The sequence below is a fragment of the Pan paniscus genome, chromosome 11, assembly GCF_029289425.2.
Source record: "Pan paniscus chromosome 11, NHGRI_mPanPan1-v2.0_pri, whole genome shotgun sequence".
NCBI lineage: Eukaryota > Metazoa > Chordata > Mammalia > Primates > Hominidae > Pan > Pan paniscus.
Genome location: NC_073260.2, coordinates 84,678,276 through 84,948,720, shown reverse-complemented (window position 1 = coordinate 84,948,720; position 270,445 = coordinate 84,678,276). Strand labels below are relative to the sequence as shown.

The 270,445-nt window shown below is 37.5% G+C and overlaps 1 protein-coding gene, 1 long non-coding RNA gene and 1 pseudogene across 13 annotated transcripts; 2 read left to right on the top strand and 1 right to left on the bottom strand.

Annotated features, from left to right (window-relative positions):
* The first annotated feature begins 8,347 nt into the window (after window positions 1-8,347).
* LOC117981691 (uncharacterized) lies at window positions 8,348-25,353 on the top strand. 4 transcript variants are annotated; one of them, XR_010109062.1, is made up of 4 exons: window positions 8,348-9,149; window positions 9,231-9,386; window positions 11,128-11,256; window positions 18,732-21,679. It is a non-coding gene; the product is annotated as an uncharacterized LOC117981691 (long non-coding RNA). The 4 variants fall into 4 exon arrangements; XR_008619719.3 differs by lacking the exon at window positions 18,732-21,679 and adding an exon at window positions 22,411-25,353 and having other exon boundaries at window positions 8,348-9,386; XR_004673306.4 differs by lacking the exon at window positions 18,732-21,679 and adding an exon at window positions 21,713-22,396 and having other exon boundaries at window positions 8,348-9,386.
* Window positions 25,354-25,913: 560 nt separating this feature from the next.
* On the bottom strand, window positions 25,914-63,231 carry LOC117974424 (kinesin-like protein KIF27; annotated as a pseudogene).
* Window positions 63,232-71,808: 8,577 nt separating this feature from the next.
* AGTPBP1 (ATP/GTP binding carboxypeptidase 1) lies at window positions 71,809-267,690 on the top strand. 9 transcript variants are annotated; one of them, XM_055091986.2, is made up of 27 exons: window positions 87,434-90,142; window positions 101,310-101,374; window positions 120,723-120,847; window positions 132,221-132,288; window positions 135,152-135,215; window positions 135,972-136,118; window positions 140,875-141,006; window positions 143,979-144,072; window positions 152,613-152,650; window positions 155,947-156,155; window positions 158,264-158,441; window positions 167,753-167,850; window positions 171,231-171,347; window positions 180,805-181,042; window positions 181,142-181,517; window positions 192,933-193,016; window positions 194,912-194,998; window positions 195,082-195,230; window positions 217,749-217,836; window positions 221,498-221,642; window positions 224,517-224,670; window positions 225,722-225,902; window positions 227,240-227,369; window positions 228,606-228,737; window positions 235,137-235,313; window positions 238,762-238,922; window positions 266,944-267,690. In XM_055091986.2, the coding sequence occupies exons 2-27, from the start codon at window positions 101,343-101,345 to the stop codon at window positions 267,119-267,121; spliced, it is 3,582 nt and encodes a 1,193-aa protein (XP_054947961.1). In that variant the 5' UTR covers window positions 87,434-90,142; window positions 101,310-101,342; the 3' UTR covers window positions 267,122-267,690. The 9 variants fall into 9 exon arrangements, with proteins under 9 accessions (XP_034823371.2, XP_034823369.2, XP_034823370.2 ...); XM_034967479.2 differs by lacking the exons at window positions 87,434-90,142; window positions 101,310-101,374 and adding an exon at window positions 71,862-72,082; XM_055091988.2 differs by lacking the exon at window positions 266,944-267,690 and adding an exon at window positions 259,947-262,535 and having other exon boundaries at window positions 87,421-90,142; window positions 180,805-181,517.
* The last annotated feature ends 2,755 nt before the right edge of the window (window positions 267,691-270,445 follow it).

Genomic DNA, 270,445 nt, shown 5'->3' with positions numbered 1-270,445 from the left:
TAGGACTGATATGAAAACTGTGAATTTCATATATGGATTATTTGCATGCGTTATTCATAAATGTCTATTCTGAAACATCTCTCCAAGGCTCATAGAAATTTTCTTTCTGTAGCATAAGGCAGAGCTATCCTACCAGGGTATCCTTAGATAAAGTTTCCCTTAGGCCTTGGGGCAGCCAGGAAACCCCTGAAAAAGTAAAAGCCTCTGTTCCAGTCACTTCCAGATACAAGAAACCTCATCCGGTGCTCCTCAGTGGGTAGCTCCTGCACAAGCTGCTCTGGAGTTATGTCAACTATGAAAAGGGAAGTGCTCCAAGTCCTAGTAATCTACCTCATCAGACAACTGCAGAATGCACTGCTACCCATTATCAAAGACAGGCTTGTGAAACTGTTGGAAGATTATGTTCAAGGTGCCTAAACAGCAAGGCACACAGTAGAATAAGCAGCAAGTCAAGAATGGGGGAGCCCAAAATCTAGTGAGCAAGGTTTCCTTAAAGCAACAGCCTTAAATTTCTATAATGATTATATTTTTACCCATTTGCCAGTGACATGCATTTTCAGCATCAAATCTAGCTGCAAGGTGACTGCTCAAACAATGCATATGCTTTCTGTCACCTAGAGCTTTGTCATTAAACACTTGAAATTAGAAAGGTCAATTGAATTTGAAATCCTGTCATTCACTTATTTATTCATTTGTTTATTTTTGAGACAGGGTCTCGCTCTGTCGCCCAGGCTGGATTGCAGTAACATGATTATGGCTCACTGCAGCCTCAACTTCCTGGGCTAAAATGATTCTCCCAGATCAGCCTCCTGAGTAGCTGGGACTAAAGGTGTGTGCCACCATGCCTGGCTAATTTTTTCTATTTTTTTATAGAGATGGGGGTCTCCCTATGTTGCCTAAGCTGGTCGCCAACTCCTGGGCTCAAGTGATCCTACCGCCTTAGCCTCCCAAAATGCTGGGATTACAGGCATGAGCCTCCTCAACTGCCCCAAATCCTTTCATTTTTATCACAAGAAATTTTCTATTACATTTTTGATGAAAAGAGCTGTTAGATTATTTAAAAATAATTCCAACTGTTGTAAATTACTGAATGCTTAGATAAAAATTATTTTTATTACCTACTCATACAAATGAAATTGTAATGGGCACTCAATTCTAAGAAATCATTATTTAAAAGTTTAGATCAGGAACTGAATATTCTTATTTCATGGATAAACTGATTTTAAAATGAAAAGTTAATGTTTACAGAAGCAAGTACAATTCTCTCATTAGAAACCCTGAAAAGAGTCTGAAGTTTTATAGAAATTCAACATTTAGTAACTTTCATATAAATTTATATTATGTTTTACTTATCCTATACTATAACAAAAACGTTTTTCACATTTTTTTCCATCTAGTTCAATACAGACACCTTTAAATCTCTTTCCAGTTTTGGGAGAATGAGATGCCTCTGGTTCTTTATGCCAGTAATGCAAAAGGCAAATGGCAGGGAGCACCAGCACAAGACCACTGACCTGGAGCCAGAATGCCCATCACACCCAACTTGCTACTTACTGTAAGTACTTGAGCAACCTACTTGATCTCTCTTGAGTTGCTGTAAAGACTGAATAAGTTAATATATAAAGCACTTAGAACAGTAGCCAGAAGCATTCAATATACTCAAGCATCACTTAATGATGGGGATACGTTGTGAGAAATGCATCATTAGGTGATTTCATCATTGTATGAGTATCACACAGTGTACTTACACAAGCCTAACTGGTACAGCCTACTATCCACCTAGGCTACATGGTATGGCCTATTGCTTCTAGGCTACAAATCTGTACAGCCTGTGACTGTATTGGAGGCAACTGTTAACACAATGGTAAGTATTTGTATATCTAAAGAAAAGGTACAATAAAAATACCGCTTTATATACGTCCATCATTGACCAAAACAAAACATAGTTAATGCAGCACATGACTACATAAGCATTTATGGGTGTTCTTACTATTATTATTAGACTGAAATGTGCCATGAGGTGCTATGAGGCATAGGAGAATTGGTACAAACTATTTAAAAATTTGACTAAGCATGCCTGACTCCATTGCAAAGTGTTTTGAAACTTTATCAACATCTGGCCCCTATATAAGCTAAGGCTTTAATCTTTGAAATAAAAAAGTTTTTAGGCATTGAGTAGTAGGTGAGTGGTCAGCCACTGAAAAGAGTCAAAGACCTAAAGATTACACATAACATACTACAGAAGGAAAATACCTATCTACCAGAAACCCAAGAGTCACAGTTGAGACTATATCTTAAATAGTGGGCATCCAATAGATAATAAATGTTTCTTGAATGAATGAAAAAAAGTAACAAAAGAAACACAAAGCAAACAGAAAGTATTATGACAAATACTGTTAATCAAGAAAAGAACCAATGACAAACACTCAAAAGACAAAATTATTTTTCTGGTAAAGCAGCTACTTATGCTATGTCACATCAGCAACCTATGTGTTAACATGTCCTAACCAGCTACTTATGCTATGTCACATCAGCAACCTATGTGTTAACATGTCCTAACTTCTAAAAGGGTAAAATGGAAAGGGGGAAAAGCTCCTTTAATGACCCCTTGTTTGATCAGGGTAAAGTGCAAAAAAAGAGTAAGATAGTGCAGCCACTTCCCATTATATTATACTTTACATAACAGTAAATATTAAAGACAAAAAATAGCACTACTTAATCTGCAGCTAAGGGGATAGGAGATGAAACAACTGGAAGGGTTCAATCATCTGTGCTATGCTATACTTAAAAAAAAATAGCCAACATATCAACACATCATCTACTGCAACAGCCTTGACAGAAATCTACATACTATGTCAAAAGGTACAATGACCAGTACTTCAGAAGTAGAAGAGAAGGAAATGTAATTTTAAATGAAAGAAGGGAATAAAACTTAATATGAAAATAATCCCCAATTTGTAAATATGTCTATTATTCATACACATACCAAAATGAAGAAAGAAATGCATGGGATTACTCACTATGCTTATTTTCCTTTCTATAGTTTTTACTATTTCCCCAAATATTCTACAATGACTATATACATATATATATACACACATACATATATATATACACACACACACACACACACACACACATATATATATATATTTTTTGAGACAGGGTCTTACTCCCACACCAAGGCTGGAGCAGTGGTGTGATCACGGCTCACTGCAGCCTCAACTTCCTGGTCTCAGGTGATTCTCCCACCTCGGCCTCCGGAGTAGCTGGGACTACAGGCACGTGACACCATGCCTGGCTAATGTTTTGCAGAGACAGGGTTTTGCCATGTTGCCCAGGCTGGTCTTGAACCCCTAGGCTCAAGCAATCCTCCTACCTCAGCCTCCCAAAGTGCTGGGATTACAGGAATGAGCCACCATGCCCGGCTCTACAATGATATTAGTTCTCAAAAAAAAAAAAAAAAAAAATCTCAAAAAGAAAAAATGGTTATCTATACTCAAGTTGAAAAAGTTAAGCATAATGTAATCAATACAATATTGATTTTTTTGCCCTGTGTCAAAATTTAGAAAGGGCAACTACAGGTCAGAATTGACAATGAGACGCCTTTGGCCATTCACATCAGTGACAGACAAGTCAAATGACAGAGAGCAACTATCGAAGACTAATATGTTGCATACTTTTAAGAGAACATTATCCTCGTTAACTAATTTTTCAGAATTTTCAAAAAGATAGTCATGTTTTGCAATCCGGGAATTCCTCCGTAACTTTTTTTTTTAATCTTGATAAGAAGAAATAAATAGGAAGACTACGAAAACATTAGGCTTTTAAAAGATACTATATTTCAGGTCATGGCTAGGGTTAGTATTCCTTCAGTCTTGTGTCCTAAACTTCTGCATCTCCACATACAGTCACATCTAAGAGATGTTAGGATAAATAGATTCAAACACAGCTCTTCTCCCTCCCTCTCTATACTTTTTCTCTTTCAAATACACTTGGTCTTTAAAATTTAGATGCTTCTATGCTCAGACATTTATATACACATAATATAATTAAGGCATACAATGCAAATGAAAATACAATGGACTGCCAATTAAGTTACATACATTAGTCTATGAATATGGTGGCTAATACTGTATATTAAACATTTACATATTATTAAAATACTACACAAATCAGGTTTTTGGTGCAGAAATCTAATGATTATTTTATTTACATTTTTCCCCTCTTCCCTTTGAGTTCCTTTTAAAAATAATTTCAAGGATATCTTGGCTCAGTGGTGCACACCTGTAATTTCAGCAACTTGGGAGACTGAAGCATGAGATCACTTAAGTCCAGGAGTTTGGGACCAGCCCAGGCAACATAGCAAAACCCTATCTCATAAAATAAATGATAAAACTAATTTCAAGGATAATGCATAGTTGAAGGAAGACAAAATAAATTCACAAGATAATTTTAAAAACAGAAATGTTTCAGGGCAAAATGTGAAATAAACACACATTCTCAATATGCAGGCAGTTCACCATAAATAAATATATCTTCTACTCTCTTCCATAATGTAATGACTACCACTAGTAAAAACTATTAATTTATACTTAAGATGGCAGCAGGCCAGACATGGTGGTTCATGCCTGTAATCCTGGTACTTTGGAAGGGCTGAGGTGGGCAGATTGCTTGAGCCCAGGAATTCAAGATCAGCCAGGGAAACATGGCAAAACCCCTTCTCTACAAAATGTACAAGTTAGCAGGCATAGCGGTGCACGACTGTGGTCCCAGCTACTTGAGAGGCTAAGGTGGGAGGATCACCTGAGCCTGGGGGTCGAGGCTGTAGTGAGCAGTGATTGTGCCACTGCACTACACCTTGGGTGACAGCCTGAGACTCTTTGTCAAAAAAGAAAAAGAAAAAAAAAAGATGGCAGCAGTGTCAAAAATATAACAGTCTCTATTTTACATATACTTCATACCCAAAAAGCCAACTATTTGACTTATTAAATGTAATAGTATACATTAGGGCTTTCTCTAGCAACCCTCTTTCTTCAGATTTTGCATGTACTCCAAGAAAAAAACAACTTGAAATTTCTTGAACACACAGTTTACTTGTTCATATCTTTAACTATGCTGTTCTCTTTGGTCTACAAAGCCATCTATCTCTTCCACTGAAAACTTCCATTTATTCCTCAAAATCCTGCTCAGGTGCTAGCATATCTATGAAGCGTTCTCTGACCTGTTCCTGAAGTCAAACATTCCCTCCTCTGTAATATTTCCATACTTTAAACTTACTATTATTGAATGGACTCCAAAAAAATTCTCTTTATTGTTGTGCCTAGCCCCTATGATCCTGATTTCAAGATCCTGAAAGACAAGAGTTTCTATCCCTTACAAATACCACAGGACCTGGCACATAGAAGACACATTTATTGAACTCAGTGTTTTCTTCATGTTTACATTCAAGTACACAGCTGTCTATGCAGTGAAAAATGTGCTCTACAAGTAGAAAAAGAAATATGTGAAGTGCACAATAGACAATCCTCAATTCCCATAATGCAGATGTGCATGAGCAATTATTAGCAGTTCGAAGTTGTTTCATTACGGTAAGTACTATTCTAACAAACTAACTGCCACAACCAATTTTGTCTAGGAAGCATATATGGTTTTAAAGTGTTGATTTACACCAGCCGGGCATGGTGGCTTACGCCTGTAATCCCAGCACTTTGGGAGGCCAAGGCGGGCGGATCACAAGGTCAAGAGATCCAGACCATCCTGGCCAACGTAGTGAAACCCCATCTCTACTAAAAATACAAAAACTAGCTGTGCGTGGTGGCGCACGCCTGTAGTCCCAGCTACTCGGGAGGCTGAGGCAGGAGAATCGCTTGAACCAGGGAGGTAGAAGTTGTAGTGAGCCAAGATTGCGCCACCACATTCACATTCCAGCCTGGCAACAGAGCGAGAGACTGTCTCAAAAAAACAAAAAACAAAAGTGTTAATTTAAGAGAATTAGGATGCATTGGTTGCTTATGTAAACTCTTCTAAAAATGAATAGCCTAAGCTACAAGCAGGAGAACTTCTTTTTTTTTCTCTTTGTGTATACATGGGGTCTCACTACGTTGCCCAGGCTGATCTCAAACTCCTAAGCTCAAGCAATCCTCCAGCCTCGGCCTCCCAAAGTGCTGGGATTACAGGCATGCACCACCATGCCTGACCCAAGCAGAAGAATTCCTAAGTGGCTGGTAGTCTTGGCCTCTATCAAGGTTTGGAGGCACATTGCCATTATGACCTTACTCTCTACACTATGACCTCACTAGAATCAACACAGACAGCAGCAGCCATATCTCAGTCCAGAAGACCACAATTAGGGAACTTCAAAACACACACACACACACACACACACACACACACACACACACACACACGATTACATATATAAAATCCTTAAATCAAGAACAACCAAATATATCACTTTTTATGAGATGAATGATAGCCATCTTCTATTAACACTACCAATTAGCCTGACCAAAAAAAGGTATTAATGTAGATGCCAATTAGTGTGGCCTCACTGAAATATAACTTAGATTGAAATTAACTGAGCGTAATATGAAATGGCACCAAGTATCACTGATTTAACACCTGGTGAAATAAAAAATTGTGTTATTTCATGTTCTGTTCTTCAAATAACCAAACAGTATCTTTCACTTTGGCTTCTTAAAAATTAGGGTTCACAGGCCAGGTGTGGTGGCTCACACTTTGGGAGGCAGAGGCGGGCGGATCACAAGGTCAGGAGTTCCAGACCAGGCTGGCCAACAAGGCGAAACACCATCTGTACTAAAAATACAAAAAAAAAAAAAAAAAAAAAAAAAAAAATTAGCCAGGCGCCTGTAATCCCAGCTACTCAGGAGGCTGAGGCAGGAGAGTTGCTTGAACCTGGAAGGCAGAAGGTGCTGTGAGCCGAGATCGCGCCATTACACTCCAGCCTGGGCAACAAAAGCAAAACTCCGCCTCAGGGAAAAAAAAAAAAATAGGGTTCACAATCAGCAAGTGTGAAGTGCATACTAAAACTCTGCTCCAAACACACTTACTGTAAGTGATGTAAACCCAATGGGTATGCCCCAAACTCCATTTTTTCCTCACAGTTAAGTACTGAGACCCCTCTCCAATCTGCAGCTCCCACTTTCTGTAGGCCAAGAAAGTTAAACAAAAAAATACAAGCAGGTACTCAGTGAGGACCTGAGGGATTCTCCCACGAGTAAAATACATGTATTTTCATTTGCCCACAATGTTCTTTTGGTCAACTTCTGGGTTTTGCTCTTACTCCAGAATTGAAGCTACTATAGTGTTATAAATCTGTTGAGAAAAGAAATCTAGATTTGTATGAAGATCTTTAATATTTTAATTTGCCAAAAAGCTTCTCAAATATTTTTATAGCTACAAGTCACATTTATTAAGTGATTCCAGTTACAATCCCAAGCACATTTACTACACAACAGGCAATGCTAAATGTTGAAGAAAAGTGTCTCCAGCTTTTTAGTGTAAGACACGATCTTTCATTAGTCCTTCTAATGAAAGCATTAGCATCTACTCTGAAAAATCTGGCGAAGGTAAAGAGTGAAAAAGAGAAGGAAGAGAAAAGGCAATCAGCCAATTTGATAAACTATTTTTGTCGTTACTGTTCAATATTTATGAAGCACCTTAATGCTCGAAATCTGACAAAAATTCGGTAAGGCTGTTCCAAACAATACAGAAAAAAAAAATCACTTTTCAATAGCTGGCGGGGGAGGAGGAGGAGCACTATATTCAAAAAGTAATTCACTATACCTCATTCATGAATGAAAGCCAAATTTCACCCATAGGCTGTTAACCGATGCTCCGAAACTTATTCGCAAAGTACATAGAGAAAGAAATTGCGCTGGGCGAAACCTAACTCGGGCAGAGAAGCGGCTTCAAAACCTGAAAGGGAGAAAACAACGAGTCAGGTCGTTGCTCCAGAAATTTCCGAGCGCCTGGCTCCCCGGGAGGGAGTGCGGGCGCCAGCGGCGGTGAGGGGACGGTGGCACCTGTCACTCGAGCGGCCCCCACGGGGTCTCGGGAGGCTCAGCGGTCGCCGGCCTGGGAGTCGGGTGCGAGTCCCTCCCCGCCGCCCCCAGCCTTGCGCCGAGCGTCGGGCCGCGGCCCCTTCCGCGGAGCGGCCCTCCCGTGCCCTCTGCCCAGCGGCTCCGGCCAGTGGGGCCCGTCGCCTCAGGCCGAGTCCCCGCCACCCGAGGCGCCGAGGGGAGCGCTGTCGAGCCGCTGCCTACGCCTCCGGGGTTCCGGAGCGGACACCCGCGAGGCGGGCCCGCCTCCGCGTACTCACCGGGCCTCCCGGGCCGCCGGCTCGGCCCTCCTCTCCCTCCTCCCCCCGCCGCCGCCTCTCCCGCGGCTCCCCGGGCGGCCGCACTGGGCGTTGGGACTGGTCTGGGTCAAGTGTCGGCAGAGCTGGGGGCAGGCTCGCGCCGGGCGGGGGTCGCGGTCGGCCCGCAGGCTGGGCACTAACGGGTCCCGGGGCGCCGGGGCGGACTGCGGCGGTGAGCGCGGCTGCAGGCCGCGGTGAGGGGCGGGAAGAGCGCAGCTGCGAGCAGGCGGGCGGAGGGTAGCGGGAAGCCGGGGCGGAGGGGGCGGCGTGAGAGCCTCGGGGCGGGGGCGGGGGCGGGGGCGGGGGCGGGGCCTGGCGCGTCCGCCGAGCGCGGGGGTTTGTTTATTTTCGCGGTTGGTAGCGGCGCTGGCGCTGGTTAGAGGTTCGCCGGTGACGTGAGCGCCCGAGTTGGGGGAGAGGACCAGAACCACCTGCTGGAGAAAGGGAGCTACGGGGACCGGGCAGGGTCCAAACGCCTCACGTAGGCGGCGGCGCCACGGTCTTCGGGGTCACAGGGAAGAGAAGGGCTCTTCTCAAGCGGGTGGAAGGAGGGAGGCCTCCCGAGGGAATGAGACTCCAGGCCACTCCCCCGCAGCAAGGCAGGATCACCTGCGTCGCGGAGAGCGGTTAGAGGGCCCTGGAGTGGAAAAGGGCAGTGGGACCTGGTAGCTTGGGTTCCCTGCAACTTGGGGTTCGACCTCCAGGCAATGAAGTAGGGATGGTCCTGCAAGCCAAGATTCCAGTAGCAAGACTTCATCACATCTCTGTAAGGAAAATAACTAACATTGCTCAGTTCCCTGTAGAGTTGCAGGCCGCTTTGACGTTATCTCCCTTGGTTCTCCATCAGGTCGTAGTGGACTAATTTTACAGGCGAAGTTAAGTGACTTACCCAAAACCTCACAGCTAATAAACGGCAGAGCCGGCACCCAGCTGTACTGGCTTCCAGCGCATCCCATTATCTCCATAAATCCTCCTGATTCAACTAATATTAGACGCCCCACAGGTAAGATGCTTCAGAGTTAGAGGGGAGTTGAAGATACCTTTGCCTTCAAAGAAGTAAGGAATGAAACAAAGATAAAACAGACAATAAAAGACAAACCATGATAGGTGCCACGTGAAAAGTGGCAGAGTACTGCCGGGAATCAAAGAACCGTGTATATCTGTCTTGGGGATAAGGAAAGAAAGGCAGCATGAAGGAGTAGGCATTTGGGATTGACCTTGAAGGAGACAGAGTTTTACAGCAAGAAGGGATAGCATGAGAATATATATGAAGGCGAATCAGTGAAAGTTGTGTTGGGGAAAGAGCAAAGACTCCAGGTATGTTGAAAGGTAGAAAAGACAAAGGAGTATGGGGCCTAAGATACCAAATGGATGAATTTATATTTAATTCAGTATTTTGAGTTTTTATGGTTCAGAAGTTTGGGGGAAGAAAAGGAAGGTTTTTTTTTCTTTATGCTAGTGATTTATCTGTGAAGGGAAGCAGAAATCAGAGGTGGAAAAACTGACAGATCTACTGTAGGCCAGGTAAAAGGTAATGATGAGTCTGACCTAAAGGGACAGCCAGGGGAATTTAAAGAGCATAGTTGAGAGATGATGTGCATGCAGAATCTATAGAATTTGCTAACTGATTGATTACTTGTGGGTAGGAAGAGAGAAATCAAAGAAAGTGGAGGTTTTGAGTTTCTAGATAATTGCAAGAGAGAAAAGAGACAATTACAAAGGAAAGGAGAAGGAGCTACTTCTTGAGAGAAGATCAGTTTAGATTTAGACATTTTAAGAATTCAAAGGGTTGTCAAGACAGCCGGACGGACATGGACACTAATAAGTTAGAAATAAAGGTTTTGTAATATGGGAAAGAGGACTGAGCTAGAAAATAGACTCAAAAAATAATCAGCCTAGGAGTGATATTGCTGTGAGATAAAAGAAGAAAACAAAGTCAGAATCTTGGAAAACACCCTCTTCAGAGTCTCGCTGCTCAAAACGTGGTCAGTGGCCCAGCAGCACTGACATGAGGACCTTAGTTGGAAACTCAGAATCTCAGGCTCCACCCCAGACCTGCTGAACCAGCATCTTCAACTTAACAAGAACCCAAAGAGATTTGTGCCACATCAAAAAGTTTGAGAAGCTCTGATCTAGGTGAGCCAAGCCAGCGAAGAAAGGGGGTGGAGCAGAAAATGGGAGGAGAATAGGGTAATGCAGAATCATCAAGACAAGGTAAATTGGAGTTTCACAAAAACAGGGCTGGAAGGAGTGTTGCTCAACAATATCCAAAACCACAGAGGTTGAAAAGCACAAGGAAAGAAGGTATGTTTGCACTTTGTGATTAGGTAGTAGGGTCTTTAAGACCACATTGTTCTCATTGAAAGCCTGGGAAGAAGGATCCCCTTTCTGGTCAAGGTTAGTCTAGGGATCCATCCCATCTTCCCCAGTTCCCACGTATATGGGACATGTCGAGATAAGTAGATAGATTGGACAGTGGGAGAAAGTAGTTCTCTTCCAGTTGCTTCTATTTTCTCAGCAAAGTGAGGAGCAAGATCATTTTGGCAGACTGCTAATTGTCCATCATAATTTAGTCTCCCCTTCTCCCTGAAAACACAGACTGCTTTTCTCAGCCTCTCTTTCAGTTGCATATGGTCAAGTATTAAGTTATAGAACATGAGCAGATGTTGTGTCTGCCACTGTCAGGCCAAGGCGTTTACTTTGAGAGTACTTGTGCCTCTTTCATACATTTTCCTTTCTGCCAGCTGGACCCTGGACACGGTGACTCTGATTCAATTATGCAGATGACCACAAGCCTCTGGGGTTGGCAGAGCCACAAGAAAGAAGGTGCCTGGATGAAGGAGAGCTACCCACTGACCTGGACACCCAATTATGTGAGCAAGATATATTTCTATTGAGTTGGAGCCATAACATTTTGCAGTCTATTTGTTATAGCAGTTTAGCCTACTCTAGGTAATGTAGTCCTTAACGGAAAGTATTGAGAAAAAAAGAGAGAAGGGAGGTGAAATCAGAGTTTATGAGTGAGGGAGAGTGAACTGACTAAAGAACATGGTAAAGTTTCCAGGCATTACTAAGAGCCCCATTGAGTAAGTGGTCATGAATTTATAGTGAGGCTAGCCACTTCGTTATGCAATTTTCTCTAGCCATATTCAGTTGCTCATGTGCAGGCACTGAGTAGGCAGTTTTGGCAGTAACCAGGACTGAGATTTGACCAGGCAAGTATAAGGGGAAGATAAGGGCAGAGTTGGTGGTGGTAGAGGCAAAGGAGGCCTTATAATTTCAGAAGTGGTAAGAAGTAAAGCTATGAGAGGAGTGAAGAATGGTGGAAAGATGGTAGAGTGACTGAATTGGTGTTTTTGATGAGGTTGAAGAATTGTTGAAGTTTAGTTACTATATGCAATGACCTTGGAACAATAAGAGATGGTTGGAGAGTGGAGGCTTGAATTAAATTAGAGGAGGAGCTGTAGTTACCAGTAATATTACAGTGTAAGGAATGCATATGAGAATGGATAATTGAGGTACCAGAGGGTACAAGATCCTTTGAAAGGAGGTAAAGGAATTGAGACACAGTAAGGATTTTGAAGTGAACATCCACATAGTTATAGATATCTATTATACATACGTACATACATATATACACATACCCCTCACAAAGAATTACCGCAAGAGTGATTCCACAGTAGTGTTGTAGTAGTGAGTAGTTTTGGAGAGAGTGATAGCAGCCCTAGTACTAAAATCTTTAATCTATGAGTGAGGGGTTGAATTCTTCAAATTAGGCTGCACAGGGACATCAGTGGTTTAATATGTTAAACTCTTGCAAATATCACATTTCATTAAACAGATGCTTTTACGTTTTATGTTGTTAAAGTGAGATTTCTAATTGCTTCTCTCTGACCTCTCAAATTACGATGGTAACTGCCTTCTTTTACAGGAAATGCCCATCTGTCTGTATTATAAACCAGACACATGCCAGGTTTTCCAATTTAAATGACAGTGCTTTAAAACTTGTCATAGACTACTCTGTCCTACCTCCAATGTGTATTTCAAGTAGATACATCTACAGATGCTAGCTCTGCCACATCAAACAATGCACAGTGAATGTTCAAAATCTACATTAAAAACCTTGGTTATAAAGAGCTAGATACCCTGTTTTACATGATGTGATTATTACACGTTGCATGCCTGTGTCAGAACATCTCATATACCCCATAAATATATACATCTACTGTGTACACACAAAAATTAACATTATTATTATTTTTGAGATGGAGTCTTACTCTGTCAACCAGGCCAGAGTGCAGTGGTGCAGTCTCGGCTCACTGCAACTTCCGCCTCCCTGATTCAAGCGATTCTCCTGCCTCAGCCTCCCGAGTAGCTGGGACTACAGGTGCATGCCACCACACCTGACTATTTTTTGTATTTTTAGTAGAGACAGGATTTCACCATGATGGCCAGGCTGGTTACGAACTCCTGACCTCAAGTCATCCACCCACCTCAGCCTCCCAAAGTGCTGGGATTATAGGCATGAGCCACAGTACCCGGCCCAAAAATTAAAATTAAAAATTAAAAAATTAAAACTTCAGTTATAGCTTAAGTTAACAGTAAGTAGGGATTGGCTAAAGACCTGATAAATTGAAGATAAGATTACCTGTAGCTTGGGAAATGATGTACCATGTTATATAAGACTGCTAGGGGTAGAATTATGAGGTTATTGTGAGGATAAGACACATTACACACACACACACACACACACACACACACCCATTCTAAAGACTGCAAGTACATATAAGCATTAAGTTAGGTATGGTTATTCTATTATCATACTTATTTCTAATTATTATGGAATTGCTTTAACTATACATGGACTTTTCCTACTTAGAAAATGTTCATTGCATATGTACATGTTAAGACCCAGTGGCAAGGGGACTTCTGGTTAAGCATAGTGCATTGAACGCACGTTTGTCTCCACTTATTCCAGAGACCTCATTAAAATGACAGTAAAGGAATAAAAAAGATATAAATCTATAAAGAAAAAGCAAACAGGGAAAGAGATCCCCGCTGAATAAAATGCCAACAAAACTTAGAAACGTGGAAAGCAGATGGATGAGTGATCACTGACTTACCAAAGCTGCCAAAGTGACTACTTCAGCTTTTGGGAGAAGGCAGAACCAGCCAGAAGTGAGCCTATCCATGTCACAGCACCCTGGAAAGGCTCTAAAACTACAGCTGCTTTCTCTCCGAAAGCAGAAGGAGAGCAAGGCTAAAAAGGAGAATTCACTGTGAATGTTTTCTAAAGAGAATGAGATCCTGCCTCCCCTATATTCCCTACTCCATTCCATGCTGCCCCAATTCACCGGAAGATAGATGGTTTACTTTCTGGAGAGGTTCACTCAGAGCTCTCTTAGGCACCAGGCAGAGCTGAAGACAGGGATGACTCACTACACAGAAAAGCAGAATTAAGTGAAGTTGTGCATATTAAATTATAAGGCAGACCCCTTTCCCCCAGCTTCATTCACAAATTCAGATCCTGGAATGCTGGGATCCTTTCAAGAGACTGGAAGCTTCTTAGGGGAAAACCAGCTGCTCCAAGAGAAGAGGTCTCCAAATATTGAGGTTTGGGGATCCCATGGTGAAGAGTGTGGCTTGTTGACTGTCTTTTACAGTCAGCCCAGTAGTCAGCAATCCCTGATTGTACCTACAGAGGCTCTCATCAACATTTTATTGCCTCATTCTTTTATTTGAAAAATTTTGGCTGGGCGCACTGGCTAACACCTGTAATCCCAACACGTTAGGAGGCTGAGGTGAGAGGATCACTTGAGCCCAGGAGTTCAAGACCAGCCTGGGCAACATAGTGAGATCCCACCTCTACGAAAAATAATAAAAAATTGGCTGGGCCTGGTGGTACACACCTGTAGTCCTAGCTACTTGGGAGGCTGAGGCTGGAGGATAATTTGAGCCAGGAGTTTGAGGCTGCAGTGAACTGTGATTGCACCACTGTACTCCAGTCTGGTTAACAGAGTGAGACCCTCTCTAAAAATAATACAAATTTAACAAGTTTTTTATAGATGGGGTATCTCTGTGTTGCACAGGCTGACCTCAAACTCCTGGCCTCAAATGATCCTCCTGCCTGCGTAAATTAGTTCAACCATTGTGGAGGACAATGTGGCAATTCCTCAAGGATCTAGAACTAGATATACTATTTGACCCAGCAATCCCATTATTGGGTATATACCCAAAGAATTATAAATCATGCTACTATAAAGACACACACACACGTATGTTTATTGCGGCACTATTCACAATAGCAAAGACTTGGAACCAACTGAAGTGTCTATCAGTGATAGACTGGATTAAGAAAATGTGGCACATATACACCATGGAATACTATGCAGCCATAAAAAGGATGAGTTCATGTCCTTTGCAGGGACATGAATGAAGCTGGAAACCATCATTCTCAGCAAACTATCACAAGGACAGAAAACCAAACACCACACGTTCTCACTCATAGATGGGAATTGAACAATGAGAACATTTGGACACAGGGCGGGGAACATCACACACCGGCGCCTGTCGGGAGGGATAACATTAGGAGGTATACCTAATGTAAATGATGAGTTGATGGGTGCAGCAAACCAACATGGCACATGTATACCTATGTATCAAACCTGCACATTGTACACATGTACCCTAGAACTTAAAGTATAACGATAACAATAATAATAATAAAGATCCTCCTGCCTCAGCCTCCCAAGTAGCTGGGACTACAGGCATGAGCCACGATGCCCAGATATCACCTCATTCTTAAATGTGGTGAACAGTTGATGATCTCCATTTATTTGAAGAAACCTCCTTACATGAAAGACAGAACCTACAATGAACAAACAAGAAAAGGAAAAAAAGAGCTTTAGAGGCCAGGTGTGGTGTAATCCCTGCACTTTGGGAGGCCAAGGTGGGTGGGTCACCAGAGGTCAGGAGTTCGAGACCAGCCTGGCCAACATAGTGAAACCCCATCTCTACTAAAAATACAAAAAAGTAGCTGCGCGTGGTGGCACACACCTGTAATCCCAGCTACTTGGGAGGCTGAAGCCAGAGAATTGCTTGAACCCAGGAGGCGGAGGTTGCAGTGAGCTGAGGTCACGCCACTACACTCCAGCCTAGGAAACAAGAGCGAAACTCCGTCTCAAAAAAGAAAAAAAAAGAAAAAAAAAAGAACTTGGAGGAAATAAAAGCAGTACAGAAAGCCAGAAAACATGTCAAAATCAAGAAATTCACAAAAATTTTAACTTCCATATACTCTTCTCACTCAGGAAACTGCTGGAAGGAGAACTCCATCCAAGTAAAGGTGTATATCAAGAAACAGAAAAACATGTGGCTGGGCACAGTGGCTCACACCTGTAATCTCAGAACTTTGGGAGGCTGAGGCAGGTGGATCACTTTAGGCCAGAAGTTTGAGACCAGCCTGGCCAATATGGTGAAACCCCGTCTCCACCAAAAATACAAAAAAAAAAAAAAAAATAGCCGATGTGGTGGCACATGCCTGTATTCCCAACTACTTGAGAGGCGGAGGCAGGAGAATCACTTGAACCTGAGAGGCGGAGGCTGCAGTGAGCGGAGATTATGCCTCTGTACTCCAGCCTGGGTGACAGAGTGAGAGTCCGTCTCAAAAAAGAGAAAAAGAGAAACAGAAAAACATGGGATCTGGTAAACCAGAACTCCGACAAAGCAGAAAACAAAGATAATTCTCTAGATCAAGCTTTTCCAACCCGTGGTGTGTGGCCCAGGATGACTTTGAATGTGGCCCATCACAAATTTGTAAACTTTCTTAAAACATACTTTTTTGTGATTTTTTTTTTTTAGCTCATCAGCTATTGTTAGTGTATTTTATGTGTGGCCCAAGACAATTCTTCTTCCAGTGTGGCCCAGGAAAGCCAAAAGATTGGACACCCCTGCCCTAGGTGAAGGTGAAGGGAGGTTCCAGGAAGTCAGCTGTGTAGCAGGCCTGGAGAGCACACTAGAGGATGGAAGGCTCTAGAAGGGATGTCTCCAAGAAAAGAAAATGGAAATGATGGATTACCTAATATGTCTGAACCTTTTGAACAAAATTTCACAACTCTGGTGGAAAATACGGAGATGTAATGGTGATAGATTTAGAGAAAACTAAGCAACCACCAGGTGTGGTGGCTCACATCTGTAATCCCAGCATTTTGGGAACTGAGGCAGGAGGATGGCTTGAGCTCAGGAGTTTTGAGACCAGGCCAGGCAACATTGTGAGACTTTGTCTCTACCTTAAGTAAAAAAAATTAGCCAGGAGTACTGGTGCACATCTGTAGTCCCAGCTACTCAGGAGGCTGAGGTGGGAGCCTGGGAGATTGAGGCTGCAGTGGGCTATCATCGCGTCGCTGCACTCCAGCCTTAGTGAAAGAATGAGATCCAGTCTCAGAAAAAAGAGAGAGAGAGAGATAAAACTAAGCAACTTAAGAAAGAAGGAAGAGCCTGGCGCAGTGGCTCATGCCTGTAATCCCAGCACTTTGGGAGGCCGAGGCGGGCAGATCACGAGGTCGGGAGATCGAGACCATCCTGGCTAACACGGTGAAACCCTGTCTCTACTAAAAATAAAAAAATTAGGCGGGTGTGGTGGTGGGCACCTGTAGTCCCAGCTACTCGGGAGGCTGAGGCAGGAGAATTGCTTGAACCAGGGAGGCAGAAGTTGCAGTGAGCCAAAATTGTGCCACTGTACTCCGGCCTGGTTGACCGAGCAAGACTCCATCTCAAAAATAATAATAATTTTAATTTTTGTGTGTACACAGTAGATGTATATATTTATGGGGTATATGAGATGTTCTGATACAGGCATGCAACGTGTAATAATCACATCATGTAAAACAGGGTATCTAGCTCTTTATAACCAAGGTTTTTAATGTAGATTTTGAACATTCACTGTGCATTGTTTGATGTGGCAGAGCTAGCATCTGTAGATGTATCTACTTGAAATACACATTGGAGGTAGGACAGAGTAGTCTATGACAAGTTTTAAAGCACTGTCATTTAAATTGGAAAACCTGGCATGTGTCTGGTTTATAATACAGACAGATGGGCATTTCCTGTAAAAGAAGGCAGTTACCATCGTAATTTGAGAGGTCAGAGAGAAGCAATTAGAAATCTCACTTTAACAACATAAAACGTAAAAGCATCTGTTTAATGAAATGTGATATTTGCAAGAGTTTAACATATTAAACCACTGATGTCCCTGTGCAGCCTAATTTGAAGAATTCAACCCCTCACTCATAGATTAAAGATTTTAGTACTAGGGCTGCTATCACTCTCTCCAAAACTACTCACTACTACAACACTACTGTGGAATCACTCTTGCGGTAATTCTTTGTGAGGGGTATGTGTATATATGTATGTACGTATGTATAATAGATATCTATAACTATGTGGATGTTCACTTCAAAATCCTTACTGTGTCTCAATTCCTTTACCTCCTTTCAAAGGATCTTGTACCCTCTGGTACCTCAATTATCCATTCTCATATGCATTCCTTACACTGTAATATTACTGGTAACTACAGCTCCTCCTCTAATTTAATTCAAGCCTCCACTCTCCAACCATCTCTTATCGTTCCAAGGTCATTGCATATAGTAACTAAACTTCAACAATTAATTCTTCAACCTGTTCAAAAACACCAGCCTCCGTCTCAAAAAAAAAAAAAAAAAAAAAAAACTAAGAAGAAGAAGGGATAAAAACCTCCAGGAGAAATAGTCACAGCCATAAAAAACAACGAAACCATGTCCTTTGCAGCAACATGGATGCAGCTGGAGGCCAATTATCCTAAACGAATTAGTGCAGGAACCAGAATACCAAATACCATGTGTTCTCACTTACCTTACCCCTAAAAGTTAGGTGCCCTTCCTCCATACTCCCACAGTACCCTCTATATTTTTACCAGAGTCATTATATTCCTCTTTACTTTGTGAGCCCCTTAAAAGCAGAGACCGGGTCTGTTTTACTCATTGGTATGTCACTACAGTGCCAGGCTCATTGTTCGCATTCAAATGGTTGTTGAATAAACAAACTCAAATGTAACTGCCTGTTTATTTGTCTGTCTTTCCTCAACAGGCTGTATGTTCTTTGGTGGATGGATCTGTGGTTTATTAAGCTTTGTTTCTTTTAGCATTTAGCACTCAGCATGAAGACCTAGCCCACAGAAGTTTATTGAATAAATTAGTCAGCATTATAATTAATCTTTAAAATACAGTATATAGCATTGAAGAATATATAGAAAGTATTCTCAAGATACAGAGAGACATGGGTTGCTCAGGATTATTCCTTTGTGTTTCACTTACAGGAAAGATCTCATACTATAGACTACAAATGCCAAATGACCTACTGTGCTCATACCACCCTTAACCTGGAAATAAAATAGAAACAATTCCTAAAGAAACAGTCTTAAAAATAACCAGCTAAAATTTTATCAACAACAACAAAAAAGTAGTTGGGGTTTTTGCTCATTAAATTAGTTTGTATGGGTAAGCACCACCTAAGTTTCTTGATTCATGGCATGTGTTCTTAAACCAATTTACTATCCACTAAAAATAAATAGTGATCAATATATAAAAAGCAGTTGTATTTCGTGACACTAGCAATGAACCATCTGAAAATGAAATTAAGAACACAATTCCACTTACAGTAGCATCAAAAAGAATAAAATATTTAGAAATAAATTTAACCAAAGAAGTGTAAGACATGTACACTGAAAACTAAAAAACATGGTTAAAAGAATGGAAAGACAGCCCATGTTCATGGATTGGAAGACTGAATATTGCTAAGATGGCAGTACTCCCCAAATTGATCTACAGATTCAATGCAATTCCTATCAAAATTCCATCTCCCTCTTTGTAGAAATGGACAACTGGTTCTAAAATTCATATGGAAACTTAAGGGACCCCAAATAACGAACAAATGTTGGAAAAGAAGAACAAAGTTCATGGATTCACACTTTGACTTCAAGATTTACTACATAATCAAGACAGTGTGGTACAGTCTGTCATAGGACAGACATATAGACCAGTGGAATAAAATTGAGTCCAGAAATAAACCTGTGTGGTCAATTGGTTTTCAACAAATGTATGAAGACAATTTAATGAGGAAAGAATAGTTTTTTTCAACAAATTGTATTGACACAACTGGATATCTGCATGCAAAATAATGAAGTTGGACCCTTAACTCATACCATGTACAAAAACTAATTCAAAATTGATCAAAGACCCAAATGTAAGACTTAAAACTGTAAAGTGCTCTTCTCCTTCCATCAAAGCTGGTTGGATGTGATTTCCATGTTCAGATACAATTTATGATACTTGCTTCTTTTGGGCATGCATACATTAGAAGAGCATTTTTTGATCAGTATGTTTACATGTAGTTCTTAACAGCTTTATATATATGTGAGCTCAGAAACTTATTTCCATCTGAAAAAGCACCCCTAATTTTCTGTTTCCTTACCCTGCTTTACTCTCTCCATAAGTAATATCACTGGACTATAAGTTCCTTGAGGGATAGGGCTTTTAGTCTTCAACTCTATCAGCAAAAATATAAAGGTTGATAGAAAATATAAAGCAGGAAAATGCCTATAAATTAAAAGCCTGTAGAAATTTCCATCTTTACATTTTAGCATTTACATATAGATGCCATTTTTTTATATTTTCAGGAAATAAATAACTTTAGCTACCAGCCCACCCTTTGGAAGAGGTACAGATTATTTCCCATATAAGAACTAAACCCCACAGTACTTACTGGCCCATGTCTTGAAGGGTGAAGGGCCAACTAAACTCACATAATCAAATGCTTAAACCTAGCTTCCTTTCTTATGGGAGATACTGAATTTTGTAATAAACCTTACTAAGAATACCTCATACCACTTAAGGTAACTCAGGAAAACTGTATGTTAGTATTCTTCTTTTCTGATTTATTTGTTCACAATCCACTAGAATACTTATGATTGTAGGTTCCATTACCCTTAAAGTCTTGACCTTCTCTTTCCTTGGCTGCTCAGGTCATAGGTGCTGCAATCTAGAGACAAAATATTCCTTACACTGGCAGATACTTGCAAACTAAGGGGAACGAGCTTCCTTCTGAATGTTTATGAAGGAGAGACCACTGTGGTAATGTTAAATTTAATACACTTGTTGTATTTAGGAGCTAAAAGTCTCAGATGCTAAATGAGGACTGATTTCTTTTTATTTGATCATATACCTATACATGTGCAAAAAAATTAACTTCTTGTTTTATAGTGTCTTTGGGGAAAAATAGTTTAAAATTCTTATCAGTTTTAAGAAAAGTTATTTTCCAGCCATAGTTCAATAGCTCACAAACGTAACTGTTACTAAAAAAATAAGTAATAAATAGCCAAAAACTGGTGGCCAAAGATCCAGTAAAAAACATCCTCTTTCACTCATAAATCAAAGAAATAGTCATGAAGCACTTCTATGCCTATAAAAATAGATTCAGCAAGTCTTTAAAATATTTTTGCTAGAATTCACATTAATCTTCCCAGAGAATACTCTTATTTATACTGTTGAAACATACATAACTAAAATTGGGAATTTGTTTAGAAGATATATATAACTAAAACTGAGAATTTGTTTAGAAGATGACTTATGATTTGTTTATATAAAATAAACAACCATGTGTGCCAAACAGTTATCCCATTTTGACATCCAACTGTATGGAAAACCTACTTATAATTTAATCTTAAACATATATGATGCTTCAATTTTCAAAGTGCTTTCATTTGATAAAGCATTTATTTGATAAAGCATTTATTTGATAAAGTAAGACTATGTAACAAAAATATTTGCTATGTAACAAAAATAGTAATTTCCCTCCTAATTACTTTGTGTTTCATTTGAAAAATATGATTTTGATATTAAATGCAGGGTAGTGATTCATAAATAGTTTTTTAAAGGCTATTTGGTTTAGAAAATATCATTTAATGTACTCTATTAATAAAATTACAGCCTGTGTCATTCTAGTCATGTCTAACAGCTGGTGACACCTGGAGCTAGCCAGGAAAATGTCTAGTGAAACGGATGGGCTTAGCCCCAGGCCTTGAATGGAACAATTCAGATGCTGTCCAACCCTCCCAGGTGATGGGAATTTCAAAAGGAGATTAACTCCTCAGTATTAAAATACCTTGCCCTGTTCCCATTATTCCCATCTAGAAAAAGCATGCTAGAAAGTAACAACAAAACTTTGACTTTAATAGTTATAAATTATGAAATTTATCAGTTAGTTGAACTCAGATAACTCCTCACTCCTTTTCATTCCTAGAGGATAGACAGTGAAGTGCAACTACAGCCCGCAAATGAAAATGAATAAAATTAATCCAGCCCCTCAAGGCAGGCAAGTAGCTGCTGGTTTGTAATCTTGAATTAAGGTTTTTTTATACACAGGTTTTTCGGTAGACAAAATCAGGGACATTTTAGCACAGGGAAAAAAATAAGCAAAATAGTTAAGATACCATTGTTTTACAAAAATAAATCCCATTTTGCCTACAGCAATTTTTTTGTTTGTTTTGGCATATCATTCATGGTTCTTCAAAGGTAAAATCACTTAAGTCCTAACTGCTTTCCTTCAGTGTATGTTGTTAGGCCATTGGAATTTACCACAAACTGCTATTTCTTGTAATTCTCTATTGAATGGCTCCACAATTTCTATTCAAATTCGATCTAGGATGGCTTCTTTTCATAATATCCTGAGTGAATAGTAAACATAGGAAAGGAACCAGTATAAAAATATACCAGTATAAAAAATAAAAACCAGTATAAAAAATAGTTATTTTTTAATGGCAAAGTCGGTACTAACCAAGAGTATTCTTTAGTGTTTAGAGATAGCCAAAGGTTGAATTTAAGTTTCAGTCCTTATGCCAGAGAAATATATTCTCTCAAAATATTTTTTGAAAATCCTTTGCTTGTCTATGGAATGCTTTCAAATAAACCTCTTTCCCCCCTGTCTCCCTCCCACTCCAGTCATCTGTCTTAGAGCTATTGGAATCCTGGATCACTGTGGGAAATGAAAGGTAAGTAAGTACATGCCTATGATTTGTTGTTGGTAAGTGTGGTGTGGGGTCCAAGGAATGGTTCGTTTAAAAATAAGACACTTCAGACCACATAACTTTTTTTTTTTTTTTGAGACGGAGTCTCCCTCTGTCGCCCAGGCTGGAGTGCAATGGCGCGATCTCGGCTCACTGCAACCTCTGCCTCATGAGTACAAGCAGTTCTCCTGCCTCAGCCTCCCGAGTAGCTGGGACTATAGGTGTGTGCCACCACACTCGGTTAATTTTGTATTTTTAGTAGAGATGGGGTTTCATCATGGCCAGGCTGGTCTTGAACTCCTGACCTCGTGATCCACCTGCCTCAGCCTCCCAAAGTGCTGGGATTACAGGCATGAGCCACCGTGCCTGGCTGATCACATAACTTCTAACAATATTTACCACACTGGACTTGAAAAATTATACCTTGCTTTATATATGTACTTAATAAGCTTGAAAACACAATAATACAGTATACAAATAAGGTTTTAAAATAATTCCTTTTCTACTTTAGTTATATAATTATTAATAGATAGTTTTAAATTTCCAAGAATCATTAAGTATACATTTAAAAAAATATTTAATTTTCTATTCTTTTCTGTTGTGAATGGTTTTGTACCTTGGGCATATAGGGATCTTGCTCATTATAACAGACTATGAGATTGTTGTTTTTTTCTCTTAAAGTACTGTAGATAACTCAATAGAGCTGTGTGTTACAATTAACCAGTAGAACATAATATCTAAGTCTAATTCAATATATTTGGGTTCAAATTACACTGTTAGCATTTCAAATAGTGCCAATTCTGTTGACTCATTGCAGAAATTCCTAGAAGGAAATATAAAAACAGACAAATGAGAACTATGCAAAATATCAAAAGCCATCATTATAACATCAACTTTTTCTGGGATTTCTTTTCATAATTTCCTTTGTTCTAATTACCTCCATGTTGGAGTCATGTTGGGGTCAACATGAAAGCCATTATAAAAATCAAACACTATTCCAGTGTTTGATGCTTTCTCTTTGTATGCAGTACATTCCAGGGAATGGAAGGAATCGCAGCAGTCAACCTTGGTGTAGGCAATAAGGGGTGCATTGTTTACAGATAATTTAAAAACAACAAAACCTATGAAAAGTCAGCCTGCTTTTATCAGCAGCAATGACAATGATAAAATACTTCTCCTTATTGGGCAGAGGCTCCCCAGTACCCTACCCTTGGTGTACTTCTGCCAACATAAGCTCAAAAGTACTACATGCCCAATGCTTTTGAGATGCTTATTGCAAATGGATCTCACTCTCGCCTTTATTTTCAATTTTTGAAAATATAAATGTAGAAGAATATATTATCAGTGTTAATCAAGGCAGCCTACAATCTGTTACAACTTTAAATGTTTAAAATATACATAATGAATTTTTTAAAAAAGTCCAATGAAGTTGAGAGAGGAATTGTGGACATAAGTAACTTTCTACCTGAACTTTCAAATACTGATACCCCACTGTTTTAAAGTCACGAGTAGGTGCCTAAGGAAATAAGTGAAAGATCAAAATATGTCATACTTGCATTTAATGTGTAAGAATTTGTTTTGACCACAGAACCGAACTCCCACTAAGGATTTCACTCCCTGATAGTCATTCCAAAACTTAGTATAAGACTTTCATTTTTTTCTATATAAGGAATTTAGTCTCAAATAAGCATTCCTCACTTTACTGGCCTAGACTGAACAAGGCAATGGCTAGTGGCAATCTAGTCCACAATTAATGAAGATCATATTTTTGCTGACTTCTTGGACCCTGGGTTCATGAAGATATGAAGAATTGAGGCAACAACAAAAAAATACATTAACAAAAAGAAAGCAAACATTAAAGCACAAAAGCACCTTCATCAATGTTCTCACCACCTGTGGTTCCCAACGTAAAGAATTTTCCATCTCTGTTAGCTATAACACTCTAGAGTTAGGAAAGTAACTAGTACTTTACAAATATTTTTCCTTTCAAATGCTTTATTACAGTTAAGAGGAAAAAAGAACGTAATGAACAAAAAAAAGAAAACCACAAACATTTTATATACATGCAAAAGGGCAATAAAGTGACAAAATGTTTAGAAAAAGCATGTGAAAAAGTAAAATCATTTAGTATATGTAAAAAAATAATTTTACTTGCCTTGGGTAGGTGTCTAATTTTTTTCTTTCCTTTGTGAGAACACCGACTAAACTAGAATGACCAGAGGTTCATTTCCAGAATATATTATTCACGACGTTATTTATATGTGTGTTTGCATATGTGGCATGAAATCTGTCATATATATAAAGGATATATGTTTAACCAAAAGGAAGAAAAACACCATACCTTTGTTATTTAGAAAGCAACTCACAATTGCATAATCAAACCTAATCGTTGTTTTGATATAAATTTTCTTGCTTTATTAGTGAGTTGGCTTTGAGGAAACGTGTATTTCCACAGGTAAAACAAGTATGTGTTAATTTCTTGAGCAAGTAGGATTCCAGTATCAGAATACATTCTTAAATGAATTATTCCTAAATAACGCATAGCACATTACTTAATCTTATAAGGAACTTATTATTAGGATCTTCATTAATAAATATTTATTTATAAATATTGCTGTGCTTGTTAAGGGCACTGACCTTTGGCCATTATATATATCTATATCTATGTATATATACAAGTGTATCTATATATACATTATAGCTATATAATGATATATCATGATATAAAATCATATTAAATAATATATTATAAAGTGAAATAATGTATAATGTATACCCTATATCTATATCTATATACAAGTATATATATAATACTATATATATACAAGTGTTTATATACAAGTGTATATATTATAATGGTAAAAGGTCAGTGCCTTCAACAAAGCACAGCAATAATATATTTAAATAAATATGTATTTATTAACAAAGGTCCTCATTATAAGTTCCTTGTAAGATTATGTGCTATGCCTTAATTAGAAATAATTAATTTACACATACTTGTTTTACCTATGGATATACAAACACATTTCCTTATATACTTGTATAGGTACAAGTGTATATATATATGAAATATATATAATAATGGCAAAAGGTCAGTGCATTTATACATATTTATAATGTGTATGTTTTACCTTTGGTTTCTATGATTTATATTTATATATAAATATACATAAATTTATAAAAGTGGAAGACTAGCTGGAAACCAGAATCTGACTTCAAACAGTCTCTGGTAAAAATAAAATTTCCCAGTTAGTTTGTAAATTCATTTTTTGAAATTTAGAAAATAGTATCTCATTGGACCAATATTTATAAATTATTTCATTCCCAGGTAAGTCCACAGAAATCTATTTAATTTAAATAAATTTTAGTACCATGCTTAAGAGATAAACTATTTTCCTTTTTATAAGTTTGTTTTGTTTTGGTTTGTTTCTTAAAGGAACTGGTTTTTAGCAAGGAGACCAAGAAACTCTACTCCCTAGGGGCTAGCAATGAGAGAAAGGAAGCCTTGAGTCTTTGAGCACAGGGTGACAGTTTGGGTCCTATGTGAGATGATCAAATCCACAGCAACAGAGGAAAGGACAAAAGGAAAAGGTCTGTAGCAGCACTACATCAGAAAAAATGGATTCAGCAAGGAAGTGGGTGACTCTGAGTAAGCATGCATGTCAGGATGGTTTTGCTACAGCCCCCAACCAAACATTAATTAGTTTAAGAAACTCAACTTTGGTTTACAAGTGTTTTGGAAAAGTAACAAAGAACAACCTAAGTAACAAAATAATTCCTCAGGTCATTACAATGGATGTTTCCTATAACTGAAAAATATGGTTAAAAAGTACAAACTACATTTGGTGTGCAAACTGTTTAGTTCTTAATTCCAAACTAAATTGTACATTATATAGTAAAATTTTGACCAGAAAAACTTGGAGATTTTAGTAAAAATTTCATTGACATATTTACAGCCCCAGTGTAGTTTGGCCGGTGTGCAAAGCCTGACTAAGGAGGTTATAGAAAAAAATATCAGACTTAAAGCCTATCAAATCATTAAAGATGCTTTAGCAAGACTTCAAGCTTTACAGACATACTCCATGTGACCAGAGATGTCATAACCAGTGTTCTTTCTCTTGAAATGTTAGAATGCTTTAGTTTTATTCTATAATTTCCGTGTTCCATGGAACAGCATTCATTTCTCCCAATTTTAGTAACATAATGAGAGATATATTGAGTGTATAGAGCAGGAAAGACATGAAAACTTATATTGCATAATATTAGCAAACAAAAAAGATAGCATTATAAATTTTTAAAAATCCAAAAAAATTCCAGAAACAGAACAGTGAGCATGTTTAAAAAGTCAAGACTGACCATTTCTGTGAGCTCGGAGGACTGTAAATGAGCCTCAATCCATAAAGCTGAGAGGTTGTCTTAGCCCACATATGCAGCAGGTGACTCCCTCTGACAAAAGCAAGATTTAGCTGGATCTTTTAAAAAATAACAATATACTTGTATTTGAGAATAACAATAATATAGTTATATTGTAACATACTTTTATAATGTACATTTATATTATATAGTAATACATACTTGATAGATATTTTAGTCTATTACTAGTTTTATTCTTCAAATATGCCTGGAAAAACATTTAAGCGTATTTATAAATGTAAATATTTAAATGTTATCAAGTATTGGAAAACATGTTTGATTACTATGGGAATATAAACTAAAACTCCCCGAATATATATAGAAGATGTACACATCTATAGCATATAAAAGAATTAGGGATTCCTTCCTCCCCTTCTTCCTTTATTCTGAGGAAAGAGGTAGTGAACTTGAGCTTTAGTTTTTAACAGGTTAGAAAAAGGAATCTTTTTACATATCTACTAAAAGTTCTATTATTCAATGTCTAAGTTTTTAAGTCCCTTGGTTTCCTAGATACTTCGATGGAATCAGCAGCCATTGATCCAATGCCAACTCCAAGACTGGAACGTCGCAATGATAGTTCCAAGGCGGAAATTTGACGTAATTCTTTTCGACACAGTTTTACAGGTGTGACACCATGAAGTCGTCCCACATTTCCCACAACCTGAATTTGGGATGACAGTCGACTGAGATTTTGTAAACTGATTATCATCTGTTTCTGTTTTATTCTCATTACCTAACATATGCCCACTGGGGGGTGCTAAAGAACTATGAATTGGAGGTAATTCTGGGATATCTTCCCAGAGCTTTTGAGGATTTGGCTGTGTTCTTAAGCTGCTTGCTGAACTGTCCATTTCTCTTTCTCTTCCACTTAATTTCATACTTTCAGGTCTGGATGCCCATTTTAATTCTTCTGAAAGCATGCCTCCTTCTGGCTTCAGGACTCCATCTCCAGCCTTATGATCTAAAAATAATCCCCAAACCAAAAAATTAGATATTATTTCCTCAAAATTAGGTGTTTTAATCAAAACATCTTAACATAAATACATTATTATCACCCAATATGCATAATGTTTTTCAACTTTTTTGTTAAATGACTTATTTTAGATGAACAGATGTGTGAATATGAATATTTTTATTTCACTTACAGGCATCTTGCATGTGAATAACTCACAACTTTAATTCATGGAACAGATTGAGAAATAGTCTTTTGGGGGTTTGGTACTCCCTGGAAACATAAGAGTGCTTTGGGCACCTCTGGTGCCTTTCCATGCCTGCCTTCTCTGCTGTTCTTGCTACTAGTTAATTCTAAATCATGGCCAAGTGATGCCAGCACTGGATAATATTGGCTCTGCCCCATATCTCGAGGGAAAACTCTGGGACTTGGCATTATATGTGTGGAAATCTGGCCTTGGTTGGCACTCCCAGCATGATAGCGGGGTTCTGCTGTCTGAATGTACTCTGGGGTGTGCGCCACAATTTCTGTCATCGAAATGGAGATGAGAGAATATGCCCTCGGTGGGGACACCCCACTGGAATTAAAGTGGAGATCAAAGCTAGAGGTTCTTAAATCAAAGAATATCTAATAGCAAAGACAAAAACTTGCTTAAGAGAAATGCATACAGGTACTAGACCTAATATGATGAAAAATGCCAACTTCAACATATTGATGCATGCTTAGTATACTTTTAGTCCTGCAAAGACAAAGTTTTTTGTTTTTTTTTTTTGAGACAGAGTCTCGCTCTGTCGCCCAGGTTGGAGTGCAGTGGCGTGATCTCGGCTCACTGCAAGCTCCGCCTCCTGGGTTCACGCCATTCTCCTGCCTCAGCCTCCGGAGTAGCTGGAACTACAGGCGCCCGCCACCACGCCCGGCGAATTTTTTGTATTTTTAGTAGAGATGGGGTTTCACCGTGTTAGCCAGGATGGTCTCGATCTCCTGACCTCAGGTGATCCGCCTGCCTTGGCCTCCCAAAGTGCTGGGATTACAGACATGAGCCACCGCACCTGGCCCAGCCCTGCAAAGACAAAGTTTTAAAACACAGGTTGCACATTGGCAGCTCTCAAGCCAAATCTGGCCCATAGACATGTTTTGCTTGGCCTATAATGTTAGTAATACTTGACCCAAGATTTAAAATTTGAAAAGTTTCATATAAAAATATAGATTTACAGCTTTTCTAGAAAAACTATAAGAGTTAACAGTTTCTGAATTGCAACAGCAGCTGGAACACCGTTGCCACTGACCATTTAGATGACTGCTGCAGTCCCCACTGCTCACTCTGGTTCAGGTAGGCGTTCTAGTTTGTAACCCCTGGTTTAAAACATAACTGACTCTCTAGTTTTTAAAATTCTCTCAAAATCAAATAACCGGAACTAGCAAATGATCTAGATCCTTGTACATGGAACTCATACTAAGTTGACCACAGACAGTGGCTCCCAAACTCTGCAGTACATCAGAGTCACTGGGAAGCTTTAAAAAATCCTGCTCCCTAGCTGGGTGGAGTGGTTTATGCCTGTAGCCCCAGCTACTTGAGAGGCTGAGGTGGGAGGATTGCTCAAGCCCAGGAGTTTGAGGCTGCAGTGAGCCATGAATGTACCACTACACTCCAGCCTGGGCAACAGAGCAAGACCCCAACTCTAAAAAAAAATCCTGCTCCCCAGGTGACAGTATCTGGGGGAAGGAGTAAGGCATCTTATTTTCAAAAGATCATAAGAAAAGAGGCTCATTGCTGAGGCTCACTCCAGAGCCCACTTGGATTCTTCACAAGAAAGTTTCCCTCTTCCAGAATTTTATAATTGAGGGAACCGACTAGGGAAAGATTAATTTGCCCAAGGTCAAACAACTAGTAAAAGAAGTAAGGATTCCGACCCAGATCTTTTGACTCTATTATCCTTACATATAGTTTTATAGTGATTTAAATTGATACAAGGATAGGTTTAAATACAAGTAGAGAGAATGCAGGTTCATATAAAACTGATTTTATCCTCATGTTAGAAAACATATACACTGTAACAGAGGGATGACCATCAAGTGACCAAGATATTTTAGTCAAAAGATGAATTTTTCTGCAACTGGAAAATGCCAAAAATATTCAAAGAAAATATAAGTCTTGTAGGCAGTCTTCTATCAAAACCCACTGAACTGCTGGGCACGGTGGCTCATGCCTGTAATTCCAGCACTTTGGGAGGCCAAGGCTGGTGGATCACCTGAGGTCAGGAGTTTGAGACCAGCCTGGCCGACATGGTCTCTACTAAAAATACAAAAAATTAGCTGGGCCTGGTGGCGGCACCTGTAATCCCAGCTACTGAGGAGGCTGAGGCAGGAGAATTGTTTGAACCTGGGAGGTGGAGGCTGCAGTGAGCTGAGATAGCACCACTGCACTCCAGCCTGGGTAACAAGAGTGAAACTCCATTCAAAAACAAAAAACAAACAAAAAAAAACACTGCACCAAATACTAAGTTATTAACTAGGATACTGATTATTAAGCATGTAAAACATTTTATGGAACTCAGAGTTTGATATAAATTGCTATATTTTATAATTCAAACAAACCTTGTTTCATGTCATTATATTAGAGTAGCATTATGAGACAGGATATAGTGTAAACTATATCCCCAATATAATTGCAACTGTATATTTTAAAGCATGGGGAAAATATGAAAAGAATTATGCTCAAATGTGGGTAGGATTATAACTGATTTGTTTTCTTCATTTTCAGATTTTTCTATAATGACTATACATTATTTTTATAGTCAAAAATAGAAGTATTTTAAATGTTTCTAGGTAGAATAGCAAATTAGCTGAAATAATATCTCCAACGTTATTATCAAGACTAGACTCCTTGGGTAAATTGGTCAGAACAGTGTTGTTCTCATTTTACACCTCTCCAAGATTAACTATGTTTTAGATTTGTGTGTGTGTTTGGTTAAAGAGCAGGATGAAGATCCAGATTTCTTAAACCTGTATACCACCATACTACATTGTCATTTTAAAGAAATGTCTAGTAGACTCGGTGGCATAAACATGGGCCATTTACAAACTAGATGTCTAATATCAGATACCTCAAATTTGACAGTAGACTTTTTTTCAAAGCTAAAGTGGTCTTATGTTGATTATTTTGTTTCTTACTTGATACTTGTTTACTTTTTAATTTTTGGCAAGTAATGTTTCAAGTTAAAGTTTTAGCTATATATAGCAGGCAGTATTTCAAGTAAATGAGTTACATCAGTAAACACCTCTGTATTACTATACTGAGAATCAGAAAGTGTAATCTCTTTGGCAGGATTTGTATGTTTGTATCACATCTTTATCCTCAGACAACTTTCATCTTGGAATACTGAACCAGCAGTCAGAAGATGAGGGACATTAGACTATGTTATAGTTACTGTTCTGTCCATAAGTCACTTGCCTTCTCTAAGCGTCAATTGCCTCATCTGAAAATGGAGTTAGCAGACCCCAGCCTATCCTGAGTTTGAGGGCTAAAGGGAATTATTCTTGAAAATGTCTATACATGATAAATGTCACAAATATAAGTTAGCATTTTTTTTTGAGACAGAGTTTCGCTCTTGTTGCCCAGGTTGGTGTGCAATGTCGTGATCTCAGCTCACTGCAACCTCCGCCTCCTGGGTTCAAGCGATTCTCCTGCCTCAGCCTCCTGAGTAGCTGGGATTACAGGCATGAACCACCACACCTGGCTAATTATGTATTTTTTAATAGAGACGGGGTTTCACCATGTTGGTCAGGTTGGTCTCGAACTCCTAACCTCCGGTGATCCACCTGCCTTGGCCTCCCAAAGTGCTGGGATTACAGGCCTGAGCCACCGCACCTAGCCAATTCTACTTCTATTACATATTCAGCATATATCACTTCATTGCTCCTCCATATTATTTTTCACTGGTCTTCTTACATCTTGTGTGCCCATATTTAAGTAGTTTTCTTTCAAGGTAAAAAATACATGTGTGCCTAAAAGATTTTAAAGTCAACTTTTCATAAACCATACCTAAATTATCGAAGTTATTAGAATTAACTTATTAGAATTATTAGAAAGTATTAGCTAATTCTTTTATAAAATGTAGACTTTATTATTTTAGAAATATTGATTCCTCTCTATTCAGCTATCTTAAAGAGGGTATATTTTAATCATCGCAATATATTACCTTCATAGTATTTTTTACTTTTGCAAAGTATATTTTGTCATGTTATTTCATTTAGGAATGCACTAAATCTACATATCTACATATGATTATACAAGGAAACATCTTTGTCTCAAAAATGGGTTCTATTACATTTTTTAATTTCCAGGGGCCATGATATATAAAAAGACCTGATTTATCTTAAAAATACATACTTTTACTCTTACCTACCATACATCTTTTTTTGTGATAATCAGAAGGCTTAATTTACTATAAAATAGGAAAACAACAGCTATGTTAGATTATATAGTTAATTTAGGGATTAAATGAGTTAAGGTCTACAAGCCCCTGGCACATGGCAGACAATCAATAATTGATCATTTCCTTTGCATCTATAAATTTGTTCATTCACTTCTCATGTGGTTCTACCTTAGACAACGATTTTTGTTTACAGAGACAAATAGAAGTATCTAATCCTAAATAACCCAGTCAATTGGTAAAGGCTACACTACAAAGCTGGCATGACTTCACCAAATGCTAGAGAAACAGTGTTAAGAGTGACAACGCTAAAAGTCTTACACTCTGATGGTGCTAGTTGCCGCCGAATTGCTTCCCCTACCAGTTCCTTAAGTTTCTTCTTATGATCCCGGCTGGTTTTCTTATAGAAATAAAGCTCTTTTTCCAACTGCTGGATTTTATCTTCATATGTTTTGAAAGTTTCCATAATGCCTTCTCCATCTTGTTCTATACAACAAAAATTTGCATTTAAAATCAGTTTTAAATAAATGATGCAAAATTATGTTTTTGTTTGTTTCTTTGTTTTTTTGAAATGGAGTCTCGGACTGTCGCCCAGGCTAGAGTGCAGTGGCGTGATATGCTCGGCTCACTGTAAGCTCCGCCTCCCAGGTTCACACCATTCTCCTGCCTCCGCCTCCCAAGTAGCTGGGACTACAGGTGCCCAGCACCACGCCCGGCTAATTTTTTTGTATTTTTAGTAGAGACGGGGTTTCATCATGTTAGCCAGGATGGTCTCGATCTCCTGACCTCGTGAACTGCCCGCCTTGGCTTCCCAAAGTGCTGGGATTACAGACATGAGCCACCGTGCCCGGCTGCAAAATTATGTTTTAACATAGGCCCTGGACTATATATTTAAAGGATAAGAAGCATGTTACACATATCTGTTACCTGAATGGGTTTGTTTTCAGCTACAATTTGGATTTTTCTGCCTGTAAAATTTCCCAAAGTAGGATTGAGCCCTTAGTCACCTCCATCCTACCCCCTACCAACCCTCACACTTTCATAAGATTTTTTTTGCAGTAGCTACCAACTAGACCTATCCTTAGAACACCAGAAGTAAGGTGTTTTCTATAAAAAGTTCAAGTTTGGAACTCTGTTCATTGGCTGCTTTAGTATCTTCTGTAAAGTTTATATCAGGAACTGTGGTTATATAAAAAGTCACATGACTAGGATTTATAGGCCCAAGAAATATACAGCCAAAACCCCCACAAAAACCAAAACCTGTTAAAAGAGGCCATAAAGACTAAATCACAAAGGAAAACACCACAGAAAAAGAAGAGGGAATATAATCCAGCATAAAGTTCTAGTTTATGCCACAATATAACTTAAAGTTTCTAAACTTTAAGTTTACAGGTAATAAAGTTTAGAAACTTTATTAATACTTTCATTAATATTTATGAATGTCTAACATTGTCTCCATTGGGTTATGCTCTTGAACCAGTGAAATCCAGTTTACTAACCTTCAGAAAAAACATAATTTCAGACCTACTCTCCCCTACTGGCATATTTATAAAATGATCCTACTGGTTTGTGATTTTCTTTGGTTACAATTGGCTGTTTTGTAGAATTTTGTTTAAGTATATTTGTATATTTTAAATTAGTCCATCATCTTGTTTTTAAAAATACTTAAAATTAATGAGATCATAAATCAGAATCCCCATAAAGTATGTCATATAAATCAACTTAATTTTATGTCTGATATTCAGTTGAAATTAGAAAATTCATGAATTGTTAACATTGTCAGTTATAACTTTGTTTTTATTTTATTTTCTATTACTATTATTTTCGAGACAGCGTCTCACCCTGTTGCCCAGGGTAGAGTGTGTAGTGGTGCAATCATGGCTCATTACAGCTTCAACCTCCTGGGTTCAAATAATCTTCCCACCTCAGCCTCCAGGGTAGCTGGGACCACAGGCACATGCCACCATGCCCGGCTTAATTTTTTAAATTTTTGGTAGAGATGGTGTGATGGTTACTATTGAGTGTCAAGTTGATTGGACTGAAAGATGCCAAGTATTGATGCCAAGTATTGAGTGTGTCTGTGAGAGTGTTGCCAAAGGAGGTTAACATTTGAGTCAGTGGGCTGGGGAAGGCACACCCACCCTTAATCTGGTGGGAACCATCTCATCAGCTGCCAGTGAATATGAAGCAGGCAGAAAAAGGCGAGACTGACCTAGCCTCCCAGCCTACATCTTTCTCCCATGCTGGATGCTTCCTGTCCTCAAACATCAGACTCCAAGCTCTTCAGTTTCGAGACTCAGACTGGCTCTCCTTGCTCCTCAAGCTTGCAGACAGCCTACTGTGGGAACTTGTGATTGTGTAAGTTAATAATAAACTCCCCTTTATATATATAGATAGAGATATAGATATTTATATAGATAGCTATATATATTTATATAGATATCTATATCTATATCTATATATCTCCTATTAGTTCTATCCCTCTAGAGAACCCTAATACAGGTTTTGGTACCAGGAGTGGCTCTAAAGGAACAGAATATTAAGGATGGAGTTCTTTTGTTGGTTTTGGGGTTTCTGGAGTTGGCTGCTTAATCTGATTAGACCCAAGAATGCTAAGGACTCTACTCCTAATAGTATGGAGAACACTGATAGTCCTTGACATGAACTGTTTACAGAATTATGCAAAATAAATGCATTTGACACTCCTGATTCACTGCTTGTGAGAGGCAAGGAGTTTAGTGACTCTATGTAATAAATTTGACCATACATGGAGAACCAAGGAACATAATGAAGCTGGTTGGTTGCTGCTCAGTTCAGTGGACAAACTGATCAAAGAAAATGATGAACTCTTCTACCTCAATAAAATTTCTAGGGGTCCAGTGGTGTGGGGCCTGTCGAGATATTCCTTCTAAGGTGAAGGATAAGTTGCTGCATTCGGCCCTTCCTACAACCAAGAAAGAGGCACAATGCCTAGTGGGCCTATTTGGATTTTGAAGGCAGCACATTCCTCATTTGGGTGTGTTACTCTGGCCCATTTATTGAGTGACCTGAAAGGCTGCCAGTTTTGAATGGGGTCCACAACAGGAGAAGGCTCTGCAATAGGTCCAGGCTGCTGTGCAAGCTGCTGTGCAAGCTGCTCTGCCACTTGGGCCACATGACCCAGCAGATCCAATGGTGCTTGAGGTGTCAGTGGCAGATAGGGATGCTGTTTGGAGCCTCTCGCAGACCCCCATAGGTGAATCACAGTGGAGGCCTCTAGGATTTTGGAGCAAGGCCCCGCCATCTTCTGCAGATAACTACTCTCCTTTTGAGAGACAGCTCTTGGCCTGTTACTGGGCTTTGGTGGAAACTGAATGTTTGACTATGGGTCATCAAGTCACCATGCGACCTGAACTGCCTATCATGAACTGGGTGCTTTCTGACCTATCTAGCTATAAAGTGGGTCGTGCACAGCAGCATTCCATCATCAAATGGAAATGCTATATATGTGATCAGGCTCAAGCAGGTCCTGAAGGCATAAGTTACATGAGGAAGTGGCACAAATGCCCATGGTCTCCACTCGCCACCCTGCCTTCTCTCCTCCAGCCTGCACCGATGGCCTCATGGGGAGTTCCCTATGATCAGTTGACAGGGGAAGAGAAGACTAGGGCCTGGTTCACAGATGGTTCTGCACGATATGCAGGCACCACCTGAAAGTGGACAGCTGCGGCACTACAGCCCCTTTCTAGGACATCCCTGAAGGATACCAGTGAAGGGAAATCTTCCCAGTGGGCAGAACTTCGAACAGTGCACCTGGTTGTGCACTTTGCATGGAAGGAGAAATGGCCAGATATGCGGTTATATACCAATTCATGGGCTGTAGCCAGTGGTTTGGCTGGATGGTCAGGGACTTGGAAGAAGCATGATTGGAAAACTGGTGACAAAGAATTTTGGGGAAGAGGTATGTGGATGGACCTCTCTGAGTAGTCAAAAACTGTGAAGATATTTGTATCCCAAGTGAGTGCTCACCAACGGATGACCTCAGCAGAGGAGGATTTTAATAATCAAGTGGAAACGATAACCCAGTCTGTGGATACCACTCAGCCTCTTTCCCCAGCCACCCCTGTCATTGCCCAATGGGCCCATGAACAAAGTGGCCATGGTGGCAGGGATGTGGGCTCAGCAACATGGACTTCCACTCACCAAGGCTGACCTGGCTACGGCCACTGCTGAGTGCCCAATTTGCCAGCAGCAGAGACCAACACTGAGCCCTCAATATGGCACCATTCCTCAGGGTGATTGGCGAGCTACCTGGTGGCAGGTTGATTATATTGGACCTCTTCCATCACAGAAAGGGCAGAGGTTTGTCCTCACTGGAACAGACACTTACTCCGGATGTGGGTTTGCCTATCCTGCACGCAATGCTTCTGCCAAGATTACCATCCATGGACTCACAGAATGCCTTATTCACTGTCATGGTATTCCACACAGCATTGCCTCTGACCAAGTTACTCACTTTATGGCTAAAGAAGTGTGGCAGTGGGCTCATGCTCATGGGATTCACTGGTCATTTGCAGGATGAAGGTCCCCATCATCCTGAAGCAGCTAGACTGATAGAACGGTGGAATGGCCTTTTGAAGTCACAATTACAACACCAATTACATGACAATACTTTGCAGGACTGGGACAAAGTTCTCCAGAAGGCCATGTATGCTCTGCATCAGCATCCAGTATATGGTACTGTTTCTTCCATAGTCAGGATTCACGAGTCCAGGGACCAAGGGGTGGAAGTGGAAGTGGCACCACCCACTATCACCCCTAGTGATCCATTAGCAACATTTTTGCTTCCTGTTCCCACAACATTACGTTCTGCTGGCCTAGAGGTCTTTGTTTCAGAGGAAGGAACACTGCCAACAGGAGACACAACAATGATTCCATTAAACTGAAAGTTAAGATTGCCACCTGGACACTTTGGGCTCTACCTACCGTTAAGTCAGCAGGCTAAGAAGGGAGTTACAGTATTGGCTGGGGTGACTGACCTGGACTATCAAGATGAAATCAGTCTACTACTCCATAACAGAGGTAAGAAAGAGTATGCAAGAAATACAGGAGATCCATTAGGGTGTCGCTTAGTATTACCATGCTCTGTGATTAAGGTCAATTGGAAACTACAACAGCCCATTCCAGTCAGGACTACAAATGGTCCAGACCCTTCAGGAATGAAGGGTTGGGTCACTCCACTAGGAGAAAAACCCACAACATGCTGAGGTGCTTGCTAAAGGCAAAGGGAATAAAGAATGGGTAGCAGAAGAAGGTGGTCGTCAATACCAGCTATGACCATGTGACCAGCCACAGAAACGAGGACGGTAACTGTCATATTTCCTCCTTATTTTGTTAAAAACATGTTTGTGCATGTATACACTTGTACTGAGAAAATATCTTCATTTTATTTCCTTTTTCCTTTATCATGTGACATAAGATTTATTGACTTCACATCAGCATTTAAGTACTGTTAACTTTATGTAATAGCATTTGGGTTGGGGATTGGTGCATTTCCGGTTGTACGAAGGATAGTTGTATTATGTGAGGTGTAATTATAACCTTATTATTGTCTTTATTTGAAGATTATGTATGATCTCAGGAGATGTGTATGAGTTCAAGTTGACAAGGGATGGACTTGTGACGGTAAATACCGAGTGTTAACTTGACTGGATTGAAGGATGCAAAGTATTGATCCTGGGTGTGTCTGTGAGGGTGTTGCCAAAGGAGGTTAACATTTGAGTCAGTGGGCTGGGGAAGGCAGATCCAACCTCAATCTCGTGCGCCATCTAATAAGCTGCCAATGAATATAAAGCAGGCAGAAAAACATAAGGTGAGACTGGCCTAGCCTCCCAGCCTACATCTTTCTCCCATGCTGAATGCTTCCTGTCCTCGAACATCAGACTCCAAGTTCTTTAGTTTTGAGACTCGGACTGGCTTCCTTGCTCCTCAAGCTTGCAGACAGCCTATTGTGGGACCTTGTGATCATGTAAGTCAATACTTAATAAACTCCCCTTTATGTTTATATATATATTTATATAATATAAATCCTATATATTTTATATATCTATATATATCATATATATGATATATATATGCTATTCTGTCCCTTTAGAGATCCTTGATTAATACAGATGGGGTCCCACTATGCTGCCCAGGCTGCTTTCAAGTAAGCCTCCCACCACAACCTTCCAAAATGCTGGGATTACAGGCATGAGCCGCTGCACCCAGCCACAACTTTATTATGAACAATTTGTACAGCTATAGAAATGAATGACTTTTTTACTTTTTTTTTTTTTGAGACAGGGTCTTAACTCTGTCACCCAGGCTGGAGTGCAGTGGTGTGACCACAGCCACTGCAGGCTCAACCTCTGGGACTCAGGTGATCCTCCCATCTCAGCCTCCTAAGTAGCTGGGACTACAGGTGCGTGCCACCACGCTTGGCTAGTTTTTTGTATCTTTTGTAGAGATGGGGTTTCGCCATGTTGTCCAGGCTGGTCTCGAACTTCTGGGCTCAAGCAATCCTCTTGACTCAGCCTCCCAAAGTGCTGGGATTACAGGGATGAGCCACCATGTTTGGCCAAGTTTTTATATATTCTTATTTGGCTATAGCATGAACTTTTGTGGTATAATCCCAGTCACTTAAAAAAATATTAAAATATCAGTTTCGGAACTAAACTAAGGTAAGGAGAGCATGTTTGAATGTAATGATGTGTGAGATCTTGCCAGGAAATTGTCATTAGGCAACTGGTTGCTAATTAACCAGTGACAGAATTAACTTAGAAGCAAATTGCCTCAACAATCAAATTCACAGATTTTTCCAATTTTCTGCTTACTCAGGTTGCTTCTTCTAGATCCCTTTTGATCTATTTTCAGCTATGGATTCATGAGAATCAAGACTAAGCAGCCTGAATTGAAGGAGTAACAGTATCACCTAACAATGATTTTGCTGCCATAGTAGCTGTTTGTATACTGGCCATATGCCTAGGTAAAATGAGGCCAGATCACTCTCAGAGTTTTCTATCAGAGTTGGTGGTGAACTACTGCTCACTGATAATGGTATGTGCCCATCAATGGCAGTATAATTTTGACCCAAGATATTACTTTAATGCATAAAATTTTATAATCAACTGACAATTATAACCAGAAATATAACTAGGAATATGACAGAACCTATCACTTTAATTTTGTGAGTGGAAAATAACTTAAATATGATAGTATTATATCCCTGGGAAATAAAAAAAAATTCAACTGTATACCAAAAAGCCTGAATCAATCCCACATTTCTACATAAAAACTAGACGAACAACAAGCTGACAGGATTGTAGCAGTTCTTATGTGCATACTGGAGGCAGGCAGAAGGGATGGCATTCCAAGCACGAATAGCCCTACAACAAAGTCAACTGTCCCAAAATGCGGCAACCAAAACATGTAAAGCCCAAAAACTTGTCTAAGTAGCAACTATTTAAACATGTTGAGCTTTTAAGTGATCAAATTCTGTCCTATCTTCCTTCAGTACCCACACCTACACATCAACTTTACATAACTGTCAAAAGGGGAAGTTACCTTTGAAATGATGTAACAGCAACTGCATCTTTTGTTCGTGTTCCTTTTGCTGGAGGGTCAGTCTCCGGTCACACTGCAATTTTAGATGGTCCAGTGCAGATTCTAATTCACGAACCATATTATCCCGTTCCAGAACTTTCATTTTCATTTCTTCATTATATAATTGTTGTTTCCGTTCAGCTTCTCGCAAATTCACCACCTAACAAATACATATTTTGACCTGTTAAGTGTGTCTTAGATAAGCTAATATAATAATCTACTTTTCTTAGGCTACTTCAAGATGAACTTCCTTAATCTCCATAGTGTAAATGATTCCTGCCAGGTATTGGGTCCTTAGGCAAATGCTTTGTAACATATTCACAAAACAACCTAACAGCCTTTTGAATTTGTTAGAATTCAGGCCAGGCACGGTGGCTCACGTCTGTAGTCCTAGCAGTTTGGGAGGCTGAGGTGGGGGGATCACTTGAGGTGAGGAGTTCGAGACCAACCTGACCAACATAGTAAAACCCCGTCTCTACTAAAAAATATATATAAAATTAGCTGGGTGTGGTGGTGCACACCTGTAATCCCAGCTACTTGGGAGGCTGAAGCAGGCGAATGGCTTGAACCTGGGAGGCGGAGGCTGCAGTGGAGCCAAGATAGCCCCATTGCACTCCAGCCTGGGTGCAAGAGCAAAACTCCGTCTCAAAAAAAAAAAAAAAAAAAAAAGAATTTGTTGGAATTCTGAATTGATGACACTTTCTTTTTTTTTTCTTTTGAGAAGGAGTCTTGCTCTGTCACCCAAGCTGGAGTGCAGTGGCGCAATCTCGGCTCACTGCAAGCTCCGCCTCCCAGGTTCATGCCATTCTCTTGCCTCAGCCTCCCGAGTAGCTGGGACTACAGGCGCCCGCCACCAAGTCCAGCTAATTTTTTGTATTTTTAGTAGAGACGGGGTTTCACCGTGTTAGCTAGGATGGTCTCGATCTCCTGACCTCGTGATCTGCCCACCTCAGCCTCCCAAAGTGCTGGGATTACAGGCGTGAGCCACCGCGCCCAGCCGACACTTTCATTTTTAATATATTGTTGCTCTAATAATCACCCTTCCATAATTTCTTAAATGTAATCTATGCAGTTTACATTTAATAATTCTGTAACTTTATTTCTCTAGTCTAAGTGGATAGTGAGAGGGCAAAGATTCTTGAAACATCTAGACAATTCCAAGTTTTAACTCCAGAATGGATGTTATAAATAAGTGACAGTTTGGGTGTTTTGTTGTTGTTGTTGTTATTGTTAAGATGGAGTCTCACTCTGTCACCTCAGGTTGGAGTGCAGTGGTGCAATCATAGTTCACTGCAGCTTCCAACTCCTGAGATCAAGTGATCCTCCCACCTCAGCCTCCCACATAGCTGGGACCACAGGTACATGCCATCATGCCTGGCTAAGTTTTTTAAAAATTTTTTTCGTAGAGACAGGGTCTCACTATGTTGCCCAAGCTGGTCTTGAATTCCTGGACTCAAGTGATCCTCCTGCCTTGGGTCCCAAAGCACTGGGATTATAGGCATGAGCCACCACACCCAGCCATGTTATGCATTTTGTCTACTGGATTCTTCCCTGCTGATGTGAAGTAAAAATACTTCAGACAATGTCTATATCACAGAACTTGTTAATAATCTAATGACCTCTCCAGAAAAATAATCATTAATACAAGGGTTCCCAGGATCAGAAAATCCACTGACCTTAGCCAGGTTGCCTTGCTTTAAGAGTAGCACAAGGGCCAGGCACCGTGGCTCACACCTGTAATCCCAGCACTTTGGGAGGCCGAGGCGGGAGGACCACGAGGTCAGGAGTTTGAGACCAGCCTGGCCAACATGGTGAAACCCCATCTCTACTAAAAATACAAAAATGAGCTGGGCATGGCAGCACACACCTGTAATCCTAGCTACTCAGGAGGCTGAGGCAGGAGAATTGCTTGAACCCAGGGGGCGGAGGTTGCAGTGAGCCGAGATCACACCAGTCTGGACAACAGAGTGAGACTCCATCTCAGGAAAAAAAAAAAAAAAAAGAACAGCATAAAGAGTTATCTATATCAGGCTGGGCGCGGTGGCTCACGCCTGTAATCCCAGCACTTTGGGAGGCCGAGGCGGGCGGATCATGAGGTGAGGAGATCGAGACCATCTCTGTCTAACACGGTGAAACCCCGTCTCTACTAAAAAAAAAGTACAAAAAAAATTAGCCAGGCGTGGTGGTGGGCACTTGTCGTCCCAGCTACTCGGGAGGCTGAGGCAGGAGAATGGCGTGAACCTTGGGGCAGAGCTTGCACTGAGCCGAGATCACGCCACTGCACTCCAGCCTGGGCCACAGAGCGAGACTCTGTCTCAAAAAAAAAAAAAAAGTTATCTATGTCAAAGCACTCCACCATCTTTCTACCCTCCAAACATGCAGCAATAGGATGCACTCTCATCAATAACAATAACAGTAGCTTACTACTGATGATGATTATCCAAGAGGAGGCTGTGCATAACATTTTCATTTATCTTATTTCACAGAATTATAATTTTATTTAATTTTTTGAGACAGGCTGTTGCTCTGTTGCCCCAGACTGAAGTGCAGTAGTGATCATAGCTCACTACAAACTCAAATTGCTGGGCTCATGTGATCCTCCTGCCTCAGCCTCCCAAGTATCTGGGACTACAGGTGTATGCTACCACACCCGGCTAATTCTGGTATTTTTTGTAGAGACAGGATCTCAAATTCTGGGCTCAAGTGATTCTCTTGACTCAGCCTCCCAAAGTGCTGGGATTACAGGCATGAGCCACTGCACCTGGCCTTAGGACTTTATTTTAAAATATCAGTGTTTTATTTTTCATTAATTGTCTGATATTCCCATAAATTGAATGTACTTTTCAGAGAAGAGTTATCTCATTGTTTAACACTTCATAATATATAACTTAAGTGGAAAAGACATTAGAGAAAAGACGGATATAGTTCTCAATGCTATGAAACATCTCTGGATCAGTAAATTGACTAATCTGTAAAAAATACAACATTTTAATTGATTTAAGCACATTCAGGTTAATAAAATCTATTATCTTTGCCACTGATACACCACTTCATCTTCATTTCAACTCATACATGATGAGAAAGTACAGATTCCCCTACCCTGCAGCAATGAAGGAAAGGGAATCAAAACTTGGAGGGCCCTTGATTTTTCATGAGTGCCAGGTAGAACATCCAAATCTAGAAAACATCCAAGAAATAATGAGCAAGGAATATAACTTAAATTCTTTGGTTTTAAAAACTTTCGAAAAGGACTTCTTTTGAAAGGCCCTCCAACTTTAAGAACCTCACAAAGTTAGGCCTACATATTTGGATAATCACAAAGCTTTTAGATAACAACATTTAGTTCTATAAAGAGAAATCATGCTCAAATTTGTAGTTACACCATCAAATCTTTAAGCCTCTCAATTTCTTTAAAAATTCAAAATAAATATAGGATGTAAGCATCTTGACCCATCTTTATAAGAAAAATATTCTGACCCTCAAAAACAAACCTTATTGAAATATCTGAAAAGAATAGCTCTAATCTCAACAGGACTCAGGCAAGCTAGTTTTTCCAAGACATTTGCTTCACCACGAGAGAGGTTTTGGAATGATGCTCTAAGTGACTTCTGGCGATTCTGGATACTTTCATTCTTGTATTCAATTGCAGCTTCCAAAGCTTCAATCCCTTCTTCAAGTTAGAAAAGAACATGTTCTTCCTAGATATAACAGAAATCACTCATTTTAAATGAAATAGTATAACTTTGACTTTGTCATATACTCAGATACTACTAAACTATTTGAGTCTAATGGATATTACCACTCTTGTACTAGATTTTAAGAAAATGTTTTTTGAGCGCTTGCTATGCCACATAATGCAGTGTGTGTATACATGTGTGTATACACACACATACACACACACACACACACACACACAACATATTAACATAATCATTAAGCCGTCACAATAAACCTGATGGAGTAAAATGGAAAAGACAGAAGTTTAGGGGAGTTCTGAAATGTTCCAAGGTTATACAACAAATGCTGATCATCTAATCCAAGGAATATACTTGAACAAAGCCTAAGCCCACAGGATTAGCAGTATTGTCATATATCTCCTCCATAACCCCTAAAGTGCATATTGTGTGTCAATATTTCCACTAGTGAGATCTAGAGACTCACTGTTGTCCCTTCAGTGATCTATCAAAACAATATACTGCCTAGAGGGAATAACTTATTCTAAATGTTAGAATAAGTTATTAAGAACTAGTAATAAAAAAGCACAATATGGCATAAAAAAGTAGTGAGGATTTAAGTATCTGAAATATTTCATAAGATTCCTATGAAATGTTATTAGAAGGAAAATGTAGGTGTTAAAAATAGGGCAACGTAGTATTTTTTCACATACTAGAGAAGATCGATGAATCCCTGTAGGAAAACCTACAAGTTCTTTTTTTCTTTTTCTTTTTTTTTTTTTGGACACAGGGTCTCGCTATGTTGCCCAGGCTGAACTCAAACTCTTGGGCCCAAGCGAACCTCCTACCTTGCCCTCCTGAGTAGCTGGGACTACAGGCACATGCCACCATGCCCAGCTCTTCCAGTTCTTTGAACTATCCAAATACATGTTATGTTGGTGATACAAATCTATGGTAAGGAATTACTTCAGATTGGTGAGATTTGGATATATGTTTCCATATACCCATACCTATTGTGGAGGCCACCTCGATAAGTTCCTGTGGCAGACTATCTTGTCCATCTGCACACCCTTATTGCCTAGCACAGTACCTATCACATAGTTTGAACTCAATATCTGTTGACTTAATGAAGAGAGAAGAGAAAAAAGTTTCATGTGTCCTTGGTTACAGGACCCATGTTATTTCTCTCCACTCCTCTCCCTAACATCCCAAAGGAAAATAATGTGAATATTTCTTTTTTTTTTTTTTTTGACAGGGCCTCACTCACTTTGTCATCCAGGCTGGAGTGCAGTGGTGGGATCTCAGCTCACTGCAACTTCCACCTCTTGGGTTTAAGCAATTCTCCTGCCTCAGCCTCCCAAGTAACTGGGATTACAGGTGCATGCCACCACGCCTAGCTAATTTTTGTATTTTTAGTTGAGAAGGGGTTTTGCCACATTGGCCAGGCTGGTCTTGGAACTCCTGACTTCAGGTGATCTGCCTGCCTCAGCCTCCCAAAGTGATGGGATTACAGGTGTGAGCCACCATGCCTGGCCAATAATGTGAATATTTCTGATCTACCTAAAGAAAAATGTTCACCAGCCATTCTATTTCTCTGTGCAATCACTAACCATATGGAATTTGATGGTTTGATAATTGCTCCATAAGGAATAAAATAATATTCACCTTTACAAGAAAAAACCCCTTAAATACTAAAATGTACTTAGGTGAACGAATAAGAGGAGCCACAAATAGAAGTGAATTATCCAATATAGAGTAAGTCCTTATCATCAATAGGTTCTTGGAAACTGTGACTTTAAGAGAAACAATACATAACGAAACAAATTTTTTTCTTATTAACTTTGTAACAAAAGCAACTATGTTGAAGGAAAACAATGTAATCTGAGGACCTGATGTACATGGTGTCTCTTAAAGTCACAATTTCCAAGAACCTATCCACAATGTTCAGTGAGGACTTTACTGTACTTGACTTTTGAATTTATACTGTGACTATATTTTATCAAAAACAAATGTGAAGAGTTTGCCTTTATATGTGGCTGAGGACAATTTCGTATAAATTCAGTTTCTATGGTTTTGGATCTAAGTTAAGGAAATACTGAGATAATATAAGGTAGTGTGAATATAGAAACCCAAGGACAGCCCGCTCCAGTGAGGCTGCAGCATATCAGTGTTTGCAGTTCCCTCCAACTCAGCAATAGGTGTAGGTTGACAAGATACGTGGCAATGGGTAACTATCCTGGGATGAAAAATTTGCCACAATACAAACCACAGGTTATCAAGAGTTGACTCTGCTTTATGATAGAGCACTGCTTTTCAACTTTAATGTGTACCCAGGAGCTCACTAGAATTCAGATTCTGATCCAGCAGGTCCACTTGGGGCCTGAGGATCTGCATTTCTAACAAGCCTCCAAGTGATGCTGTTGCTGCTGGTCCAGAGACCAAGTAAAATGAAACAAAAAACTAACGACAACTTTTGAGCAAGCACTGCAGAGATTTCCCTATAAATTATATGTTCTCAGCAGGGTGCGGTGGCTCAAGGCCTGTAAACCCAGCACTTTGGGAGGCTGAGGCGGGTGGATCACTTGAGGTCAGGAGTTCGAGACCAGCCTGACCAACGTGGCGAGACCTCGTCTCTACTAAAAATACAAAAATTAGGCCGGGCGCGGTGGCTTACGCCTGTAATCCCAGCACTTTGGGAGGCCGAGGTGGGTGGATCACGAGGTCAGGAGATCGAGACCATCTTGGCCAACATGTGAAACCCCATCTCTACTAAAATACAAAAAACTAGCCAAGCATGATGGCGTGTGCCTGCAGTGCCAGCTACTCGAGTGGCTGAGGCAGGGAAATCGCTTGAAACAGGCAGGCGGAGGTCGTACTGAGCTGAGATCGCACCACTGCACTCCAGCCTGGTGACAGAGCAAGACTCAGTCTCAAAAAAAAAAAAAAAAAAAAATTAGCTGGGCATGGTAGTGCACATCTGTAATCCCAGCTACTCAGGAGGCTGAGGCAGGAGAATTGTTTGAACCCAGGAGACGGAGGCAGTGAGCTGAGATCGCACCACTGCACTCCAGCCTGAGTGACAGAGTGAGACTCCATTTCAAAAAAAAAAAAAAAAAAAGTATGTTCTCATCATAAAATGAGAAATTAAAAGTTTAAAAGATTAGATAAACATAATAGTTCTTATATTTTCCTCCCTACTTATTAAGCAACTACTCTGTATTATTAGAAATCTAAAGTTCAGGTATTCTTTAATTTTAGTTTCTGGATTTTACCAAAAAAAAAAAAAAAAAAAAAGCGGTGTGACTTGTCTGTAGTAAATTGTTAGGTAATCTTCTATTAGTGTAATGATCTAAAATCTTTCTATCCATTTCCTTAAAGTAATAAAATTAGGAAAAATATTTTAATTTACTGTGGAAAGAGAAAATTATCCTAAACAAGTTTAAAGACATTAAGATAGCAAACCATTCCAACTAGATTTTATTGATACCTTGTGTCACATCAGAATTTCATGTTCTCGATCATCTGCTAGTGACAGATCTATTTGGAATACTAACCTTGGCTTTAAAATCGTGATAAGAGCAGAGCCTCACTTGAGAGCTACACTAAGAAGAACCAACCATGTGGAAGAAAGGTGCATAGAAGCTCATGTGAGTAAGTAGAACTCTACCAGTTGTAGGAGGCTCATCATTCCCTCAAACCCCAGTCCAGAATAGCCGCAAAATAGGTATCATGCACCGTACTATATTTTCACCACAAATCTGTAAATAACGTTTTTTGTTACGGGATCCCACATGAAATAGAAACCTAAATGTTTCTTGATATTAATGGAACTCTACCCTACTGCAAACATAATTTGTTAATTCTCATCTCTGTGCCTTCTTCAAAGATGTTCTGTCTAAAACGGACTTCTTTCTTGTATCTGCCAGTGCATATCATGTTTTTCATAATCTAGCTCAAGATTCTGATCTACTGAGGCTGCCTTGATGAATCTTCCCCCAAATGATCACTTCATTGCTTTGAATAAATAATGTAAGAGGTATAGCTGTAATACGTTATCCACAACTTGATTTTCAGTGTCCTTCAGAGTTTACAGTTTTCTTATATTTCTATCTGTTTTCCTAAATAGAGTATTAATTTCTCAAGGGAAACATAATACTTTGGGTTTTTTTTTTTTTTTGGCTTCTTCTATCTTCTATAGAGCTTAGTAATAGTCTCAGGCAGGCAGAATTCCTTAAATATTTGAATTCTGCTGTATCTTAGGCTCTCATGTCTTCAAATCTATAACCCTTGGGCTCCAATTTAATACCTTGGGAGGACAGCCTGGCTCTCTGTTCCTCTGCACAGCTACCCAGCTTAAGTTATAAAACAGGGCAACAGAGGGCTATAATGTTCCTTTCAACTGCCACTTAGCCCCCAATCAAGGATTGATTTGTAAGTCAATCCTTTCATCAATTCTCAGTGAGCAACAATCTAATGTTATCCTTGCTCCTATTTCTTAACTAGCCCCTATAACTTCCTGTCACTTGCTCCAAACTAAAACACTACAAGATTCACCACTGTGTATGATTCTCAGCTATTCACCTTCTCTTAGCAATTTTCCCTTGGTTTGGTAATGATGAGACACCAACAATAAATATTTGCAGAGGAAGTTCAGATTCAAAAATTCATCTTTCTCTGATGAAGTAAGGTAAAGGTACCACTGCCAACTGACTGAAAATTTTGAAAAAAGACAAAGTCTGGGGCAATTTGACAGCCCATAAATGAATCATCTTCTACATAGTTTTAAAAAACTATAACTAAAACTATAGTTTAAAAAAAACTGTAACTAAAAGGTCTTTTACTGGGATTGGAATTTTGTGCATCTATTTGGCTGGACATAGTATGGACATTGGGCCTTTTAAACCAAGGTTTCATGGAAAGAATTAACCCCTAATTCCTTAGGCATCTCTTGTATGTAATAAATTACCTAGTATCCTTCAAGAAATATGTATAGAGAAAAGTCAGGTGCCCTCCAGTAGAGTCCCTCAAATCATTTTGTATGTTCTGTGATTTCAGACGAGAAACCCCAGCTGAGAAGGCAAATATACTCAAGGAAATTAATAGTTTCCAAATGCCTGGCAGTGCCAGGAAGGGGCCATGTCCATGGACCACTATGTAAGGATATCTCAGTCTCTGGTCAAGCGTGGTTTATGGTGCCAAATAAGTGCCAGGTGAACTCACTACATCTGACAAAATCTCAAGGAACCAAGTTTACCAGATAATATTTATGATTATGTGAAAAAGACTGAGGAAATCACTCAAGTGATCCATCATACAGCACCTCCAGTTCCAAAGAATACTGACTTACTTCAGGTGATAACACTCTACCATTTTTAAGTTTTTCATCCACACTGTGTCTTCGTTTCTGGAGCTGATCCTTTTCTTTCTGGAGGACTTCAACTTGTTCTGAAATCTTTGTTTTCTCCTCAGCTGTACTGGTCTGGAGCTGCACATTCTTTTCAGACAACTCTTGTTCCAGTAAGTTCAGGCGAGTTGATATTTTCAAACTATCTGTGTTTAAGGCCTAAAAGATACAACCCACCAGCCACCCCAAAAACAGTTACTAGAAATCCAGACTGCATAAAAATTAGGAAAAACATAGAGAAAATTTCTAAATGAATATATTTTTAGTTTTTACATTATTGCTTTCTCCCATGGATTTTTTTGAGGGAGGGGGTATTCATTTTCTTTTTTTGTTTTTGACATGGAGTTTTGCTCTTGTTCCCCAGGCTAGAGTGCAATGGTGCAACCTCAGCTCACTGCAACCTTCGCTTCCCAGGTTCAAGCGATTCTCCTGCTTCAGCCTCCCTGGTTGCTGGGATTACAGGCGCTCGTCACCACGCGCAGCTAATTTTTTGTATTTTTACTAGAGATGGGGTTTTACCATGTTGGCCAGGCTGGTCTCGAACTCCTGACCTCAGGTGATCCACCCGCCTCAGCCCCCCAAAGTTCTGAGATTACAGACGTGAGACACCGCACCCGACTGGGGTGTTCATTTTCTAAAATCTTAAGTTGAATGCCTTTTTTTAAAAAAAAAGTCTATTTAAACTCTGAGTTTACTGCCAAGAATTGCCTTGACTAGGTTTTCAGAGGCAGTATTTTTCTTTTTTCTTATTTTCTAAATTGAACTTTTCTTTCTTGGCTTACATTCTACATTGTAGAATTATGTTACAATTTACTAGGGGTTGAGATGTGGTGTGTTTAAACATATGATTGGTTGGCTTAAACATATAATTTGTTTTTACTCGTATTTCATTCTGATCAGAAAATATGGCCAGATTTATGGAGATGTTCACTATGGTCAAATTTCAGGTAATTTGTAAAATACTTTTCACAGTAATTATTTGTATATACTACCATGAGGTTTATTATAGAGACACATACTATCATAAGGTTTATAATTTTAAAAAAGCATTCCCCTCCCCCAAGCTTTTAATTGAATCCTACTCCCAGACGGCCACCTTCAACCTTTTCAGTTGGTTCTTCTGGTGTTTATGTCCATGTTTCTAAATGGCATTATCAATTTTAGACATTGTCTACTGACTGTGTATTATGGGAGATAAGGATTTAGCACTCTTGTACCTACTCTACTTCCCATCCTCCTCCATTCTCCCAATATAAGTTACATTATAGTTTTTAGTTAAATCAATATTCATTTTCATTATTATAACTTTGTTATTCATAGGTGAACTATCTAGTATGAAATGATCATGCTTCTGTTTTGATACAACTTTTTTTTGCACCTTATACTAATTCTTCTCCAACAGAACTATAAAATTCCTCAACACTTTTTCATTTGATCAAACTTATCAGGAAATCTTTTCAATCTATTCTTTTCTGGAAACATTTTGCCTGGAGCATCCATCCTCCTGCTCCACACTGGACCAGTTGTCCTGGGTCTTCCCTTTGGTATTTCCTGAGAATTTCCATGTTGGAGCACATTTTCAGAATCCTGAGTCTTCCTTTTTCATAGTTGGTGCCCTTATTTTTGTGGGGCACATTCTCTAGTAGTTTCCCTGGACAGGCTTGATGTGAGGGTTTTTGTTTTGTTTTGTTTTTGTTTTTTTTGCCTGAAAATGCTTATTCTAGCTTCACATTTGATTGAGAGTTTGGCTAAGAAGAAAATTATTTATTAGACTTAATTTTCCTCATGAGTTTAAAGATTGCTTCAGATCTTAAACTTCTAATGAGGAAAGCTGAGAAGTCCAATGCCATTCTGATTCTTGCAACTTACAAGTAGTCTTTTTTGTCTAGATGCTTTCAGGACCTTCTTTTTTCCTCAGTCAGTGTATCCAAACCTTCACAGTGATATGTTTTGGGTACTCATTTTGCTGGGCCCTTGATGGGCTATTTCTTTCTATATATATATATAAATTTTATATATATATACAGTTTATATATATAAAGATATATATATATAAAGTTTATATATATATAGTTTTACATATATAAAGTTGTATGTATATATATATAACTTGAAGTTCTAGGGTACATGTGCACAATGTGCAGGTTTGTTACATATGTATACATGTGCCATGTTGGTGTGCTGCACCCATTAACTCGTCATTTACATTAGGTATATCTCCTAATGCTATCGCTGCCCCCTCCCCTCACCCCACAACAGGCACCAGTGTGTGATGTTCCCCTTCCTGTGTCCAAGTGTTCGCATTGTTCAATTCGCACCTATGAGTGAGAACATGCGGTGTTTGGATTTTTGTCCTTGCAATACTTTGCTGAGAATGATGGTTTCCAGCTTCATCCATGTCCCTACAGAGGACATGAACTCATCATTTTTTATGCCTGCATAGTATTCCATGGTGTATATGTACCACATTTTCTTAATCCAGTCTATCATTGTTGGACATTTGGGTTGGTTCCAAGTCTTTGCTATTGTGAATAGTGCCGCAATAAACATATGTGTGCATGTGTCTTTATAGCAGCATGATTTATAATCCTTTGGGTATATACCCAGTAATGGGATGGCTGGGTCAAATGGTGTTTCTAGTTCTAGATCCTTGAGGAATCGCCACACTGTCTTCCACAATGGTTGAACTAGTTTACAGTCCCACCAACAGTGTACAAGTGTTCCTATTTCTCCACATCCTCTCCAGCACCTGTTGTTTCCTGACTTTTTAATGATCGCCATTCTAACTGGTGTGAGATGGTATCTCATTGTGGTTTTGATTTGCATTTCTCTGACCACCAGTGATGATGAGCGTTTTTTCATGTGTCTGTTGGCTGCATAAATGTCTTCTTTTGAGAAGCTTCTGTTCATATCCTTTGCCCACTTGTTGATGGGGTTGTTTTTTTCTTGTAAATTTGTTTGAGTTCATTGTAGATTCTGGATATTAGCCCTTTGTCAGATGAGTAGATTGCAAAAATTTTCTCCCATTTTGTAGGTTGCCTGTTCACTCTGACGGTAGTTTCTTTTGCTGTGCAGAAGCTCTTTAGTTTAATTAGATCCCATTTGTCAATTTTGGCTTTTGTTGCCATTGCTTTTGGTGTTTTAGACATGAAGTCCTTGCCCATGCCTATGTTCTGAATGGTATTGCCTAGGTTTTCTTCTAGGGTTTTTATGGTTTTAGGTCTAACATTTAAGTCTTTAATCCATCTTGAATTAATTTTTGTATAAGATGTAAGGAAGGGATCCAGTTTCAGCTTTCTACATATGGCTAGCCAGTTTTCCCAGCACCATTTGTTAAATAGAGAATCCTTTCCCCATTTCTCGTTTTTGTCAGGTTTGTCAAAGATCAGAGAGTTGTAGATGTGTGGTATTATTTCTGAGGGCTCTGCTCTGTTCCATTGGTCTATATCTCTGTTTTGGTACCAGTACCATGCTGTTTTGGTTACTGTAGCCTTGTAGTATAGTTTGAAGTCAGGTAGCGTGATGCCTCCAGCTTTGTTCTTTTGGCTTAGGATTGTCTTGGCAATGTGGGCTCTTTTTTGGTTCCACATGAACTTTAAAGTAGTTTTTTCCAATTCTGTGAAGAAAGTCATTGGTAGCTTGATGGGGATGGCATTGAATCTATAAATTACCTTGGGCAGTATGGCCATTTTCACAATATTGATTCTTCCTACCCATGAGTATGGAATGTTCTTCCATTTGTTTTTGTCCTCTTTTATGTTGCTGAGCAGTGGTCTGTAGTTCTCCTTGAAGAGGTCCTTCACATCCCTTCTAAGCTGGATTCCTAGGTATTTTATTCTCTTTGAAGCAATTGTGAATGGGAGTTCACTCATGATTTGGCTCTCTGTTTGTCTGTTATTGGTGTATAAGAATGCTTGTGATTTTTGCACACTGATTTTGTATCCTGAGACTTTGCTGAAGTTGCTTATCAGCTTAAGGAGATTTTGGGCTGAGACGATGGGGTTTTCTAGATGTACAATCATGTCATCTGCAAACAGAGACAATTTGACTTCCTCTTTTCCTAACTGAATACCCTTTATTTCTTTCTCCTGCCTGATTGCCCTGGCCAGAACTTTCAACACTATGTTGAATAGGAGTGGTGAGAGAGGGCATCCCTGTCTTGTGCCAGTTTTCAAAGGGAATGCTTCCAGTTTTTGCCCATTCAGTACGATATTGGCTGTGGGTTTGTCATAAATAGCTCTTATTATTTTGAGATATGTCCCCTCAATACCTAATTTATTGAGAGTTTTTAGCATGAAGGGCTGTTGAATTTTGTCAAAGGCCTTTTCTGCATCTATTGAGACAATCATGTGGTTTTTGTCTTTGGTTCTGTTTATATGCTGGATTACATTTATTGATTTGCGTATGTTGAACCAGCCTTGCATCCCAGGGATGAAGCCCACATGATCATGGTGGATAAGCTTTTTGATGTGCTGCTGGATTTGGTTTGCCAATATTTTATTGAGGATTTTTGCATCGATGTTCATCAGGGATATTGGTCTAAAATTCTCTTTTTTTGTTGTGTCTCTGCCAGCCTTTGGTATCAGGATGATGCTGGCCTCATAAAATGAGTTAGGGAGGATTCCCTCTTTTTCTATTGATTGGAATAGTTTCAGAAGGAATGGTACCAGCTCCTCCTTGTATCTCTGGTAGAATTCGGCTGTGAATCCATCTGATCCTGGACTTTTTTCGGTTGGTAAGCTATTAATTATTGCCTCAATTTCAGAGCCTGTCATTGGTCTATTCAGAGATTCAACTTCCTCCTGGTTTAGTCTTGGGAGGGTGTATGTGTCCAGGAATTTATCCATTTCTTCTAGATTTTCTAGTTTATTTGCGTAGAGGTGTTTATAGTATTCTCTGATGGTAGTTTGTATTTCTGTGGGATCGGTGGTGATTTCCCCTTTATCATTTTTTATTGCATCTATTTGATTCTTCTCTCTTTTCTTCTTTATTAGTCTTGCTAGCGGTCTATCAGTTTTGTTGATCTCAAAAAACCAGCTCCTTGATTCACTGATTTTTTGAAGGGTTTTCTGTGTCTCTATCTCCTTCAGTTCTGCTCTGATCTTAGTTATTTCTTGCCTTCTGCTAGCTTTTGAGTGTGTTTGCTCTTGCTTCTCTAGTTCTTTTAATTGTGATGTTAGGCTGTTAATTTTAGATCTTTCCTGCTTTCTCTTGTGGGCATTTAGTGCTGTAAATTTCCCTCTACACACTGCTTTAAATGTGTCCCAGAGATTCTGGTATGTTGTGTCTTTGTTCTCGTTGGTTTCAAAGAACATCTTTATTTCTGCCTTCATTTCGTTATGTACCCAGTAGTCATTCAGGAGCAGGTTGTTCAGTTTCCATGTAGTTGAGCGGTTTTGAGTGAGTTTCTTAATCCTGAGTTCTAGTTTGATTGCACTGTGGTCTGAGAGACAGTTTGTTATAATTTCTGTTCTTTTACATTTGCTGAGGAGTGCTTTACTTCCAACTATGTGGTCAATTTTGGAATAAGTGTGATGTGGTGCTGAGAAGAATGTATATTGTGTTGATTTGGGGTGGAAAGTTCTGTAGATGTCTATTAGGTCTGCTTGGTGCAGAGCTGAGTTCAATTTCTGGATATCCTTGTTAACTTTCTGTCTCATGGATCTGTCTAATGTTGACAGTGAGGTGTTAAAAGTCTCCCATTATTATTGTGTGGGAGTCTAAGTCTCTTTGTAGGTCTCTAAGGACTTGCTTTATGAATCTGGGTGCCCCTGTATTGGGTGCATATACATTTAGGATAGTTAGCTCTTCTTGTTGAATTGATCCCTTTACCATTATGTAATGGCCTTCTTTATCTCTTTTGATCTTTGTTAGTTTAAAGTCTGTTTTATCAGAGACTAGGATTGCAACCCCTGCCTTTTTTTGTTTTCCATTTGCTTGGTATATCTTCCTCCATCCCTTTATTTTGAGCCTATGCGTGTCTCTGCACGTGAGAGGCCTAGAGTCTCACATTACTGGTGTTGAGAAAATTGTTTATATGATGTCTTTGATAATCTCCTCTTTTCTGTTTTCTCTGTTGTATCTTTCTGGAATTCCCATTACTTGGATCTTGGGCTTTCTGAATTTATCTGCCAATTAAAAATGTTTCGCTCCTACTTTCTATTAACTTGTATTTTTACTTACTTTTCAGAATATTTCCTCAACTTTATCCTCTGACCCTTTTTGTTGAGATGGAGTTTTGCTCTTGTCACCCAGACTGGAGTGCAATGGCATGGTCTCGGCTCACTGCAACGTCTGCCTCTCGGGTTCAAGTGATTCTCCTGCCTCAGCTCCCAAGTACCTGGGATTACAGGTGCCCACAACCACGCCTGGCTAATTTTTGTATTTTTAGAAGAGACAGGGTTTCACCATGTTGGTCAGGCTGGTTTCGAACGCCTGACCTCCCGTGATCTGCCCGCCTTGGCCTCCCAAAGTGCTGGGATTACAGGTGTGAGCCACCGCGCTCTGCCTATCCCTCCAACCCTTTTAATTTCCAAGAGTTCTTTCATGTTTTTAATAACTTGTAGTTATTTATAGATAGTCATCTTTTACCACATTTAGGATATTAAGATTTCTGTGAAGTTTTTTTCAGCTTCTTGCTCTATCTCTAATGTCTCTGAGTTTATTTTTTCCTTTTGTTTTGTTTTCTGTCTTTAATAGTGGCATTCCTGAAATGTCCATCATATCTCAGAGTCAGGTATCGAAAAGCAGATAAGATTTGTGGTAACAGCATATATGTGGGCCACTTATTTAAGTGGGGGCTTCCAAATTTAAGAGTTTTCATATCTTTTTAGATGTTTCAGAAAATATGCCAATCTCCGGCTAGGAAGTATAAATCTGGCTGCCAGCATTCTTAGATCCAAGTAGAGATTAGGAAATAGATGTTTCACAATTCATATGCAGACTTGCATTCATTCCCTATTTGGAGTTTTTTTGACTTATCACAACCTTTGCTGTGCCTGGTTCAGTCTTCAGAAAATAAATCGGTCCCAGAGTGAGAAAAAATAGTTTCATGACTATGCCCTGTTTTCATCTTTATGCTACTCCTGCCTTCTGAAAATCTTGGTCCCTTCATTTCTGAGTCTTTTTGATGTTCTATGTGAATTTTATCTCTCTAAAACTGTTATTTTTAAAAAAGGAAAACATCTAAAGCATTCCTAAAATGCCCATCACATTTCAGAGTCAGGTATTAAAAAGCTGGTAAGATGTGTGGTGATAGCATATATGTAGGATCTTGGCCTGGCTCTCATTTGTGTCTCTCTAGGTACTTGGAATGCAGCATCTTCTGTTCTGCTAAGTTAATAAGCTCTCATCTATTTGCTTTCCATCTTTTCTTTTTTTGTAATCTTTTGTCCTCTGTTATCTCCTCTACTGTCTTTTCCCTTTTATGGCTTTTCAAAAAACATAATAGCTTTAATGAGATATAATCTACATACCATGCAGTTCACCAATTTAAAGTATATAACTCAAGGCCGGGCATGGTGGCTCATGCCTGTAATTCCAACACTTTGGGAGGCCAAGACAGGCGGATCACAAGGTCAGAAGTTCGAGACCAGTCTGACCAATATGTTGAAACCCCGTCTCTACTAAAAATACAAAAATTAGCTGGGCATGGTGGTGTGCGCCTGTAATCCGAGCTACTCAGGAGGCTGAGACGGGAGAATCACTTGAACCCAGGAGGCAGAGGTTGCAGTGAGCACAGATCGCGCCACTGCACTCCAGTCTCAAAAAATAAAAAAAAATAATAAAGTATATAATTCAATGGTTTTTCATATATTCACACTTATGTAACCATCACCACAATCAATTTTACATTTTCTTCACCCCCCAAAAAAAAGAAACCCCACACCTATTAGTAGGCATTCTATTTCCCCCCCAATCCCCCACCAACCCTAGGTAACCACTATTTTAGTTTTTGTCTCTGGACAGAAATGGAATTGCCCATTCTGGAGACTTGATACAAATGGTATTATACAAAGGTGGTCTTTTGTGACTGGTTTCTTTCACTTAACATAGGTTTTCAACGTTCATCCATGTTGTAGCATGTATCACTACTTCATTCCCTTCTGTTGTCAAATAATATGCTATTGTATGGATAATCACAGTTTATCCATTCATCACTTGATGATCATTTGTGTTGTTTTGTTTCTAGCTATTATGAATACTGTTACTATGAATGTTCATGTTCAAGTTTTTGTGTGGATACATGCTTTCATTTCTCATGGAGAAATGCATACAGAGATAGATCTATCTATCTGTCTATCTCTCTGTCTATCTATCTATCTATCCATCTATCCATCCATCCATCCATCCATCAATCCACCCACCCACCCTCCCACCCATCCCTAGGAGTGAGATTACTGGGTCACATAGTATCTCTAAATTTAGCCTTTTGAGGAACTACAAGATGGTTATCCAAAGCGATTGCACCATTTTCCAATTTCACCAGCAGTGTATGAAGGTCCCAATTTCTCCACCTCCTCCCACACATTTCTTATTATGTTTTTCTGATTATAGCCATCCTAGTGGGGAGTGGGGAGTGGTTTACAACCAGAATCAAGTAGTGTATTAAACAGAATACCTGACTAGATCTCAATTTCTTATTTTCCAGGTGACTCTTCTCCTGTAACAGAGCCTCCTTCTTAGAAACTATGGCCTCCCGTTTCTTTAAGTCTGCTTCCAGCTCCTCTAATTCTTGGCATTGGTTCAGAACTTTCTCTACTTCTTCATCTAACTATTTCTTTTGCTCATCCAATTTCTACATTAAAATTAAAAAAAGTTACTTGTTTTTCCTTCTACCATAAAAATTATATGGTAATAATAGAATTTCAGATTGGCTGAAATCTCTTAAATGAACATTTAAAAACTATCACTTAGAGTAACTCAGGTAGCCGTCTGAGATCCTAAAGACATCAGTGGTTCTAGTCAAGATGTAGCTATGTTGTTTTATAAAGAATTAAAATTTACCCCCCAGATATGTTAAACAGTCTAGGATTTTTTAGCCTGACAAAGAAAGGGCTGATAATTTTCTATGCCTATATTAAGAACATGCTGGAGTCTTTTACTCTGTTGTAGTGCTGCACAGTTCCATCACAGCACTTACACTGGTGGCTGCCCTACGTATCTATCTCCCCAACTTGAGCTCCTTGATTGGTTGCAGGGGCTGTAGTTTTTACCCATCTATCCACATGGCTGGTATATTGCCTGGGCCACAGTGGGCATTCAATAAAATGTTAAATGAATGAGTGAATGAATGCCTGATTCAGTCAGTCAATGAAGTGAATAAATGAATACACACAGTGGAAGACACAGATGATGGAGGATGGAAGGAAAGCCAATTTGCATTGTAGCTTGTCAACCTCAAATAATTATTTTAAAAAAAGAAAAAACAAAAATAAAAAATTGCTGAAAAGATCTCCAAAACAAACATCTGAGTACTCTCTTGAATTAAGGATATGCGGAAACAAATACAAACATAAATATAGATGGAATATGACTGTTTAAAAGGAACTCTACCAAGTGGACACGGTAATGAAGCACTGCCACCAAAACAACAAATAAATAGGAAAAGAAATCCATATAGTATTATTTCCTAGTCCTTCATGAACCTTATAGAAAGGGTTTCTGGAAATCTATCATACAATGAGACAGTGAATATATATGAGAAAAAGAGAGCAAAATGGCCAAGACAAAGAAGATGCATAGCTATTCGGTCTTCCAATAATACCAAGATATTAATAGTATAATTTTATAAGCACTATCATGTCCAGATAACACTGGAGCCTAAAATATTATAGTAGCTCTACAATTATTAGGAAGAGAAAGAGCAACTATAAAAATGTTAATTTTGTCATATCCTTAAATACTCCAGTAGGAGATCCTAGGAAGTCTAGCAAGTAACTTAAATATATTCTACAAACATTCTTAAACTGTGAGTGGGGTTTGAAAGATGAATAAGAGATTCTTTTTAAGCTCCACTTAAAAGGAAAAAACCTAAAAAATTACAACTGGTGATGACATTTCTGGGTGGAATGGGTGTGTATGGGAATGTACCCATGTCACTATTAAATGTCACTAAGAAAATGTAATGTAAAATTTATGAAGAGAGAATAAATCTTTCTAAAGTAAGGTAGAGATAATTGCATTCTAGGTATTTTAAATACAGTATTTTTTGCTTACATAAAATTTAAAATTTCAATTTCTTTGAACTTCAAAATTAGTTTGTGGATTATTACTTTCTTTTTAAAAGGTGGCACTAAAATAATGGCTTTTTAATATATAAAGTACATATACAATTTGGTTTTCTTTGAATGTAGAGTTCTGATTTTTAGAAATATACTTGTCTTTGGCTGGGCGCGGTGGCTCACACCTGTAATCCCAGCACTTTGGGAAGCCAAGGCAGGCAGATCACGAAATCGAAACCATCCTGGCTAACATGGTGAAACCCCGTCTCTACTAAAAATACAAAAAATTAGTCGGGCATGGTGGTGGGCACCTGTAGTCCCAGCTACTTGGGAGGCTGAGGCAAGAGAATGGTGTGAACCCGGGAGGCGGAGCTTGCAGTGAGCTGAGATCGTGCCACAGCACTCCAGCCTGGGCGACAGAGCGATACTCCATCTCAAAAAAAATAAAATATACTCGTCTTCATGAGATGGGAATAAATACAGTCCAGTGAACACGGATTTCATGTTTATATTCTACAACATTCAAATCAACTCCTTTCTACTGAAATAAGAATATATTGATTCTGCTGAGAGCAAGGAAAAACAAAAAATACAGCACATTTCTGGATGAGAAAATAATTTTGTAATAATAAAGTTTCACCACTTGGGCAACAGGATTATTAGAAGCCCAAATCTTAGCATCACACAATATACCCATGTAACAAACCTGCATGTGTATCCCTGAGTCTAAAATTTAAGAAAAGAAAAATAATAAAGTTTCAAAACAAATACTAGAAATTTTGCATTTGGGCGGCATCTAGTGTTTGAAGGTTTTATTCAGAGTCCACCAGTTTTTACATCTATCTATCTATCTATCTATCTATCTATCTATCTATCTATCTATTTATTGAGAGGGAGTTTTGCTCTTGTTGCCCAGGCTGGAGTGCAGTGGCATGGTCTCGGCTCACTGCAGCCTCCACCTCCAGGGTTCAAGCGATTCTCCTGCCTCAGCCTCCCAAGTAGCTGGGATTACAAGCACCCGCCACCAAGCCTGGCTAATTTTTATATTTTTAGTAGAGACGGGGTTTTACCATGTTGACCAGGCTGGTCGAACTCCTGACCGCAGGTGATCCACCCACCTCAGCGTCCCAAAGTGCTAGGATTACAGGTGTGAGTTTACCTCTATTTAGACAACCATCAGATTGAAGAGAAACCAAGAAACGCTAAATAGAATTGACAAACCTGGAGATGGTCTATACTTCCAAACGAACCTTTTCTCCTTTTCAAGTTACATGCATCAAGGTCCTCAGCTTTCGGTTTTAGATCTTCTTCCTGTCCTGTTTTTAATTGTAGTTCCTATAGAAAAAGAAATTGAAAACACCTTATTGCTTTTACACCTGACCATTAAGTATACTGATGACAATTTTTTTTTCTTTCTTTTTTTGGAGACAAGATCTCGCTGTGTCACCCAGGCTGGAGTGCAGTGGCACAATCACAGCCTCAAACTCCTGGGCTCAAGCCATCCAGCCACATTTTCTTAACATTTACTTCCTTAGTCACAGAAAGAGAAAATGAGTAGATGACAGTTGGGGCTCTATTTGAGAAGAAAATAATCTGGGGATTTTTTTGTTTAAAAAAATTTTTTAGAGATAGGGTCTCATTCTGTAACCTAGACTAGAGTGCAATGGCATGATCATAGCTCACTGTAAGCTCAAGCTCCTGGGCTCAAGTAATCCTCTCACCTCAGCCTCCCAAGTAGCTAGGACTACAGGTGTGTACCACCACATCCAGCTAATTTTTAAAAAATTTTTTGTAGAGATGGGGTCTTGCTATGTTGCCCAGGCCAGTCTCCAGTGATCTTCCTGGCCTCCGGTGATGCTCCAGCCTCAACTTCCTAAAGTTCTGGCATTACAGGCATAAGTCACCATGCTCAGCCTTAATTTTTAATTGACAAATAATAATTGTACATATTCGTGAGGTACACAGTGATTATTTCAATACATATAATGTATAGTGATCAGACCAGGGTAATTAGCATATCTAAGAAGAAAGGAATGTTAGCTCTTACTGAGGCAATACAATACAACTGCAAAAATTAGGATTTACTAACAAAACTGAGCGTTTTTTTTCATTCTTCGTGAGTGTTACACATTAGCGTAACAAGGATAAGAGTCTGAAATTTATAAGTGGGTTATTCTCTTCTGCCTTTCTGAGCTTATTACTTTCATAGTTACTCCACCCAAGACATCCATCTGCTGTGAGTATATTAAAATTTATTATAGTAGAAATGCAAAATGTAATGTTCAATTTCTTGTGTTCAAAAATGGGAGTTTGCAATATGAGAATAGACTTGGAAGACAGATCATGGTCTTATGAAGTGCACTTTCCAGATTTCTTTAGTTTCCATCCACATCTTTTTTTTTCTAGACAAAGTCTCACTCTGTCACCCAGGCTGGATGCAATAGCATAATCTCAGCTCACTGCAACCTCCGCTTCCCGGGATTCAAGCAATTCTCATGCTTCAGCCTCCTGAGTAGCTGGTATTATAGGCGTGTGCCACCACACCTGGCTAATTTTTGTATTTTTTATTTTTTAGGAGAGATAGGGTTTTACCATGTTGGCCAGGCTGGTCTCGAACACCTGAACTCAGGTGATCCACCTGCCTCAGCCTCCCAAGGTGCTGGAATCACAAGCATGAGCCACCATGCCCAGCCTCCATCCACATCTTAAGGGTCAAGTCAAGAGGTGCGATGTTGGCCAGGAGTGGTGGCTCATGCCTGTAATCCAGCACTTTGGGAGGCCGAGGTAGGCTGATCACCTGAGGTCAGGAGTTCAAGACCAGCCTGGCCAACATGGGGAAACCCCATCTCTACTAAAAATACAAAAATTAGCCAGGCGTGTGCCTGTATTCCCAGCTACTCAGGAGGCTGAGGCACGAGAATCGCTTGAACTTGAGAGGCAGAGATTACGGTGAGCTGAGATCGCGCCACTGCACTCCAGCCTAGGTGACAGAGTGAGACTCTGTCTCAAAACAAAACAAAACAAAACAAAAGGTGCAATGTTCATGGTGCCTTCTAGGGTTTTAGAAATGATGTTGTCCATCACTAAAGCTTAGCAGGACAGGAAGGAGGCCATGAGTCAGAGCTGGCCAGTTCACATACTCTCTGTTACTGGTCCATGATGGATAAGTATGCAATTGAAAGTGCTGAGATACTTTTATAGCAATTTGACAGAATAATTTTATGTCTGATGACTCTAACAATTTTTAAAATGGACTTTTATTTGTATATTTTAAATTTCACTTTTCTACTAATTCATGTTTTATAAAAGTGTTAGGCTGTGACAAATTTATAACAAAATAAAAACTATACCTTCTCCACAAGTAATTTCAGAAGCACTGATAGAAAGGAAGTAAAAGAAAAGCCTAGTGCTCTCCAGCCCTGGGAATGGCAGAAAGGAGAAAAGAGACAGTAAGAAAGACTTGTTTCCCAATTGTCCTCTGTCTGAGTTTTGGTCCAGAAAGGGGGATGATAAGTAAAGGTATCAATGGGGAGAGACGGGCTCCTAAACTATTCAGGAGAGAAAATGCAGACTGCAGCGCAGAAGCCCCACACCGATATACAATTGCCCAGCCTTGCTGAAAGAGCAGAGATGTGCGATTAGGAAAGAGACCCCAGCTGGACTCCTTGGTCTCAAGTGGCATGGATCCTGAATTGAGAGCTAATGTAGGTAGTCATTGTGGGGAACTGGCTCCCAAAGTAGGTATAAGGACAGGCCACTGGGCTAGCAAGCTAGACGGAATGCCTAGTAGCCTCAGTAGGGGCTTATAATGCTAGTGGGAGATGAGATGAAGGGAAAGCACCCCCATGCTCCAAACCAGAAGCAAGATCAAACTGCGAGTTATACCAGCCAGGGGTTTCATCATCAGGGGCCAGCAGATTAGGCAGGGTAAGGTGGACAAGGGAGAACAATTTCCAGCTGGTCACAATCCTCAACTCCAAGGCATAGGATAAAAGAAGGCTATACACCCAACTACAACATACACTGGCTGTCATCTTAGGGAGAGAAGCATAGGGAAGAGGAGGCTAAGAGACTGAGCATTCTTATTCAAAAGACCTGAGAAGTATTTAAAGGAAGTGTTTAGATTTTTAGAACAAGGTTTGAACAGAGAGAAAATTTGATTAGTTTCCACCATATTTCCAGCAATAATCATGACATGGATATAAGAGAAGTGCACTCACAAAGAAGACAGGTGCTATAGACTAAATAAAGAAAAATGTTACACCCATCTGAGTTATAAGTGAATTTGGACTCTATTATGTTTACCATCCATAGTTCTTGATGCTTCCCTAGTTCTAGTTCATAGCTATAATTTAGCCCCTGTGATAGTCCTAGACATTTCAGGATGATGAAATAAAGCTACCTTAAATAAAGAGACCTTATACTTGGAGTTGACTCTCTACTATTTCTGTTTGTCCACATACACTTTAAAAGTATACTGCACTTGTAATCCCAGCACTTTGGGAGGCCAAGGCGGGTAGATCACAAGGTCAGGAGATCAAGACCATCCTAGCTAACACCATGAAACCCTGTCTCTATTAAAAAGACAAAAAAATTAGCCAGGCATGGTGGCAAGTGCCTGTAGTCCCAGCTACTTGGGAGGCTGAGGCAGGAGAATGGCATGAACCCGGGAGGCAGAGCTTGCAGTGAGATGAGATCACGCCACTGCACTCCAGCCTGGGCAACAAAGAGAGACTCCGTCTCAAAAAAAAAAAAAAAAGGATACAGGAGTACTTCTAATTCCCTCTTCCACATGTTGCTCCAGACAGTGCCTTTTTTCTTACATTGTAATTTTTGTTATACATATTAAAATAACTGTGTACCAGGCACTGTGCTAGGCTTTTTATATCTATTTAATTATCCCATTTAGCCCTCACAACAATCCTATGATTTAGGGACTATTATAAAATCCATTTTATAGTGAGGAAATGGGTGGTTAAAAAGCTTAAGATCACACCACCACCTACAATTTCAGGAGTTCCCATATCTTTTCTTCAAAGCCTATCCATGGACCTCAGTTAAGAACTGCTGCTCTGAAGAGAACCTATGCAGAAGTTGTACTATTCTTTGGAAATGGTTTAGTCAAGTAGAAAAGAGACAGACAGGAGTCTCAGAGAGTTAGCTCCAAGCAGAGAGCAAATATCCTTTAGGACTGTAAGCAGGTTTTCTGTTTTTGCATTAAGTAGAGGATACATCAATATATCTTTGGGAAAGTCTGTTCCTTTTTCTGGAATACCTGATATCCCCCATAAGTGGGTCATTTCACTAGAATTAGAGATGTGGCAAGATGGAATAAAAGTGCCCTAGGTGGCAAGGTGTGGTGGCTTATGCCTGTAATCCCAGCATTTTGGGAGGCTGAGGCAGGAGGATCACTTAAGCCCAGGAGTTTGAGATCAGCCTGGGCAACATAGTAAGACCCTATCTCTACAAAAAATTAAAAAATGTGTGAGGTACGCTGGCATGTGCCTGCAGTCCTAGCTACTTGGGAGGCTAAGGTGGGAGGATTGCTTGAGCCCAAGGCTGCAGTGAGCCACGATCACACCACTGCACTCAAGCCTGGATGACAGAGCAAGACCTTGTCTCAAAAAAAAAAAAAAAAAAAAAAAAAAAAAAGTGCACTAGATAAGAAGGTAAAAGTTTGAGTTACAAGCAGAGTTGCATTTCAGCAGACTTCTACTCTTTGAAGAAGACAGTGTCTTCTTTTCCCTAAGCATGGATTTAAAGAGTGCTATGTCTTGCTGGTTTAAGCCATGGCCTATAAGAGATGAGGAGTTAAAACCCAAAGACCACAACAATGAACAGGCTGGCCTGATCTTCACATTGGAAGAAGAGCTAAAACAAAACAGACTAAGTTGTTGGCAGAAGAAATGAAAATTGGACAGATTCATGGTGTTTTAAAGATAAACTCTGAAGGCTTTAGTGGTTCATTGGATATGCATAAGAAAGACGCAAGAGCCAATGATGATGCCTAAACTTCTAGCACACCCAACTGATATATCATGTAAGGCACATTGGAGAACTACATTTTTCCCCCATGAAGGGAGCAGGGAGTGGGGAATCATGGAAAGGTAAGTAAGGAAGATCATTAATTCACCTATAAGACAACCTAGGGGAGAGGTTGGAGCTCAAAGAACAGACTTGGGATTAAGCATTAAATTTGGAAATTTTCAGTTTAATTGCAGCCATGGAAAAGTATCCTATACTTACCTAGGATAGAGTATAGAAGAGGGCAGAGACCAGAGCCATGAGGAACTCCCACATTGATAAAGGACTGGTGGAGTAGGATGAGCTAGCCAAGACAGAGAACAAGCAATCAGGAAAAGAAGAAAAAACAAGGAAAGTATAATGTCACAAAGGCAAGGGGAAAATACTTCAAGACGGAGGGAGTGCTGAACTGTGCTGGATGCACAGTATTAAGATAAGGACTTTAGTGACAGAGAGAGCACTAGTGAACTTCTCAAGAGCTGTGAAGTGGGTGATAGAGCCAGAAGCCAGGTGGAGAGGATAAGAGAATGAATGAAAGTAGAAGTAACAGAAACAAATGCAGTCAACTTTTCCAAGAAGTTTGGTTACAAAGGGGAGGTAAGAAAGGGAGGGGAAAAAGGTTGAAGGAGGATAATTTTAGGATGAAAAAAACTAAGATATTTAAAGACAAATCCAGAAGAAAAAAAAAGTTGAAAATAAGAAAAAAGGATAAAAGATGACACATACATGCTTAGCAAAGTATTGCTTGAATATAAATCTCAATAAATGTTAACGATTGCTATAATTATTATTACCATTATTATGAATATCATTATTATTATTACCAGTTCTTTTAAATATGGGAGTTCCTCATGGCTCTGATTTTTGCCCTCTTAACTTCTATACTCCATCCTAGGTGAGTATAGAATACTTTTCCATAGCTGCAATTAAACTCATACTCTTCACTGGGTTGTCTTATAGTGTCAAGGAAATTTAAAAAGCAATTCCATTTATAATAGCATCTAAAAGAATATCTAGGAACAAGTTTAAGTAAAGAGGTAAAATACTACTGGTACACTAAAAATTATGACATTGCTGAAAGAAATTAATGAAGACCTAAACAAATGGAAAGACTTCCCATGCTCGTGGATAAGAAAATTTAATATTGTCAAGATGTCAATACTACTCAGAGCAATCTAGAGATTCAACAATCCTTATCAAAATTCCAAAGGCCTTTTTTGCAGAAATGGAAAAGCCCATCCTCAAATTCACATGGAAAATTATAGGGGCCCTGAATAGCCAAAATCATCTTGAAAAAGAAGAGCAAGGTGGGAGGACTTACTTCCTGATTTCAAGACTTAATATAAACCTACAATAATCAAAATAGTGTGATACCAGCATGAGGATAGACATATAGACCTATGGAATAGAACTGAGAGTTTAGTAACCATATATCTGTGGCCAGTTGATTTTTTAAAAATAAAAATTGGGGCCAAGCATGGTGGCTCAGGCCTGTAATCCCAATACTTTGGGAGGCCAAGACCAGAGGATCACTTGAAGCCAGGAGTTCAAGATCAGCCTGGGAAATATAGCAAGACACTGTCTATAAAAAGTAGAAAAAAAAAATTAGCCAGGTGTGGTGGTGTGCGTCTGTAGTTCCAGCTTCTTAGGAGGCTAAGGCAGGGGGATCACTTGAGCCCAGGAATTGGAGGCTGCAGTGGGCTATGATCATGCCACCACACTTCCAGAGTGAGACCCTGTCTCAAAAAAAAACAAAATTGTACATATGTAAGGTATACAACATGATGTTTTGATATACATAGTGAAATGATTACTATAGTCAAGCTAACATATTTATCTCTTCACATAGTTAGCATTTTGGTTTTTTTCTTGTGGTAAGAGTACCTGAAATCCACTCTCTTAGCAAATTTCCAGTATACAAAAGTCATCATGCTGTACACTAAGTCTCTACTCAATTTTGCTTCTCTCTCTCTCTCCCCCCACTCTTTCTTTTTGTTAGAGGCAGAATCTTGCTCTGTTGCCCAGTCTGGTGTGCAGTGGTGTGATTACGGTTTACTGTAGCCTTGAACTCCTGGGCTCAAGCTATCCTCCTGCCTCAGCCTCCCAAGTATCTAGGACTACAGGCATGCACCACCACGCTCAGCTAATTTTAATTTTAATTTTTGTAGAGATGTGGGGGGTCTCACTACGTTGTCCAGGCTGGTCTTGAGCTCCTGGCTCCAATGATATGCCTATGCTGTCTGGGGTATATACCTTGTGGTTTGTTTTGTGTGCCAAGAAAGAATTTAGGACACAGACACATGTGGGTGGGTTAAGTAGTGGAAAGTTGATAGTTAGAAGAAAGGAGAGAGGAGAGCAGCTTTTTGGGAAAGAGAGATGTCCAAAGAGGGGGTGAGGCAGTGGATCGCAGCAGATTTTATAGGCAGCAGGTTGGAGAAGGCGGTGTCTGATTTATATGGGGCTCACAGATTGGTTCCATCAGGTATGACGTCTATATACTGTGTGGGGGCAGGGGGAAAAGGAAGGCTGGTCGCCCCACCCTAATCTTATTCTGCAAATGGGCTTTCCTGTTGATCTGCACCATGTTGTCTGCTTCTTACTGTAAACGTGGCTGACAGAGAGAAGGGAAAGTGGAGCTGCCATCTTGAACATGTCTAGCCCCGAGTTTCTGCTGGCATTCACCAGTGCAAGCTCCCAGATTGCTTGTCTATGTCTGGAGCTCGAGCTTACAGGCTGCTCTTTGTTAGAAAATGATTTGGGGCTGCTTTTCATTAAAGAGAAAAGCCTTACCAAAGGCTGCCATACTCTTACTATCTGCCTAAGTGATTTCTTCTTAACTCCTATATCACCAATTGATCCTCCTGCTTTGGCCTCCCAAAATGCTGGGATTATAGGCATGAGCCACCACACCTGGCCTTTAAGTTCAATTTTTCTGACCCCGAATTATATATCATTCACAGTTTACCTTGGAAACCGTTTGCCACTGTAAAAGATTTTTCATCAGAACCATTCAATGTGTGAAATCCCAGATTGCTTCCCTCCATTTCCCAGTTTTGCCGCATTCATTTAGATTCAGCTCTGGTCGTTCGTACTACATTCTGTTCTGTGGTCTATTTGTGGTAAACCTTTTAGTTTGACACAAGGCAGTGGTTAGGTATTTTGTTGAGCATTATCATTTGCTTAATTCCTCAGAAGATCTCAAGAGGACTGTCTGGTACATAAGAGGTGCTCAATAAATGGTTGATTGTTGAATAGTTATAACAATCAATCCTCTAACTCCAGAGGACCAGCTATGTTTCAGAAACCTCATGATCAATCATGCTCTCCTAACATTTATGTTCTAGATGGAAATTGCTGTAGACTTTTTGAGAGGTCCATGGCTGTTCTAAGCCTTATGACTATAGAGTTTTGTAATACAGTGTGTTGCATTTTGTACGTTACCTTATTAAAAGCATGGAGATAAGGTGATCCGCAGAAGAGGAGAAAGAGATAGCTGGGCTCCAATGTTCACCTCTCTCTCCCCATGACTAGTCCAAAAATGAAACAGGAAAACATTTACTGAGTACCTACAAGGCTAGACTGAATAGAGGAATCCAAGTTAAATGAATTCCATTATATAGTCCAACTCTGATCTATATCAGCCATTCGCATTTAGTTTTATATATCATAATAAGGTTTATTGAAGAAGCTGTGGAAAGAGTGACCAATAGAAATTAGCTCTGTGTTTTGTATGGTTCAAAGTAGAGAGATAAAAGTATGATTTCATGAATCACATTGAAAGGCGTCAGCCAGCTTGCTTTAGGCAGATAGTAAGCAAAGGGTCCCCAGAGAAGCTCCCACCCATGTTTTGTACAGATAAGGGAACTTACACAGGAGTCTTGCCTAAACATGCCTACAGTGGACTAAGGGCCCGCGTGCACACTGGGGGAATGGGGTGGAGCCACCAGGAATTTGCGCCTTACACAAATAGGGAACCTGGCCCCATCAGCTTGCATGTAAAAGCCCCTGCATTCAACTGTGAAGCGGGCAACTGGGAACCTGCTTTCAGGATCCTTCTCTTTGCTGAGAGCTTTCCTTTTGCTTAACAAATTCTACTCCACTCATTCTTCAAGTGTCCGTGTACCTGATTTTTCCTGGTCTTGAGACAAGAACCTGGATCTAGCTGAGCTAAGGAGAAAACAATCCTTGATCAACATGGTTTATTGCCATGTGAAGATAATTTATTTTCTTAGGTTCACAATGTATAGAGGCAGAGAATTAAGAGAATAATTTCACAGGGAATACACTCCATAGATGATGTTTATTAACTACATAGTGAGTGAGTTCCAAAACTATTAAAACTTAGTTGTTCAATTAAGATTGAAGCAGACCTCTGTGGAAAGTAAAGTCTGATTAAAGATTGAGGTGGGTGTGATATTAATGCCTGTAATCTCAGCATTTTGGGAGGCTAAGGCAGGAGGACTGCTGAGCCCAGGAGTTTGAGACCAGCCTGGGTGACTTAGGGAGACCCCGACTCTACAAAAACAATTAAAAAAATTAGCCAGGTGTGGTGACATGTGCCTGTAGTCCCAGATACTCAGTGGGAGGCTGAGGTAGTAGGATTCATTAAGCCTGGGAGGTCAAGGCTGCAGTGAGCCATGATTGCACTACTGTATTACAGCCTTGGCAACAGAGTGAGAGTCTTGTCTCAAAAAAAAAAAAAAAAAGAAAAAGAAAAACAACTGAGGTGTACCTTTACCTTTTGGAGGCTGAGGTTCTCGGGAGAGATGGTGTCCAACATACAGGAGATCGGTGAGGATATGCAAGGTCCCACGATGCTAGAGGGCTGTGCCAGTGTTGGTGGACAGGCTTCAAAGCTTAAAGGCTAACAGGGTGTGGCCCTGTTGCAGCCTGAGCTGGTAGCGTTCAGGGAAGTGGCTGACAGAGCACGCGATCTGCCACCTGCTGAGCTCTCAAAGTATCTTGCAAATTCTTGAGTTTATATGTATTTTGAAATCCTGTAGTTGAGGTCAGTAACATATATATGGTGTTTGATAAGGTGTAACGTCACATTAGCTAGGAGAGGTGAAGTTTATTTCAACTTCATACACGTGGGATCTGATGAAGAGTGATGTCACATTCCCAGGGGGTGGGGGAGTAGCTCTAAGTTCTTAATTACCGCAAAACATAAATCACTCACTCTTGTGGCAAACTATGTGATTGGAATCATTTCAAAGCTATGTAATGCTGCTATTTATCTTGTGTGGGTTAATCTCCTGGGTCTGTGTTGTGGTCATCAAACTATGCTAACAGTGCTTGTGAAAGTGGGATTCAAATTCCACAAACACACACATCCACATAATATCTTCCTATATTGCAGGTTGACTCATTTAGAAACATGTTCTTTAAGAAAAGTTTCAGGTATATTACATACATATTTAGCATTATTGTAAAATTATTACATTATTATTGGGTATTTTCAGATAATACGTTTCTGATTGGGTGGTTTGGCGTGGTGGTTGTTTCAAAATTATTTTAAATGCCGTAACCTATCTTTTAGTGCTCACGATGAGGGAAACTACGATGTTTATAAAATGGCAGTTTCTTGTTCATCTGAATAAAGACATCTACCAAGGGCAAACTGTAAGAAGCACTGTGGTGTACCTTGGGTTACTTTTTGAATTGCTTTCACACCTGCTTAATTTTATTTGAACAAGATCATAAAACAAAACAAAAATCTCACAGTTCTCAATGCATTCCCTTATCTAGTTGTGATATTACATTCCTTACCATAAACAGTAGCAAACATGATCTTGTGCAACGTGAAAAAGTAAATGATGTCAGTATTTATTTGCAATACACTACAGTACACTGAAGTACAGTCAAAACAGAAGGGGGTGTATTAGTAATTTCTCTGACACATTACTTTGGCTCAGATAAAACATTCCGCCTTTGCCTTCAGTAGCCAACTTAGCATTACCGTTTTGATTATATGCAGGCACTTTTTCAAAAAACAGTAAATCAGCATGCTATTTTATTCGCTGCAGCACTAGGCATCTAATTTACTGAGATTTGGCCACAAGGTGCAATCCTGTTGTTTTCTGGGAGCCCGATTGTAGTAACAGCATGTCCCTTCCAGCCTCTTATTATGGACCCTCCTTGAGGTCAGGAAAGGTCTAAGCTTTACCGCAGTCCCCAGCGTTTGATACGACCCCGGGATCACGTGGGGAGCTTTAAGAACCCTTCCTAAGAAAGTGACTGATTGATGGCGGGGGAGGGGGTGGGCGCGGGCTTAGTTCCGGGAAAAGGCTGGGGCCCTCGTTGGGAGTGTACAGAAAGATGACTTGAAGAACGTGGGGAGTCGCTCGCAGTTCGGTACGGTGGGGCGGTGGCCGGGGCTGCTGGGTACAAGGGACCGGCAGCGCGCGGAACACCCGCCCCTAATTCCCGCTCCCGTGCGCGCTCCGCCCCCACGCGCGCGCTCCCTCCCGTCAGGCGCGCAGAGAGGCGGGGCGCAGCGCGCCCGGAGATAACAAGGGACGCGGCGGGAAGGGGGCGTGCGCTCCGCCCCGCCCCTTTCGCGGCCTCGCACGCCCCGCCCCCACTCCTTGCGCGTGCTGGGAGCCGACTGGCAAAGGCGTGCGGTGGGCGGGGCGCCGCGCTGACGTTGCCCGGGATGCGGACAGGTTCCGCCGCCTCCAGCGCCGCCGCCGCAGCTGCCGCCGCCGCCGCCGCCGCCGCCGCCGCCGCCTCCGCCTCGCCTGCCACCGGGGTTTGTATGAAAACACCGGGCGGCGGGCGGCGAGGGATCCGCCGTGATCCAGGTGCCGAGCCGGGTGCTGCGGCTTTGCGCCGTCCCCGCCAGCGCCCCATCCTGAGCCGGTGAGCGCCCTGCTGCAGTCCGCATGTCCCGGCCGGCCGTCCCTCTGCTCTCCCCGGGCCGCGGGAGATGCGGGCGACGGCGCCCGGGGGTAGGAGGGGCGACCCCGGATCCCTGCGCCCCTTACCTGACGGGTTGTGTAACGCATGTTACACATGTAACGCGTGAGGGGAACGCACTCGGTCTTGAGGGAAAGCCCTGACGGGGTGGGGCTTTGGCTGGGTCTGGAAAACGCCTTCCCCAGTCCCCGGACCCTCGGTGGATCCCCGTCCCAGACCTTGCGGAGGGTATCGGGCGCGGTCTCTAGGCGGAGGCCGCCCTTTCTGCTCTGCCCTTTCTCTCGGGCCCGAGCTCGCGGCGTCGCGGGGAGTCCAGCCGAGGGGCTGCAGGGCCGGGGGCGGGCGCGCCCAGCCCCGCTCTCCCCCGCCCCAGTGGTAGCGGGCCGCTGAATCGCGGGCCCCTGTGCTTCGAGAATTCTAGCGTTCCCGACTGAGCGCCAGCAAGGTGGGATTTGCTGTGACATCGGCGATGGGCAGGTTTGCTTCCTCTCGCTGGGTGGTTTGAGCTGAAGTGTGTCTTCTGTTTACAACTTGTCGCCTTGAGCGTTTGATTTGAACCTGAATCAGATCACCCTGGATGACAGTGCAGAGTTTCCTTAGTGTCTTCCTTCCTGAATTGCAGGTTCTCAATTGCAAGTGTTCAAGGACTGTTGTAACCCAAAGGCTTGCTCGACTCTACCGTTGTTTTACCCCTTGTGCCGTATAAATCTCTTAGGAGCACCAGGGCAATTGGAGTTGGTTGGGTTCCTTTCTTGGGCGTTTACTCATTGTAGAATGGAGTTTTCATGCATCATAGTGTAATCGATGTGAATGTTGATAATTTAAAGCCCATTTCCCGTTTTAACATAGCTTACTCAAGTGCCTGAAGATAGCGGAAATTTTCTTTGGCAGTATTAATTCTATGTGGGTTTTTTCCTTCAGGTGTTTAAAATTGTAGTTGTGTTTAATTACAATGCATGACAATTTGTAGTTAGAAAGGACCTTAACAGTCTTCTTAATCGGTCATTTTCACTTACCTTTTATGTCCGTTTTTTAAGCTTTATGTAAATCAAATTATCCTTTGTGAACTTCTGAATTATTCTTATAAACTGGTTGTCTGAGAAAACCGGAAAGTTATTTTTGTAATTGTATTGTGGAATGTTTTTAGTTCAGTAGGCCAAAAAAGAAATGATTTATTTAAGGAACTTTAAATGGTGCTTATTTTAAAACATGTGCCAAATGTCAAAACCAAACAAAACTCTGAAAGATCTGTATTTCCTATGTAGAATTACTGCGAAATAATAAGTCGTGCCTTACCCACTGTTTCTCATCCTGCAGGCAGAGTTCTAATATGACTTGCTCTTTTTCCCATTCCACTTCTCTTAAGTTAAATTCTATGGTGAAGTTATAGGTTCATTTTTAATGATCACAAAACTCTGCCTTGAATTGATTAATCACATAATTACAACTGCAGACTCACTCTGAACTCGGAAATGAAGTGGATAGGCTTAAAACTACCCTCGTATTTGGCCAACATTGCAAAGCATTTAAATCTATTAATTAAACTTTTGTAGAAGCAATTTTTATAAAGCTTTTCCGAATTGAGGCATTCTTCTCTTTAGAAGAGTCTGGCTAGGCTGCTATATAATAATGGTTTTACTTCCATTAGCAGAAGGAAAAGAGGTCCAACAGTTATGAAATTTTGTAATTTGTATTTTACTTTTTTTTTTTTTTTTTGAGACGGAGTCTCACTCTGTTGCCCAGGCTAGAGTGCCAGTGGTGCGATCTCGGCTCACTGCAACCTGGCCCTACCGGGTTCAAGCGATACTCCCGCCTCAGCTTCTTGATTATAGGCGCGCGTCACCACGCCTAGCTAATTTTTGTGTTTTTAGTAGAGACGGGTTTCACCATGTTGGCCAGGCTGGTCTCGAACTCCCAACCTCAGGTGATCCACTAGCCTCAGCTTCTTAAGGTGCAGGGATTACAGGCGTGAGCCACCAAGCCTGGCCTGAATTTTTTTTTTTTTTTTTTTTGAGACGGAGTTTCGCTCTTGTCGCCCAGGCTGGAGTGCAGTGGCACGATCTTGGCTCACTACAGCCTCTGCCTCCCGGGTTCAAGCGATTCTCCTGCCTCAGCCTCCCGAGTAGCTGGGATTACAGGAGCACACCACCACGCCCGGCTAAGTTTTTGTTTTTAGTAGAGACAGGGTTTCACCATGTTACCCAAGTTCGTCTTGAACTCCTGACCTCAGGTGATCCGCCCACCTCGGCCTCCCAAAGTCCTGGGATTACAGGCGTCCGCCACCACGCCCGGCCTGGCCTGAATTTTTTTAAACCTCATCCAAAGTATTCATCTTCCCAAATCTGCTTTTCTTGCTTGAAGTGCCCCACTATCTGAAAGTTGAACAGTGCGTGAATAGCAATGGATGCACCTGTCAGAGGGCCATCTGCAAGATGGGAGCTTTCCTTAGGCAATGGGTTTCAGTATAAACAACATAAATTTTGTTGGGTGGGCACTGAATTTTAAACTTCAGATGTTATTGTTGATTACTGTGCCTGTGTACTATGGTGTAGTGGCTAAGGAGTTGGGCCTCAGAGCCAGATGGCTCGGTTTGGGTCCTGGCTTTGCTTTAGGCAAGTTATTTTTATTTTTATTTTTTTAAGACAAGTTATTTGTCCTTTTTGTACTTTAATTTTCTCAGCTCCAAAAATGACATAATACTAGTGTATACTCTTAAGATATTCTCAAATATTAAGTGATTAATACAAGTAAAGTGCTTAGCCCACAGTGCCTGGCATGTAGTAAGTGCCCAGTAAATATTGCTATTATTACCGTTGCTCTTCCTCAGTCTTCAAAGGGATCTAGTAAGCAGAAAAAGGACTTTTGGTGGATGGAGCAGCATTAGTGCAGATTAATTCCACTATGACCCATTTGCTCCTTTGGGGTTAAATGAGAGCTTAGTCTCACTGTCCTGCCTCCTGCCTTGGAAACATGTAAGTCAGTTTTAAATAGAACAGCTAGACCCTGAGCTGGGTGCCCTGGGATGCTACTGGAGAGCTGTTGATAAATCCCTGTTTGTCCCTTCTGACAGAACCTTGGATTGTCTCCCTCCTGTTGGTGATGGCTGCTATTTTAATCTTTTAATCATCTGTTTTTGAGTTTGTGATTGGGTGTTTCTTTGACTATAATGTGCCGCTATCAAAAATGTGATCTGTCAAAATATTGGTAGATATGTACTTGTTTATTTGATCAGAATATTGTATGTTGTTTCCAGGGCACACAAAATCAGTTTTTCTAAGCATTCTTTTTTATCTAAGCATTTTCTTTTTTATTGATATTATATAGAGTGAAATCAGTTTTGATTTGACATTGTGTTCATTTTCAGCTTTCATATAATTTTCCTAGGAACTTTTTTTTTCCCTCCAGTATGATTTTACATACTTGTTCTTGGTTTGCAGGGATCTAATATTAAAACTCTAAATGCTTTCAAACTTTTGGTTAGGACCCTTTTATATTGTTAAAAGTTGTTGAGGATCCCCAAAAAGCTTTTGTGAATTTATCTATGTTTACTGTATTGTAAATGAAAAGGGAAATATAAATTGTCAGTTCACTTAAAATGACAATTATAAACTCTTTACATGTTAATATAAACACCATATTTTTAATGAAAACAACTTTTTTTTTAAAACAAAAAATAAGGTAGTGAGAAAAGTGGCATTGTTTTACTTTTTTTGTAAATCTGTCTGGTTTAATGGAAACAGCTGGATTATCATATCTGCTCCTGCATCCAGTCTATTGCAATATGTTGTTTGGGTTGAAATACATATGGAGAAAATCCAGTCTCACACAGTTAATGGCTAAACAGGGTGGGGAGGCCGGGGAGGGAGCATTTTAATAGTCTTTTCAGATAATTGTGGACATTCTTGTTTGGTATTATATTAAAACTCAGTAAGTGGCAATTTCTTAAAGGTTAGATGCCGTGAGAAATCCAGTAAGTGGATTTTTGCATGCTCTAGTAAAACCCATTGGTTTGAACTTTGAATGGGTCTTATACTCATTCCTGAGATTGTAACATCATTCCTTGGTCATTTGTAAATATTGGTTCAGTGTTATGCAGATCTTCCAAATGTTGACATCTTTCATCATGCAATATTAAAGAAAGTTATGGTTGTTAATATCACCACCCATTTTGTTAGAGACAAATTATTGGGAAGCTGTTTAGGTCTTGACATGACAATGGTGGATATGAGTTTTCCAGAATTCGGATTTTTGCTTGAAAGCTCAAATTTTATCATTGGCAACAAATGTGACTTGTTTACTTAAAGTGACAAGCTCAGTTTATTCATTTCTGAGAAAATCTCTGCCAAAATATTCCAATTTGAATAACCATAGTCTGTCAATCATTCTTTCAGTCACTTTCATTAAAAAAGAGGCTAGTTCAAGCTGTCAATTCAGTTACAGAAGCACTTTACTTTGAGACAGCCATCAACTATTGTAATTCAGTATGTAGCAGAAATGGTTCATGGAAAGTTCCCATTTTGTCACATAAAAAGGTGCATAAAAATTAATTTTTACTGTTTCAAGGACATTCTTAAGTGTCATTGGCTTTTTCTTGTCTTTTTATTTTTTATTTTTTGAGATGGAGTCTTGCTCTGTCGCCCAGGCTGGAGTGCAGTGGTGCAATCTCTGCTCACTGCAAGCTCCGCTTCCTGGCTTAATGCCATTCTCCTGCCTCAGCCTCCCGAGTAGCTGGGACTACAGGCGCCTACCACCACGCCTGGCTAATTTTTTGTAGTTTTAGTAGAAATGGGGTTTCACCGCGTTAGCCAGGATGGTCTCGATTTCCTGACCTTGTGATCCGCCCGTGTCCGCCTCCCAAAGTACTGGGATTAGAGGCGTGAGCCACGGCTAGCTTTTTCTTGTTTTATAATTGTTGGTGGTTGATGGTGACTTTAATTCAGTCCAAGATGCCAGTAATTTTAAGATTTTAAATTTTAGTATTATACAAATAGTTTTGAACTTGTGGGTCCCCTAAAAGAGTGTCAGGACCACAGGGGCCCATGCACCGTGCTTTTAGAACTTCTGGATTTAAATCTTAAAGAGGCTTTCTCACAAACGTTTGATTAAGAAGTGAAGTGGTAGTGACAGTCTCTTGTTTGCTTTTGTTTTACGCTTTGGGTAAAGGTAAAGGTCTTATTAAAAAAAAGTATTATAGCTAGATAGTAGGAATAAGCTCTACAGTGTTCTCTAGCACTATAGGATGACTGTAATTGATAATATATACTTTCGAATAGCCAGGAGGATATCAAATGCACAGAAAGAAATGATAAATGTTTGAGATGATAGATTTGCTAATTACCCTGATCTGATTGCTATACATTACATGTATCAAAAGATCACTGTGCCTCATAAATACATATGATTATTATGTGCCAGTTAAAAAATTTAAAGAAAAATATTTTAACATACAAAATTAAGTACAGTAAAGGTTATTCACAGAAAGTTTCTTAATGGTTTTAGTCAGGTGCTGATACAATGGGATTATAGTATTAGTAATCTGAATACCATCTAAAAACAAAAATCAGACCTGGTAGTACATTTCTATATAAATGTTCAAATTTAACATTTTGGGAATGTAAATATTAAACAGTGAAGGCACAACGTGAAAAGCTCCACTAATATCTAACTCATAAGTTTAAAAAAAAGCGACCTGGTTTCCCTTCTTAATCTCTGCTCATTTCTCACTTAATTCATGCTGAGAATGAACTGCCCTATGGAGAAATGCCAGGCACTTGCTGTCTTTGCCTCACATTTTTCCTTAAGGGGAAAATGATTTAAAATTATGAAGATTATAAGGATATTGGTTATATAGGGATTAAAAACAATAATAAAGTCAGCCAGAGGGATTTATGGTCGCATAATGTTAATAAAAATCTGAACACTGCCTACATGTAATAGAGTTTAATGAATTAAAAAATATTATTTTAACAAGAACTCTTTAGGTTTATTAATTTATGGTCAACACACTTTCTAGACTCCTTTTTGGTGCATGGTGAAAACTAATCTCTCACCTTTTAATTTAATCTTATTGATTTTAACTTTTATTTATATTTGAAACAACTTTTTTCCCAATTTTTAACACAAGGTTCATATTTTGATCTTTAAAAAAATATTTATTTTAAAAATTGGTGGTAAAACATATATAACATAAAATTTACCATTTAAATCACTTTTAAGTGTGTAGTTTAGTGGCATCAAGTATATTCACATTGTTGTGCGGCAGTCACCACCATACATCTATGGAACTTCTTTTATCTTCTCAAATTGAAACTCTGTATATATTAAACAATTACTCTCCCCCTCCCCCATAATCCATTCCCTGGCAGGCACTGTTCTATTTTCTGTTGCTATGAATTTGACAACTCTGAGTAGGTCACATGAGTGGAATCAATCATACAGCGTTTATCTTTTTGTGACTGGCTTATTTCATTTAGCACAATGTCTTCAAGGTTCGTTCATGTTGTACCGTGTGTCAGGACTTTCTTTTTAAGGCTGGATAATCTGTTGTATGTATATACCAGATTTTGTTTATGCGTTCATCCATTGATGAATGGACACTTGGGTTGCCTGTGAATAATGCTGCTTTGAATCTAGGTATGTAAACATCTCTTCAAGACCTTGCTTTTTATTTATTTATTTTAAAAATTTTTTTAGATGGAGTCTCGCTGTGTTGCCCAGGCTGGAGGGCAGTGGCGCGATCTCAGCTCACTGCAACCTTCGCCTCTGGGTTCAAGTGATTCTCCTGCCTCAGCCTCCTAAGTAGCTGGGACTACAAGTGTGTGTCACCATGCCTGGCTAATTTTTTTTTGTATTTTTAGTAGAGACGGGGTTCTACCGTATTAACCAGGATGGTCCCTGTCTCCTGACTTCATGATCCACTTGCCTCGGCCTCCCATGGAAGACCTTGCTTTCAATTCTTTTGAGTATATACCCGGAAGTGGAATTGCCAGATTGTATGGTAATTCTATTTTTAATTTTTCAAGGAACCTTCATACTGTTTTTCATAGTAGCTGCACCATTTTATATTCCTATCAATAGTGCACAAAGATTCTAATCTATGCACATCAACACTTACTATTTTGTGTTTTTGTTTTGTTTTTGGTAGCAGCCATCCTAATAGCTACGAAGTGATATCTTGTAGTTTTGATTTGCCTTCATGTTGCTGTATTTGGTTTCCTAGTATTTTGTTGAAGAGTTTTGCATTAATGGTCATAAAGAATACTGGTCTGTCATTTTCTTGTAACATCTGTCTGACTTTGGTATCAGGGCTGTACTGGCCTTATAGAGTGAGGTAGGAAGCGTTCCTTCTTCACTTTTCTGGAAGAGTTGAAAAGAGCTGGACTTTTTTTTTTTTAAGTATTTTGTAGAATTTACCAGTGAAGCCATCAGATTCAGGGCTTTGCTTTGTAAGGAGGTTTTTTGTTTGTTTGTTTCAGACGGAGTCTCTCTTTGTCGCCAGGCTGGAGTGCAGTGGTGCCATCTTGGCTCACTGCAACCTCTGCCTCCTGGGTTCAAGCGATCCTTCTGCCTCAGCGTCCTGAGTAGCTGGGACTACAGACACGCGCCACCACGCCCAGCTAATTTTTTGTATTTTTAGTAGAGACAGGGTTTCACCATGTTGGCCAGGCTGGTCTTGATCTCTTGACCTTGTGATCCACCCACCTTGGCCTCCCAAAGTGCTGGGATTACAGGCGTGAGCCACCGTGCCCAGCCTGTAAGGAGGTTTTTAATTACTGATTACATCTCCTCAATAGTTATGGGTCTATTTAGATTTTCTATTCCTTTGTGGTTCAGGCTTGGTAGGTTTTGTGTTTCTAGGAATTTATCTAATCTAGGTTATCCAATTTGTTGGTGTACTGTTGTTCACAGTACTCTGTTATAATCCTTTTTGGTTTTGTGGAATTGGTCATGAATGTCTCCCCTTTCATTTCTGATTTTAGTAATTTGAGTCCTCTCTCTTTTAAATCTTGCTAAAGGTTTGTCAGTTTTGTTAATCTTTTCAAAGCACCAACTTTTGGTTTTGTTGATTTCTTTATTGTTTTTCTAGTCTCTATTTTAATTATTTCTCCTCTGGTCTTTTTTATTTTCTTCCTTCTGCTCACTTTGGGTTTAGTTCTTCTTTTTGTAGTTCCTTAGTTGTAAAGATAGGTTGTTTTGAGAGCTGTCTTCCTTTTTAATGTGTTTATGTCTATAGATTTTCTCCTCAGCACTGCTTTTGCTATATCCTGTAAGTTTTGGTATGTCGTGTCTTTGCTTTCATTTGTGTCTATTTTCTGGTTAACCCAGTGATTTCTTCTTTGATTCATTGGTTAAGAGTACATTGTTTAATTTCCATAAATTTGTGTATTTTCCAGTTTTCTTTCTCAGATTGATTTCTAACTTAATCCTGTTGTGAGGTTGGAGAGCACACTTTGTATGATAAATATCTTTTAAAATCAATTGAGACTTAATTTGTATCCTAATATGTGGCCTGTTTTGGAGAATGTTCTATGTGCACTTGAGAGGAATTTATATTCTGTTGTTGAGTACCTTGTTCTAAATATATGTTAGATCTAGTTGATTCATTGTGTTGTTCAAATCATCTCTCTCTTCACTTCTTTCTGGTTGTTCTTTTCCTCATTGAGAATGGTGTATTAAGTCTCCACCTTTTATTATAGAAGTATTTCTCCCCATAATTATGTTAATTTTTGCCTCGTGTTTTGATGATCTGTAACTACTTCATATATTTTGTTGGTGTGTAAATGTTTATAATTGTTTTATCTTCTTGCTCTATTGAACTTTTTATTAATATATAATATACTTTTTCTCTTGTAAACTTATTTGATTCAGAGTCTGTTTTGTCTGATACTAGTATAGCCCTTCCTGCTCTCTTTTGGTTACTATTTGCATGGAATATCTTCTTCCATTCTTTCACGTTCCATGTATTTGTGCAATGGGATCTAAAGTAAGTCTCCTGCAGACAACATACAGTTGGATCATTTAAAAAAATCTATTCTGCCAGTCTTTGTGTTTTGATTGGCAAATTTAATCCCTTTACATTTAAAGTAATTGCTTCCTAAAGTAAATTACTTATTTCTGTTCTTTGTTTTTTATATGCCATATTAGCTGTTTTTATTCCTCATATTTTATATATTTTGATTTATATTGGGATATTAGCTGGAGCTGACTTTGGGTTATAGTGGTTTTCTTCATAAAGTGGTTTCTTCAAAAAAACCCAAACCACTATTTGAGTTATAGTGGTTTCGTCATAGTCCCGTCCTGGCTAACATGGTAAAACCCCGTCTCTACTGAAAATACAAAAAATTAGCCGAGCGTGGTGGTGGGCGCCTGTAGTCCCAGCTACTTGGGAAACTGAGGCAGGAGAATGGCCGGAACCCAGGAGGTGGAGCTAGCAGTGAGCTGAAATCACACCGCTGCACTCCAGCCTGGGCGACAGAGCAAGACTCTGTCTCAAAAAAAAAAAAAAAAAAAAAGGGTCATAGTCATAGGTTAGAGGCAGAGAAAAATGTGTGTTTCAAGGTAAGATTTTAAATCTCATTTATCATCTGTATAGACTTAGAAATTTTGGCTTTGTTTAAGTCTGAAAATAGTTGAAATCTGAGTTGGAGGAAGAGTTATTTTAAACAAATCATTTAATAGTTGAAGGGTAATGAGATTCTGCTCTTCAAACCTACCTCATTTATTGATAGCAAAATGGAAATGTCACAAAGCAAAACTAATTAGACTTTTTATAAGTATCTGAACATTTTTTGTGGAGTAGTATGTGAACCTTACAGATTTGTTTGGTTTTGATAAGAATGCATGATCAGGAAAGATACATAAGCTTTTTGTAGATTTACTCTTACCCATACTTTTTGATAAAATTAATGACAATAAAATAGGTGAAATCAATTTTCCTGTTTGAAGATTGGACTAAAATATAACATAATCATTGGGCTGGGCTTGGTGGCTCATGCCTGTAATCTCGGTACTTTGGGAGGCCAAGGTGGAAGAATTGCTTGAGCCCATGAATTTGAGACCAGCCTGGGCAATATGACAAGACCCGGTCTCTACAAAGAATGAAAAAAACAATTAGGTGGCTGGTGGTGTGTACCTGTGGTCCCAGCTGAGGCAGAAGGATTACTTGAGCCCAGGAGGTTGAGGCTGCCGTGAGCCTTGTTTGTGCCACTGTACTGTAGCCTGGGTGACAGAGCAAGACCGTGTCTCAAAAACAAACAAACAAACACACACAAAAAAACCAAAACACTTCCCTCCCCGAAAAAAAAAACCCTGCCAAACTACTTCCAAAGTAATTGCACCATTGTACATTCCTGTCAGCAATGTGTGAGGGTTCCAGTTTCCCACATCCTTGCTAACACTTGTTGTTATCTGTCTTTTTAAAGTTTAGCCATTCTATTGGTTGTGAAGTGGTATCTCATAGTAGGCTAAGTTTCAAAATAGCAGTTAGGCATAACAGGAGTGATAGTACTTTAAGATGAAGTTAATGTTCCAATTAAAATATTGAATAGGCTGACCTAGGAATGGTTCTTGACCCTGGCTATGCATGATTAGTATCACTTCCTAATTTAAAAAAGTTGATGTCACAACTTCATTTCATTTCTGAGGATATTGTACGATTCCTCTCCTACTCCATGGCCCAAATCCTTCATTTAAAAATAAAACAGTAAAGACACACTTGTAGAGAAAGAACTACTCTCCCTTAAGCAAAGAGAGGGTTTACCATAGGCTGCTAAATAGTTTAAAGAATTGTTGGCATGTATCAGTATGGGTTCAATCAGGAGATAGAAACCAGATAGTAATTTAACAGGGGAAGAATAATACAAGGAATTATTGACTGTAACAGGGGATTGGAGTAATAAGAGATTTACCAGTGAGAAGTAAAGATAATGCTAAAGAATATAGGAATAGCAGATATAAGGAGCAGTGACTATCCCAGGACTAAGATAGAGTGCGTTTCCATCTTCCAAATGAACTTAGATCTTATTGGAAAGGGCACGTTCAAGGCTATGTCAAAGGGCAAGTTCAAGCTATGGTACAGCACTAGTGGCATTTGCTGGAAATTTACCCCTTAGGGTACCAGGGAATGCTGTTTATGAAGAGGTATCTCATCAGAGACCTCTACTACAAAACTACCTAGGCTCTTGTTGGAAAAGCAGCACACACTGAGGAGCCTGGTGGTAGAAGAACCATCCTTGTTGAAGGAGTGGGTCCCTGGAAAAGCCTTGCCTACTGGAGCCAAGTGAATGCCCTGGAACTAGGAAGCCCAATTCTTTTCCCTTGCAATGCTTTTCCAGCGCTGTCTACTGACACAGCTTAATGTCATGTCAGCTGGCAGATAAAAAAGATATTTAAAGGACACAAATTCATTTTCACAAAGCAGACAAAAAGGGCGAATTGGGAGATGAGGGGCAATAAATCAATATCTGGCACAGGCATTAAGTGGCTTACTTAGGAGGAATTAAGTTGGGAGATCTGAAGAAAGAGACATAGGTTGAGCTTTAAGGAACAACTCTCACATCTTACCACAGAACTGGGAAACCAAGAGAGTTACCTCTTTTATGATTAGGAAACCTCCGGTCTAATTGTGAAATTGCTTCTAGAGCTTCATTTCTGGAACCACACTGCTGTTTCAGAATCTGGAAACAGTTGAGGTCAGGAGGCTCTGGTGATCAGGAACCTCAGACTATCCTTACTAGCTGTAGAACCATGTTGGGCCTGTTCTGGTGTGCACCAGCTGCCTGCTAGTGACTGCCCCAACTTTTCTAAATCTTTATACCCTGGAGGAGCTGTGAAATAACTTTTAGGTCTCTTGTCTTTTTGACAATAGCCATCCTAACAGGTGTGAGGTGATGATATTTCACTGTGGTCTTGAATTCCATTTCTCTGATAAGCGATGTGGAGCAACTTTTTATATACCTGTTGGCTATTTTAATATATTCTTTGGAAGAGTATTCAGGTCTTTTGCTGATTTTTTAATTGGGTCATTCTTTTTTTTTTGCTATTGAGTTGTGTTTCTTATGTATTTAAGATATTAACCCCTTGTATCTTGAGATAAGCTATATATCTAGATGTATGGCTGGCACATACTTTCTCCGAACCTATAGGCTGTCTTTCATTTGTTATTTCCTTTGGTGTGCAGAACTTTTTAGTTTGACGTAGTAGTCCCATTTGTTTTTGTTTTTGTTGCCCATACTTTAGATCCTATGCAAAAAATTGCCAAGACCAGTGCTGAGCAACTTGTTCACTGTGTTTTCTTCTAAGAGTTTTATGGTTTAGGTCTTACATTTAGGTCTTTAATTCAGTTAGTGTAATGTTTTCAAGGTTCATTTATGTTGTAGCGTGTATTGAACTTCATTGCTTTTTATGGCTGAATAGTATTCCGTTGTATGTTTCTACCATGTATTGTTCATTCATCTATTGGTGGGCACTTGGGTGGTTTTCATCTTCTGACTGTTGTGAGTAATGCTGCTTCATTCTTTGGCATGTGGATATCAAGTTGTTCCAGCACCATTTGTTGAAGAGACTATTTTTTCCAACTGAATGGACTTGACACGCATGTCAAAAATCGATTGGCCATAGATATATGAGTTTATTTCTGGACTTTCATTCCATTGGTCTGTATGTCTGTCTTTATGCTACTACTAGCTGATTTTAATTAATGTTATTTATTTAGGTTGGTGTGAAAGTAATCACAGTTTTTGCCATTACTTTTAATTAAAAGTACAATTAACATTAAAAGTGATGGCAATAACTGTGATTACTTTTGCACCTAATATACCATGAAAATTATTGACAATATCAAATAGCAAAGCTATTAAAAACCATAAGCCAAAGTAATACTAATAAAAATATAGTCCAAGTCATAATTTATGTAAGATTTTGAAATAAGCCAACTTTTTTTTTTTTCCTGATTGGCAAGGTGAGGCTGAAATATAGGTCCACAAGTTAACAAAATATTTGTATGTGTTTTGATTTTTTTCATCTTTTCTAGGCTTTAACATATATAATAAAATTGCCTTTTAAAACTAAAAGAATGAAGTTCATCTTGTTCACATGAAACCTATTTTTGTTTTGTTTAATTTGAAATAAGCATTCACAGTTTTCATTTTTATCTGACATGAGACAGTTCCTCCTTGCTGTAGGTGCTTGTTAAGTAAGAAAAAACTTAAGAAGTTGAAAACTTGCAGCTAAATGTTCATTACTTTCCTATGATTGGCAGGACATTACTGGTTCAGGGAAATCCATAACTTTTTTAGGGGTAGATCAGTAAATCTCATCTCGAGTGTATAATCAAGAGCATAAATCTCATCTTAAGTGTATAATCAGTGAGGAGGAAGAGCAAAATTCCTCCTCCTCAAAGTTAAGTTCTCAGCCTGAGCACAAGATTCAGAGAAAGGGTTCCTTCCTCAGTCTTACGTTTATTTGAAAAGAAAAGGGAAATACTATTTACTTTTCCTTTTCAATATTTTTCTCCTATATCAGCAAGACTTGAGATTTGCAGATAAACATTCTTACTCACAAGCCCAAGAAACAATGGAAACATTTTAAGATTGCCTTTTTTTAATCACAGGATTTTTTTTCCCAAGAATCTTGTCACTTGAAGTAAATATATGTGTGTGTCTGTGTGTGTGTGTGTGTGTGTATGTGTGTGTGTATATATGTATATATATAAATATATATTTTGAGACACGCTCTTGCTTGAGTATAGTGATGCAGTCATAGCTCACTGCAACCTTGAACTCCTGGACTCAGGGATTCCTCTTGCTTCAGCCTCCCAAGCAGCTGGGATTACAGCCATATGCCACCATACCCAGCTAATTTTTTTAATTTTTTAATTTTTTTGTAGAGATGGAGGTATCACTATGTTACCCAGGCTGGTCCAGAACTCCCGGCCTCAAGTGATCCTCTTGCCTTGGTCTCCCCAAAGCACTTGGGATTACAAGTGTGAACCCACACAACTGGCCTTAAAAATATTTTCTCTAAGGCCTGGCAGAGAGTTGTTCAGTTACTTCATGTGATAACAAATGTTTGTAGATTGGGCCATTCTTCATTCTCAAAATACTTGGCAAAATCTGGTCTGCTGTGTTTGTGAAAGTACTCCTGGAATTCATCTTTCAGCTTAGATACCTGTTGAGAATTCTTCTGCTAAGCCACTGTATTTCTGTATGTAGTAGATTTATGTCCTCTTTATCCACGTTTTTACACAGTTCTTTAAACATTTTTGAATGAACAGGTTTTTATATAACAGTTAATACTTTTTTGGAGCTTCAATTGGAACTTTAAAAATTTCCTTTCCTAGGGCTTTTGACACCAGCATCTCTCTGTGAAGAAAACACTGTGTTGTGAAGTGGGGTTTGCTTTTATTTTTTTGAGACGATGTCCCCCTCTGTTGCCCAGGCTGGAGTGCAGTGGTGCAGTCTCGGCTCACTTCAGCCTCCATCTCCTGGGTTCAAGTGATTCTTCTGCCTCAGCCTCCCGAGTAGCTGGGATTACAGGTGCGTGCCACCATGCCCGGCTGATTTTTGTATTTTTGGTAGAGACGGGGTTTCACCATATTGGCCAGGCTGGTTTCGAACTCCTGACCTCAGGTGACCTGACCACCTCATCCTGGAGTGCTAGGATTACAGGCGTGAGCCACCACACCCGGCCGAATTTTGGAGCACTTTGGATTTCAGATTTTCAGATTTGGGGTGCTCAACATGTACTGTAGAACTTTTTTCAGTTTCTCTTTCTGTATCTCATATAAACATTTTACTGATCTTTTACTCAGTGTAATTTTATACTTTTTTATTATAATTATAGTAGATTCTCACCACCAATTGTGTGACTTTCCCTTTTCTGGGCAATAAATTCTACTACTATGTAACTTGCTGCCTCAGTCTTTTCACTGATTTTTTTTAAAACAAAATCTTTATTCTGTTTGTTTTGAGATTCCAGTATATTTGACACTTAACTTGTCAAATGAATGTAATTTGTATTTAAGTGTCTTTTGAATTTTGCTGGAACCATTGCTGTATTTGTAAAGTTGTTTTCCACAGACAACACAAAATGGTATAGGAAAACTTAGTACAGCCCATGTATACATCCATTGATACTTATTTGCATTGTAAAGAGGGACTTGTTTTATGTCTCTTGATGCACTAGTGCGATGAAATGACTCACTAGATACAGTTCTTTACCAACCTTACTGGAATTTTCCTTTGGCCCTATTCTCACACTTCATCCTCAGAAATTACCACATCGGATTATCGGGCATTTGTAAAACACAGATGTTAATGTATAAGACTTAAGACCATAGCAAAAAACCAATTGAGAAAAATCACAAAACTAAATTTTCATGATATAACTCCATTGTAATTTTGTCCATGTTTTGCAAAGCTTGCGCCAAATAGCAAAACATTGGGGGTAACTGAGTTGCAACATGTAAACATTTTTCTTTTTTTTTTTTTTTTGTTTTTTGTTTTTTTTTTTGAGACAGAGTCTTGTTCTGTTACTCAGGCTGGAGTGCAGTGGCGTGAACATGACTCACTGTAGCCTCAATCTTCCAGGCTCAAGCGATCCTTCTACCTCAGCCTCCCATGTAGCTGGGACCATAGGTGCATGCCACCACACTGGCTATTTTTTTTTTTTTTTTTTTTGAGATGGAGTCTTGCTGTGTCTCTCAGGCTGGAGTGCAAGTAGCATGATCTTGGCTCACTGCAAACTGCAACCTCTGCCTCCTGGGTTCAGGCAATTCTCCTGCCTCAGCCTCCCGAGTAGCTGGGATTACAGGCATGTGCCACCACGCCTGGCTAATTTTTTTTGTATTTTTAGTAGAGACGGGATTTCGCCATGTTGGCCAGGCTGGTCTCGAACTCCTGACTTCAGGTGATTCGCCCGCCTTGGCCTCCCAAAGTGCCAGGAATACAAGTGTGAGCCACTGCGCCTGACCTAATTTTTAAATTTTTTGCAGAAATGGCGTCTCCCTATATTGCGCAGGCTAGTCTCGAACTCTTGGGCTCAAGCAGTTCTCCCACCTTGGCCTCCCAAAGTGCTGGAATTACAGGTGTAAGCCACTGTGGCTGGCCTTTTCATCAGAATTAAAATTTCTCTCCAATTTTCCATTACACTTGTAGAGCTTTTTCGCTTATATCAGGTAGTTGGCGGTGCCTATGGGGAGGTTTGTGGAGGTAATTTGAGGGAGAGGCTGATGTTCATTAGCCACCTACCATCCTCCCCCTATGCGTAGCAACCACCAGTTATCAAGGACAACTGTATCTCAATAAACATGGTTTTACTGTGCACTACCACATGGCTAATTTCTAACACAATTGTTAATGAGGTTGTTCATTTACTGTCAATACTGCCATTGCTTGATGCACAAAAGTTAAAAAAAATTTTTTTTTAATTTTTTGGTTAAATTTCTGATCTCTCAAAGAACTCAAGCAGTATCTTCAATATCTTGTGGACTCCAGGTTGAGAATCCCTGCCTTACACTCTGGGACCTCTTCATACATTGTTGTAGAAAAACTGAACATGTCTGTGTCTATGCTTTCCTCTATAATCAGGCAGCTTTTGCTCATCTTCGAAATCTCTCACAAGTGACGAATTTGGTAGACTTAAGTTACATCTGGAAGTGTAGCTGCAGGGTGCAGGGGAGTCTGGGAAATGCTTTTTGGTTTTTAAACTTCCAAGTTCCTGTGGTATAGGAAGGCACGGTAGAGGGAAATTGGGATAGATACTGTGTGCCATTATACCGTATCTGCCATATTACTGGATTTTTAAAAATGAAGACTTTCTTGCTTGTTTGTGTAGTAAAATTTTTTTTCAAAAGAAAACTTAAGAGCATTCATTAATTAAAAAATTTATTTAGCACCTGCAATGTGCTGGCATTCTTCTAGATACTTGGGAGGCATTTAGTAAGCAAAACAAAGATCCATGGCCTCATGCAGCTTTAATTCCAGTGGAAAGAGATAGATAATAGGCATAATACATTGTTAAATTAGTTGTCTGTGTTATTGTGTGAATAAAAAGAATCAAGTAGTGGCCAGTGAAGTCTTAGATATTATACCATGTGAGTATTTATGCGGATATGGTTTTCCCCACAACCTTGAGGAAATAATCTATTTTGGTTGCTTTTGTAGTAAACAGTGGTGATAAATGGCTAAGGGTCTAGGATAAAGTAGATTGTGGCATTAATGTATGTGTTATGATGTGGCATATATTGAGCATTTGTAAGTTTATAGAAATAAACTGATTGTTCTCTCAAAAACTGGTTTTGACACAGGTTTGTATATAACTGGTTATTCAGTAATGATAATTTTCAAAGTTGTCTTAGTCTATTTGCACTACTACAACAAAATACCATAGAGTAGGTAGCTTATAAAGAACAGATGTTTATTTCTTTCTTTCTTTTTTTTTTTTTTTGAGACAAAGTCTCACTCTGTTGCACAGGCTGGAGTGCAATGGTGTGATCTTGGCTCACTGTAACCCCTGCCTCCCAGGTTCAAGTGATTCTTCTGCCTCAGCCTCCTGAGTAGCTCGGATTACAAGTACTCACCACCACACCCGGCTAATTTTTGTATTTATAGTAGAGTTTGGGTTTCTCCATCTTGGCCAGGCTGGTTTTGAACTCCTGACCTCAAGTGATCCACCTTCCTCAGCCTCCCAAAGTGCTAGGATTATAGGCATGAGCCACCGTACCCGGCCAGATGTTTATTTCTAACAGTTCTGGTGGCTGGAAAGTTTAAGATCAAGATGCTGGCAGATTCATATCTGGTGAGGATCTGTTTCATGGTTCATAGATGGTGCCTTTTCATTGTGTGCTCACATGGTGGGAGGGAAGAGCTTTTTCTCTAGGGTTTCTTTTAGAAGGACACTCAACCCAGAGGAGGCTTCCAAGATGACCAAATAGGAACAGCTCCGGTCTGCAGCTCCCAGCGAGATTGATGGAGAAGACGGGTGATTTCTGCATTTCCAACTAAGGTACCTGGTTCATCTCAATGGGACTGGTTGGACGGTGGGTGCAGCCCACAGAGGGCAAGCTGAAGCAGCGCCTCACCTGGGAAGCGCAAGGGGTCAGGGGATTTCCCTTTCTTAGCCAAGGGAATCCATGACAGTCTGTACTTGGTGGAACGGTATACTCCTGCCCAAATACTGCGCTTTTCCCATAGTCTTCGCAACCCACAGACCAGGAAATTCCCTCCTGTGCCTGGCTCAGCAGGTCCCACGCCCATGGAGGCTTGCTCACAGCTAGTGCAGCAGTCTGAGATCAATGCTGCAGCTTGCTGGGGGAGGGGCGTCCGCCATTGCTGAGGCTTGAATGGGTGGTTTTGTGCTCACAATGTAAACAAAGAGGCCAGGAAGCTCGAACTGGGTGGAGCCCACCGTAGCTCAGCAAGGCCTACTGCCTTTCTAGATTCCACCTCTGGGCAGTGCCTACCAGAAGAAAAGGCAGCAGACAGCTTCAGCAGACCTAATTTTCCCTGTCTGACAGCTCTGAAGAGAGCAGTGGCTCTCCCAGCATGGCGTTCGAGCTCTGAGAACGGACAGACTGCCTCCTCAAGTGGGTCCCTGACCCCCATGTAGCCTGACTGGGAGACACCTCCTTGTAGGGGCTGACAGACACCTCCTACAGGTGAGTGCCCCTCTGGGATGAAGCTTCCAGAGGAAGGATCAAGCAGCAGCATTTGCTGTTCTGCAGCCTCTGCTGGTGATACCTAGGCAAACAGGGTCTGGAGTGGACCTCCAGCAAACTCCAACAGACCTGCAGCTGAGGGGCCCGACTGTTAGAAGGAAAACTAACAGAAAGGAATAGCATCAACATCAAAAAAAAGCACATCCACCTCAAAACCCCACCTGTAGGTCACCAACATCAAAGGCCAAAGGTGGATAAAACCACAAAGATGGGGAGAAACCAGAGCAGAAAAGCTGAAAAGTTCAAAAAACCAGAGCACCTCTTCTCCTCCAAAGGATTGCAGTTCCTCACTGCAAAGGAACAAAACTGGATGGAGAATGAGTTTGATGAGTTGACAGAAGTAGGCTTCAGAAAGGTTGGTAATAACAAACTTCTCTGAGCTAAAGGAGCATGTTCTAACCCATCGCAAGGTAGCTAAAAACCTTGAAAAAGGGTTAGATGAATGGCTAACTATAATAAACAGTATAAAGAAGACCTTAAATTACCTCATGGAGCTGAAAACCACAGCACGAGAACCTCGTGACGCATGCACAAGCTTCAATAGCTGATTCGATCAAGTCGAAGAAAGGATATTAGTGATTGAAGATCAAATTAATGAAATAAAGCAAGAAGACAAGATTAGAGAAAAAAGAGTGAAAAGAAACGAAGAAAGCCTCCAAGAAATATGTGACTATGTGAAAAGACCAAATCTACGTTTGATTGGTGTTCCTGAAAGTGGTGGGGAGAATGGATGCAAGTTAGAAAACAATCTTCAGGATATTATCCAGGAGAACTTCCCCTACCTAGCAAGGCAGACCAACATTCAAATTCAGGAAATACAGAGAACAACACATACATACTCCTTGAGAAGAGCAACCCCAAGACACATAATTGTCAGATTCACCAAGGTTGAAATGAAGGAAAAAATATTAAGGGCAGCCAGAGAGAAAGGTCGGGTTACCCTCAAAGGGAAGCCCATCAGACTAACAGTAGATCTCTCAGCAGAAACCCTACAAGCCAGAAGAGAGTGGGGGCTAATATTCAACATTCTTAAAGAAAAGAGTTTTCAACCCAGAATTTCATATCTAGCCAACTAAGCTTTATAAGTGAAGGAGAAATAAAATCCTTTGCAGACAAGCAAATGCTGAGAGATTTTGTCACCACCAGGCCTGCCTTACAAGAGCTCCTGAAGGAAGCACTAAACATGGAAAGGAACAACTGGTACCAGCCACTGCAAAAACATGCCAAATTGTAAAGACCATCAATGCTATGAAGAAACTGCATCAATTAACAGGCAAAATAACCAGCTAACATCATAATGACAGGATCAAATTCACACATAACAATATTAACCTTAAATGTAAATGGGCTAAATGCCCCAATTAAAAGACATAGACTGGCAAATTGGATAAAGAGTCAAGACCCATTTGTGTACTGTATTCAGGAGACCCATCTCACATGCAAAGACACAAATAGACTAAAAATAAAGGGATGGAGGAAGATCTACCAAGCAAATGGAAAGCAAAAAAAAAAAAAAAAAAAAAAAAAAAAATAGCAGGGGTTGCAATCCTAGTCTCTGATAAAACAGACTTTAAACCAACAAAGATCAAAAGAGACCAAGAAGGCCATTACATGATGGCAAAGGGATCAATTCAACAAGAAGAGCTAACTATCCTAAATATATATGCACCCAATACAGGAGTACCCAGATTCATAAAGCAAGTCCTTAGAGACCAACAAAGGGACTTAGACTCCCACACAATAATAATGGGAGACTTTAACACCCCACTGTAAATATTAGATCAATGAGACAGAAGGTTAACAAGGATATCCAGGACTTGAACTCAGCTCTGGACCAAGTGGACCTAATAGACATCTACAGAACTCTCTATCCCAAATCAACAGAATATACATTCTTTTCAGCACCTCATTGCACTTATTTTAAAATTGACCACATAATTGGAAGTAAAACACTCCTCAGCAAATGCAAAAGAGCAGAAATCACAACAAACTATCTCTCAGACCACAATGCAATCAAACTAGAACTCAGGATTAAGAAACTCACTCAAAACTGCACAACTACATGGAAACTGAACAACCTGCTTCTGAATGACTACTGGGTACATAACGGAATGAAGGCAGAGAGATAAAGACGTTCTTTGAAACCAATGAGAACAAAGACACAACGTACCAGAATCTCTGGGACACATTTAAAGCAGTGTGTAGAGGGAAATTTATAACACTAAATGCCCACAAGAGAAAGCAGGAAAGATCTAAAATCGACGCCCTAACATCACAATTAAAAGGACTAGAGAAGCAACAGCAAACAAATTGAAAAGCTAGCAGAAGGCAAGAAATAACTAAGATTAGAGCAGAACTGAAGGAGAGAGAGAGACACACAAAAAATCCCTTAAAAAAATCAATGAATCCAGGAGCTGGTTTTTTGAAAAAAATCAACAAAATAGACCACTAGCAAGACTAATAAGGAAGACATGAGAGAAGAATCAAATAGATGCAATAAAAAATGATAAAGGGGATATCACCACTGATACCACAGAAATACAAACTACCATCAGAGAATACTATAAATAGTTCTATGCAAATAAACTAGAAAATCTAGAAGAAATGGATAAATTCCTGGACACATACACCCTCCCAAGACTAAAACAGGAAGAAGTTGAATCTCTGAATAGACCAATAACAGGTTCTGAAATTGAGGCAACAATTAATGGCCTACCAACTAAAAAAAATCCAGGACCAGACGGATTCACAGCCAAATTCTACCAGAGGTACAAAGAGGAGCTGGTACCATTCCTTCTGAAACTATTCCAATCAATAGAAAAAGAGGGAATCCTCCCTAACTCATTTTATGAGGCCAGCGTCATCCTGATACTAAAGGCTGGCAGAGACACAACAATAAAAGAGAATTTTAGACCAATATCCCTGATGAACATCGATGCAATAATCCTCAATAAAATACTGGCAAACTGAATCCAGCAGCACAAGAAAAAGCTTATCCACCACAATCAAGTTGGCGTCATCCCTGGGATGCAAGGCTGGTTCAACATACGCAAATCAATAAACATAATCCATCACATAAACAGAACCAATGACAAAAACCACATGATTATCTCAATAGATGTAGAAAAGGCCTTTGACAAAATTCAACAGCCTTTCATGTTACAAACTGTCAATAAACTAGGTATTGATGGAATGTATCTCAAAATAATAAGAGCTATTTATGACACACCCACAGCCAATATCATACTGGATGGGCAAAACCTGGAAGCATTCCCTTTGAAAACTGGCACAAGACAAGGATGCCCTCTCTCACCACTCCTATTCAACAGTGTTGAAAGTTCTGGCCAGGGCAATCAGGCAAGAGAAAGAAATAGTGGGTATTCAGTTAGGAAAAGAGGAAGTCAAATTGCCCCTGTTTGCAGATGACATGATTGTATATTTAGAAAACCCCATTGTCTGAGCCCCTAATCTCTTTAAGCTGATAAGCAACTTCAGCAAAGTCTCAGGATACAAAATCAGTGTGCAAAAATCACAAGCATTCCTATACACAATTACAGACAGAGAGCCAAATCATGAGTGACCTCCCATTCACAATTGCTTCAAAGAGAATAAAATACCTAGGAATCCTACATACAAGGGTTGTGAAGGACCTCTTCAAGGAGAACTACAAACCACTGCTCAACAACATAAAAGAGGACAAAAACAAATGGAAGAACATTCCATGCTTATGGATAGGAAGAATCAATATTGTGAAAATGGCCATACTGCCCAAGGTAATTTATAGATTCAGTGCCATCCCCATCAAGCTACCGATGACTTTCTTCACAGAATTGGAAAAAACTACTCTAAAGTTCATATGGAACCAAAAAGCCCGCATAGCCAAGACAATCCTAAGCCAAAAGAACAAAGCTGGAGGCATCACGCTACCTGACTTCAAACTATACTGCAAGGCTACAGTAACTAAAACAGCATGGTAGTGGTACCAAAACAGGGATATAGACCAATGGAACAGAACAGAGGCCTCAGATATAACACCATACATCTGCAACCATCTGATCTTTGACAAACCTGACAAAAACAAGCAATGGGGAAAGGATTCCCTATTTAATAAATGGTGTTGGGAAAACTGGCTAGCCATATGTAGAAAGCTGAAACTGGATCCCTTCCTTACCCCTTATACAAAAATTAACTCACGATGGTTTAAAGACTTAAATGTAAGACCTAAAACCATAAAAACCTAGAAGAAAACCTAGTCAATACCATTGAGGACATAGGCATGGGCAAACATTTCATGACTAAAACACCAAAAGCAATGGCAACAAAAGCCAAAATTGACAAATGGGATCTAATTAAACTAAAGAGCATCTGCACAGCAAGAGAAACTGTAATCAGAATGAACAGGCAACCTACAGAATGGGAGAAAATTTTTGCAATCTACCTATCTGACAAAGGGCTAATATTCAGAATCTACAAAGAACTTAAACATATTTACAAGAAAAAACCAAACAACCCCATCAAAAAGTGGGCAAAGGATATGAACAGATACTTCTCAAAAGAAGACATTTATCCAGTCAACAGACACATGAAAAAATGCTCGTTATCACTGGTCATCAGAGAAATGCAAATCAAAACCACAATGAGATACCATCTCATACCAGTTAGAATAGCGATCATTAAAAAGTCAGGAAACAACAGATACTGGAGAGGATGTGGAGAAATAGGAACACTTACACTGTTGGTGGGAGTGTAAATTAGTTCAACCATTGTGGAAGACAGTGTGGCAATTCCTCAAGGATCTAGAACTAGAACTAGAACCCAGTGATCCCATTACTGGGTATATACTCAAAGAGTATAAATTATGCTGCTATAAAGACACATGCATACATATGTTTACTATGGCACCATTCACAATAGCAAAGACTTGGAACCAACCCATATGTCTATCAGTGATAGACTGGATTAAGAAAATGTGGCACAGGTACACCATGGAATACTATGCAGCCATAAAAAAGGATGAGTTCATGTCCTTTTCAGGGACGTGGATGAAGCTGGAAACCATCATTCTCAGCAAACTATCACAAGGACAGAAAACCAAACACTGCATGTTCTCATTCATAAGTGGGAGTTGAACAATGAGAACACATGGACACAGGGCGGGGAACATCACACTCCACGGCCTGTTGGGGGGTGGGGGGCTGTGGGAGGGATAGCATTAGGAGAAATACCTAATGTAAATGACGAGTTGATGGGTGTGGCAAACCAACATGGCAATGTATACCTATGGAACAAACCTGCACGTTGTGCACATGTAGCCTAGAACTTAAAGTATATTAAAAAAAAAAAAAAAGGATACTCATCCCATTCATGAAGCCTCCACCCTTATGACCTAATTATCTCCAAAAGGCCCTAACTTCTCATATTGTCACTTGGGGGTTAGCTTTTCAACATAAGGATTTTGGGAGGCACACGAACATTCAGACCATAGCAAAAATGTTCAGTTATTTTTATTTTATTTATTTTTTGAGACAGCGTCTTGCTCCGTCACCCAGGCTGAAGCGCAGTGGTGTGAACACAGCTCACTGCAGCATTAACCTCCCGTGCTCAAGTGGTTGTCACACCTCAATTTCCTGAGTAGCTGGGACTACGGGTGTATGCCACCATACCTAGTTAATTTTTTTATTTTTTAGAGGAGGGCTCTTGCTGTATTGCCCAGGCTGGTCTTGAACTCCTGGGCTCAAGCAGTCCTCCCACCTGGGCCTCCCAAAGTGTTGGGATTGCAGGCGTGAGTCACTGCACCCAGCCTGTTCAGTTATTTTTGAATCATCATGTTTTAGAAGGCAGTAAGTGCTTTGGAAGAAGACAAAGTAGATTCCGGCAAGGGCAATGGGTATGCTAGGGTCTGGAGGTAGTTTGCAATATTAAATAGGTTGGTTGGGATGGGTTGTATTGAAAAGGTGATACTTGAGCAATGGAAGTGGTGGAGTTAGTTATTGGGATATCTGGCAGAAGCACATTCCAGGCAAAAGAAACAGCTTATGCAAAGGCACTAAAGTGAGAGCCTGGCATGTTGGAGGAAAGCAAGGAGGCCCAGCCAGTGCATCCAGAGCAGAGTGACTGAGAAAAGTTGTAGGTAGGATATGAAGACAGGGAGGTAAGGACTGGGGGTATTCCTCTAGGGTCTTTTATGTCATTGAAATTGGCAGCCGCAGAGGGCTTTGAGCAGAGTAGTGACAAAAATCTACTTAAGGTGTTTTTTCCTTCTTCTGTCCCCCAGTGTATTAAAAGGATCACTAAGCATGTTGTGTTGAGAATAGACTGTAGGGGGCATCAGAGGTAGAAGGGAGACTAGTGACATTGTTTACTTGACCGTGGTAGATGTGGTAAAGTGATCAGATTCTGGATATATTTTAAAAGTAGAATTATCAAGACTTTCTGATGTATTGGATGTGGGACAGGAGACAAGGATGAAGCTAAGGTTTTGAATTGAGCAACTGGAGGCATAGAATTGTCTTTAACTTAGATGGGAAAGCCAGAGTAGAGCACACTTGGAAGGGAAGGTCAGATCCGTTTTGCATATGTCGAGTTGGTAATATTATTAGAGATTCAAGTGGAAATGTTGAGTAATTACAAGACTAGATGAGATCACCAAGGAAGAGACTGTAGTTAGAAGAGGACAAGAAAGGACTAAGCCCTGGGCATTCCGTTAAAGGAAACTTAGAAGTGGTCAGTGAGGTTGGGAGAAAGCAAAGTATATAGCCAAATGAAGAAAGCATTTCCAAGAAGAGGATGTGGTCAGCTGTATCAAATGCTGCTGATAGGACAAATAAGATGAGGACTGAGAATTGACAATTGGATTTAGTAACATGGGGATCATTAGTTGTTGATAAGAATGGTGTTGGTGGAGTGGGGTGGGGAAAGTCTCATTGGAATGTGTTTAAGAGAGGATTGGAAGGGAGGACTTGTTGACAGTGTGCATAAACAAGTCTTTGCTTTCAGAAGGAGAGAAATGGGACAGTAGCTGAATTGGGAGCGAGAAAGTTTTTTTCCTGAGACACAGAAATATCATGATTTTATGGTGATGAAAATGATTCAATAAAGAGGAAAGAGGAGATTATACCTAAATTTCGAGCTCAGTTTTTATCACTTTTTTTCATACATTCTCAGTTCCTCTGCCCTCTTGCTTTATGACACTTGCTTGGCAAAGCCACAAACTTGGTGAAATGCAACACTTCTGCTTCTAGGTGCCTGCACTTTCTATTACACCATATTGTAATCAACACAAGCTTTAGCAAGATTTTTCATTATGTTCTGGCTTCAGGCTTCAGTAATAAAAAGTGAACTGTAAGGGATACACTGGCCTACCTTAGGATAACAGGGTTGAGAACTGACCTTTTTCCTGGGGGACTCTTAAGCCTAGAAAGCAGAATTCTTTGAGGTTGTCTGTTTGTTTAGTGAAGATTATTTGCCAGGGGTTAGATGTTTGATACTGCTGAGCATGTTCCACAGTGGTAGGGCATGGAGATATGGAGGAGGTAAGAAGTTACTATTTGCAGTTCCAAAGTTTTAGTTAGCCCTGTTTTGTAGTCTTCCTCTGTCGTCCTTGTTTCTGAGTGCTAGGTTTCTAGTTTCCTGAGTTCTTCTTAGCATAATACCTGTTCCTTCTTCCCTCTTAGTTTTCCTTTTTGTCACTAGGTTTAAACATAACCAACCTTCCTTCTTTCCTCCCTCCCTTCTTCAGAATTCTTGTTGCTTTATTTCTTTATTTCTTTTTTTTTTGAGACAGAGTCTCGCTCTGTCACCCGGGCTGGAGTGCAGTGGTGCGATCTCAGCTCACAGCAACCTCCACCTCCCAGTTCAAGTGATTCTCCTGCCTCAGCCTCCTGAGTAGCTGGGATTACAGGCTTGCACCACCAGGCCAGGCTAATTTTTGTATTTTTGATAGAGATGGAGTTTCACCATGTTTACTAGGCTGGTCCTGAACTCCCAACCTCGGGTCATCTGCCCGCCTTGGCCTCCCAAAGTGCTGGGATTACAGGTGTGAGCTACTGTGCCCGGCCCTTTATTTTTGATAAGCTGCTATTATAAGCTCCTGTTAGAAGTTTTTTAGGCATTACACCACGTTGTCTTGATATTCTGATCATATATACACACATATATATTCATTTTTTCAAGAGATGTTTAACAGATATATACCATATATTGAATTTTTGCCATCAAATATTCTTAAATATGTTATCTTGCAGCATATCACTTTCAAGTTAAAATGCCAGAAACAATACCAATATCTATAATTATTTTAAGGAATGCTATATAATGACACATTAAGGTGTAGATTCTTTTGATTTGTAATTCTTAGAATGATAATAGCAAAAATGATGCAAAAAATCTTCAGTGTGAGATTATGATGAAGCTACATTTTACAATTGTCTTTTTCAACCATAATGAAAATGGTCTTGGTGTCTAGCTGCAGACAGATTTACTCATTCTAGAGATGCAGGCAGATTTACTCCTTCTAGCTCATTACACACAGGATACATGACTGCATAGAAGGGCATATAAAACGTGGAAATGGCCTCAGCTTCATTCTTCATCTCTTCCATTGTTATCCTCATTCAAACACCAATTACAGTAGAAAAAGCAGTGCTAAAATGCACTTCATTCACTGCAGTATTCTCCTTTTTTGCGTGATTGAAGAATAAGGCACAAAACACACACTGGCAACTGAGGCACTGACTTCACTTCCCACCTATGGACCCTCTTCAGCTCCTGGATCTGTTCACTTTGGTAACGCCAGAGGACTTGAGAGGAACCAACTTTATTTCTTTACTTTTACTGTAATCTAGTCCCAAGAGTAAGAGGAGAGAAATGCCTGTGGTTTATTTTACTGTGAACTGCAAGTTCAAATCATTTCTTATCTGTTGAAATACAGTTGGCTATGATATTAGTGCTCACCATTATTCTTTTCAACTCTATCAACTCTAGTAAAATCCACAGGGAACTTTTCATGAGATGTGCTGTTAGTGTATTAATAGTTTCTTCTGTTTGTGGCAGCAACAGTGCTTTTGAAATCACGTAAGATTTTTTTCTCCCTGTGGATATATAGTGATTTTTACTTAATTTAGAAATAGAAAAAAGTTACTTTGATTTTGTAGTTGTGTCTTAAAAAAGAGTAAAAAAAATTACAATTTAAAATTTCTCATTGACTTTAAAAACAATTCATGTAATTTTTGTACACAATTCTAAATATTTCCTTTTCTTAGTTAAGGAAAATGAAAAAAAATTATGTATGTCGTGTTGAAAAGTTCTGTTATTGAAGACAAACATCCAGAATATCTTCTACTTCATCAGAGTATCTTCCAAATGTATTAAGTTAAACAATTTGAAGTTTGCTCTTTTTGTGTGTTTGTTGTCTCTTTAAATATGACATTACTAAATATTTCATAAGTATGTGATTAACTGGTTTTTTGTTTGTTTGTTTGTTTGTTTTTTTGAGATGGAGTTTCGCTCTTGTCGCCTAGGCTGGAGTACAATGGTACGATCTTGGCTCACTGCAACCTCCACCTCCCGGGTTCAAGTGATCCTCCTGTCTCAGCCTCCTGAGTAGCTGGGATTACAGGCACCTGCCACCACACCCAGCTAATTTTTGTATTTTTAGTAGAGATGGGGTTTCACCATGTTGGCCAGGCTGGTGTCAAACTCCTGTCCTCAGGTGATCCACCTGCCTCGGCCCCCCAAAGTGCTGGGATAACAGGCGTGAGCCACCACGCCCAGCCATGATTAACTTTTTGAATTCACAGTAGTTATTCTACTGTTTGGTGATGCCAAAAAATTCTGCTACAGTAAGCATTGGTATTTAAAAGATATTTAGAGTATTTTAGGGTTAATAGTTGCAAAATAAACTTGAAGATTTATAAAAATTGTGTGAATCGAGATTTAAGGTTGTTTAAACATATATAATGTCTAAAAATGAAAACTATTGTTTGAGGGAAGATGTGCATAGAAGCTTTTACTAATTTGAAAATGTTCTTATATGGAAATAACACATATTGACTAGTATTTGACTACTGTGTGAATGGTGTATAGTAAGTGCACTAATCACAGGATGCTGTGATTGGTTTATGTATTTTAAGGAGGAGTATTAGAACAGAAAGCATAATTTGAACCGTCTCAAAAGATCTTAACATTAGGTTGCAAATGACATTATGTTAGGTTTCTGCATTTTTGTAGCTCCGGATTTTGATAAGTTTCCTGGCTGATTATAGGTATTTTAATAGTCATACATTGCATTCTGAAGTGACCCAGTAGAAGCACATAGAACTCAAATGTTCTCTTTTTGTTTCCGCTGTTATCTTGTGTTGCCCATAATGAAAACTTTCCATTGTATGGCTTCTGTGATATCTAATATATAGAAAAAAGAGTTATAAGTTTTTAATATCATTAACATTTTTCTTTTAGATTATCTGCAATTATGAAATGAAGTAACTCAAGATGAGCAAGTTAAAAGTGATACCAGAAAAAAGGTACTGTAATTCTGAATATCAGTATGCATAAGTTACAGAAATAATGTATGACAGAATTACTTGAAACTCAATACTTGACAAAGTATTATTTGTGTTTAAGTATAGTATGTTATATTTATGTAATTAAAAATGTTTATTAATGTTTAACTTTTCAGTTAAAATTGGAATCAGCAAACTATGACCACCTCCTGTTTTTGTATGGCCTGTGAGCTCAGAATGGTTTTTACTTTTTTTTTTTGAGACGGAGTTTCACTCTTGTTGCCCAGGCTAGAGTGCAGTGGCACGATCTCGGCTCACTACAACCTCTGCCTCTGGGTTCAAGTGATTCTCCTGCCTCAGCCTCTGGAGTAGCTGGGATTACAGGCACCCACCACCACACCCGGCTGATTTTTTGTACTTTTAGTAGAGACGGGGTTTCACTATGTTGTCCAGGCTGGTCTCGAACTCCTGACCTCAGGTGATCCACCCGCCTTGGCCTCCCAAAGTGCTGGGATTATAGGCGTGAACCACCATGCCCGGCCGGTTTTTACATTTTTAAATGGTTAAAAAAATAGTATTTTGTGATACATGAACATTATATGTAATTTGCATTTCAGCATCTATAAATAAAGTGTTTTTTTGGAACACTGCCATGCTAATTCATTTACATATTGTCTGTGGCCACTTTTCTATTAAAATGGTGAATTTGAGTAGTTATGACAGGGACTGCATGGCCCACAATGCCTAAAATATATACTATTTGGCCCTTTACAGAAAAAGTTTAGGCCGGGCGCAGTGGCTCACGCCTGTAATCTCAGCACTTTGGGAGGTCGAGGCGGGTGGGTCATCTGAGGTCAGGAGTTCGAGACCAGTCTGGCCAACATGGTGAAACCCTGTCTTTATAAAAAATACAAAAATTAGCCAGGTGTGGTGGCGGGCGCCTGTAGTCCCAGCTACTCTGGAGGCTGAGGCTGGAGAATCGCTTGAACCCGAGAGTCAGAGGTTGCAGTGAGCCCAGATCTCGCCACTGCACTCCAGCCTGGGCAACACAGTGAGACTCTGTCTCAAAAAAAAAAAAAAAAAGGAAGAAAAAAGATAAAGTTTAACTGATTGCTGAGTTAAAGCACACTGTATCATCTCTGTTAAAGTTCTTAAATATCAAGAAATTGTCTTAATGTTGGTTTTATTTCTTTCAGTTGAAAGACAATTCTGATTGTATATTGAAATTGTCTTGGCTATACAGCGATGAGCAAATTGTGTAACTTTGTGAAGCCTCAGTTTTCTCATCTGAACAATTATTTTAATGATAATGCTGTTATTATAAGGCTGTGAAGATTAAATGGTATTTGGCTTGGTAATTGACAGTGTATTAATACTGGTAATGAAAGTTTCTGCTTTGTAGCAATGTTCTTATGTTTACGTGTATATAACTTTACATTCATTGGTATGCTTTAAATCTGTTATATAATGAATAGTATACACACTGTTTAGATAAGATTTATTCCTTAAATTGCTAGGTTTTGCAGTTATTAACTATGTAATACATCATATCAAATTTGATTTTAGTCACGTACTTGTGTAATTTCTATAGGAAAGGAATTAGGCATTATTTGTATTTTAAAAAGGATCTTTTTAAAAAATGCCTTACTTTTTGCATCAGGTCAAACAAATAATGCTATTTCTATTGATTAGCTAAACTATCTAAAATTACCAGATCATTGTTCATAAAAATGTGAAATTACTTTTAGTTTGAAAGCCTCTGGCTCCTAAGGTCATTTTTAATTTTTTTCTCATGAAGTATATTTTATTGGATATTTGTTTTTTTTTTTTTTTTGTTGTTGTTGTAGGGTAACTAATTTGGAATCACTGCAAATAGTCTTTGTCTAAAGGAAATTATAATTTCTAGTAAAACTTGTCATACTGCTCTGTGAAGAAAGCTGAATGCAATAAGGCAAATTGAGATAGATAGAAAAGGGTCAAAGCTCCCTTCCTATAGTATGGCATATTGAGACTGTGTTAGAGAACTTACAAGAATGTCTTCTAAGGGTCTGAAAAGGGGGGAGAAATAATACTTCCAGGCTTTGTTTTGAATTTTTTTCTTTCTTCAAATTTGATGAGAGCTCACCAATTTTCACAGAAAATCTTTTGTATACTTTCATGTCTCTAGAAGCTTCTGTAGATACTGTCTTTGATTTCTTTCTTTTTTTCTTTGCCTCTTTTTGATTTATTTCTCAATTATGAAATACTTTTACCTAGCTTGGTACTAAATCTGTGAGAGTAGAAAAGAAACATGAGTATAACACTTAATACAGTGTATTGAAGAAAATGAGTGTAGAATATGTTCTAAAAAAAAGAGCCCTATTCTCTTTTTACACAAAGCCTGTAAGCTGATAAAGAATATCTGAACAAATGCAGTATGGCGACTTAACCAGTATATAGTGAAGTGTTAAATTTTGAGGTGTATAGAATTAGAAAATAAGGTACTCATAAACAGGTGTTTATTGTGTGATAGGGACTTGAAGAGTCAAGGGTGGCTTGAGGGTTGGTAGAATATTCAGAATTGCTGAATTTAAACAAAGATTCTAATTAGATAGATTAGATTGGCAGATTTAAAGACCCATGGCAGTAGGTGGCAATTTAAATCAAAGAAGCACGTCTAGTAAAATATAAGAAGCAGAAATTTTCTCTACACTTCACTCTTTACCATTATGGTCATGCCCTAAATCTTATCATTAGGAAAACTCTAATTTCAAAATACTAATTTATTCTTTTCATTCTCCAACTATAATCTGTTATCTTTCTAGCTCACTTGCTCAAATATCTGTTCTCTAAGAGTTCTACCTCACCCAGAGCTCTAATCTGTTAACTTTTGTTTTCTCTCATTCATCTCTTCCTCCTCCTCTTCTATACAACAGTATAGAATCTGTTGTCCATTATTACACGTTCTTGCTGATATCTGAGATGTCTTTACCTTGCTTTAAATTTTTCCATCACATCCAAGAGACAAAGTCCTTACCCTGGATAACCTTTATTGAGCAGCTGAATGACATTGGAGGATGAACTCATTTAGTAGGTATCACTAAAAAAATGGTGACAGTGGATATCCTTATCTTGTTTTCTGGTTGTAGGAGAAAAGCATTCTTTTACCTTTAAACATTTTGTTAACTGTGGGTTTCTTAAATGCTTTTTATCAGGTTGAAAAAATTCTCTTATATTCTAGTATGCTGAGAATTTTTTATCCAGTATGAATGTCTGATTTTGTGAAATACTTTTTCTGTCTGTTGAGATGGTTGCAAAGTTTTTCTCTTTTAGTTTATTAATAGGTGAATTATATTGAATGATGTTCAAATATTAAACCAACTTTGCATTCCTGTGATTGATCTTACTTGGTCATGATATACTGTTATTATCCTTTTCATATATTGTTGGATTTGATTTGCTAAAGGGTTGTTTAGAACTTCTGCATCTATGTTCATGAAGCATATTGTAATATTTTTATCTGGTTTTGGTATTAGGTACTAGCCACATAGAATTTTGGAATCAGGAAGTATTTCCTCCTTTTCAGTTTTTTGGAAGAGTTTGTATATAATTGGTATTATTTCTTTGTATGTTTGGTAATATTCATCAGTTAAGGCACCTTGTCTTGGAATTTTCTTTGTGACAAGTTCTTAAAGTATAAATTCGTGGCCGGGCATGGTGGCTCACGCCTGTAATCCCAGCACTTTGGGAGGCCGAGGCTGGCAGATCACCTGAGGTCAGGAGTTCAAGACCAGCCTGGCCAACATGGTGAAACCCCGTCTCTACTAAAAATATAAAAACTACGGGCGTGGTGGTGGATGCCTGTAATCCCAGCTACTCGAGAGGCTGAGGCAGGAGAATTGCTTGAACCCAGGAGACAGAGGTTGCAGTGAGCCGACACAGTGCCATTGCACTCCGGCCTCGGTGAAAGAGTGATCTGTCTCAAAAAACAAACAAACAAAAAACAATAAAGTATAAATTCACTTTCTTTATTAGATATAGATAGCACTATTCAGGTTTTTCTATTTCTTATTGAGTGAGTTTTGGTAATTTGTGTCTATGGTAGGCTGAATAATGGTCCCTTAGGAGATGTCCATGCCTTAATCCCTGGAACCAGTGAATATGTTACATTACTTGGTAAAAGGGACTGTGTAGATATAAATAAATTGAGCATCTTGATGTAGAGAGATGATCCTAGATTATCTGTGTGGGCCCAGTGTAATCATAAGGGTCTTTATTAAGGGGAAGGCAAGAGGATCAGAGTCAGTAGTAGGAGATGTGATGATGGAAGCAAAAGGTTAGGGTGATGTAAAAAAGAGGCCATGAGCCAAGGAATACAGGTGACCTCTAGAAACTGGAAAAGGCAAGGAAATGGATTCTCCCTCAGAGCCTCTAGAAAAACCATTTCTTCTTCTTTTTTTAAAATTATTATTATTTTTTATTATACTTTGAGTTCTGGGTTACATGTACAGAATGTGCAGTTTTGTTACATAAGTATACACGTGCCATGGTGGTTTGTTACACCCATCAACCCGTCACCTACATTAGGTATTTCTCCTAATGCTATCCCTCCCCTAGCCCCCCACCCCCGAACAGGCCTCAGTGTGTGATGTTCCCCTCCCTGTATCCATGATTTCTTATTGTTCAACTGCCACTTATGAGTGAGAACATGCCAAAAACCATTTCTTCTTACACCTTGGTTTTAGCCCATTGAAACTGGTTTTGGATTTCTGATCTCTAGCCTGTAATACAATAATAAGTTCATGTTGTTTTTAAGCAGTGAGGTTAGTGGTAATTGGTTACAGCAGCAGTAGGAAACAAATACTTTCCTGTGAAAATGTTAGGAAGCTAATGTCTTTCAAGGCATTTGTTCATTTCTTCTATGTTGTCCAATTTATAGGCATAAAGTTGTTGAAGTATTCTTTTATCTTTTTACTGTCTAGCATTTATAGTGACGTTACTTTTCCATTCCTAATATTGGGAATTAGTGTTTTGTTTTTTTTCTCGATCAGCCTGGTTGGAAGTTTATCAATTCTACTGATATCCTCAAAGAACAAGCTTTTGGTTTCATTGATTTTCCTATGATTTTGCATGTTTCTTTGATTTCTATTTTGATTTTTATTATTTCCTGACTTGTGCTTACTTTTGAGTTTCATGTGCTCTTTTTTTCTTATTTTTTACATTGAAAGCTAAGGTCATTGGTTTGAAAGATTTCCGTTCTACTGTGGACATTTATTGCTGTAAATTTCCCCCTAAATACTATTTTGGTGATATCCTGCTAATTCTGATATGTTGTGTTTTCATTCAGTTAGAAATACCTTCTGATTTCCCTTTTGATTTTTCTTTGATCCATGGGTTATTTAGAAGCTTGTTATTTACTTTCCAAATATTTGAGGGGTTTCTAAAGGTTTTTACTGATTTTAGTTTAGTTCCATAGTTGACTTGATTAGTATCAGCATGATGTATTTTTTCTATTCTTTTACTTTTAGCCTATTTCTATCTTTATATTTAAAGCACATTTCTTGTAGGCAACATGTATTGTGTCTGCTTTTTTTAAAAAAATATACAGTCTACCCTTCTCTGTCTTTTAATTGAGGATTTTAGATCCTATTTATTTATTTATTTATTTATTTTGAGATGGAGTCTCGCTCTGTTGTCCAGGCTGGAGTGCAGTGGCGCGATGTTGGCTCACTGCAAGCTCTGCCTCCCGGGTTTACGCCATTCTCCTGCCTCAGCCTCCCGAGTAGCTGGGATTGCAGGCGCCTGCCACCATGCCCGGCTAATTTTTTTTTTTTTTTTGTATTTTTAGTAGAGATGAGGTTTTACCGTGTTAGCCAGGATAGTCTCGATCTCCTGATGTCGTGATCCGCCCGCCTCAGCCTCCCATAGTGCTGGGATTACAGGCGTGAGCCACTGCGCCTGGCCCTAGATCTTCTATATTTAATGTGTTTAAAAATATGATCTTACTATTTCTTTTCTTTTCTTTTCTTTTTTTTTTTTGAGACAGAGTCCCACCATGTGGCCCAGGCTGGAGTGCAGTGGTGCAATCTTGGCTCACTGCAACTTCCGCTTCCCGGGTTCAAGAAATTCTCTGCCTCAGCTTCCTGAGTAGCTGGGATTACAGGTGCCTGCCACGATGCCTGGCTAGTTTTTTGTATTTTTAGTAGAGAAGGGGTTTCACCATCTTGGCAAGGCTGGTCTTGAACTCCTGAGCTTGTGATCCACCCACCTTGGCTCCCAAAGTGCTGGGATTACAGGTGTGAGCCATTGTGCCTGGCCTATTTATTTTCTATATGTCTCATTTTTTATTCTCTTCTTCCTCCTTTTCTTCCTTCTCTTAGATTAATGAATATTTCTTCCTGTTTCCATTTCATCTTCTTGTTGGCATAGCTCCTTATTAGCTAGAACTCCATTTTGCTTTAGTGATTTTTATAGGGTTTATACTATACATCTAGTATACTTATCATAGTCTATCTTTTAGTGATACATCACTTCCTACATAGTATAAAAACCTTCCATAGTCCAGGCGTGGTGGCTCACGCCTGTAATCCCAGCACTTTGGGAGGCTGAGGCGGGCGGATCACGAGGTCAGGAGATCGAGACCATCCTGGCTAACATGGTGAAACCCCATCTCTACTAAAAATACAAAAAATTAGCTGGGTGTGGTGGTGGGCACCTGTATTCCCAGCTACTCGGGAGGCTGAGGCAGGAGAATGGCGTGAACCCGGGAGGTGGAGCTTGCAGTGAGCCGAGATCATGCCACTGCACTCCAGCCTGGGCGACAGAGCGAGACTCCGTCTCAAAAAAAACCCAAAAAAACCTTCCACTTCCCCTCTCTCTAACCTTTGTGCTGTTTGTCATACGCTTACTGTTACCTATGTTATAGACCCAGCACACTACTTTTAGTTTAGTTAATTGTCTTTTAGAGAAATTTAAATAATATATATTATCATTGTCTTATCACTCATTTTCTACTTCTTTTTTTCTTTTTTAATGAACAGAGATATGTCTTGCTGTGTTGCCCAGGCTCATCTGGAACTGTTGGTTTCAAGCTGCCCTCTTGCCTCAGCTTCCCAAAGTGCTGGGATTACCGGTGTGAGCCACCACTCTTGGCTTCCTGGCTGCTTGCTTTTTTTCTGAAGATAATTCTGTTGTCATACTTATCTTAGTTCTTCTGTGTATAGCCTGTCTTTTGTTATTTGGCTGCTTTTTCCCATTTTCTTTTAAAAATCACTGATTTTGGAAGGTTTGATTATGATGTCCCTTGATGTCGGTTTTTTGTTTTTTTTTTAATGTTTCTTGTGCCTTTAGTTTATTGAGCTTCTTGGGTATGTAGCTTATCAAAATTGGAAAAATTTTGGTCATAATTTTATTACATATTTCTGTTCTTTTCTCTCTCTCTTGTCCTTCAGGAACTTCAATGAAATGTATATGTCTTTCCTTGAAATTGGTCCACAGATCACTGCCCTGTCAAATTTTTTCTCCTAATTCTTTTTTCTCTCTCTTTTATTTTGGATACTTTTTATTGCGTGTCCTCAAGTTCACTCATCTTTTTTTTCTGACACATAAAATTTGCTGTTTGTCTTATACAAAGTATATTTCATCTCAGACATTGTAGTCTGATTTGGGACTTTTTAATATTTTTTAAGTGACTAGTTTTGCACACACGTAATATAGTTACAACACCTATTTTATTATCCTTGTTTATTAATTATAATGTTTGTATCTATTCTTTGTTCATTTTGATTGTTCCCATTATAGATTGTACTTACCTGTTTCTGTGCATGCCTGGTAACTTTTGATAGGTGATTTTTACCTTCTGCTGTCCTGGACATTTTTGTATTCCTTAAATATTCTTGAGCCTTATTCTGGGATGCAGTTAAGTTACTTCAAAAAAGTGTGAATCTTTTGAGTCTTTCTTTTAATGTTTGTTAGATAGGACTGGAGCTATTCTCAGTCTATCTGACTAAATTATTCCTTACTACTGAGGTTAGACCCCTGTGTGTACTCTATCCAGTGTTCTGCTAATCATGAGATTTTTAAATTTTGATTGGTGGGATCAGACACAATTCCCTGTCCTGTGATTACCTAGCAGCATTACTTTGAATCCTTTCTGATGATGTTTTTTCCTAGTCTTGGGTAGTTTCCTTACACTCCTGAGCTGATCTATATTCAGCTGTGTATTTGAGGGAGGCTTTCTGCACATCTCTGGAGTTTTCTCTGTGCAGCTCTCTCTCCTCTGGTCATCTCTTCTTGGAATTCTAGCCACGATGGTTTCCCTGGACTCTTACCTTTATCTCCTCAACTAAAGACTGTTGGGCTGTCTGGGTTCTGCCTTCTTACATTACCTGAAACTGTCAAGGCTGTAAGCTAGGGCAAGTACTTGGTTTACCTCATTTATTTCCTGTCTTTCCATGTTGATAGGCTATAGAAGCCCAAGGCCACCTTTATTTTTCAGGTGGTAACTTAGTGGATTTATTTTATTTTTGCTTCTGTCTTATTTAACTTCTAAGCAGCAGTTGACATTTCTTTTGGATGTTGTCCCTCCTATTTGAAACTTATTTCAGTTGGTGTCTGCGGTACCATTGTCTCTTGTTTTTCTTCCCACTTCATTGGCCACTGCTTCTAAACCTACTTATGGGACTTTTTCCTCTGTAGGACCTCTAAATAGTCCTCAGGACTCAGTCCTAAACTTTTTCTCCTTTTAACCTATACAGTGTCCTTGGACAATCTCATTTGAGTCCTATTGATTTAGATGTCATCTGTAGTGGAGACCAATCCCTCTGTATCTCCATGCCTATTAAGTATTGCTACCTGGAAGTTTCATAGTCGTCTCTCACATTATGTGTTCCCCCAGATTGAGCCTTTGCAAATCTTTTCATCCTCTAGTGTTACTCTGACTCAGTGAAATGACATTCTAACCACGCAGAAGTGCAAGCCATAAATCTGGGAGTCATCCTTGACAATCTTTTCATTTAGCATTCTTCATCCAGGCTACCAGTGAATACTGTGTTTTGTATCTATCACTAAAAGTAAATCACTTGTCTGTGTATTTCTCCATGCCCATTGTTGCTACCTTGACCAGGCTTTTATCATCTGTTTCTAAGACCACTGTAATAGTCTCCTTACTTCTCTGCCTCTACTCTTGATTCCTTTATGTAATCCATTCACTTCACAAGAGCCAGGAGGCCTTTAAAAATTGTATATCTAAACTTCCAGTTTGAACATCATTGAATAATTCTGTCTTCCCCATCTCTTCCTGGAAATTATTTCAAATCCTAAAAAACTAGGAGGACTAAACAGCCTCATTCTTTGAAAATTCAGTTATTGGCAAGATTAGGAAACATTAGCTGCAGACTCAGCAATACATGTAAAGGCTGCCAAATGCAACTGGGACATTGGGCAGAAGCCACTTGGGAGGAAGTGAAGATAAGTACACATAGGGACCAGAGGGCTCAGAATAGCAGATCTCAGAAAGCTCCAGCAAAAATATACTTGTTGAAGGTTTAGGGTGGACCCTAAATTGTTTTGCAACAGTTTGACAACTCACTGTAACTGGGTTGTGTAGAGATGGGAGAACAATATTTCATGGATGGAATTGGTCCAGAGAAGCAGATCAGGCAGACTGTTCAACAATTATGTAAACCAATAGCATGTATCCAAAGTAGTCTGTCTCTGTGGCAGCAAAGGAGAGAGCCATTCAATTGTGAGGCCTAATTAATTTGAAATGCTACCCTGGTCTTCCTTCACCTCCCATCTTTTTATAGGAGCTTATACAAGTTACCAATCGAGGAAAATTCAGCTCATTCAATGAGTAATTAAAAGGTACTGTTAAAAAAAAAAAAAAAAAGAGAGACAGAGAGTCGTTACCAGAAATAACATTTTTAGGAAGCAGGTGAAAATTCTTATAAAATATTTCACTACAAATTAAAAAAAAAAAACTGATGATGTAGTTACGTCTGTGAAGATCATAAAACAGAAACAGATAAATTGAGAGATGATATTGTGAGTCAGCAGGAAGAGATGAAATGTGAACTGGCAATACTTAAAGCAGAAGAGAAAATATCACAGAAAGGACAATTAAATTAGCAGCAGTTTGAAAGTAGATACTATAAAAGCACAGTAAAACACACGAAGAATAGTAATGGAGAAAGTGATCACAATTTAATGGATGTAAACAAATGATTAAAGAGATTGGAGATAAAAGGTTAGATGTGTAAGACTGGCAAAAGAAATCCAATATACTTGTAACTGTAATTTCCAAGGAAGGAATGGAAACAGTGGAATAGAATGTATTATTTAAAAAGTATGTTTTTAGAAACGTATCAAGAAAACTTTTGGTTGAGTGCATGGAGGGAGAAGGAAGAATGATGACTTAAAACACACAGGCTGTGTCAGAGAAAACTGAGCAGAGTAGGATATACGCTAGATAGCAGAACATGTTCTAGAAAAGTTTTGGATCTTAAAGATAGTCTTTTGGGTAGCTAGGTAAAAAGATAACATTATATGGGGCAAAAAGAATCAGGCTGCTTCTAACAACAAAGACTGTTCACCTTCAATTTAAAACTCTCTTGAACAACCTGAGTCAAAGAGGAAATAAAAACAGACATTTGAGAATATCTTGACTATGGTAATGAAAGCAGACACTAACCTTTGGAAACAGGTGAAACAGTTCCCAAAAAGGAATTCACATTTTTTCCTTTCCTAATTGACCTATTGGTAAAGACAGGTAAAAGGTAGTACATCTAAGTTGATCTCATAGAAGTAGAGAGTGGAATAGTGGTGATGGGGGCTTGGAGAGGGTTGTTTTCCCTGTTTATAAAGCAATCTGTCAGAGTCTGTTTTTGTTCTCTGTTACGGTATTTTACATTGTCTTCTGTTCATGGTGTTCCTCATGTGGACTGTTTGATCACTCCTACAATGTAGTAATTGATTTAATTCTTTATAAACATCTACTTTGGTTAAGATAAAAAGTTGGCCGGGTGCAGTGGCTCATGCCTGTAATCCCAGCACTTTGGGAGACTGAGGCGGGTGGATTACCTGAGGTCAGGAGTTTAAGACCAGCCTGGCTAACATGGTGAAACCCTGTCTCTACTAGAAATACAAAAATTAGCTGGGCATGGTGGTGGGTGCCTGTAATCCTAGCTACTCGGGAGGCTGAGGCAGGAGAATCGCTTGAACCAGGGAAGCAGAGGTTGCAGTGAGCCAAGATTACACCACTGTCCTCCAGCGTGGGTGACAGAGCAAGACTCCATCTCAAAAAAAAAATTAAAAAATAAAAATAAAAAAAAAGGCCAGGTGTGGTGGCTCATGTCTGTAATCCCAGCACTTTGGGAGGCCAAGGTGAGTGGATCACTTGAGGCCAGGAGTTCAAGACCAGCCTGGCCAACATAGTGAAACACCGTCTCTAATACAAAACTTAGCCTGGCATGGTGGCACATGCCTGTAATCCCAGCTACTCTGGAGGCTGAGGCACGAGAATCCCTTGAACCTGAGAGGTGGAGGTTGCAGTGAGCCGAGATTGCGCCACTGCACTCCAGCCTGGGCGACAGAACAAGACCCTGTCTCAAAAAAGAAAAAAAAAAGTATAGTGTGTTTAATATATATAGCAATGTATTAGTTTAGACATAGGCTAAGCTGATGTAATAGATACCTCAGAATACAATGGCTAAATATTCAAGCTTATTTCTATTTTATTAACCTAGAGGTTGTTGTTCAAGGGTGGCAGAATGGCTCTGCTTTTCCTGAATATGTGACTTCTATCTCTGGGTCCAAGGCATTTTCTCTTGTTCTCACTATGTCATAGCCAGTGGGAATGCAGAAAGGATGCACATCTTATTCTTAAAAGCAAAACTTGCGAAGTGGCTCACATCTCATCTGCCTACATCTCACTTGCCAGGACTTGGATACATGGCTATGCCTAGTGTGGTAGTGACAAGGGCTGGTCACATATATTTTAGTTCTCCTTTTCGGCACCTGGCAGGGTTGTACTGTATTTTCTTTGAGGTTAATCTGTGGCTGTGTGACTTGCTTTAGCCGGTGAAATGAGCTGAAGTGATATTTGTCATTTCCAGGTGAGAGCTTTAAGAGCTAGTGCACCATTTGCCACATCTCTCTCTTTTTTTCCTCTTGGTGTTGCGAACATGAAAATATCTCTGGCAGCCTAGATGGTTGAATGAGTTGAGTCTCCTGCTGACTTGCACTGTACACGTAATGTGAGCAGGAATTACACTTTCGTTGTGTTGAATAAGCCAAGGGGATTGTGGAGTTGTTCGTTTTGGCAGTATAACCTAGCCCAGAAGTTCTCAAGGTGTTAGCTGTGGACCTTAGAGGAATGCGGTCACAACCATTTTCATAGTAGTACTGAGAGATGATTTGCTTTATTCACGCTCATTTTCTCATGAGTATAAAGTGCTGTTTTCCAGAGGCCTCATGATGTGTGATACTGTAACAGGTTGAATACAGAAGTAGGTATGAGACTCTGTCTTCTACTGAGCCAGACATTAAAAGAGTTTTGTAGTAATGTAAAACACTGCCGCTCTTCTCTCTAAATCTTTACTTTTTTGGTAAAATACAGATACCATTTATAAAAATGTTATGTAATGGATTTATTATTTTAAGTGATTTAATGATTGAGTACTTTAAAATGTGTTCAGTTTTAATTTGTGTTATGGTAAAAAAAATCCATTCCACATAAATTAGAAGAAAACAGTTACGTGTTTAGTATTTGGAGAGAAACAGTAAAAATGTGATTAAAGCCAGAATAAAAGTTATAATTGAGCAGAAATTTCTGAAAGATAAGGTGCATTTTGAAAATAAAGCCATATTGTTTGAAATTGTTTTACTACCATGCATCCTGTGTAATCCTAAAACTTTTGTATGTTTTTATGGTTTTTTTTTGCTGCTTATTATTTTTTTTACCGTATTTATGAGGAAGTCTTTATTGCCTGCATTTGATTTATATTTTAAGGTGAAAAAGGTAGTGTAATTTATTTATAATGTGAATATAGGTTTTATATCCCTTGCCCTTACTTAGGAAATTATTTGTTGCAAAGACAGTATCTGCATATCATTGGGACTTTTGCCATATTCAAGAAAATTTATATTTTTAGGAAAATAGCTCCAAGATTGAATATAAGCTCAAAGAATCAAAAGCAGCATGAGACCAATACAATGAAACAAATATTTGAGTGATAATGCCCTTAAAATATTTATTTGGGCTGGATGTGGTGGCATGTGCCTATGGTTTCAACTTTTTGGGAGACTCACGTGGGAGGATCGCTTGAGCCCAGAAGTTTGATCATCCTGGGCAGCATATAGTGAGACCCTGTCTCTTAAAAATAAATAAATAAATGAAATTATTAAAAAAAATATGCATTTGAAGTTAACTTGATTTGATGTGTTTCACATTGATCGTTTTTTCAATTCCATAATTTTCTCACTGTTACATATATAACACTGACAATTACAAATGGAACCTCCCAAAGTTGGTCTCAGCCTTATTTTGATGCATCTAAAAATAGGATTAGGTGTGTAATCCCAGCACTTTGGGAGGCCGAGGCGGGCAGATCACGAGGTCAGGAGATCGAGACCATCCTGGCTAACACAGTGAAACTCCATCTTTAATAAAAATACAAAAAAATGAGCTGGGCGTGGTTGCAGGCGCCTGTAGTCCCAGCTACTCGGGAGGCTGAGGCAGGAGAATGGCGTGAACCCAGGAGGCGGAGCTTGCAGTGAGCCAAGATCGCGCCACTGCACTCCAGCCTGGGCGACAGAGCAAGACTGCTTCTCAAAAAAAAAAAAAAAAAAAAAAAAAGGGTTAGGTGGGGAAGATACATTTCTTCCTCTAAGTGTCTTTATTTAACATTCCTCTGCTTTGCAGTGTAGTATCTCAAATTGCTCATATATAGCTTTTTTTCTTTCATTTGCATCCCACCGCCCTCAGATTTTCCAAAGCCAAAATGTAGTCAAATGGTAGAGCTGCCCTCTGGTGTTCACCCTCTGACTCTCAACATTAGTGTCAACCAGCAGTCTTAACAAATTTTAGAGCTGAGTTGGGAAGTGGCTTAGAATATAATTTTGTTCCATTTTCCTTCTGTAGATAAAAATAAAAATAGATTGATTTAACTGTTTATTTCCATTTATTTGCCTTTAAAAAATTTACCCATCTATCCATCTGGCATTTGGAAAAGGATGATTCTCACAAAGGAATCACTAAGATGAAAGTTTTCTTTTGTAGTGGTAAATTTATTTTAATTGGCGTAATTAATTTTAACTAGTCAGGGTTACTGGCAAAGCAAGCTCTTAATTTTAGGACCTGTGTTCCATTCACTGTGTTTTGTATGTTTGTGAATTGCATGTTGAATTTTTTGAATAGATGTTTTATTAATTGCCAAAAAAAAAAAACAGATGACCTTTTAAAAGAAAAATAACGAAAAACAAAATGGTCAGTTATTAAATTTTAGAATGTTGGTTTCTGTGAATGCAAATTTCTCTCAAATCTGGGTTACAGAAATTTTTAAAAAGATGTGTTTGCTCTCTAGTACACAGATTGTGGTGACTTATATATCATTTCTCACCAAAAAGAACCAGATCAAGATCACTGAATGTACAAGATAAGCCTAAAAGAGCAGTTCTCAAACTTTTTGGCTTTAGAACCTTTTTCTATTATAAGTTAATGATACTCCAAAAAACTTTTGTTCATGCGGATTATTTTATCTGTTGATATTTATCATATAACAAATTAAGACCCATAATTTATCATATTACAAATATTTATCAATTCATTTAAAAAATAATAAACCCACTGCATAACATATAATGTTTTTGCATTAAAAATAACTATGGTTTCCTAAACAAAATAGGTTTGGTAGGAAGAGTGGCATATTTTATTACATTTTTGCAGATCTTATTAATGTCTGGCTTAATAGAAAAGAGATTCTCTTATCTGCTTCTGAGTTTACATGTTATGTGTTAAATATATATACACATACTTTTTTTGTGTGTGTTGTATTGTTGAAGGGTACAAAGAAGACATATCTGGGTTCACACAGAAATATAGAGTAAAGGAAGGAGTACTTTAGTAGCCTTTTTAGATTGTTGCCCTTTGATTTATGGTGGAGGAAAATAAAATCATGTGTTCACTATTTGGAGAAAAACAGTAAAAATGTGATCAAAGCAAAAGTCATAGTTAAAATGTAGAACAAACAGTTTTAAATGAAAATGTGCTTTGGAAATAAAACCATATTATTTGAGATTCAAATTGAAATAGATATTCCTTGATATTACACTAAAGCTTGATAAGTGGTAGTGTCGTATAGGTTAGTTACAATGTGGAATCTGAAACCATATTAGTGAACTTTTGTACTCTGTTACATTAAAATCCGTTGGTCTATCTTACACTTAAAATAGTTCTTTTATCCACATCTGATTTTGTAACACCATGCATTGGTCATTTGGAAAGTACTGATTTAATTATGCAAATCTTATAAATGTGGATTGATACTTTTTTTTTTTTTTGAGACGGAGTCTTGCTCTGTCACCCAGTTTGGAGTCCAGTGGCACAACTTGGCTCACTGCAGCCTCCACCTCCCGGGTTCAAGCAATTCTCCTGCCTCAGCCTCCCAAGTAGCTGGGATTACAGATGTGCGCCACTACGCCTGGCTAATTTTGGTATTTTTAGTAGAGATGGGGTTTCACCGTGTTGACCAGGCTGGTCTCGAGCTCTCGACCTCAAGCGATCTGCCCACCTCAGCCTCCCAAAGTGCTGGAATTACAGGCATGAGCCACTGCGCCCGACCGGGTTGACACATTTTTTACACAATATTAAGAAATTATATTTGTTAATATCACCATTGATTTTATGAGAAAATTCTTTAAATATTGAGACACTGTCAAGGTCATTATGGTAGATCAGTGTTTTCCAAAATTCCAATTTTTGCTTGAAAGCTCAAATTTTATCATCGGCAACAAATCTATTAGTTGTTTCCTTTGAAGTGACAGGCTCACTTTGCTTATCTCCATGAAAAGAGAATGTCTGGCAAAGGCTAGGTGTGGTGGCTTACGCCTGTAATCCCAGCACTTTGGAAGGCCAAGACAGGCAGATCACTGGAGATCACAAGTTCGAGACCAGCCTGACCAACGTGGTGAAACCCCGTCTCTACTAAAAATATAAAAATTAGCTGGGTGTAATGGCTCATGCCTGTAATCCCAGCTACTGGGGAGGCTGAGGCAGGAGAATCGCTTGAACCTGGGACATGGAGGTTTCAGTGAGCCGAGATTGCGCCACTGTACTCCAGCCTGGGCAACAGCGCGAGACTCTGTCTGAAAAAAAAAAAGAAAAAAGAAAAGGAAAGAAAATGTCTGGCAAAATATCCCAGTCTGAATAATCATTGTCCATCGTTTTCTTGAAGTAAAAATGATGTTCTTTGGAAAAAAGTGGCTAGTTTAGCTTGTCATTCAGACAGTTGCATGTATTTTCTCCCAAGATAACCATCATATTTCAATGTGCAGCAGAAATGATTTTATGCACACAGAATATTAAGATGATGTACACTCATGGGTAAAGCTGACATTCTCTTTAAACTACAAATTCATGGTGGTGAAAAATGCACTGACTATTAGAACAGTTTGGTGTCACTGCCTTCATTTTGCTGCAATGCCAACTCTGTACCCATCATTGCCTTTGGACCATCGGTGCAAATGTCCACACAGTGTCAGTGGTAAATAATGTGTTAGTATTTTTATGAAAATTGTCTTTGGCCTTGCACATTTGCTGAAAGGGTCTTAGGTACCCTTAGCATTTTTTTTTTAAAGCTCAGTTTTATTTTCTGTGGTAACAAACATTTAAGAACCAGATAAAACAAGGGGCCCCTGAGCACCCAAGGGCCAGTACAGGCCGACCATGAGGCTCTCACAGGAAAGTAGCAACTGTGTCGGTTTTCCTGGTTTTGATATTGTCCTATAGTTATGTGAAATGTAACCATTGGGGAAACTGAGTGAAGCTTACAAAGCACCAGTCTACTATTTTTGCAACTTCCTGTGAATCTATAATTACTTCAAAATAAAAGTTAAAAAAAATTACTGTGTGGAAATGGATTATTGGGCACCAAGAAGGGAAGCAGCCTAGTCACTAAGCTGTGAGAGATGATGATTGCTTGGATGTGGGTAGTCATATAGTAGATATGGAGAGAAGTGAATGGATTTGAGATGTTTTGAGATAGAACTTGTATTGGGTTGCAGTGTGGAAAAGGGAGTCTAGATATTTATGTTGAACCTTCAACTGAATTCATGTGAATTTGTAAAGGTTAAGATTGGAAGAGGACTAGGTTGAGAGGAGGAACAGAAGTTTTATATTGGGCTGGTTAGGTTGGTGAAGCTATCAGAGGTTGAGGCTGCTATTGAACATAGGAGCCAAGCTGCATACAGATAATAATTACAGCTGTGGGATTAGATGGGATCACTCAAGGCAAAAGTGTAGTGAGTGAAGAGAAGTGGGCTGGGACAGAGCTGTTGGGGGAGATGTCAGTGTCTTAGAAGTGTGTCAGAGGGGATCTCAAAGAAGGGGCAAGAGGAGGAAAATCAGGCGAGTATAGAGTCATTGAATCCCAAAGAAGAAAGTGTGTTAAGAAAAGAGGAGATAACTGGTTTGTATGGTGCAGAGATGTGAATATGTTGGGGTTAGAAGTGACCACAGGAGGCTTTTGGGAGATCTCAGAGTTCAGAAGGCAACCTGGTGGTTTGAAAAGTGAACAGTCTGTGGGGAAATGGAGAGAGCAGTACATATTTCTCTTTGGAGGAATATCAGAGAAACAGCTGGTAGGAGCTCCTAGATCATACTTGTGTGCCTACAAGTCTGATTAATTGAAGGGGAAAGATAGATGAGGGATCAGAGAAAGTATAATTGAAAGAGAAAGCAAGTACTTTGAGAATGAAAGGGGCTGGGAGCAAGTGTACGAGTGGATTGTTCTTTGAATCTCAATGTACCAGCCAAATAGAGCCCGTTAAAAGTGAGAACATGTAACTCTTCTGCTCAAAAATTTCCCATCTCACTCATTGTAAAAGCCAAAGTCCTTAAAATGGCCTACAAGCCTCTAAGCAATCTGCTATTTTTCTCTGTTCTCTCCCATGCCTACCCCCAACTCTGACCTTGTTCCTCACTGTCTCCTCCAGCCACACTGGCCACCTCATTGTTCATAGAACATGGCAGTTTTGCTCCTGCGCAGGGATCTAGGAGCTTGTGCCTCCGTTTTTCTGGACAGCTCTTTTTGCCAGTATCTGCACGGCTTGCTTATTTACTTACTTCTTTCAGGCCTGTTCTTAAATGGTACCTTCTCAGTGGTCTTCTCTGACCATGCTGTCTAAAACTGTCTCTCTCCTCCTGCACTTTTTATTCCCCCAATGTGCTTTTTCTCCATAGTACTTCCCATCACCTGAAATATAAAATGTGCATATTTACCTATTTGACTTGTTTCTCACCATAAGAATGTACACTCTATGCAGGGCAGGAGTTTTTGCTTGTTTTGTTTACACTATATTGGCAACACCTAGATCAGTACCGTATGTACAATTTTTTTTGTTGTTGTTGAGATGAAGTCTTGCTCTGTCGCCCAGGCTGGAGTGCAATGGCATGATCTCAGCTCACTGCAACCTCTGCCTCCTGGATTCAAGCAATTCTCCTGTCTCAGCCTCCCAAGTAGCTGGGATTGCAGGCATGCGCCACATGCCCGGCTAATTTTTTTGTATTTTTAGTAAAGATGGGTTTCACCATGTTGGCCAGGCTGGTCTCAAACTGACCTCAAGTGATCCACCAGTCTTGGCCTCCCAAAGTGCTGGGTTTACAGGTGTGAGCCTCTGTGCCTGGCCTATGTACAAATATTTGTATGATAAATAGGAACAGGGAGGAAAGAACATAGGTGGAGGATAGGTAGGCTTAAGGATCTGGTGACAGGAAAGTGAGTGTATTCTTGCTAGATTTATACCAGTTATGAAGCAGGGCACTAACTGAGAATGGAGTCAGATGGGAAGAAGGATTATCAGAGTTTTGAGGAGAGCAGAGTAAGTGTAAAAAGTCTTTGAGAGTGGAAAGGTGAACTTTCCAGGTGTGATGTAAGATTACTGAACAGGGTTGAAGGGATATCTGTGATTTGTGGTTTTCTGAAATAGAATGTGTTTCTCACTCAAGTCAGTAGAATTTTAACAATATTAAGCTATAGAACAGAGTAAGGAAGTGCGACGTGTAAATGCTTACTGTTTTTAAAAGAGTAGAATTGTTTTTTAAACACTGATCGTTATAGTATTGAATTTACACCATTGATTTAGAATGTGCCCTAACATTCTACGTTCTTTTTAGCCTTACCAATAATTCTAGGATCGTAGGACTCCTGGCTCAACTGGAGAAGATCAATGCTGAGCCTTCAGAATCAGACACTGCCCGATATGTTACATCAAAAATTCTTCATCTGGCTCAGAGTCAAGGTAAACATTGATCTCTTCTTTGTTTTTGAAATGCTTTTTTAATTCTTTAAAAGTGGATGCTAAAAATGTTCAAACTTCTAATAATGGACTATTTTCCACAAAAATTGAACTTTCAGGCCGGGTGTGGTGGCTCACACCTGTAATCCCAGCACTTTGGGAGGCCGAGGTGGGCAGATCCATGAAGTCAGTAGTTTTGAGACCAGCCTGGCCAATATGGTGAAACCCCGTCTCTACTAAAAAATACAAAAATTAGCCGGGTGTGGTGGCATGCACCTATAATCCCAGCTACTCGGGAGGCTGAGGCAGGAGAATCACTGGAACCCAAGAGGTGGAGGTTGCAGTGAGCTGAGATCGTGCCACTGCACTCCAGCCTGGGCGACAGCAAGACTCCGTCTCATTAAAAAAAAACAAAAACAAAACAAAAAAAAAACCAAACTTTCTCAAATTTACTTGAGTGGAAAACTGAATAACTTTGGAGGAAATTGATCTTCAAAGCATGGTTTCTAATAATGATTACAATTTTACTTACATATGATTACCACCCTCCCATTTACAAATAGTACCTAATTCCAGTGCTACTTGATATAGATTTTTGGCAAAAAGATATCAAGTAGCATAGAATATTGGTTATTATGGGGTCCTCACTTTGAAATTCAGGCTCTACTATTTAGTGGTTGGGTACCTTAGGGAAGTTATTGAATTTCTAAGATGTATAATAGCTGTACCATCTCTGAAGTAGAGGTAACGAATATCACGGGGTTGTCATGAGATTTACATGAGAAGCATGTAAAAAGAATGTTTAAAATGTTCTATAAATGTCAGCTGTAATTAGACTTTTTAAATATTTTATGATGGTAATAGTACTAAATTGATATCAAAACCCTGACAGAGTAAACAAATAGTATTGACTTTGTACTCAGGAACATAATGTGAAAAGGCTCAAATAAAACTTTAGGGAATTAAGTCTGTACATGGAAATATGAATATCATTGTTAAAGAACACATTTCAGGAACGCAAGATACCAGGAAATATATCACTATAACATTATCTGAACAGGTCAAATAAAATCCATGTGATTACCTTAATAGATAGTAAAAAGGACTTTGATGAGACTAAAAACTGTGCATGATTTAAAAAACACACACACACACACACACACACACTCTTTTTTTTTTTGAATAAGAGAAAACCAGCACTACTTTAATATTTAACAGTGCACATAAAAGGTATTTCTGTTAGAATTAAGGTCTAATAATTATAATCTTTATTTAATTTTTAAAAATTTCATTATTCTGGAGGCTTAGGTCATTCAAATAAGATGTTTGGCAGGCATTTAGTGTTTCAAGATCTCAGTGTCTGTTAACCCTTCTTCTTGGTCATAGACCCTTATATTTATTTTGATAACTTCCTCCCATGTAGCCCATGCATTTGGAGGATAGTTGATACCACCCCATTGTTTCTTGCATAATTTAAAATACCTGTACCTTTTAATTAAGAAAGCCACTGTATTGGATTCCAGGCTCTGGAAATATTGTACTTATCAACTAAGGCAACTAATGAACAAGGGTGTTCGTTACATCAGTGCAAAATTAAATGTGCCAGGTATATTCACTGCATTGTCATATGAAATACCTCCTCCTCAAAAAAACCAACCAAACAAAAAACCCAACAAAAACAAAAGAAAATGAATCCTTCAGACCTATAGATAAACACTTTTGTCCATTGCTCCTACCACTGTAGACTCTTCTTTGTGTCACAACCTAGAACCCCTACTCCAGCATTACCACTGAAAATACTCCTAATCATACCGCTATCAGGGAATGACCCTCTTCCCACCACTGAAAATACTCCTGACCATACCACTATCAGAGAATGACCCTCTTACCACCACTGAAAATACTCCTGACCCTATCACTATCAGAGAATGACCCTCTTCCCACCACTGAAAATACTCCTGACCATACTGCTATCAGAGAATGACCCTCTTCCCACCACTGAAAATACTCCTGACCATACCGCTATCAGAGAATGACCCTCTTCCCACCACTGAAAATACTCCTGACCATACCGCTATCAGAGAATGACTTTCTTCCCACCACTGAAAGTACTCCTGACCTTACCACTATCAGAGAATGACCCTCTTCCCACCACTGAAAGTACTCCTGACCATACCACTATCAGAGAATGACCCTCTTCCCACCACTGAAAATACTCCTCACCACTGAAAATACTCCTGACCATACCACTATCAGAGAATGACCCTCTTCCCACCTTTTCAGCCACCACTGGGGTCTAACTCCTGAATACTGTCCCTTGGGGTGTATAATATAGTGACTCTGTTTATAGTGCCTAGGATTAGCCAACCAACACAGTATAAGTTGGTAGTGAAAGGCAGTCCCATCCTTTATAGGATAATCCAGTTAGCTATCCATTTGGGAGAGAAAGTTTGGAATTTATAGTTGAAAGAAGAAATGCAAACAACCAAGAAATGTACAAAAATTTTCTTTACTCCCTTACAGTTCAGGAACTGCTAATGAAAACAACAACAAAGATATCTTTCAGTAGTCAGATTGACAGAAATTAGAATGACAATGTCTGGTGCTGTTGAAGGCACGGGGAGAGGGTACTCTCATACACTGTTGGAGGTGTAGTAATTATTACAAACTTGGGGAAAATAATCTGGCAATGTGTACTAAAACAAATTGTACCTGGTATTTGACCCAGCACCTGGTATTTGATTTTTACTTTAAGATATATATATCTATATCTATATCTATATCTATATATAGATATAGATATATATATATATTTTTTTTTTTTTTGAGGCAGAGTCTCTCTCACTCTGTTGCCCGGGCTGTAGTGCAGTGGCACAATCTCCACTCATGGCAACCTGCACTTCCCGAGTTCAAGCCATTCTTTGTCTCAGCCCCCCAAGTAGCTGGGATTACAGGCATAGGCCACAACACCAGGCTAATTTTTTATATTTTTAGTAGAGATGGAATTTCACCATGTTGGCCAGGCTGGTCTTGAACTCTTGACCTCAGGCGATCTGCCCGTCTCGGCCTCCCACAGTGCTGGGATTACAGGCGTGAGCCACTGTGCCCGGCCAAGAAGTATATTTTAACTGAAATAAAAATGCTAGTTAGAGAGAGTATAGAGATATTCATGTGGCATTATTTGTGATGTCAAAGTTCAAGAAACAACCTAAATGTCTATCACTGAGAGAATGTGTGAGTAATTTTTGATATACCAAAGTGGAAATTTATAGCCATATTATGCAGCTATTATGAATAATACATTATTTATGATGGGGACTCTTGTAACCCCTACACCCAGGCTCACCCCAAACCAATTAAATCTTAATTGTTAAGGCTTTCCAGATGGTTCCAAAATTGAAAGCTACTGCTCTAGAGCAGGGAATGGCTAGCGTTTTCTGGGAAGGGCCAGATAGACATATTTTAGGCTTTGTGGGCCATACAGTCTCTGCCCTTTAGCACAAGAACAGCCATAGATGATACATAAAGAAACAGGCATGGCTGAGTTCCTATAAACTTTATTGTAGACATTGAAAAAAAAATTATAGTTGAAACATACAGTTCAAATGTGTAACTATATGCACGCTCTTGGAGGCTTAAATTTAGTATATTACATACAGCAAGTTTCTTTAGTTCATATGACTGTAAAGGTGTATAGTCTCATTTTTGTACAAAATATGTATAGTCTCATTTTTGTACAAAATAAACCATTATATTTGTATGTAATATTTGTATGAGCCAGGCCAAAAAATAAAAGGAAGGATACACATCAAATTGTTAGCAGTAGCTATATTGATGGAATAGGAATGGGGGAGAATAAGGTAAGCTAATTTTGTTTCAGACATTTAAATTGTTGCAACAAGCATATACTACCTATGTATTTAAATGATATAAAAAACCAACCCCTACAACACATTTTATTCACACAATAAACTTATAAATTTCCATAATTTGCCTCTCGTTAACTACTTATGTACAGTGAACATGGTTATTTCTTGCAATTTCCCCTTAGTTTTTTTCCTAGAAACATTTCTATTATTGACTTTCATGCAAATGGTTAATTTGTTGACCCATGGTTGTTGCTAATCTTTCCTTATAATCCTTTTAGTTTCTATAGAGTAGGGAGTGATGTGTCTTTCATTCCTGATTTTGATTGTGTCCTTTCTTTTTTCTTGGTCTGTCAGCTTATTAGTTCTCAACCAGGAGTGATTGTGTCTGCCCCACTTTTTCCCCCAGGGACATTGGCAATGTTTGGTGACATTTTTAGTTGTAAATTTTTTTTTAGTGAGGCTTACTGTAATTTGTTGGATAGAAGCCCGAGATGTTGCTGAACATTCTATAATATATAGATCAGCCCACCACAAGAAAGAATTATCTGTTCCAAAATGTCAAGAGTGCTGAGGTTAAGAGACCCTAGCCTAGCTAAAAGTTTGTCAATTTTGTTGATATTTTTAAAGAATTAACTTCTGGTTTAATTGACTTTCTCTGTTTTGTTTCATTGATTTCCTTCTTTTATTTATTGCTTTCTTCTTTCTGCTTGTTTTGAGTTTAATATGCTCTTTTTTTTGCCTTTTTTTTTTTTTTTTTTTTAAATTTTGAGACAGAGTTTCATTCTTGTTGCCCAGGCTGGAGTGCAATGGTGTGATCTCGGCTCACTGCAACCTCTGCCTCCTGGGTTCAAGTGATTCTCCTGCTTCAGCCCCCTAAGTAGCTGGATTACAGGCATCTGCCACCACACCCGGCTAATTTTTTGTATTTTTAGTAGAGACGGGGTTTCACCGTGTTGGCCAGGCTGGTCTCAAACTCCTGACCTCAGGTGATCCACCTACCTCGGCCTCCCAAAGTCCTGCGATTACAGGCATGAGCCACCGCGCCTGGCCGCCATTTTCTTACAGTGGAAGCCTAGATTATTTATTTTGAGACCTTTATTTCTACTGGAGGCATTCAAAGCCATAGATTTTTCTGTAAACACTGCTTTAGCTACATTCTACAGATTTTTGATATATTGTATTTTTGTTTTGATTCAGTTGACAATATGTTCTAATTTTCTTCGTGGTTTTTTTCTTTGACCCATTTTTTTTTTTTAGAAGTGTGTTGTTTAATTTCCCAATATTTCAGGAATTCCTAAATTTCCTTCTGTTGATTTCTAATTTAATTCTTTTGGCTGGAGAATATACTTTGATTGATTTCAATCCTTGGAATTGCTTGAGACTTGTTTTATGACTTAGTTTATGGTTTCTCCTGAAAAATGTTCCATGCATACTTGAAAAGAATGTATATTCTGCTGTTGTTGGGTGAAGTGTTCTATAAGTATCAATTAGGTTAGTTGATAGTGTTGTTCAGATCTCTTATACACTGTTGATTTTCTGTCCAGGTGCTCTGTTAATTATTAAGAGTTAGGTGTTAAAATATTATTAAATTGTATATCTTTTTAATTTTGGCAGGTTTTGGTTAATGTATTTTGAGGCCCTGTTCTTAGCTGTGCATACATTTATAGTTGTTTCATTTTCCTGATAGTTTGCCTCTTCCATCATTGTGAAATATTGCTTTTTGTCTCATAATAGTTCTAGACTTAAAGTTCATTTTGTCTAATGATAATATTGCCACTCCAGCTGCCTAATGATTATTACTCTTTGCATATCGTACCTTTTTTCATTCCTTTTACTTTGAACCTGTTTGTACCTTGGAATCTAAAGTGTGTTTCTTGAAGATAACATATTGTTGGATCTTGCTTCTTAACTAGTCTGAGTGTTTTAGTGCTTCCAATTTAATGCATTTATTAATATGATTGGATTTACATCTGCCATTTTGCTAATTGTTTTGTTTCATGTCTTTTACATTCTTCTCATTCTTTCACTGCTTTTGTTGTTATCTAACTTAAAGAAATTGGAGTTCTTTTCTTAGTGGTTCCTATAGGGATTAAAATGTGCATCTTTTTACAGTGTACTTAATTCCAGTCAATATCAAAACTTCCCATATAGCTTCATTTCCTTCTCATTCTTTATGCTGTTATTGATTTACATGTTATGTTTATACATATTAGAATCCCAACAATACAATGTTGTAATTATTGCTTACACAATCTTATGCTTTATAAAGAAGTTCTGAATGAAGAGCAGGATTAAGAGCCAACAGATGGATAGTTAAAGTAATGGGGGTGGAATTAAGTTTTCTTAGAAGGAGTTGTGGAGTGAGAAAGCTGAGGTTTGTGTCCTGGGAACTGTGCACATTTAGATAGGGCTATAAGAGGGTGAAGATAATCAAGTGCATTCACATGATTTTTATGTCTTCCCGATGATTTACCCCTTTATAATTATGGAAAGTTTCTCTTTATCTCTGGCAGTGTTTTTTGTCTGAAGTTTATTTTGTCTGATATTAGTATAACCCTTCAAGCTTTCCTGTGGTTGCTGTTTGCATGATATAGTCTTTTCTATTCTTTTACTCCCAGCCTTTTTGTGTCATTGAATCCAAAGTGTGATTTCTGTAGACAGTATATAGTTGGATCTTTTTAAAAAAAACATCCCGTTTGACAGTCTGAGTGTTTAATTTGAGCATTTGGTCTGTTAACATTTAATGTAGTTGTTGACTGGATTTAGGTCTACAATTTTATTTTCTGTTTGTCTTTTATGTTTTTTATTCCTTTTCTTCCTGTCCTACCCTATTTTGGATTATTTGAACTTTTTTTTTAGAATTTCGTTTTAATTTACCTATTGGCTTTTTAGTTATACCTCTTTTCATTTTTAAGAAGTAATTTCTTTGAATATTGCACTAAATGTCATTAACTTTTCACAGTTTGCTTAGAATTATTATTGTTACTTCATGTAAATTTAGAATCTTAAATTTTTTCTACCGTTCTTCAGCTGTAATTGTCATATGTATCTACATCTGTATACATTACCACACAATTTTTGCTTTATCAAGTCATGTATGTTTTAAAGACATTAAGAAGAAAAAAGGTAGTTTTTACATTTGCAGAGATATTTACCATTTTGGAAGCTCTTTATTCTTTTCTAATGATGTGAGTTTGATCTGGTGCCATTTCTCTTTAGCCTACAGAATTTTGTCACTTCCAGTAGTTCAGGTTGGCTGTGGAAGATTTTTTTTTCTTAATCTGACAGTGAATTTATTTCACCATTTTTGAAGGATATTTTTTACTGGATGTAGAATTCTGGTTTGGCAGTTTCATCGTCATCGTCTTTTAGCATTTTTAAAGTGTGCTTACAATTGTGTTTCCACCATTTTATGGCCTCCGTAATTTCAAATGAGAACTCTGTTGTCATTTGAATCTTCATTTTCCTGAATGTTATGTGTGATTTTTTTCTAACTGATTTCAGGATTTATTTATTTATTTATTTTTTGGATTTTGCTTTTCAAGTTTGACTGGCTATAGTTTTCTTCATAGTTACCCTGCTTGGAATTCACTGAGATTTTTGAATCTGTAAATTTGTATCTTTAGTCAAATTTGGGACATTTTTGGTTGCTCAGTTTTTTTTCTCCCTTATTTTCCCTATTTGTCTTGTGGAAGTATAATTATACATATATTAGATTTTTGACATTTTTTCAGCTGTTGTTGAGGCTTATATCTTTTAAGTTTAATTCTCTGTTATTTGGGTTGGATAATTTCTATTGTTCTATTGTCAGTTTCACTGCCTCTTTCCTATGCATCCTTCCAGTTAGCTATCTGATAATTTATTTCAGATTTTTTTTTTTTATTCTCAAGTGTGCACTTGGTTCTTTTGCTTTTGTAGTTTCTATTTCTCTGCTGTGTTTTCCCATCTTTTCATTCATTGTGTACTTCTTTACTTTAATGTCATTTATTATAATAGCTGCTTTAAAGTTCTTGTCTGTAAATCTAATCTAACATTCAGATAATTGAAGCTGTTAAAGAAAGAATACAGCATTATGATAACTGGGAAGGATTATATTTAAAGAAGCCAAAGGAAGATGCAGTAGTCAACAGTGCTAAGTATTAGGAAGGTTACAGTTCTTTTTGATTGGATTATTAACAAATTACTGATCACAACAAAAGCACTTTTCAAGTGGTAGGATTAGGTGGAAGATTGCAGTATGTTATAATGTGAATGGCAAATGAAATAATCACAGGGAATATAGAGTACTTGTTTGAGGAGCTTCACCGAGAAAGAAAAGAGGGAAATAGAGGGGGAGGCAGGGTAAAATAAGATTTGGTAAGTATGTGGAATAATAAAAAGTGTATTTATTGGTTGAGAGGGAACAACTGATATGTTGGTAGAGGTTGAAGATAAAGGTTCATAAGAAGGTAGAAAGGATGGAATTCAGAACATAGGTGAAAGGACATTTCTTCCTAACCTCCACTGTCCTGCTCCTCTCTGCCATTTACTGGCGGAAGGAATGCAAGATTGTCAAGGATTTTGGTACAGGAGCATATAGAGTTTGGTTGTTATTAGTAAAATGTTTTGTTAACTAATTACTTTGCTTCATTTTAATGAGGAGAAATGTAGGTTCTGAGAAGTCCAGAGAATGAGAGGAAAGATTGAGGACTACTATAAATGTTGAAATAGCTATGGGCTATGGCAGGGCAGATGGTGATGGATGTGAGCTAAGATAAGTGAAAGGAGCAGTTTTGTGTTCCCAAGTGAGGTTGGAATTCATTAATTTTATGGTATTAACAGTCTTAAATTGTGGTGTTATTTTTACTCTGATGTAGGAGCAGGGAACTCAGCTTTTTGGGATTCACTTCTGTATCAGGGTTTGTGGTGGGAAAATTGGTGGGGGTGGGGGTGCTTGGAATCCAAGTTAAGTATGGAGGGGACTGATACTGTGGGAAAACAGTGCTACCTCACACTGGATAAGAAGTTTCAACAAAGGTGACAGTGAGGTTTATATAGTCTTTATAAAGGAAAGATGAATAGAAATGTTAGGAGGTTATGGGCCATAAGTAGAAGATTAGAGATTAAGATATCAGAGGCAGAGCAGTTTGAGGTCCTGAGAATGGCCATTCAGAGGGTTGATGAATTGGAGCACAGAGGGAAGGATTTTGTTATGAGGTCGAGAAACTATGGAACTAGGTATTTGAATGAATTTTCCACAATGACATTGAAGTCTCCCAAGATAGTGGCAGAATTTGGAGTAGAGTAGAAAACTGTTAGTCTAAACACCTAATTTTCATTTAGTGTGAGGTGTAAACAAAACAGTGGTGAATGTTAACAAGGGGAGGCTGCATTATACTGTCTTCAAAGGAAGAGAGTTTTTTTTACCCTTCATGGAGGTGAAAATGTAATGGCTTGTTAGTAGTGATATTAATATTGAAAAATAATTTGGCTTTAATATTAAATCAGGGGCCTTTAAAATATTACATCAAGGGTACATTAGATATTTGAAACAATGTTTTATTTTGCAACTCAACATTTTTTGGTGGAGGCAGCAGGGCTGGAGAAAAAGTAAAGGATAGGTTGCATTATCAGAAGGAATGACATACTTTTTAAAAAGGAGAAATTTAATTTTACTCTCATTAATGAGTTTTTCCTTTTGTTCTAGGTAAATTTTATATTCTTTTAAGCATTAGCAATGTGGCAGCAAGGAACTGGTGAATATTATTTTAGGTCTTCATATCACTTATGGGAGTTTCTGTTTTGAAAGATGTAAGGTTCCTTAAGTTTAGTGGAGTCCATTAACTGAACCCGAGATGATGCATGATAGCATGAGATTGTTGTTTTAAGATAAATATGACATGTACTCTCCAGCATATTTATTTTGTAGCTAGTCATAGGTAGTTGTCATAAATAACATTATACTATGTCCCTTCTGTAGTACATTTTTCCCTCTGTTTACTCCTAATTTAGAGTAACTTAATTTTCAAGTGATGTCAGATTCATGAAGTTGAACAGGATTTGCTCAGAACAAAAGTATGATATTCTAAAGGCTTAGCCTGAGTTTGTTTTTCTCCCATCTGTGTTGATATTTTCCTTTAATCAGGGCCTCACTATCTGTTGTTCTTCTCTTAAACTCCCTTGACTATCTCCATGTGGAACATTGAATTTGGTATCAGTCCTTTGAACTTCATTGTGGAATATGTACTGTATTGAGAGTGGGTTGATTGTGTTTTTTAAAATCTCAAAATGTGAAATAAATGGCACTGTCATTCTGTATTAGAATAATTTCTGGCATTAGTATTCAGGTTTGACATTAAATAAAGTGCATTAAATGCTGGAAGACTATAAGTTTTGGGTTCAGAAACACAAGTGATCACCTGGTCTTTTCACTTGTTTGCTCAGCGACTTGTACAGATTTATTCTCCTTTCTGAACTTAAATCTTTAGATCCATGAAAAGAGTAGTTTTTTTTTCCCCAGAGCGTTGAAGTGAGTTATAAATGACATAATGTAGCTATGGAATAGTAAATGTTAGTTCCTTTTCTAAATGTTGACCTAGGATGTACTTTTCTTCTTTTGCTAATCAAAGGAGAAGAATTGCGGAGAAGCTCTAGAAACCTTCACCTAATAGAAATAATCTATGCTTTTTTTTTTTTTAACCAATCCCAGTGAGAGGAAAAGGATCATTTGGGTGATCTGGTCTCCAGATTGTTTCAGAAGTAGCCTTTTGTTAGTTTTGTTTGTTTTTGTGTGATACAGAATTTTAAAATAGTATTAATACAGGTCGGGCATGGTGGCTCACGCCTGTAATCCCAGCACTTTGGGAAGCCAAGGCAGGTGGATCATGAGGTCAGGAGTTCAAGACCTGCCTGACCAACAGGGTAAAACCCCGTCTCTACTAAAAATACAAAAATTAGCTGGGCATGGTGGCACACACTTGTAATCCCAGCTACTCAGGAGGCTGAGGCAGGAGAATCACTTAAACCCGGGAGGCGGAGGTTGTAGTGAGCGGAGATTGCGCCGTTGCACTCCAGCCTGGGCGACAGAATGAGACTCCGTCTCAAAAAAAAAAAAAAAAGATATTAATGCAATCATAGCATTGGAAAATGGTAGTAGGTTTTTGTTTTCACCCATTTTGATGAACAATTTTCTAGTTCTACTCATGAAGATGAGGTAAGACTCCTCCCTTACTCCTAGTTCTGGCACCTGTACTATATTATCGATTTTAAGATTTTAAATGGATGAATAGGAATCACCTAATTCATGACAGGAGCTGTGATGAAATGTGAAGAATGCCATGTTAACTGAAATCTTGAAGTCCACATATGGTAGAATTAGCAACATCAGAGGGAAGAATGTCTGTGAACCAAGTTAGAGTGTTTACTGTACCAGTGGAGACTCGTTGAATCTTTATTAGCTATATGCAACAAAACTATACATACTTTTAAAAATTTATGTTTGAGAAAAAAATTGTTTGCTACTTTTCAGAAAAAACGAGGAGAGAAATGACAGCCAAAGGTTCTACAGGAATGGAAATTCTGCTGTCAACATTAGAGGTAAATCAGTGACATGCTTTAATTATGTAACTACTAATGCCAAGCAATACTGAAGAAGAAAAAGCGTATGTGTGTGTATAAATACACACAGAAACACATACACACGTACATATATACACACACACGTATATGTAATAATTTTTGTCTTAGAGGTAAAGCCAGTAAATGGAAATTCATTTTAGGTTTTTAAAATACTATTTGGAATGGTGGTATAAATATTTTAATATGTATTAGGTGACTATTGAAGTATATTTCCCTTATATGATTATAATGATAACTGTAAATTGTAATCCTAACATGCCATTCTAGTTGGTATAGAAAATAAAGCATTAGCTGGAAATAAATCTTTAGCTTAAAACAAATGAAAATTATCGTTTATTGTTTTAGCTGATATACATTTGTGATTTTACTACACATATTGGTTAACTATATTATATTGATGATAATTGAATTTCTACGCCAGTGTAAAGTTTTTGGTGGACCAGCAGGATGTATTCAGAATCAGGATTCTGTATTTTGTTCAGTTGCAATGTTAAGAACAAGAAATGAATTCATGTTCTTCAATAGGAAGTCTTAGCATCATAAAGATGTCATTTCTCCCTAGATTGCTCTGTTACTTTAGAGCAATCTCAATAAAAGTTACCAACAGTTTTTTTTTTCTCTTTTCTTTTCTTTTTTTTTTTGAGACAGAGTCTCACTCTGTCGCCCAAGCTGGAGTGCAATGGTGCAATCTCGGCTCAATGCAACCTCTATCTCCCAGGTTTGAGTGATTTTCCTGCCTCAGCATCCCAAGTAGCTGGGATTATAGGTGCACACCACCATGCCCGGCTAATTTTTGTATTTTTAGTAGAGACAGGGTTTCACCATGTTGACCAGGCTGGTCTTGAACTCCTGACATCAGGTGATCCACCTGCCTCGGCCTCCCAAAGCACTGGGATTACAGGCATGAGCCACTGTGCCCGGCCTAACAGTTTTGTTTTTAAAGTCCAAATGGGGAGACATAATCAGCAAAATGTAAAGCACATTTCTGAGAATGAAGATAAATGAGAAGGGACTATCCCATTAAATATCAAAGAACATTAGAAATCTTCAGTAATTAAAATAGTTTGGAAATTATGCATGAGTAATAGATAGACTACTACTATAGTGTAACAGAATAGAAAATCTAAACATAAAATGCATATGGGAATTTAGTATTATTTATTAAAGGTAGCATTTCAAATCAGTGAGAAATAGAGTGATTGGTAGCTATCTGGAAAAAGGTAACATTGAATCATGACTTCCTGCATTCCACACCCAAATAAATTCCATATGAAGCAAAGATTTAAGCATGGAAAATAGAATCATAATACTAGAGAAAGAGAGACGAATTTTAAAATAATCTTACAACAAAGAAGGCTTTTTTAAGTATGAAGAAATAGAAACTATAAAAGATTGATAGATTCAACTATATTAACAAAAGGATGTAGAAAAAAACACCATGGATACTTGGAAAACTGAGGAAAAGTATTTTGGCTTATATAATTTCTTTGACATGTAAAGAACTTCTTCAGTTAAAGGCTGGGTGCGGTGGCTCACACCTGTAATCCCAGCACTTTGGGAGGCCAAGATGGGCAGATCACGAGGTCAGGAGATTGAGACCATCCTGGCTAACACCGTAAAACCCTGTCTTTACTAAAAATACAAAAAAATTAGTCGGATGTGGTGGCGGACGCCTGTAGTCCCAGCTACTTGGGAGGCTGAGGCAGGAGAATGGCATGAACCCGGGAGGCGGAGCTTGCAGTGAGCCGAGATTGCGCCACTGCACTCCATCCTGGGTGACAGAGCGAGACTCCGTCTCAAAAAAAAAGAAAAAAAGAACTTCTTCATTTAGGAAGGAACAACAAAAAAAACCACTTCAAAAACCATGTAAAGGCTATGCTCAGTTCTCAGGAAAAGAAACACAAATGTCACTTGAGATTGAGCATTACTTTTAAGAAGATAAATAAAACCAAAGTACAGTGTTTAAACATTTTCACTTATTAGATCAGTTGTCCAAACTTGGAGAAATAGTCACTCTTCTGCATTGCTGATGGGAGTATAAATTATTTCATAGAGAGCAATTTGGTAATATCTATTAAAATAAAGGCCCATATTCTTTGACCTTGGAATTGTAGGCATTTACCTTACTATACAGATGTACTTTACCACATGTAAATATATATCCTTAGTTAAATTTGAAACTTTTAATAGCAAAATATTAAAAGCAACCTAAATATTTCATGGGTAGATGACTGGGTACATAAACAATGGTGATATAGCCATATAATGGAAAATATCCTGTGGCCCTCAAAAAGAATAAAGAAGCTCTTTATCTATCGATATGTAAAATATCAAGGTGCAAAATAGTACCTATAGGGCAATACCATTTGGAGAAATAAACCTGTATGCACGTGTATATTTACATGGATTTCTTTTATGTGTGCATATTATCTTTGGCAGAATGCATAAGAAATTGATAACGTGATTGCCTTCTGAGAGGGCAGCTAAGTGATTGAGTAGTCACCAGACATACATTGTAGTGCCATTTACATTTTGATTCATTTACTTTTATTATCTATTTGGTAGAAAGATGAGGAATTCAAATGACAAATTGATTCTTCTTGTAATGTTGATATTATGCAAGTAATAACTAAAAATGATTTGTAAAAATTCTTAAAGGCAGAAGGAAACAGACGGAAATGATAATAGTGAAAACCTGAATACCTTTGTTCCTAGAGAAATTGGAAAGGTCATTTGTAAAATATGGGTAGTTCCCAGTGGATTCAAAAGTCTGGGAATCAAAAGTTTACAATGTTTTAATAAAACAAACTATTTATTTCAGAACACAAAAGATCTTCAAACTACACTTAATATCTTAAGCATTCTTGTTGAGCTGGTGTCAGCTGGTAAGTTTTTGTTTCTTTGGTCTAATTTCTGTTTCTAAACAGTGATCAACAATGTATCGTATTCACTTTATTTGGAATTTTCCGATACTCTTATAGAGGCTATTCTGAGTATTGGAATTAGAAACTGAAATGTCATAGTTTGTTGTTGTTGCTTTATTTTTGGTATCTTTTCAAGTATCCCTCAGACTACCCCATAGCCATGTATTTCACAGCCTTGAACCTAGAATTTCAGCGTGATTTGTGTTTACCCTTTGTGTGCTATTTTCTAAATAAATGAGATTAAACAAAATGTGTTGATGGTATTTGTTTGATATTATTGATTGATTGATTGAGATGGAGTTTTGCTCTTGTCACCGAGGCTTGAGTGCAGTGGTATGATCTCTGCCCACTGCCACCTCCGCCTCCTAGGTTCAAGAGATTCTCCTGCCTCAGACTCCCAAGTAGCTGGGATTATAGGTGTGTGCCACCATGCCCGGCTAATTTTTGTATTTTTAGTTGAGACGGGGTTTCACCATGTTGGATAGGCTGGTCTTGAACTCCTGACCTCAGGTGAATCTGCCTGCCTCGGCCTCCCTAAGTGCTGTGATTACAGGCGTGAGCTACTGCGCCTGGCCTTATTTGTTTGATTTTAGAGGTCATCAGTTTTAACCATTTCTTGAATGCTAACAAGTTATGATACCTAATATGTTTGTTTAAATTTGTTGTTTAATTTTTTTTTAATTTGTTGTTTAAATTTTTTTTTTTTTAAATTTTTAGGTGGAGGTCGAAGAGTGAGTTTCTTAGTCACCAAAGGTGGTTCACAAATATTGTTGCAGTTACTTATGAATGCCAGCAAAGAATCTCCCCCACATGAGGACTTAATGGTACAGATACATTCTATTCTTGCAAAGATTGGACCAAAAGGTAAGGGATTTCATTTGTATGATTATTGTATCTAGAACTATTTTTGTAACAGTGATTCTCTCACCTTGTAACTACTCAGTTTTAAAAAATGTTATTTATTTTAAATTTCTATGGATACACAATAATTGTACATGTTTATGGGGGTACACGTGATATTTTGATAAAAATGTATGTGTAATGATCAAATCTGGGTACATGGGGTGTCCATCACCTCAAACATTCATTATTTCTTTGTGTTGGGATCATTCCATATCTTCTCTTATAGCTATTTAAAAATATATAATAAATTATTATTAGCTATACTTGCCCTATTGTGTTACCACTGGATGTTATTCCTTCTATTGAAATGTGTTTTTGTATCCATTAACAAACTCCTCCTTATCTCCCGCTCCCCATTACCCTTGCTAGCCTCTGATAACCACTATTCTATTCACTCCTTTCATGAGATCAGTTTTTTTAGCTTCCGCTTATGAAAGAGAACATTGATATTTATCTTTCTGTGCCTGTCTTATTTCACTTAACATAATGTCCTCCAGTTCCATCCATGTTGCTGCAAATGACAGGATTTCATTTTTTTATGGTTGAATAGTATTCTATTGTGTAAATAAACCGCATTTTCTTTATATATTCATTCACTGATGGACACCTAGGTTGATTCCATACCTTGGCTTTTGTGAATAGTGCAGCAGTAAACATGGGAATGCAGATATTCTTCAATATACTTATTTCCTTTCGTTTGGATATATACCCAACAGTAGGACTGCTAGATCATCTGGTAATTCTATTTTTAGTTTTTTGGGGAACCCCCATACTGTTTTCCGTAGTGGCTGTAGTAACTTAGATTTTTGCAGTGTGTGAGAGTTCCTTATCCTCACCAGCATTTATTATTTTCTGTCTTCTTGATAACAGCTGTTTTAACTGGGATGAGATGGTATCTCATTATGATTTTGATTTGCATTTCCCTAACAATTAGTAATGTTGAGCGTTTTTATCTATACCCATTGCCCATTTATATATTTTCTTTTGAGAATGTTTATTCAGATCTTTTGCCCATTTAAAAAATCCTTTCTCTTTTTTTTTGCTGTTGAGCTATTTGAGTTCCTTATATATTCTGGTTTTTAATCTCTTGTCAGATGAGTAGTCTGTAAGTATTTCCTCCCATTCTGTAGGTTATCTCTTCACTTTGTTGATTGTTTCCTTTGCTGTTCAGAAGCTTTTTAGCTTGTTATAATCTCATTTGTCAGTTTTTGCTTTGATTACCTATGCTTTCCAGGTCTTACTAAATAAATGTTTGCCCAGACCAATATCCGGAAGCATTTCTCCAATGTTTTCTTATGGAGAGTGCTTAATTTTTACAATCTAACATGCTACAGCTTTTTCTTAGACTTAGTAATGAAATGTTTTTTTTTTTTTTTTTGAGACGGAGGCTCACTGTGTCACCAGGCTGGAGTGCAGTGGTGTGATCTGGGCTCACTGCAACCTCTGCCTCCTGGTTTCAAGTGATTCTCCTGCCTCAGCCTCCCGAGTAGCTGGGACTACAGGCATGTGCCACCATACCCGTCTAATTTTTTGTATTTTTAGTAGAGACGGGGTTTCACCATGTTGGCCAGGATGGTCTCAAACTCCAGACCTCATGATCCGCCCACCTTGGCCTCCCAAAGTGCTGAGATTACAGGCGTGAGCCACCGCACCCAGCCGAAATGGTTTTTTATAGTCAACTAGTGACCTGCAATAACTGAGGATCCAAAATTTATGAGGAATTCTATTGCATGTGGTAGAAAAAAGAAAAAGTTTTGGGTCACAAGTGTGTCTTGGAGTGTGTGTGTGCCCTCTCAAGTGTGTTTGTAAAGGATACATGCAATATGGGTATTGTTGAGGCTAGAAGGAAGTAGTATGGATGGGAATGTTTTGAAAAACATGGAGGTAAAATATGTCACTGCTTTCTTTAATAGTCATATTTGTGCTGCATAGTGTGAATGCTCAGGAAACTTACAATCTTAGTTAAGAAGACAAAAATAGAAAAATTATGAGACCAGTTATTACAACAGTAAGACACGTGAAATATTAAAAAATGCAAATTGGGAAAAATAGGATATAGAACAAAGGAAGAAGCTGATTAAGGTTAGGTTAACTAAGGAAGGCACCCTTTGACTAGAACTCAAGTTCAGTTTACGGTTGTCTACTTGCACAGAGATTAAAATAATTCCTTAAATTATTAGAATTGTGTTTTAAGAGTTTTGCCTTTGGCCAGGTACGGTGTCTCATGCCTGTAATCCCAGCACTTTGAGAGGCCAAGGTGGGCAGATCACGAGGTCAGGAGTTTGAGATCAGCCTGGCCAGCATGCTGAAACCCCATCTCTACTAAAAATACAAAAAATTAGCCAGGCATAGTGGCGCCTACCTGTAATCCCAGCTACTCGGGAGGCTGAGGCAGGAGAATTGCTTGAACCTGGGTGGTGGAGGTTGCAGTGAGCCGAGATCGTACCACTGCACTCCAGCTTGGGTGACAGAGCGAGACTCTGTCTCAAAAAGAAAAAAAGGAGTTTTGCCTTTGCCTGTGGCATACATGTGAGTTTTAAACTTTGAGTATTTGGCTAAAATGCTTATTGGAAAAAATGAGGATTCGTGTGTACATAGTTTGTGTATTTATTAACATACGTATTTCTAGCATATCTTTATGTATTGTATAAGTAATTAGTAGTTTTTATAGGTGTTGTTTTAAAGAAAGGAACTCTGAAGTGACTTTAATTTTCCAGGTATATTAGGAGCCTTAAGACTTAAAGATGTATTTAGTTTATTTAAGGAATATGTTAGCTGTCTCTTATTTTTCTTTAGCTCTTGTATTTAAGATTTAAAGACTCCCTTTTGAGATTTTTGTGGAAAATGAAAATGAAAAAATAAGAAAACCATAATTTGGCAGAAAATTCATTTAAAAAAAACCCCCTTATTTATTGATGAGTATTGTTATGCTTTCTCTTCTAATTAGAACTAGGTTATCTTCTACTTTTCATGAAATTAAGATATTGATTTTAAAAATATTTATCATTCTTTAATATCCCTTTTAAGTTTTAGGTCATATTTATTTTCTCATATATTCTTTTAAATTTGGGCTATTTCCTTTATGGTTTGCCCTAGTTTCCCATTTTTATGTCATTCAAGGACATTATATGGTAATTTCTTGAGTGATTTTTCTATTCTTTTTATTTTTCTAGTGAGGTAAAATAATTTTTCCTCAGGAATATTGAGTTATTTTGATTTAAAATTATTTGTTTGCTGGTCCTATTTACTTTGTTTAAGTCTTTTTTTTTTTTTTTTTAAGATGGAGTCTTGCTCATTTGCCCAGGCTGGAGTGCAGTGGTACGATCTCGGCTCACTGCAAGCTCCTCCTCCTGGGTTCATGCCATTCTCCTGCCTCAGCCTCCAGAGTAGTTGGGACTGCAGGCGCCCGCCACCACGCCTGGCTAATTTTTTTTTGTATTTTTAGTAGAGACGGGGTTTCACTATGTTAGCCAGGATGGTCTGGATCTTCTGACCTCATGATCCACCCACCTCAGCCTCCCAAAGTGCTGGGATTACAGGCGTGAGCCACCGCGCCCTGCCTTAAGTCTTTTTTAAAATTCATTTTTATTTGTAGTTTTATATAGTGGAGTACAAGTGCAGATTTCTTACATGTAGTATTGTATAGTGGGGAAGTCTGGGCATTTAATATACCCATTACCTGAATAGTGAACATTGTAGCTAACAGGTAATTTTTCAACCTTCACCCCTCACCCACCCTGCCACTTTTTGTATCTCCAATGTCTACTATAAATCTTAACATTCTTAAGTCCTTCTTATTTAAAATTTTTTTTACTGTTTTAATCTCTTCATGAGAATAAAAATTAAGAACATCTTTTCTTCCCTTCCTGTGTTAAGAATTATTTCCCTTTAGAAATTTATTTGGTAATATTTGCCAGATTATTTTCTACATAAGCTGTTAATTTTTTAAATGAATTTTTATTTTTTTACAAGTCAGAAAAGAATATGGTTCATATTAAGTAAGTATTATTGTAATGGACATTTGGATTTTGTTCCTTTTTAACTCTGTGATGGTGTTCTGGGAAGTGTGTTGAACTAGACAAATGTATATGTGTAGTGGAGCAGTTCAGTTTTTTTTAATGACAGTCTAAGTGTTGGGCTACTCTGGCCTCCATCCTCCTTCCCTATCCCCCTGTCTGTTTCTTAGTACATTCTTTCAACTAATGTTTTAAAATAAAAGGGATGTTTTATTTTAAAAATAATACGAAAAAGGAGTATAATTTTATTCTTTTCAGGCCAACTTTATATTTCATAAAATTAATTCATAATGTAAATTTAAAATTTACATCACTGATTTATAATATCATCATTTCATTCAAAACTTACATGTGGGCCAGGCACAGTGACTCACACGTGTAACCTCAGCACTTTGGGAGGCCAAGGCGGGCAGATCACTTGAGGTCAGGAGTTTCAGACCAGCCTGGCCAACATGGCGAAAGCCCGTCTCCACTAAAAATCCAAAAATTAACCCAGTGTGGTGGTGGGTGCCTGTAATCCCAGCTACTCAGGAGGCAGAGGCAGGAGAATTGCTTCAACCTGGGAGCCAGAGGTTGCAGTGAGCTGAGATGGAGCCACTGCACTCCAGCCTGGATGACAGAGCAAGACTCTGTCTCAAAAAAAAAAAAAAAAGAAAAGAAAAGTTATATGTGAATAAATTGTCTTTTTTTTTTTTAAACAGATAAAAAATTTGGAGTAAAGGCTAGAATTAATGGGGCTCTGAATATAACCCTGAATTTGGTCAAGCAGAATTTGCAGAATCATCGCTTGGTTCTACCTTGCCTTCAGCTTTTACGAGTATATTCTGCCAACTGTGAGTATTTAGGTGGCTTTTAGTTAACTCAGTGTTGTAAAGTTACACAAAAAGAATTTTAAAGTATCCTGATTCTGTAAACCTCTGATATTTGTGAAAAAGGAAAGAGAAGATTTAATATGGCTCATTTTAACTCTTGACTCCAACCACAACAAAAGTGATGTGGGGTAAGGTTAAGTTGGTCTGTGCATGGTGGCTCATGCCTGTAATCCCAGCACTTTGGGAGGCCAAGGCGGGCGGATCACCTGAGGTCAGGAGTTTGAGACCAGCCTGACCGACATGGGGAAACTCTGTCTCTAATAAAAATACAAAAATTAGCTGGGCATGGTGGTGGGCGCCTAATCCTGACTATTCGAGAGGCTGAGGTAGGAGAATCATTTGAACCTGGGAAGTGGAGGTTGCAATGAGCTGAGATTGTGCCATTGCACTCCAGCCTGGGTGATAGAGCAAGACTCCGTCTCAACCAAAAAAAAAAAAAGGTTAAGTTGATAAAACCTTGAACATTCTAACTAATTTCCCCAATTTATAAAGGATAGGAGTGAGGAGGATGACTAGGCAGCCTGTAGAAAAGATGTGGAAAAATATGAGGGTATTGGTAGCTGGAAAAACTCCTGTGCCTCTTTAGACTGTCACAGATGAGAGGAGAAAGCCTAGAAGGAAAGGATGCAGTAGCATAGTCACCTGGAGCTAATTCTCTTCAGCAATCAATAGGGAAGTAGCAGAACTGAAAATAACTAGTATGGGAACCTCTGAGAAGCTAGAGAGAAGAGGGATCACAGAGAGACAGACTCAGATAAAATGTCTCCCAAAACACACACTCTCACTAACACGAGGTTCCACGCATGAGGTGTGGATTTTTTTTTCTATTCTCTGATTGCAGAATTGAAGTGGTTAATGAAAGAACCTAAGATTGAATTGCAGAATATATGTTATTGCAGAATATCATTGCAAAATAATGATAGAGTGCTAGATATGTGTGTATATTGCGTATATACATATATGTAATATATAAACATACATAAGCTTATGTATATGTCTCTGTGTGTGTATATCAGTACCTTTAAAATATGGCTAAAGGTGTGCTCTGTGGAAAACAGCTTAGAACACTTAAATAACTAACATGTAATTAAAAAGAACATAAGGAAACAAATGAATTAGATATCTAACCAATGAAGTTAAGAACAGAGAAATAAACACCAGTAAAGTCAAGAAATGAAATAGTAAAGGTAAAAGGAAAAATATGCATTAGAAAATAGAAAATCAGTTGATTTAAAAAATAAAACTGTATTGGATTAAAAATAAAATACACTGGTACAGTCGCACATGGCTGTAATCCCAGCACTTCAGAGGCTAGGCAGAAGGACCGCTTGAGGCCAGGAGTTTGCAACCAGCCTGGGCAACATAGTGAGATGCCATTTCTACAAAAAAAAAAAAAAAGGAAAAAATTGGCTAGTTGTGGTGATGTGTGCCTGCAGTCTCAGCTACTTAGGAAGCTAAGGTGGGAGGATTTCTTGAGCCCAGGAGGTTGAGGCTGCAGTGAGCCATGACTGCACCACTGCATTCCAGCTTGGGCAACACAGCAAGACCCTGTCTCAAAAACAACAACAATGCAACAAAAACCCCCAAATGTAAAAATAAAACAGCTAAACCACCAAATACTTCAATCAAGGTCAAAGGAATACAGTATAGACATGAAATTAGAAGGGATAACGGAGTAATAAGCAGAGAAAATTAAGATCATCCTACGAAATATTAGGAGCTACATTTTTGGTGGCATTTTATTGGATTAACCAATAGAAGGCTAGCAGATGGCTTATCTATAATTTAAAAATTGTTTATTAAACAATTTTCTTTTAGAGACAGGGTCTTGCTATACATCTCAGGCTGGCTTTGAACTCTTGGCCTTAAGTGATCCTCCTGCTTCAGCCTCCCAAGCAGCTAAGACTACAGGCACATGCCATTGTCCCCGGTTCTACAATATATTTAATAACATCTGTTCAGAATTAAAAATGTTTAGCACAGTTTTCTGGTTAGGTAATTCCATATTAAATACTGAAATTGTTCCATCTTTTTCCCTGCTACACTTGCTTTAATTAAAGTCCTCATTACCTGTTACCTAGACCATAGCCTCCTAATGTGTCTTTCAAAACCAGCTTCCTCAGAGTTCTTTGAATTCTGACCTATTTATTTAAAATTCACATCTGATATGTTCCTTTTGCGTGATTCCCCATAGTCAAAAGAATTAACAACTTCTAGGGCCCTTCATAATTTCTCATCTTTTTCCACCTCATCTTCCTATTTGTGTATCTTTTCTTGATACTCTGTGTTTAACATTATGTAACTGCTCACATTGTGATGTTCATTGTCTTCGTTCTGTTGTTTGTATTATTCCTGTGTCCAGAGCCACATCTACCCCTTTACCTCAACTCCTGCCCTAACTAACTACTACTCACTTTTAAAGACTGAGCCTAGGCATCATTTTCTCCAGAAATGTCTGTGTCTCACTCTGAATTAGGAACTTCTCAATGGTGTAATCCAAATAGTCTACAACTCTTGATCTATTTTGAAAGTAATTTAGTAATTATTTGTTTATTGTTTCTGTCATTCTCTCTACACTTTGTTCTTTGAGGTCAGAGATTTTATTCTTGTTTCGGAATCCCCATAACCTGGTGTTCAGTGAGGTTCACTAAATTTATTAGAGAAATATGGAGTAACTGAAGAATTTTTTTTATAATAGTGTTTTTTTTTTTTTTTGCATATAACTCGTTTCAGAATTTCCCTGCACTTTCCATAACAAAGCAAAAACAAAAAACACTATTTCTTCATGTGGTTAGCTTAGATGGACTTTAAGGTGACTTGAGTTGACATTTACTAAACAATTTGTATATGTTTTTGCCTATGTATCACTAAATATACACATTTTTGGTTGTCAAACCTTAAAATAATTTTGCATCTCTTTCTCCCCCTCTCAGCTGTGAATTCAGTATCCTTAGGGAAAAATGGAGTTGTGGAACTGATGTTTAAAATCATTGGACCATTTAGTAAGAAGAATTCCAGTCTTATAAAGTGAGTAAATGTTTTGAATGTAAACATAGGTATAGCCTTTGTTACTCTGGGCCTCATTATCTTGATATGTACAATGAGCAGGTTGAATTAAATTGTCTCCAGGGTTATTTCATTTCTTAGTTCTTAAATAATGATTTTATCATGATAAAGATTTTCTTTAGTATAAAATTTAATCTTCACAAATATCTCAAAATTGGACAGTTTTGACTTCATTGAATATAATGTTTATAGTAACTTAGACTGAACATTTCTAGATACTGTAAAAGGAAAAAAGATTATCTATAGAGTATTCATTCAGAAACATTTATTGAGTGCCTACTATATTTCTCACCCAATTTTACAATCTTGTAATGACTTTTTCATTCTTATGAATACCTGAACAATCTTAAATTGATACATTTCTATTTTGTCAAAATCACATCATTCTTTTTCCCCCATCCTGAGATGTGTGTGTGTGTGTGTGTATGTATGTGTGTATATATATATATACACACACATATGTATGTATATGTATATATATATATATACATACACACACACACATATGTATGTATGTATGTATTTTTATTCATTCCTAGGCCTTTCAGCCTCAGAAAATGAAAGCCATGTCTCATTTATTGGTTACAGTTTAATATTTTCTTAAGCCATTTTAGAGGTCTTTCTTTAAAATTTTTTTTATTGTGGAATTTTTAAAACATACATAAAATAGAGTTTATATTAAACTGATTATGTTGAGTTATATTAATTACTTGTTGTGTTTAACAATTCTGAACATTCCACCATTTTTGTTTCATTTGTTTCCACTCCACACTTTTGTTTGTTTGTTTTTCCTGGGGTACTTTTAAGAAATCTCAGGTATTTTATATATACATAAATGTGTGTGTATTTCTATAAGCAGATCCTAGATATTTTCTCTTGGATTATTTTCTTTGAATACTATCATTTATTTTCTAAATACCTCAGTATATAATTCTACTAAATAAGGACTTAAAAATAACCAGAATACTACAATCATAGCCAACAAAATTATTAATTTCTTTTTTTTTTTGAAATGGAGTCTCTCTCTGTTGCCTAGGCTGGAGTGCAGTGGCATGATCATGGCTCACTGTAGCCTCAAATTCCTAGGCTCAAGTGATGCTCCCACCTCTCCCTCCTGATACTTACTTAATACAATCTAAAATCTGGTCTGTTTGATGTTCTCCAGTTGTCTCAAAATAGCCCCTTTTTAGTTGGTTTGTTTGAATCAGAATCCAAACAAGATACATACATTATTCTTCATTATATTTAGGAAATTTCCACGCCTACACAAATGTAGAGAGGATAATATAATGAACTCTGATGTACCTGTTACCCAGTTGTACTATCAAAAATCTGTCATTTTAATTTTATTTTTCTTTCTGTTTTTCTTTTTTCCCAGCGTATTTTAAAGCAGATATCAGCCATTATATTTGATCTGTAAATTCTTTAATATGATCACTGTCAATTACAGATCTTTTCTCTTTTAGTGTTACCACAGTTGTCTTTTCTGTGCCCAACAATATTAACGGTAATTTCTTAATATCTGATATTTTCTGATTATCTAGGAAATGCTTTTTTTTTTTTTTTTTTTTTACAGTTGGCTTGCTTGTTCAGGGTTTCAATTAAGTCTATACATTATATTTGATTGATATGTCTCATAATCTTTTGAAATAAAAAAAAGTTTCCCTGTTTTTTGGTTTTGTTTTATTTGTTGAAGGACTTCAGTGATAGGTCTTTTAAAATGTCACACGTTCTGGCTTACAATGACTATATCCTGAAGTTATTTAACATATGAGTATATCCCTTACATTTTCTGTAGACTGATAAAACTGTGGCTTGATTAGATTTGGGGTTCCGGTTTGTTTTTTCTGGTCAAAAATATTTCATAGGTGGAGCTGGCAACTTTGTTTTATGTCACTTAAGATAATTGAGTTGAGGTTATCTACCCATTAGAAATGTCCCCATCCACTTTTCACTTAGTGATTTAGCAGTCATTCATGACATTGCCTGTATCTGTTATTTCATTAGTGGTTGGAAAATAATAACTTATCTAGTTTTATTTTTTTCCTGTGTTTATTAGCTGTGAATCTTTTGTAATGAAGAACTTGTCCACATGAACTATTTGATTTGACTTTACTCTTAAATAGGGTTCAGGACATTTCCAGTGTTTTCACCCTTTCTTAATAAGGGTCAAATATTTTAAAATATTTTGGGAGCTTACTTGCACATATAACTATTTATTAAATATTATTTGGTGGGATGACAACATAGTTACAGCTGTGTAAGAATTATACACAATCCCAGAGTATCTGATGAAATGTAACAAAGCAAACAAAATGTTTGTATCACAATCAGTAACACAGAATATTGGTGTCTTATGGTGGTTTAGAGTGGGCTCTGCAGACAGACAGACTTGGATTTGCATGTTAGCTCTATCATTTACTGGCCCAGGATACAAGTAAGTTACTTAATTTATTATGCCCCAGTTTCCTGTCTGTAAAATGGTAATAATATTTAGCACCTCTATTATAAGGTTGTAATGATATGATTCCTGTAATTAGCACAATGCCTGTATTAATGTAATACAGTTTAGATAAGCAATGTAGTAGTGTGTGTATGAATGATTCCTAGCTAACACTAAAAGTACATTAGTTATGCTTTTATTTATTTGCTGTTTCTCCCTTTAATCGGTACTGCATTTTATAATTTATTTTTTATATAATGGCCATGATCTCCTACTTAAGATGTACTTTATGCTCTATTATAACCAAGTTTTCAAATCTAATATAAAATGTTTCCAGGGGAAATGAAATGGAGCATTTCAAAAGGATCTTTATAATATACCACATGGGGTATATCCAAAACCTTATGGAAATCAGTGGATCTAAAACATCAGAGAAAAGATGAATTATTCATTATTTTTCTATTTCTACTTTAAAAAGGAAAAATAATCTTTTACTTTATTTTTACTTTAAAAAGAACAAGCCATTCATTGACCAAACTTGCTATATCTTGATCTCTTATCATTTTTAGTAATCTGAGGGTCTCTCCTCTAATTAACTAAAAACCTCAGACATCTAACGCTTTCTGTTGTATTTCTTCCTCCCTTTAAACAATGCTCCACATTTAATGGGAAGACGATTGAGGAAGAGTTGTATTTGGAGGGTTATGCTTCCTCTCCTTTTTAATTTTAGGTTTTGGATTTAAAACTGTTAATCTAGAAGGAAGCAACTCAGGAGGTTATTTTAACTGTATCTTTTTGAGTTTCCCCATAGGTTTGGAAGTCATTGCAAGGACTGACCCACAATTGAAAGTAGATGTCACTTCATTAGTACCTGGGGACTTAAGCTTTTTTTCCTTCACATCTCCTAAATCTAAGCCACAGACTACTTTTTGAATTATTGTTGCTTGTAGTGTTCTTTGTGGAAATATGAAGACTGGAAAAATATATGAGGAAGTATAAATTATTTATACTGAGAAATTTTAATTAATTAACTGCAAACTATGCATTTCAATAAATCTAACATTTTAAAATTCTTTTGTAACATTAATTTACTCTGGCTTATAAGTGTTATAGAATTTCAGAAATTTCTTTGTGGTAAAGTTCTAAAAATAACTCTTAAATAACATTTGGTAAAAATTTACAAATGACTTTGCACCAAACTTGACTATATCTTTTAATCTACTGGAAATAATAAGAAACATACACAATGGGTGTTGCCATCCGAAAGAACTGGGTTCATATCCCAGCTTTCCAGTGTTGAAAAATAAACATCAACAGAAAAAAATGTTCTATTTTAGGATTAGAAACTGTCAGAAGCACTTTTATTTGGTTTAAACAGTTGTAAACAACTACCAGTAGGGAGAAAGAGTTTCTGAAAGTACTCTTAAGATTTTTACAATTTTGAATAAAGAATTAGCTGTAGAAAGGAAGGTCTTATGAGTTCATTGTAAGTGATTGCATGTAAGTTATTATATTAGTTTTCTAGGGCTGTCATAACAAAGTCCAATACTGAGTGGCTCAAAACAACAGAAATTTATTGTTTTATAGTTCCAGAGGCTGGAAATCCAAAATCAACTTGTCAGCAGGGCCATGCTCCCTCTGAAACCTGGAAGGGAGCATCCTTCCTTGCTTCTTCCTAGCTTTTGGTGGTTTGCTGGCAATCTTTGGTGTTCCTAGGCTTGCAGCCATAGCATTTCGGTTTTTGCCTCCATCATCACATGGCACTCTCCCCTTTTGTGTTTGTCTTCACATTGTCTTCTCTCTCCTTATAACAGCACCAGTCTGTTGTATTAAGGGCCCACCTACTCCAGTATGACCTTGCCTTAACTGGTTACATCTGCAATGACCATGTTTTCCAATAAGGTCATATTTGGAGGTATTGGGGGTTGGGACTTCAACATACCTTTTTGAACACAATTCAACCCATAACAGTGATTAACTGCATGTACTTAGCAGTAAGCACAGTTTGTGATCTTTCAGTGTGTTCTGTGTTAGCTGTGTCTTAACTTTGCATAGTTTGCATAGTCTTTCACAAAACTTGACATCTATGTGTATACATGGAAGTTAACGTTTTTGATGGATCATGGTAGTCTCGAATAAAAGTTGACAAAGACGGCTTCTTAGTAATGGTAAGAAACATATTACATTGAATGGTAAGTGGAGTCTGGTACTTTAGATAATACATGTAATGCAGTGAGTCTTGAGACCTTCTTAACATGATTAATCAGCAGATTGTTTAGTGCCTTGGGGAGTAAATATTTTGTCTCAGCTTTCTTAATCACTTTTTAAATAGAAGGGATTTATAACATGTAGAAATTAAACAGTAACCATAGGAAGAGGGGTTTACTTAGTTTCTGTTATATTAGATTGACTTCTGTTTTTAAAAATACGTTTCTGAGATGTAGTTGACATGATAAAATCTGTATATTCAAAGTGTACAGTTTGATGAGAATGGACATAGGCTGGGCTAAAGCCTTTAGGCTTGGGAGGCACAGTACTTCTAGGGTCCCATAAAAATGTTTTAATTTCTTTAAAAATCATATAAAAATGAACTTTAGGCTGAAGAAAATGTTTTCATTTGTGATATTAGTGCATTCATCTTTATACCAACACCAACACGGTTGTAAAATGCTATATGAATTTTAAATACTTTTTTGAAGGGAGGGGCCTATGAAGGCAAAGAAGTGTCTAGAGCCCATGAAAATCGTAATGTGGTCTTGGATATATGGCTAAACCTGTGAAAAACTATCACCACATCAAGCTAACATCTCTATCACCCCCAGAGGCTTTATTGTGCCCTTGGTAATTCTTCCCTTGCTTCTCCCCTTTGGCCCTAGCAGTCATGACAATGCCTTCTATTACTGTAGATTTGGTTACATGTAAGTTCAGGAATTTTATATGAATGGATTCATAGTGTGTGTACTCTTTTTTGTGGTGGGGTGGATCTGGCTTCTTCCATGTATCATGATTATTTATAGATTCACTTACGTTGCACATATCAAAAATTTATTCCTTTTTATTGTTGAGTAGTAGTCACAGTTATGTGGCTGTATTGTCATTTGTTTATTCATTCACCTCTTAATGGACATTTGGGTTTTTAGTTTTTGACTGTTACAAATAAAGCTGCTGTGAATGTTTATTTGGGTATATAAGCATTCACACACTTTTTATGGTCATATATTTTTTTATTTCTGCTGAATAGATATCTAGGAGTAGAATGGCTGGATCAATTGGTAGCTTTTCAAAAAAACTGTCTTTCTGCAATATGTTAGATCTTCCCTCTAGAACACGTGGAGTACTATTGTGATAAATGTTTTAATGTTTTCTCATGTTTATGTCAGATCTAGGTCTGTTTCAATTGTTTTTTTTTTTTTTCCCATCATTATGGGTCTTTTTTTCCTTGCTTTTTTCATGCTTGATAATTTTTGAGTGCCAGTCATTGTGAATTCCACCTTGTTGAGTGCTGGATATTTTTGTATTTCTATAAATATTCTTGAGGTTTTTCTGGGATGTGGTTAAGTTAGTTGGAAATAGTTTGATCTGTAAATGTCTTTTCACATTTGTTAGATGGGATCAAAGCACTGTTTAGGACTGATTATTCCCCACTACTGAGGCAGAATCCTTCCGAGCACTCTACCCCATGAGTTATGAGGATTTCCAGTGTGATTGGTGGATATAGGCACTGTTCTCAGCCCTGTGTGAATACTAGATGTGGTTCTGCAGTCCTTTTGGATGGCTTTTTCCCGGCCTTAGTAGTTACTTCACACACATGTGCTGATCACTACTTTGCTGAATATTCAAACACAACTCGCTGAAAATCCCTGTACAGCTTTCATTTTCTGGTATTCTGCCTTGTGAGCTCTAACCGACTTGGTCTCCCTGGACCCACTATGTCCTCAATCAGGGAGTTCATGTGCTGAACTTTTGGGATCTGCCAGACTCCACCTAGGTTCTGTCTCCCTGTGCTGTGGCTTGGTCGCTTTCTCAAGGTGTAGTAAGCTGGGGCAATTGTAGGGCCCATCTCATTTTTGCCATTTCTGTGGATCTCTATCTTTCATTGCTTAATATCCAGTATCTTAAACAGCCATTCCATTTTGTCCATTTAAAAAAATTACATCAAATGAGAGGGTACATCCGGTTTCTGTTACTCCATCTTGTCTGGAAGTGAAAGTTCAGATAGCCTTCTCAAAGGGAGACTGACATTTCTGATTGCATAATTTCCTTTATCAACAAGATAATTACATTATTCATTTTCTGTTGCATTGAGATTTTATGTGGCCCTAGGCATGTTATATTTCAGTTCTGTGGAACAAAATTGTTTTAAGAAGGAAACTAGAAAACACATATATAAAGCACCTGTAACAGTGTCTGGCATTTGTCAGGTCTTGCTGAAGAGGTTTTCTTTTCCATTTTAGTTTTTATAAATCGCAGTCTCATATGGAATATTCATTTAGTTTTGTGTTTAATTTTGACCAATTTAAAAGCCATCCTTATTCTCATAGTTTTATATTCTCCTGTACATTTTATTGCATAAGTGTAAAAAGTATGGAAAGTTTCTTACTGATAATTCAATGCAATGAAAATTTAATACAAAATTTTATAATGTTTATTTTTAACTCACCAACACTTCACATTGTTTTGAGGAAGTTACAGGTATGAATTTATTATTTTACAAATTCGTTATTATAAAAATTTACAGTTGCTTTATCTTTGTCAATAAATAAAAGTGTAGCCATTAAGAACTTCTTCTTACTGGGCATTTGTTGAGCACTTACCCTGTGCCTAGTCCTCGATTATTGTTTCAGATTTTGCTGTGAACTTTACCTACCCATCTTAAGTCTTGTAATCTGTTATGCTCTTTACCTTTACCTACACCTAGTCATGCTACTTCCCTTGTACTGCTGATGTATGCAACTTTTACTTTATTACCTCCTTTTTGTTTCTAATTTCTTGAGCAGTTTTTTCATAGCTGTGCTCTTTTATTACATTATGTAGATTGTAAAATTATCTGTGGAAGAGATAAGTTTGTTTTCTAATTTTATAACCACGAAGAACTTGCTACTGTGGTTATCAAGTAGGCATTCAACAAATGCTTAATGGTGAGTGAAATGATTGTTTCATAATATACACAATTTTAATGCAAATTAATTGTAATTGTTGATGTATTACCAAGAGGTACCATAGTATGTGCCTTACATTTTAAAAATTATTGAAATTAAGTGCCATTTCTTCAGTAGCTGATTAAAAATAAACGAATTGAATTACAGGTTTTCCATGGTGATATTATGTGTATTTTTACAGCTGATTAATGGCAGTTGATTTCACTGTGTGTGACTGAGTATTTACGTTCAAATACAATTTAAATACTTTCAATTTTGGGGGTGATTGCTTTGTCCTCTAAGGGACAGTAAGAGTTTTTGAGATATTAGTTAGGCTTCTTATTCATCTTGGTGCGTCATAGCTGAAAAATGTTAAGGGCTGATACTTCTCCCCAACCTTCAAGTTCCAAAATATTTTACCTTTATTATGGCCTTAAATAGGAGGATATATACCTTGATAGAATGGAAATACTTTGAAGTCAGAAAGTGACAATATCTATAGAATTTTGTTGTTATGAACTTGTGTTAAGATTTGTTTTTAATTCCTTTGCAAGTCACGGCGTATGATTTTTAATAGTGTGGTTCCTTTGTTAACTCTCAGGTCAGATACAGAGGCTGATGAATGATTCCGTTCATCTAACTTCTGACAAATACTTAGACATTGTTAATTTCCTTCTTTTTCTTTCTCAAAACATTTTGTTTGTTCCTATCTATTGATATTTCAATCTTTTTCATATCCAATTTTAAGCTGAAGAGAGAGATGCATACGGAGAAATACCATGTGTAATTACCTTAAACAAGAGTAAACTTTGGAATAGATAATAGAATAATGACTTATTGAAAAAGATTGTATGAATTTACTATTGTAGATTAATTTTACTAGTTTTGTTGTTGTTTGTGTTTTCTTGTTGTGTTGACAGGGTTGCTTTAGACACTCTTGCTGCATTGCTAAAATCAAGTAAGTTTTTAAATACTAGAAATACTAGATACTATTTTTCTGAGAATTCTATTTATTATGTTAAAGAAACTGGAAATGTAGATTTAGACTATAGTTATAAAGCTGGTTTATAATATTCTAATGTCAAAATTGAGTTTTCCTTTTAGTGTAGTTGATGTGCATCATAACTAATACCATATTATGTTTATTGAGCTATAATTTATTTAGTACATTTATATAATTTAGTCAAGCACATTGATTTCTTATTTCTAAGTAATTTAGATAACATAAAAATCCATTAGTAGAGGAAAATATATAAGTATCATGTTTTGAAAGTAAAGCTAAGATGGTATTGAACTTTTACCATAAGAAATATCTTTAACAACTACTATCTCTGATTTTGTGAGTGACTTAGAACCCTACAAATTTTATTTCTACCATAAATGTAAGTTTATATAACATTTAGAAAATGTGACAATATACATTTACAGTCTAATTCATTTACAAAATAAAGCACTGTTTTCCTTATCAGAATTGAAGCATTGGAGTAGATATGTCTTATGCTTTTGGAGAGTAATCGTCTGTACTTACATATATTTTTTCTCTCCAAGATACTGAGTCTCTTTATTTTAAATATTTTTTTGGGGGGCTTCAGGGGTCTGTTGGTTGATTACATAAACATTTTGTTTAATCACGGTAACATTTGGTCTTCACAATCTGTGTTGGTGGCTGGGTGGCTTTTATATGTCCCCACCCCACTCCACCCTCCACAAGGGAGACATAATTAACAGCTAGCTCATCAAGAACTGTCTGTCAGGGGTGAGACCAACTTGCCCCTACATTTTAATTGCCAGAACTCTTTTTTTTTTTAATAATAGCAAATAATGAATTGATCAAAAATCTAATATTTGGTAATGATTTATTAAATTTTAAAAATCATCTTAGGTATTAGTAGTAAATAATAGAATTCTCATTTAACAATTTTATTTTTCGAATGAAATGTATGACACTCAGTTAGATTAGCTTTGTAGCTTTATTTTCATATATGATGTGGTAAGCTTTAGACCAAGATCACAATATGTGGATTAATTTTAGAAGATATTTTTAGGTTTGCTTTGATGGGTCCTGAGTTTGTGGTTCAAACTGTATAAAGATTAATTCTTAATATGGGCAAATACTTTTGATTTGGAGTAGATTAGAATAGCTATTGAAACTAAACTTTTATTAAAGCTTACTAATTTTCAGGATCACTGATAGTGAAGTCACTAATTCTAAGTTAGTAAAAGCCAAAATTCTCATAAGTTGCAAGTATTTTATAGAAATCAATCCATGATTACTGTAATTTAATATTTTCAGTTTTTAGTAGTAGTCTCCTTTTTACTCCCTCCCTTCTTTTTCAAATGAGGGTGGTGGGTAAACATACATGTTTATTCCATCAAAATAAAAAAAAGTAACTGACAAGTAGAATGACTTCAGTTTATATTTAATATATTTTCAGATGACACATGGCACTAAATAGGATGAAAATTGAATGATACAAAATAAAATTTAGTAGCCTACTGTATATTTTTAAACAAATCATGGCATTTTGGAGCATTCTCATTTATTTTTCAAAATTTTTTTGGTTTTGGCAGGGAGGAGCAATCATTTTCTTTAAAAGGATAAATTAGACTTTAGAGAGGGAAGAAGAGACATAGGCTAATTGTGAGTTTGGTACACTGAATACATGAATAAAGTTCCCTTTACTAATGTTTTAATTGTGCTCAGCACAGATTGCATGTAGCTCTGTTCACTTCCTTTAAGGGGCACTCAGCACCTGTGTTTGAATTATGGGCAAGTTTCTTACTTAATCTTTCGTGAAGAATTTTAATATTTCTCATAAATTCCATTTAGGCTATTGGGAATCTTGGTGGAAACACACAAGGTTTGTAATAGGAATTAGAATGATCCTAATGGCTTTTAACAAAATCACATTCACAGCTAGTAAACTAAAGGCTTATTTCCAACTGGTATAAACAAAGTATATATTCATTTAAAATGTATGAAGCTTTTCTTGGTCAAAACAATGGAAGTGATTTTGTAAATAGCCACAGCCTTAGCACACTAGCTATTGTAGACACAATACTGGGTTTAAAGCCTTCACATAAGAAATCTTTTCCGTATCTCTAGTGAGTGTCTTCTGCCTGTCTAATGTCAGAACATAGTTCTGAAAGGGAATTAATAAGTTTATCTCAGTGTTATGTTTTAGGTTTGTACTAGCACTTTTAGAAACTGTAATAATTCAGGCAGCTAAAATCAGCGGAGGCTTACTACTGCATTATCTTAGTGTCCATACTGTGAACTTGGTGGGTATTTTATAGGTGTATTTGAGATTAAGAAGAGATTAGTATTTCCTTGTAATTAAACAACCTCAGATGGGTATTGCACATTATCTTGCACCCCTTATAATTAACCCACCAGAGCAGCATTGGGTGACTTGATATGTTGCTCTGATATGATTCCCTTGCCACTATCTTAGTAAAATGTACCCTATGGTTAATAATTTTAAATACTAATACTTTTAAAAATAATAAAATTAGGTCAAACATGGATTTATTTGTTAATTCTACTCCAATAAAATTGAGTATTTACAAAAACCTTTAGTGTAGTTCTTATTGCAATAAAAATCTAATGACTAGAAAGCCAGAAAGCACTATTTTCTAATCATATAATGCTCCTTAAATTTCATTTATTAAAAAAGTTACGGAAGTATTTTTTAATGAGCATTGTTATAGTATGAATATTTATATAATTGTGGAGTAATTAGAGCAATTAATTTTAGTGTAAACACAAAGTTTGCAATAGAAGCTACAATTCGATAGGGTTTATTTCAGTGGGAACATAAAGTTTGTAATAGAAATTATAAAAATGATAGCAGATCTTCTAAAAATCACATTCACAACTAGCAAGTAGAAAGCTTATACATTTCATTTGGTGTAACAAAAATCAGTATATTCATAAATTGTAAAATACCTGAAGCTTTTGTTAGTAAACAAAAGCCTTTAAAAAGATGTTCCTCTAATTTTAGTACAGAGATTTTGATATTTATAAATTGTGAAACATTACACAGGCAGATTTTGGAAGAGGTTGTAATTTTCTCTCTGGAACTTCATATTTATTTTGTTAGAAAAAATATAAATATGTGCTTGTCGTTTGTTTTGGAAAAAAGAATTATAAGTATCCATCACAATATTGAGGTAATATTTTAAATTTGATTTATTCTACCACTCACTCTCGTCATTTAAAAAATATTCTTTCTCAATTTTCTTTTGTTAAAGAAACAAATGCCAGGAGAGCTGTAGACAGAGGATATGTCCAAGTGCTTTTAACAATTTATGTAGATTGGCACCGCCATGATAACCGGCATAGAAACATGCTCATTCGGAAAGGAATTTTACAGAGTTTAAAAAGTGTTACAAACATCAAGTTGGGAAGAAAAGCATTTATTGATGCCAATGGGATGAAAATTCTGTATAATACTTCGCAAGTGAGTTATTTTCTTCTTCTTATTGTGATTATGTACTAATGATATGATTTGGTTGTTAAGAAAACTGAATTAGTGTGCAAATACTCAGAAACGTATACACAGGATAAATGCATTTTTCGAAAATCTTAAAAGTAAAAGACACAATTATTTCTCACATGTGACCTCAGGCTGAGTTGCAGGAAATGGTCAGTGCACAGCTCTGCAATGTGAAATTTTCTTTTTTTTTTTTTGTATTATTATTTTTTTATTATTATACTTTAAGTTTTAGGGTACATGTGCACATTGTGCAGGTTAGTTACATATGTATACATGTGCCATGCTGGTGCGCTGCACCCACTAACTCGTCATCTAGCATTAGGTATATCTCCCAATGCTCTCCCTCCCCTCTCCCCCCACCCCACAACAGTCCCCAGAGTGTGATATTCCCCTTCCTGTGTCCATGTGATCTCATTAAGGCAAAAGGAAGAAGTAGAAATTCATCCACTTAGCAAGAGGGGATTCCGTAAAGCCATGTTTTCTAGGATGTGTAGTTGGCTGTACTCGGTGTTGTATGCTCCTCTCATGAGGTATCTGTGGATCCTTTATAGCCTGTAGAGCAGCTCTGTTGTCTGTGAGTATTCTGCACGTTTTCCTGCTGGATAGAGGCTTTTTTGAATAGAGAAGGTACAAAAATGAAACCTGGAACTGGGAATGCTATATCTGCCAGCCATTTTAAGCATAAACGTTTTTGACAGTGTATTTAGTGAGATCCTTTCTAGTTGCTGTGTTGACTGTCAGCCATGGGGAATGAGGATGTTGCAATGCAACCCCCCCCTTTTTTTTTAAGAAAGCTATAATTATTAGAAAGAAATCTGTCTTTTTGAAAATATCAGCCAGTTATCTTGATTGTGCCCTCCTGGTCTCACACATGACAAACACAGTCTATTTTTATATGACAAGAGTTGAGATATCTGAACACATATTTTATGTTTACCTTAGTTTTTTCTTTTCTAGATCAATCATATGTACTTGTTTTTACTATTCCTAGTATAGACATTGATGGATATTTTATATATGAGAAAGAGTTAGGTCACTTGGTTTATGCCACTTAACATTTCTGAGCCTTAATTTCTCATTTGTTTTGACAGGTCAGATGTGAAAATGTATATGGAAACTTTTACAGTCTATCAAAGTACCATCTAAATGTCAATTGTCACTAATAAACTGTTGTTATATGACGGTTTCATATCCCATGTCCCTTAACCCTTCTCCAGATTAGATACCAGGACAGCAAGTCAGACTCTTAAAACTTTATATTGTGGGCCAGGCGCAGTGGCTCATGCCTGTAATCCCAGCACTTTGGGAGGCCAAGGCGGGCGGATCACGAGGTCAGAAGATCGAGACCATCCTGGCTAACATGGTGAAACCTCGTCTCTACTAAAAATACAAAAAATTAGCCGGGCGTGGTGTCGGGCACCTGTAGTCCCAGCTACTCGGGAGGCTGAGGCAGGAGAATGGTATGAACCCAGGAGGCGGAGCTTGCAGTGAGCCGAGATAGCTCTACTTCACTCCAGCCTGGGCGACAGAGTGAGATTCCATCTCAAAACCAAAAACAAAGAAACAAAAAAACCTTTATATTGTGATATTCAGGCTATCCTTTTATAAGGTGAATAGCCAACTTATGAGAGGTATTATTGCATGATAACTGATACAGTTCTGAGGAAGGTTTGGTCAAATGCGTGTTTTTTTTTGTTGTTTTTTTTTTAATTTCTTACACCTTTAAAATTTTCTTGCTTAATCCTTTTCCCCCTTTTCCCTTAAATTATCTTTTTTATTTTATGCCCTAGGCTTGCCAAGTGTCCCCCCAAGTCACTCCAAAGATGGTACTGATTTCTGCTTAGTGAAAATATTTAAGGAAAAGTTCTTCTGAATTTGCCACATGGGGTTCTTACTTACAGATAGATAATTCTGAATAGTAAAGCTATTTTGTAATTATTCTGTGTTAAAATATTGGTTTTTGAGATATTTGTTTCTAGAAAATTAATGTATGACACTTTTTGAACTAAAGTAAAATTGGTTCAGTTATTCATCAAAAACATTCTTTTTCTTTTTCTTTTTTTAAAAAACAGGAATGTCTGGCAGTCAGGACTCTGGATCCTCTTGTCAATACCTCCAGTCTGATAATGAGGAAGTGTTTCCCAAAAAATCGACTGCCACTCCCAACAATTAAAAGTTCTTTTCATTTCCAGTTGCCTGTTATTCCTGTGACTGGTCCTGTGGCTCAGCTCTACAGCTTACCTCCTGAAGGTAGGATCACAGGGTCACTGCTGCTTTTTGTGGGTTCTTAGAATTATGTGACCCTGTCATTTTCTTTTTATTTATGTCTAACTCCTCAGCAAAGGAAGGCCTTACTTAACATGATAAACATTCACATTTTATTTTAGTTAAGCATTTCTTTAAATATAAGAAATTGGAGGCTAATAATTAAGTGAAATGGTGTGGGATGTGTTGTATATATGCAAATGTGAATTGTGAAATAATTAAGCTTCACATAGGAATGTTATTTGATAGCTTATGTACTTTTTTTTTGTTTTAATTTTTTTTTTTTTTGAGACAGAGTCTTGTTCTGTTGCCCAGGGTGGAGTGCAGTGGTGCAATCTCGGCTCACTGCAACCTCTGCCTCCCGTGTTCAAGCAATTCTCCTGCCTCAGCCTCCTGAGTAGCCAGGATCACAGGCCTGTGCCACCATTCCCGGGTAATTTTCGTATTTTTAGTAGAGACGGGTTTTCGCCATGTTGGCCAGTCTGTTCTCAAACTCCTGACCTCAAGTGATCTGCCTGCCTCGGCCTCCCAAAGTGCTGGGATTACAGGTGTGAGCCACCACACCCGGCCCAACTTATGTATGTTTTTAAAGTGTAAAAATATAAACATTAAATGTCTAGGTAAATTATGTTCGGGTTTACATTTGTAGCTTTTCAGTGATTTTTTTTCTTAAGTTAAAAAAAAACAACCTAATCACCAAAATTACTATGGTTTTATGCTTAACAAAAACTTTCGCATGACTTACTTGGATGAAAATATGAAATTATCTGAGGTAGGCTGTTTGTCATTTTCCGTATAATACTGTAGGTATACAGTAGAGGAAGTAAGAGTTTATTTATATGGGGAAGAAGAATTTCTTTGACAACGTCTACCAAAGTGAAAAAGAGAAAGTAGTCCTGGCTTTTAATAGAATTTCTATAGTATTTTCTCATCAGTTTATTACTTTTTTTGAGAAAAAAAAACGAAGATTCTTTATTTATATGTAAAATTCTTATTTGAAACAAGTGTTTTAAGAGAATTTTCAAGGAATTATATTAGTTTCATTATCCTTGATATAAATTTATTAATGGTATATGTCATAGGGTACACTATTATGATTTTATTTTTAAAATATGTAGTTATTAAAACAAGTTGACACAACATATCAAAATGGATTATTTAGAAACCTCCTTTAAAATGTTGAGAAGTCTAAGACTAAGTCTAGGACTTGTGAGTAAGAAAGCTAAGTAAAAGCAGTGGTCCAATACCCTTTTCCCATTCCATTTGAAATTACCGACAGACTTTTACAGGAGAAAATCTGTACCAAATCTGAAAACTGGGTAAGAGGGGCATGGAACAAATACAGAACATTCAAGAGATGTGGTGGAGCTGTGAGTAAATGCAGGAGCAGCATCAAGCCTCCACTGCCTCTTCTAGGAATGCATTATCTTCTGCTAAAGTTGAGGTGCCATTAGCACCAGTTTGGAGGGACAATCAGGAAGCAGTTGGAATCCCTTTCTTTCCTACATCAACATAGGATTATGGGGGTTAAGTGGTGGTTCTCACTGGTGGAAAGCTGGTGAGGCTTCCCTGTGCTGCGGCCAGTAGTAACACCAGGAAGGAGGTAGGATAGGCCCCAGCAAGTTCTTTATTTAGTGTCTGGATTGACGGATAGAGAAAGCCGACCTCTAGTGCAGTAAATTCACCAAACATGGGAACAAACAAGAAATTATATTTTTCTTTTAGTTCCTTTGATGCCTGCTTCTCAGACCAATGAGTCACTGGACTAGAAATGCATATTTACATTGACTGACAAGCCTTCCTGATTCAGATGGGAGAGGAGGGTTCTAATAGCAAGTGTATAGATACTAGGAAAATACTCTCATTCTGTTTTCCATTATTCCTTCCTCCTCCTCCTCCTTCCTCCCCCCATGTTTCCCAGGCTGGTCTCGAACTCCTGAGTTCAAGAGATCCCCCCCACCTCAGCCTCCCAAGTAGCTGGGACTACATGCCCTTGCCTCTGCTTTGTTTTCCATTATTTTCTCACATGTCAGGCTTCATTATATGCTTCACAGTCTTTATTATTATTTACCTTCCTCAGCTAGAATGTGAGTCCACAAGGATAGGTCTGAACTCTTTTACTCACAGCATTTCTGACCCCCAAATATGTGTCTTTTGTCCTCATACCAACCAATTCTCCATATCTCCAGACACCAGCTGGGTGTTCTGCAATTCAGTTCAATTCTGACACTGAAGACCTGGAGTTAATACAGACCCCACAGGTTAAGGGTTTAGTCCCACAGGACTGCTACCACTTCAGATAACAATTACAAGTCTGGACTACCTGTATGTCTGACCTACTGGCAATAAAGTTGATGGGGGTGGGGGTTTCCACAACCTGTTCCTGAAGTTTGATAATTTGCTGGAATGGCTCACAGAACTCAGGAACACTCTACTTATGGTAATGGGTTTATTATAAAGGATACAATTCGAGAGCTGCCAAATGGAAGCGATGCATACAGCCAGGTATAAGAGAAGGGGTGTGGGGCTTCCATGCCCTCTCTAGGTATGCCACCCTCCCAGCACCATGATGTGTTCACCAACTCAGAAACTCTGAGTGGTGTGTTGTTTTTTTCTTTTTTTGAGATGAAGTCTCACTCTGTCTTCAGGCTGGAGTGCAGTGGTGCAATCTCAGCTCACTGCAGCGTCCGCTTCCTGGGTTCAAGCAATTCTCCTGTCTCAGCCACCCAAGTAGCTGGGACTACAGGTGTGCGCCACCATGCCCAGCTAATTTTTATGTATTTTTTAGTAGAGACGGGGTTTCACCATGTTGGCTAGGATGGTCTCGATCTCTTGACCTTGTGATCCGCCTGCCTCAGCCTCCCAAAGTGCTAGGATTACAGGTGTGAGCCACTGCACCCGGCCAAAACTCTGAGCTTTTATACCATTGTTTAGGGTTTTTATGGAGGTTCCATTATGTAGGTGTGATTGCTTAATTATAAGGCTATTTTTGATAAAATCAGTCCCCAGCTCCTCTCTCCCCAGAGGTTGAGGAGTGGGGCTGAAGTTCCAACTGTCTGATCATGCCTTGATCTTTCTAGTGACCAGCCTCTATCCTGAAGTTATCAAGGGGCCCACAAAGAGTCACATCATTAGAACAAAAGACGCTCCTCTACCTAGGAAATTCCAAGGGATTTAGCAGCTGTGTGCCAGGAACCTGGGACAAAGATCAAATATATATCACAATAGGACTGTTGTTGTTTTCATTTTGTCTTCAGCATCCATTAGATTGTGTGGGACATAATAAGTGCATTTAATGTTTGTTGAATAAATGAATCGAGCTGGCCTTGATACTTATTCTCCTGAATGTTAAATGCTGCATCTATGGAGATTTGAAGGAAAGGGCTCTGACTCAAGACTTCTGGACCTTTATTAGTTGTCACCGTATGTGAAGGTGACATATTCTTAGGTATGTTTGGGTACAGAAGTATATTATCCAGGTATTCCCTTCCTGAAGTAGTTATGTGAAATATTACTCCAGCCAGTCAGATGATGAATTAGAGATGTCAAGAATGTAGACGTTACCTAAGAGTATTTGTATTAAACATTATAATCTGTTAACTATATATTACTAAATAGTTGTTATAGTATTATTATGAAACATTTTAGCTAATTATTGGCAAAAGATACATAATACAGTTATTATAAAGTGGGTATTTACATAAATGAGCTACAATTTATATTGATAGATTTCCTAATATTTTACTGTTCTTGCATTTCTAAAATGAAAATTATACAAATAATCCAAATGTATATTCGCCAAATGTAAAGGTAACATCTGGAACAGAGATCCTTAAACAGGAGTCCATTGACCCATAGAAACACATGGGTGGCCTTTGGAGACTATGGACACTTTGAAAATTGATATAAAATTATAGGGGTCCATCATTGCTGTGTAAAAGCAAGGAAATTTCAAAGATGCACAATATCCTGAGAGCACTAAAGGCTAAGCAAGGACAAGCAGATCAGTTTCAGTAATAAGTCTAAATGGATGAAATACTTCTGTTAAAGGAAAGAGACTCCCAGATTGGGTTAAAAAACAAAATCCGACTAGCTGGTACATATGAAGTCTCTTAAGACAGCAGGATAGAAAGCTTGAAAGTAAACAGATTAGCAAATATGTATGTGTTATTCCTTAGCCCAGAAGAGGTGAGAAGGAAAGTATTATTGTTAAACAAAACACGAATACAGAATAAAAAATGATTAAAACAAGGCAGTGAAGATTATTTTATGCAAGCTAGATAACACATGTGCCAAATACTAAAAGTCGACAAAACTATAATCATTTGAATAACAGAAAGGCATTGGTAGAAACAGTGTTGGTGGTTGATTTTAATATACCTCTACATTCTTGGCAAAGTAAATAGGGGTGGTTAAATCAGTCTAAGTAGATGTTAAAGGCAACTCCTGCAAATGCATTTGAATACACACTTGACCCTAAAACAACTTGGGGATTAGCAGTATCGACTCTGTGCAGTTGAAAATCTGCGTAGAACTTTTGACTCCTCCAAAACATAACTACTAGTAACCTGTTGACCAGAAACCTTACTGATAACATAAACAGTTAATACATATTTTTTATGTTACGTGTATTCTGTACAACAAAGTAAGCTAGACAAAAGAAAATGTTATTTAAAAAGTCATAAGGAAGAGAAAACATATTTACTGTTCATTAAGTGGAGGTGGTTTTCATAAAGGTTTACATCCTTGTTGTCTACACATTGAATAGACTGAGGAGGAGGAGGGACAGGAGGGGTTTTGCTATCTGAGGAGTGACAGAGGCAGAAGAAAATCTGTGTATTAACGAACCTGCACAGTTCAAACTTACATTTTTCAAGGGTCACTGTGTGATTGGAATGGACAATATTTTAGAAAAATATGAATAACTAATATTGACAAATAGTAAAAAATTTGAAATTGAATATGCAATCAAGCTTCTTTAGTGAAGACACCAAATGGTGATGACTTCATAGATTAGTTCTCCCAAACTTTCAAGAAATTGTCCTACACTTTATTTTCCAGAGCAAAAAAAAAAAAAAAAAAAAAAGGAAAGTTTAGAAGCTAGCATGATGCTGAAAACACAATCTGGTAAGATTAATCTGAAACAACCTACAGATCACTGTCACTCATGAAAATAAATATAAAAATCCTAAAGTATTAGCAAATTTAGTTGAGCAGTATTGTTTACGTTTAGGACACCTTGACCAAGTAAAGATGATTTTTAAGAAAGTAAGTTTATTGTAATATTAAGACTTTAATTAGTAAAATATATTATCAGTAGATCAAAGGGACAAAACCAAATGATCATCTCAGTAAATGCCATGACAAGATTTCGTAAAAATCATATCAGTCTAGAAAAATTTTTAAGGAACACAGGAATATTTCCTGAACAAGCTAAGTATTATCTAGCTCAAATCAATAGCCAACATCATAAATAGTAATGAAATGTTAGAGGATGCCTCTCTCAACCATTATTATTTACCGTAGTTTTGAAAACTCTAGCTAAATCAGTAAGATAGGGAAAAGAAAGGTCTTAACCGTTAAAAGAGTGAGATAAATTTATCAGTATCTGTGGAGGATATTACTGTCTATATAGAAAATCCAAGCAAATCAATTGTAAAAAAGTGGCTTACGCAAAGGAACAGTAAAGTACTATTTACAAGAAAAATGAATAAAATTAAATAGCCTTCCTCTACGTGTGTATATGTGTATCAACAAAAACCACATAGAAAACATAAAGGGAAAGTAGATCACATTTATAGGCACAATAGCAACAACAAAATAAACTTCCCGTGATGTACTTTCCCAGTCCTTATAGAATGTGCAGACTCTTTCCTTCTAATGACTACATCATACAGTTGTAGTATAATTTATCTAACTAGTGTCCTACTGATAGACATTTAAGTTGTTTCCTATATTTCTGTTTTTACTATAAGCCAAGGACATTTTGAAAATCAGTAAGAATTTTGGTTTATAGTCCCTGGTTTTAATTTGATTGGCTATACTAATTAATATTGTTAATTATTGGTACTGGTATAATGAATGGATCTTTGAAATAGCAGAGAAGGTCTCAGACGCTCTTAAGCTACATGGCATTTCACATCTGGAGTATAAACCCAAAGGAAAACATCCTACAAAGGAAAATATTTGAAAGGTTTGACTAAAAATTGAAAACATATTTTCTCTCTGATGCTGAACTGCATTTTCTCCTCTCCCTTTCTTTCCAAGCAGTCATTTTTCCTATTTGCAATAGGATTTTCTTTCTTTCTCTTTTTTTTGAGACGGAGTCTCGCACTGTTGCCCAGGCTGGAGTGCAGTGGCGCGATCTCAGCTCACTGCAAGCTCCACCTCCCGGGTTCACGCCATTCTCCTGCCTCAGCCTCCCGAGTAGCTGGGACTACAGGTGCCCGCCACCAGGCCCAGCTAATTTTTTGTACTTTTAGTAGAGACGGGGTTTCACTTTGTTAGCCAGGATGGTCTCCATCTCCTGACCTCGTGATCCGCCCGTCTCGGCCTCCCAAAATGCTGGGATTACAGGTGTGAACCACCACGCCTTAATTCAATCCCTTTCTTTTTTCCTAGGAGTTATTTTCTTCCTTCTCTTCTTCCAAATGTCAGTTCTTCCCTTGTTTATCCATGACCAACTGCCGTTAGGGCATAAGTATAAATCAACCCAGGTTACCCTGTGAAATATGAATATTTATTTTTTGCTATCTAAGAATTTGAGGTGATTTGTTTTTGTATTTGTACCTGTATTAGTTAGGGTCGACTAAACTGCTGTTACAAAGAGACCCAGTAGCACAGTCCCTCAAGCAACAGCAGTAATAAACATTTGTGTAACACATACTCTGCCTGGCACTTTACGTATATTAACTTCTCTAATGCCCACAGAAACACTATGAGTAGATATCTCCATTTTATAGACAAAGAAACGAAGACAAAGAATTGATGTAACTTGCTCAAGGTCAAATAGCTAGTAAGTTCGGGAGCTAGGATTTGAATTCAGGTATTCTGTTTCTAGAACCCCTGTGCTATCCTGCTACAACATGGAATTTTTTTCCTCCCACATATCCATCCAGAAGATAGACAGGTGGTCCTAGGCAGTAGACCTCTACTGGGTCATCAAAGAAAACAGATTGTTTTTATTGTGTTTTTAACCATCTCCATGTGGTTTCCTCATGTGGAAGATGCGAATGGAAAAAATGGAGAAGACAATTTTCTTTTTAAAGAATGTGACCTAGAATTTGTATTCATCACTTTGCCTCCTATACCACTGGCCAAAAGTTGCTCATATAGATGGCTATGACTACTGCAAGGGAGGCTGGATTCTCCATACGTAGCTAAAACTCAGGGGCTCAATTACTAAAAGGAAGGGGAGGTGAACAAATACTAAGGGGGGCAGTTAATAATCACTACTGTAAGTCACATTGGAAATGGAAGTCAAAAAGAGTTTGGAAAAATAGCTTTTAAGAATATTTTCTACTGTGTTTAGAAGCGTTTTTTACAAGAGAATCCTCCAAGTACTCTTCCTCGTCTTCCCTTGTCTCCCCTACATCCATGGTCCCGTGTCCTTTTACATTCTACTCCCTCAGATATTCTTGTTTCATTCCTATTATTGCTATAATGGTCTGGACAGTGTTTTTTCTTTTCCTGTTTGTTGGTCACCTTCCACCCGTATGCTGTCTCTCTCACCTCTTAAAATTGAATTAAGCCATTCTTGTCTTGAAAATTCTCAGTGCCTATCTTCTTTATATTAAAAGTCAATACTACTTGGCCTACTATGTTACATCCTTCATTTTTTAATTCTTTATTTTCCTTTCAGTACTTTCATAAGCATACTCTTCATCCTAGTCATACCTTTTGTTATTTTCTAAAGATATCATTTCACTTCCTTATTTTAGTAGTAGTATTTCCTCTTCTTAAAAGCCACACTCACCCACCATTACATTCACATAGAAATCTGTTATACTTTCTACAAGATACTGCTTAAATATCACCTATTCTGTGAAGTGGTCAGCATCAAGCCCCTTGTCTCCAAGCAGTTTACAATTAGTTGTTGCGTTTCTCGTTTTCCCATAGCATTTTGGAGTTTATGGCTTCATTAGCATTTATCTTTGGTATTATAATTACGTGTTTACTCCTTTCTGCTCTTTGGCCTCATGAGCCACCTCATTCGTCATTTTCCCATAGTATTTTGGAGTTTATGGCTTCATTAGTGTTTATCTTTGGTATTATAATTACATGTTTACTCCTTTCTGCTCTTTAACCTCATGAGCTACCTGAAGGAAGAGACTATATTTACACCAAGCTTGTCCAATATGCTGCCCATGGGCCACATACAACCCAGATTGACTTTGAATGTGGCCCAACAGAGATTCATAAACTTTCTTTTATTTTGAGACGGAATTTTGCTCTTGTTGCCCAGGCTGGAGTGCAATGGCGCGATCTCGGCTCACCGCAACCTCCGCCTCCCAGGTTCAAGCAATTCTCCTGCCTCAGCCTCCCGAGTAGCTGGGATTACAGGCATGCACCACCATGCCCAGCTAATTTTGTATTTTTAATAGAGACAGGGTTTCTCCATGTTGGTCAGGCCAGTCTCAAACTCCCAACCTCAAGTGATCTGCCTGCCTTGGCCTCCCAAAGTGCTGGGATTACAGGCGTGAGCCACTGCGCCTGACCTCATAAATTTTCTTAAAACAATATGAGATTTGTGTGTGTGTGTGTAATTTTTTTTTTTTTAAGCACACCAGCTATCGTTGGTATTAGTGTATTTTATGTGTAGCCCAAGATAATTCTTCCTCTTCCAGTGTGGCCCAGGGAAACAAAAAGATTAGACAACCCGATTTACACATCTTTTGAAAAAATTCCCAGCATATAGCACAGTATGTGGCACATGACTGTCATTGAAACAAATAGGGGGTCAATTATAAAGGGATGAAGTGAGTCATTGAAATTTATAATAAATAGAAAACAGGATGTTTCATTCAGGCTATCGCAACATAAGACATTATTTTTAAAAACTGAGAACATTAGTAAAATTCACCTTTACAGTGCTTTCCAAATTTTGAAGCACTTTCTTATATGGTCCCATGGGTTTGTCAACAGCTGGGACAGCCTTAGAGACATGTTAAATAAGAAATCTCATTTAGTTTTTCTCTGGTGATTGAAATACTTTATATAAGTCACATTCTACCATTGGCTATGCATATTGTAGAATGCTTACCTCTGACCTACTTATAGCACATTTTGTATCATAGTGGATGACGTAGTAGATGAAAGTGATGACAACGATGATATTGATGTAGAAGCTGAAAACGAAACTGAGAATGAAGATGACCTAGATCAAAATTTTAAGGTTAGTATAAATTTCTGTAATTAGTTAGCTTTATAAATGATATACTACAGTTGTAAAACAGAAATTGGGTAAATAAATATATATGTAATTTTAGGTTTTACTTTGTCCACATCTTTTTACCATGAATGACTATGCAATTAAAGGGGTAGATGATATTGGTTTAAATCCACTGGTCTGAAAAGGACCTTAAAGTAACTTATTTTCACTCTCTCTGACCAGAAAGATTTTATCTAACCTTTCTGCCTTAGATTTTGAAATCTACAAAATTGAAGGAAAGTGATCTGAAACTCTCTTGTGGCAACTTATTTCAAAATGCGTTATTACCCTTTGTCAGCAGTCTTTCGGGGATACAAAAACAGTAGGAAAATATTCTATAATGGATTTTTTTTTGTGAGAATTAGTGTTTGCATAATGATTCTTAGGTTTCAGTTAATTGAACAAGGAAGTGAAAAAAGTATTATTGAGAAAATATAAAATTATTGTCATATTACATAAGATGTTAGGTAAAGGAGGCAGGTAAGTTTTCGGAGTTTCATTGTACCTCTGGAAGCCTAGAAAGTCTATATTTTGCTTTATTTATAGAGAGAGGACCACTCTAGCATCTGTAGAAAAATGGTCTCTTTTTTTAGCTGTTTAGCCTATTGCTGGGTTTTTTTTATGGGGGAGGAGGGATTAATTTGACTCTTTCCTGTTTGGACCAATTTTTGTCTTGCAAAACTGTATCAAAATTGGGGTACACTGAGTATTCGATTCACTTTGGAGATAGAAGTTAAGATATTGGAAGATTTCTGTCTTAATAGATACAGAACCCATTTTATAACCAGCAAATGTGATCACCAAGGTAAGCTTTGGCGAAACTGTCAAGTTAGCCAATCTAAACTACATCTACGTCCTGGCATCAGGTATTGCACTTAATTATCTTGTCTCTTTAGTCTCCTTTAATCTGGGACATTTCTACAGATTTCTTTGTCTTATAACATTGACATCTTTGGAAAATGTAGTTGTTATCTTGCATTATTCACTATTCACTGGGGTATCAGTGATAGCTCACATTTTCCCTACTTTATCTTAACAGAGCAGTTATAGCAATAAGAACAAAATACATTTTATTATTGAACACTTAACTGTGGTAGTCCAAACTCTTTACATATGCATAGTAACCATTAGATCCTTATAGCAACCCTATGAGGTAAATACAGGTTGTATAAGTAGATAGAAAACAGAGGAAGAGAGAGGTTCTCAGTCTAGTTTATAAGAGGTGGAGCCAGGATTCAGAAAGCAGTCTAGTGGAATGTCCACTCTCTTTATCACTATACTGTACTAAAATGTAATTTTTCTTCAAGAACTATAGAATTGTTGTCTTTTTGAGACTGCTGAGCTTTATTATCTTCTTTTTCTTTCCTACTGCTGCCTGCCTCTTACATCTCATTGACTTTACATTTAGACGTTACTTAATTTTTCCTTTTTTTATCTGAATCCTATTCCTTCATCCTTCAGGTGAACTGCTACATCATAGTGGGGGTATTATTTATTTGTGTTCTCTTATGGTTATAACTTTTTTTCCTGTGATTCCATTTTCTTTGTCCCAGATTTTTCAGAGTTTGGAGCATTTATAGAAACTGGTAGCTTCTAGAAGATTCATCTCCAGCTAGCCACAACTTGACCGTATATAAGTTTCAGTGCATTCTTTGTTCCTTCCTTAACTAGCAGAACTTTTAAGGAGTGGTAGCAGGTTGTTTTGTTTTTTTCTAATGAGTCTGTAAGTAGTCCTTCACTACTGTTTCTTCTTAAACCAAACACAAAATTCCCTGCTGTTGAGCTTTCGGAGTGTTGTAGTTTTCTTTCCCCATTATGCCTGTTTTACAGGTAAAGCCTTTTTTTTTTTTCCTCTCCAAATAGAGAGCCACTATGTAAGGCCATATTTTCACAAAATAGTGTCAAATATTGAACTAGTATGTTTAGAGAAAAGAATATCTTTGTAAATTATTTTTTATTTTAGAAACATCATGTATTCTATTAGATGTTAAGAAAATTATTACATTATTGGTTCATAAATGTATAATTTAAAGAGATTAAATTACATATTAATGTAATAATAAGTATACAATAATGATACAGTGATTAATATGATAACATTTAAATAAAATCAATCTCTATTATGCATATCAATGAGGAAAATCTTTTTCATTGGCTATGTAAATAATAGCTAAATTCCTGAATATGAAATAATAAGAAATACATAGTATGTTTTTTTCTTTTAAACTAGTAGTTAATATGTGTAAGTATGGTCAGATACATGTATATAAAGTTTTTTAAGGATTGAAGCATAGTAAAATATACTTGTAAATTAGGCTGAAAAATAAGTAGCTTACTCTGGTAGTAAGTAAATACAAAATTAAAAATAAGTACCAGCTGAAAATTATTAAATGGTATTATTATCTCTCTTCAGCCATAACAAAGATAATAATTAGTTTGTGTGAGGCCAGAGTCATTGAGGATCCTAGAAAATAGCTTGGGTAGTAGATAATCTGACATTTGCCCTCTTATCATGGGATTCATTAGCTCTTCTCTGAAGAGCGTTTAGAACACATTGATCCTGGATACATATCTTGTTTCTCTGAGGACATACTTTTCCTTTAAATCCACCTGCTTTTTTTCCTAGAGAGACATGGAAATCATTTCTGGCTCTTGTTCCACTCCTGACTTTTTTCCCCCACTGAAAACAGAGTGAATGGTGGCACTGAGTTTTTCTAAAAGAACTTTATTTCCCATGCACTCTAAGATTGTGTGATCATCATTAATCTGTATTGGGGCAGTGTGTCATGCTAGCTGACAGTGTGGTGCTTCAGAATCACTCTAACTGGTTTTTATCCTGGCTCCTGTCTTTGCAAGATGTGTAATTTTCAGCAAATAGCTTAACTTCTCTGTACCTCATTTTCCTCTTCAGTTAAATGGGGGTAACTTCATAGTGTTCTTATGCAGAATAAATTAGATAATAGATGTAAAATGCTTAGCATAGTGTTTCATTTATTTTCAGTGCTTAATGTTAGCTGTTTTATTATCACCATCATCATATATATGTATGTTTTTCATAATGGAGTCTTGATCTTTACACAAGTTTTTCTGTTTTGAGTAGCCAGAATACTCTGTTATATTAGAGTAACCATGACAAAAACAAAACAAAACTACCCAACAATAACACAACAACCCCAAAACAATAAGCAAATTTGAATTTAAGATAAAATTAATGCAGCATTTATTCAGTAATTATTCTTTAATTACATGTAATTAATAACTTGGAACATTTTAAATCTAAAATGTATTCTGTAATTTTTAAAAATTTTGTTTTACCTGATAACATACTCTTTTTATCATTTCAGAATGATGATATTGAAACAGATATTAACAAACTAAAACCCCAGCAAGAACCGGGACGAACAATAGAAGATCTAAAAATGTATGAACACCTTTTCCCTGAGCTTGTTGATGATTTTCAGGTATAAATATAGAAAATTCAGCATCTTAACTGATTTTAATAAAAAGTTATTTTTTTCCCTTAGAAAATAAAAACAGATAATCACTGTTTTTATTTTCTTTCCATTTCTAAAAAGTGAAACTAGCATTGCTTTTCTGAGTGGCATTGAATAATTATGTCAATATCCTGAGCTGCAGTTAAGCAATTGTAAAATGAGGGGAGATGGGCCGGGCGTGGTGGCTCACACCTGTAATCCCAGCACTTTGGGAGGCCGAGGTATGTGGATCACAAGGTCAGGAGATCAAGATCATCCTGGCCAACAGAGTGAAACCCCGTCTCTACTAAAATATAAAAAAAAAAAATTAGCTGGGTGTGGTGGCACGTTCCTGCAGTCCCAGCTACTTGGGAGGCTGAGGCAGGGGAATAGCTTGAACCTGGGAGGCAGAGGTTGCAGTGAGCCGAGATCTCGCCATTACACTCCAGCCTGGTGACAGAGCAAGACTCCGTCTCAAAAAAAAAAGAGTGGAGATGGACTATTACATTTTTTGTCACTTTAGTCTTTTTGCATCACTTTAATGGACACAGTTTTTTTATTCAGCCTGGATTACAGAGCAAGTCAAGTTGATTGAATTGTTGGCAATTAGCTGGCTTTTGTGATGGTTCCTTGGATAAGTCTATGAAATCGCCCAGGATCTTAAAGTGTCAAAGAGTTTGAATTAGATAATCTCTAAGATTTGTTTAGCCCTTCCTTTGTTCCCCAAATTTCATACACTTAATTTCTAGTTGCTTAAAGAAAAATACTTTGTTGTGAGGTTATAGTTGTGAGGTTATAGGTGAGAAATTAAAAAGAAATATTTGTTGCCGGGTGTGGTGGCTCATGCCTGTAAGCCCAGCACTTTGGGAGGCCGAGGTGGGCAGATAATTTGAGGTCAGGAGTTCGAGACCAGCCTGACCAATATGGCAAAACCCTGTTTCTTCTAAAAATAAGAAAATTAGCCGGGCGTGATGAGACACACCTGTAGTTGCAGCTACTCGGAGGCTGAGGCAGGAGAATCTCTTGACCTGGGAGATGGAGGTTGCAGTGAGTCAAGATCGCACCACTGCACTCCAGCAGCCTGGGCAACAGAATGAGACTTCGTCTAAAAAAAAAAAAGAAACATTTATCACCTAGAATTTACATTTCATGGTTCTAATCATTCAGGTTTCAGCTTGGGAACTTAGGAGCCTTAGATGCCATAAAAGATGCAACAACTGTCCACCTTCTGCAGCCTTCCCTGCCACCCCCTGCTCTGGTGTCTTGGTATTCCCCCTAGATTTGAGGTACATGAGAAGGTACTTTGAAATCGGGGTAATAGAAGGAAGGCAGGAATGAAAGAGAAGGTATTTGTCAAAAGAAAAAAAAAAGAAGACAGGAAGAGGCATTTGAGAAAGGGTACAGGTTGATTCTCTTTCATTCAACCTACAGCAGTTATCCGTGAGCTCTTTTAACACATTTGTGTCTAGTTAAGAACCACTTGAAAATATCAGTAATAACAAATACTGCTAAATCAAGGCAGAAGAATACTGTGGAAAAAGTTTGAGGAGGAAATCGATTATTGTGTGAAGAAGTCACCTGTTTCTTCTGTACCTTCTACTTTTTCTGTACAAAAGAGAAATATATACGGTAGGCCCCCCTTATCCGTGGGAGATAGGTTCCAAGACCCCCAGTGGATGCCTGAAACCAAACCCTTTATATACCATGTTTTTTTGATCTGGTAGCAGATGGCTACTGAGTGACTAACAGGTCAGTTGCATAGATACTGTGGATACGTTGGACAAAGGAAGAGTCATGTCCTGGGTGGGATGGACCATGGTGGTATGCTACTCAGAATGGAGCACTCTTTAAAACTTATAAATTGTTTATTTCTGTACTTTTCCATTTAATACTTCAGACTGTGATTAACCTCCAGTACTGAAACCATGGAAATCAAAACCTTAGTTAAGAGCGCACTACTCTCATGTGATTACAGATTGTAGTTTTGATTTGGGAATAGAAAAAAGTAACCTGATTATGGGTATTAAGTCCAGGACTTTGATTCTTATCCTTTCACAAATGAGTTTTCTTTTAGATTGTGATGAGTTGTTCTTGCATTCTATGTTTAGATTCCCTGTTTTCTAATTATAGTTTGTCACCCAGAATAGGCTAACCTTGATGATTTCCTACATGGCACTTTATGAACAGCTGGCCAACTTGTCCATTAGTTTGGCTGCTCCTAGAGCAGTTTCCTGCTTTGGGTCTGAATAGGTGTGGCCAGGGTCAGATTGTAAAGACAGATCTGAGTGTAAGAGCTTCTCACTAAGTTAATCCTTTTTATTTTCTTTAAGCGAAAGATGCTGCTTCAGATATTTCAAGTAGTACACATTTATTAATGCATTGTCTATTCTGCTGTAAAGTTTTATATAGAGTAGCTCTATTTCTGTAGCATATGTAATAGGAAATAGCATATCGTCTTTTATTTACATAATCAGAAAATTATTTCTAAGGTAATTGTGTTGCCACTTGATTATCTTTGTCATTTTTAAGTTTCAAAGGAATGCATTATTTGATACTTTAGGCTCTGTTTTTTGAAGTGTGTATTTGAATTTTAGGCAGCAATATGTAAGTGACATGCTTTCAAGGATTAAAAAGATTGGTTGGTTCCAGATAGGATGTGTTTGAAAGAATTTTCTTCAGCTATCTTTGTATCAATTTTTTGTAGATCATGAGATAATAAACATAAATGAAGTTAGTTTCAATTATGACTTTTTCCACTTTCATTTGTATATTATTTTCAGCATCAACCATTAATGCTTAAGATTACTTTATGTGTTTGTTTCAATCTTGAACACCGCCTGCTTTGTTTCCAGATGTGTTAAGGCCATTATTCAGTGGCCAGATGGAAGGAAAATGAATGCTATTCGAAGGCAACGTATGGTATTATTAAAGTAATTATCAACATCCTTTGTGAAGTGACCTTACCATCCTTTTAAAGCTATGTTTATTTATTCATAGTGACAATTATAGTTTTATTTTCTCTTGTTTCTTGATGGCAGAATAATGAAAGTATCAAAATTCTGCATTTTCACAGTTCTTTTATTCATATGTCTGTGGTAGCATGATGGCATTTACTATGGACTTTTGTTATATTTTGTTTTTCTTTCTTGTTTTCCTCTTGTTAAATTTGGTTTTAAATTTTTGTCAAAGTTATTCATGGAGAAAGTTTAAAGTGTCAAATAGTTTTATATAGGTAGTCCTTTCCCACATGCTAAATCCTGAAATTACTTTTTGTATGTTTTTGAAGTTGATCCTCATATCTCTAAATAATGTTTAAAGTGCTGTGTCTTGACTTTTGCTGCTTTCATTCTTTTTTATTTTCTTTTTTTGCATTGTCATCTAAGGGAGATGTCCAGTAATTTTCAGCCTTATTCTTTTCATGTGTGTGTGTGTGTGTGTGTGTGTGTGTGTGTGCGCGCGCGCATGGGTGTGTATGTATGCATGCATAGATAGGCTATAAATTTTCCTCCTATAATTACTGTTTTTGCTGCATCTTATAAGCAGTAATTTTGATGTTTAGTGTTTTTATTATCTTTACTCTGAAACTTATTTTTTTTTGATTCATTGGTTTTTTAAAAAAGATAATTTTTAAAATTGGCTTTCTAAAAAAGAAAAAATTTTAAATCTTTTAAATTTATTTCTAGCATATAGTTGTAGAATAAGAAGACACAGTCTTTGTAATCACAACCTTTTAAAAATTTGAGACTCGTTTTATGGCCTTGGATATGATAAACTTTTGTTACTCTTTCTTATGTGTTTGAAAAGAATTCTATACTTGTTAGTCACAGTTGTCTATTTGCCTATTAGGACAAGATTGTTAATTGTGTTGAGAAGTTAAGTTCTCTTTTATCCTTATGGATTTTTATTCTTATTGTATTAATCACTGTGAAAAGTATTTTAAAAATTTCTCACAATGAAAAAATTTCTCACTTGTGATTATGATTATGAGTGTGTTTCTATTTGCAGGTCTGTTAGTTTTTTGTTGTATATTTTTTGAGGGTTATTATTTATTGTATATACATGTAGATTGAGTTTTCTTCCTTTTTGAGTTGGACTTTTTATCATTATGAAGTTACTATCTTTACCTCTAAGATTCTAAGACAAAAAGCACTTTAAAAAATATTAATATACTTATATTAACTTTTAACTTTTCAGTATCCTTCGATGTGTATTTTTTAAACAGCGTATAGTTGGATTTTAAAAATACCAAATCTGAGTTTTGTCATTTAACTGGAGCATTTAGATCATTTACATATAATTACTTCTATATTTGGATTTATATTTATGAAATCTTATTTTAATAGTTTTATCTCTTTATGTTTATCTCTTTTTCTTGCCTTCATTTGGATTATCTTTCTCTTACTCCACCTTTTCCCTATTACTAGTTTGAAAACTGTATATACAGTCTTTTTTTATTTTAATCAACTTTTTTGAGGTATAGTTTACATAAACTGTATCCATTTAAAGTATTAGTTTGATTATTGACAAATACGCAAAAATTCTAGTTACTCTAGATTTTCCAACATATTTATCAAAGTCTAAAGTAAATCAGGACCTTTCTTTCCTCTTTCCCTCAGCCATAAATGGAAACTTCGAGTATTCTAACTACCATGACTTCCCAAATCAACATATATATATATATATATATATATACACACTTTTTTTTACTAAACATAAAAAGCAAAGCAGTAACGTCAAGTGGGTTTTCTAAAAACTAGAGTTAAGATATATAAAAAACCTATTTGACATTACTGCTTTGCTTTTTTATGTTTAGTGTAGACTTACCCACATTTTTACCACTTTAAAATTTTTCATTACCTTTTGTGTCTCAGACCTTCTGTTGGGATCACGTCGTTTAGTGGCGTGTACTTGCCTGTGCACTTGTGCACATGCTGTCTTGCTCTCCCTCCCCGAAAGTGTCTTTATTTTGTAAACATTCTTAAAATTAGTCTCTTTCTCTGGTTACTTTTAAAAAATCAACTTTATTGAGTTAAAATTTGCATACAGTAAGTTTCACTTAAGTTCAGTGAGTTTTGACACATTTATACACCTATGTGACTACCACCCATTGAGACAGAAATATTTCTTGTCATTCCAGAAAGTCTCCTTGGGCTCCTTGTAGTCTCTTCATCTCCTGCGCAGATGACTGCTGATCTGCTCTCTGTCACTGTGACTAGTCTTGACTGTTTTAGAACTTCTTATAAATTGAATCATACAGCATTTACTTTTTAGGGTCAGGCTTCTTTTGCTGAGCATATGTTTTTGAGGTTTACCCATGTTGCTGCATATAACAGTGGTTCTTTCCTTATTGCTTGATAGTATTTTATTTTGTAAATATACCACAATTTCTTTGTGGATGAGTGTTGGAATGTCTGAAGTTTTAGACTTCATTGGACTTTAATATGAGTAAAGTTGATAACATTTTGTGCACAAAATTTTTTGGGGTGACCAGGCATGGTGGCTCATGCCTGTAATCCCAGCACTTTGAGAGGCTGAAGCGGGTGGATCACCTGAGGTCAGGAGTTCAAGACCAGTCAGGCCAACATGGTATGAAACCCCTTTTCTACTAAAAATACAAAAAATTAGCTGGGCATGGTGATGGGCACCTGTAATCCCAGCTGTTCGGGAGGCTGAGGCAGGAGAATCGCTTAAACCCTGGAGCTGGAGGTTGTAGTGAGCTGAGATCATGCCATTGCACTCCAGCCTGGGCAACAAGAGTGAAACTCTGTCTAAAAAAAAAAAAATTTTTTTTTGGGGAGATAGCTTTCATTTCTCTTGGGTAAATACCTATCAGTGAACTTGCTGGGTGGTATGTATGGTAAGTGTATGTTTTTATTTTATAAGAGACTATTTTTGGTGGCTTTTAACATATACTTTTTTTGCTTTAATGCTACAGTTCCTAGTAATGTTGACTAAGTGTGGATTTTCTTTTTTAAAATCCTGTTTGGGATTTATTGTATTTGGATTCTGTGAGTTGTTTTCTCATAAGATTTGGAAAAACTCTGCGTTCCCTTCTTTAGTTACTGCGTTTTGTTTTTGCCCTCCCTCTTTTGCAATTCTAATTGAACGTAGACCTTTTTACTCCCTTTCATGTCTTTTAACCTCTTTTTTCTGTTTTCCTTTTCTTTGCCTCTCTATGCTGCCTTCAGATTATTTCATTAGAACTATCTGTCAGTTTCCTAATTCTCTTTTTGGCTTTGTCTCATCTGTCATTAGAAATATCTACTAGGGGCCAAGTGCGGTGGCTCAAGCCTGTAATCCCAGCACTTTGGGAGGCCAAGAGGGGGGATCACAAAGTCAGGAGATCGAGACCATGGCCAATATGATGAAACCCCGTCTCTACTAAAAATACAAAAAGTAGCTGGGTGTGGTGGTGCGTGCCTGTAATCCTAGCTACTCGGGAGGCTAAGGCAGAGAGAATTGCTTGAACCAGGGAGTTGGAGCTTGCAGTGAGCTGAGATTGCGCCACTGCACTCCAGCCTGGAGACAGAGCGAGACTCCCTCTCAAAAAAAAAAAAAAAAAAAGAAACCTTACAAAATGCATTTAATCAGTCTTTCTTGTTTTCTATATTTTATTTCTTTGAACATATTAAATATGGTCATTTCTTAGTCTGAGATTCTGGTAGGTCTTTTTCAATATCTAATGTTTCTTTTGGTTCTTTTTCCTTCTACCTTGTTGAATTGTATGTTTAGGTTTCTTTTCTTCTTTATAATTTTGTATGTGGAAATTATGTGGAAACTCCAGGAGCTGTTGCTTTTGAGAGTCACCATTATAGATTGAATCCTCAAGGGCTTTTGGACCACCAAAATGACATGAATTCAGGCTGCGAATCCATGTGATTTGATGGCCGGTTTTTAATACCAGTTTGTGAGTGGTGCTACTTTTCACCATCTTAGAGCTAAGGTTTAAAATTTAAGACAGTTGGCTCTTCTTTTTACGTGTTTTTTTTTTTTTCTTTTGTGGTGGGAGTGTTTCTAGGACCTATATATTGAAGATGTAGTTCTGGAGTTTCATCTTTTTGAGAGGGAAATCACCTTAATGCCAGTTCAAGGTTTTTCTCCTGTCCTTCATCGCCTTTGAGATGGGAAAATCTGTACCCAAGGTCACCTGGTTTAGCAAATGTTTTCAAAGTGAAAGGTAGCTTCAGTCTTTAGCTTATCACATAGGGATCCCTTCTTCATTTGATACTTTGCCTTTATCCTTGCTTTCTTATCCACTTAATGACAAACTTAAAATATTTTAATATATGTAACAATTGTAAATATTTAATATATGTAAAAATTGTAAATAGTTCTGTGGGGTGGATACTTAGCCTACCATGTTTCCTACAAAATGTGTTTTTTAATGCAAACTTACTACCCCTTTAACCCTTTTAAGGTAGATCTACCTATTTCCTCCTTAGTGCTTCCACTGTCTTCTTGGCTTAGCTGTAGTACAGGGGATCCTGTGAATCATCTTTGAATCCTTGCTTTGTATACAGTGGACATTCAAGGAATAAATCACAATGGAAGATTCTTAATTTGGACTCCATAATGTATATAAGGAAATTAACCCAAATTAAAAGATCAATTGCAAATCCAGAAAAATATTTTCAAAAAATGGGTTAGCTGGAGGATTCATGTATGTATGTGTATACAAATTTTTTAACATGAAAATTTATACCGTAAAAAAAGAAAACCCTGTATCCAGGAACAAAAAAGTTACCTATGAAGGATTGCGGCTGATTAACAGATGTATAGAAAAGTGTTTGCTTCCCAGTAGTCAGAGAAATGCAAATTAAAATAGCAGTAAGATAATATTTCTTATCTACCACATTAGAAATTTTTTTTTAAAAAACCATAGTATCGAATGTTGGCAAAGAAGAGAGCAGTTGAAATAGATACTCTTATGTATAGTTACTGGGAATATACATTAATACAAGTGTTTTTGGAGAGTTTGGTGTTCTGGCCAGTTTGCATTATTAAAATTGATTATAATATCTGATTCTGCAGTTCCATTTCAGTGCTTAGGAAATCATTATAAACAAAGCAAAAACTCTTTGCAAAAAGATTTTTATTGCAGTTTTGTATAATAGCAAAATTTTGGAAATGACTTCAATATACACCTTATTTATCTGTTTAAATCATCCAAAAAAGAATGATCTGGCCCAAAATGTTTGCCACTGTCATTCAGAAACCCTGCACTAGGATCTGATCTTTCAAAAATAACTCGTGTCATGGCATCCCTCCCTGTCATGGCTTCCAATCTCATTCAGAGTAAAAACCCAAATTCTTATAGTGTGCAAGACTCTCCAGTGCTTGGCATTCATCGTGGCATTCATCTTGTCCATTCTTTCCCAGCTATCCCATCCTTGCTGTTCTTTGAACACCTCAGGTGTTCTTCCACTCTGGGAGCTATGTGCTCTAGTCCTCTCTGCCTGGAATGCACCCCTTGTGTGGTGCCCTCACCGTCTTTGCTTCTATTTCATCTGCTCATGAGGCTCCCTAACCAATAGCATTTAGAGTTGCCACCTACCTCTGCTCTCTTGGTACTCCCAATCCACATTACATCCTGCCTGTCCTGTCCTCCTTTTTTTTTTTTTTTTTGAGAGAGAGTCTCACTTTGTCACTCAGGCTGGAGTGCAGTGGCATGATCTCGGTTCACTGCAACCTCCACCTCCTGGGTTCAAGTGATTCTCATGCCTCAGCCTCCTGAGTAGCTGGGATTACGGGTGTCCACCACCACCATGCCCAGCTAATTTTTGTAGTTTTAGTAGAGACAGGGTTTCACCATGTTGGCCAGGCTGGTCTTGAACTCCTGACCTCAGGTCATCTCCCTGCCTCAGCCTCCCAAAGTGCTGGGATTACAGATGTGAGCCACTGTGCCCGGCCTTGCCCTCCTTTTTTTTTTTTTCTGTAGAGCTTTACCCTTCTAATGTTCTATATATGAAATATATATCGTATTTATTACTTGTTGTATTGACAGTCCTCTTTTCTACCCCTATACAAATGTAAGCTACAAAAGGGAAGAGTTGTTTTTTTAAATGTCTTAAGTGCTTGAGACAAAGCTTGGCACAAAATAGACACTTCATAAATATTGCACAAAACAGACACTGTAATGTTATTGAATGAATGAATAACAATTTAGTTGTTGTCCCTAATAGGATTTTGGAGTCTTTATGTTTTTCTGTTTAGAATTCTAAGATTTCCCACATTTCTGTGAAATGTAGGCAAAGTAAAGTAGTTGTTATGAATTTTGTTGTGGTTAAAAATTTTGTCTTTTTAGTGAAATGAAAACATATCCGGTTTTATCCATCTTTAAAATTTCCAAAAATTTCTGAAGCAATATATAACATGAATGTATTAGTTTTGTTAATATGTTTTAATATTTACAGTTAAAAGTTTAAACATGTTTTTATTTTCAAAGGACTATGATTTAATCTCCAAAGAACCAAAGCCTTTTGTATTTGAGGGAAAAGTACGTGGTCCTATTGTTGTTCCCACGGCAGGCGAGGAAACATCTGGGAATTCTGGCAATTTAAGAAAAGTTGTAATGAAGGAGAACATATCTTCTAAAGGAGATGAAGGTGAAAAGAAGTCTACCTTTATGGATCTAGCAAAAGAAGATATTAAAGATAATGATAGAACATTACAACAGCAGCCAGGTGATCAAAATAGAACTATTTCATCAGTCCATGGTTTAAACAATGATATTGTAAAGGCCTTGGACCGAATTACATTGCAGAATATTCCTTCTCAAACAGCCCCAGGTTTTACTGCAGAAATGAAGAAGGACTGCAGTCTTCCTCTTACTGTCCTTACCTGTGCTAAAGCATGTCCACACATGGCTACTTGTGGAAATGTTCTGTTTGAGGGAAGAACAGTTCAGCTAGGGAAGCTTTGCTGCACTGGAGTTGAAACTGAAGATGATGAAGATACTGAGTCAAATTCATCGGTAGAACAAGCATCGGTTGAAGTACCTGATGGACCAACACTCCATGACCCAGACCTCTATATTGAGATTGTGAAAAATACGAAGTCTGTCCCAGAATATTCAGAGGTGGCTTATCCCGATTATTTTGGTCACATTCCGCCTCCATTCAAAGAGCCTATTTTAGAAAGGCCTTATGGTGTACAAAGGTGAGTTGCATATTTCTTCCCTCTTCTAAATAAGGCTATTGTCAAGATATGAGGCAGTCTTAAAAAAATTACTTTGGGCATTTAGGAAGATAATTACTGTGAGTTATAAGTTACTGTATTTTTAAATTCTGCTTTGGAAATTTTGCCTTGTTTTGAAATTGTCCTTGTTGGTTTACTTTATTTCTTGAGCTTATTCCTTATTCAGATGAAGCCAGAATGATAAACCTGACCATTGGATAGTTTAGAAATTTTCTATTAATACTGAATCTCAAAATACAAAAACAGATTATTTAATAATCTTTGAATGAATATTCTTAGCAATATTTGTTAACTTAGTAATTTGTCATTTGAACTTGAGTTAAGTATAGGATTTAAAAATAGGCTATAAATCACAACAGGGCAACTACAATCAACGGTAATTTATTTTGCATTTAAAAAGTAAAAGTATAATTGGAAGAAAGGATAAATGCTTGAAGTGAGGGATACCCCTTTTACCCTGAAGTGATTATTACGCATTGTATGTCTGTATCAAAATATCTCATTTACCCCATAAATATATATATATACACCTACTATGTACTAACAAAAAGTAAAAATTGAAAAAATAAAAATAGACTATAAATGAAACAATATAGACAGTATTATTTTGTAAAGTTTGCGATTTTAATTGGAAAACATTTTAATTGGAAATAGATAAAAGTACAGGATTCATAACAACAATAAGGTTATTAAATATTGCCAAGTAAGATTAGATATTGCAAATAATATTAAATATTGCCAATGAGTGAATATTTGTCATATAAAAATACCTTTTTTGGTGCATTTGGACTGGTTTTGGTGATTATGGAGAAGGTTTTATGATAATGGCTTGTATCAGTATCTGAAAAAAATTGTATACCCTTGTTACAAGTATAGTGTGTAATAAACAAGGAAGAACTTGCTGTATTTGATTCTCTTTAGACTATAAGTTCCTTCGAGAAAATAACTGCATCTTATTTTTTTTTACCTATAGCATCTTATATAATTCATTATTTTTACTTGGCAACTTAGTGTATGTTTAGTGCCACTGGTTGGCCCCTTGATCCACAGACGTGTCATCCCGTACATCATAGCATCAGAATGGGGGACTTACCTCCCTGGGAAAGATGTGTGGGAGTGGGTCTGTGCCAGGGCATCTACCATGTTACAGATGGCACCATCCAGAGGCAGCTGGCCTCGTGGAGTGCTACAGTGGCCTTCAAAAGGCTCATGTAAAGCTCTGACTCAGGGAATGGTTGGGTTGCCATCTTGCAGCATGCAGTGCATACAGTAAATTAGAAATGTTTCCATAATTCCGTAGAAAGAATACACAAGCCTGGGAACCAGGAGGTGGGAACAGAAGTGGCCCTATTTAGTGTAGCATCCAGTATCCACCCAGGGACTTTCTGTTTTCTGTCCCTCCACCTCTGGGCTCTGCAGGGTTAGAAGTCCTCATTCCCAAAGTGGGTGCAGTCTTACCACAGGGTACAATGTAACAACAAGATGTGGTTGCCAGTGGGGTACTCTGGACTCCTTGTGTCTAAGACCAGCAGGTGAGGGGAAAAGCATACCATTTTGACAACAAGTGATTGACCCAGATCAGCTAATAGAGGTAGGGTTGTTTTTACACAGTGGCAATGGGTTGACTATGTGTGGAACATAGGCAATCCAGTGATTGGCCTGTTGCCTACTCCCTTCCTCAATTTTAACTGTGAATGGACATGTTACAGCCGGCCTGGAATGAGAATGATTACCAGGGGCTCACACTGCTCAGGAATGAGAGTTTGGATTGCTTAATCAGATAAGCTATCAAGACCTGCAGAGGTGATAGCTGAGGGTGAGAGGGATTTAAATAGATCCTGGGGCCTGGGTGCAGTAGCTCACCCCTCTAATCCCAGCACTTTGTCAGGCCAGGGTGGATGGATCATTTGAGGTCAGGAGTTTGAGACCAGTCTGGCCAGTATAGTGAAACCCCATCTCTACTAAAAACACAAAAATTAGCCGGGTGTGATGGCACACACCTGTAGTCCAAACTATTCAGGAGGCTGAGGGAGGAGCATTGCTTGAACCCAGGAGGCAGAGGCTGCAGTGAGCCGTGATCGTGCCACTGCACTCCAGCCTGGGTGACAGAGCAAGACTCTGTCTCACTAAATAAATAAATAAATAAATAAATAAATAAATAAATAAATAAATAAATCGATCATGCCGCTGCACTCCAGCCTGGGTGACAGAGCAAGACTCTGTCTCAATAAATAAATAAGTAAGTAAGTAAGTAAGTCAATCCTGTAAGTAAGTAAATTGATCCTGGGGGATAGAGGTGAGGGCTTGCAACCCTGAGAACAGTTGCAGTGATTGAGGATGAACTCTGTCCCACTGTTTTTCTTCCAAGTTTCCCCTTAGGAGAGGCCCACAGGAGCATATCTCATTGTGCCTTGGCATCTGCTTTTTGAAGAATCTGAACGACCCACCTGGAGTGAGTCAGAGTCAGGCAGCAACTTGATATTTCTTCTTTTCAGCATCATCTCTTAGGCTCTTTACCTCTCCAAAGTCAAAGATGTCATCTTGACTACAGAAGGCACTTCCTGAATTTTAAGTGCTCTTTAAGCCCTGAAAGCAAGTTTTGTTATTAAATTGCCTCAAACTGAAAGTATTTTCTCTTACTAGCCTGTAATATTTGAGGTAAGGTTAGAAGGAAGAAGGATTATAGAAAAGAGGCATAATTTTATATAAGCCTCTGATTCTCAGCCTTAATTTTAACTACAAAGGAACCCTCTTATTTCCTCTCATGGACTTTATATTATGAAAGCTTTCATCGGTCAAGACACTTATTTAGATATTTTACCTGTTTATGTTAATAAGGGACATACATCCCTCCCAAGCAGTGCTTCTGAGCAACATTTGATAACCATTGCTAAACTCCGTTTACTTGATTGTATATATCAATATGTAAAGAAACTTAACGTTTTAATGAAGCGTAGATGTATTATAGTTAAATGCATGATGACTTTGACTAGCTGTCATATCTCTGTGAATGTCTGTATGCAGATTGAGGACTACCACCCTTAGCTCTGGTGACCTCTGTCCTCTTTGAGCAGCTATTTCTGATACTGTGTTTTGTCCTTGCCTGGCTTGCTTGACCTTTCAGGTAATATTGTTCTATCCATGGTTCCAAGCTTCACTCCCTCTCTCTCCCTGACTGAGCCTATCCTGATGATGGAGGAATTTATACGTACTGGGAGTTACTGTGACTCTTCTCCAACCTTCTCTGTCTTAATATTTATGATTAGTTTTCTCACCTTGTTTCTGAAACATGGACCTCAGAATTGTCCTGTAAATGTAATCTACAGATTAGAGTCCAGCTTCTTCCATATATTAGGGCATCTGTAGGACTTTTTCCTGAAGTAATTGACATTCTTACTGCCTGTGTACAGTCTAATATACCACTGAGTTCAAAACAAAGCTTTAAGATACATTTTTAATAGTGTGAGGTAAGTAGCATGATAAGAAATCAAAAGGTGGATGAGAGTTGGTACAGGTGTTTTAAACATAGATATGTTGGTGTGCAAGTTAAAGTGCAAAGGAGATGCAGCTCAAGGAAACAAACACAAAAAACCTGGAAATTCAAAACTCTGTTGTTGGCTGGGCGTGGTGGCTCATGCCTGTAATCCCAGGACTTTGGGAGGCCGAGGTGGGTGGATCACGAGGTCAGGAGATTGAGACCATCCTGGCCAACACAGTAAAACCCTGTCTCTACTAAAAATACAAAAAATTAGCTGGGTGTGGTGGCACATGCCTGTAGTCCCAGTTACTCGGGCACCTATAGTCCCAGCTACTCACTTGAACCCGGGAGGCAGGGGTTGCGGTGAGCTGAGATCGTGCCACCGCACTCCAGCTTGGGCAACAGAGTGAGACTCCATCTCAAAAACAAAGAAACAAACAAAAAAACAAAAACAACCAACTCTGTTGTTACCTGTATTTGCTCCTAGAAAATTTGCGATGAGAAAAACAGGACTGGCTCCAAAATGCATTTGAGAATCGAGTGATCCACGTCTCTCCAGAAGTTTCAAAGATTTCTTTCCCTATAGAGATGTTTTCCCTTTGATTTTCACGACCTTGATGGAGATGTGTTCTGATTTGTTGCTGCAGAAATAAGTCATAAATTCTGAAGCAATCTAAAACCTTTGTCTGCTAGTCTCTCATCATCATATAATTGTATGGTGGTGACTCTTACCAAGTTTGACTGATTTGTATACCCTGTGTTTTAAAGAACACCTTTCATCATATTTGTCGCTTCATTTTCCTGCCATATTTGCCAACATTTCTGTGGGTATTAGATAGTTGACATGCAGCAGGAGAGTATAACCATATTTCACTATGGAGTTGTAGCCGTGAGAACGATTGCATTGTTGAGGATGAAGGTTTCATATTTCAACAAAACAATATGATTCTATTCATATTACTTAGATGTATAGGACTTCCCCAATAATGTTAATCACCTTAGCCATGACTACTACAAAAAACAAAGTATTTTTATTTAAAAATGTTTACAGATTGTGTAATAGACAACAGTACTTTGGTATTTGAAAGTTATTGCCTTTCCCCTCCTAATTTTATATATTCTTTGCAAATATAGTTAACCCTTGAACAATGCAGAGGTTGGGGCACCAGCCCCTGTGTGGTCAAAAATTCAAGTATAACTTTTAATTCCCTCAAAACTTAACTACTAATAGCTTACTGTTGGCCGGAAGCCTTACCAGTAATGTAAACAGTTCACACTTATTTTGTACATTATTTGTATTATATACTGTATTCTTGCAATAAAGCTAAGTTAGAGAAAAGAAAATGTTATTAAGAAAATCATAAGGAACAGAAAATATGTTTACTAATCATTAAGTGGAGGTAGATCACCATAGAGGTCTTCATCCTTGTCAGCTGGCTGAAGAGCAGGAAGAAGAAGGATAGGTTGGTCTTCCTGCCTGTCTCAGCAGGGGCAAAGGGGAAGGAAAATCCACAAATAAGTGGACCTGTGCAGTTGAAACCTGTGTTGTTCAGGGGTCAACTGAGTTTTTCAAGTGTTTATATGGGAGTTATGGTGAGCAGTGCAGTGTGGATCTTCACAGGTGCATACTCCAAAGCCTCCACTCTCCCTTTTCACCTTTTTACCCATTATTTTTGAATAATGGGTAGGAAACTCTTCAAAATTATTTGTTCCTCCAAGTAACACTAATGTGAGACTGGAAGAACATATGTGTATGGCAGAAATGCTTGGATAATTGGGTTAGACTTGATGAGAGGGGTGAGACCATATATGTGGTGAGACATCTTGTCAGGGCAGGGCAGGATGCTCTCTGAAAAGCAAGTTTTAGACTTAACTCTCCCACTCTGTGTGTGTGTGTGTGTGTTTGTGTGCGCGCGCACACATAAATAACTTTATTTCTCTAGATAACAATTTTCTCAACTTTTTAAAAGCAAAGATTAGACCAGTGTTTATCAAATTTGGGTTGATACTCATTAGTAACCAATATTAAAATAACAATGTGTCACATGTAGTACAGCTAAGTATTGTTTCATAATTCTTTTGATTCACCTCTCTGTTTCTCTTTTGTAGGCTTGTGATCTTTAAAATGTGTTTCTTGTTGGTCATATTAAAAAAGTTTGGTAGTCATTCACCTAGGTTAGGGTTGGCATACTGCGGTCTATGTGCCAAATCCATCCCAAATCTGCCAAATCTGCCTGGTTATGTTCAGCCCATGAGCTAAAAATGGTTTTCACATGTTTAAGTGGTTAAAACAATTGAGAGGAAAATAAGGCTTCGTGGCACATGAAAATGATATGAAATTCATATTCGTGTCCACAAATAACACTTTGTTGGAACATAGTCATGCCTTGTTTTTTAATGCATTGTCTATGACTGTTTTTGTGCTACCATGGCAGAGTTGAATGGCTGTCATGTGGCCTGCAAAGCCTATCTGTCTCTTTGTAGGAGAAGTTTGCTGACCCCTGTAGCCACTCTGAAGGCTTTATGGTTCTATATTTGTGATAAAATATCAAATATAGTTCAGGTTAAAGGTATTTCCAAAGTACTCAGAAATGCTTATTTTAAAAAATACATTGAGGATGGTAATTCTGGTTTGCTTATTTGCCTAGTCTTCTGCATCTTATTTTTGAGCAAATGATGACATTTTGTGAATTATTTGCCAACTTATCACATTCCCTACCTGAATGCATTGGAAATGAATGATGTCAAAATTAATGAAGAATTACTGTTTTATCACTTTCAGAAAAGGAAACATTAGACTCCTTTACATGATTTCAGTGAAAATATCCTGATTGTTATTTTGAATTTCTACTGTACAGTTTTCTTATGTGCAATCACTGTTTTAAAGAAAGTTCAGTATAAAATGAATAAAACTTGGTTAAAAATCTCTTTACCTCCAAATGAAAGAGAAACAGTCCATTATAAGTAAGATTCGTATCTCAATGTAGATAGCACACTAACATTTAAAAAATTGTATTGCAAACACACTGATGATTACTTAAACCTATATTTTTGGTTTAAGTTGGATTTAAAATTAAAATTAAATTTATCTCTTATTTTAAAGTATGCTTAGCATTTTTGGTGCATTTTTTTCTGTTTTTATAGTCCATAACATTAGAGAGTAGGAAGAAGTCACTTTTTGTCCCATCCTGCAGAGATAACCATTATTAACATTTTGATTTATTTTCTTTCCATTGTTTTTTCATATATCCTAAAAAAAAAAAAAAACAAAACTAGGTTTTTTTTTGAGACAGGGTCTCGCTGTGTCACCCAGGCTGGAGTGTAGTGGCACGATCTCGGCTCACTGCAACCTCTGCCTCCCAGGTTCAAGTGATTCTCTTGCCTCAGCCTCCCAAGTAGCTGGGATTATAGGCACGTGCCACCACTTCTGGCTAATTTTTTGTATTTTTAGTAGAGATGGGGTTTCACTGTGTTAGCCAGGATGGTCTCGATCTCCTGCCATCGTGTTCTGCCCACCTCAGCCTCCCAAAGTGCTGGAATTACCGGTGTGAGCCACCGTGCCCGGCAAAAAAAACCCTGTATTTTTAAAAACGTTTTATTATAAATTACACTTTTATATAATATGTAATGCCTGTTTTAAAAAACATTCAAGGTATTTTTAAAAAATACGCTTATGAAAATAAAATGAAAAATAAGGGAAAGGAAACGGTGACAACCACAAAAGCATGGTTAACTTAACTCCAAATGAGAGAAATGTAAGTTAAGATGTACTGAGATATCATTTTCCACATATCAGATTGGCTAAAATCTAATTGAGCATAACATTCTATTGATGAGGTTATGGAAAAACAGCCTCTCTCATACATTAATTGAAAGAATTCATGTATGAGAGAATCTCAATTGAGGGAATGTCAGTTGAGAATACCACTGGTAGAGGGTGGTCAGACAGATTCTATCAAGATTAATGTGCATGTTTCCTTTGACATGTCAGTCCCACATCTGGGAATTTGTGAGATATGTTTATTTCATAAATCTCACACGTCTGTGTGCACACATAGTTTGCATACATGTGAAGTGGCGTTCAAAGTTTTTCATTGCAGTATTGTTTTGAGATTGGATACAACTCAAGTGCCTATCTGTCAGGGACTAGTTAAATTATGGTGTAACCTTTTTATGAATAATGTGCAGTGGTTGAAAAAACAAAAAGCTGTCTATACCCTGATAGAGGTGTAAGATGTATTATAAAATGAAATAAACAAGGTGCTTGTTTTATGACGTTTTAGACTTCGTATCAGAAGGAGGGAAAAGCAGTCTACATTTATGTTTTCATCAAGTAAAATCTGGAAGAAAAGTAATAAAAGTAGTTCCTTGATTATGTGGATGGAAGATACAGGTTGTGTTAATAAGTGAGACTTTTCATTTTTTGCTTTTATATCATACTTGATTTTGTGTAATGCCAGCATATTACCTTTTCAGAAATTTTAAATTAAAAAGTAGATAAAGAATTGTGGCAAAGGCAAAATAAAGAAAACAAAACTCTGGATTTCTTATATGAAGCTTCGAATGGCTTGGAAAACACAGGTACTTCTGGAATTGAGGCAATAGTGGAAGAAGTATTGGTAGGAGTAAAAGCAGCAGATAGCTTTTATTAAAGACATTTTAGGCATTTTGTGGGCCAGACACACAATTCAGTAACAAGCATTTTATATGCAGTGTATATATGCATATAAAGTGTGCCATTTAATACTATAGCAGCTCTATGAGGAAGGTGCTATTATTTTTCTTATTTTACAGAAGAGTAGGTTGAAGCTCAGGGTTGTTGAGTTACACTACTGGTAAATGGCAGAGCCAAGAGTTAAACCCTGGTCTATATCATGAGCCTATCCTGTTGATCGTATATATGTACTGATCACATATATATGTTATACTCTCTGTAAAGAAGATGATCTTGAATCTTCTTTCTAGCAGATACAGATAATATGGAACCTCAGAGCATACTGTTAATGTGATGAACATTTCCCATAATGTTCTTACAATAAATATAGCAATGAGATTTACTAAATGATTTCTTGTAGTGTTGCTCTGTGGTTGAAAACCTAACAAAGTACAATTTTGCTGGTGGCCACATATCACATGTGTTTTTGAGTATGGACTGAATAGGCTATATATTTTCTAGACAGTCCTGCATAAATTATTCCTTTCCATGCCAAGTCTTTCATAAATGTTGAATGGCAGTAAGTTTGAGGTTATAGTCCCTGAGAGTACCTAGACTATTTGTTTTGACTGGAAAGCCATGTATTTCAATAGTTGGCTGGGGTAAAGGAAGGAAGAGTTGTCATTCTTTTATAAAAGTTGATCTGCTTAACACAAATACATGTCTGAATAAAAGACTGTTTCCCTCCTTTTTTTTTTTTTTTTTTTTTTTTTTGAGACAGAGTCTCGCTCTGTCGCCCAGGCTGGAGTGCAGTGGCACAATCTCAGCTCACTGCAACCTCTGCCTTTCAGGTTCAAGCAATTCTCCTGCCTCAGCCTCTTGAGTAGCTGGGATTACAGGCACCCACCACCACACCCAGCTAATTTTTGTATTTTTTAATAGAGATGGGGTTTCACCATGTTGGCCAGGCTGGTCTCGAACTCCTGACCACATCGTGATCCTCCTGCCTCGGCCTCCCAGAGTGCTGAGATTACACGCACGAGCCACCATGCCCTGCCTCTCCTCTTTATTAAAGAGAGCTTAGGGCAGGGCAAAGATTCCCCTCAAGTATTTTAGATCTAGTCTAATATAAATGGGCAATTATGTCCCCCAAAATACAGTGTTAGAAGTATACAAACAGGTATATAGGCCATTTTCAACTTGCACATGATTTGGCTTAACTTGCAGAGTGGCATTTTTTTTTTTTTTAAACCAATTGCCAGCCTTTAAAATTTGGGAGATTCCACATCTCCCAAACAAGTCCAAGTTTCTGGTGTTTCTTGAAGGTTGTCAACAACCTTTACCTCTGTTTCCTGCCTAGCAGCAGTCAGCTCGTTTTTAGACAGAAGCTGTGTCCTCAGTTTTCCACAGTTCCTGCCCGTCAGCCTCACTCAGTTCTCATATCTGCTGGCCCCTGTCGGGCCCGAGCTCTTTGACCCTGTTTTGCGTTATGGAACATCACTGTGGAACTGAGCTGTTAAAACTAGCTTCTCATAACATTTTGCTAAAAAAACAAAAACCAAACCTTTGTGAATATTAATTTTTACATATTTGTGGCATATATCAACCTTATTAATTAAATAAATTATTCTGACAAATAGATATATTTAGTCATTCACCCATACTTGACCACTTAAATTTTGATGTGGTATATTTTGAGTATGTGAAAGTGCCATATCCTTCACTATTGACCATCTGGTTGATGTAAATTCTGAATTTATTTATGTGTTACTATAATCGATAGCTTTTAAAAAAGCTTGTTTCTTTATAATTGGCATTTTAAAGTTATGACATTAAACTTACATCAAGAATGTGTAGCTTAATTTTTTGATAGTAGATCTTTTTTTCCTGATAGACTACTATGTCAGTAATGAGTTATTTTTTATAGAATAAAATTAAAAGTAAATTATTCTTAACTGTTTAACTAGTAGATTAAGATTAGTTTTAGCATTATACTTTTTTTTTTAGTATCCTTTGTTTATATGTTTAACTATCATACCTTCTGATATTTTCCTGGTAATTTTTAATTTTTCAATTAGGGTAGGTTCTTGGCTTATTTTAAATTTAAGGTTATACTGTGATATTGTTACATATATTTCTAAACTATGTGAGAGTTAATATCCTTTTATCATGGAAAAGTATCTTCGTGCAGGAGACTAGTTTCAGATTTGCCTGAAGTTTAAGACTGTCAATGTTTAATGGATTCTTGAGATTTTGTTACAAACTATTTTGGTACACTTTCTCACCCTGCTCTCAATAAATCTATAAGCCACAGTTCTAATCTGCATTACTTATCTTTAGCTGAAATGAACAAACTTGAAATTTAAATCAGTGCATATAATCACCTTCCTCTTTGAGAATAAGTTTTACATGAGAAGTAGCTATGTATTAACACTAGCAGGACTTTGTGGCCAGTCTACCTGGAGTTACAGGCAGTCTGGCTTTAGGAATCAAATCTGTTCTGTTTTGGCTATATTTTAGTGTCACCTGTGTTGACACAGTTTAGTGATTATTGTCTTCCTTAGCTTAAATATTGATGGGGTAAAGATTGTGGGTTCTATGGGGGACTTAGTCTTCTAGGACAGTGGTAGGGATTGGAGGAATTTTTATTTTGTTGGACTGATTCAGGGAGAGATCAAGTCTAGAGAATTTTGCATGCTCAGGGAATCATCCTCTGCTCCCTCAAACAGGTGTTTCCCTTCCCTCTACCTTTCCTTTCCTACCACAAAAGAGAGGAGAGATTCTGCGAACATGCAGGCTGACTGCCAATTGCATTTTAGCTAAATTCCAGCCAGGTGGGTTTAAAAAAATTATTCTTATATAATCTCTGGCTTTTCACATCTTTATACCTTCTCGTAATGCTGCTATTATGTATACAGAATTATTTGCCCAAGGGTTAGATAGCGAAACCACACCATTTCTATGTAGAAAGGCATAATAGACATTCAAGTTTTTTTTTTTTTTTAAATGATTGGACTTGTGGCTGTATTCTACGTGGATATTTTCTAGAACTCAAATTCTGATACTGATTTTTGTCTTATTACGTATTGCTAGTTTTTTTGTATGCAAAATATATAGATAGAGGAATGATCATTTTTATTTCAAGAAATTTTTATCATGCACTTTTTTCATTCAAAATTTACTTTGGAGAAAGTTGTACATTAGTGTATAACAATATATTTTGGTTAAACCTTTATGATTTCAGGACAAAAATTGCTCAAGATATTGAAAGGCTAATACATCAGAGTGATATCATAGATCGTGTGGTATATGACTTGGATAACCCAAAGTAAGTCTTGATTTTAATGAACTTTTATTAGTTTTAAGTTTTTCTATAAAATTTTAGTATTATTTCTAAAAGATAAAAATTCTGTGAAAAATGTTGGTAGTTTTTAAAATAATAAATAAAAATATAGTTAATTTATAACTAGTTGTGACTTAATTAGGTTTTCATCCTTTGGGATGTAATGGTAATGGTAAGTCATGTTTACCTACTTAACTCTATCACGAGATTTTGTTTGTTTTTAGGTAGATTTTTAATGGGCTTGAGGTAAAGGTTACACAATGATGTTGTATTTTTGAAAAACTGAAATTACTTTCACTTAGGAGAGTGGATATTTTATATGAAACGCTGGCTTGTCTTGCAATACTGAGCCTTCATTTCATTAGGATAACAAATTACCATCCCTTTCGAAGGAGCATCTGCTTGATCCTTCTCCATAGTCCCCACCACACCCTGTTGTCTCTTACTGCTTATAATCGGCTCAGTCATTTAGGTTGCCTGCTCCATCTTTGGAATGCATTTTTTTGTGATCCTTGATGTGTTAGTCGTTTACTATTTAGGATTGTCACTGATATCATCACATTTTAGGATTTAAATATAAGTAAATAAATGAAAATTACAAATATTGAGTTTGACTATTATTTAGTCATCTGCCTTCTCATATGAGAAATTCAATTAGCCCTCAGTGGCTTTCTTCTCTCCCTCAACATACAAATATTTTTGGAAAATTTCACATCTTGCCAATCATATGTGGAGGAAAAAAACACATTTTTTTTTTTTTTTAGATGGAGTCCCATGCACTCTGTCTCCTAGGCTGGAGTGCTTTGGTGTAATCTCGGCCCACTGTAACCTCTGCCTCTTGGGCTTAAGTGATTCTCCTGCCTCAGCCTCCTGAGTAGCTGGGACTACAGACACATGCCACCACGCCTGGCTAATTTTTCTGTATTTTTAGTAGAGACGGAGTTTTGCCATGTTGGCCAGGATGGTCTCGAACTTCCTGACCTCAGGTCATCTGACCACCTCGGCCTCTCAAAGTACCGGGATTACAAGTGTGAGCCACCGTGCCTGGCTAAAACACTTTTTTTTTTTTCTTTTAAAGTTTTGTTAGATAAGAGTATAAGCTGTAGCAAAGCTAATGACTAAATTTGAAATAATACTGTTATAAAAAAGAGGAAACATATACCTTATTTATTTAATTATTTCAACATTGATAATTCTTTGTCAGATAAGACAGGCAGAAGTGGTAGAAACAGAAACTCAGGAACCCTGAGTGTGGCATACCAGTGCTATTTTGGACAGAATTATTGAGCATCTTAGAGTCCTAGTCTTCTCTTATTAGCGAGTAGGCTCCAGAAGAGCAAGAGTTTGCATTCAGTCAGGGAACCAAGCAGACATATGTCTCAAACAGTATCTGGCACCTAGTAGATACATGGTAAATGCTTATTTAATAATCAATATGTAAAATGAGGATAATACGTGTGCCTCTTGATGCTAATTAAATAAGATAATAGGTAATTTAGCTCTTCAAATTGAAAATAATATTCTTCAGAGAACTGCATCGTTTATGAGAATTATTGCTGCTCAGTACAGGTCATAGCCATTTTAAAAATGTTCTTTTTTGTATAAAAATAAGTATTTTAGAAATGACATGCATTCAGTGAGGCAAAAGTTCTTACTATATCAGTATAAACATAAGAATAAATCTCTTATTATAAGTTTTGTCCATAAATCTTATCCACATTTAATGTATTGATTGTGCTTGTTTTGTGCTTTAGTTTAAAAATAATGAGGAAGGTGATATGGCAGTAGTGATGTATTTTTAATTATAATTTTATTTACTTTTTGCTCATCTGTTTAAATGCAATGTATTTTAATACATTTACTTTAAAACTTTTATTTAGTTACACCATTCCAGAAGAGGGAGATATTTTGAAATTTAACTCCAAATTTGAGTCTGGGAATCTGCGCAAAGTAATTCAAATTAGAAAGTAAGTCACTTAAGATTTTCTCATTTTGTATGTGCACAGATATTTCCTAATTTTCATCAGATTTCTTTGTCTTCTATTTTCAGAAATGAATATGATCTTATTCTGAACTCAGACATAAACAGCAATCATTATCATCAGTGGTTTTACTTTGAAGTCAGTGGAATGCGACCAGGTGTTGCTTACAGGTTTAACATCATTAACTGTGAAAAGTCCAACAGTCAGTTTAATTATGGTAAGACAGTTTTCTTTCCCAATTGAGATGGCATGCAGGCATCTTAACTGTGGAAAAGAAGTTTTTTTAAAAAAATTGTCAACTTTTAAAAAATGTTTCAGTGTCTTGTTTTCTCTAGTTCTCAAAATTCAGATATTATGCAACATTTGAAATAGGTCAAGCTTTTGTTGGTGAAAAAGAGTTACTCTTATGTAGGCAAGTCCTTTAAAGTGTAATGATTGATTTCATCCAAATTGAATGGAACTAAAGGTTTATTATGTATACTCCGATGGAGACATCTGATGGTGTAATTTTTCTTCTTTAGCCTGTTAATATGGTATATTATGTTGACTGATTTTTGAACATTGAATGAACCTTTTTCATTTGGAATAAACCCCACTTGGGATAAACAAATCCCAAGTGGGATTTATTTATTAAAAAAAAAAAAGTGTGGAATAAACCCCACTTGGTCATTGTGTATAAATTGCTAATATTTTGTTAATGATTTTTTCATTTCTACTAAAGAGGGATATTGGTCTATAGTTGTCTTTTTGTTTGTTTGTTTGGTACTGTATCTGCTTTTGGTATCATGGTATTACTTCATGAAATGAGTTGGGAAGTGTTCCCTCCTCTTAATTTGCTGGAAGCACTTGTGTAGCATTGGTGTTAATTCTTAAACTTTGGTAGAATTCTGTAATGAAACCATCTGAATCTGGAGATTTCCTTTCTTGATAGTCTTTTAAACTAGAAATGTAATTTTTTTTTTTTTTTTTTGAGATGGAGTTTTGCTCTGTTACCCAAGTTGGAATGCAGTGGTGTGATTGTGGCCCACTGCAACCTCCACCTCTCAGGTTCACGTGATTCCCCTGCCTCAGACCCCCAAGCACTACAGGTGCGTGCCACCACGCCTGGATAATTTTTGTATTTTTAGTAGAGATGGGGTTTCACCATGTTGGCCAGGCTGGTCTCGCACTCCTGACCTCAAGTGATCTGCCCACCTTGGCTTCCCAAAGTGCTGGGATTGCAGGTGTGAGCCAGTGCGCCCAGCTAGAAATTTAATTTCTTGAATAGTTTTAGGGCTATTCAAATTACCTCTTTTATCTTGAGTGAGTTGTGGTAGTTTGTGCTTTTTAGGAATTGGTCCATTTCTTCTAAGTTGTTAAATGTATGTGCAGGGTTGTTTGTAGTATTCTCTTACTATCCTTTTGATTTCTGCAGGGTCTGTATTGATGGTCCCTAATTAATTCCTGCTAATGATACTCTTTTTTTCTTTGTCAGTCTAACTCTAGAGGTTTATTAGCTTTACTGACTGTTTCGAAGAACTAGTGTTTTGTTTCACTGGTTTTCCCTACTATTTGTCTCATGAGACCGTTTTAAAAAATACTCTTGAGTTGTACCCACAAAAATCTTAAAAATATAGCCTCATTCAATGTTTTTGTGTTTAGTACTTTAATATATACAAAACTAAGGATTATTTGTAAGACACCCAGTAGTCAAACATTATGCCTGTGGAAAATGACATACTTGTATGAACTTAATATCAGCATTTTAAAATTGAAACATCAAGTTTCAAGTATTAATGTTATAATGGCAATCTTGTTGTGTAAAAGAAAAGAATTTTTTTCTGGCATACAAGAAAACTTGCACTGGGGCTTGAGAAGAAACATATGTGTGACAAGTTACAAAATCTCCAAGGTCTCAATCATTTGTTGGAAAGATTGAAAAACTTTTAACAACTGAGACATGAAATGCTGTATCATCCATTTCATTTAAATCCTCTAAGTTGTTAAAAGCATGAATATGATAATGCTATTTAAGGGGACATTTCTGAAAATTAAAGCTTTCAACAGTTGAAGAGGTTGTTCCCAATTGTCATTATTTATGTGGAAAATAAGATATTGTATACTCTAGAATTACTTCACATGTATGAAAAAAAGCTTTAGTCAGATTCATTTATTTAATGCAATAATTGTGGGATGACTAGGTAGCATAATACCTGGTTTAGTTATAAACACTTTTCTAAGATTTTTAAATGGCTTAAGTAACTAATTTTTAAGTGTTTATTCTTTTAAATGTGCATATTTTGACTAAAAGTTCAGCGAGTATATTGATTTATGTGAATAGTGATAGGAATATTCTTGATGCAGTCAATTTCACATTCTTTTGTGATTTTAAACTACTAACTATGGAATGTGATATTTCTCAGAAATATGTTAACCTTAAACTTTCAATTAACTTTAAAAATTACCTTAATTGAAACTCATTCAAAGTATATTAAAATAAGTAAAGAAACCTAGTGATTTCCCTATTTAACTTGTAATGATGCTACATAATATTTTTAGAGGAGAAAAGAACAATTAATTAAATTAATTTTATTGGTATGGTGGGTGCACCTTATGAGTAAAATATAAAGGCATATTTATTCCTGATATAATAGTCAATATAATTTTCAGAAGTGCTACAAGTAGATTGCATTTTTACTAACTATATTCACTTAAAATAGAACTCTTAACACTTTAAACTTTATTAAAAACTATAACATTTTAAATTAAAAGTATACATTTTGGAGCAATGCTTCTCTGTTTCTTAAAAAAACCTATACCTTTATGTGATAGATACAATAATTTCTCTAGTGTCATTTAAAATTTTAAAATGAATAAAATTCTGTAATTAAAACTAATTCAAAGCAGTGGGACAGATGGCTGCTTTATTTTTAAATTTCCTCTCCTTCTTCCCCCTTCTCCTTTGGATATTCTTGTATGTATATCACACTTTCCAAACTCACTATGTAGTGAATTTGGAAAACAGAATGGTGTTAAGAAAAAAATAAAACCATTGACAATGCATCATCCAGAGATAATCACTTTAACATTTGTTGCTTCTTACCAGCCTTTTTTATAATGCAGTGTATGATTTCTACTTACATATAGTTATGCATTTATTTTTAAAAAAAGAAGACTCATAACCAATGCAATTTCATGTTCTGTATTTTAATCAAATTTTATGTTATCAGCATTTTTTCTGGTTATTAAATATTCCTGTGAAACATAGTTTTAAGAGACATCCAGTGGAAGTACTGTAATTTATTTATCCAAACCTTTCTTTGTAAGACAGTTGTTTCTGATTACTTTCTATTTTAAATATTGCCGAGATAAACATTATTATACATAGATATTTGTATTTATAATTCATAGAAGTATCTGTATGCCAGGTACACGTGCATGTTTTTCTGATGATAAAACAGTAGATATTTAATGTGAGAAAGTAAGTAAATTAAAAACAGTTTAAAGGAAAAACTTTAGAAAGGGAGCATCCAAAAAAAACCAGTGTTTAACATTTTGTTATCTGTTCTTATTCACATTCACATACATAATTTTAAAATTAAGTTTTACTCTTTTACAGATTTGGGATTATAGTATGAAAGCTCATGTGTAACACTACATTTTTTTTAAACTGTACAATAATTTGTAAAAAAACTTTCCCCATGCCCATTAAATATTATTCAGCAGCATCGTTAGTAATGTCTGTGTAATATTCTATTGAGTAAGGTACAATAAATGAACGATAACAGATTGAAGATTTAAGTCTTTCTCCACATTTCAAAATTATAAGCTGTCTTGCAGTAGATACCCTTAATTATTTGTTTACATATATGTTTCTGATTATTGCCATGAATTCCTAGAAGTTGGATTTCTCAAAGAGAATGAACATATGTTGCTGAAGACTAGGGAAAATGGGTACTACAGTGCTGGTGAAGTATTAAATTAGTTCAGCCTTTTTGAAGTGCATTTGATAGTATGTTTTCGGTGTTTATATTTAACAGCATCCATCCGGATTTATTTTGGTATTTTCTGTGAATTGGGATTTAACTTATTCCTATTCTTAGTGGTTAAGTAGCTACAACTAAATTCATTCGTTCTCCAAAGAGTTTTAAAGTGTCGTTGATGAATTTATTGAATTGTTAGACATTTCATATTTACAACTGCATACCTGATCCACGAATGAACGAAAGGTACGAAATATCGTTCAGAAGCCATTAAACATTGTTGCTCTGTTTTGGCTGTTACAGACAATGGTCAGGTTAGTAAAAACAGATTAGAACCTGATTGATAAAATGCCACCATAACTTGCTTATAATTCCTCACTTTTTGAATTTGAATTCAATTATTTTGACCTCTTAGACACATGTCCCCATTGGTTTGAAACACTGCAGTTCTCATAATCTATGGTCCTACATACACACTAATTATGTTTGGGGGTTTCTTGTTGATCTAGTACCACTGTGTTTCTAATTTATTTTGACTTTAAAATATAGTCTAACATCCTGTAGTTATTTTCAAATACGATATACAGACTTTTCTACCTATTTTTTCTGAATAGTTTATTCTGAATATGATTCACAATAGTTTTATCAAATACCAAAAATTTCCATTGGATTAAATTTGTGGAATAGTTTGGGAGAGACAGAATATTTTATATCCAGTCTTACTACTAAGGCACATGATGTTTTATTTTGTTGATTCAAGTTTTTTTATGCCTTCACCTATGTTTTTTAGTTTTCTTATTGTTTTATATTTCTGTTTACCTTTGTTTCTGTTGTGAAAGAGTACTCCTATTTTCAAACATTACTTCTATTAAGAAAGCTATTGATTTTTATATATTTACTTGAAAATCAACCTTCTTGCTGAACTTTTTATTAGTTGTTACAGTTTCTGAGTTGGTACTTTGGATTTTCTTGATACCTAGAATTTCTGTGATTCATAGCTATATTGTATGTCTTTCATTGTTTTTGAATAGAATTTTAACAATGTTGAAAATAAAAGGGGTACACTGGGCATCCTTGTATTTTATTTTAACTTCAATGGGAATGTTGCTAGTATGTACATTAAGCATATCCTTGTTTTGAGATACATATTTTTCTATTTCTAAAAATAAAAATAAAGAATTTCTTTTTTAAAAAAATCAGATTTAAGAATTTTTTTGCATTTATCAATGAATGTAATGCGACCATATTAGTCTATAACCTTTGGATGTGTTATATTATGTTAATAATATTCATGTTATTAAGCCACCCTTGGATTTTAGGAATAGGTCAGCTTGGCTGTGTGAATTGATCTTTTATGATACAGCTATTTTTGATTTGTTAAAATTTTGTTTAAAGGTTTTACATCATAAGTTAGACAAGTCAGTTTCTTTTTCGAGAACTATCTTTGTCTAGTTTTGGAAGGAGGCTGATCTTACTTTGAACACTTAAATGTAAAGGCTTTTATTTCTGCACCCTATGTTCTGGAGCAGTTTAAATAACATATGTTTTTAATGAAATTTGCAAAAAATGTGCCTCTAAAACTGTCTGATTCTGTACCCTTTAATTAGGTGAGAGGGGGTGCTTTTGGACTTTTTCAGAGTTTTCTATAACTCAGTCTAGACTAGTTTTTTATTTTTTGTTGAGGGAGTCTTGATAATTTGTATTATATATTTTTATGTCAGTGACATTTAGATTTTAAAAATTCAGTAGCAGAAATTTGTGTGCTATCTGCAATATGTATATTTGCTTATTCTCTGGATTAGTTTTTTCCAATTTTTTGGTACTTAAAACTTATTTTGTTGTTTTATAATTTTAAAAAGCTGGTTTATTCATTATTTCTATTGGAATTTTTTGTGCTTATTAATTTCTCTCTACCTCTCTGCAGGCTGATTTTTTTTCTTTTTCTAACTTCTAGTATGTTTACCTAAATTTATTTTTGTCTGTTGATCAAAGTATTTAAGTTTCAAATTTTCTCTTGATTACAACTTCTGTATTCCCCTTTCAAATTTTAATATTAAGATCTCCTTGTTATTTTTTGTATTACTTGTATGTAATGTGGTATCCTTTAGATTAGAATTATTTAGGCAAGAGTTTACATTTTAGTTGGTTGTATTATTTTTGTGAAGACTTTTCTCATTCTTTCAAATTTTAATCCATTTTGTTCACTGATGTGGAATTTATGATTTGCAGTAATTTTTTGTGGCTTAATATCTGGTCAGTTTTGTGCTCATGGGCACTTGGAAAATAATATTCATTCTTTTTAGGCAACATAATGTAACATACATTGTTTAGTGAGGAGAAAAAAAAAACCTGTTTTTCTTCCTACTACTCACACCACTTCCCACATTTCTGTGCCCAAATGTGTGGGGATTATTTTCTCCACACATTCCAGTTCTTCTACTCTCCAGACACCAACTGGGTGTCCTTCCTACAATTCAGTTATGATACAAACTACCTGGAGTTAGTGCAGACCTCAAGGATTAAGGACTCAGTCTCCCACGACTGCCCGTCACTACAGATGCCAGTCAAAAGTAGTGGGTCCCCAGGTTACCATACTTCTCTCTGACTTGGTTACAAACAGGGGGTCCCATAACCCTCCTCACTTTGATAATTTGCTATGGCAGCTCACAGGACTCAGGGAAACACTGAATTACGATTCACGGTTCATTATAAAGGATAGATTTAAGGATTCAGATGAACAGCCCGATGAACAGGTAGGTCCAGAAGGGTCCTGGGTACAGGAGCTTTTTTCCCCATGGAGTTGGAGTGCCCCACCCTTCTGGCATGTGGATGCATTCATCACTCGGAAGCTCTCTGAATCCCGTGTTTTGGAGATTTTTATGGAGGCTTCATCACATCGATATGATTATTAACTCAGTTTACAGCTCCTTTCCTTTCCCTTGAGGATGGAGTTTGGGGCTGAAAGTTCCAAGCTTCTTATCATGGCTTGGTCTTTTTGGTGACCAATTCCCATCAAAGAGTACACCAAGAGCTGCCTCATTAGAATAGAAGTTGTTTCTATCACCAGGAAGTTCTAAGAGATTTAGAAGCTCTTTGTCAGGGAGTGGGGTCAAAGACCAAATATTAGAACAAAAGATGTTTCTGGCACCTGCATTGCTTGGGAAATGACAAGGGTTTTAGGAGCTCTGAGCCAGGAACTGGGGGGTAGAGACCAATATATATAGAGAGAGATTTCTTATTATTTCATATTTGGCTGGGCATGGTGGCTTATGCCTGTAATCCCAGCACTTTGGGAGGCTGAGGTGGGTAGATCACAAGGTCAGGAGTTCGAGACCAGCCTGATCAACATGGTGAAACCCCATCTCTACTAAAAATACAAAAAATTAACCAGGCTTGGTGGCACACACCTGTAATCCCAGCTGCTCAGGAGGCTGAGGCAGGGGAATAGCTTGAACTCGGGAGGTGGAGGTTGCAGTGAGCTGAGACTGTGCTATTGCACTCCAGCCTGGGTGACATAGTGAGACTCTGTCCCCCAAAAATATATTGTTTCATATTTAATATTATACATCTATTCAACTTTCTATATCCTTGTTTATTTTTTGTCTTCTCTATCTACCTAAGACTTAAAAATACTTAACAGTCTTTCAATTATGTTGTGTTTCTGTCAAGCCTTCATTTAAAAAATATTTTTTTTCTATTTTAATACGATGTTACTTGGCACACAGAATTTTGTAAGTTTTCCATGTTCCTTTTGCATATCTCTTTAATAGTATAAAATTATCACATTTATCTCATTCAGCATCTTTTGCCTTGAATTCTGTTTTTATATTGGTTTGAATTTGCTTGATGTATGTTTGCTTTTTTTTTCATAAATAAGAGGTTGGATTTTGTTGTTTGATCATTTGTCTTTTAATAGACGAGTTTAACCTGTTTAAAATTCTTACAATTGATGTGTTTGGGTTTTTATGCTTTCTATTTTTGTACTTCTTTATTGTTTTCTTTATTTTTTATTCAGTGTGACACTTATTTTAGCTGTGGAATCCAAAATGTAAAATGCAAAAAAAAAAAAAAAAAAAAAAAAAAAAAGCCCCTAAACCACAAGATACAGATCACGAGGCATATTCTGCATTGGATTTTTCAGTCTTGCTCCATCTGCCTTAAGTTTAATAGAGATTCCTTCCAGATTCTGATGATAAGTTGTCTATTGTGAGTTTTCTTCTTATTTCCATGTATTTGTAAGTATTTAACTAGGAAGTTAGTAGAAGCTATGGGAGCTGTTTAGGCAGATGTAATATTTTATTAAACTTATCTTTAGATTTGTTAGGTCAGTACAACATAAAGCAAATCTTGGTTTGTCTTAACATTAACAGAATTAAAAGAAAGGGACCAATATTTTGGTAAACTAGAATTTAACATTGTAAGCAATTATAACTAGCAATAATTCATTTTAAGGGTGGGAGCTGATGACCAAAGAAAGTATGTGCAGTGGAAACTTCTTCATCTGGAGGTATTTATTTAATTGTCATACATGATTGAAATGAGGAAGTAGTATCAGTTAGGAGAGTAGCTTATTGTCTGTAATTTTTTTTTTTTTGATTGGGGCGTGCCGGTTGGGGTACTATTTAAGTGTTGGATTCTAGAAAATGTGCCCAATAGAGGTCTTGTTCTTTGGCAGTGTCCCCAAAAAGGAACAGGCTGGCAGTTGCTTCTCTTTCAAGTTGTCCTTTTCTTTGAGCTTTTAAAAAGTGATTCTATTGAATACTTAGTGGTTTTCACAAGTGAATGATCTTAAAATTAAGCAGTTTAAAAATATTTATGTTTCATACTGTATTTTCAATTGTAAAGAGAATACTGCCTTTGAAATACTGAATTTGAGAATGTGTGTCACTAAATAGTGCTGTGTCTGTTTCAATCCATCACCCCCTCTTACCCCCCCCATTACTTGGAAGGGATTTGCTGAAATTACCACTAGATGGCAGTCTTGCATTTTAGTGACTTGGAGCTTCAGTACCAAGCTTTTCTTTCACTTTCTCTCCATCTTTGTTTCTCTCAGATTTTTGAGGATTTTCAACTGCCTTCTTACATAAATTGAACATGTTTGGAACCAGGCAATAAAGTACAATTTTGGAGTCTAGTCTGTAGCATTCTCACCGCTTTGCCCACGTTAGTTAATTCAAGTCTCCTCTGCCTCCCTAGAATGGATTAGTCCCCCTGACAAATGTTCCTCATACATTTTTTTGCCTTTTGGGGTGCTCTTTACAGTTTAATATTATTTAGGTGTGTGGCTTTCCTACATTTCCTTCTTCTCTTTGTAATTAGTGTTATACATTGAGGTACTTTGAGACTATCTAAATATCTTGTTCCTTCTCAAGCTTTTAATGTATTATTATCAGTATAGACTGGGTTTCCTATTTGACTCAATGAGTTATAATTTGTTGCTATCATTATTTATTTTGATATTCAAATTGTCCAGGATTTGGCCAGTGGGATACCATTAATGCTGGTGTGTGTGCCCTTTTGAGATATCCCTGTCATTCCTTATGGGTGCCCTTGCTTTTTGGCACAAGGCCCATCTTGCTTTTCTCTGCCCCTGAATGAAATCTGCCATTTCTTCAAAGAGTGCCATTTTACTTTAGTAGTGAATGGTGTTTAAAAACCAAGATCTGGCCGGGCGCGGTGACTGACGTCTGTAATCCCAGCACTTTGGGAGGCCAAGGCAGGCGGATCACCAGGTCAGGAGTTTGAGACTAGCCTGGTCAACATGGTGAAACCCCGTCTCTACTAAAAATACAAAAATGAGCCTGGCACCTGCCTGTAATCCCAGCTACCTGGGAGGCTGAGGCAGGAGAATCGCTTGAACCTGGGAGGTGGAGGTTGCGGTGAGCCAAGATCATGCCATTGCACTCCAGCCTGGGCAACAAGAGCGAAACTCCATCTCAAAAAAAAAAAAAAAAGATCTGTACACTTGGTATACACATTGCTATTGGGTTATTACTGTTTACAAACTATCTCAATGAACAATTAGGGAGTATATTTAATACATACATAATATTTACACAGTAATTCACATTTGTAGTGGTTTCCATATTTGTAGGTACATATTTATGTATGTGTGTATATAATCACACAAACACACATACACTCCATGAGATTATACTTATACCTTAACTTTCGAGCAAATAACACAGGCTTTATTCTTGTTTTCTTTCCATATTTACAACTTTCTTCTCCAACAGAGATAATTTTGGGCCCCATTGTCCGTAATATATTAACTTGTTTGATCAATTCCAGTTTATGTAACAATCTCCCTGTTGTCTATTTGGACAGATGCCTTCCTCCACCCTATTGAGGGTCTGATATCCCAAATTATTCTTCCTTCCATCCTCCTGCGTGGGTTCCCTCCCTGTTTGTTTTTTTCATTTTGTTTGTAATTTCTAGTTTTAGTACACTGTGACCAGAGTTTGTAATATTTCTATTTTGTGAAATTTGGTGTTGTTTTCCCTGTGATGTAATATATTATCAGTTTTTATGAATGTATTGTGCTATTGAGAAGATATATTACTTATATCATCTTATATTATATCTTAATATATTATCATCAAATTCCAAGCAAAGAAGATATCTTTGCTTAAAATTTGCTGATAATATATTGTCATATATATTATCAATTTTTATGAATGTATCATGTGCTGTTGAGAAGATAATAAAGAATATATCTTCTTCACATAAGAAGATGTATTTTTCATCTGTATCAGGATGAGACATTTGACATTTAGATGTAAAAATTGCCACATTGATTATGTCATTTGGTTCTCTATATTTTGTTTTCTTGTTCAATTGTTCTATCTTATTCTGAGAGTGGTGTTTTGAAGACTATATCAATAGTATGTCCCTGTCGATTTCTGCTTATATCTCCTGTAGTTTCTGCTTTATGTAGGAGGTTGATCTTATCAGATGCATTGATATTAAATATTATTATATTTTCATTATGAATTGTGACTTTGTCATTATAAAATTCCTCCTTTTTCTCATTAAATATTTTTTATTCTAAAATCTACTTTAAAGATTTCAACCCCGATTTTGTTGTTCCATCCTCTATATCTTTGCTCATTTTACTATTTATAAACAATTTAAAGTTTGTTATATTCTGTCTTCTAGTAATGCTGAAGGCCTGGGTCATGTGTGGTTTTATATGTGCTACTTATTGAATTTATTTATTTCTTCTTTGGTTGGGATGAAAAATCAAATTCTGAGACTGGAGGATAATGGCAGCCACCTGAATCTGAATCTGAAATCGCAGCTGTAATACTAGACGTGTTAGAAGCATGTATTTTTTTCTACGTAGAGTCATTGGGTGTAAATAACATGCAGCTTATGATAGATGCCTTCAGGTTTATTAGAGCTCCACTTTAAACTTTTCTTGTTCTCCTCATCTGTTAAATGAGGGTGTTAACATCAACTCCAACATTTTACAAATCTGTGATTTATAGTACATTAATGATTATGACCTAAAACACCTCATCTTTCTTTGTATTTGCACATAATATTAACCATGTTCTCAATAAAACTTTGGCCTTTACTTGGATATTATTAGGGGCTAGTGCCATTGGCACTCTGGCAATTTAATATTTTGATTATCTATATTTGAGGCAAAAAATTTACAGTTTTAAGCACACTTGTTTTACATACATGAAGGTTTATCCTTTCACTAATGAATAAATCTTGCTCAGATATAGGCTTTCCATACTATATCAGGTTGAATAGACTGGTTTATTGAGTCTGAGTTTACCTCATTTGATTGATTCTTGCTGGGGCAACTTACTTTGTCCAAATGGTTTTTGTTACAGTCAGAATATCCAAATATAGCTAACTTCACTGTGACCAGCATTTAATATGATTGTTTTAAATGTGATATGAGAATACATTGTTTTAAATGTAATGTAATAATAATTGTTTTTTATAACATTAGAACACATGAGACAAATCTAAAGTGCTGTTTGACCTTAACTTGAACCTTTCACTACTTTATATAGTTAACTTTTAAAAATTGATACATAATATTTGCACATATTTATGGGGTATATGTGATATTTTGTTACATGTATAGAATGTGTCACAATCAAGTCAGGGTATTTAGGATATCCATCACCTTGATGATTTATCATTTCTGTATGTTAGGAATATTTTAAGTCCTCTCATCTAGCCATTTTGAAATATACAATATATTGTTACTGATAGTCACCCAACTCTGCTATAGAACATTAAAACTTATTTCTTTTCTTGAACTACATATTTACACTCATTAACCAACCTCTCTTCACCCCTCTTATCCCTCCCACACACCCTTCTCAGCTTTTGTATCTATTATTTTAATTTCTACTTCCGTGAGATCAACTTTTTTACCTACCACATATGAGTGAGAACATGCAATATTTGTCTTTCTATGCCTGGTTTATTTCACTTGACATAAAGACTTCCAATTCCATCCATGTTGCTGCAAAGGACATGATTTCATTTTTTATGGCCACATTGTATTTCATTGTGTATATATATCATTTTCTATATTCATTCATCCATTGATGGATGCTGAGGTTGATTCATGTCTTTGCTATTGTGAATAGTGCTACAATAAACATGGGGTGGGTGTAGGTATCCTTTCAGTATACTGATTTCCTTTACTTCGGATAAATACCCAGTAGTGGGATTGCTGGATCTTATGTTGTTTTATTTTTAGTTTTTTGAGAAATTTCTGTACTGTTTTCCATAGTGACTACACTAATTTACGTTCCCACCAACAGTGTGTAAGAGTTCTCTTTTCTCCACATCCTCACTAACATCTTTTTTTTTTTTTTCTCTTTTGAATAATTGCCATTTTAACTGGGGTAAGATGGTATCTCATTGTAGTTTGATTTGCATTTCCCTGATGATTAGTGATGTTGAACATTTTTTCATATGCCTGTTGGCCATTTGTATATCTTCTTTTTGAGAAATGTCTATGTCCTTTGCCTACTTTTTAATGAGATTATTATGATTATTTTTTACTATTGAGTTGTTTGAGTTCCTTGTATATTTTGGATACTAATCCCTTGTCAGATAAATAGTTTGTAAATATTTTCTCCCATTCGACAGGTTGTTTCTTCACCCTGTTGATTGTTTCCTTTTATTGGAGAGTTTGGTCAAGTTACATTCATTGTTATTGATAGGTAAGGACTTACTCCTGCCATTTTGTTGTTTTCCAATTGTTTTGTGGTCCTCTCTTCTTTCCCTCTTTCTTTCCTATCTTCCCTTTTGTGAAGGTGATTTTCTCAGGTGATATTTTTTAATTTCTTTTTTTATTTTCTGTGTATCTGTTGTAGGTTTTTTGAGATTACTGTGAGGCTTGTAGATAACATCTTGTAACCCATTATTTTAAACTGATGACAACATGGATTGTAAAAACAAACATTAACAAACAAGTAAAAAGGAAACTAATAAAAACTCTATACTTTAATTTGATCCCTCCTCACTTTTTTGACTTTTTGTTGTTTCTATTTATATCTTATTATTCTATGCCTTGAAAAGTTTTATCATTATTTTTGATAGGTTCATCTTTTTGTCTTTCTACTCAACATATGAGTAGTTTACTCACCACGATTGCAGTATTATAATATTCTGTATATTTCTGTGTAGTTATTATTACGATTGAATTTTGTACTTTCTGATGATTTCTTATTGTTCATTAATGTCCTTTTCTTTCAGAATGAACTCCCTTTAGCATCTCTTGTAGGACAAGTATTTGATGTTGATGAATTCCCTCAGCTTTTTTTTGTCTGGGGAAGTCTTTATTTCTCCTTCATGTTTGAAGGATATTTTCAATGGATGTACTTACTATTCTAGGATCAAAGGCTTTTTTCCTTCAGTGCTTTAAATATGGCATGCCACTTTCTCCTGACCTGTAAGGTTTCTACTGAGAAGTCTGCTACCAGATATATTGGAGTTCCTTTGCATGTTATTTGTTTCTTTTCTCTTGCTGCTTTTAGGATCCTTTCTTTATCCTTGACCTTTAGGAGTTTGATTATTAAATGGCTGGAAGTAGTCTTGGGGTTAAATCTGCGTGGTGTTCTATAGCCTTCTTGCACTTGAATGTTGATATCTTTCTCTAGGTTTGGAAAGTTCTCTGGTATTATCCCTTTGAATAAACTTTTTACCTTATCTCTTCCTCTATCTCCTCTTTAAGGCCAATAACTCTTAAATTTGTCCTTTTGAGGATATTGAAGTATGCCTCGATATTGTAGGCATACTTCATTTTATTCTTTTTTTTCTTTCGTCTTCTCTGTGTGTTTTCAAATAGCCTGTCTTCAGGCTCACTAATTCTTTCTTCTACTTGATCAATTCTGCCGTTGAGAGACTATAATGCATTCTTCAGTATGTCAGTTGAACTTTTCAGTGCCATAATTTCTGCTTGATTTTTAAAAATTATTTCAGTCTCTTGGTTAAATGCATCTCATAGGATTCTGAAATCCTTCTCTCTGTTCTCTTCAATTTCACTGAGCTTCCTCAAAACATCTAGTTTGAATTCTCTGTCTGAAAGATCACATATTTCTGTTTCTCCAGGATTGGTCCCTGGTGCCTTCGTTCATTTGATGAGGTCATGTTTTCCTGGATGGTCTTGATGCTTGTGGATGTTCATTGGTGTTTGGGCATTGAAGAGAGCTAGGTATTTATTGCAGTCTTCAGAGTCTGGGCTTATTTGTACCCATCTTTCTTGGGAAGGGTTTCCAAATATTCAAAGGGAATTGAGTGTTGTGATCTAAATCTTTGGTCACTGCAGCCATATCTGCATTAGGGGGGACCCAAGCCTGGTAACACTGTGACTCTTGCAGACTTGTAGAGATACCACCTTTGTGGCCTTCGGTGAGATACAAGATAATTTCTTGGATTATCAGGCAGAGGCTCTTGTTCTCTTCATTTACTTTCTCCCAAACAAACAGAGTCTGTCTCTCTGTGCTGAGTTGCCTGGAGCTAGGGGAGAGATGATTCAAGCAACCCTGTGGCCACCACCGCTGGTACTATACTGGGTCAGACACAAAGCCAGCATAGCACTGGGTCCTGCCCAAGGCCCATGGCAACCACTGCCTAGCTACTGCTGATGTGTTCACTCAAGGCCCAAGGGCTTTCCAGCCGGGCTTGTGTCCTACCCTTTAGGGCAATGAACTTCCCTCAGCCCAGGGCAGGTTCCAGAATGCTGTACAGCATTCAGGGCCTAGAGTCGGGAATGTTAGGAATCTACTTGGTGTTCTATTCTACTGCAGCTAAGCTGGCACCCAAACTGCAAGACAAAGTTCTTCCCACTCTTCCATCTCTTTTTTTCATGCAGAAGAGTCTTTTCCCATATCCCTCACCATCCCAGGCCTGCGTTGAGTACTGCCTGGCTCCTGCCGATGTTCCCTCAAAGCACAAGGTCTCTTCAGTCAGCTTGTGGTGAATGGTGTCAGGCCTGGGTCTCTCCCTTCAGGGCAGCAGGCTCCTCTCTGGCCCGGGGCAGGTCCCGAAATGCTGTCCAGAAGCCAAGGCCTGAAATTGGGGACCCTAGGAGCCCTCTTGGTACTGTTGTCAAGCTGGTGACCAAGCTGCAAGATAAAATCCCCTTTACTCTTCTCTCTCCTTTCCTTGAGCAAAAGTATTACCTCCCTGTGGCCACCCCCTGAAGCCAGCATGGCTCTATGTCTCACCCAAGGCTTGCAGTGAGAACTGCCTGGGTACCACTGATGTTTATTCAAGGCCCAAGGGCTCTTTAGCCAGCAGGTAATGAATCCTGCCAGGACTGGGTTGTTCCCTTTAAGGCAGTGGGTTCTCTTCTGGCCCAGGGTGTGTTTAGAAATGTCACCTGGGGCCTGGGGCCTGTAATGGTGGCCTCAGGACTCTGCCTGGTACCCTGTTTTACTGTGGCTGAGTTGGTATCCAAGTTACAAGACAAAGACCTTTTTACTCTCCTGTCTCCACTCTCAAGCGGAAAGAAGAAGTCTCTCCTGGACCTACAAGCTGTGCTTCCTGGGATTGGGGGAGGAGTGATGTGAGTACTCCCTTGGCTGCTCTGATTGGTGTCCCACTGGGCCACATGCACCCCACATTCACTGGCTCTGAGCCCAGCACAGCACCAGGACTTGTCCAGAATTTCAGTTCTTGTGACCTAGACTGCCTTTCAAGTTTATGTAGGACGCCAGAGTGCCTTAGTCTTCGGTGGTGGGGCTAGCTGGAACTCAGGTTCTGACAGCTGGGATGGGCAATTCCCATCTGGCTAGGTCAGTCTAAATACTCCCTTCGTGAACACCGGCTGAGTTCTGCCTAGTGTTGCCTTCTGCTGTGACATTGACAGCACTGAGTTCCAATGCAAAGTCCCACAGTCACTGCATGTTCTCTCCCTGAAGCACACAGATTCTCTGCTCCATGTGGCCACTGGGGCTGGACTGCGGGAGTGGTGTGAGCAACTCCAGATTGTCTTTCCTACCCTCTTCAGTGCATTTCCTTGGTATGATCGCTCACCTGATTTTTGGTTCTTAAAAAGGTGCTTTCTTGCGTGGATAGTTGTTCAATTTGGTGTTCCTATTGTGGGGCATGGAGTGGGGGGCGGTGACCACTGGAGGCTTCTATTTGGCCATCTTGTTCTGCCTCTCAGCTGTTTATTTTGTTAAATAGGTTTACTTTCCCTCACATCTTCTCTTTGCTTCCTGCAACACCAAAAAATTGAATATGTGTTTGCTTTATGGTGTGCCATATGTCATGTAGGCTTTGTTCATTCTTTTTTATTCTTTTTTTCTTTATTTGTGTCTGACTGGGTTATTTGAAAACACCTGTCTTTAAGTTCTGAAATTCTGTCCTCTGCTTTAGTCTATTGTCAAAGCTCTCTAATATATTTTTTCTATCATTTAATGAATATTCTTCAGTTCCAGTATTTGTTTGCTTTTTAAAAAATGATATCTGTTTTGTTAAATTTCTCACTTATCATCTGAATTGTTTTTCTGATTTCTTTGTATTGTTTATCTGTTCTCTTGTATCTCACTGAGCTTCTTTGATACCATTATTTTGAATTACTTTTCCAGCATTTCATGTATTTCTTTCTCGTTGGAATCTGTTGCTGGAGAATTATTGGTTGCTTTGGAGGTGTCCTATTTTCTTGTTTTTTCGTGTTTCTTGTGTCCTTATGTTATTATTGGCACATCTGGTATAACAGTTGCATCTTCCAATTTTTTTATTTACTTTCATGGGGAGGACTTTTTTCTGAAGGCAAGTCTATGATATTGGCTGGATAGGGCACTGTGGCTTTGATTCTGGGTGGATGCAGTAATGTGGCCCCTGTAATTTCTTCATTGGCTTTGGGTGTGGTTGTTAGTGGTGGCTGTGGTGAAATTTGCTGGGAATGAGGATGCCAGGTCGGCCATTCCTTGGGCACCAGTGGTGGCAACAGCAGGCCAAGGATTCCTGTCCTTAGGACCCAGCATGACTGGTGTTAGTGGGTCTAAATGGGCCAGTTCTTGGGCCCCCATGCAGCTTTCTCAGATGCTGGCAGTTGCAGCTTTGGGCCAGATAGGTGGGTGGGTCCTTTGGCTCCTCAGCAGCAGGCATAGCATGAGCAATGAGAGGATCAGTGGTGGGACAACCCTCTGCCTCCTAAGCAGTCTGTGCTTGTGTTGGTGGTGGCTGTGACAGGCTGGGTGGTCCAGTCCCCAGACCCACAGATGGTATGTGTGGGTGTGTGCCAGCTGTGGTGGTAGTGGCAGATGAGGTGGCCCATCCTCAGACCCCTGGGAGGAGTGCTCAGGTGCCAGCGCTGGTTGACATGGCTGAGTGATCCCTAGGCTCCCAGGTATGCTCTGGTATTGGGGATGGTGGGGGAGCCAGGCCAGGCAGGCCTGTCCTCAAGCCCCTCACGTGATTTACAGGGGCTCTGGCTGTAATGAGGACGGCTGGGTGATCCCTAGGCTCCCCTTAGAGTGTTTGAGTGAGGGCAGCAGCAGTGCTGGTGGGCTGGGGAAGTCTGCCTGCCCCCAGGGCGCTTGCAAATGCTCCTCAGCCCTGCTGCTAGGGATTGCTATGCTGCTATCAGTGGCAGCAGGTGTAGGCGAGTGGCTGGGGAATGTGTGCCTCAGCCCCAGGCGACAGCTGGGGACCTGGGAGCCTGTTTGCAAGGCGTGTGTTAATATAGGGTGACCACACTGCCAAGGGCAATGGAGTTGCTGCCAGGGAATTGTGCTTTGGCCCCAGTGGCAGCAATCAGCAGTGGTGGTGGCTGTGGGTAGGGGACCCTGTCCTCTGGGCACGTGCAAATGCATGACAGCTTGCTGCTGGGAAGTGGGGTCTCTGCTAGTGACTGTTGCTTAGGTTTCAGTGGCAGCAGCTTGTGGCATTGGTGGCTGTGGGTTGGGGAGGCAGAGGCTGTTGGGCCTCGGGGCAGGATGCAGTTGAGTGGGGGCTGGGTTCTCAAAACCGTGCCAGTGCTGCTGCTGCTTAGGTCACACCCCGTGTGAGCTCACTCTCTGGAGCAATACCTTTGTGCAGTCTCGAAGCAGCTCCCTGTGTTAGTCTTGGGACCTGTGAGGATGGAGGGCTCCCCCCTGGCTAGGATTGGAGGAGTCTGTAGTGCAGATGTGGACCACTGAGAATCTCACTTACCCTTTTCCTGTACTGGGAAGCCTCCCTGGTCTCCTGGCCAAGTAGCCTGCCTGCCTTCCCTCTCCTTCCTTGTCTAAGGTGTTCTTGTTACTTCTCTGTTGAGTTTCAGTGTTCTGTCTTAGATGATCTATTTTAAGTGTGGTTATCTACTCACTGTTTGCGCTGCTTTGTGGAGGATGTAAGTGCCAGATGCCTCTAGTCAGCCATCTTGAAGCCCCTCCTCTGTCTCCTGTAGTCACTGTTGAAACTATTATAATGAGTTTTGTGTTATGGTGAGTTTTATGTGAGTGGAGGGGTCAAAACTTCAGATTGAAGTGGCTCACTGAGTCCCAGGAAGGGATCAGGAAGGCAGACTTATTTTATATGTACCAGTGAAATTTCTGAGTTTCAAGTATAAAGAGAAAATTTTAACATGCTTCCACTTTAAAAGAATAGGTTACTTAAAAGGAAATAATGATAATAGTAATACCAGTAGCTAACATTCATTGAATATTTGCCGTATGCCAGGCCTTGTTCAAGTGCTAACACATGTGATATTTTCCATCCACACAACAAACAACCCAGTGAGGTTGTCACCCTCACTTTACAGAAGAGAAAATGGGGGCGTAGAGTGGTTAATAGTCTGGCCAGGATCATGCATCTGGTATGTGGTGAAGTTGGAATTCAAACCCAGGAAGTTTGGTTGCAGATTGCATGCTCTTAATCACTGTATTTTTATGCATATTAAAAAAATTAAACTAGTATTGGACTGTTCATCTATAGCACTGGAAGCCAGTGGACATCCAAATGTCTTTTGAAGAATCTGTAAATTGTTTGTCACTGCCAACAAACTGCATGTCAGCGTTTATAAGAATTCAGAAAATGTACAGAGTGAAGGTCTGTCTCAAAAACAGTAATTCAGAAAATATGCTATCTGATCTCTTTCTGAACAAAATGAGTAAAAGGTCTCAAGATAGAAGTATTGGAACTTATAAAACGTGTTAACCAAAAATATTCTAAGGGGGGTAATATAGGAGAAGTGAAAATTAACTTGTGTCAGTGGGATGGCTTAGTTAGTTCATTTAATATAGTGTTAGAAAAATATCAATCATGACTATGAGGGTGGAAAAGTAGAATTGAAAAGCATGATAGAAGGCTTCCAAATTAAGGAAGAAAAGAAAATGTGGAGCAATGCCACCAAACCAATAAAAATAAAATGGTAAGGAAGAACAATAAAAGCATTTGTTGGTATCAGAAGTAGAAAATAAGATGGAGAGAATACAATGAAATGTATATCCGTTATCACCAACTATGAATAAACCATGAAGTACCCTCAAAAGGTCAGAGATTGAAAGTAACACAGTTTAGTGGGATCTCTCTCTGCCTCTCTTCCTCTCTCCCTCTCTCCTTCTGTCCCTCTCTCTCCCTCTCTCCCTCTCTCACCTGCTCCCCACTGTGTGTGTGTGTGTGTGTGTGTGTGTGCGCGCGCGCGTGTGTGTGTTCAGTGACAAGGTTGAAAACGAATGGACGAAGATGAACTAGGCAAATGAAATTAAAATAAAGCAAAAGTGGTTAATATTAGTGTCAGTCGGCCGGGTACGGTGGCTCACGCCTGTAATCCCAGCACTCTGGGAGGCCGAGGCGGGCGGATGACCTGAGGTCAGGAGTTTGAGACCAGCCATGGCAACATGGTGAAACCCCATCTCCACCAAAAAATACAAAAATTAGCTGGGCACGGTGGCATGCGCCTGTAGTCCCCAGCTACTTGGGAGGCTGAGGCAGGAGAATCACTTGAACCTGGGAGGTGGAGGTCACAGTGAGCCAAGATCGCACCGTTGCACTTCGGCCTGAACAACAGAGCAAGACTCCATTTTGGAAAAAAATAATAATAATAAATAATAATGTCAGACTAAAACGTCAGGGTCAAAAACACTGACTTGCATAAAGACAGATATTTTGTATTTACAAGTTGCAATCCTTGAAGATGCTGTAAACCTTTACACAGCACAACAACCCTGGCCACATGGCACCTACATAAGCAGGGCAGAAATCTCCAGGAAATACAACTTGATTAGAAAACATTTATGAGAATTTAAAGTACTCCTTTCAGAATTTGACATATCAAGAAGACAAAAATAAGTAAGGCTATAGAGAATTTGAATAATATAATCAACAAGATTGATTTTTTGATTCACTAGGATCCCATTTGAAACCCGAGATGAAGATGTGAGATACAAGAACAAGTGGTACTAATCTGGGAGTCCAGTGAAAAGAAATAACAAGATGAAATCAGATTTCCTAGGAAGCAACTCATCCAAATTAGAATTATAAGTTAGTGGTATCCTGGAAATACACTTTAAAAAAAGTGGACTGGATTCTAAGAAATGATATAACATGATAAAGAAACTGAAAACTTAGGGACATCAGGGGAGAGAGAGAGAGAGAGAAATACCAAAAGCGATGAGGAAAAAGTGAAAGCTATAGCTGTTGAAGGGAAATTTTTAAAAATATGTTTATTAATGCTACCATATTGACATGGTATTCCAGCTGAATTGTATTTATCCTTTAAAAAATAGATGGTGCTTTTATTATTTATTCTAATAAGTGATGGAAAGTTTTAAAATTTAGTTTTCTGAAGCTAGTATAATCTTACCAATACTTGGTAAAAGTAAATTGAAATAAGAAAGATCATCTTAAGAACTTAGATGGAAAAATTCTAAATATTAGCTAACTTAGTCACATAGTGTTAAAAGAGTAGCATTTTCTTAGAATGCAAAGATAGTTCAAGGATAGGAAACCTGTCAACATAATTTATTGCATCAGCAGTTTAAAGGAGAAAAGCCATCTGATTCTATTATTAGATGTTGAAAAGGCATTTGATGAAGTAATTAAAACTGTGAAGTATAATAAAAATTATGGTGGAACTACTCAAGTTATGGGAATAATAATAGCATTTACCACCTAAGTGTGGTTGTAAGGATTTAATACATGTAAAAAACGTTAGAGCAGTGTCTCACATACAGAAATTATTCATTGTTAGCTATTTTTGACTTAAACATAACAAAGTTGATTTGCAAAAAAGTGGCAAATATTACATGGAATGGCAAAACATTTTGGTTCAAGTCATGAAAAAGAATTGTTTGTTCTTACCACTATATTCAGCATAATTTTTTTGAGGTTTCATTTATCTAAATGTAGTAAGAGGAGAAAATGAAATAAATGATATAAATACTAGAAGAGGAGATAAAATATTTTAATTATATTACTAAAAAATCCATGAGACTACTAAAAACCTGTTAAAATTAGTGAGTTTATTTGATAACGTGAATATTAAGATAAATACAAAAAATAAATGAATAGTGCTTCATTGTTGGAATAACCAGTCAGAAATGGAAAAGGAAAAAAGAATCTTATAAAAATACTCACAGGTAAGTTTAATAAAATTATTCTGTACCAGGAAAAAAAAAATGACTCTATCCTTAAGTTAGAATTTAAGGCAAGTCAAACCAGATCTCAATAAAAATTGTCAGCCTTTCTATAATTAACATGAATTTAATTCAGTTCCATTTAGAAACCTAATATATCATTTAGTAATTAGGTAAGGTGATTTTAAAGTTCATGTGGAAAATATATTTCTAAGAATATCCAAGAAAGTATACTTTATATTTTTGAGTCCCTCTTCGTTTTCTCTCCTACAAACACATATATGTATGGAGAAGAGTGGGGAGGAAAGCAAAGATGCCATTTTGGTGGTGTTTTCCCATTAATTTCAGTGTAGATGGAAATCCACGGAGAGTTAGAGGGGTGATTGTACCTTATGTCTTTACATATGTTTTGGCTGTTTCACTTTTTATAAGGAATATATTATCTTTAATTGATTTCATGTAGAAAGTTTAATAGAAAAGAGTTTAATGACTTCTCACTCTAAAGTTGTAATCCTGTATTAAACTAAAAAATAAAAGCATATCATTGATTGACTTGGGATGTTTAAGAAATGCATCAGATTTTTAAAATACATACTAAAAAACTGAAATGTAATTTACTTCTGCTTTCCTGAATGTTTGGTGCTTTCTACAAAGGCAAGATTAATTTTTAATTCAAAAATTATGAAAATAATTTTCTGTCTTTTTTTCTCTCTTTCAAAGGTATGCAACCACTCATGTATTCGGTTCAGGAAGCATTAAATGCCAGACCATGGTGGATTCGTATGGGGACTGACATTTGTTACTATAAGTAAGTATTTTAAGAATATTAATAGAACGTCAGCTTACAGAAGGCAGTATTAAGTATATCCTGTTTCAGTGTAAAAGGAAACAGTAGAGTTATTATTGCATACTTTGAATTGTGGTGCTATGCTTTAGTAATTCTAAAGAGTCCTTTTGAACTTGAGATCCACTTATGGAGTGTATATAGTAGAAGTAAAATGTGTTGTATAGGCAGACAAACTTAGGTCCAGGCTGTGTCTCCACCACTTAGAGAGTTATGTGTCCTCAGCTTTTCCAGCTTTAAAACTCAGGAAACTTTATTGAATAAAACTGAAAATAGAAATTACGAGTAATAATTTGCAGTGGCTTTTTGTTGTTCCTATGATATCAAGTATAACTCTTATCTTTTCCCTTTTTATATTAACACACAAATATTTACTTCATTTTAATTTCCAAAATGTTAACTGGAGATGTGTTCCAAATACAGTACATCAGCTTAACACAGTTCATCTTTGACTGTAAATATGTGATCTACTTACAGCAAGTTAGAAATAAGTGCTAGAGGCTGGGTGTGGTGGCTCATGCCTGTAATCCCAGCACTTTGGGAGGGTGAGGTGGGCAGATCACCTGAGGTCAGGAGTTCGAGACCAGCCTGGCCAACATGGTGAAACCCCGTCTGTACCAAAAATACAAAAATTAACTGGGCATTGTGGCGCACACCTGTAATCCCAGCTACTCAGGAGGCTGAGGGAAGAGAATCGCTTGAACCCGGGAGGCGGAGGTTGCAATGAGCCGAGATCGCACCACTGCACTCCAGCCTCGGTGACAGAGCAAGACTCTGTCTCAAAATAAATAAATAAATAAAATAAAATAAATAAGTGCTAGAAATAATTTCCTACTTCTGTGGAATAGTTTGATTATTCTTCAGCTCCACCTCTAAGTACTCGAGGATTCTCATGTATCTTGCTTCTCATTTTTACTGTGTGTCTGCAAATGTTTCCAGCTAATGTTCACTGTTGATTCCACTTGGCACCCTTGTTTATTTGTTACTAAGTTCAATCCTGACATTTCTGTATGGTGAATTTTGACTTTTTAGATTGTGCTTTACTGGCACTAATGCCCTTGTTTTTTAGTTTTATCAATTAGAAGAAGGCTTCTAAAATTAAACTGTTTTGACATGGCTTTGGAAAAAACTTGGTGTTAAGTACTCCTACTTTCTGGGAAACAAAATCTTCCTTGGAATTCATCTCAGTAAGATTTCTCCCTTACTCTTATTAGCAAAATGAATAGCAAATAAATGAGAAACAGAAGTAAAGGTAATATGTAATTCATCTGCACCATAATACATCTTGTATTTCTTTTAATGGTAGACTAATATAAAAATAGTCTTTCATCACTTGTCTCTTTCTCATAAAGTTGGGTGAAACTATCTGAGCAGTGCTTGGCTAGATTTTAGAATTATTTAGACTTTTAAAGAATGAAACAATGTTTTTCAAAAAGCATTCTTACTTTCATGCTTCTTTATGTTGTCACATTAGAAATTGTCAATCAATGAATGCTTTTTCACGTTGCAAAATGAATGATCATAGCAGGACAAGTTGTTCTATTCTGTGTAAGGGGTGATGGCAAAGATTTTTATATTTTTAATTTAGGTTCTGTCTTTTCTTTTGGCTACTACTTCCTGATCTGGAAGTGGAGTTCAATTCAACAAACATTTATTAACCACTTTCTATGTAAGACTCTATTCTAGTTGTTTTCCTGAAGCCTGAGGTATGTTTATTTATTTTAATTTTAATTTTTTTTTTAAACACAGTCTTGCCCTGTTGCCCAGGCTGGAAAGCAATGGTGCAGTCCGGCTCACTGCAGCCTCAAGAGCTTATCATCACTCCCAGGCTCAAGTGATCCTCTCACCTCAGCTTCCTGAGTAGCTGGGACTACAGTTGTGAACCGGCTAATTTTGTATTTTTTGTAGAGACTGGGTTTTCACCATGTTGCGATCCCTCTGCCTCAGCCTCCCAAAGTGCTGAGATTACAGGCATGAACAAAAGTGCCTGGCCTGAAATTTAGATGATAAAGATTAAAATCTGTTTTTGCATTGTGCCATAACTTTTCATGTCAGCTAAGTCCTGTGATGCTTGTTTGTCTTCTCTATAAAATGGAATAAAACTGCTTTTCACCATTATATGAAATAATATATGTTTCACTGGTTTATAAACTAGAAACTGCCATATAGCTGTAATGTGGTAGTATAAATACCTCTCCAATTAAATGTTAAACTTTTGAGGGAAAAGAGTTGGCAAGGACTAGTTTTTGAACTTGTTTTGAATTTTTGTTAATCCTTAGCACTCTGTCATTGGGTATCTATTTAAGATACTATGCATAAGTTAATGAAGACTATATCAATTTGAAAATACTTTGAACATTTATGCGCATGAAAAAATAACGTATAGGCCCTGGTTTTTCTTCATTTCATGGCTTAAATAATACAAGGTGATTCAGAATTTTAGAAATTAAGTTGTTAGAGCATCTTTAAGTCAGCATATGTCAGCAGTATTTCGAGTCTGGAAGGTAATGTATAGTTTTAAAAACTTTATTATGGAAATCTTCAAACATTTACAAAAACAGATAATAAGATAATGAGGCCCCATGTATTCATCACCCAGTATCAACAATTATCAACACATGGTGAGTTTTGTTTATCTATACTTTTACTCATACTTCCACAATGAATTTTTAAGTCCATTTTCGGATACCGTATTTTATCCGTACATACTTACATACGTATTTCTAAAAGACAAAGGCTGTTTAAGACAATCTTAACTACAATGCGATTATCACAACACAGAAAGATTAAGAAAATTTCTTACTGTGATGAAATATCCAATGTTCAGACTTCCCCGATTGCCTCTAAATGGTGTTTTATAGTTTTATTTAATCAGAATCCAGCCAAGGATCACACATTGCTTTTGATTTTTGTTGACATGTTCCTTAAGTCTGTGTTAATTTATAGGCTTCCCTTTTCTCTTTTTTTAAATTTCTCATTCATTCGCTAAAGAAGCTGGATTGTCATGTAGGGTTTTTCACATTTGGATTTTATTGGATTGCATCCCTGTGGTGTTAACAAGTGCTTCTGTTTCACCAATTTCCTATAAACTGTTAGTTAGATCTAGAAGCTTGATCAACTTCAGGTTTGGTTTTGGCAAGAATACTTAATAGGTGGTGCAGTGAATTCCCATTGCATCACATCAGGAAACAACATCATCTCTGATTGTTTCTCTTTTTGTAATCTTAAGATTGATTAGTGAACCCAGGTCTTGTAGCCTGATCCATCCACGTAAAGGTGTCCATCAAGCTTTCCTCTCTTGATTGTAGTAGCCATTGATGATCATTTTCTAGATTCAGTAATGTGTATGGATGTCAAAGAATGGGGTTCTAAAAATTTTTTTGACGTGAAGAGTATTAGCTCATTTAATTAGTAAATTCAGAAGTGAAAAGTTATGTAATGTCATTGGCTAATAATAGTTTACTGCTTTATTAGTACTAAGTTTTTTTAAAATAGGGTATTTAAGTTACACTTTTTACAGACTCGGGTTTTTCTTTTTTCCCTGAAGTTCTATTTAATAAAAGTAACAAGGAAAATCAGTTTTCGTGTGGATGAAATGAACATGTTTTATGCGTTTTTATTGCAGAAATCATTTCTCAAGAAGTTCAGTTGCTGCAGGTGGGCAAAAGGGAAAATCCTACTATACAATTACATTTACTGTCAATTTTCCACATAAAGATGATGTTTGCTACTTTGCTTATCACTATCCATATACGTATTCAACTTTACAGGTAAGAACTCTAAATTAAATTGTATTATATGGATAGGTATAAGATAATGGAAGAAAATTGAGTTTAGTTAAATATTCTAACATACGGATAATGATAATAATTGAGTTTAGTTAAATATTCTAACATAAGGATAATTATACTAATTGAGTTTAGTTAAATATTCTAACAAGGAAAATTAAGTTTAGTTAAATATAACATAAGAAAAGGGTTTAGTGTTGAAGATTTTGGAAAATACTACAGTATTTCTTGAGGAGTAAAATGGGAATGTAGCTCTTATTTTTTTTAATAGAAATATTAAGAAACTTTGACATGATTTTTACTTCCCATCTTTTGTTGAAATCCACAGTTCTCTAAGCTAAGATTCCATGATTTACAATTTTTAACCAGGTGAGATTTCTGCATGTTTAACCAGAATCTCATAGAAAATAGAATATTAAAAAAATGTGGATGCAATTTGAGTGTTTTTGAAGGAAAAATTGAGATCTTTTTCTGAAGGAAATGGTTTTATTATGGAGACCTAGATCCAGATTTTTAAGAATCTAGGGTATAAGAGTTGTTTTGTGTGAAACCTTTTGAGATTTTGAATATTAGCAAAATGAAACTAAAAACCAAAACTAAACAAACAAAGTCTAGTAATTAAATATCGACTGTGGTAGATTTATTCTCAGAACAGAATATCTATTCTAATGGTCAAAGATCATGAAGGTGTGATCAATTTACGAATAAAGAAATTGGAACACTCTAATTAGAAACAAGCTCCCAAATTATTAGAGAGGAGAAAATGAAAGAAAAACATAGTCCGTAGAGCAGAAGAGATATCAAACCTAAGAAGACTAAATGAGGCTGACAGCATTAAATGAGGCTTACTGTACTTTAAGAAAGGTTACAACCTACCATAAAGGTACAATGTTCATATATCTTTCTGTGCTTAGTAGTTTACTTTTGGGTAATTTATCCTAGGAAAACAAATAAGAATGCACATAAATATATATTTTCACTATTTTTATTTGCCTGGTTTTATGTTATTGTTCTTTACTGATTGTGCCTTTTAATATATTTTGAATTCTCCTGCTTTCTTTCAATCCCCCTACCATGATGTTTTCCAGGCATGACCATCGTTTCTCACGTGGCCTTCTGCCAACCTCTTTGTAACTAGTGTCCTAGGATTCAGTTTTGACCCCTTTGCTCTTCATTAGTGCCCGCTGCCACCCCACAAACCCCGGACTGTAGCCAGAGGGTTCTTTTATAGCTAATCTTATCATAAAATACCCTGCTTAAAACTCTTTAGTGATTTCCCTTGCCCTTTGTGTGAAGTCTAAAATTCTTACCATGATTCACCCTGTCCTTTTTCTAGTACTCCCCATTTTTTTTTTTGCCATATCCACTTACTATTTGAAGTATTATTTATTTATCTTTAAATAGACTTTAAAATATATTACTCTTTAAAGTGTATCCTCATCCTCAATTAATATCCATGAAATCATTTAAATTGTATCCTCATCCTCAGTTAATATCTGTGAAATGCATGAAAGATTTAATGTGCTAGACTTATTTCTGATTCACATAAAATATATACCTATTAAACTTTTAAAATGGTTATCTACATATCACTTAGTTATCTCAATTACCAGTGGTATGTATACTATGCTTTGGGAAAGACCTGTCTACCAGGCCCTTCATTCTGTGTCAGATTCTTTGTTTCTCACCTTTGTAGCTGTAATGAATCTTACTGAATTCTTTGAAATGCCCTGTTCTGTCCTCTGGTCTTCCTAATATTTTTCCCTCTGCCTGCAGTACTCATCTCTGCTCTCTTGACTCATCCTTTGGAGTTTCATTTAAATGTAGTTTTCTGTAGAAGACCTTTCCTCACTGCCCAGACTTGGCTAGGCTCCCCTCCCCTTATTACAGGCTCTCACAGCACTCTCTATTTTCCCTAGGGTAGGGTTCATTTATTCATTGTTGTATCCCCAATGCCCTGTACAGTTTCTGGAAAATAGTGACCACTCAGTCAATAGTGATTTGTGAAAGAACATAGGCAGAAGTTTGAAAACCAACTGAATATCTAAAAAATGGGGGATTGAACAATTTATTTTTGGTATAACCACATAATAAGACCATTAAAACTTGTGTTTTCAAAAAATACACATTTAACATATTTAATGATGTGGTATAGTATTCATAATTAGGAATGTATATGTTTATGTGTATGTATAAATTTTTAAGTGATAAAATCAGATTATAAAAGTCTGTAATCATGGTTTTGCTTACATACATTGTGTTAGTAGTAATCTAGGTGGTGCAATTGTAGATGTTTTAAATTTTTAAAACTTAAAAAAATTTTTTTCTTTGTAATTTTTTTGCTGTCTTTCAGGCATTTTACAACAAACCCGTATTAATCTTGAAATCAGGAAAATAAATTGTTAAAATTGTACTATATAATTTTTATTTTTCAAATTTTAGATTGTTGCTGTTACAGGTCTATTATCACTCACAATTTCAAAACTCAAAAGGCTTTGAAAACCAAAAGGTTTTTTGGAACTCATTTGGAGGCAAAGCCTGACCTGAGTTTATTTAGAATATTGATTCTACTTAGGGTGATTCTTCATATGTTTTGCTGCACAAATAATGAGTGTATTACAGATTGCTACCCCGACCCTATTGGTGGTGCTGCATAATTAATGATTTAAACAATATATTGCCTGTTTCAGGTTTTCCAAACACTGATGTTTAGGCTACATCTGGCCCTGAGGGTTTTGGATAAGGGGTTAAGAATCTGATTCACTTCTAGTTATGTGGAGATCTGGATGCATTATTTCTGTATACCATAGGGACTTTTTAAGTGATTGTATATTTTGTTTTAAAATTTTTATCAAGATGCATCTTCAAAAATTGGAATCAGCACACAATCCTCAGCAAATCTATTTTCGGAAAGATGTGTTATGTGAAACCCTGTCTGGAAACAGCTGCCCCTTGGTGACTATAACAGCAATGCCAGAGTCTAATTATTATGAACATATCTGCCATTTCAGTAAGTTTGTCTTCCCAACTCACAATAGCAGTCATTCTCACCTACTTTGATTTGCTTTAACCGTATTTTATAATGGAAATGATAATAGGAACAGACATCAGAAGACTTGGGCTCTAGTCTTGGCCCTGCTATTGTCTAGCTAGCCATGAGCCCACCTCTGGGCCTCAATTTCCTTATCCTGAAAATAAGGGGCTACATGAGATGTTCTCTGAGGTCTCTTTTGCTACCACTGTCGTTTAGTTCTTATCCTTAGAAATTGTATTCAAAGTAGAATACAATGAATTATTTTAAGAGGTCGTGTAATAGTATTAATCAATTTAGAAATGGACTGATTTTACTTGTAAATAAAACAACCAGAAACCTATCAATTGTTTTGGTAGCTAGCACAGAATAGTTATTCATTTTTCCCTGCCATTTATATTTTTTTAAATTGCCTCAAATGTACAGCTGTAGTAATAAAAATAAAACTTTCAATTTTGATAAGAAGGCAAAGTATTTTCAGGAAACAGAGCTTATTGTGTATCGAAAATATGAGTGGTAAGCTGAATGATTGTTTTGTAGACTTGTATATCTAAATGTGTAGTGAAATTTTGGGGGCTAAATCTCTGAGCAGATAAACTTGTTTCTCTATGCTTATCAGAGCAACTGTAAGACAGGGCTGAAATTATATTTTATTTCTTTTCCCTATGATTTTATGAAAAAATAGTTTTATATTTTAAACTTCCCCCAAGTGCTTGTTCTTTATAAAATTAACATTATATTAAATAACGAATTTTACATGTTAAATTAGTCATTGGGAAATGAATAAGTGGATCAAATACTACTTACTGTTTTATGTCCTATTATGAGCTCCTTCGGGATATGGTTTTATTGATTTTATATTTGTTTATTTTATAGGGCCTAGTGCAGTGCTTGTAGGATGCACCATTGGGTTCTATTAATTTATATTAGAATTCACAATTGAGTTAGAGACATTTCTAAAGCCCCAAAGTAAAATATACAAACTTTTAGTAGCTGTTCATTTTAATTTGAGATTTTATGTGTACTTTAGGAAATCGCCCTTACGTTTTCTTGTCTGCTCGGGTACATCCTGGAGAAACTAATGCAAGTTGGGTTATGAAAGGAACGTTGGAATATCTCATGAGCAATAACCCCACTGCTCAGAGCTTACGAGAATCTTATATTTTTAAAATTGTCCCTATGTTAAATCCAGATGGTGTCATCAATGGAAAGTAAGTTAAGCAATAGTTGTAGAATATATTCGAGACCATTGTGGTTGTCCTGTATAAACTTGTTGAAATAACAATGTCCAGGTTAACAAACTTAGTGATTTTTCTAGAATAAAGAAATTTTTGATGGGAAATTAAGATAAACTTTTAAATGAAAATACATTTTGGATACTATTAGCGATATGAAATTATTGATTTTATATTTGTTTATTTTATAGGGCCTAGTGCCCTATTCTGTATCCATGGGAATATGCTTTCATAAAATGCTTGAATTGTTTTAGAAAAATCACAATGTCAGGTTGTAAGAAAGGTTAACTCATACCTCTCATATTCCTTTATTTTTTTTTTTGTTAGTGGCATGAACCTAGATTGTTCTAAGATTAAGACTCTTCTGGGATCTCTTGGAATGTTAGCCCCATCTGCTAACCTCTTCTTGATATGAGGAGGTCTGGTTTTTGACAGGAGTTCTTTAGAGGGGGAATAGTGGAAGATAATTACTTTGTAAGAGGAGGCTGCATATAGTTAGTACAGTAAATTTATCCTGGTAATTTGACAAGGTCTCTGTAGTGCCACTCTGAAAGATGGGATTTAGTATAGTTGTCATGAGTATCTCCAAAGATGAGGATAACATGTCTTACTTCAGTGAAAGTAGCATGAATATTTCTCGTATTTTAGGAAATTACTGAATTTTTAAAATATAGAATTTCTTCTTAGTTAATATGTTATGGTTATGGAACTAAAATGTTGTCTATTTTAATTGAGAAATATATTGACCAGTTAGAATTCTATTTATATTTATCATCACTTTATGATTATCTGCTTATTTGCATGATAGCATTACTACTTAGTACCCGTAAATAAACAAAAAGGTATTTGATGTTTTACAACAATGTATACTTTTCATATACTTGTCTTTCTCAGAAGAAGCACCTAGTTAGCACTTTAATTGATGAAGTCAAGATATAGCATGCTAACATAACAAATGATTATTATGTAATCAGAATGGAAAATGTGATTATTAATACATTTTTATAAAATATGGAAGAAAGCCTTGGAGTTAAGAATTTTTTCTATACTTTGAAAATTTTGATTATGAATCTGAAAACTTACCACAGTTAAATGCATGTGACACAAAATCTTGCACATAGCAAATACTCAATAAATGTTTACTTAATGAATATAGTATGCATTTGGTTGAGCTTACCATCTATACCTATTTGAAATGCTTAGTGGAATAGAAGCATAAAGTTAAATCAGATATGTATATAAGGGTTTAAGAAATGTATATAAGGGTTTATGGGTACCAGTGTTTTTCTGTCTTTGTGTTTATGTACATGTAGTCATCGCTGTTCTTTAAGTGGAGAGGATTTGAATAGGCAGTGGCAAAGTCCAAATCCGGATTTACATCCTACAATTTACCATGCTAAGGGGCTGTTGCAATACTTGGCTGCAGTGAAGCGTTTACCCTTGGTAAGTAGCAATACTTGTTTTTACTTGGGATAGTCAAAGATAAAATGTCATTTTTAATTATCAAGCACTTGTGTGATAATCATGAGGTCAAATTAATGCATTATGTTAGTTGTCTTAATTTTATAAGGTTGAATGTTTGTAATTCTCATAAGCCTTCTATTTTTTCCTTTTTCGTTATGAATATTGATAACTCTTGGTTGTAACTTTTAGATATTTAACTTCACTGTTTGAACAATACTAAGGTAACCATATGTATCTTCCAAATTCTCAAACTAGAAGCTTATTTCTGAGTTCTCTAGTCAGCTCTGAAGCTGTTAAGTCTCTACTACACACACGGGAAATGTAGTACAGGCATGACTGGACTGGACTGTATACATACGCTCCTTCTGTTCTCACCAGCTTTTGATTAGAATGTTCCTGTTATATTAATGTGTATATTATTTAATCTTTCTTTAGGAAAGATAGAAAAACTTTGCAGAGGAGTAAAATTGACATGTCCTTTGTTTTTATTTATTTTTTAAATGATGCACTTAAATTAAAACCATACCCTTCTTAATGGTGTTTTTTTATAGGAGCATTTTCTTGTTTGTTGTTATTCTTTGTTTTTAATTTTTTTTTTTTTTCGAGATGGAGTTTTGCTCTTGTTGCCCAGGCTGGAGTGCAACCTCGGCTCACTGCAACCTCTGCCTCCCACGTTCAAGCAATTCTCTTGCCTCAGCCTCCCAAGTAGCTGGAATTACAGGTGCCCACAGCCACGCCCAGTTAATTTTTGTATTTTTGGTAGAGACGGGGTTTTACCATGTTGGTCAGGCTGGCGTCGAAATGCTGGCCTCTGGTGATCCACCCGCCTTGGCTTCCCAAAGTGCTGGGATTACAGGCATGAGCCACCGCTCCAGGCCAAATTAGGTAAATGTTTTTACAACCATTTGGGGCAGCAATCACCACAACTGTAGATTTGAACTATAATGGAATGTGTTATTTCTTAAACGGTGAATAGTAAATACAAAGATGATATAGGACCTTGAAAGGATTTGGCAATTCTAGAATTAATTATAGATCCTTTCCCAAATTAGTTATTACTTTTGTTGGTTCTAATTGTTAAATGGTGGTTCTTTTACAATAAAAATACCAAGGAGCACAGACCTACATGTTTATTGGCTTGATATTAATTAACTACCTTTACTTAGCAACATATGAACTTGAAGTCTTTTAATTTTTAAAATATATATTTTCAAGGTTTATTGTGATTATCATGGCCATTCCCGAAAGAAGAATGTATTTATGTATGGTTGCAGCATCAAAGAGACAGTGTGGCATACCAATGATAATGCAACTTCATGTGATGTTGTGGAGGATACGGGATACAGGGTAATTATTACAGATGATTCATAAGTTTTTGAATTTCAAACATGCCTAAAAGTACAGAAAAGAACATATATGAACTACTCACATTCAATAAATATTGACATTTTGCCATTTTTGTTTCAGATTTTTCATTTTAAAAGTTTTTCATGTTTATATTTTTCATCTATTTGGAATTAATTTTTGTGTGAGATGTGGGGATCTAATTCTGTTTTCTCTGTGAATACCAGTTGGCTTGCACTATTAACTCGATAGTACCTCCTTCTTCTGTCAATTTGATGATGCCATCTGTTACATACCTTATTTTGTATATATGGATGTATTGCAAGGCTATTATTATACCCATTCTTGTTTCTATCTCTTTGCATACAACATTGTTTTCATTACTGTAGGCTTATAATTAATATTGATATCATGTAGGGCAAATTTTCCTTTCTTGTTCTTTTAAAAATTGCTTTGACTCTTTTTTTCTCTGTACTTGTGAATTTTAGGATCCATTTGTGGATAAACTTTGTTGGAGTTTGCATTAGAGCTGCCTTGAATTTAAAGTTGGAGAGAATTATTATAATAATATGTAACATTGCTATCTGTGACCATTGCCTATGTGTCTATTTAGTCAAGTCTTTTATATTTGATAAAGTATAAAATTTCTTCACCTAGGTGTGAAATGTTTGTTAGATTTCTTCACAAATACTTTATGAAGTTTGTTGCAGTTGGGAATGGAATTTTTCCCCACATACCTTCCTGCCCCCAGTTGATCATTGATGGTAGATAGGAAAGCTATTGATTTTTTTTCAGAAAAAATTTCTACAAATTTTTCAGATTCTTCTACAAAGGATTACATGTAAGAATGGCATCACATTTCATAGTAGCAAAACTGGAAGCAAAACTTTGTGGAGCAAAGCCTTCACAATTCTCAACTAGATTTCCAACCTCTAAATTTCATACCCCATTCTAACTATCAGCAAGTGTGAGAATAAAAAAGGATGTTCTCAGACATTTAAAGTCTCAAAAATTTACCTCACAAATAGCCTTTCTGTGGAAGCTACTGGAAAACATTCTTGCCAAAATAAAGGAATATGTGAAAGAGGAAGGCATGCAGAAATTAAGTTCAAGAGAGAGACAAAGCCCAGGATAAAGGTGGAGGGAGAGCCCAAGAATGTGTGTAAAATGCCCAACATGTTAACAGTCAACAAATATTTCTGCCACACGACCTTCAGAAAATAGAGTTTTATTAGGTTAGACTGCATTAAATAAAGGAAACCAAGTAGATTAGCAGAGCTCAGTGATATAGAAAAGGGGAATATTTAGTTGAGACCCACATAAAAAAAGATAAGAAAATGAGACTAGTGAGAGGCCCAGAGAATGGGAGAAAGCTAGATGAAGAGCACATGCACAGAGCCTTCCCCAGGCTGCTCTCTGGAACAGCACCATCGTTGCCACCATTGCCTCACCCAGTCGTTTCTGCTTGGATCATACTTCACTTCTCAGGGAATTCTCACTTAGTCCCCAGAACGAAATCAGATCATACATCTATAGGATTCTCTCTCCTTCATAGCACTTAAGAATTGTAATTGTAAGGTTTTCTATGTTATTTGATTAATGGGTTTCTCTTTATAATAGGTAGTAAGCTCCACATGCCTAGCAACGATGTCTGATTTGCTCATTTTGACAACATTGCCACTATATAGCACAATACTTTATTCATAATAAGTACTCAATAAATATTTGTTGTTAGGTGGGTTGATGGATGAATGGCAGACAGACATGTGGGAAGGTAAATGCAAAACAGTTTTTCCATTGTAAGAGATAAAATGAACTCTCTTTGGTCTCAGTTTTTTTCATTAAAATTATCTTGTCTCAGATTTCTTTATTTGATTAATTTTTTGAATTTTGTTGTGAAAGGAAATGTAAGATGATGCTTTAATTAGAGTAAATAAAGCACCCAAATTTCATTTCTCAAGATGTTAACAGGTGTTACACACACACCTCCCCTCACCAGTAGTTGTGTAATTAGTTACGTCAGGTAATTGCATTAGACACAGTCAACTTTGTTTCTTTTCTTTAGGAAATGTAAGCTTCTTACATTTCCAGGGTTGTAGGGCAGGTGTGCATGTGGGTGTGTGTGCATGTGTGTGAAAGTGGAGTATTTCCCATAATTTTATAATCATATTAGTTCCTATTGCTGTTATAGCAGACTACCACAAACATAGCAAAACAAATTGATGGACTTACAGTTCTGCAGATTAGAAGTCGAAGGTAGCGCTCACTGGGTTAAAATCAGTGTCATCAACTACATTAATTTTTGAGGCCGTGTGGTAGAATTGTTTCCTTGTTCTCCACACCCCTAGCATGTCTGTGTTCCTTGCATCATGGTCCCTTTCAGCCAGGAATCAAATCTGACCTCTGCTTCCATTGTCACATCTCCTTCTCTCCTTCCGCTGCCTTCCCCTTTCCCTTATGAGAGCCCTTGTGATGGTAAGGGCCACTAAAATAATCCAGGATAATCTTAGTATCTCAGATTCTTAATTGACTCAAATCTGGACAGCCCCTTTTGCCATGTAAAGTAACATTCCTAGATTCTGGTGATTAAGACATTTTTGATGGTGACTACCATACCATGGAACCTTTTTTTTTGCAGATGGTTTGGGAAAAGATGCACTAATACACATAAATGCTATGTTTCTGATGATAAATCATAGTACTGCTTTGTCCTTTTAGTGCAAGTGTTTATGTTTTTGCGGGAAAATACAACAAATTATGACATATAAATGGAGTGTCTTTTTTTTTTGAGATGGAGTCTCACTCTGTCACCCAGGCCGGAGTGTAGTGGCACGATCTCGGCTCACTGCAGCCTCCGTCTCCCTGGTTCAAGTGATTGTCCTGCTTCAGCCTCCCAAGTAGCTGGGATTACAGGTGCCCACCACCACTCCTAGCTAATATTTTTTGTATTTTTAGTAGAGATGGGATTTCACCATGTTGGCCAGGCTGGTCTCGAAATCCTGACATCAAATGATCCGCCTGCCTCGGCCTCCCAAAGTACTGGAATTATGGGTATGAGCCATCGCGCCCAGCCTAAATTGTCATTTGAAAAAATAACTAATCAATACTCTTCAAAAGTGTCAAGATGATTTAAGTTATAAGACTGAGGAACTGTTACAGACTGCAGGAAGCTAAAGAGGAACAATAACTAAATGCAATGTGAGATTCTGGATAGGATCCTGAAACCCAGCAGTAGAAAAACTGATGAAATTTGAATAAGGTCTATCAATAGTATTGCATCAATTCTAATTTTTTGGTTCTGACACTGAACTATGGTTAAGATATTAACGTTAAGGGTGACAGAAAAATGAAAATTCTTTGTACTGTTTTTGCAACTTTTCTCTAAGTTTAAAATTAGCTTAAAATAAAAGGTTTACAAAACAAATCTTTATTATTACAGGTTAAGTGTCCCTTATCTAAAATGCTTGGGACTAGAAGTGTTTTAGATATCAGATTTTTTTCTTTCTTGGAATATTTGTATTATATTTGCTGGTTCGAGCATTCCTAATCCCAAAATCTGAAATCCAAAATGCTCCAACGAGCATTTCCTTTGAGCATCATGTTGACATTCAAAAAATTTTGGAATTTGGAACATAATGGATTTTTTTATTGAAGTTAAATCATGTATTTGCTTCCAATAAGGGGAACATCATAGCATCCTTCCAATAAGGTGAACGTCATAGCATATGATGCTATGGAAATATGTAATTTAGCTTCCACAAAACTATTAGCTTTTTAAGGACGTTTTAATATTGGTAAATATTGTGGATAGTAGATCATCATTCCTGAATGAGATGACTAACAATAATGTAAATGAGGACTTTTGTTTATTTGGTTGACTGAGTATCCCTGATTCTTAGTAGGCATTAAGTAAATATTTGTTGAATGGATGGATGAATTAATTATAACTATAGACCAACATCTAACAATTATATTACCGTATTTGTATTGTGCTTATAGCTTTTAGTATTGCGCTTATAGCCTTCATATGAATTTTCTGTGCGAGCCTCACAAAGCTCTGTGATGTAGGTAGGGATTATCATTGCTACTGTACAAATAAGTCCACTAAGACATCTGAGTCAGTTGACATGCTTGAGGCCTTGGCCAAAATATGGTGTGCCTAGGACTGAAATGAGCTGTGTTGCTTTAAGTCCTGCGTGCTTTCCATTTTGTCACAGTGCCTCTCTTCCTATGGTTATGCCTAAACAAGCGCCCTAGGTTATTTTCCAAAAGACATTTTCGGTAACCTACTGCAGCTCTTAGCAGAACTTCAAAGCACATCTTCTTTCTGGGTGCCCTGTCTCTTCTTCCCCTTTCCCAAATAAATAAAATGATTAGAATTATATAAAAAATGGGGAAACACTCCAGATTTATATAAAGGGGTAAGTGAAAGTTATCTTTTCCTAGTCATTCTCTTAATACTAGACAGTTTTACCATGTATATTGTGAGACTTGCCTCTGAGTACATCCGTATAGATATGCATGTAGCATATGCAGTTTTTGTCTTTTAATGTTTTTTAAACACTACATAGCAACTTTTTCCCATGACAATATTTATTGATCATCTTTCCAGATCATCATGTCTGAATCTGTCTCAGTCTTTTAAATAGTCAGATAAGATTTCCATTGTGCATTTTTGTTATTTTTGTAGACTGTACCCAAATTTATTTACTTAGTAGTCTCTGTTGATAGTCATTTAATAAGTATTGCCAAATTGTCCTTCATAAAGATTGTGCAAATTGATACTACCAAATACCATGAACGATAGTACTGTTTTTCCACACCCTTATTACATTGTACTATCATCTTTGCCAGGTGAAAATAATACCTGATTGTTAACTAGCATACCTATAATTATAAATAAGTTGAATTTTCTTATGTTTTGGTCAATTATGATCTGTGTCTTTAAAAATAGTCTTTTCTCCTATTTTCTGCTTACTTTTGTTCAGGCCATATAATGGCTTGAACCCGGGACGCAGAGGTTGTGGTGAGCCGAGATTGCTCCATTGCACTCCAGCCTGGGCAACAAGAGTGAAACTCCATCTCAAAAAAAAAAAAAAAAAGAACTCTCTCTATATATTATGAATATATTTTCTAATTTTTTGTTTATGATGTGTAGTAATTTGAAATTTTATCATATTTGTTAATTTCTCATAAATTGTTTTTTGGAGTTTTGAGGCTTAGAAAGATTTTTTTTTATTCTAAAGTGTTTTTTTTGTTTGTTTTTGAGATGGAGTCTCGCACTGTTGCCCAGGCTGGAGTGCAATGGTGCAATCTCGGCTCACCGCAACCTCTGCCTCCTGGGTTCAGGCGATTCTCCTGCCTCAGCCGCCTGAGTAACTGGGATTACAGCGGCCTGCCACCAAGCCTGGCTAATTTTTTGTATTTTTTAGTAAAGACGGTGTTTCACTATGTTGGCCAGGCTGGTCTCGAACTCCTGACCTCATGATCCACCTGCCTCAGACTCCCAAAGTGCTGAGATTACAGGCGTGAGCCCGACCCATTCTGAAGTTTTAAAAGTACAGTTCCATGTTTACTATTTATAGTTTCATTTAAAAATATTTATTAATTTTAAGTTTATATTCTCAATCCAGCTAGAATTTAATTTAATGAAGAGTGACTTTAGATTGTTTTTCTTAGTGACTATCTAGTAGTGCCAATATTTAATGAATGATCAATCTTTTCTCCACTAATAATAATGATAATAAGTTTAATACATTTGGTTCTAATTCTGAACTCTTTCTTTCTAGAGATGCATCTGTTCCTATATCAGTATCACAATTTAATTTACTTTAGATTTATAAGCTAGTTTGATATGTTGGATTATTTCTCTAGTCATAGCCTTACACCCCCCCCCCCCCACACACACACACACACAATTTCTCAGGGTATACTTCTATATTTATGCTTTTGGGTGAAACTGAGAATAATTTCAGTTGCAGAAAACTTTGGGGGTAGTTTTGATTGTGATTGTCTTAGCTGTATTAATTAATTTAGGGATGATTGGCATTTACTGTGTTAAATATCTCAATTAGTCTTTTATGACTAAATTTCACATTTTAAACATTTTTTTCATATTTTTAGACATGGTTTTCTCAAATGATTTTATTTTGCTTATTGGTTATACTGTGAATACGATTCTTCCATTGTTTTCTAACTGGATACTGTATTTGTTTAGAAAAGCAGAAAATTCAAAATTAGTTAAGAGGATTGTTTTGCTGTTTGAATGGCAAGGGATATATAATAGAACATCCACATGGCTTTGCTCTAATTACTGTGTTTTCATCAAAACTTTTTAAAATTAAAAACATTTAAAATTAAAAACTTGGTTTATTTTATCATCATCATTCTTGTTTTTAACAGACATTGCCTAAGATACTGAGCCATATCGCCCCAGCATTTTGCATGAGCAGCTGTAGCTTCGTAGTGGAAAAATCTAAAGAATCCACAGCACGTGTTGTAGTTTGGAGGGAAATAGGAGTACAAAGAAGTTATACCATGGAGAGTACTTTATGTGGCTGTGATCAGGGAAAATACAAGGTAAAACATCTTAGGTTTTCTAACCGTGAAAGATATTTGAAGACTTTCCTTTCATATATATCTTGTGGTTTTTAAGTATATATTAAATGATGTTTGTTTTATTGAGTTACATGTAATATGTAATAATGGAATCATATGCAGTCTTAAGAATAGGTTTTTATTTTTTGTTTTGTTGGTTTCTTTACTTCTCTGAACTAAATAGCTTACTTGGATCCTTAAGAAATTCTTGGTTGAGTCTGTTTATATTCATAATTTTTAGGAAAGCACATTAGAGTACACATTTACTCATTAGTAATTTATAATCTGTGTAAGTGATACGTTAAAAATTTTCTATTGTTTTAATTTATTGGATATAAATTTTTTTGCATTTAAAATACATTATTTTTGTTTATAAAGCAGCAGGTTTGTTATATTTAGGTTTTTGTATGTGTAGCTATTATTTATGTGTTTGTTTATATTTTGAAAAATAAAAATAGAGACAGGGTCTCACCATATTGCCCAGACTGGTCTCAAACTCCTGGCCTCAAGCAGTCCTCCTGCCTTGGCCTCTCAAAGTTCTGGGATTACAGGCATGAGCCACCACAGCCAGCCTTATGTGTAACTTTTAAATGCATATCCCGTTAGTAAACTTTTTTCTTCATTAAGACTACTCATTCATGGTACTGTAGGCTTTTACTGGAGATAATTAGAATTTAAACTTTACTTTTGAAATTAAATATTAGTAAAATGTTAGGTGATTTTGGATTTATTTATTATTTATTAATTTTACAGATTGAAAACTTAATGTGCAATGAGTTGGACTTTAGATAAGCAGTGAGCAAAACTGGGCATTTCTATTTCTTGCCTTAGCACAGAAAAATTTTCAGGTGTCGTGCTAATTATTCCACTCATTCCGTTTTGTTTGTTTCTTTTGTTATGGGGAAAGAGGATCTTGAATCTGAGAATGATTTTTATATACCTCACATAAAGATGGTAATAACTTTGTGTTTGAAAAGAAACATCTAACTGGTTAGCATTTAAAATGTAAACATACTATAGTTGATATGAAATATTTTAGGAGAGCTTAAATAATGACTTTTTCAGTCTGTAACAAACTGGAAGAAAGTTACATTGATTTTGCAAGTGATGTTTAAGTAAAGTAGAACTTACTTAAATAAGTATAGTAGTAGTAAAGTAGAATTTACTTAAATAAGTATAGTAGTAGTAAAGTAGAAATTACTTAAATAAGAATAGTAGTAGTAAAGTAGAACTTACTGAAATTCCAGTACTTTCTGTTCAGTGACTCTTCCCTGAATTTTAGGTTGATCACAGTGTGATCTTCCAAAGTGTAATATGAGATCTCCCCGAATATTGTAAAAACAGTGACTTCTAGTCAGTGTAGTTTACAAGGGCATGGTGGTGGTGAGAGAGAAAATGCAGCTTTAGCACCACTCCAGCTTCCAGCCCCTGTCCCCGATCATTGCTTCAGTGGACAACTGTTGTTAAGGGTCTCATTCAGTAAGTGTGTGGGATGGGGAAAAGACTTGAGAATCACTTTTTTATAAGAATATAGGTGATTTCTAGGAAAAAACCTTGGACTATGTGATTTATGGAAATACATTGTTAATTCTTAAAGAGATGACTTATGCAGTTAGGCTCAGAAGGTGACTTAAAGCATCACTGTCTCTGAAACTAGCTTCTGGGCAGTGGGGAAAGAAGCTCTCGGGACACCTGACTTGGATACCCCTGAAATCATCCATAGTATACAATAGTAGTGCTTTGTCACTATATTTGGATTCTACTGATAGACTTTCATTGAATTTAAAAATTTTTTTCGATTTCTATTTTGATAAATTTGGTCATTTTAAAAACACAGATTTTTAAAAAGCTAAGATATATTTTGAAACATAAAATGTTAAACCATTTTTTCTAGTTATTTTTGTTTTTAATATATAAATATATAAACTTTTATAAATAAAATGGATACCTAATAAATACTCATTTTTCTTTGATATTGTTTAGTAAATAATGTATACATTGATTTAAAACTCTTACTGAGAGAAGTGTCTTACTAAGCCAGGGCTTTCCTTTAATGTCTAAAATGCAAGGTTTTGATCATAACATATACTTCTAAAAAAGTTAATAGACTTTATTTTTTAGAGCAGTTTTAGGTTCACAGCAAAATTGAGTGGAAAGCACACAGAGCTCCCATATATTCCCAACCTCTCCACACACACTTAACATCTCTTAAACTTGTTAGCTGATAAGTGTGTGAGTCTCATAATATTTTAGTCTTTTTCACCCTCAACAATATTTTTATCTTACTGAGTTTTAGGCTGTAAGTATTCTTTATTTTTATTATCTATGAACTAATTCAGAAACACATATAACCTTTCTAAAATTTACAAATTAAAAGGTCAAATGAAGGTTCTAATGAAGTCAGGTCATATTTCCTAGAATATTTGGGAGTTGGCCAAACTATTTAAACCAAAAAGTTGAAAAATTTAAAAATAACTGTAAAGTCATGTGCTTCATGTAGAGTAAGTAACCGTTGTTAAAGTTCATTTTCTTCAGTTACCGTGTGCCATAGGAACTCACTTAGTCTGGTCACTGAAAAGCAGTTTTAAAATACTTTCTCTTGAATTGATATCAGCTGTAATCTATACCTACAACTTCTATAGGTGCAAGAATTTTGCCTTTTTTAGGGATTTATTTGTATCTGAAAAATAAATGATAAAGAAGGAGTATATTAATTTGTAGGCCATTTTTATGGTTTTATGTGATAACATTTAACTTTTGGTAAACCTTATATTACTTACTGAGAAACTATTTTTTAAAAAAGATAGGGAGGTTAAGATAAAATACTCTTTTTGCTTTAGTAGACAAAATTTGAAATGAGCATTCTGAATTGACATGGATCATAGGAATTTATTTGACCACTACTTCATTGGCTTAGATTTGATTCTTTTTTTGACAGTTACCTTTATTTGCTTTTTACTGATCAATTTCTCTTATCATACAGTAGAAGTATCTATAAAGTAATGTTCAAATGTACGTATTGGAGCCTTGATTTTAATACTATAATATTTCAACATTAGCATACGAAGTAGTGGATTACAAGAAATACTAACAAGCTCTTGTTAAAATACAGTTTGTCACATGAATTCTACAAGTAACATCACAAAGTGTTACTGTATTTTTTCCCCCTAGTGTGATGGTGAAAATAGTTTGCATCATAGTGAAAGAGAATAGACATTTTAGAAATTGTCTTTTAGGACAGTTTCCTTTGTGACTTACAATAATCTTGTATTGTTAAGATGTTAAACTTGTTGAGTCCTAGTTCCATACAAAGTACCAGCCTTTTAATTTTATTAATATAGTTATAAATTCTTTTTATATAATTTCATTGAGCTGTATCCAGAAGATAGCAAACTTTGTATTTATGTGCATAATATTTGTTTATTTCAAGGGTTTACAGATTGGTACCCGAGAACTGGAAGAGATGGGAGCAAAATTTTGTGTTGGTCTTTTACGTTTGAAAAGACTGACCTCTCCATTGGAGTATAATCTGCCTTCCAGCCTGCTTGACTTTGAAAATGATTTAATTGAATCAAGCTGCAAAGTAACTAGGTAGGAAAAAATTGTTTTTTTCTTTTATTATATTGTAGTATATTATTAGATTTCATTAAAATAGCATAGAAAAGGCATGGAAATTTTGACAGGCAAGAGCATGTTTAGAATTAATATAATTAAGTTAATACATCTAATATTTGTTCCAATTTATATTGCTGATTCTTTTAATGTTGATATTTGGATGAGATTTTAATAAAAATATATTTCAAGTATTTTTAGTGGTTGTACTGGTTTACTTTTAACCCCAAAATGAACAGTGTGAGAAATATTATACTTAGCTAATATCTAAGTTAAGAGGGCTTAGACAGCTGAGTGCAGTGGCTCATGCCTGTAATCCCAGCACTTTGGGAGGCCGAGGCAGGTGGATCACCTGAGGTCAGGAGTTCGAGAACAGCCTGGCCAACATGGTGAAACCCCATCTCTCCTAAAAATGCAAGAATTAGCCGGGCATGGTGTTGGGTGCCTGTAATCCCAGCTACTTGGGAGGCTGAGGCAGGAGAATCACTTGAACCTGGGAGGTGGAGGTTGCAGCAAGCCAAGATTTCACCACTGCACTCTAGCCTGAGCAACAGAGGGAGACTCTATCTCCAAAAAAAAAAAAAAAAAAAAGGCTTAGAGTCAGGAATATTTCAAAAGATTTTGTTGATGTCTACACACATCAGATGGCTGTCCAGTATCCTTCTGGTTATATATATCAGAAACAGCTAATTTAGCATTCCTTTGAAAATTGAACTACATCTGCCAAATATACTTCTAAATAGGTAGTCTTTTTCTCCTAAAAGTTAGTATATACAAATTTGATAAGCTGTAGGCTCAGAGATAATTTCATGTCATAATTCTTTTTTTTTTTTTTTTAATTGATCATTCTTGGGTGTTTCTCGCAGAGGGGGATTTGGCAGGGTCATAGGACAATAGTGGAGGGAAGGTCAGCAGATAAACAAGTGAACAAAGGTTTCTGGTTTTCCTAGGCAGAGGACCCTGCGGCCCTCCGCAGTGTTTGTGTCCCTGGGTACTTGAGATTAGGGAGTGGTGATGACTCTTAACGAGCATGCTGCCTTCAAGCATCTGTTTAACAAAGCACATCTTGCACCACCCTTAATCCATTTAACCCTGAGTGGACACAGCACATGTTTCAGAGAGCACAGGGTTGGGGGTAAGGTCATAGATCAACAGGATCCCAAGGCAGAAGAATTTTTCTTAGTACAGAACAAAATGAAAAGTCTCCCATGTCTACTTCTTTCTACACAGACACAGCAACCATCCGATTTCTCAATCTTTTCCCCACCTTTCCCCCTTTTCTATTCCACAAAACCGCCATTGTCATCATGGCCCGTTCTCAGTGAGCTGCTGGGTACACCTCCCAGACGGGGTGGTGGCCGGGCAGAGGGGCTCCTCACTTCTCAGACGGGGCAGCTGCCGGGCGGAGAGGCTCCTCACTTCTCAGACGGGGTGGCTGCCGGGCGGAGGGTCTCCTCACTTCTCAGACGGGGCGGCCGGGCAGAGACGCTCCTCACCTCCCAGACGGGGTCGCTGCCGGGCAGAGGCGCTCCTCACATCCCAGACGGGGCGGCGGGGCAGAGGCGCTCCCCACATCTCAGACGATGGGCGGCCGGGCAGAGACGCTCCTCACTTCCTAGATGGGATGGCGGCCGGGAAGAGGCGCTCCTCACTTCCTAGATGGGATGGCGGGCGGGCAGAGACGCTCCTCACTTTCCAGACTGGGCAGCCGGGCAGAGGGGCTCCTCACATCCCAGACGATGGGTGGCCAGGCGGAGACGCTCCTCACTTCCCAGACGGGGTGGCGGCCGGGCAGAGGCTGCAATCTCGGCACTTTGGGAGGCCAAGGCAGGCGGCTGGGAGGTGGAGGTTGTAGCGGGCCGAGATCACGCCACTGCACTCCAGCCTGGGCACCATTGAGCACTGAGTGAACGAGACTCCGTCTGCAATCCCGGCACCTCGGGAGGCCGAGGCTGGCGGATCACTCGCGGTTAGGAGCTGGAGACCAGCCCGGCCAACACAGCGAAACCCCGTCTCCACCAAAAAAATACGAAAACCAGTCAGGCGTGGCGGTGCGTGCCTGCAATGGCAGGCACTCGGCAGGCTGAGGCAGGAGAATCAGGCAGGGAGGTTGCAGTGAGCCGAGATGGCAGCAGTGCAGTCCAGCTTCGGCTCGGCATCAGAGGGAGACTTTGGAAAGAGAGGGAGAGGGAGACCGTGGGGGGGGGGGAGGGGGAGGGAGAGGGGGAGAGGGAGAGGGAGAGGGAGTTCATGTCATAATTCTTAATCATAATGCCAGAGATTAGCATTTTATGGTTTTGTGTATATGGGTAACAATAGTCTCATTTTATAGAACCTTCATGATTTTTGTTGTTAGGTATTAACTTGTCATCAAATTTGTTAATTTATTGCTCTGCCCTGTTGTATATGTCAGTATAGTAGTTTTAGGTGTGACAAACATTACTTGGAACTCCATTCCTCATAAATGTGATAATTTAGACAAATAATCACCTGCATTCTCTATCCTTCAAAGTACCTCCTAAACAAGAATAGAAATGAATATAAAAATTGTCAATTCTCACTGATATTTAAGCCTCCTTTTAACTTTTAATTCGTGTATTCTTAACATGTAGTCAACAGACCATTACTGGTGCTTTAGATATACTGAAATATCGTTTATGCTTACTAATACTTCACAACTATGGTTATGATTAGACCCTCCACTGGTCTTATTGTTTTAAAAGGAGTATATATATTTTGAAAAGCACATATTTTAAAGAAATCACATGTACTGCTACATCACAAATATGTTTTTAACATTTTGATAATTATATTTACATATAATCGATTTCCTTTGTAATCATATTTATTTTGTTTTATATATTTAAAAGTATTATGAGAAGGAGTTTATAGGCCTCATCAGACTCTTTAAGGGGACTGTGGCACAAAAAAGGTTAAGAACTCCTCATCCTTATCATTGCATAAATATAAAAATACAAACCAAGCCAGGCGCAGTGGCTGACACCTGTAATCCCAGCACTTTGGAAGGCCGAGGTGGGCAGATCACTTGAGGTCAGGCCAGGAGTTCCAGACCAGCCTGGCCAACATGGCGAAACCCTGTCTCTACTAAAAATACAAAAATTTAGCCGAGCATGATGGTGTGCGCTTGTAGTCCCAGCTACTCGGGAGGCTGAGGCAGGAGAATCGCTTGAACCCAAGAGGCGGAGGTTGCAGTGAGTTGAGATCCTGCCACTACACTCCATCCTGTGTGACAGAATGAAACTGTGCCTCAAAAAAAAAAAAAAAAAAAAACAACAACAACACACAAACAACTAATAATGGCCAATTACAAATTCAGTTTTCTTTTGAGATTTTACTGTAGCTCTTTCTCCTGTTTATTGATGTAGGCAAACTAGTCACTTCTTCCTCCATGCTATCATTCCTCTTTGTCTATCTCAAATGAATTTTTTACATACTTCTGACTTTTCCTTGACTTCTGTATCCTGATGCTTTTGAGGATTAAATGTTCTCAATCTGAGTCTGTGTGTGTTGCATGATTATATTCAGATTATGCATCTTTGGCAAGACTATCATGGATACTGTGTGCTTCTCATTGCATCTTATCGTAGAGCGCAGTTTTAATTTGTTCCATTACTCAAGATATTCCCTTTGATCATTTAATTAAGATGGTATTTGCCAAACTTCTCCATTATGAAGTAGTTTTTTCCTCTTTTGTAATTAATAAATATTTTAATGGGCACATACTTTGAAACTGTCAGTATTCCATTTTATCATCCAACTTTTAATTTATTCATCCTTAAATTTGTATGTATGGGGCTTATGATTTATAATTTTAATTCAGTGAGTTTTAATCTATTACTGCCATTGTTTATTTTGATGCTCAAAATTTTCCTGATTTGGCCCCTTCAAACTTCTGTTATGTTTTTTTATATTTCCTCATCATTCTTTGCGGATTTCCTTGCTTTTTGGCAGAACAGGATTTCCCAGGCCATCACTGCATGTTCTTTATCTCAGGGTATCATCAATCATTTCTTCAATGCTTCCTGATTCCTTTTGGTGGAAAACGGTATTTATATGTAAGCCTCGGTGCTAGTAGTTATTTATTGCTTTTGTGATGTTACTGCTCCCAAGTTCTCTTGGTAGACAGAGCTATAGAATATATTTAAGTATTTACATACATGAATTTATATATATGTACGCACATGCATATACATGCATGCTCAAATAAAGACAGACATAACCTAAAAATTCTGAGTTCACAGTGATATGTTCCATTCTGATTCTACACCTAAGGGTTAAGTCTAGTTTTTAAATTAAATGTCTAATTCCCTTCCTTGACAGTGAGAAACCTGGCTGTCATTATCTTGAATATTTTTTTCTTACTTGATCAACCTGCCTGTGTGTAACTAATCTTCTGTCTCACTGCTCTCTCTAGGATGCCTTCCTCACCCTGCTTAGGCTCCAACAATCCAAAGGGAGGGAGCTTTTTAAAAATTATTTTTGTAATCTCAGTGTCTTTCATGTAGTAGCTATTCATTGACCAATTATGTTCTATTAATGAGTCATTGTGTTTAGGTATTTATTGCAAACCTATCATGAGCAGAGTGTTGAGCTAGAATCTCTGCAAAAGTAGAAGAAATGGGAAATGAGAGCTCACGTCCTGAGGGGAGTCGATAGTATGATGGAAAAAGAACAGTTTATGTTTGTGAAGTGGCATGATGGTGTTATAAAAGAGTACAAAAATAACAGTTAAAAATTACATAGACATTTGAAGAAAAAGAGTGACTGAGTGAAGGCTGGATTTATCTGAGAGAGTTTTTCCCAAATCATTAGGTTTTAGGGTAGGGCTTGAAAGATAATAGTAGATGAGGTTTGGTAAAGAAATAGCAGCTGAACTTCACTGAAGGAAACAAAGTTAGCAATGGAAAATACAGTAGCCTCCTTATCCTTGGCTTCACTTTCTATGGTTTCAGTTAACCGTGGTCAAATGCAGTCCAAAAACATTAAATGGAAAATTCCAGAAATAAACAATTCATAAATTTTAAATTGCATGTTGTTCTCAGTAGTCTGGTGACGTCTCCTGCCATCCCACTCCATTCCACCTGGGACATGAGTCATTGTTTTTGTCCAGCGTAGCCACACTATAGACACTCTCTACCCATCCCCTTTACCCCTTAGTCACTTAGTAGCTGTCTCAGTTATCATATGGAAAAAAACAGATACATGGGGTTTGTTACCGTCCACAGTTTCAGGCATGAACAGAGGGGTCTTGGTCTTGTCCTCTGCAGGTAATAGGGGACTACTGTAGACTAGGTAAGGTGGAAAGACTTATCTGGAGCTTAGAAAAGTTAAGGCTGAAGAAAACATCAGAGGAGCAAGTGTTCAGTTCTTTGCTAATGAGTATAGATTTTATAGAAGAGGAAATAGTAATTGTATATGTCTTTAAGTATGGAATGATAAATGATCCATCCTATATGAAAAATGTATTAATTCAAAACATTTAGAAGCTTATAGTAGCCTGGGACTTCTATGATGTAAGCAACAGCTAATGTGGTACTCTGAGGAGAGTGGTGGCTGCAGAGCTATCTGGAGTTGTTTTTTGAGGTGGATACTTCCAGTGTAATATGACACGCTACTAGCGTACAGCTATTCAGCACGCTGCTTCTTAAATGTAAATTTGTTGTTATTGTTTTGTTTTTCATATAATACAGATAGAGTAAATAAGGGGGATGAGGGAGGTTCTGATTGTGGGCTGAAGGTAAAACTAGCCAGCTTTATAATTTCAGATCAGATCATTAGTATATACTTGTTGCTTTTAAGCCTGCTTCCCCCCCACCCAATACAGGTTGGCAAAACTTTTTTCCTTAGTTACTGCTATTTATTATTTTAATATCTTATTTTATAGTAATATAGTATATTCATTCAGCTATTCTTTTTCTTGCTCTTGGAAACTTTTCAGGAATAAGTGCAAATTCTTGTCATTATTTACATTATTGGTAATGTGATGTGGGGGATGTTGCACTATTTCTTATCTTTACCTCCTTCTCTTAGCTGTTGATATTTGTCCTTTAGTTGTGCTCTGCATCAGTGATCACTAATAAAAGTTACTTTGGTAACAACAGCCATAGTTAATTAACACAGGTCACTTGGGTTTATTTGTTGAGGGGGGAAACAGGGGTGGTGTGTTCATAAACTTTCCTCTGAGCATTTTTTCCTTCATCTTCTTTTGCTTTTTCTCCTCTTCCACTTCTCAATTTACCTGCTTTCTGTGGGTGATATTCATTCCTGTGACTTTACATTCTATCTGTATGTTGACAACTTCAAAATACTTACAATCTCCCAGACCTGTGGATCCATCTTCCAACTTGCTTATGTACACCTGGACACAAAATTAACTGGTCTAGAACTCAGTTTGTGACTGCTGCTCCCATAGCAAACCTGTTAATTCTTAGCCACCCCTGTCCACCCAGATGCTCATGTCTTATTCTTGGCATTTTCCTCTCGCTTACCCTTAACCCAATCCATCACCCAGAACTTTTTGATTTCTCTTCTGAGATATTTCTCAGAGCTTTCATTTCTCTCCATCACCTTTACCATTACAGTAGTCCAGGCTGCCATTACCCTTTGCCTGAACAACTCCAGTAACCTTCTGACTGGTCTTGCTCCATGTACTTTACTTCTGGTATCCTCCAGCTTCTTTGCATGCACTGGTCACTCGTGTGCTTAGAAACCATTATCGGTGTCCCAGGTGTGTAATGGAATATATCCATTATCAGAGTCTCTGAGGTCCAGCGTAAGTCACCTACACCTTCCTCTCCTCTTTGAGCTTGTCCTACTCTCACTTTGTATCCTTATCATTCTAACTGCACTGACCACCCTTGAATTTTCAGAACAGTGCTTCTAAACCAGTTATGGCAAAGGACCAGTTTCTGTTTTACAACTTTTTCTGTACTGATACTTGAATAAAAATATAAGAATGAAACACTATGAAAATGGGAGAGAGGACCCCAAAGAATACAAATATAAGTGCTAATTTCTTATTATTAGATCACCAGACCTATAATTTCTGTGTCAGATTGTTATAAAGGTTTCTGAACACTTCATTTCAGTTTCTGTACTTTTGTCACCATGGGCCAGTAACAAAGAGTTTGTGGACCACACTGGTCAATGGACCACACCTTGAGTAGCCTTATTTTAGAACAGATCAGTCTCTTTGTCACCCTAGGGTCTTTGCATTTTTGGTTTTCTCTACCAAAATGTCTGTGCCTCCACTTCTTTAAGATTTTATTCTTATCCTCAATCTGGTTCAGTTTCAGTACATTATGTTTAGGAGTAGACTTATTTTTAGTTTATCTTGCTTGACACTTAATAGGTACTTATAATTTGAGGACTCTTGTCTTCAGTTTTGAAGTTCTCAACCACTTTCTCTTTGAAAATTGCTTCTTTATCATTCCCTTTATTCTGTTCTTCTAGAATTCCTGTATTGGAATTTCTCAGTCTGTTCTCCATGCATATCTCTGAACTGCTTTTTCATGTTTCCTTTTCCTGCTACAGTCTAGGTAAATTCTTCAGTAGCATTTTATAATTCACCAACTACTCCCAGAACTTATCTCCTGGGAGATTTTTCTTTTAATGACTATGTATTTCTCATCTAATTTGCTCTTTTTTGTTTCTGCATTTATTTCACATTTTCTTTCTTCTTTTTTTTGAGACAGGGTCTCATTGTGTCACGCAGACTTGAGTACAGTGGCGCGATCTCGACTCACTGCAACCTCTGCCTCCCAGGCTCAAGCGATTCTTCTGCCTCAGCCTCCCTAGTAGCTGGGATTACAGGCATGGACCACTACTGCCTGGCTAACTTTTGTATTTTTAGTAGATACGGGGCTTCACCATGTAGGCCAGGCTGGTCTTGAACTCCTGACCTCAAATGATTCACCTGCCTCAGCCTCCCAGAATGCTGGGATTACAGGCGTGAGCCACCGCACCCAGCCCTCACATTTTCTTGTATATCCTATGGCCGTTATTCCTTCCTTCTTTGAAGACCCTAAAGACTTTTAAAGTCACTTGTGGATTGTGCTGTTTATTTTTATTGTGTTGGTAAATTCATCCACTGTTTCTCATGATCCTATAGTTTGCAGGCTCATTTTAAGTAGAGTCCCCCACTCCCAGGCCTTTCAAGCCTCTCCCCGTAACCTCTTAATGATTTTGTGATTCCTTCTACCTGGCCCTCTCAGGGCTCCAGCACAAGTTTATGGTAGCATGATACTAACATTTCAGACTTCCCATCCTTCAGTGATTGGGGATTTTCCAGGACAAGTCACTGAGTTCATGAAAGTTCTGGCTGTGATTCCCTCTGTCTTTTCTTTCTGACTTTATAATTGCAATGCTATAAAGTCTTTAGCTTTAGGCAGAAGTCTCAGCCTTATTTTCTCAGCCTCCTTTCTAAAGTGGGAAGCCTTACTCCAGCTGCTGCATTCACAAGTCTGAATTTAGTTCCCTGCCTGTAGGGCACTTTGTCAGCCTCTCTGTTGCCTTGAAGGAGCTACTGCTGCCTGCTTTTGGACCTGGCGGCACACCCATGACCTGACTTCGTGATTCTGTTCTTTTTCCGGTCCAAGGAGATATATATCTTATTTCTATATGCATATGTGTCTTTTTTGTCATCCTATTTTGTATTTTACCTAATCATTGCTCTGTCTTTGGGACAGGGATAACAGGAACCTGAAAGTGTGTACTTTTCTATACCAGCCTTTTTTTTTTTTTTTTTTTGAGACATGGTCTTGCTCTGTTGCCCAGGCTGGAATGCAGTGGCATGATCATAGTTCACTGCAGCCTCAACCTCCTGGGCTCAAGCAGTCCTCCCATCTCAGCCTCCTAAGTAGCTGGGACTACAGGCACATACCACCACACCCAGCTAATTTTTTTTGTTTGTTTGTTTTTTCAGTAGAGAGGGAGCCTCCCTATGTTGCCCAGGTGGTTTTGAACTCCTGGGCTCGAGCAGTCTTCCCATCTCGGCCTCCCAAAGTGCTGGGATTACAGGCATGAGCCACTGTGCCTGGCTTCAATACCAACTTTTAAGAGAAGCCTTTTGCTCACACTTTGCCTGGCTAACTCCTAGTTAACCCCAGAGACTATATCTGTGCCCTTTAGTGCTGCCTAATGTGCCATTCATGGTACCTTGCAATGTGTGCCAGTCACATATTGAGTTGAATAAGAGGTAGGTAGCTATGTCAGATTTAAAAATTCAATTGAATTAGATTTCTGGGAAGAGCACTGTCTTATAGTGCCCAAATTAACCATGTAAGCACATTAGACTTTATCCTTTAGTCATTTGGGAGTTTTAAAGCCACTGGCAAAGTATGCCACTATTTTACCTGAAAGAAGTGTATGCATTTTTTTGAAACTGGGAAGGTGGAGGCAAAAAAATTCTTAAGGAAGGTGTTTGGAATCATTTACATTTGAGACGAGGATGAGTGCTCCAATAAGAATAGTGAGGATAAGGGGCAATGATTGCTTGAGGAGATAGTATTAGGTAGCATTGGAGGGTCATAATGATGAATATGGAATCAGTAGGGCACAGGCATTTGGCAGCATGGAATCAGTAGGGGAAGACACATTTCCAAGTGTAAGTGAAAAGGGTAAATGACAGTGTTAGACATGAAACTAGGAGACCACTTACCTTTTACTAAGATCACCCCCCTGTCCTTTTCTCTTTATTGTCTGTGCTCTTCTGGATCCCTTCTTTGTCCTTGTAATTTTTAATCTATTTCCTGGTCGTAATGTGAAACTGAGGTATCAAGTTAATGAATATAAATTCCCCTAACTTTTTTTTTAGTTGAGTTCACCCTTTCATAATTTTTCAAATCCATCTTTCCCTGCCAGAATTTTGCTTTATTCAACCTGTCTGCAGTGTGGATCGTGTTATTCCACAAATTAGCCCTCAATTCAGTTTTATCCTTCTTGGTTTTAACTATTTCCCGAGATACACTATCTGTTATAAATTAATTTATTTTCATTTATAGGCAATGTATATCAAATAAGCTTGAATACTTGCAGCAATAAGAATAAATGTTTACATTAAATGTCTTTTTCAACATAAGTAGTAACTCATTGACAGATGTTGTCCTAGTCTGCTCAGGCTGCCATAATGAAATACAATAGGCTGGATGGCTTATAAATGACAGAAATTTATGTCTCACAGTTCTGGAGATTGTGAAGTCCAAGAGCAAGGCAACGGCTGATTTGGTGTTTGGTGAGGGCCTGCTTCCTCATAGGTGGCCTTCTTCTCACTGTAACCTCATGTGACATAAACATTCAGTTCATTACCCTTCATCCCTGTTCCCATCCCAAAATTCATGTCCTTCTCACAAGCAAAATACATCATTTCCATCTCAATAGTCCCAAAATGTTCGCTTATTCCAACATTAACTCAAAAGTTTAAAGTCCAAAGACTCATCTGAATATAGTCATGCATCGTTTAACAATAGGAATACATTCTGAGAAATGTGTTGTTAGGTGATTTCATCATCGTATGAATATCATATAGTGTATTTGTAGTAACCTAGATGGTATAGCCCATTACACACCTCGGCTATATGGTATAGCCTATTGCTCCTAGGCTACAAGCCTGTACAGCATGTGACCGTATGGAATACTATATATAATTGTAACACAATGGGAAGTATTTCTGTATTTGAACATATTTGAATATAGAAAAAGCACAGTAAAAATATGGTATTATAATTGGGACCACTGTCATATATGCATTACATCATTGACTGAAACATCATTGGAGCATATGACTGTGTCATTTAAATCAGATATGGGTGAGATTCAAGGTATAATTTGTCCTGAGGCAAATTTTCCTTTAGCTGTGAGCCTGTGGAATCAACCAAGTTAGGTGCTTCTAAAATACAATGGTAGGACAAGAACAGGACAGACATTTTTATTCCAAAAAGAAAAAGAAGTGACAATTCTTGAGCATGTCCAAAACCTGAAGGCTTGAAAATGATCTTTAGCTGCATTCTCTGCTCTTCAGGCCCACTGGGGCTGCCGTTCCACCTTCTGGACACACTAGAGTGGAGGCTTCATCCCTGCAGTTTTGCTGGCCATTGGTTGGATCCCTAAGCCCCCAGGCAGTCCTGCCCCCATGGCTTTGCTGGGCCTTGCCCTAGTAGCAGCTCTTTGTGGTGGCCTTGCCCTTGTGGTGGTTCCTTACCTGGGTGTTGTGCCTGTGGCTCCATCCTTTGATATCTAGGTGGAGGTAACCATGCTTCCCAGGCTGGTGAATTCTGGGGCTCAGCAGAGACAGCACACGTGGGTGCTGCCAAATGCCTGTGCCCTCTGAAGTGGTGACCACTGCATGTGTACCACACCTGGGCCTTCCAGAGCCTCACCTTGTGCTGCAGAGGAGCAGGGTGCCAGACTGCAGGGAGTGGAGTGTGTGAGCCTGCAGGCACAGGTGGCTCCTCTTTTGAAACCACTCTGATGATCTCTGAATTGCCTGTCAGGGAGGGTGGTCGTTCTTTTCTTGTCTTGGACAATAGCTCCTGGCTCTGTTTATTTGGCTGACTTTATGCCTTATCAGTTGGTCCTTTTGCTACACCCTTGGTATTCTCTCCTCCCAAACTGTCTTTCTCGTTTGTTACAATATAGACAGGGTGAGAGTTTTCCAAATTTTTAAGTTCTGCTTCCTCTCTCGTGAATGATTCCATCTTTAATTTCTCTTGTCTTGCATTTTACTATAAGCAATCAAGAGAAGCCAAGCCATACCTTCAACAGTTTGCTTAGAAATTTCCTTGGCCAAATATCCTCATTTTCATCTGAGACCTCATCAGAATGGCCTTTACTGTCGTATTTCTACCAACATTCTATCAGGATTATTAAGTATTCTTTAAGAAGTCTGAAGCTTTCTCTATAGCTTTCCTGTTTTCTTTCTGAGCCTCACCAGAATTGCTCTTTATGGGCCATTCACAGCCATGTATCCCTTTTGTAGCAAGCACCTCCATACTCTTACAGCTTTTACTCACTACCCACTTCCAAAACTGCTTCCACATTTTTACATGTTTGTTACAATAGCACCCCCAGTTCTTGGTGTCAGTTTCTGTCTTGGTCTGTTTGAGCTACTGTGACAAAATACCGTACACTGGATACCTTATAAACAGGAGAAATCTATTTCTTACAGTTCTGGAGACAGGGAAGTCCAAGATCAAGGCATCAGCAGATTCAGTGTCTGGGGAGGGCCTTGTTCTTTGATAGACAGTGGTCATCTCACTGTAACCTCATATGGCAGAAGGGTTGAGGGATCTTTATGGGGTCTCTTTTATAAGGGCACTAATCCCATTCAATAGGGCTCTGCTGTTGTGACCTGATCACCTCCCAAAGGCCCACCTCCTAATACCATCACCTTGGGAATTAGGATTTCAACATATTATGAATTGGGATGGGAGGGGGGATGTAAATATTCGCCCAATTTCAGATATTATATAATTACTCTTTACAATACTGTGAACCATCAGGTTTTTTGCATATAACATTTAAGTTTTGTTTAAATAAACTAAGAAAAAGGTAAGAGACTTATTCAAAGTGAATTTGTGATAATTATGAAAAATAAGTTGCCAGTCGTTCCATTTAGTTTCTACACCATTGCTTTGGTGAAAGATAAATTTAGTTTTATAAATAACAATGGAGATTTAAAGATTAGATGTAAATTAAACAGAGCTTAAAACTACTAATCTATAAAATTATTTTAATTGGAAAAGCTTGAAACTTCTGAGTGTGTGAGTTAATATTACAAATTTGACAGAATCTTAACCCTGCTGGTGTTACTATGTATGTAAGCTATCTTTTTGTTTAGTATTTGTTTTTAGCCTTTTGTGTCTTTATATTTAAATATGTCTTTTAAGCAGAATATAGTTATTCTTTATCAGAGCATTTAGTTCACTTACATTTATTGTAATTATTAACATATTTAGGTTTAAATCTACCAGATTATTATTTGCTTTCTATTTGTTCCATCTGTCCTGTATTTTTTTTTTTTTGGCTTTCTTTTAGATTGGTAGATTTTAGATTGATTTTAGATTTATATTGGTTTTATTCTCTTAACTGATTTTAACGGACACTTGGCATTACTTCATGCAGTCTCACTTTATCAAACTCTTAATGTAAAAGTGTATTTTTGGGAGGCCAAGGTGGGTGGATTAGGAGGTGAGGAGTTCAAGAGCAGCCTGGCCAAGATGGTGAAACCCCATCTCTACTAAAAATATGAAAATTAGCTGGGCGTGGTGGCAGGTGTCTGTAATCCTAGCTACTCGGGAGGCTGAAGCAGAGAACTGCTTGAACCCGGGAGGCGGAGCCGAGACTGTGCCACTGCACTCCAGCTTGGGTGACAGAGTAAGACTCCTTCTCAAAAAAAAAAAAAAATTGTACTTTTATCTTTTTTTTTGGACAATACAGGATTCTTAGAACATTTGAAGTCCATTTAACCCCCCTCAACATATCTGTTGCTGTTGTTAGATACTTTCAGATACTATGAGTATTTTTAACTTTACAGATATTATTGTTTAATGCAGTCATTAGCTCTCACCACGCATTCCACCCCCTGCTCTTTTTTCTCTTCATTTTTTCCCCTACATTTTGGGTTTTATCTGAGATCATTTTTCTTTTTCCCAAAGAACACTGTTATCTCTTCACCTTTACTTGTTGAGGGATATTTTCACTGGCTGGAGAATCTAGGTGACATTTACTCTCTTTCAGCACATCAAAGATATGATTCTGTTGTCTTCCGTCCTCCACTGTTAGGATGTCAAGTTAGCTGTTCGTCTTGTTGTTGCCCTTTTGAAAATGGTCTGTCTTTTTTTTTTTTTTTTGAGATGGAGCCTCACTCTGTCACCAGGCTGGAGTGCAGTGGCATGATCTTGGCTCACTGCAATCTCTGCCTCCCGGGTTCAAGTGATTCTTCTGCCTCCCAGGTTCAAGCGATTCTCCTGCCTCAGCCTCCCAAGTAGCTGGGATTACAGACATGCACCACCACACCTGGCTAATTTTTGTATTTTTAATAGAAACGGGGTTTCACCATATTAGCCAGGCTGGTCTTGAAGTCCTGACCTCATGATCTGCCTGCCTCCATCCACCTCCCAAAGTGCTGGGCGTGAGTCACCACACCCGGCCGAAAATGGTCTCTTTTAAGGCTAAGTTGCTTTTATGAATTTCTCTTAGTCTTTCATATTTAGGAGGTTTACATAGATATGATTTTCTTTTTATTTTGCTTGGGGTTCCCAAAGTTTCTTAAATTTGGAGCTTCATGTCTTCTATCAGTTTTGGGAAATTCTTAGCTATATTCTCTTCAAACATTGTTCCTGCCTTCGTTATCTCTCCTTCTGGGACTCCATTTATGTTTGCGAATGATCTTTTCACTATATCCTCTGTGTTATTCTCTTATGAATAAATTTCTATCCTTTTGTCTCTCTGTGCTTTCTTCTGGATGTTTTTTCTAACCCACCTTCTAATTCACCCATTCTTTCTTTCACTGGGTGTTATCTGAACTTTCTTTAACTGGGTGTTATCTGACATTAAATTTATCTTTTTAATACTTAATGTAATTAATTAAGGGGTGGGAGTTAGGAAAAATATCTATCTACAAAGACTCCTTAGGGGATTTTTTTTTTTAAGTTGAGAAGTATTGCCTTAGGGGCATAAGCCAGCATTTGGGAAGCTCAATAGGATTTACTTTCGAGCAGACTTTGACTTGCGCTCCCCACTTGCACCCTCATTTTCTGGATTGTACTTCTGCTACTTCTGCCTTTTGGTCCTATGTGAGTAGCCTCTCTGAAGCATCTTTTGAAAGCCAACTTCCCATCTTTGTGAAATAGGAGATGGGCTGAAGAAGGGAATTTGAAGGTCTAACTCCTCTTTATAAATCTTTTAGCTGGTTCTTGTTTTCAATTCCACCCTAAAACCCATTTGTTAAAAATAACCAGTGTCTCTAATTGCTGAACTTTTCTAGGGCTTTGTAATGTAAATCAGCATTTTTTTCCCCTTGATTTCCCTTCCTTCCATAGGTACTTAGCAAAGTGAAGGAAGTTGGAACTCAAGACCATTAGTTTCATCCATCTGCCTCCACCTGCCTCCATCTTCCAACATTTTGTTATTATCTCTTGTTTGCTTTTGATACTGGTGGGCTGGAGGGGGTCTCCAAATGCTGGTGGGACCTTGACCCCAGCCAGTGTCTGTGTCCCCAGGCTCTTGACACTATCACGCCAAGGAATTGAAGGATGAGTCAGAAAATAGTGAAAATACGGAGATTTATTGCAAAACAAAAGTACACACTCAAGAAAGGGGACTGCAGGCATAGTCGAGACAGTCCCACAGTGGGGTTTGGGATTTTTATCTTTATGGATTTCTTTAATCAAAAGGTGGAATATTCGTGAAGATAACTTGGAAAAGGTGGAGATTTCTCGGAACTGTTGTGCTACCCACTTTTACACCAAATATGGGTGTTCCTGGAACTGTCATGACACTGGTGGGTGTGTGACTTAGTATGTTCATGAGCACATGATGAGGTCCTAGGTGAAACCTAGGTCAATTCCAGTGCTATGTTGGGTCCAGTTGGTCCCAACCTGGTTTTTCAGGGTCTTATCAGTCCCTAGTTTCTGCAGCCATTTCAGCAGTTTCTTTTTTGCTGGTCATGTGAAACTGCTGCCTGGAATTTTCTATTCTCCTGTGACCACCCTGTGTTATTCCTGTCTCATCATTACCTCCTCTTGAATTTATTTTCTCCCTATGAATTTATCCTTAAAAAAAAAAAAAAAAGATTTTTTTTTTTTTTTACTGTCATCTTGGTAGTATTTGAGAAGGGATCAGAAATAAATGCTTTTGTTAGATCCTCTGTGTTTACCAGAAGTTATAGAACTTTCATTTCAATAATGCTCACTGTCGACTATTCATTATGTTATATATTCCCAGGGCATTTATTGGTAATTGCCAAACAAAAGTCATTTTAATTTTACCCATTTGTGTTGTATAATAAAAATTCCATCTGATGCAACACTAAGTCTGCATTACATTTTTCCTGGGGTAGGTGTTTCTCTTTCAGGTCAAAGCTGGAAATACTGGTAGGACTCATAAAAGCAAATAGCTATGTAGTATTTTGTGCTTAGCAAAAGGCATTTTTATTTTATCTATTATCTGAACTATTAAACAGTTTCAGTGACCTTCATTTAAATGATTTGAGAATGAGACGGATGAAACATTTAATAGTTATTTATTAGGATATTGTAGTGGTGACTAAATTTCAGGATATCAGGTCTATGGATGAAGTATTTGAAGCTTGAGCATGTTTAAAATACTATAGGATGGCCAGGTGCAGTGGCTCACGCCTGTAATCCCAGCACTTTGGGAGGCCAAGGCAGGCAGATGTCTTGAGTCTAGGAGTTCGAGACCAGCCTGGGCAACGTGGTGAAACCCTGTCTCTACAAAAAATACAAAAATTAGCCTGGCCTGGTGACAGGTGCCTGTAGTCCCAGCTACTCGGGAGGCTGAGGTGAGAGGATTGCTTGAGCCCAGGAAGTGGAGGTTGCAGTGAGCCGAGATCATGTCGTTGTATTGTACTCCAGCCTGGGTAACAGAATGAGACCCTGGCTCAAAAAAAATTATAGGTAAGTGAAGTTGAAAGATAGCAATATCTACACAATGTTTTATCATAATTAAAAATATACCCATGTTTAAATGAAGCCTAATTACTGACATATAATCAAAAATACTATTTGGATCTAGTTTTTAATTGAGATGAAATTCACAGAGCATAAAATTAACCATTTTAAAGCAAACAATTCAGTGGCATTTAGTATGTTGACAATGGTGTGCAGCCATCAATCACCCTGTCTTGTTCCAAAACCTTTTTATCACCCCCAAAGGAGACCCTCATACCAATTAAGCAGTCACTCCTGGCCCCTGGCAACCACTGATCTGCTTTCTGTCTGTATGGATTCACCTATTCTGGATATTTCATAGAAATGGAATCATACAATATGTGACCTTTGTGTGTCTGATTTCATTCACTTAGCATGCTTTTGAGGTTCATCCATATTGTAGCATGTGTCACTACTTAATTCCTTTTCATACCTACAGCATGGACATTAGAAAATTTGATGAGAAATTGTTCCTAATGCAACTAATAAATATAACTTAAGCCAAAGAAAGCCTTTAAAATACTTAGCATTAGTTATATTTTGTTTTAACATTTTTAAAAAACCTAATTTGGTATGTTTTGATATTTTTCGAATAAGGTATAGGGAACACTATGAGTCTGTGGACCAGTTACCATCATATTATTTCTCAGCTAAAGGCTGTAGTCCTTTCCCCAGCATTATGAGAGAGACTGAGTGGTAGATATTGGTAAAATAGTACAAAGATATTAGTTGCTATAGACCGTTAACAAACACTAGAATGAAATGTTAACCTCTGTTATCTGTATTTTCCTTATGTGAAACTAGTATTTGTTTGTTTATACATATATAGGAACTCTGTCTTCTGAGAAAATTAAATTAATATAGGTAATTCTTGGCTAAATGTTAACAGTAGTGTCTAATACTTAGCTATGTGGTAAAGTTTACTGGTATTAATGTGCCTTATTTTTAATGTATAATTTACCATTTAATTAAGCAAATTAAGAAAAAAGATTTTCCTTTCTAATAGCTGTGGTACACATAACTTGAGTCTGGTTTGCATTTCTGGGAATCATTTATTGCTACTACATAGAAAATTCTTAGCGCTGTAATTACTACTGAGATTTTTCTGGGCAGATAAGTCATGTAATTGGAGATCATATCATACCTTCTTGTACTTTGGAAATCGTCGTTGCTTATAACTAAAAGTGCACCATTTGTATTTGTGCTGAGTAGATGAAATGCTGTTGTACCCACAAATAGAGAGATTGAAATCATCCAGATAAATAAGTTTGGGACTGATGTGAGCACCTCGGGATCCCAGACCAGATTTGATTATAACGAAAGCTTTGAGCCTTGTCATAAGTAAATGATCCTTATAATTGAGATGTAGATAGGTATCAAATTAGTGATTATTAGTCTGGAAGACTTAGCTATGTAAGGAATTTGATGATTGTATATGTTTATGGCTATTTATATTTTTGGTAGCCTCTTGGGAGAAAAAGTTATTTCTCTCACAATAAATGTCTGAGACTTCAAAATAAGAATATAATATATCAGCATAAGGAAGAATACATATTTAGTGTTATATTCATATTAGAAAAGAATGTATATTCTTTAATTGCTGGTTGTAGGATTCCATATATTCCTGATAAGATCAAGTTTTTAAATCTGTGGTTCAGATTTTTCACATTGTAATGGTTTTTGGGTCTGTTTGTTCTATTAGGTATTAAGAGAGATGTTTTCAGGTTTCCCCATCACTGCGAATGTGTCCACTTTTCCTTTTAGTTCTGTCAATTTTTGCTTTATGTATTATTATAGTAGATGTGTAGAACTTTTGCTTCATTACGTCATTCTGGTGGATTGATCTCTTTATCATAAAATGTCTCTTCTTTGGTAATGCTTCTTGCTTTAAAGCCAGCTTTGTTTTACATTGGTGTAGTTGCCCTAGCTTTCGTTGGTTAGTTTTTGCATAATATCTTTTCCATCCTTCTAGTCCCAGTTTTCTCTTTATATTTAAGATAGAAATCTTGTATGTACCAGGTAATTGTATTTTATAATCCAGTTAGTCATCTTTGTCTTTTAATTGGAGTATTTACTCCATTTCCATTTAATGAATTACTAATACAACTGAGCTTGTAAGTTACTGTATTTGTTTTCTATTGGTTTCACTTGTTTTATGTTTTTTTCTCACCTTCTTTGAGATTAATTCAAAAAGTTTTATTGTTATTCCAATTTTGTCTCTCTGTAAGCTTGTTCCGTTCTCTTTTGCTGTTCTTTTACTGGTACTCTAGAGATGATAACATGGATATTTGGTTTATTAGAGTATAATAAAAATTACTCTTCTTGCCTCTTCACAGACAATGCTAGGATCTTCAGATGTGTTCTATTCACCTTTTCACCTTTTGTGTTATTGTCATATATTTTAATTGAACTCCATATATTTTATTATTTTTTATTAGTAGTATTTTTTAAACTTCTAGGTTCAGCGATACATATGCAGGTTTGTTACATAGGTAAACCCATGTCACGGGGGTTTGTTCTACAGATTATTTCCTCGCCCGGGTACTAAGACTAGTTCCCAATAGTTATTTTTTTCTGATCCTTTCTGTTCTCCCACCTTCCACACTAAAGTAAGCCCTAGGGTTTGTTGAACTGAACTCCATATATTTTAAATCTAATTACACATTATTAATGTTTTAGTTAGTCACATTCACTTATATTTACTTTTCCATTGTTCTTCATTTCTTCCTCTATTTCTGTGTTTTGGTTTAAGATTAATTTTCTTTTAGTGCATGTCTGCTTACAACAAATTATTTCCATTTTTATTTATTTGAAAAATTTCATATTATTTCACCTTCACTTTTGAAGACTGTATCTCCAGTATAGAATTCTAAGTGGGTCTTCCCCCTAGTGCCACCTCGCCCCCCTCGCTGGCACTTTAAAGATGCCACTGCATTGAATTTGAGCTTCCATTATTTATGTTGAGAAATCAACTATCTTTTTTTGTTTTTGAGTTGGAGTCTCACTCTGTCGCCAGGCTGGAGTGCAGTGGCACGATCTCGGCTCACTGCAATCTCTGCCTCCTGGGTTCAAGTGATTCTCCTGCCTCAGCCTCCTGAGTAACTGGGATTACAGGTGCCTGCCACCACACCCAGCTAATTTTTGTATTTTTAATAGAGACGGGGGTTTCACCATGTTCCCCAGGATGGTCTCGATTTCCTGACCTCGTGATCTACCCGCCTCGGCCTCCCAAAGTGCTGGGATTACAGGTGTGAACCACTGCACCCGGCCTACTGTCTTATTTTTTACTCCTTTGAAGGCAATGAGTCTTGTCTGGATGCTTTTAGGTTTCTCTATTTCTGGTTTTTAGCAATTTTGCTATGAGTGCTGAGAGTTGGTTTTCTTTGTATTTATCCTACTTGGGATTTGTAGCCCTTCCTAAATTTGTGATTTGAGTCTTTTGTTGTTTTTGGAAAATTCCCCACCCTTAGCTCTTCAAATGTTGCATCTGCCACATTCGTTTTTCCTCAGCAGGTTTAATTTATGTGGAGATTTAAGTTTTCTATCCTTTTTTTGCTTTCTTCCCTTCAGTTTGGACATTTTCTACTTACCTATCTCTGCTTCACTAAGTCTCTTTCCAGCTCTGTCCAAAAGACAGTTTTAAACCTATCTTTGAGTTCTTAATTTCAGTTATATATTTTTCATTTCTAGGTTTTCCATTTGATTCTCTTTAAATAGATTAATAGACGGTGAAATTCTTCATTTCATCGTCTGTTTGGACATATTAATTACAATTATTACTTAAAGTTCATGCCTGAGACCCCCCATACTGAACTACCTTTGGGTCTGTTTCTGTTGGAATATTTTTCCTGTTTCTATTTCTTATGTGTGGTAATATTTGATCAGATGCCAGGTATTATGTATAAAAACTTCAGAGGCTCTAGATATCTTCGCTCACAGAAGATTCATTTTATCTTCTGGGAGGCTTTTAGAGTAGGGCAGATTGCCTGAGTCCAGAGAGCCCCTGAGTTTCCTTAAGGTAGGGTTGCAAAATGTATGAAACCTCTTTGAACTCTTGGTTCACGCCTCCTCCTGGCTTTGTAAGCTGTAGCCCTCCAGAGGTCACAACTGAAGGCCTAGGCTCCTCCTCTCGCCAGCACCACAGGACTACCAGAAATTTCTGTTGCTCACTTGTTTATTTTTTGTTTTGGTTGTTTTGCTGCTTTATGCTTTGCTTTTTAGCCTCTTGTACTATGTAATTTAAAAATTTGTCAAATGTCTTTAAGGGAAAACTGTCAAGTGTTGAGGTCACATCTCTGCACCTCCCTTCTTTCAGGAACCTTGGCAGCTCTGAACTTCAGTTTTTGCCTCCAATCCTTTGAAATTGCTGAAAGCTCTGATGACTTCTCTGCCTCTAACAGCTGCCCTTGCTTGGCCTGGGTTCCACTGGACTTTGCCCCACGCACCTTTTTTTCTTTGCTGATTTTGCTTTGTATCCTTTCACTGTAATAAGTCATAACTGAATTCAACTGTGTGCTGAGTCCTGTGAGTCTTCCTAGCAAATCACTAACCCTATGGTGGTCTTGGGACCCCTGATAAGCATGTTCATTCTGAATTTCTGTAAAGGTTGGTTATCCCAGAGGTTCTAATGTTCTACTGAGAATGATCAGAGACAGATGGTATTATGATCCTTTTATGGATGTGTGCAGCTGAGGCTGAAAGAGAGAAATTTACCTGAGGCCATCCATCTAGAAATTCCGGTCAGAATCAGGAGTTGGATTGAGGTCTAACTCTAAAATTCACGTTCCTTTATTGTATCTTATATCCCCCAAGTATGTAACCAAAATTAATAGAATATAATGGTTTCAGTTTTTGAAATGCTCTTGTCTAATTTGGATAATTTAGTCATTTAACACTTTCATTATGTGTAAGGAATGTTTTAGTTCAATGGCAAAATAAGTTGGAGCTTAGTGACATAGTTAATTGCTGCTTCCCAAAGCCAGCTTAGTGATACAGCTGCTCCTTGACTTACAGTGGGATTATGTCCCGATAAACCCATCATAAGTTGAAAATACCGTAAGTTAGAAGCCCGTTTCCTACACCTAACTACCAAACATCATAGCTTAGCCTAGCCTACATTAAACATACTCAGAACACTTAAACAGTAGCCTGCAGTCAGGCAAAATCATCTAAGGCAAAGCCTGTTTTATAATAAACTGTTGGATATCTCAAGTAATTTATTGAATATTATACTGAAATAACGGAATGGTTTTGCACCATTGTAAAGTCAAAAAATTTTAAGTTGAACTATTACAAGTCAGGGACTGTATTGTACTTTTCAACAAAAGTACAAATAGATTAGCAAATTTCTTTTTTTTCCAAATAGACATATTCTCTTGTTGGATATTCTGTACGCTAGTTATGTGTGTGTATGCATGTACGTCTATATGCTGTAGCCATTTAAGCCTGACAGAAATTGTTACTTGCATTTTCTATGGATAACTTTGTTTACTTTGTGCTATTTTTAGGAGATGCCATATTTATCTCTCACAAGATAGGAATAAAATTTTATAAATTATATAAATGAAACATCTTCTGGTATTTGTACAAATAGAAAGATTTTCTTTCACCCTAAATCTGACATTTCAATACAAGAAAATCAGACACAATCAGCAATTCACAAATTGCCAATAATTTAGGCAATGGCATATTTTTCTGTTTCTGCATCATTTTCAAAAATTTTCCCCCATGATATTTTATTATGCTGTCTTAAAACAGGTAGGTTATTCTCAAGAGTTAAGAGTGCAGAGTTAAAGGAGGGTTCTGAGGTGCAAAGGTAGATGGAGTATTTTTCATCCTATTGGCTTGAGACAGGCCATTGCCTGGTTCTTTAGGAATTGAGAAAGGTTGATTTACTGTTTTCTTTAACAAGGTAGGTTTTATTATTATCATCATATGAGCCCAGCAACTTTGTGAGATGGGTGAGACTGATATTGTTATCTCTGCTTTACACTGAGAAACCTGTGCTCAGAGAGAGGAAATGGCTTGTTCTGGGTCATACAACTGGTGAATACAGTAGAGGCACAACCCAGAATTTCCAACTCCATGGGCAGTGTTTTGCTTTCATCATGCCTGTTGTAGGTCATGGAGCCGAAGATGTACATTCTGGTGTCTTGGATGGCAAATCAGCTCTCATGGAAGGAGATGGCATAAATTTGAGGGAGAATGGTGAATTTTTTAGGTTTAGTTTTGTGTTACACTTAATAGCTTAATGTGAGGGTAGCCAGAAAACTTTCTGAATCTGCATAAAGTAAAAATTTTTTGTTCTCTTTAGAAATCAGTTGGAATTATAAACCTTTTCTGCATCATAATGATACCATACAGCAGAGAATTTCAATGCATTCATCCTGTCAGAAAGGCTCTTTGGGTGAAAGTTTTGATGTTTTTCTTGAAGCAGCATGACAGGATTTGGTTTTGGACTAAAATGCTGTTTTCTTTAGAATGAAATATTTCTTAATTGCTTTTGGCTTAGTCTATTCAGAGTAGAAGGATAGATGTTAAGGCAGGTGTACACAGGGCAGCTGTCAGAAAAGGATGCAGGACAAGCCAAAAGGAGTAAACTTATCTGAAGAAAATGGGGGAAGCAAGGAAACAGTGGCGTTAAAACAAAGTAATCATGACAAGAAATAATTAAGTACTGGTTAGACTTTTTTTTTCTTATGATTGTAAGATTTTTTGGACTCCTATCTGCTTATTTAAAGCGATTATTTTATAAGCATAGGGCAAGTGACCTTGAAGTCTTTTTTTTCAGTGAAGGTTTTGTGAGAATCATAGGAAATAATGTCTATGAAAGCATTTCCTACATTGTAAAGTGCTCAAAACATAGGTTGAAATTATTAATAAAAGCAAAGATGAATTGCTGTGATTGGTCTTGTGCCTTGAAGTTTGTTCACTAAAGTAAAATCTGTGGGATAAAAATTGAGGATCTCGTCAACCTCAAGGCTTTTCATAAAGAGTTTAGCAAACATTTATTGAGGTGCCTGCAATGTGTCATGCCCTTCTGGAAACTGACAGGAGAGATCAGATGGGTAAGTCACAGTTCTTGATCTTAAAGGCACTTGTGATTTAGTACTGAGAATATAGGCACACAAATGAGTGCTTTCAATTGCGTACATGAAGTGATCAGATAGAATGTGCAAGGTACAAAGGGGATATAGAGAAAGGACACATATTCCAAGATGAGCTTTAAGGATGAACATCTGAAGATGAGACTGAGCTGTGTTTTGAAAAACTAAAGAGTATTTAGGGGAAGAAAGATGTGAAGTATACCTGTATTTGTCCATTATAAAGGTATTCCTTTATAGCAACTGGGTACTTATAAACTGAGACCGGGTAATTTATGAAGAAAAGAGGTTTAATTGGCTGGTGGTTCTGCAGGCTGTACAGGAAGCATGGTGCCACCGTCTGCTTGGCTTTTGGGAAGGTCTCAGGGAGCTTTTACTCATGGTGGAAGGCATAGCGGGAGCAGACATGTCACATGGCGAGAGGGGGAAGTGCCACACTCTTTTAAACAACCAGATCTCGCATGAACACAGAGTGAAAACTCATTACTGTGAGAGACACCAAGCCATTCATGACCCAAACACCTCCCACCAGGCCCCACCTCTGACACTGGGCATTACATTTCAACATGAGATTTGGAGTGGCCACACATCCAAACCCTATCAATACCTTATGCAGAGGAAACAGTGCTGATGAAGGCTTGCAGTATGAAATGTGAGGCATGGAGTGGTCAGGATATTGAGTGGCAGGACTTGCTTGTAGCAAACTTTGGTTTGCATGACTCACGGAGTGAATGATACCGAGCATACTGGAAGAGGATTGGGCTTGGTGGGGAGAACGGTGAGTTTTCCAGATGCTACATTTGAGGTGCACGTGAGACAGTCATGGGACTATATCTGGCAAGTCCATGCATGTACAGAAGTTCCATGGAGAAGTTGGGGCTAGAAATTTGGATTTGGAAATAATGAGAATACAGAGTAAAATAGATGAACTTGTTCAAAGAGGGCATGCTTATAAGAGCTGTTGGCTAAGAAAGCATTTTTATAAATACAGTGCCTAGGTTTGAGGAATGCATAGAGGATGAGGAGCACATGATTACCATTGAGAAGGGACAGAAAGGAATTAAGCAAACTAGAATAGAAGGGTATCAGAATTTTCACCACCAGGAAGCACAGTGGAGAGAGCTAGTAAAAATGGACTGGAAAATGGTGATTGGAATAGCAGTCTGAATGCTGGTTTTAGTGGAATGTTGGGGGATGTAATCTTCTGTTTCTCTCTTTCCCCTGTCTCAGTATTTATTCCCCTAGCTCCTTCCAGATCCCCTGATATCTTTCTCTCTCTCTCTCTCTCACACACACACACACTCACAAACTCTTGTACACACTTGTGTATACCTCTTTGCACCGCTAACTTCCTCCTCTTTGCACACTCAGCCTGACTAATGTGCCCGAGCTAGCACTGGTGGGCCCATCACAATAGCTCGATGTGTGCTGTATACTTCAGCTCCAATGTAGACCTTAATGAAGCCGTGGCTAGGAACATGATCTTATTAGGACCTGGAGAAACAAGAGTCAAATGTTAGGGCCATTGTGGGTTATAGGAGTGGAATCAGAGGAGTGGACCAGCTCCATACTCTTACTAGAATGGGTGATTTCAAGAAATGAATGGAGTTCTTCTCATAGTCAACATGATGAATGAGCCAAGATCAAGAACTGACAGGATCAGATTATTTTCCTAAGCATTTCTTGTGAAGATGCTTCTTTTATTTTCCAGGTACTTGCCTTCCAGGTTGTGCTACTTTGTCTTAAAAGTGCACATCAACACCTGATACCAACATTGCTCTAAGATTCCTTCCTGTCAAGGAAGCTAAACTTATTTAGCTCTATCCTGGGCATCCTTCTTGCTCCTAAATCATACTTCTCTCATTCTGTTTCCTCATTGACTTCAGCTTATAAGACTAGGCTTTTTCTGTAAACCCTTTCCTTTTGTTCAAATTGATTAACTCTGCCATATTCAGTTTCCCATGGAGAATGAGATCCTTACTCTGATCCCAGTGCAGTGGCTGGGCTCCCAGCAACCAGTTTCACTTATGCCAAGTTTGTTTTCAGATAGGGGGAAAGGTGGGCTGGAATTCCGCTGTTCATAGATCTCTTGAACGATGCGTGCTTCCCTGCCCAGCTACCCAACATTTTGTGTTCTTCCTACCTGATGGATTTTGTGTTCTTCCTACCTGATGGGAGACACTGGCCACTTCTTGTCTATCTGGAAGCAGCCTCTGTAGTTCTGGGTGGTTTCCCCAGCCCCTGTGCTGGCACAGTGCGTAACTTTTTAGTATCTGTCTCTTCCTTGCATTTCCATTATCATATCTTCTTGTTGTGACTGTCTCCAGGAAGAAAATAAGTATGTGTCAAGAGAAGATTTGTCTTTTCTCCCTTCCCTCTTTTACCTTTCTTTGCTTCAGTTAGTTTTCCATTTATTCTAAGAATCACCTGGGACTCCTCTGAGAATTTGAAATACAAACTCAAGGAGGAAGAATGAATTATTATATTTCAAAAGAAACATGGTAAGTCATTTTAAAGGGCCAAATAAGGTCGGGTGTGGTGGCTCACACCTGTAATCCCAGCACTTTGGGAGGCCAAGGCAGGCGGATCACTTGAGGTCAGAAGTTAGAGACCAGCCTGGCCAACATGGTGAAACCTCGTCTCTACTAAAAATATAAAACTTAGCCAGGCGTGGTGGTGGGGGCCTGTAGTCCCAGCTAGTCAGGAGGCTGAGGCAGGAGAATTGCTTGAACCCGGAGGCAGAGGTTGCAGTGTGTCGAGATCACACCACTGCACTCCAGCCTGGGCAACAGAGAAAGACTCTGTCTCAAAAAAAAAAAAACAAAAAAAACCCAAAGCCAAATAATCATTTCTTTTAATCTAACTTGTTTCTCTAATGACCTAACAGATTCATACTAAATATTTTAGTTGCAAATTAAAAACTGTGAAATTGTTCTCGTGAGTGTTAGGTATGTTGTGAAGTCTCACACAATCCTCCAAGCCACTCAGCTTGATTTATTTGGACTACTCTATCATATTGCAAGCTCTGAACTTTTAAGAGGAAGTTTGCTACATTAGATCAAGGTGGTTTTGCAATGCATTTTTCCCTTTAATGAGCAAGATTAAAGCAAGTATAGGAAAAAAGGTACTCTTGCTGGATGAGTCTTGCAAACTTCTCAGAAAATTAGAGCCATGTAATCTATTAACTTTCCCATCCCACCTTAACTTCCAGATATCTGGACTGAATTTCATACTCAGTTGCAGGAATTCTCTCATTTTAGGTGACTAATGACATCTGCTTCTCTCTTATTTTAACATATTGTTCCTTTTTCATTGTCTGATTTTATAGGTTTTAATTGCATCAGTTATAGGAAATCCTTTTTGGAAGCAGGTGGGAAATAAACAAACATACATCTATATGAAATTCAGGTAGTTTTGGTCACTACCTTAGAGATTCTAAAATGTTTCTGTAGTGTTTATTTGATATTTTGTGTGGGGGGGTGTAAATCTCACAAATGGGGAGAAATCAGAATAATGTGATATTTTTCTAGGAAAGAATACATTACAGAACCTAGTAGAAAAGTTGTCTCAGTCCCAAACGACCTACTTCATGAAATATTTAGAAGCACTTAGTGCTTTTAAGCAAATGTCTTATTCTGTGTCCTTAGGGAAAGTAATTAATCTGGGTGTAGAGTGTTCACTTGTTTTTCAGTTTTATTCTTGACCTACGGAAACTGGTGGGGTGGGTATATGGGCTGTTTTTATGGCAGCTAATCACTTTATAGACTTAGAGTGAGTGGTTTTAGTGCATTACTCGAGAAGCCAATTAAATGCTCACAGTTTCTTGTAAGGACTATTGAAATTATATTTGCCTGATATACAGTGATTTAAGTAGAATTAAAAAATAAATCTTAGCCTGCAAATTGATGAAATCGTTCAAAGAAATAACCTGATGAGAGAGTTCACTGTTTTTAAAGCTATCTATCTAATTTTAGGATATATATTGATACTCTTGTAATACAATTAATGATTCACATTTCACTGCTTATTGTCAATACAAGGAACTTTCACCTATTATAAATTTCAACTTGTTCATTTGGATAAGATTTTTAAAGTTAATGCAGCTTATATTATATTGGAATCAAAGTTAGTCCAGTATGGTGAAATAATCTTATATTAGGACCTTAAGACCTCACAAAGTCTTGTATGTTCTGTGTGTTTTGGCTGCAGCCCTACCACTTATGTCTTGGATGAAGATGAACCTCGATTCCTTGAAGAAGTTGATTACAGTGCAGAAAGTAATGATGAGTTAGATATTGAGTTGGCTGAAAATGTAGGAGATTATGAACCTTCTGCTCAAGAAGAAGTACTTTCTGACTCTGAATTATCAAGAACATACCTACCTTGAGCCCGCTGCCATCTCTTGTTAACTGCAAAGAATAAATGAAATATCTTGGTTTTTATTTCCCAGGAAGCTTGAGAGAAATGAGTTTATACAGAGCTGACTCAAAAAGACAAAAAGTAACTTGGGCCAGTTTGGTTTCAAGACAATAAATGTGTTATTAATTAATGATAAAATTGGCGCTTGTTTTATTTTCGATATTCAGTGCACTTTATGTAGCATTGAATGATCAAATATTGGATTTACCTTTAAAAAAAAACCTGAGTATCATTGCATGAATTTTTATCTCCCTATGGTTATATCCTGCATCAAGTGGATAATTTTGAAGTGTGTTCAGAATATAAAATTGAAATTTTAGAGTTGTTGAAAATCCTGACTTGTTGAAAACTAATATATATGTACATGGATTTCTATAGATGTGTTTGTTTAGAAGTGGGTAGATATTGCAGATAAGACTGTTCTTCCGAATCATGTTAACTATTGGGTTGTGACTGAAGTAATCCAGGGTTTGCCTTGAAACCATTACATTCTACATTTACCAAATTAAACAAATAAAAACTGTATTAAATGTTGCATTCATTTTGTCATCTTCTTTAACCAGCTCAGATTATTTGATGTATAGAACTTTGTGAGAATGTGATAAAAACCCAGAATTGGACACAGTGATAAAAAGTTGTTTTTAAGAAAGTTGGCTGGGCATGGTGGCTCATGCCTGTAATCCCAGCACTTTGGGAGGCTGAGGTGGGTGGGTCACTTGAGGTCAGGAGTTTGAGCCTGGTCAACATGGTGAAACCCTGTCTCTACTAAAAATACAAAAATTAACCAGGCGTGGTGGCGGGTTTCTGTAATCCCAACTACTCAGGAGTCTGAGGCAGGAGAATCACTTGAACCCAGGAGGCGGAGGTTGCAGTGAGCTGAGATAGTGCCATTGCACTCCAGCCTGGGTGACAGAACGAGACTCTGTCTCAATTAAAAAAAAAAAAAAAAAGCTGAATATACTACTCTTAGATTTTGTTATGATAGAGGTATACCCACACCTATCATAAGAGATATATCTGAACAGCCCATTTCTCTAATCCTGTGCCTCACGGATACACCTGAAGTATATCACTGCAGTTGAACAGTTTGTTAAGAAGCTTGAAAAATGCAGTGAGGAGATGATCTGATGTTAAGTGTGCATTTGTCTGTTGAGCTTATTCAGCATCTCGAGCTGTGCTGTGTTATTAGACTTACTGAAGTGAATGGACTTAGGGCATGCTGACGCTGGTATCAGAGTCCTAGATGACTGCAGTACATTTAAACCCTTTTTTTTTGTTTGTTTGTATGTTTGTTTTTGTTTTGAGACGGAGTCTCACTCTGTCACCCAGGCTGGAGTGCAGTGGCGCAATCTCGGCTCACTGCAACCTCTGCCTCCCGGGTTCAAGCGATTCTCCTCCCTCAGCCTCCCAAGTAGCTGGGATTACAGGCACCCGTCACCACGCCCAGCTTATTTTTGTATTTTTAGTAGAGACAGGGTTTCACCACGTTGGCCAGGATGGTCTCGATCTCTTGACCTCGTGATCCACCCGCCTTGGCCTCCCAAAGTGCTGGGATTACAGGCGTGCGCCACCGTGCCTGGCTAAATCCTTTCTTGTAGTGAAACCTACCTGGGTTTTAGCCCTCTTGCTGCAAGAATGACTTTATTTTTAAATAAAATAAAGCAAATCCATTGACTTTGGATAAGTGTTTTAAGAACTAAGTTTCTGATATAATAAAACAACCTCCAAAAGATACCTCATTGCAGATTTTCGCCAGGATTCAGGTGCTTAGGTTTTGGCACATATCTTCCTCACTTTTTCCTATAGTGTTTTTAACCTGTTATAATTGGAATGATAGAGATGTATTTCAGAATTTTGCATTGTCCAAATCAGTGATTTTTCTTTTTAATATGTAAAGTATTTCATTAACAGTGTAGATTCTTTCTGATGTTTGGGGAGCCATGTTTAAAAATGTAGTATGGAGCAATTGAAAAAGGGGTCTTTTTCCCTAGCCTAATTCTTACTAATCTCAGAAAACAAAGATCAAATAGACTGTGAAGTTGAACTAGTCCTCTTAGTGTAGTAACCAAATTTAGGAAAGATCAGGATAATTTAGGAAGGAAAGTAATCATTTATTTATTTATAATTATAAACAATTATTTTATGTTTTGTATATTTTATGTATAAAACAATTACATGTTTTATTATAGTTATACTTCTTCAGAGAGTAGATTATGGAGCCACCATGTCCATACAGTTAGTTGTTCCTTGGTATTCTTGGATTGATTCCAGGATCCCCCGCAGTTACCCAAATCCACAGATGCTGAAGTCTCTGATATAAAATGGAGTAGTATTTGCATTTAACCTATGGACATCCTCCTGTATACTTTAAATCATCTCTAGATTACTTATAATACCTAATACAATATAAATATAAATGCTCTGTAAATAGTTTTACTGTATAGTGTGTGTGTGTGTTTTAAGAGACGAGGACTCACAATGGGACACTTTGACCAGGCTGGTCTCGAACTCCTGGGCCTACACAATCCTTCCACCTCAGCGTCGCAAGTAGCTAGGACTACAGGTACTCACCACTATGCCTGGCAGTTTTTTAAATTTGCGTTTTTAAAAATTGTTTATTATTTATTGAATATTTTCTACCTGAGATTGACTTAATCTGTGGATATGGAACCTATAGATATGGAGGGCTGGCTGTATATGAATTTGTTTTTGGCTTTTACAAAATTAGATATTAAAAGTAACTACAGTTACTATAATGTGCAGAATGACTCAAATATTTCCATTTATTATGTTAGTGTAAAAACTCCTAACTACGTATTATAATATTTTATATTAATGAAGTACTTTAGCATACATTATGAGCCTGAATAAAGCTTTTTATTAAATATTCACAAGATTGAAGGAGAAATTCTTTATAGTTAGGAAATGATTTTTTCATAAACAATAAATAGCTTTGAAAATATAAAAAAAAAATTTAGGGCTGGGTGCAGAGGCTCATGCCTGTAATCCCAGCACTCTGAGAGGCCGAGGCGGGTGGATCACTTGAGGTGAGGAGTTCGAGATCAGCATGGCCAACATGGTGAAACTCCACCTCCACGAAAAATACAAAAATTAGCCAGGCATGGTGGCATGCGCCTGTAATCCTAGCTACTTGGGTGGCTGAGGCATGAGACTCACTTGAACCTGGGAGGCAGAGGTTGCAGCAGTGAGCCGAGATCAAGCCGCTGCACTCCAGCTGGGGCGACAAAGCAAGACTGTCTCAAAAAATAAAAACAAAAAAATTAAAATAAAA

Bases quoted from the DNA above. Each gene is read 5' to 3' on its own strand.
- AGTPBP1 (XM_034967478.3), top strand. From the start codon at position 71,877: ATGCGGACAGGTTCCGCCGCCTCCAGCGCCGCCGCCGCAGCTGCCGCC. The intron at 171,348-180,804 runs GTATAAATATAG...TTATTTTCAAAG, and splicing joins AGCTTGTTGATGATTTTCAG to GACTATGATTTAATCTCCAA. The intron at 238,923-266,943 runs GTAGGAAAAAAT...TTTTGGCTGCAG, and splicing joins TCAAGCTGCAAAGTAACTAG to CCCTACCACTTATGTCTTGG.